This window comes from Bubalus bubalis, chromosome 3 (assembly GCF_019923935.1).
Source record: "Bubalus bubalis isolate 160015118507 breed Murrah chromosome 3, NDDB_SH_1, whole genome shotgun sequence".
Lineage (NCBI taxonomy): Eukaryota > Metazoa > Chordata > Mammalia > Artiodactyla > Bovidae > Bubalus > Bubalus bubalis.
Genome location: NC_059159.1, coordinates 22,745,196 through 23,016,607, shown reverse-complemented (window position 1 = coordinate 23,016,607; position 271,412 = coordinate 22,745,196). Strand labels below are relative to the sequence as shown.

General features: G+C 45.9%; 11 protein-coding genes and 2 long non-coding RNA genes across 37 annotated transcripts; 8 read left to right on the top strand and 5 right to left on the bottom strand.

Moving 5' to 3' along the window:
- Nucleotides 1-10,951: 10,951 nt before the first annotated feature.
- On the top strand, nt 10,952-35,418 carry ERBB2 (erb-b2 receptor tyrosine kinase 2). Its single transcript, XM_006068564.4, has 27 exons — nt 10,952-11,256; nt 18,022-18,173; nt 19,289-19,502; nt 20,229-20,363; nt 20,649-20,717; nt 20,878-20,993; nt 21,119-21,260; nt 22,158-22,277; nt 22,525-22,651; nt 25,677-25,750; nt 25,838-25,928; nt 26,181-26,380; nt 26,778-26,910; nt 27,004-27,094; nt 27,676-27,836; nt 29,252-29,299; nt 30,900-31,038; nt 31,121-31,243; nt 31,540-31,638; nt 31,908-32,093; nt 32,212-32,367; nt 32,464-32,539; nt 32,850-32,996; nt 33,330-33,427; nt 33,627-33,815; nt 34,097-34,349; nt 34,489-35,418. The coding sequence occupies exons 1-27, from the start codon at nt 11,184-11,186 to the stop codon at nt 34,842-34,844; spliced, it is 3,768 nt and encodes a 1,255-aa protein (XP_006068626.2). The 5' UTR covers nt 10,952-11,183; the 3' UTR covers nt 34,845-35,418.
- An 846-nt stretch (nt 35,419-36,264) lies between these two features.
- Nucleotides 36,265-37,677, bottom strand: MIEN1 (migration and invasion enhancer 1). 2 transcript variants are annotated; one of them, XM_006068565.3, is made up of 4 exons: nt 37,542-37,677; nt 37,340-37,437; nt 36,830-36,906; nt 36,265-36,742 (listed from the first exon to the last, which is right to left on the bottom strand). In XM_006068565.3, the coding sequence occupies exons 1-4, from the start codon at nt 37,628-37,630 to the stop codon at nt 36,659-36,661; spliced, it is 348 nt and encodes a 115-aa protein (XP_006068627.1). In that variant the 5' UTR covers nt 37,631-37,677; the 3' UTR covers nt 36,265-36,658. The 2 variants fall into 2 exon arrangements, with proteins under 2 accessions (XP_006068627.1, XP_044794946.1); XM_044939011.1 differs by lacking the exon at nt 36,830-36,906 and having other exon boundaries at nt 36,265-36,779.
- A 3,672-nt stretch (nt 37,678-41,349) lies between these two features.
- Nucleotides 41,350-51,222, top strand: GRB7 (growth factor receptor bound protein 7). 6 transcript variants are annotated; one of them, XM_006068566.4, is made up of 16 exons: nt 41,350-42,400; nt 42,512-42,684; nt 47,032-47,188; nt 47,295-47,448; nt 47,630-47,786; nt 47,881-48,002; nt 48,094-48,171; nt 48,412-48,549; nt 48,890-49,000; nt 49,144-49,242; nt 49,535-49,615; nt 49,723-49,839; nt 50,021-50,081; nt 50,209-50,296; nt 50,400-50,493; nt 50,686-51,222. In XM_006068566.4, exons 3-16 carry the CDS (start codon nt 47,037-47,039, stop codon nt 50,830-50,832), a joined length of 1,599 nt encoding a protein of 532 aa, XP_006068628.2. In that variant the 5' UTR covers nt 41,350-42,400; nt 42,512-42,684; nt 47,032-47,036; the 3' UTR covers nt 50,833-51,222. The 6 variants fall into 6 exon arrangements, with proteins under 6 accessions (XP_006068628.2, XP_006068632.2, XP_006068630.1 ...); XM_006068570.4 differs by lacking the exon at nt 42,512-42,684; XM_025280198.3 differs by lacking the exons at nt 41,350-42,400; nt 42,512-42,684 and adding an exon at nt 44,220-44,387.
- A 3,214-nt stretch (nt 51,223-54,436) lies between these two features.
- Nucleotides 54,437-63,910, bottom strand: LOC123332454 (proline-rich protein 33). The gene is made up of 5 exons (XM_044938426.2): nt 63,903-63,910; nt 60,574-60,724; nt 59,006-59,119; nt 58,249-58,877; nt 54,437-55,940 (listed from the first exon to the last, which is right to left on the bottom strand). The coding sequence occupies exons 1-5, from the start codon at nt 63,908-63,910 to the stop codon at nt 55,871-55,873; spliced, it is 972 nt and encodes a 323-aa protein (XP_044794361.1). The 3' UTR covers nt 54,437-55,870.
- Nucleotides 61,900-155,240, bottom strand: IKZF3 (IKAROS family zinc finger 3). Of its 8 annotated transcripts, none has more exons than XM_006068572.4 (8): nt 154,875-155,240; nt 131,094-131,147; nt 129,012-129,110; nt 91,178-91,438; nt 89,978-90,145; nt 87,840-87,956; nt 77,532-77,648; nt 61,900-68,185 (listed from the first exon to the last, which is right to left on the bottom strand). In XM_006068572.4, the coding sequence occupies exons 1-8, from the start codon at nt 154,879-154,881 to the stop codon at nt 67,482-67,484; spliced, it is 1,527 nt and encodes a 508-aa protein (XP_006068634.1). In that variant the 5' UTR covers nt 154,882-155,240; the 3' UTR covers nt 61,900-67,481. The 8 variants fall into 8 exon arrangements, with proteins under 8 accessions (XP_006068634.1, XP_006068633.1, XP_044794941.1 ...); XM_006068571.4 differs by having other exon boundaries at nt 129,012-129,113; nt 154,875-155,238; XM_044939006.2 differs by lacking the exons at nt 129,012-129,110; nt 131,094-131,147; nt 154,875-155,240 and adding exons at nt 91,809-92,072; nt 92,927-93,351.
- Nucleotides 155,241-158,000: 2,760 nt separating this feature from the next.
- ZPBP2 (zona pellucida binding protein 2) lies at nt 158,001-168,990 on the top strand. 6 transcript variants are annotated; one of them, XM_006068579.4, is made up of 8 exons: nt 158,007-158,993; nt 159,128-159,193; nt 160,331-160,456; nt 161,100-161,261; nt 163,041-163,259; nt 164,081-164,163; nt 166,425-166,605; nt 167,319-168,990. In XM_006068579.4, the coding sequence occupies exons 1-8, from the start codon at nt 158,945-158,947 to the stop codon at nt 167,411-167,413; spliced, it is 981 nt and encodes a 326-aa protein (XP_006068641.1). In that variant the 5' UTR covers nt 158,007-158,944; the 3' UTR covers nt 167,414-168,990. The 6 variants fall into 6 exon arrangements, with proteins under 6 accessions (XP_006068644.1, XP_006068641.1, XP_044794945.1 ...); XM_044939010.2 differs by having other exon boundaries at nt 158,008-158,884; nt 159,128-159,749; XM_044939009.2 differs by having other exon boundaries at nt 158,008-158,993; nt 159,128-159,674.
- Nucleotides 168,991-171,495: 2,505 nt separating this feature from the next.
- GSDMB (gasdermin B) lies at nt 171,496-197,124 on the bottom strand. 5 transcript variants are annotated; one of them, XM_025280187.3, is made up of 10 exons: nt 195,019-197,124; nt 192,710-192,802; nt 191,179-191,350; nt 189,159-189,330; nt 187,816-187,854; nt 185,562-185,700; nt 185,124-185,194; nt 184,568-184,682; nt 171,938-172,016; nt 171,496-171,815 (listed from the first exon to the last, which is right to left on the bottom strand). In XM_025280187.3, the coding sequence occupies exons 1-9, from the start codon at nt 195,245-195,247 to the stop codon at nt 171,946-171,948; spliced, it is 1,101 nt and encodes a 366-aa protein (XP_025135972.3). In that variant the 5' UTR covers nt 195,248-197,124; the 3' UTR covers nt 171,496-171,815; nt 171,938-171,945. The 5 variants fall into 5 exon arrangements, 4 of the variants coding, with proteins under 4 accessions (XP_025135972.3, XP_025135973.3, XP_025135974.2 ...); XM_025280188.3 differs by lacking the exon at nt 171,496-171,815 and having other exon boundaries at nt 171,937-172,016; nt 195,019-195,261; nt 196,483-197,124; XM_025280189.3 differs by lacking the exons at nt 171,496-171,815; nt 171,938-172,016 and adding an exon at nt 178,968-180,977.
- Nucleotides 190,741-193,161, top strand: LOC102403287. Its single transcript, XR_328452.4, has 3 exons — nt 190,741-190,930; nt 191,417-191,572; nt 192,968-193,161. It is a non-coding gene; the product is annotated as an uncharacterized LOC102403287 (long non-coding RNA).
- Nucleotides 197,125-197,274: 150 nt separating the features above from the next.
- Nucleotides 197,275-203,649, bottom strand: ORMDL3 (ORMDL sphingolipid biosynthesis regulator 3). 3 transcript variants are annotated; one of them, XM_006068585.4, is made up of 4 exons: nt 203,493-203,649; nt 200,152-200,351; nt 199,306-199,457; nt 197,275-198,884 (listed from the first exon to the last, which is right to left on the bottom strand). In XM_006068585.4, the coding sequence occupies exons 2-4, from the start codon at nt 200,323-200,325 to the stop codon at nt 198,749-198,751; spliced, it is 462 nt and encodes a 153-aa protein (XP_006068647.1). In that variant the 5' UTR covers nt 200,326-200,351; nt 203,493-203,649; the 3' UTR covers nt 197,275-198,748. The 3 variants fall into 3 exon arrangements, with proteins under 3 accessions (XP_006068647.1, XP_006068649.1, XP_006068648.1); XM_006068587.4 differs by having other exon boundaries at nt 203,419-203,571; XM_006068586.4 differs by lacking the exon at nt 203,493-203,649 and adding an exon at nt 202,944-203,164.
- Nucleotides 203,650-215,590: 11,941 nt separating this feature from the next.
- Nucleotides 215,591-216,762, top strand: LRRC3C (leucine rich repeat containing 3C). Its single transcript, XM_025279023.3, has one exon. It carries the CDS (start codon nt 215,614-215,616, stop codon nt 216,376-216,378), a length of 765 nt encoding a protein of 254 aa, XP_025134808.2. The 5' UTR covers nt 215,591-215,613; the 3' UTR covers nt 216,379-216,762.
- A 10,108-nt stretch (nt 216,763-226,870) lies between these two features.
- LOC102404801 lies at nt 226,871-230,569 on the top strand. The gene is made up of 3 exons (XR_003107792.2): nt 226,871-226,991; nt 228,594-228,711; nt 229,014-230,569. It is a non-coding gene; the product is annotated as an uncharacterized LOC102404801 (long non-coding RNA).
- A 3,424-nt stretch (nt 230,570-233,993) lies between these two features.
- GSDMA (gasdermin A) lies at nt 233,994-245,567 on the top strand. Its single transcript, XM_006068588.4, has 11 exons — nt 233,994-234,145; nt 235,995-236,213; nt 236,396-236,576; nt 238,807-238,972; nt 240,142-240,238; nt 240,877-240,924; nt 241,868-241,888; nt 242,793-242,947; nt 243,413-243,527; nt 244,385-244,458; nt 244,974-245,567. Exons 2-11 carry the CDS (start codon nt 236,000-236,002, stop codon nt 245,214-245,216), a joined length of 1,314 nt encoding a protein of 437 aa, XP_006068650.1. The 5' UTR covers nt 233,994-234,145; nt 235,995-235,999; the 3' UTR covers nt 245,217-245,567.
- A 6,199-nt stretch (nt 245,568-251,766) lies between these two features.
- On the top strand, nt 251,767-265,295 carry PSMD3 (proteasome 26S subunit, non-ATPase 3). Its single transcript, XM_006068590.4, has 12 exons — nt 251,767-252,166; nt 254,400-254,590; nt 256,394-256,531; nt 257,746-257,882; nt 258,742-258,932; nt 259,097-259,200; nt 262,590-262,704; nt 262,807-262,926; nt 263,262-263,365; nt 263,609-263,764; nt 264,679-264,729; nt 264,853-265,295. The coding sequence occupies exons 1-12, from the start codon at nt 251,947-251,949 to the stop codon at nt 264,928-264,930; spliced, it is 1,605 nt and encodes a 534-aa protein (XP_006068652.1). The 5' UTR covers nt 251,767-251,946; the 3' UTR covers nt 264,931-265,295.
- The last annotated feature ends 6,117 nt before the right edge of the window (nt 265,296-271,412 follow it).

Sequence of the window (271,412 nt, the reverse complement as noted above, 5' to 3'; positions counted from 1 at the left end):
GATAAAATCATAATTCCACAAGCCCTGCATAATCTGACTCCTGCCTACTGATCTCCCTCACTTCTCTGCTCCGGACTTCCCCCAAGAGGCCATGGCCCTTGGCTTTCCCTAGTCCCCTCGTCCATATCATTCTTACTCCTGCTGATTCTTTTAGTCTCAACTGAAACACTGCTTCTAGGAGTAATAACACGTGGAGGGAATATAACACATGGTGGTCTCTGTTCCCGGCAAGATTGTGGAGGGACTTTGCTGTCCTGTTTACTCCTCTACTGCCAGCACTAGTAAAGAATTTGCCTCAGGGTAGGCCCAGCAGGAGCTCACATCTATCATCAACAAACTGCTAAAAAAAGAAAAATGACATTTGAATGGAAAGAAGCCATACTAAGACTTGCAGTTGACTTTCAGTAGAAATAAAATTCAGAAGACATTGGAGCCAATATTTAAAACACAGAAGGAAAATTAACTGTTAAAACCTAGGATTTGATATATAAAAATATATATGACTCAAAAATGAAGACGAATTATGTTTTCTAACAGAAACAAAGAGAATTTGTCACTGCAGACCTTCAGTGAAAGGGATATACTAAAAGGTAGTTTTCAAATAGAAGGAACACGTCCCCAATGGGAAGCATACAAAGGAAGGACGTGATAGAGTCAAGGTAGATATGTGCATAATCTAGATGACTATGGACCACACAAAGTGATAATGAGAAACCTTTTGGGGTCATTTCTTTTGAATTTTATTAAAACTGGTTTATGGTTTCCCAGGTGGCTCAGTGGTAAAGAATTGGCATGCCAATGCAGGAGACAGGGGTTTGATCCCTGGATTGGGACGACCCCCTGGAGAAGGGATTGCAACCCACTCCAGCATTTGTGCCTGAAAAATTCCATAGACAGAGAAGCCTGGTGGACTACAGTCCATGGGGTTGCAAAGAGTTGGACACGCCTGAGTACACACACACACACACACACACACACACACACACAAAGGCACTTGCTAAGACTGAAAATGGAGTTTTTTGGTGTTTTTGTTTGTTTAAGTGAATGAACAATGTAATTCATCATAAGAATTTGGGTGCCAAAGCTGGGCTATCAAATCACCAGCATGATTCAAACTACGCTGAGATAAGAGAGATATCCTATTTAAAGAAAAATTAAGAGGAGGATCTTTGGGAATAGGAAGTGAAAGTGAAAGTGTTAGTTGCTCAGTCCTGTCTGACTCTTTCCAACCCCATGGATTGTATAGCCCACTAGTCTCCTCTGTTCATGGAACTGTCCATGCAAGAATACTGTAGTGGGTAGCCATTCCCTTCTCCAGGGGATCTTCCCAACCCAGGGATTGAAGCATAATTAGTGTGTGTGTGTGTGTGTGATGATTGTCTTTTCCTCCACCACTCTCTGGATTCTATTCTTTTTTTTTTTTTTAATTAATTAATTTATTTGACTGAACCAGGTCTTAGTTTTGGCATGTGGGATCTAGTGCTCTGACCAGGGATTGAACCTATGGCCCCTGCACTGGGAGCTCGGAGTCTTAGCCACTGGACCACCAGGGAAGTCCCTGGATTCTACTCTTTCACTCTGTCAGCAAACATTTCCTGAGCCCCTAGCCCTAGCACCAAGGTAAGGCCCAGCTCCAGGAGGCACCATTCATATTTTATGTTCTGTGAATGGTGCTCAGGGGTGCCCCATTCACATTATATTTTCTGCAAATGGTACCTTTTTCAGTTCAATATGACATGAATAGTGTCCCCTGGAGTTGGGCACCCAGTTTGATACTGATTGGGAAACTGAAATGAACAAAACAACCACTCAGCCCTCCAGGAGCTGACTGAAAATAATCGCGTGCTAACACTATTTTGCATCTGATGGATCAGTTCTTTCTTTTTTCTCGCTCTCTTTAAAAGTTAAAAATAGTTGAAGTATGTGTGATAGACTAGTTCTTTTATAATACAATATTTTATTTTGTCCTTACTATAATGCTTGGATGAATATTTTTACTAAGATTCTCACTTAAAAATGAGGAAATTTAGGATTAAAGAAGATGAAATACTGACAGAGTACGGATTCTCCTTTTGAGAAACAGAGCTCTTAAAACTTTCAAGGTTCCAATTTAGGAAGCCTCATCCTATATTATATCAAACATCCTAAAATGTGGCAGCATGCACATTAAATAAAATTTATAAATAACTATATATAAATTGAATTGAGTTTATGTAAATAGTTGATATATTGCTATATTTTGAACATCTTTAATAAAATATTAATTGTTTTTATGCAGTTTTCTTATCGTATTTTGGAGCTAGCATTGAAAATTTTTTCATGCCTCAAACATTTTTTAGGTCCTTGAAAATTCATGGCTATCCAATGGAGAAAACAATCCTAGATTAAAAGTGGAGAGGTCTGTCATGTTGTCCCGATGGGAGATGAGGTGTTGTTTCTTTGGGACATCTCTTGAGAACTTTTCCTGCCAGAAGAAACAATTACCAGGCTTCTCCATTTCCCTACTTTTCAGCCCAGTGATCCTCTTTTCCTTGCTCAAGAGCTCCCTCATCTTAATCTGTTTCCTAACTTGGATTTGGTTTTTTATGTGAGTCACAGCCTGCAAAGTCATTGATTCATTCCTTCAACTCAGCCTTATTGAGCCCTACTGGGTGTTAGCAATTGCACTAGGAAAAATATAGATGAATCAGAAATCCTTCCAAGTCTAGGGAGGAGAAAGACAAAAGCACACAGTACAGTGTGCTGAGGGCTCATAGGCACACTGACCATATTTTTAGAATAAAAAATTGAGGGATAGTCTACAGTGAGGATTCCTCCTAATTATCAAATAGGTATTGCAGTTTACCATGTGCAAGTCTCTGGGGACAGAGCAATGACCAAGGTGTCATCTTTCTCATGGTCAGAGGAGGAAGACAGGCAATAAATGAATACTAAACAAAAGACGAGGATAATTTAACTGCTAATACCGAGAGCACATTGGTATGATCGCTACGTAGGACTGTTTCAGTTCAGTTCAGTTGCTCAGTCGTGTCCGACTCTTTGTGACCCCATGAATCGCAGCACGCCAGGCCTCCCTGTCCATCACCATCTCCTGGAGTTCACTCAAACTCACGTCCATCGAGTCAGTGATGCCATCTAACCATCTCATCTTCTGTTGTCCCCTTTTCCTCCTGCCCCCAATCCCTCCCAGCATCAGAGTCTTTTCCAATGAGTCAACTCTTCGCATGAGGTGGCCAAAGTACTGGAGTTTCAGCTTTAGCATCATTCCTTCCAAAGTACACCCAGGGCTGATCTCCTTCAGAATGGACTGGTTGGATCTCCTTGTAGGACTGTTTAGCACTGTGTAAAATATACATACCTTTTAATCCAATAATTTCCATAGACTCTCTAACCAGCAATTTCTCTCATAGGTATATCTACATCTACACAGTCTCTAGGTATACCTGCACAAGTGCAAAAAGGGGTAAAGTACAAAGCTAGTCAAGGCAGCATTATTCATTATTTTCAATAGCAGAAAAAAAAAAAGAGAAAAAACTAAATGTCTAGCTATAGGGAATGAATTACATAAATTGAGGGAGATCCAGATAATTATCATAGAACACAAAACAGAAATTAATAAGAACGGGGCAGATTTATAATATCCTGACATGGAAAAACCGTCATGATATTTTTGGTAAGTATAAAAAAGCAAGATACAGAACAATATGTGTGTGTCTACACATTAACTCGTGTGAGGAAAAACAAGAGTATATATATTATGTTTGTTATTTTTAGAGACTATACTTAGAAAGTGGAAATAGTTGTTGCCTCTGGGGAGAGGTGGAACTGTGTATCTGGGTGACAAGGAAGTGAGAGATGTTTTTTATTCTTGTACTTTGAAAACTTTTGCCATTTGTATGTCATCAGTTAGAAAACAGGTATAACGTAAAAACTCAGTTTCACATAGTCACAAACACTGAGTAACATAATTGGAAAACAACCTGAATGAGGGAAGGAGGCAAAGGAGGGAGGAGGAGGAGGCCACTTTGGATTAGGTGGTCAGAGACCTTTCTGAGAAAGTGACATTTGAGCTGAAACCTGCTTGACCAGAAGAAACCAGCCATGCTAACACCTGGGGGCAGATTGTTCTAGGCTGAGGGAACAGCCGGTGCAAAGGCCCTAAGGCAGGAACAAGCTTGGCATCTTTGAAAAACAGAAAAGAAAGCTGCATGACTGGAAGGCTCTGAGACGAAAGTGAAGGCCAGAGACCAGGTTCTGGCAGGTCTCAGGTCAAGGTGAAGAGTTTAGGCAACAGGAAGCCATTAGTAGGTGTTTTAGCACCGGAGCTAATGAAATGATCTGATTTATGTCGAAAACATTTACTTTGGTATTGTGTGGGAGAAAGGAAGGATTGAAAGGGAGCAAGATCCAAGATCAAAGACCCATGCTTTTGCCTATGGAACTGATGGAAGCTTAGACCAGCTGGTGCTGGCATTGGGAAAAAGATTAGATGAACTGGAAGAGGAATTGATGGATTTTAAAAGATGATTGTATGGGAAGTGCAAGGAAAGAGAGGCATGGGTTCAGTCAATGAAATCATCTGGAACTGGAGTTATCCCCCCCATATCAAGACTTCATGATTGCCATGGCTTTATGCTTCTGAAAGCTTCCTAGTCTCTTCTTCCACAAACCGAAAGCCAGAGGCAAGAATGTCCTCATTCACACCTCATCTGTATCTACAGCAGCAAGTGGGGTGAGCATGGGGTCCTCAGGCTTGAACAGAGCAGGAAGACCCAGTGCTTGTGAAACAAGGAATCTGGAATCTGCCAAAAAGATGACTCAATGGTGCTTTCAAGGGACAAGTGTAGGGGTTGAAAGGGTCACTACTCCCACACCAAACCCTAAAACGCTGTGACCAGGAACCATTCAGTGCAACTCTCATATTTCAGATGGCAAAGTGAAGCCTTATTCAAGGCCACACAGCCCAGTTACCACGTGAGGACAGCCCCTCAGATGCACTTAAGGCACATAGAAGCAGTCAGCACAAACACACTGACAGCACAGGACACGGGATCACAAGCCGTGACAGCTGTGCGTGCCCAGGCCAAGACGGAAGCCACGGCTGCTCCATGCACCTGCATCAAAGCCAGATGAGAGCCCAGGCAGCCTAGAGAGGGAGGGAGGCCAACTCCCCAGGCCTTGGCCTGCATTCCTGAGAGGGGCTGAGGGGCTGAGGGAGGCGATCAGCACGCCCAGGGTCTCACGTGTCTGGTGTGTCCCTCTAGGCTCCGCCCCTTTGCTAACCTGGGGGCTGGGGTTAACAGACTGGCCTCCCAGAGGTTAGGTTGCAAGTTAAGGATAGGTTTTCTGACCAGAAACTTCCAAATTACTCTCCTGTGGCCCCAGAGAGGCCTTGTGCCTACTTTTGGGGGACTCCTTCCGACCAACCAATTCATACAGACACTTCCTGAGCAAACCTTGCCCCAGACTAGAGGCCTTGTGGGGCAGGCCCCAGTCTGTGACCTGGACCTCGGACTATGGCCTGCGTCTCCTCCCTTTTTCTGTTTATTTTCAGTCCTCTGACCCCTGGCTGGCTGTTGAGGTAGCCAGAGAGGAGGAGCCTCTGGTGCCAACACACACACACACGCACACACACACACAAGGCCTCCTGTGCCCCCAGTGTCAGCGGCTGGTCAATGATTGACTGGTATTTCACAGGCTGCTGGTTCCAGCCCCCAGCCTGTTGACCCTTCGAGGTCACCTCCCTGAGCCAGAGCCCCTTCCTGCCTCTTCAGTGCTGGTGGTCACCTCCACTGCCCGTGGACCCAGTACCTGCAGCCAAAGACCCGCTCAGGCAGATCTGACGCGCTGCCCTCTGTTCTTCAGTCACCCTCTTCCTCTGCAATTCTCTCCCCAGGCCCCTCACCAGACCCTTCTGGCAAACTCTCAGGTTCCTCCAGCAACCCCAGCAGTCCCCAGCCCCCCTGCTCCCCCTGAGGCCCCCCCTCTGTCTTTGTCCCTCAGACATCCCCTTTCCTTGGCTGTCCTGCCAGGCCCTGCTGGAGGGGCAGTTGAGGGGAGAAGCGAATCAGCAGCGCCCACCCCTGCCCCCCTTCCTCCCTTCTTGTCAAACACCAGACAAGGTTTTCTCCCCTTCCTTCCTGGCTCTGAATGGGCTCTTTCTCTTTGGGAAACTCAGCCCCTCTGGAGCCTCCTCCCGGGGCGTGAAGTTCTGACCCCCGCTCCTCCCCCGTCCCCACTCTGGCTTCCCCCACCCCCCCACCCCCGGTAGCTCCGCCCTCCCCCAGCAGCCCTCCAGGACCGGGCATTGTCTCCAGCCCGTTTCCCCCTGAGATCTGAGATGCAGAGAGGGTGGGCTTGTGCGGCCAGAGCAGGAGTAGGGGGTGGGGAGGCGAATTTTTGTGGAGGGAGGGACCAGTTGTTCCCCGGATTTCTTGGAGGATCCTCCTTTGACTCCTTGGTGGGGACCCGCAGGGAGAGTGGGTTCAAGCACCCTTGATTCCAGGCTCTGGAGCTGAATGGATAAAGCCAAAGTCTCAGGGCTCCTCTTCTACAAAATGGGGAAGGACATCCCCTCTCCTGGTGCCCGAGGACTCAGAGAGATGAGGAGTGTGGCTCTGAGACAGAGGGTGGCACACAATGGGGGTCGCTTGAAGGTGGCACCACAGCAATTTTGCTGGCAGGACGAACCCTCCCCCGTGGCAGGGTGCACGGGGCCCGGGGGCCAGGGGGTGTCTTCAACCCTGACTCTAACACCCTGATGCTCTTGAAGCCACAAGCTTGGGTGCCTGGCGCAGGTGCAAGCCCTCCTGCGTGTGGCCAGCAAATGACTCTTGGAGCCAGAGCAGCGCCTCCTCTCTCTGAAGGGCTGAGAGGCCGCAGGTCTGAGAAGCTCCTTGACTAGGGCCTGGGCTGGGTCATGGGGTGAGAATGAGGGGCTGGTTGTGCTGGCTGTTCCACTTTTCCCTTGTTAGCCCTGACAATGTCTTGGGCAAATTTGTTAACGTTTTTGAGCCACCGTTTCCTCACCCCTAGAGAAAATAGGGATATTATTGATGCCCATTCTGAAGGGTCACCGTGTCCCCCCACACAGCAGTATTTCTTGAACATATATGACTGTATTCCAAAGAATAAATCCATTGTACCTCATCACCCAGGACACACATGACTTACCCCACTTACCTGTAGTGAAACTTTTCGATTGCATTCTATTTCTCAACAACAAAAAAGTTTTGTCCTGATTACTGAAATTAGTTTCACAATCAACCCAGTGTTTACTGATCTACAGTTTGAACATTACTGGTTAGGGCCAGAGGTGGACTTACTATGGTCTTAAAGAGGAGTAAGGGGATTTTCCTGGTGGTCCAGTGGCTAAAACTCCTTGAGTCCACTGCAGGGAGCGTGGGTTCCATCCCTGTTTGCTACAGGGAATGGCCAAAAAATAAATAAAATAAAGTGGGGTAAGTTTCAGGCTCCTCATTTGCATATATGTGTCTGATTTCGTACTCATAACTTTGTTTTCCTTTTCTTAAAGAGCTGCTGCTACTGCTAAGTCACTTCAGTCGTGTCCGACTCTGTGTGACCCCATAGACGGCAGCCCACTAGGCCCTTCTGTCCCTGGGATTCTCCAGGCAAGAGAGTTCCTCAAATTTCATAACTTCAGGCCCCACAGAACCTAGATGTGCCCAATATAACTAAATCTGAGACCACTTATTGGGCAGTTTTGTTGTTGTTGTTCAGTCACTAAGTCGTGTCTGACTCTTTGCCACTCCATGAACTGCAGCATGCCAGGTTTGCCTGTTCTTCATGATCTCCTGGAGTTTGCTCAAACTCATGTCCATTGAGTCCGTGATGCCATCCAACCATCTCATCTTCTGTCGCCCTCTTCTCCTCCTGCCCTCAATCTTTCCCAATATCACAGTCTTTCCCAATGAGTTGACTCTTTGCATCAAGTGGCCAAAATATTGGAACTTCAGCATCAGTCCTTCCAATGAATATTTAGGGTTGATTTCCTTTTACTACGTGCCAGGAGTATTATCTCTTTTAACCCCTAGTAAAGGCAACGGCACTCATCTCACATGCTAGTAAAGTAATGTTCAAAATTCTCCAAGCCAGGCTTCAGCAATACGTGAACCGTGAACTTCCTGATGTTCAAGCTGGTTTTAGAAAAGGCAGAGGAACCAGAGATCAAATTGCCAACATCCACTGGATCATGGAAAAAGCAAGAGAGTTCCAGAAAAACATCTATTTCTGCTTTATTGACTATGCCAAAGCCTTTGACTGTGTGGATCACAATAAACTGTGGAAAATTCTGAAAGACATGGGAATACCAGACCACCTGACCTGCCTCTTGAGAAATCTGTATGCAGGTCAGGAAGCAACAGTTAGAACTGGACATGAAACAACAGACTGGTTCCAAATAGGAAAAGGAGTTCGTCAAGGCTGTGTATTGTCACCCTGCTTATTTAACTTATATGCAGAGTACATCATGAGAAACGCTGGACTGGAAGAAACACAAGCTGGAATCAAGATTGCCGGGAGAAATCTCAATAACCTCAGATATGCAGATGACACCACCCTTATGGCAGAAAGTGAAGAGGAGCTAAAAAGCCTCTTGATGAAAGTGAAAGAGGAGAGTGAAAAAGTTGGCTTAAAGCTCAACATTCAGAAAACTAATATCATGGCATCCGGTCCCATCACTTCATGGGAAATAGATGGGGAAACAGTGGAAACAGTGTCAGACTTTATTTTTTGGGGCTCCAAAATCACTGCAGATGGTGACTGCAGCCATGAAATTAAAAGACGCTTGCTCCTTGGAAGAAAAGTTATGACCAACCTAGATAGCATATTCAAAAGCAGAGACATTACTTTGCCAACAAAGGTCCGTCTAGTCAAGGCTATGGTTTTCCCTGTGGTCATGTATGGATGTGAGAGTTGGACTGTGAAGGCTGAGCGCTGAAGAATTGATGCTTTTGAACTGTGGTGTTGGAGAAGACTCTTGAGAGTCCCTTGGACTGCAAGGAGATCCAACCAGTCCATTCTGAAGGAGATCAGCCCTGGGATTTCTTTGGAGGGAATGATGCTAAAGCTGAAATTCCAGTACTTTGGCCACCTCATGGGAAGAGCTGACTCATTGGAAAAGACTCTGATGCTGGGAGGGATTGGGGGCAGGAGGAGAAGGGGACGACAGAGGATAAGATGGCTGGATGGCATCACTGACTTGATGGACGTGAGTCTGAATGAACTCCAGGAGTTGGTGATGGACAGGGAGACCTGGCGGGCTGCGATTCAGGGGGTCGCAAAGAGTTGGACACGACTGAGTGACTGAACTGAACTGAACTGAACTGAAAGGCAATGGCATGCCACCCAGTACTCTTGCCTGGAAAATTCCACGGACAGAGGAACCTGGTAGGCTGCAGTCCATGGGGTCACTAAGAGTCAGGCACGACTAAGCGACTTCCCTTTCACGTTCATGCATTGGAGAAGGAAATGGCAACCCACTCCAGTATTCTTGCCTGGAGAATCCCAGGGACAGAGGAGCCTAGTGGGCTGCCGTCTATGGGGTCGCACAGAGTTGGACACGACTGAAGCGACTTAGCAGCAGCAGCAGCAGCAGCAGTCTGTCAGATACTATTTTACAAGTGAGCCAGCTGAGACACAGAGAGGTTCAGTCACTTGCCCAAGGTCACACAGCTAACACATGGTGGAGTTGAGATTTGAACTGAGGTCATCCTGATCCCAGACTGCCCTGTTCTCTGGACCTTACCATGAAAGTGCTGGCCTAGAACCACGCTAGGAATAAGGAAGCAGTTTAAGAGATGCTAATGTCCTTCTTTCTCCACCCCCAGTAGGTGCCTCTGATCCCCTCTGAGCAGCACAGTCCTGTTCTAGGCTGAACATTTCAGCATTCCAACTAGAGTTGCCAGTTTTAGCAAATAAAAATAAGAATTTCCAGTTAAATTTGAATTTCAGATAAACAACAAGTCATTTGTTAGGGCAGGTATATCTCATGCAATATTTTGTTGGCATTCCCAACAAAAACCTAGCTTTCCTTCCATCCCCACCCGCACTCCACCCCCCACCGGATCTTAGCAACTGAGTCAGGGGCTCCAGGTGGAATGCCCGGTGGGGAGGTCGAATGGAGGAGCAGGCTAATAAAAGACAAAGGACAGAGAAGGAATCTTAGATGAATTGGGTGCTGAGTGCCCCATAAAGTAACAAGGATGCTCTTTGAAGGATTGAGATGTAGGTTTCTCCAATTTGACTCTTTCTCCAAACTTGTGCGGCTGCTGCTGCTAATTGCTTCAGTGGTGTCCGACTCTGTGTGACCCCATAGACGGCAGCCCACCAGGCTCCCCCATTGCCCTCTCCGTCTCCAAACTTGTAGACTCCCTTAAAACCATGCTTTTCAAACTGGAAAAGATACCTAAAAGATTCCAGAAAGGTATGCCAGTGAGTCCTGGATGCCACAGATTAAAGGCAAAACATCCCCCTCCTTGACTAACATTTTCACTTGAGGATGTGCTAGGAAAACGATTATTTGGTATTAAAACAAATAGGCATCTGATGGAGTAGGATACAAACGGCCAGGAATGTTTTAAGATAAGCCTGCGATTTAAAATAAAGTTCAGGATGGCAAGCTAAAGTGTTTGCCCCAGACTCTAGGGGAAGGGAGGCGCGATCACCCTCCTCTCCTTTGAGGGGGGGGTTCTTCTTGGGGGGTGGGGTGGGGTTCCTCCATGGAAACGGGCGAACATTGCTGCCGGCGTCCGGGAGCTGGGAGCGACGCACCCAGGCCTGCGCGGAGAGAGGGAGAAAGTGAAGCTGGGAGTTGCCACTCCCAGGGACTTGCTGGAATGCGGTTGGAGGGGGTGGGGGTTGGGGGGGGGGCGAGCTGAGAGCGCGCTTGCTCCCAATCACAGGAGGAGGAGGAGGAGGAGGAGGAGGAGGAGGAGGAGGAGGAGAGGAGGAGGGCTGCCTTGAGGAAGTACAAGAATGAAGTTGTGGAGCTGAGATTCCCCTCCGTCGTGCCCACGGAGCCGAGACGAGCCCCTGAGGCCGCCGACCGCTCCAGCGCCCGGTGCCCTTTCCGGCGCTAGCGCCCGGCCCCCTCCCCTTGCCCGCCCGGCGCCCTCCCCGCCGGGTCCAGCCGGAGCCATGGGGCCGGAGCGGCAGTGAGCACCATGGAGCTGGCGGCCTGGTGCCGCTGGGGGCTCCTCCTCGCCCTCCTGCCCCCCGGAGCCGCGGGCACCCAAGGTGGGTCTGGGATGGGGAGGGCAGGGAGCGGCGACAGGACCCTGCCGCCTGGGACCCCTGTCGATGTCCCCGGGCAGGCGCGGGTAGCGGGGTGCATCGGAGCTCCCTGATCCCAGGTTTCAGATAGTGGGGGCGCTAGGAGCCGCAGGCCCTCGGCTCGGAGGGGCCAGAGAAAGTGGGGTAAGAGGGCGATTACGCCGGAGCGGCTCTAGATGGGACCGGCGCTTTGCAGGCTCCGCGAACTTGTCATAAAAGTTCTCTGAAGTTATTCAGAAAGTTTCCCTCAAAGGGTGAATTGCATGGTATGTGTGTGTTTTCCCCTTTCTTGAGCCCCTCAAGCTCCTCTCTCAAAGCCTTTCCAGTTGGCAACCTCCGCCTCCAGACTGGACTGGGCTGGATTCCTGGGGGTCCCTTCTGCCCGGCCCCCTCCCCTCCCCCTTTCGGCCAAGTGGGTTGAGTTACTCCGGCTTCGGGCAGGATCGGGGTGCGGAAGGGGGAGGTGGGGAAAGGAACCTGCCCAGTCGGAGCCGGGGAGCCGAGGGTGGCCAGTCCGACTGCAGCGTTGCCTCACCGGAGCCGGGGGTGGGGGAAGGGGGAGAAGTTTGTTTTGAACAAGTTTCCTTAGGGCCGACTTAGGGACTGTGTGCTTTGTCACTTGGAAAGCGTGGGCCACGGGGGAGGGGGTGGCCGTGTGTTTTCTGGTCTGGGGCATTAAAGCGGGAGGGTTCTGAGGGAGGGACTCCTGGGCAGTGGGAGGGAGAGGGGGTAGCTAAGGAACAGGGAGAGACGCAGGTGTGCTGGGCGCCAGGCTCGTCTGCTTTTCCTTTATGCTGTGTGTGGGGAAGAGGGGGGGACTATGTGTCTTCCCCATCTGTCCACCTAGATGCATAATGATTAAAGCTAACACGTATGGGAAATGCACCCTCTGTTAGGTGCTGTGCATGTTTGCCTAGGTTCCCTTCTTTTAGCCTCAGAACAACCCTATAAGAGAAGTCCTACCAGTGTTCCCATTTTCCAGGCAAAGACCTGGGCTTCAAGAGGTGAAGTGGCAGCATGTAATTGGTGGGTCCTGGATTGGATTCCAGCTTCCCCACCAGCTCAGCGGTAAAGAATCTACCTGCCAATGCAGGAGATGCAGGTTCGATCCCTGGGACAGGAAGACTGGCAACCCACTCCAGTATTCTTGCCTGGAAAATCCATGGACAGAGGAGCGTCCATAGGGTCGCAAAAGAGTCGGACATGACTTAGTGACTGAACAACAACCACAGATGGGATCCAGGCAGTTCGACCCCCAGCCACCCCTTGGAAAGCACTGTGTCCATCTACCGTGAGCTCTGGGGGACACTGGGCCCTGCATCGCCGGGTTGTGGGGAAGCCAGAATGAGCATGTTCTAGGAGTGGTGGCTGGTCTCTACGGATCAGGGAGTCTGGAGAAGGGGCGGGTGTTGGCCTGTTTGTGTGTGCCCGAGGGCCCCTCTGTCAGAGCTTTGCTGTGTTGTCTGAGGGGCTGCTGTGTCAGGGTGTTCTTGAGTTGTGTGGTCTCTGTGTTTGTGTATCTGGGCTTTGTGTGGCCTCACGGCGGTCACCCTGCTGAACTCTGCCCTCTCAAGGAACTCCCTCTAGAGCTGCTGTAAACAGCGGGAGGTGGCCCCACGCCGCCTTCTCTCTGAGCAAGGAGCCTCCCCATCCCTTCCCTGTTTGCCAGGCGGGCTTTTGGCTGAGAAGAGTGAGGCAAGTCTGGGCTGCCAGGCCGAGCCGCTGCCCTCCTCACCTGGGCCTGGGAGTTGAGCAGGTGAAGCGCAGCTAGGTTGCTGCAGTATTGGGTACTGGGGGCTCCTCGAGGCTTCCTGACGCCTCGGCCCACAGTGCTGGGTGCTGTGAGAGGCATGCTGGGCAGGGGAATGGCTAAAATGGCAGAGACCCACCCAGCTGCCTCTAGCACTCCCAGTATATGCCAGGGCTGAGGGGGAAAGGGAGATGGGGGAAAAGCCCAGGGGGTTGGGATTTTCTTTTCTTACAGTCAAGGTTTTATAAAGTGCAGTAAACACGTCTTGGACAGACCATAGTTTAATTCCTGAAGGATTCTCCCCCACAGCCTCCTTCCTTGTTTTTGCTATGCTTAGAAAAGGAACCTCATTCTACTATTCAATAAAAAATAATAATTGAAAGCTAGGCTCAAATGCCAAAAGAGAAAATACATTGTATTACAAAGTCAAATACAAAGCGCTTTTCATTTTCTCTTGGTTTGGAATTACCCAGACTCCTGCTTTATGGACTTAACTTTAGAAAAGTGCGGCACGCTTTTTATTTGCTAAGTTCTCATCCATTACAGTTTCATTGCTTCTCTGCAACAATCCTATGAAGCAGGAGCACAGATGAGAAACTTCTCTGAAGTTCAGAGGAACAAAGTGACTTAGCCAAAGGCTTCTCAGCAACCCAGTAATGTCCAGGGCATTTTTGGACTCTGATGAGGAGTCATCAAGAGTTGATCAGAGGGACTTCTCTGGTATTTCAGTGGTTAAGAATCTGCCTTCCAATGCTGGGAACACACCTCAGATCTCTGGTTGGGGAACTAAGATTCCCACATGTCTCAGGGCAACTAGTGAGCCCAAGAGCCCCTGCAGTCTGAAGCCCCAGCACGCCACAACTAGAGAGAAGCCCGCACACCACAAGGAAAGATTCCGCATACTTCAACTAAGACCAGACAGAGCAAAAAAAAAAAAAAAAAACAACACACCACAAGGAAAGATCCCGCATGCTGCAACTAAGGCCAGACAGAGCCAAAAAAAAAAAAAAAAAATTGTTGATCAAAGTGTTACGCAAAGCCTCAGGGGCAGTCAGGTGGCCAGACTAGGGCAGAGGTGCTGTTTGTTATTGTGGTGAAAATAAGGGTGAGCTGCGCCCCCAGCCCCAGTTTCCCTCTTGGCTTTGGGATTCTTCCCTTCCATGTCCAGGCCGTGTCTGCCCTCCTCTTGTGCCCTCTAGGCTTGGCAGGGGATGGAAGGCCGGAGTGGGGCAGAGGCCCAGTGGGACGGACAGGGCTGCAGGCGAGGGAGGGACCAGTGTGGGGCTGGCGCTGGGGCTGGTATAGGGCCAGGCTGGGTGTTCCTGCCCCTGGTGCTAGCATGATCGGCAAAGAGATTCCCCCCCGCCCCCCGCCCCCGTCTGTACTGTGGGAAGCCCCTCCATGTTGACACCTCCATCGTTCAGTAGGCCACCTTTTCTCCCCACCCCTGGGATGAGAGGCGAGGTAGAGAGAGGGGTGTGCGCTCTCTTAAGGAGTGGGAGAATTATAGCCAATGGTTGTGTTGCCCCAGCTCTGTTGACAAAGGCTTGTCATGTTTGCACACTGTTTCTTGATTCATTATCTCATTTAATTTTCATGTAATTTCTCTGCAGAGAGTAAGAGTTGTTATTGTTTATCATCTGCGCCTTACAGCCAGTCAGGTCAGCAAATATTCACTGAGCGCCTGCTATGTCACAGGTACTGCTGGGCATACAGGTGGATCTGATTTGACCTCTGCCCTGGAAATCCAGGGACTTGATCAGGGTTACACTGTGAGCAGCCCCTCCAGGGTTCTGGCCTAATGAGCTGAGCCCAGGCCCCGGTCTGATCCACCAGGTGTGTGTGCTAGGTGAACCTTGGTGTCACTGGAATGGGCTCTGGCCCTGTGGGGCTGAGGCAGGTGAGCTTTGGGGACGCAGGCAGTGTTCATGGAAAAAAAGAAGTGTTGGCTTTTGTGCTGGTGAGCAAGAGAGGCAGGTGAGGCTGAAGGCTGGTGAAAAGGAGAGAACCCACTTGAGAGCCCCCTAGAGCTGGGACCTGACCACTGATATTCAGTTAGAGAAACTTGGGGACTGTGACCAGCCTCTGGGCAGAGGGCTGAGCACAGAGACCTCAGCTGGTCCCTGTTGGTTTGGAGACTCTTTTTTTTTTTTAAACTAATTTTTGGCTGTGTCGGGTCTTGGTTGTCGCGTGTAGCCTTTCTCTAGTTGCAGCGAGCAGTGGGCTACTCTCTAGTTGCAGAGCTCAGGCTTCTCATTGCAGTAGCGTCTCATTGTGGAGCATGGGCTCTAGAGTACATGGACTTCAGTAGTTGTGGCTCACAGGCTCTAGCCTGCGGACTCAGTAGTTGTGGCACAGGGGCTTAGTTGCCCCGTGGCATGTGGGATCGTCCTGGAGCAGGGATTGAACCTATGTCCCCAGCATTGACAGGTGGATTCTTAACCACCAGACCACCAGGAAAGCGCTGGTGTGGAGACTCTTGCTTGGAGTTCATTCATTCTGCCATCCCACAAACACTTATCCAGGGCTCATTGTGTCCTTGGCTCTGGTCTGGTCCTGCCTCACGCTGTCTTTGCTCCAGAGATCTGGCTCCTGAAGGGCAGGTGCTCTGGAGACAAAGCTCTCCTGTGTGGGACATGGCCTCCTCCTCTGGAGGAAATCACTGAGGTAGAGTGGATATGGGGACCACGGTGAGGACTGAGGAGAGGGATATGAGTGAGAAGATGGGGGTGTAGAAGTGCTTCTTGGTTTCATGTCAGGTTGGGGGTCATTAGTCCCCAGGCCTCCAGGGAGTAGGTCTCAGAGTCCCAACTTTACCACCTGTTGCAAACAATTAGTCTTTATTTTTTGACCGCATGTGGGATCTTCATTCCCCAACTGGGGATCGAACCCGCACCCCCTGTATTGGAAGCTCAGTCTTATCACTAGACCTCCAGGGAAGTTCCCACAAGCACTTAGTCTTAATCAGATTCTAAACGGCCACAAACAAACCCGTGGGGCGGGGCTCCCTCTCTTTCTGGCCCTCCCACCCAGCTCAGCCACTCAGGCCTGGAGCCTGTTGTAATCAGTAGCATCAACAGAGCTGGTGTGTATTTACCTTTGCACAGGGTGTGGGGTGGGGCGTGTGTGCAGTTAGGCCTAGTGGAAGGAATGTGGGATCTAAAGTCGGACAGACTCCAATTCAAATTGTGCCTCTATTGCTCACAGCTTTATGATCGTGGAAGCATAATTCCTGGCAGCCTCAGTTTCCTTCTTTGCAAAATCGGGGTTGTAGATCCCAGCCTCTGGGGGCTGAGGCTCCACCCAGAGTGCCTGCTCCACACACAGTAGATGCTCAGTTGACCCTGTTGCCCCCAGGGTTCCTGTTGTTGTTTTCCCATTGCCCGGCTACAGCAGCTGGTGTGTCCCTTCCAGGCGGCAGAGGCCGCAGGGGGTGGAGACGGCCCCTGCCCCAGCTCTGCCGGTCCCTGTCCCTGGCCTGGGCTAGGGCCTTGGGGTCCAGACCTGGAGACAGCTGTGCCTACAAAGCAGCTGAAGCTGCCGAGGCCGGGGAGGTCCTGGCAGCGGGCGTTATTTTGGGCCTGGCCTGCCACCCCCGGATCCTGTTTCTCTTGGGAGTCTGGGGGGAGGGACCCTTGAGTTCTATTTCTGGGCCCTCCCCTTCCTCCCTCTTTGCTTTCTTCCCTCCCTGGCCAGAGGGGTGGGAAGAGAGACCGCTCTGGGTATTCCTGCTGCCCACTTGTGGCTGTTGACCCAGGCTAGACCCCTGGGGCTTGTTCCCCCAGTCTTTCCTCTAATTTCTGGGGGCAGAGGGTGTCTCTTATTACCTCTTAGGATTTGACCTTAGGCTCCAAGTTGTGGGGAAAGCAGAAGCCCTGGTGTCAGACCCCATAGTTAGCCATTGTGCTGTCTCCCTGAATCTGCACGTAGTCCATGGGAGGTGGAGTGGAGACCAACAGGAATTCCAGACAGCTCAGGCACCTGTGGATCTGTGGATCTGGGGGTGCCCTCCACCCACCTCCTCCGGCACACCCTCCTGGGCAAGACGCGCCAGGTGATTCATCTTCTCACCAGAGCAGAAAAACGAGTTCCACTGGGCCCTTTAATCTCCCCCCTGCTGGTAGGCATGGTGCCAGCTTCTGCCAGAGCACCCCCTTACCAGGGGTAGTTCACTCTTTCTAGTGCCCCTGGACTTAGTGGGTACTTCTGGCCTCAGGGACACTGGACTGGGGTCCAGGTGGGCTGGGTAGCAGTTCGTCTTGATGCCACTTGGCTGGTGGTTGACAGTGGGAGGTACACAGGGCTGACGTAGTGCCCTTGTGGCAGGAGTTTCGTGGCACAGATTCTGCCAGCTGGTTCTGGAGTCTTGCCCTGAAGAGGTGGCAAGGGTGAGGTACCAGCAGAGGAGGCTTTGGAGCAGGCAGCACTCTGGCTCAGTGTCTGCAGCTTGGGTCCAGATACCCAGAGTTGGGATCTGACGCTCCTTTTCTCTGCCTGGGGAAATCCCAGAAGTCTCTGCAGTGACCAGGCCATTGGTGGTCCCCAGGCCCCAGCTATGACTCGAGCTGACTCTCCTTCCCCACTTTCTGGGTGGCATTGCGGGGGTGGGTAAGCCTTGCCAGGAGGTTGGGATGTGGGTGGCATTGTTTGCTTGGGAAAGGGGCAGGGGGTATCCAGAGGATTCATGATTCATCATCGCCTCTCTTGGGGGATTTTTACCCATTGGCCCTGAGTCGTGCCTTTGGGACAAAAGAAGGCTTTCTTTGCCAGCCAACACCCTGGATTGAATGGGCAAGCTCCCTAAGGCTGGCCCAGTGGGACCCCCTCTGGATGCTCAGGACGGGCCAAGTTGGCAGGGGGGAACCTCTTCCCTGATTTCCCCGCTTTTCCCAAATTTGCACACTTTGTTTTGCTGTTGCACGTGGCCGGTTGGAGAAGCTCACTGCGCAGGCCCTTTGACCATCTTCTCGGTTCCGCAGTGTGCACCGGCACAGACATGAAGCTGCGGCTGCCGGCCAGTCCCGAGACCCACCTGGACATGCTGCGCCACCTCTACCAAGGCTGTCAGGTGGTGCAGGGTAACCTGGAGCTCACCTACCTGCCTGCTGATGCCAGCCTCTCCTTCCTGCAGGTGAGGCCCATGGGCAAGACCCAGCCAGGCCCTGCTTCCTGCTGGGCTGAGCCCTCTGCCTGCGGATGGGTGGTAGAAGGTTCCCCGCCTAACATTTTCTCTTTCGTTGTGGCTCCTGAACCAGGAAGTCACTTCTGATGTCTCACCCCATCCATCCTACACTAAGACCAGTTGACTCTCTGTCTACAGTGTGGCTGACTGTGGACATCTCTGGGTGGAATGCATCTATTCCTGGGCTATATTTTTTGCTCTCTCACCAGAATGATCACCTTCTGGTGATCATTCTTTCCAACTGTCCCAACCACTGTCCCCTTCCTACCTGGAGTAATGAAAGGCTTGGCAAGTTCTGAGTCCAGTTCTGCCACTGACAAGCCCTGTGAATGTGGTCCAGCCCCTGGTTTCACTGGATCTCAGTTTCCCTATCTGTATATTGGGAGCCATGAGTTCTTCTCTGGTGGCTCAGATGGTAAAGAATCCACCCGCAATACAGGAAACCTGGATACAATCTCTGGGTCAGAAAAATCCCCTCGAGAAGGAATTGGCTACCCACTCCAGTGAAGAGTGGCCTAACCCTAATCCTATGGACAGAGGAGCCTGGTGGGCTACAGTCGATGGGGTCACAAAGTACTGGACACGACTGAGTGACTAACACTACATTGGGAGCCATAGGAGTACTTGGACTCCTCCTGGAGAGCCCATTAAGATATCATGTTGGAAATATATGTGAAAGGGTCAGGAACAGGAGAGCGAGTGGAAGCCAGCCTCTGGGTTGTGTCCCAGAGCAGGGCCAGGTGTGTGATGCTTAGTCCGTTGAATCCCAGACATCACCTTGTCCAGGCATTTCCTTTACAGATGAAGGAGCTGAGGTGTAGAGAGGGTGGGGTACCTGCTCACAATTTACAGAGTGCTGCCCCCACCCCCTCATTTTCTTTCTTAATCATACTAGAATTTGGTCCTAGAACCTGGTTTGGGGAGGTGGTAGGCAGACTTCTTGGCAGCTGGGCCCTTGCCCAAGATCCCCAAGCACAGGGGACCTTGAGAAGGTCTTAGGGGTTGCGTAGTAGTGGTCCAGGGCCCGACCTGCCTCAGCCCTCTCCTCCTCTGTCCCTTCCCAGGAAATCCAGGAGGTGCAGGGCTATGTGCTCATCGCTCACAATCGAGTGAGTCAGGTCCCACTGCAGAGACTGCGAATTGTGCGAGGCACCCAGCTTTTTGAGGAACGCTACGCCCTGGCCGTGCTGGACAATGGAGACTTTCTGGAAAGTGCTGCCCCTGCTGCAGGCACAGCCCCAGGAGGGCTGCAGGAGCTGCAGCTGCGAAGCCTCACAGGTGGCCATCTTTCTCATTGAAACTTTCTGCTGGTTGTTGAGAGCTGGCCAGGGGTCCCTACTAGCCAAGGGGTGACTGTGTGAGTCAGAACTGGGGTCCCTTGCGGATGGATGCAGGTGGAGCTAGGAAAGGCGTCCTTGTGAAGATTCAAAAAGATTTCCCCTCTTCCCAGGAAGTCACAGCTTGCACCAGCCCGCATAGTTTGATGATTAGGATGCAGGCTGGATTTTTGCCCACTTCTTGGCTGAGTGCACATGTACAGTGAACAACCTGTGTAACTGTACGTGGCAGCCCTGAAGCAGACAGAGTTTCAGACTCTGAGTGCCCGGTACTTTGCATGCATAATCCCATCAGTCCTGCCATAATCCTGCAAGGGAAACATCAATGTTCTCATTTTACAAATGAGAAAACAGGTTTACGGAGGATAAGTCACACAGCTAGTTAGTGGTGGTGAGGCTGGGTTTCACATTCTTTTAATTGCTAAGCCATGTGCACACAGCAGAGGTGGAGGAGAGGAGGCGGTGGCATGGACAAGCCACTCCTCCCTGGATCTTTGTGGGTGGTATTGATAAGGCTCAAAGATGCTGAAGGGGTGTTCTCTGCTCCCCGAGGAACCCGGGGTGTGTTTCAGAGGCCTTCTCTACTTTTAGAAGGCAGGCAGGCCCCAGGGGAGATAAGAAGATGCAAGATGGGGGAAGAAGCCCCTGATTATTGCCCACCCCACAGAGATCCTCAAGGGAGGGGTCTTGATCCAGCGGAACCCCCAGCTCTGCCACCAGGACACGATTTTGTGGGAGGATATCTTCCACAAGAACAACCAGCTGCCCCTCAAGCAGATAGACACCAACCGCTCACGGGCCTGTAAGCCTCGTTCCCCACTGCCTGCAGCCGCCACCCTTTCTCATGCAGCCCAGCGACCCCAAACTCCTGGCTTACTCCTTGCCCCACTCTGCTGCCACACTAACAGCACCCATCTCCCCTTTCTCTGCGTCTCTTCATCTCCGTGGTTCTCTGTCCTGTTTTTCTCTGCTTCTAGATTGTGCCTCTGGCTTTGATGTCCTCTTTTCCTGCCTGGGTCTGTCCCTCACTGTGCATTGCATGTCCTGGTTTTGGTCTCTCTCACTACCTCTCTGTTTCTTCCTCCAGGCGCACCCTGTTCTCCAGTTTGTAAAGCTCCCAACTGCTGGGGAGAAAGTTCTGAGGACTGTCAGAGCTGTGAGTTACAGGGCGGCACAGGGTCTGGAGGGCGGGGGCTGAGTGACATGGGAGGGGCTGTGCCAGCCCTCGGCCTCTTCCCTGGGGCAGGAAGTCTCCCCAGAAGGTGGGGCTGGTGCCTAGACTGCCACCCAGCCCGCATCCTGCCTCCACCTAACAGTGACGCGGACCGTCTGTGCCAGTGGCTGTGCCCGCTGTAAGGGCCCACAGCCCACCGACTGCTGCCATGAGCAGTGCGCTGCTGGCTGTACTGGCCCCAAGCACTCTGACTGCCTGGTATGTGCCCTCTGGGCCCCAGCCCTCAGGCTGCAAGGGGAGGGGCATCCCATCCAGTGTTGTCCTATGGCTCTTTGCACGCCAGGGCCAAACAGCCCAGTGCCTACCCGCTGCCTGTCCCCCAGGCCTGCCTCCACTTCAACCACAGCGGCATCTGCGAGCTGCACTGCCCAGCTCTGGTCACCTACAACACGGACACCTTCGAGTCCATGCCCAACCCCGAGGGGCGTTATACCTTCGGTGCCAGCTGTGTGACGGCCTGTCCTTGTAAGTGCTGGGGAGAAACACAGTCTTAGTAATTTTGCTGGGGAGTTTGGTTTATATAAATGGGAGCATGTTGTGAGTATTGTCTGCCACTGACTTTGGAGAGCTCATCATGGCAGTTTGTGTCAAGCTGCCCAGTTCTTTAAACAGCAGCGGAGCAGGTGGTGGCAAATAGTAGCAGCTAAGAGCCCATGGTCAGGAGGCTTGCATTCAAGACCTGGCTCTAAAAAAAAAAAAAAAAAGGCCTGGCTCTGCCACTTACTAGTCATGTGAGCTTCTTGCTGCATCTCGGTATCCTCATCTGTTAAATGCGGGCAAAAATAGTCCTGCCTTCGTAAGATGGTTATAAAGTTTAAATGAATTAATATTTGTGAAGCTCTTACAACTGTGCCTGGCCAGTACTCAGCACTCCTAAATGTTAACTTTTACTCTATGGTCAGATGGATCTGAGTTTGATTTATTAGCTCCCCTGTTTACTGATAAGCATTCAGAGACTGGCCTTGGATCTGGGGACTTCTTTCCTCCTCTTGTGGGAGACAGCAGTGGGCTCTTGGGTGCTGGTCATATCTTCCCTATGGTGGGCTCGAGTACAAACTGTAGGGTCAGGCCATTTGGGTTCATATCCTGGCTCCTCCACTTTCTAGCACAATGACCTTGAGTAATTTACAGAAAACTCTGTGCTTTGATTTCCCTTTTGGCAAAATGGTAATCTAACTGTGCCTATCACATAAGGCTTTCATGAGGAAAGGACGAGTGTCCAGGGCTCAGGCATGTTGTAAGGGCATTTCAGTCTCAGTTGATATAATTCTTATTGTACTGCCTGGGCATGGTGACACGGCTCATGGTGGGTGTGGGGGTGAAAGGCCAGGATACATGGACACACGATCTTGACCTCCTCAGACAACTACCTGTCTACGGATGTGGGATCCTGCACCCTGGTTTGTCCCCTGAACAACCAAGAGGTGACAGCTGAGGATGGAACCCAGAGGTGTGAGAAATGCAGCAAGCCCTGTGCCCCAGGTACCCAGTGGTTGCCCCCCGAAACAGCCAGCCTGGCCTAGCCCACTGCGCCACCCTTCCTCAGACTGTCCTGGGACCCAGTCCTTTTCTCCCACTGACTCTGCCCCTGGCCCACAAGTTCCCCTGTGTCTCCTGTCAATGTGGGGAGGGGGCATGTGGACCCAGGAGGGGACTGTGGACAGGATCCGGGAGGTTGAGTTCCTGGCGCTGCATGTGGAGGCTGAATGCCCCTGCCCCCTCCCCACAGTGTGCTATGGTCTGGGCATGGAACACCTGCGGGAGGTGAGGGCGGTCACCAGTGCCAACATCCAGGAGTTTGCCGGCTGCAAGAAGATTTTTGGGAGCCTGGCGTTTCTGCCAGAGAGCTTTGCAGGGTAAGGATACTCGAAGTTAAGGGTGGACACACAGCCTGAGACAGCATTAGGGCAGTCACTGAATCCTGAGGTGGCAGTGTTTCTAGGGGGTGGTGGGAGACAGAAGAGGGAGACCCAGGATACAAAGGAAGCTGGTGGAAGACCAGCTTGGCTGGGGTGGGGTGGGGGTGGGGGGAAGGGGGGGTGGGTGGGGGCAGGGGAAGGTTCTTCTCGTTGTTTTTGGTTTTTGGTTGTTTGTTGTTTTTGGCCACATCATGTGACTGGCTGGATCTTAGTTCCCGGACCAGGGATTGAATCTGGGCCCTTGGCAATGAAAGGGAGGAGTCCTAACTGGACCACCGGGAAATACCTGGAATTTTTCTCATAAATGACATGTTATCTATAAACATGCACTTACTTGTATGGAGGTCACGCCATCCAGATAAAGTAAAATTCTCTGTGAGTTCACAGTAGCTTTATTCATAATGGCCGCAAACTGAAAATAAGGCAAATGTCTATCAATAGCTGGACTTCCCTGGTGGCTCAGTGGTAAAGAATCCACCTGCCAATGCAGGAGATGCCAGTTTGATCCCTGGGTTGGGAAGATCCCCTGGAGGAGGAAATGGCAACCCACTCCAGTATTCTTGCTTGGGAAATCCTATGGACAGAGGAGCCTAGAGGCTACAGTTCACGGTGTAGCAAAAGAGTTGGGCATAACTTAGTGACTAAACAACAACAACATCAATAGCTGAATGAATAAACCCAGCTTACCCTTGGGCCTCATGGGTTTGAACTGCTTGTGTGTATGCTAAGTCACTTCAGTCATGTCTGCCTCTGAGACACTACGGACTATAGCCCGCCAGGCTCCTCTGTCCATTAGATTCTCCAGGCAAGAATACTGGAGTGGGTTGCCATGCCCTCCTCCAGGGGATCTTCCCAACCCTGGGATCGAACCCATGTATCTTATACCTCCTGCATTGGCAGGTGTGTTCTTTACCACTAGCACCACCTGGGAAGCCTTTGAACTGCTTGGGTCCATTTAAATATGAACTTTCCCCAGTAAATCCATACTGCAGTACTGCACAATTTGGGGTTGCTTGAATCTGAAACTGTGGATGCAGAGGGCTGACTATATAGTTATACTGGGGTTTTCAACTTCATAGAGGGGTTTGGTGCCCCTAACCCAGGCATTGTTCAAGGGTTAACTGTAAAAAACGGTATATCCATACAGTGAAATTCTCAGCAATAAAAGAAACAGCCTATGGATACACAGAACAACATTATGCTGGGACTTTCCTGGTGGTCCAGTGGTTAAGACTTCACTTTCCAATGCAGGGGGGTGCGGGTTCCATCTCTGGGGAGCTAAGAGTCCCCTATGACTTTTGGCCAAAAAAAAGGAACATAAACAACAATAAACACTGTTGTAACAAATTCAATAAAGACTTTAAAAGTAGTCCACATCAAAAAAATCTTAAAAATATTATGAAAAGTGAAATAAGTCAGATGAGAGGTCCACGCTGTGTGACTCCCTTTGTTCCAACATAGGCAAAACCACTGTGTGGTAACAAGTCAGAACAGCGATTGTGCCGGGGTGAGGCCCTGGAAAGGAACACAAAGGACATGTCTAGGGTGATGGACAGGTTCTGTATATCCCTGGTGGACGTGGATATGTGAATGGATGCATTTGACAAAACTCATCAAACTGCACACTAAAAATCTGTGTGGTTTCTTGTATGTGAATTATACTTCAGTAGAAGTATGTATTACAAAAAGGAGAAAATTCTCTTCACTTCCTCCACCTCTACTCCCCTTTCCAGAGGAGACCACTGGTAACAGTTTGTGTGTGTTCGTCTAGACCATTCATACGTATATAGACCTACATGCACAGAGAAATGTAGTTCTAATAATTCGGGGGGGCAGGTTGATTTAAAATGTGAGCCTGCTGTGAATATTGTCTGCCCGTGGCTTTGGAGAGCTGGGTATGACAGTTAGTTCATGTTCAGCTGCCTTGTTCTTTCAACAGCAATGAAGCAGGTGGCAGCAAACAGTAGCAGCTAAGAGCCCAGGCTGCCAGGGTTTGAGACCTGGCTTCTACCACTTATTAGTCATGTGGTCTTTCTTGCTGTGTCTCAGCTTCCTCATCTGTTAAATGGAGGTGGAAATAGTCCGCCCTCATAAGGTTGTTATAAAGTTTAAATGAGTTAATATTTGCAAAGCTCTTATAACTGTGCCCAGAAAATACTATTTGTTTGGCCAAAAAGTTCATTCAAGTTTTTTCCATAACATCTATGGGAAATCTCAAACAAACTTGCTGGCTAATCCAATACATGCTCCTAAATGTTGTTTTTCATCAATAGTCTGAATAGATCAGGGTTACATTTAACAGCTCCTCATTTACTGATGGAATATTTAGGTATTTAATTTAAAACATTAAAAAATTTTTAACTTCCTTAGGTGTTTTATTTTCCCTCTAACAAACAGTTCTCCCTTGTACATGCCTCTGGAAACAGGGGCCAGTGTCTCTCTAGGGCACATTCCTAGAAGTAGAATTTCTAGATCAAAGGATATACATATTATTTTGATAGATCCTGCCAAACTAGGGCCTGGGCTTTGAAGCTCAGGATGAGAACAGCCAGCCTTGATGGGCAAAGGGTTTAAGTGGAGGGGACGTGGGGGAGGGTGACAGGGCCAGCTTGTGGAGCAGATTGTACCCCCGCCCCCTTCCTGGCCCTGCTGCTGCTGCTGCTAAGTCGCTTCAGTTGTGTCCGACTCTGTGCGACCCCATAGACGGCAGCCCACCAGGCTCCCCTGTCCCTGGGATTCTCCAGGCAAGAACACTGGAGTGGGTTGCAATATCCTTCTCCAATGCATGACAGTGAAAAGTGAAAGTGAAGTCGCTTAGTCGTGTTCAACTCTCATCAACCCCATGGACTGCAGCCTACGAGGCTCCTCTGTCCATGGGATTTTCCAGGCAAGAGTACTGGAGTGGGGTGCCATTGCCTTCTCTGCCTGGCCCTGCTGACTCCTCCCCTAACCCTTCTTCTAGGGACCCAGACTCTAACATCGCCCCGCTGCAGGCTGAGCAGCTCAAAGTGTTTGAGTCTCTGGAGGAGATCACAGGTGGGCCCTGTCTCTTTGAAGCCTGCTCTCATGGGGCTGGGGGTTCTCATCCTGGCCCCATACCCTAGCCTCACCCTGTGCCTGCAGGTTACCTGTACATCTCAGCGTGGCCAGACAGCCTGCCTGACCTCAGCGTCTTCCAGAACCTGCGAGTAATCCGGGGACGAGTTCTGCATGAGTGAGCACCAGGGGAGGGGGTCCCTGCAGAGAGGGGAGCTGCCCAGGGAGGTCTTGGAGAAGTTTTGGGTGTATGTATAGTGAAGAGAAGGGGGTTCCTGTTCTCCGGGGACTCCAGCAGGAACCTTTCCATGGGAGTTTGCAGCGTGTGCTGGGGACAGGAGGAAGGCGAGGGCAGTTCTGGCTGATGGGGGTGGTCAGCGGTGCGCTGCCCCCCTGCATTTGAGCACCCATCCTCCCCCCCGCCCCACAGTGGTGCCTACTCGCTGACCCTGCAAGGGCTGGGCATCAGCTGGCTGGGGCTGCGCTCGCTGCGGGAACTGGGCAGCGGGCTGGCTCTCATCCACCGCAACGCCCGCCTCTGCTTCGTACACACGGTGCCCTGGGACCAGCTCTTCCAGAACCCCCACCAGGCTCTGCTCCACAGCGCCAACAGGCCAGAGGATGAGTGCGGTAAGACAGAGAGCCCGGTGCTGCATGCTCCGCGTCTGCCAGCGCGCTGGCGCGCCCAGGGGCCTCTGGCGGCAGCAATCTGGGACTTCCCTGTGCGTGCGCACTGCCCGTCCCAGGTGCACCATTGCTGACCCAGCTCTGGCTGGCCTGGCCTCTTGGCGTGGCTTCTAGCTGGGTCCGGCCACGCTGCCTTGGCATACCTCCCTTCCCTTTCCTCTGTTCTTGGAACCTCAGAACTTTCTCCCTGCTGTGCTCGGGCAGCTATCCCGCCTCTCTAGCCCAGAGCCACGCCCAACAAACTCAGTCCCGTGCCCCCACCCCCCACCCCCGGCCCCACCTCCATGGGACCTGGAATCTCCCATAAGAGTCCCCTCTGACCCCTTCCTTCTCACTGCAGTGGGCGAGGGCCTGGCGTGCTACCCACTGTGCGCCCAAGGGCACTGCTGGGGTCCCGGGCCCACCCAGTGCGTCAACTGCAGCCAGTTCCTTCGGGGCCAGGAATGCGTGGAGGAATGCCGAGTACTGCAGGGGTACGCGCTGGGCGGAGGAGGGGGCGGCCAGGAGGTGGCGGGAGGTGCACAGGGGCTCCTTCCAGACCCCTTCACTGGCTGTGCTCCCCTCAGGCTCCCCCGGGAGTACGTGAAGGACAGGTACTGTCTGCCGTGCCACCCCGAGTGTCATCCCCAGAATGGCTCAGTGACCTGCTTTGGCTCGGTGAGGTGCTTGTGGGCTCAGAGCTGAGTGGTGGGAAACGGCGCGGTTGGTGGGGGGAGCTGCCAGGGACCTGGCCAAGTCCAGTAAAATATCCCTGGGGAGGGCTCCAAGCCCTGAACAGTAGGAGAGTGGAAGGAGGCTGGGATGCTGGGAACGGCAAGAACTGTGGACCCTGAGACCCTTCTGACCATGCAGAAGGCCCAGGGAAGCCTGTGTGCTTGGCTGTGGCTGTGTCGAGGTGGTTAGACCTGGGCGCTCAGGCATCAGATTACCTGGTTTCAAATCCAGGTGTCACTTCCAATCTAAGTTGGCTCATTTGTGAAATCAATGTTATGCTAGTACCCACCGCATTGGGATACAGTAAGAATTAACTTAAAATAGGGTTTGGCACTGTGCCTGAGCACTGGGGAGCTGGGTGCAGAACAGGGGTAGCAGACATAGCAGGTCTGGAGCTGTTCTAAAAGCAAGGTGAAAAGTGCTGCCGAGTGGCCATGGGAAGCACCAAGGGGACCCAGGGGCCTGATCTTGCTGCCCCAGGGGTATCAGTGCCAGCCCCCCACAAACCCTTTCTTCCCTCCCAGGAGGCTGACCAATGTGTGGCTTGTGCCCACTACAAGGATCTTCCTTTCTGCGTGGCTCGCTGCCCCAGTGGTGTGAAGCCTGACCTCTCCTTCATGCCCATCTGGAAGTTTCCAGATGAGGAGGGCATATGCCAGCCATGCCCCATCAACTGCACCCACTCGTGAGTCTGAGGGCCTTCCCCATATAAAGAAGGGCTTGTTCCAGGAGCCTCTCTGAGGCTCTTATTGTAAAAAGTGGGACATCTCTGCCTTTGCTTACCCCAAGGCCCTTAACTTTTTTATCTTGATCACAAAAGTAATACATATTGTTAAAAATTTTTTAATTAAAGCATGAAGCATAAATTAATAGTATTAACAGTTCTATTCCACTGTTAATAACTTGCCATATTTTCCCTCCAGTTTATATGTGCACATGCTAACATATGTATTATTATATAATATAGAAAATATGTTTATATATTATTTTTATTCTCCAATTCTTATCTGTGCACATTCTAGTCTATATTTCTTTTTACAAAAATAGGAGCATAGACCATACCTATTGTTTGCAAATTGCTTTTTCTCACGTAACATTGCAGTTTTTCTTGCAATGCTTTTTCATGTCCTAATACAGTGATCCACCCTGTTCTTTTTATTTTTTTACTTGGTTGTTTTTGATAACACGCGGAACACGTGCATACATTCTTGTAAGACACATTTTCAGCAGTATCAAAGTAAACAGTGTAAAGCAGAAGTGCCCTTTCTCCCACTGCCCCACCCACCCAGCCCCTCCCCTCCCTGGGGAGAACTACCAGGTCACTCTGGTATGTGCATTCCTCCAGGCTTTTCTGCACATGTTTACATAAATGCATTTTACGTATATGTTAGGTTGAGTCATATAAGATTGCTGTTTTTGGAAATCAAAAATGATCAAGAAACAACAGTTTCATCTAAGCTCATCTGTTTCTCAGCAATTTCATTTGACTCATATACACTTTGCTCCCCCGCACCTTCCCCCCTTTATGTATCTTGGAGGCCCTTTCCTGTGAATGCATATCAATCTACCTCCTTTTTTTTAAACTACTCAGTCTGCAGTATGGAGTTATTTAGTTGTGTCCCTGACTGAGAGTATGACTGAACGTGTTTCCTTTTTTTTCTTTTTGGCAGTTTATTGCACTTGAGCTCCATGTATAAGTGAGCATCTTGTACATGCCCCCTAGTGTACAGGTGTTGGCATTTTTAGGGTTTATCCCCAGAGGTGGAACCGCTAGGAGGACAGCAGGAGTTTGCCCAACTACAGTAGTAGTTTACACTGGCATCCTCTACAGAGGAGATGGCCAAGCTCTTGGACTCGATGCTCCTTTGGGTGCCGCCACTTCCTACCCACCACAGGGAGGTACAAAGGATATGGGTTTACAGACTGGAGGACTCCCCCATGGGATGGTGGAAAGAGCCCTGGTGACCTCGAACCCAGTTTCTGCCTTTGTCAAGTGGGGATCATAACCCAGTCACACCCCCCTCCTGGGCTCCTGTGAGGCTGGAGTGAGTGTAGGAGGTGGTTCCCAGCCTTGTTGACGGGACTCTCTCTCTCCTGCAGCTGTGTGGACTTGGATGACAAGGGCTGCCCCGCCGAGCAGAGAGCCAGGTCAGCCTGGTCCCCAGAATGCATCCCACATTGCCCTCAGTCCCCCACTGACCCCTGGGTGGTCACTGCTGCTAGGTGTCATGTCCTGACATGACACATGTCCTCCCCAGCCCACTCTTCCACTGTGGATGCTCCTTTCAGTTAGCTTCAACTAGTGGATGGAGGGGCTTCCCAGGTGGTGCAGGGGTCAAGAATTGGCCTGCTAGTGCAAGACACACAAGAGACCAGGGTTCAATCCCTGGGTTGGGAACATCCCCTGGAGTAAGAAATGGCAACCTACTCCAGTATTCTTGCCTGGGAAATCCCATGGACAGAGAAGCCTGGCTGGCTACAATCAATGGGGTGGCAAAGAGTTGGACATGACTGAGTGACTGAGCACGTATGTGCACACACACATGCAGTGGATGGAAGGCCTGCTCAGCTTGCTTGGGGGTCAGGGAATAGGAAGACACCCAGCACCTCCCCACCCTGTATAGCTAGGTGTCTCATAAGGGACACAGGCAGCCTTCAACTCCCTGGGACTTGAGGCACGTCGAGAAGAGAGCATAGCTGCAGCACTGAGGGAGGGACAGTGAATACTTCCCTGGGATCAGTGGGAGGCTTCAGGCACATGAGCTAGGTTTTGAAAGAGGGGCGGGAATTTCACTTGTGTTAGGAGGAAAGCAACCAGGCAGCATGGTGAGGGGTGTCCAGAAAGTCTAGGATGTGTTTGCTGAAGATTCTGCTGTGGTGGGTAACTGACTAAGCACAGAGGAAGGAGTAGGGGGTGAAGCCTGAGTCAGGGCTGGATCTGGAGGGCATAGGCTCTCCCCTACCAGGAGGCCACAGGCCCTGTGATGTCTATCACTGCCATCGTTGGACTTGATTTCTAGGCAGAGGGGTGTTTTGGGAAGGGTTTTAGGGAGAAAAAGATTGGAGTGTATCCTAAGTAAGCATTTGTCCATGAAATAAGGGTCCATTTGAGGTCTGTGATAAGCCAGCCCTTGGCTAAGCAAGGGAGGGGAACAAGGGTGACAAGGATGTAGGGTCAGTGCCCAGGAGAGCCTTCTATCCCAGGATAAGCAGAGTCTTGAAAGATGACCTCATGCAGAAATGGTGATCCAGGCAGAAGTATTATAACAAAGGCTGGGAGATGTGGAAATCGTGACCTATGGGTGAAAATTTTGGCTAGAACATCAGAATCACTGTGTGCACATTCCTGGGCCCCACCTCATACCACAGTCAAAATCTCTGGAGGGTGGGGCTCCATACTCTCACAGGTTGACCAGCTCCCTGGTGAGTTTTGTCAGGAAGTTTGAGAATCCTGGGCTAGAGCCATGGGCAAGAGCATAGGCAACTTGGAGACGTAGGTGTAGAGGGTTTTGAATCCTAGCAAGGAGTCTGGACTTTATTTCCCAGACGGTAAGGAGCCAAGGTAGGTTTTAGAGTAGGTCAGACAGGACGGGAGCCTGTGGGTCACCCTTCTGACTTCCCTTTCCAAATGCCAGTGACAGTCAGCCCCCTCTCCCTCCTCTCCAACCACCGCGCCCCGCCGTGGGACCCCTTCATCCCCCCTGCCCCAGACCGGTCCCCAATCCATGATCCTGGCTCGTGCCCCCAGCCCTGTGACATCCATCATTGCCGCTGTGGTGGGCGTTCTGCTGGTTGTCCTTGTGGGGCTGGTGTTCGGCATCCTCATTAAGCGAAGGCGGCAGAAGATCCGGAAGTACACGATGCGGAGGCTGCTGCAGGAGACGGAGGTGAGGCGAACTGAGGGCCTCTCGCGCGGCCTGGGGTCTGCGGCCCAACCCGCAGCACTGACCCACTACCCCCTCACCCCAGCTGGTGGAGCCCCTGACGCCCAGCGGAGCGATGCCCAATCAGGCTCAGATGCGGATCTTAAAAGAGACAGAGCTGAGGAAGGTGAAGGTGCTAGGATCTGGAGCTTTTGGCACCGTCTACAAGGTCAGGGGTGGGGCCAAAGTCCCCGGGTGGGCGGTCCTAGAGGATGCTGCAGGGTGTGGCGGAGGGTGTGTTGGGACCACAGCCGGGAGCCGGGGGGTGGCGCAGTTGAGTACCGCAGTTAAGGATAAGGGATTGGGAATGGCCAGTGGGTCTAAATGGTGAGGTTGTTGCTAAATAATGGGGCTGGCCCAAGGGTGGGGGAGGGAATTGGGAGCACAAGTAGTGGCCCCAAGAAGGACGGCTGCAGGTTGGATCTGGCCGGTCCTTCTCCTGCTCACATCCTCCTCTCTGCCCAGGGCATCTGGATCCCCGATGGGGAAAATGTGAAAATCCCCGTGGCCATCAAGGTGTTGAGGGAAAACACATCTCCCAAAGCCAACAAGGAAATCTTGGACGTAAGCCCTTCCACCCTCTCCAGCTGGGGGCACGGGGGACTGGGCTCTCTCTCTTTTCACTGGGGTTTTGGGGGACACCCTGTGATTCCCCCAAATCTCTACTCTTACCCTCCCTAGTCTGTGGGCCATGGTTCTGGTTTGTGATGAATGGGATTGGATTGGCTGAGGGTCCTGTTATCATGGCTCAGCCCTTGGGAGTGGTGTGTGGTGTGTGGTGGTTGGGGGTTAGTGGTTTCCCATACCCTCTCAGTGCGTGCCCTTGTTTCCAGGAAGCATATGTGATGGCTGGTGTAGGCTCCCCATATGTGTCCCGCCTCCTGGGCATCTGCCTGACATCCACAGTGCAGCTGGTGACACAGCTTATGCCCTATGGCTGCCTCCTAGACCACGTTCGAGAACACCGTGGGCGCCTGGGCTCCCAGGACCTGCTGAACTGGTGTGTGCAGATTGCCAAGGTATGCACTTTGGGGGCCAGGGCTCTGCAGGTGCCCTTGGGGAGCAAGCCTCTGAATAGGGAGGTTTCCTGGGAGAGTTTTGGCAGAGCAAGGTCCACACTGGTGCCTCTGACCCCAGGGGATGAGCTACTTGGAGGATGTGCGGCTCGTGCATAGGGACCTGGCCGCCCGGAACGTGCTGGTCAAGAGTCCCAACCATGTGAAGATTACAGACTTCGGGCTAGCTCGGCTGCTAGACATTGACGAGACAGAGTACCACGCGGATGGGGGCAAGGTTAGACGAGCGAACCGAGTGAGACAAGGGGGAGTGGGGTCTGGCCCCTGAGAGAACTCAGACCTGGTTGGAGGACTTCCTTCTCTGCTCTACCAGGTGCCCATCAAGTGGATGGCATTGGAGTCCATCCTCCGGCGGCGGTTCACCCACCAGAGTGACGTGTGGAGCTATGGTATGTGATGGGGTGGGTAGGGAGGGTGGACAAGGAGCCATGGCCCTGGGGAGAATGTGGGTGGAAGGATGGGGTGAACTAATGGACACCTTTAGTATGAATATGAGAAGGAAGTGGCAGCCAGTGCCTCAGGCTGCCAGAGTCTGTGCACTTCCCAGGGATTGGGGGAAGACCAAGTTATCTCCTGCCCTTTGGCACTGCATCTTTCCTCCTTCCCCCATGGTGCCAGGCTCTTGGGCAGAGCCTCTGAGGCTCTATACACTAAAGCTGCCTCTGGTCCTCCCACCGCTTTACCCCATCTCTGCCCCAGGTGTGACTGTGTGGGAGCTGATGACTTTTGGGGCCAAACCTTATGATGGGATCCCAGCCCGGGAGATTCCTGACCTGCTGGAGAAGGGAGAACGGCTGCCCCAGCCCCCCATCTGCACCATTGATGTCTACATGATCATGGTCAAATGTGCGTTCTTGAGCTGTGTTGGCTGCTTGGACGAGGGGTGGGTGGTTCTGGGCGGATGGGCCTACAAGGGGCATGGGAGGGGGCCAAGAGCATGGTGATATGGTTAATGGAGTCTCAGAAGGCTCTCCCTGCCCTTGTACAGTACCAGTCCAGAGGAGCTAGCGAGGGCCAGCTAGGAAAAAAGACTGATGCAAAATAAAAAGGGGAAACTAGTAGATTCTCTATCATCAGAGGGCTTTGGACTCTAGTGTTGTCTAGACTGGGGGTGAGGGTGAGGGGTGCTGCATGCAGGCTGCAGCCAGAACTGAGATGCCAGGCTCTTGCCCACCCCAGGTTGGATGATTGACTCTGAATGTCGGCCGAGGTTCCGGGAGTTAGTGGCTGAATTCTCCCGCATGGCCAGGGACCCCCAGCGCTTTGTGGTCATCCAGGTACTGAACATTTCACCCCATCCCTGCCTATGGCTAAGAGCACTCTCCCTTAGAAGGGAGGAAAGGGAGAATGATTCCTGGGTCCCAGGCCTCTAAGCTCCTGCCTGACTCATCAGACTTCTAGCCCTCCCTGAGCCACCCTCAGGAGGCTGCGTACTGGGCTGGGGAGAGGCTGCCATGCTGTCTCCCTCCTCCCCAGAATGAAGACATGGGCCCTGCTAGCCCCCTGGATAGCACCTTCTACCGCTCGCTGCTGGAGGATGACGACATGGGCGACCTGGTGGATGCGGAGGAGTACCTGGTGCCCCAGCAGGGCTTCTTCTGCCCAGACCCTGCCCCGGGTGCTGCAGGCACGGCCCATCGCAGGCACCGCAGCACATCCACCAGGGTCAGTGCTCCCATCACATGGTGGTGGGTGTCATTGGATACCTCCCCTGACTCCAGTGGACTAGGGTTCCTTCCTCCGATGTCTTCCAGCCATTACCTCTCATGAAGGAGGCCCCATTTTCCCTAAGGATTCTTACTGCTTTCCAACTGTGATCCCATTCTTTCTGCCATGCCTCTGTCATACATCAGAGATGATTTATCTCCTGGGACCCTGTCACTTCCCATGGAGCCTCCATCTCAGATCCATGAATGACCTCCATTTTGACCTTCTCTTGTCCTCAGAGTGGCGGTGGTGAGCTGACACTGGGGCTGGAGCCCTCTGAGGAGGAGCCTCCCAGATCTCCGCTGGCACCTTCCGAAGGGGCAGGCTCTGATGTGTTTGATGGCGACTTGGGAATGGGGGCAGCCAAGGGGCTGCAGCCCCTCCCCCAACATGACTCTAGTCCTCTACAGCGGTACAGCGAGGACCCCACAGTACCCCTTTCTCCCGAGGCTGATGGCTACGTTGCCCCCTTGACCTGCAGCCCCCAGCCGGGTATGAAGTCAGGCTCGAGCTGAGAGATTGGGAGGTGGGGGTTGGGGGTGCTCTGCCCAGGGCCTGCTGCAGGGCAGTTGTAGCAGCTGGGACACACAGATTCCACCCCCTCACAAGATTCCTTCTCTTGTGCTTTCAGAATATGTGAACCAGCCAGAGGTTCACCCACAGCCCCCCTCACCCCTAGAGGGTCCTCTGCCACCTCCTCGACCTGCCGGTTCCACTCTGGAAAGGCCCAAGACGCTCTCCCCTGGGAAGAATGGGGTTGTCAAAGACGTTTTTGCCTTTGGGGCTGCCGTGGAGAACCCTGAGTACTTGGCACCCCGGGGCAGGGCTGCCCCTCAGTCCCACTCTTCTCCAGCCTTCAGCCCAGCCTTTGACAACCTCTATTATTGGGACCAGGACCCATCAGAGCGGGGCACTCCACCCAGCACCTTTGAAGAGACCCCTACGGCAGAGAACCCTGAGTACCTGGGTCTGGACATGCCAGTATGAGCCAAAAGCCCAGGGCCACTGAGGCCCTACTGAACCCTCAGGGCGTGTGGAAGGCCTGACTTCTGGCCCACATCGGCACCAGGCAGGGAGCAGGCCCTTGGATCATGTCCAGGGGAGCCTGCCATGCCAGGAATCTCCTTTCCTACTTCAACTCCTAGATGGCTGAGAATGGCCCAGCCTGACTTCTTCCAGATCCTTGGCACTGAACGACTTAGGGAGGCTGGGCCGAGTGTGAGGGAGGCTGGGCCGAGTGTGAGGGAGGCTGGGCCGAGCGTGAAGAAGGCCCCAAGGGGGTGTCTAGGAACTACAGCAACCCATTCAGAGACTGTCCCTGAGACCCAGCTCTGTCCCTGGGAAGAAGGGAGCAGCAGCAGCACCCAGATCCAGTCCTTGTACAGACTGCTTTTTTGGTTTTGTTTTTACTTATGTTTTTTTGTTTATTTGTTTTTTTAAAAATGAAATAAGGACTCGGTGGAGAGTGGGTAATGGGGGGGGACAGTCCCTGGGGTTGGGGGAGGGATGTCCTCCACACTCACTTTCTCCATTTGCAAATATATTTTGGAAAACAGCTGGACACCAGCCTATGTCTAGGGGTGGCTTGGAGCCGTCCCTTTACTGCTTACCTCCTAACTTACATTCAGTTCATCTTTCCTGGAGGGACTGGCTAGGAATCTTGGGAAAGCTTGAATTAGGAGCCTACTTCCAGTTTTCTGGCTCTTGGGTTGGGGGGAAACTGGGAGTTGGGATTCTGATCTGAAAGCCCTTTGAAAAGATCATTCTTAGGGAAAAAAAAAGAACTCTTAAGGCCACCCACCCACCAGAATGGGGTAATTTCCTCTCTCTAGGTAGGGGGAGTCAGGGAAGGACAGAGGAAACAAGAGGCACTGTCTACTGTGTGACTCATTTTTCTTGCCTTGGCAAGGAAATCACTGAATTAAGAGTAGCTAGGGACAGGAATGGAGAAGGCAATGGCACCCCACTCCAGTTCTCTTGCCTGGAAAATCCCATGGACGGAGGAGCCTGGTAGGCTGCAGACCATGGGGTCGCGAAGAGTCGGACACAACTGAGTGACTTCACTTTCACTTTTCCCTTTCATGCATTGGAGAAGGAAATGGCAACCCACTCCAGTGTTCTTGCCTGGAGAATCCCAGGGACGGGGGAGCCTGCTGGGCCGCCATCTATGGGGTCGCAAAGAGTCGGACACGACTGAAGCGACTTAGCAGCAGCAGGGACAGGGAATCCTGCAGTCCATGGGGTTGCAAAGAGTCGGACATGACTTAGTGACGAACAACAAATCCAGGAAAAACCCACCCAGCCAGCACAGTCATGTTGGTGGAACAAAGTTGGGCTGGCCTCTGTCCCACTTTCCTACCTCCCCACAGTCCCAAACGACATAAAAACACACGCTAGTGGGCACAGGTGTTTGCAGTGCCACTTTATTGCCAATAGCTCACACTGCCTGGGGCTAGTGGAAAATAAATTAGAACTATGGTAACATCTGATAGGTATGGCTAAGCTGGAGAGGGGAGCAGGTTTTTGTGGGCACTGAGCAACTGAACTGAATTGATCTTAGGGAAGGGGTGTAAGGTGGCTGTGGAAATGTCCATGGAGAGCATCTCTCTTCCACCCCTAAGACCACAGAACCATCTACTCCCTCCTGGTGCCCACCAAAGGGGCAAAGTGGAGGCCAGGGTCTCTTAGCTGCCAGGAGCTAAGTGAGGTGAGACAGGCAGCGGGCAGCCCTCAGCAGGATCAAAGCGGGGCAACCAAGGCTTGGATCCCAGAAGAGAGCAGGAACCGAGAATCACATCCAGTCACAGGATGACACAAGGAGGGCGGCTGTTGGTGATCTTTTCGAGGGGTTCTCCGTTACTGGCTCTTCGGATGGCCTCAATGAGCTAGAGGGCAGAGATGTGGAATGGGATGCTGTGTCCCCTGGAAGGGCAAGCTGAACTGGGGTTATTCCCGGTATTGCAAGTACTCACATCTTTCTCATAAGGAAAGCCCCCATTCTCCAGCTTGGAGAACACCAGCTGTCCATTGATTTCAATCTCAAAGGCCCCTAGTATTAAATAAACATGAATGAACTGTATGCTGAGCACAGGCAAAAGGCGGGAAGTTCCATAAAAGGGGGCCTTCCACACTCCTTAGACTTCACACAAGCTCCCTCATCAGCCACATTAGAGATTCTTGAAGCCATTTCCTAGCCCTGGGTCAAGCCAAGGAAACAAGGGAGGCATCACCTATGTGCCCTTCCTTTGAACTCCTGGTAACTCAGTGAAAGTTTCCCTTCCCTCCAACACTTCGGTCTCACCCGTTTCTCCCAGTAGGCTTCAAATATGACTCCCCTCACCTATGGAAGGGGACTCAAGCTGGCTGGACATTTTACTATGTGCCAGGTACTGCTGGACACGATAAAGCAGCCAATGCCAGAGCTAGAAAGTGATGGAGCTGGGATTTAGAACACTGACTCAGCAGGTGTTCTGCAGCCTCACCTGTGCCCCCCAGGCGCGACTCGATCTCGATGCCTGGATACTGCTCCTTCACGGCACTCGCCAGCTCCAGGTAGGTCGCCTCGAAGCCGCAGGGTTCGCTAGGGAGAAGATACCGGAGGTCCGGTTGGATATCGGAAAAGGTACCTCCGGTGCACCCACCCTCGTCCGGCCAGGATCCCCGTCACTGGCAGGGGCCGCTCACCAGTACTCAACCACAATGCGGACCCCATGGCCCGGTTCGGTCTCCCCGGGAGGGGGCGCTACGGACGTCGTCCCTGTATCCCCGCTCATTGCTGCCAGCTCCCTACAGCCGCTGCTTCCGGGTGTGACGCGACGCCGCGGGCACGTGATGGGGCGGGGCCGCGCGTGACGTCGGGTCGCCCCCTGCAGGCGGTGGCTACTGCGTTATGACCGTGTTACCAGCTGGAGGGCTTGGGCTGGGCGGATCGGCCTAGACCACCTTTCCTGGCCCGAGTTCTCGGAGCGCCGGTCTTGCTCCACATCTAGTGTCCGCTAGACTTCACGGTCTTATTTAATCTACTGACATATCTTAGACTGCAGAGGGCCTGGGGTTGACTGATGGTATGGAATAGTTGCCGTTTGTCCTGTCTTGCTGATGGCATTATAAACCATTCCACAGTTACACACTCAGGTACTAATTACTCTTAAGCTCTGAACTGCAGGCACAGTCTGGGTAGTTAATGTCTGTCTCATGCCTTCGGAAACCTTAGGCTTTACGGCTTCTTTTCCGCAGGCTCTGTGCTGCGATCACGTGCACCCAGTTCCTCCACCTCCCCGTCTCATCCTACCCCGCTACCGAGCTGGCTTCTTTATTCCCATTTTGCAGCTCTAGAAATGGAGACTTTCTCCTTGCCTCTTCTTTCCCTGGAGCCCCACCAAAGGATACTCTCAGGTTACCCACTCTAGCATCCCTTTAAAACATTCATTTTAAAACAATTCAGTGACTTACGGAGTTGTGCAGCCATCTCCACACATTTCCATCGACTTAAAAAAAGTCCCACCTGCGTATTTTCAATCTTTCCAGCTATCGGCTCCAGCCCTAAGCAACCACTGATGTGCTTTCTATCCATTTGCCTTTCCTGGATATTTCATATAAATGAAATACTATGTAGTCTTTTGCTTCTGACTTCTTGCACTCCTTTTAAAGTTTTTGAGGTTCATCCATGTTATAGCATGTACTAGTGGCTCCTTTTTGTTGCTGAGAAATATCCCAGTATATGGATGAAATGTTTTGTTTATTCAATACCAGTTGATGGATATTTGAGTTTCCAGTTTTGGGGTATTTTGAATAATGCTGCTATGAATGTTTGTGTGTCTTTGTATGTACATGTGTTTTTACTTCTTGTGGGTAGGTTCCTACCGGTAGAATTGCTAGGTTGTGTGGAAAGTTTTTGTTTAACTTAAGAAATGGCCAAACTTTTTCAAAGTGGCTGTAGCATTTTACATTCCTACTAGCAATATATGATGATTTGTTTCCCTATATCCTTCTCAACACTTGTCTGTCTCTTTCATTATAGCCATCCTGATGGGAGTGAGGAGGTTTTAATTTGCATTTCTCTAATGGTCTTGAGCACCTTTTCATGTGCTTATGAGCCATTCATATATCTTAATTTGGAAAAGCACTTTTAATTGGGTTGTTTGTCTCTTTAGTGCTGATTTTAGGAGTTCCTTATATACAATTGACCCTTGAACAACACAGGTTTGAACTGCGTGGGTCTACTTACATGTGGATTTTTTCCAGTAAATACATAGTACTACCCAACAGGCTCCTCCATCCATGGGATTTTCCAGGCAAGAGTACTGGAGTGGGGTGCCATTGCCTTCTCCGACACAAGTTTTGTGTCAATCTGAAGATGAAAACCAGATGGGGGGGCTGACTGTAAAGTTATATTCAGATTTTCAACTACTCTGGGTCATTGGTACCTCTAAGCCCTGCATTGTTCAAGGATCAACTGTATTCTGGATACAAAGTTCCTAATATATGGCTTGTAATTATTTTTCTCCAGTCTTCCACAAGTATTTTTTTAAATTTAATTTTCAAAGTGCAAAATTTTAAAATTTTGGCTAAGTGTAGTTTATCAACTTTTTATTTTGTCATTTATGCTTTGCTGTCTCATTTGTATCTGAGATCTCTGCCTAACCCAAGGTAGAAAGATTTTCTCTCATAATTTCTTCTGGAAGATTTATTGTTTTAGCTCTTACTTTTAAATCCATGATCTATTTTGAGTTAATATTTGTAAATTGTGTAAGGGAGGATCTAAATTCATCTTTTGCCATGTGGCTATTCAATTTGTCCCAGAACCATTTATCAAAAAGACTATTCTTTCCCTCACTGAATTGTCTTGGCACCTTTGTCAAAAATCAATTAACCAGTAGGTCCAGTGGTTAAGACTTTGCCTTCCAGCGTAGAGGGTGCAGGTTCGCTCCCTGGTTGGGGAACTAAGATCCCACATGCCTCACAAACGAAAAACCAAAACAGAAAACAGAAGCAATATTGTAACAAATTCAATAAAGACTTTAAAAATGATCCACATCAAAAAAAAAAAGTTTAAAAAAAAAATCAATTGACCAGAAATGTAAGGATTTTTACTTAGACTCTTGAAGCTGTCCTATTGATTTATAAATCTATTCTTTTTCATTGTCATTTCCTTTTTTATTTAAGAAATTTAGATATAACTTATACACAGTAATACACATCCTCTGGAGTGTACCTTTCTGTCAGTCCTGACACACACCGTTGTACATCTTACCACCAGGACCAAGATACACAACAACTCCATTACCTCCTCACAAGACTTCTCTGCTGTCAACTCCTCTCCCTCCTCCTCAACTCCAGATCTGTTTTCTGTCCTTAGCATTCTGCCCCCTCTAGAAAGTCATATAAATGGAATCCTATAGCACTGTGCCCTCTGAGTCTGGTTTCTCTTTCCAACTTATCCTATCCTTCAACATCCAGAGTGATTTTTCCAAAATATAAATCTGCCTGCTCCTTTGGGCCTCTACTTAAGCTCAGATGGACCCTGTAGGGTCTGGCCTCTGCCCATAGTTCCTGCTGGTCTGGACAGACAGGATGGATGGCTCTTAAACCTGGTTTACAGAACAACCACCTGAGGGCTTGTCAATACCATACATTCCTGGGTCTTGTCCCCAAAGACCAAGTTTCAGTAGTTGGGGAGGGGCCCAGGGATCTGTTTCTTTGTTGTTGTTGTTTGCTTGGTTTTTTAAAGTTGTATTTTATTTATTTATGTTTGGTTGTGCTGGGTCTTTGGTTGTGCTTGGGCTTTTCTCCACTTGCGAGTCCCAGGCTTCTCATTGCCATGGCTTCTCCTGCTGTGGATCATGGGCTCTAGGCACGCTGGCTCAGTAGTTGTGGCACATGGGCTTAGTTGCCCAATGGCATGTGGAATCTTCCTGGACCAGGGATCGAAGCTGTGTCCCCTGCACTGGCAGGAGGAGTCTTACCCACTGGACCACCAGGGAAACCCAGGGATGTGTGTTTTTACACAAGCCCAGGCAGATTTGACTTTGAGGGACACAGTTGAGTACAAAGCCTTTCCCCACAACTTTCACACGTGCTCAGCCACACCTGTGTGGACTCCTCTCCTTCCTTCTCCATCCTGCTCTGCCTCTGCATGCTCTGTCCCCTTTTGTCAAGGGTTTTGGCACTTGTTTCATCATCATGAAAGGTGCTCCCCCTTCCCATCCACCGATCCAAATCCTCCAATCCAGACAACTTCCCCTCTGCTCAACTGTCACTTCTCTGGAGAAGTCTTCCCTAACTCCCTGTGTGTTTTCCCAGTATAGTTGTCTCCTGTCATCTCTTATTATTTGTGTGATCCTTTGATTTCTTTTTATTTTGGCTGCCGCTGGGCCTTCGTTGCTTTGCTTGGGCTTTTCTCTAGTTGCAGCAAGCTGGGGTACTCTCTAGTGTGGTAGCTTCTCTTGTTGTGGAGCACCGGCTCTAGGCATGCGGGCTTCAGTAGTTGTGCACGGCTTAGTTGCTCCATGGCACGTGGGATCTTCCCAGACCAGGGATTGAATTGGTGTCCCCTGCATTGTAAGGTGCATTCTTAATGACTGGACCACCAGGGAAGTCCTGGTTCTTTGATTAACATCAGTCTCCCTGATTGGGCTGCATGAAGATAACGGTGGGATCTGTTTTGTTGCTCACTGTATCCCCAGTGCCAAGCATGTGGTTGGCATATAGTAGGTACTTAGCAAATATTAGTTGAGTGAATGAAGGATTGATTGAATGAATTGTCTACCATGTTTTTCACAAGATATCCAGTGGCCCAGTTGACCTTGCCTCTTTCCCCACTTCTTCACTTAGTCCACTCTGGTTTTTTCAAGGAAAACTGAGTTTGGAGAAAGTTGAGCATCCAGTCACTCCTCCAGGTCCCCCAGGGCAGATCTTTTATCACCCCTATGAATTATTTGTTTACTGAACTGTCACCCACTTGGGCTGGGCTGGAAGGCGGCTGCTGCCTTTGATCTCAGTCTCCCAGGCCCTCTCTCCAACCTTGTGTTTGCCTACTGCTGAAGGCCAGTGCTAAGGGGAGTCCCCTGGCACCTGACCAAAGCTTTCCCCAAACCACTTCTGCTACTGGGAGACCTTGCCTAACCCCTTCGATTTCAGAAGGAAAACCTGAGACCATGGACTTTGCTTAGAAGGGAGGATATATGCTGGGTGCCCCTGAGGGGCCAGGGTGCAGCCTGGGTGGTCAGACTGTGGCTGGAGGTCAAGGGGCAGGCCGTGTTGCTGGACATCCTTCTGGCTGGCTTCCCTCTTTCATAGAGTGCCCTTTGCCCCAAGGGGTAAGACCCTAAGCAGCAGACAGGCCCCCTAAATTGGCCAATGAACAGACCAGGTTTGGGAAGGGGCGTGGGGAAGAGCAGGTGAGTCCCTTTTCTCTGATCTTCCAGGTCCCTGCTCCTCCATCTCAGGTCATGAGGACTCTAGATCTTTGCTTTCGGTGCTGTACAGTTGGACTGTTTCTCCCCTGGCACCTGCTACAGAAGAACAAAAACAATCCCAGCCAGGTTAGAGTGTCAGGGAGTCCCCGCCCCTCCTCTGGTGCTTCCTCCTCCCATGCCCCTCCCTCAGGCCCCGCCCCCACCTGCCCAAGATAATTTGTTTCCTTGGGTCAGAAGCCTGGACAACAGAGCTCAACCTCCCCCGACTCCTACGTTCAAAGTTGGGACACTCTCCTACCACCTGTAGAGAAGAGGGAGGGGGTTTGAGATCAAGCCCAGGTACCTGAGGTTCCTAGACAGCGCCGGACTTCGGACCCTGTGTCCTGCTACTCCAGCTGGGGCTCCTCTAGGTAAGGCGACCGACATCGGTCGCAGACGACAATCTGCTCCCACTCCCAGCCGCACCAGGGCCCCAGGCTGTGCCAGTCTCAGGGCCAGGAGCTGACTGGATGGCTGCCCAGGTGGGCAAGACAGGAGGCCGCCCGGCTCCCCCTCCTTCCCCCCTTCAGTGATGTCAGGCCAAGGGCGGGGATGGGGGTTTGGGGTGGGAGAGGACAGGTAGTTAAGAGCTTGGCATCTCCCTTCCTAAATCGGTGGCCCCAGCCAGGTGTGCCAACACCCAGGGTCCAGGTAAGGACCAGAGCGCGGCACTTAGTCTTGGGGGCGGGGAGCACCAGTAGATCCGGGAGAAAGATGTGGAGATCTTTGGAGAACATGGAGAAAGATGTGGCCTCCTGCTGTGTTTCTCTGGCGGCCTCACTTTCTCTTTTCCTCCAGCCTCCTATCCTGCCCCCTCCTCACTATCTGCCCTCAGTCTTTCCGTGTTCTCATTCCCTGTTCTCCCCATTCCTTCGTCCCTCTCCACCCCACCCCCAGCAGCCCCAAACACACACTCTAACCTGCTGATGGGATCAGGGAAGCAGGAATCCAGATTCTCTCCTCCCCAAGAGGCGGCGGATTTCCCGCTGAAACTAGCCCCTCCCCACATCCCCAGAAAGAGAGCTGGGAGGGGTGTCCCAATGCCGAGGGGGCAGCCCTAGGTGTCTCCCAGGCTCCGTCTGCTTTGACCCCAGTTTGAGTTCCCCCAAGTCTTTATTAAAGACAGATGTCTCTGTGGGGGCAGCGGGGCACCCTCCAACTTGGAGGGCAGTAAAGGAGACAGACTCTCTGAATTGCTAGAGCTTCGTCTCTCTGGATTGCATCCTCTCAGCAATACAGGCTTGCCTGGTAGATCAGCTGGTAAAGAATCTGTCTGCAATGCAGGAGACCCCAGTTCGATTCCATTCCTGGGTTGGGAAGATCCCCTGGAGGAGGGCATGGCAATCCACTCCAGTATTCTTGCCTGGAGGATCCCCATGGACAGAGGAGCTTGGCGAGCTACATACAGTCCTTGGGGTCGCAGAGTCGGACACAACTGAGCAACTGAACTGAACTGAACTGAGCTACTCAGCACAGCCCTCCGGTGGGAAGGTGGGGGTGGGACAGGCCCCGGAGGGGGGTGGTCCCTTCCGGCTTCAGAAAGAAGTGGTCTAGGTAGGCTGAAGGGCTAGATGCTGGGGGTCTGCAGTGCAGTAGGGCCTGGGGAGAGTGGGTGCGCAGTGCGGGAGGGGGTCAGAATGCCTTGTCCGTCTGAATAGTCTTGGGGAAGACTTGGATCCCAGTCGGGGTCTTCCTGGCACGCTGGGGATGGAGAACGCACCTGCCTGCCCTTGCCAGGCCTTCCAACCCCACTGCGCCTCGAGAATGCCCCCTCTTGGTCCGCCTGTCCTGGACTCTGCTCTCCCCTCTGCACCCGCCCCCCCCCATCCTGCTGGGGTGGGGGTGGGGGGCCCGTGAAGGCAAGCAGGCTGTAATGATTAACTCCACAGACACTCTAACATTCTTCCCGAATTAAACTTTAAAAGAGCTGCCCCCCTCATTCCCATTGGATGTTTTTCCCCTAGTACGGGAGGGGGCGGGGCCGCAGGGTCCGGGGGCCCTCCCCCCAACTCCAGGTCAGCTAGGGGTTTCCCGCCTCCTCACCTGAGCCCTCACCCTAAGCGCTCCCCCGCAGGTAAAGCCTTCCTCCTAACTAAATCCCGATGCGGGCAGGGCGTGGGGTTCCTGGGCCTGGCGGGGGCCTTCCCGCCACCTCTAGGCCCCAGCTCCAGCCCCTCCCCACCCCACCCCGCCCGGTACCGAAGGTGGCCTTGTTTTCTACCGGCCCTCTACCCTGAGCCCTGCCACCCGCCCTCGGGGCCAGCCAGGTGGGGCAAGATTCAGGAAGTAAACAAGGAGGCTGGAGGCGGGAGGGCGGGAAGGAGGGTGGGGCCCGAGCCACGGGGGCGGGGAAGTCGCAGAAGGGAGTCGCAATACTAAGGGAACAGATTGATGTGGGGGTCGATTTCTTCAATATAACCTTCCCAGGGCCTCAGGTTGAAAGTTTTAGGTCTCTCGGGGTGGTGGAGGGGGCTGCCCAGGGGAGACAGTGAGGACCGGTTTCTCCCACCTCTCCTCTCTTTGGTCCTGACTCCCCAGTCCTGTCCTGCCTTAGAAGGTTCTGGAGAGCTGGGTGATGGGATAGGAAGGCTAAACTCATCCAGAGTCAGCCTTCCCGCCCCCCACAGAGGCCAGACTCTAGTCTGATTCAAATCTACCCTCTTCCCTTCCAAACGCTGCCCAGATTCCCCTTCCCTCTGGGATGGGAGAGGATCCAGTCCTCCTGGTTTCAGACCACGCCACTGTTGGTCTCTGGCTTCCTGGAGCGGGTGATTCCTGCAGCCCTTCCCCTAGTCTCCCTGGAATGAAGTGAGCAGGGCTGTTTGTCAGAGGTTAGGGGGTGGGAGTGGGGGCCTTGTGTTTTGGTGTTGATGTGCTGGTGTCTCTTTGGTGTTCTACCGTGGGTGGATCTTTTCCTTCCTGGCAGGACCCCCAGCCCCATGGCTGGCTCACCCTCCTGGCCTTCCCCTGTCTGCCTGTCTGTGTCTGTCTTCCTCTGTGTCTTGACTTTCCACTCCTGCTCCTGAGTACGCCTTTGATCAGAATGCCCAGGAGAGTATATGAATTCAAAGGACCCTCATCTCCCAGGGATGATGAGGATGAGACCCTCCCGGGCCAGCTGAGTCCTGGGTGCTAAGGGTGGGCAGCAGCAGCAGCAGAGTGGAAGTCTGGGGGGCCCCGGACAGGAGAAGGAGCACTGCACGTTTCTTTGGGTTACTTTAGGTACCCCAGGGGCACCCCTGTGAGGTCAGCTCCACTCCAGATGGGCTTCTGAATCCCGGTCAGGCTTTTCTTCTCTCCTTCCTTGTGAGGGGGCTCCTGGGCTGGGTGGTGGCTACCAAGGGCCCTTTGCAGGTTGCACCTGGACCTGGTCTGGAGGTAGGCCAAAGGTGGGGAGGAGGAGATGATATCAGAGGAGCCTCAGCCTCCCCCCCACCACCCACATCTTCCTCCTCCCCATTCCTGTTCTGGGGGAAGCTGGGGGAGTGGAGGGGATGGGTAGAGGCAGGGTTGTTTGTGTTTCTCCTAAGCCAGGAAGTAGTGGAGATGAGTCAAGGATGAATGGAGAGCTCCAGGCAGTGTGTCCTGCCCCACCCTGACTCACCTGTCCCCCAAATCTCCTTATGTCCTCACTTAAAGGTTGGGGACCTGCCTCATCCTGGGTGCGGGGAGAGGGGGCAGATCTTGGGCGCCTTAGGCAAGCTAACAGTGCTGGCCCAGTATCTGGAGCACAGGCAGGGGACAGAACGGCAGGTCCTCCCAGGTCCCTCCCAGGTCTCAGCCCAGCCTAAAGGGTCTTGGTTCCTGGGGAGGAGGGGCTTGCGATGCCTCCACCTGCTGGTGGCCATCCCCATCTCCTGGATGCCATGTAGTGCCTATGGGCAATAAAACATGGGTAAGACCCTGGCCTTGCCTGGGATGGCTGGGCATCTTCAGACCACTGGGTGGATAAGACAGGTGCACAGTCATTGGTGCGGAGGCCCCAGCACAGGGCTGAGAGGGAGCCCTTCAATCTGAGTGTGGAAAATCCAGGAAGGCTTCTCAGGCTTGAGGCGTTGAGGCCTCAAGAAAGTTGGGGAGAGGGAGGGGTCTAAGGAAGGCACACAAGGTTTGGGGGCCGCTGGGGCGCGGGCCCCAGGCTTGCCTTCTCCCTCCCACTGCAGCTGAGCCCGCCTCCTGCCCTCCTGGTTCCTGTCCTTCCCCACCTCCTTCTCTCCTTCTGTGCATCACTCAGCACTTGAGCAGGCGTTGCCACAACAGGCTCTGGCAACAAAGCCCTGGGAAAACCTGGGGCAGAGCCCAGAGGAGTGAGTGCCCCACGCTGGGAAGTGCAAGGGTGACACTGAGCCCGGCTGTGTGGGTCAGGGAGTCGGTCGCTGCTGCCTGGCCTGTGGTGAGGGGACCCTCACAGCTCTTCCCCTGGGCAACCTGGGGTAAGGAAGAGCACTGGACTGGGAGTCCAAACGCTGAGTTCTGCTCCCTGTCTCACCTGTGATGAGGCAGGAATGCTTCTTTCTCAGGACTCAGAGTCCCTTTTTGTAACAGGGGCTCATTCTGCCCTTCGCCAGAGGCTCCAGGGAACCCCAGTTAGGGGGGATCAAGGAGGGGCCGGATAAACTCTGAGGGGCACCCGACTGAAGGGTGAAGGAGGTCTGGGTCCCCTTGGCTCCTATCCCCAGGACCAGGGCACAAGAACAGCTGTTCCTCTTCTTCCTCAGAGGTCATGGAGCTGGGTCTGTCTCCGCTCCATCTCAGCAGCTCTCCAGAAGACCTGTACCTGGCCTCTGGGACACCTCCTGGGACTCCCCCGCCTCTCGATGCCCCTCTGTCTGGGGAGGTGAAGAGGTCCCAGCCTCTGCCCATTCCAACCAGCAGGTAAAATGGGGCGTCCGCCGACGGAGGGAGGCTGGGGGGAGCGGTCAGCACTGGAGTAATGCACAGAAGCTTACCGTCAACTCCTCCCCTCCATCTCCCGCCCCAGGAAACTTCTTCGAGAGGAGGAGCTGCAGTCAACCTCTCTGCCCTCCATCCCCAACCCCTTTCCTGAGCTCTGCAGTCCTTCTTCACAGAGCCCCATTCTTGGGGGGTCCTCCAGTGCAAGGGGGCTGCTCCCTCGAGACACGAGCTGCCCCCATGTGAGTTGCCCTGGGAAAGAGAAGGCAGGGAGCATGGGGTGCTAGGGGATGGGGCAGATACAGAGCCGCCTTGGCTGGGTGGAGGGGATTTGGTCAAGGATCCCAGAGGGTAGAGCAGAGGGGGATGGGAGAGAACCACCCTTTGCCCTTCCCTGCGTCACCTGCCATTCCTGGCGTGCAGGTCATAAAGGTGTACAGCGAAGACGGGACCTGCCGCTCGGTGGAGGTGGCGACAGGTGCCACGGCTCGCTATGTGTGCGAGATGCTGGTGCAGCGATCTCACGCCCTGAGTGACGAGAACTGGGGGCTGGTGGAGTGCCACCCCTACCTAGCACTGGGTAAGTTGGGGCGCAGGGGGCTGCCTGGCCTGGGAGGCACTGCTTCACACTTGACTGGCCTCCACTGACCCCTGCTTTTTGCCCTTGACCCCAGAGCGGGCCTTGGAGGACCATGAGTCAGTGGCGGAAGTGCAGGCTGCCTGGCCCATTGGTGGAGACAGCCGCATCGTCTTCCGGAAGAACTTTGCCAAATACGAGCTGTTCAAGAGCACTCCAGTGAGTGTGTGTAAGAGGGGGGTCTGGGCCCAGAAACCTCAACCCCGACCCGGATCCTCAGTCCCTGACTCCTGCCTCCTTTTGCCCCCAGCACTCCCTATTCCCAGAAAAGATGGTCTCTAGCTGTCTGGATGCACACACGGGCATGTCCCATGAGGACGTCATCCAGGTGAGGGCCGACTCCCATTTCATAGCCTTGACTCCCCAGGATCGCCCAGGGCTTCTTGGCCCTGAAGCTCGTGCCGTCCCTCTATGGGGTGGAAAGCCCAGCACCGCCCTAAGCATCAGTTTCTTCCTCTGTTACATGACAGTAAATGTAAACCCCTGCCACCAAGGCAGGTGCTAGGAAGGCGCGTGTGTGTGTGTGTGTGGCCACCTCTAGGCTCTCACCTTGCTCTCCTGTCCTCAGAACTTCCTGAATGCAGGCAGCTTCCCAGAGATCCAGGGCTTCCTGCAGCTCCGGGGGTCAGGGCGCAAGCTTTGGAAACGGTTTTTTTGCTTCCTGCGCCGCTCTGGCCTGTATTACTCCACCAAGGGCACTTCCAAGGTGAGGTCTTAAAGGTGACAGCCCCGGCCCCTGGGAGACCCCATCCCTGGTGCTTCTGGGAGCTGCCCCTTCTCTGTGGGAACTCCTAGACCTTTCACCCTCCAGGCCCTGAGACCCTCAGCTACCTCTCTTCCCCTCCCAGCTCACCTGCCCCAGAAGGTAGCAGTGGGAGAGGCAGGCGAACTGAGTTCAAGTCCTGGCTCTGCTTCTATGTGCTGTGTGACCTGGGGCACTTCTCTGCTCCTCTCTGGGCCTGGACTCTCCCCAGCTGGTTGAGAGGGGATGGTGAGAGGGGCATAGGGTCTGCCTGTACGAAGTCTTGCTCACTCGTGCTGCGCAGGATCCGAGGCACCTGCAGTACGTAGCAGATGTGAACGAGTCCAATGTGTACGTGGTGACCCAGGGGCGCAAGCTCTACGGGATGCCCACAGACTTCGGCTTCTGTATCAAGGTGAGGATCCTACGTGGGGCTTCTGAGCTGCTTCTGGGACCCCCAGCCTCCTCTCCTTGCACCCTGCCCTGCCCCACGGAGACGGGAGACAGCATCTGGTTCTAAAGGCAGATGTGGGACCAGGCAGTTTCCTCTCCCCGCAGCCAAACAAGCTTCGAAATGGCCACAAGGGGCTTCGCCTCTTCTGCACTGAGGATGAGCAGAGCCGCTCCTGCTGGTTAGCCGCCTTCCGCCTCTTCAAGGTGAGGTCCTGGCACTAGCTGGGGGGCTGACCCAGCTCTCGGGATCCCTGGCGTGAGGAGGAGTTATAGTTCTGCCCCCAGGAAGTCTCTGGAAAGAGAGGGCATCATCATAGCCCTGCTGTCTCAGAATCCTTGGTCTAAGACTGGAGTTGCAGCTCTGGCTTCAGGAAGCCCCTCAGCCAGAGGCAGGGATGTTGTCTGATTCTTGGGGAGTCCTGGTCTGGACGGGGCACCACAGCGGAGCCCCCAGCATCTGTGTGACCTCTGGCCTCTTTCTCTCTCCACCTCGCAGTTTGGGGTACAGCTGTATAAGAATTACCAGCACACACTGTGCCGCCACCTGTGCCCCCCCTGTGGGGGTTCCCCACCTTCGGTGAGTGTTCATAGGGTGTTGTGGGAGGGGGAGGGGAGGCACCCAGGCCCCATGCCAGGGATACTGAGGTCCCATCTGACCCCTCTCCCGTCCTGTCCAACCTGCAGAGGAGTGTCTCAGACAACACCCTGGTGGCCATGGACTTCTCCGGCCATGCCGGGCGTGTCATTGAGAACCCCCGGGAAGCTCTGAGCGCCACCCTGGAGGAGGCCCAGGCCTGGCGGGTGAGGGGGCTACACTCAGCTGCGTGTCTGTACTGCTCTCCATCTGGGCTTCCATGGAGCGGGAAGAGGAGAGCGAGGGGCGAGGGGAGGCACCCAGCTGCAGAAAGAGGCTCTATATTCTTGAGGGGCTGGTAATGCTCCAGCCGTGCCCTGATCCCCCATGTCCCCCACTGTTCTGCAGAAAAAAACGAACCACCGTCTCAGCCTGCCCACCCCCAGCTCGGGCACGAGCCTCAGTGCAGGTGGGTAAGGGCCCGGTGTCCTCAAGGGCAGGGGCTGGTATGGCTTCTCTGAGCATTCCTGTTGCGGGTGGTGAGAAGGACGGTCCCCGCCCCGGAGTGACCATCCATCTGCCTCCTTTCACCCCAGCCATCCACCGCACACAACCCTGGTTCCATGGACGCATTTCTCGCGAGGAGAGCCAGCGGCTCATCGGGCAGCAGGGCCTGGTTGATGGGTAAGGGACTGGGTTGGGCAGGGCAGCAGACCAGGGAGGAAACAGATCTGGGTCTAGGTGGTGGCCTCGTGTCCTCCGGTCACGTTGCCTTGTCTCCTGGCAGCCTGTTCCTGGTCCGAGAGAGTCAGCGGAACCCACAGGGCTTTGTGCTTTCTCTGTGCCACGTGCAGAAAGTCAAACATTACCTTATCCTGCCGGTGAGTATCCCTGCTTCCTGCCGCAGAAACGCCCAGCAGCCCATCCTCCCCACCCTGCCCCCAGGGTGCCTGGGGTCTCCCCTCTTTCCTTGCTGCTGCACAAGCAATGGGGACCTCAGCCTTGGCCCAGGAGGGCGCTCCTCCAGGCCCTCACCCCTCCCTGACTTCCCACCCGCTGTGGCCACACCCCAGAGCGAGGAGGAGGGGCGCCTGTACTTCAGCATGGACGACGGCCAGACTCGCTTCACCGACCTGCTGCAGCTCGTGGAGTTCCACCAGCTGAACCGCGGCATCCTGCCCTGCCTGCTGCGCTACTGCTGCACCCGCGTGGCCCTCTGACCACTGCATGGGCCGGTCACATCTCGGCCCACCCCAGGCTGCCCCCCTCCTCCGGAGCGGCCCGCCCCGGAGTGGGCTCAGAGTGGGCAGAAGGTGAGGCCAGGATCATCATGAATGGCTGGGAGCTCCCCTACTCCAGTTTTCTCCTCTGCTCCTTGCCTCCTTCAAGCAGAAGGTGCTCCCCACCCAGTCCACCCTCAACTTTTCCTTCAGGGAAGGCACTTGTGTGGCCCTCTCCCCTTCACGGAGCTCCTGGGTGCTGCTCTGGGACAGGACACTATGGGAGAAATGGAGGCAGCCCAGGTGGTCTTTACACCCACATTTTGTACAGACTGAGAGGCCAGTTGATCTCTGTTTTATACTAGTGACAATAAAGATTATTTTTTGGTACACCTGTGAGTTCTGTCTGGCAAGGCCCAGCTAGCTGGGGCTGGGGGGTGATCAGGAGAGGTGAAAGTGGAAGTTGCTAGTCGTGTTTGACTCTTTGCGACCCCATGGACTATACAGTCCATGGAATTCTCCAGGCCAGAATACTGGAGTGGGTAGCCTTTCCCTTGTCCAGGGGATCTTCCCAACCCAGGGATCGAACCCAACTCTCCCGCTTTGCAGGAGGATTCTTTACCAGCTGAGCCAGAAGGGAAGCCCAAGAATAAGCCTATCGCTTCTCCAGCGGATATTCCTGACCCAGGGACTGAACTGGGATCTCCTGCTTTGCAGGCGGATGCTTTACCAACTGAGTTATCAGGGAAGCCCACCAGGAGAGATGGGCACCAGTCAAAGTCTTGAAAATGTGTCAGATGGATCCAGGCCATATGAAGCCAAACCTGGATGTTTCTTTCTTTCTTTAAAAAATTTATTTGGCTGCACCAGGTCTTAGTTGCTGCATGTGACCGCTTTAGTTATAATATGTGGGATCTAGTTCCCTGACCAGGGATCGAACCTGGGCCCCCTACATTAGCCACTGGACCACTAGGGAAGTCCCCAAGCCTGATGTTTCTTGAGGAGCTCTTGGTCATCAGAGAGTCTCGGTACCCAGTAGAGTCTCGGTACCACCTACTGGCTCATAGTAGGTGCCCAAGGATGGCTTGTTAAATGAATGAACAAACAGGGGACTATCATCCAGGTGAGGCTTCCTGATGGGACCTAAAGCCACGGAGGTCACTCTAACAGGGGCTGGGAGCCGGAGATGGGTCAGACAGCATCCGTGTCCTCGGCAAGTCCTGGGCTACCTGGTAGGGTAATGAGTCCTGACAAACACACAGTCCATCACCACCAAGTCACATAATGGCTCCATTGCCTTACCTCCAGTGGGTCCCTGTGTTCAACTCCTCCCTCTGCAACCGAAGATCTGCTTTCTGTCCTTATAGTTGGTTCCACTGTTCTCTGTACTGTTTGTTGTTCTGTTTTCTCCAGAAAGCCATGGTGGAATCCCACAGCACTCAGCCCCGAGTCTGGCTTCCTCTCCAATCTGTCCTTCAACATCCAGAGTGGTATTTCCAAATAGCACTCTGCTTGCTCCCTGCCCCTCCCCACACCATGCCTCCACTTCAGCCCAGATAGACCCTGCAGGGTCTGGCCTCTGCCCATGCCAGTCTATCTTTTTGTCTAAGAGCTTTATAGTTTCAGCTCCTACATGATGGGAAAACTTTATAAGAAAGGTATCAGATTGGCAACCCCTGAAATGCTGCTCAATCTTCAGATCACAAAGAGAGAGAACCTCCCTCCAGACACATGAAACTCACTGAGGCATTATTTTTGCCAAGAAATCAAGCTCCCTGCATCCAATGACGAGTTTTATAAAAAATCAGAGGAACATGTGAAATGACACATGGGGATACGATGACCAAAATCCAGACTGGGAAACTACAGAACAGATAACCCGGTTTCTTCAACAACAAAAAATTACAAGAAAAGAAAAGATGGGAAATCTCTAGGTTTCAAGAAATTTAGACACTTATCAAGCAGATGTAATGTGTTGACCTATTTGATTCAAATCCAAACTAGTGAACTATAAGAAGCATTTATGAGCAATTGGGGAAACTTTGAACTCTGATGAGATATTTGATAATATTAAGGAATTATGGTTAACTTTTTAAAGAGTGATAGTGGTATTGTGGTTATGGGTTTTTTTTTTAAGTCTTTACGTTTAAGAGATTCATTCTGAAGTACTTATGAGTGAAACGATGTCTCAGCTTTTTTAAAAAGTTTTAAAAAATGTCTTATTTATTTTTAGTTTTGGCTGCACTGGGTCTTCATCGCTGTGCACGGGCTTTCCCTAGTTGCAGAGAGTGGGGGCTGCTCTAGTTTGGCGCGTGGACTTCTACTGTGATGGCTTCTCTGCTTGCAGAGCACAGGCTCCAGGGTTCGTGGGCTTCAGTAGTTATGGCGCCCAGGCTCAATTACCCCATGGCAGGTAGGACCTTTCTGAACCAGGGGTCAAACTCGAGACTCCTGCATTGGCAGGCAGATTCTTAAACATTGGACTACCAAGGAGGTCCTCAGCTTTGTTTTGGGGGGCTTAAAAAATTATTTCTCATGATTTTCTGGCTTAACTGGATAGTTCTGCTTTGTATGATCTTGACTGGACCACTGGAAAAGACTGGGAGACCCAAAACAGTCTCATTTACTATGGCTGGTAGTTGGTACTCATGCTGCTTAGAAATGCAGCTGAGGCTTTTCACCAAAGGTCTTTGATGCTCCTTCATTTGAATCTTGGAGAAGGCAATGGCACCCCACTCCAATACTCCTGCCTGGAAAATCCCACGGACAGAGGAGCCTGGTAGGCTGCAGTCCATGGGGTCGCAAAGAGTCAGACATGACTGAGCGACTTCACTTTCACTTTTCACTTTCATGCATTGGAGAAGGAAATGGCAACCCACTCCAGTGTTCTTGCCTAGAGAATCCCAGGGACGGGGAAGCCTGGTGGGCTGCCATCTATGGGGTCGCACAGTCAGACACGACTAAAGTGACTTAGCAGCAGCAGCAGCAGCATTTGAATCTCCTCCTAGGGTCTTTGAGCTCCTCATATTATAGCTTTCGGATTCTAAGAAAGTGCATTCTACTAGTGTTGGAGGGTCTCCTGTGGAGGTGTGGGTCGGCACTGGCAGCAGCAATCCTGGAAGGGACCCCTTGGCCTAAGTCCTCTTCTCAACTTTGTTTTTAAAATAACCTAGAGGTTAGGGGAGAGAGTGTGAGCATAGTCATGACTATGCGTTGACACTGTTTGAAGCTGGGTAATCGGTACTTGGTGATGGGCTTCCCTCAGCTCAGTTGGTAAAGAATCCACCTGCAATGCAGGAGACCCCGGTTCAATTTCTGGGTTGGGAAGATCCACTGGAGAAGGGATAGGCTACCCACTCCAGTATTCTTGGGCTTCCCTTGTGGCTCAGCTGGTAAAGAATCCGCCTGCAATGTGGAAGACCCCAGTTCGATTCCTGGGTTGGGAAGATCCCCTGGAGAAAGCAAAGGCTACCTACTCCAGTAGCCTGGCATGGAGAATTCCATGGACTGTATAGTCCATGGGGTCGCTTCCCTGGTGGCTTAGAGGGTAAAGTGTCTGCCTGCAATGCGGTAGACCCGGGTTTGATCCCTGGGTCAGGAAGAACCCCTGGAGAAGGAAATAGCAAGTACTCTAGTACTCTTGCCTGGAAAATCCCATGGACAGAGAAGCCTGTTAGGCTACAGTCCATGGGGTCGAAAAGAGTCAGACATGACTGAGCATACGTGTGATTCGGTACATGAATGAATTGGTACAATGAATCAGTACATGCGATTCATTCTTTAATTTTGTATAAGCTTTGTCTTTTCAATTGGTTGGGCACGATGTGGTATCCCATTTTGCAGGTGAGGAAACGGACTCCTCAGAATGGCCCCAAATCACAGTGGGAGAGCCAGGTCCTGGCTGTTCCAAGCTGGCCTGACTGCCAGGTGGAATTCCTAAACCACCGGTAGGGGATCCTCCCCTGGAGAGCCCCTCCTTCTCTGCAGCCCTCCTGCTGGCAAGTGGTATTTTCCTAGGGGGACTTTGAGAAGGACCAGCCACCACAGCCAGCCATCAGACCGGACTTGGCAAGCCCAGCGGCCACTTGTGACTGAAGCACCCCAACCTCGGCTAATCCTGAGGAGAGGAGAGGCCGGGGAGTCAGGCCTTTCGGACAGAGATGGGCAGACAGGTTTCATCCATCTATGCTCAGCCTGGAACCTGCTGGGGATTTACCCTGAAGAAAGTACTGCAAGTCCAGAAATGAGAGGGGTGAAGATTTTGTTTCTTTTTAGCAAGATTTGAGGAGCCAGGGACCAGTGCAACCTGCCACCTGCCATGGTTCCCAGAACCATCTCATCAGTGGCTGCTCCTTGGGCTCGAGCTGGCTGGTACTGGCTTATGTGCTGGCCATGGATGCCCAGCACCAACTTCCAAAGTATGGGTGCAAGGGGTCCAGGCTGGGATGAGAGTTAAAGGGTTAGAATGAGTCACTTTTTTTTTTTAATTTATTTATTTGGCTGGGTTGGGTCTTGGTTGCAGCACGCAAGATCTTTCCTTGTGGTGCATGGACTTTCCAGTTGTGGTGTGCAGGCTTAGTTGCTTCACAGCACGTGGGATCTTAGTTCCCCAACCAGGGATCAAACCTGTGTCCCCTCCATTGCAAGGTGGATCCTTAACCCCTGGACCACCAGAGAAGTCCCCAAGTCACCTCTTAAGCATGTCCAGGTATTTAGGCTGCATAAAGATAGGACACAGTGACCTCTCATCGCCTGAGGCACAGGGCAGGAGACCAAGCCTTTCTATGTCAATCAGCTAATTGGAATATGTGAGGTAGATATCATTCCCATTTTACAAATGGGAAACTGAGGTTCAAGGAGAGTCCCCCCGCCCCCAGAGGTCATAGATACAATTAGGGACAGAGGTCAGGCTCAGCCCATCTCATGAGTGGTGAACACAGTCCTTCCCTGCCTTGTCCTTTGTTCTCTGTCCCTATTCTTCTCAGTACTGGCCACTCTGACGGACCTGGGCTGCTGGGGGCCTTTAGAGGTAGCTGGCTCAGCCTTGAGCTGGATACTGGAAATCAGCAGCTGGACGTCCTTGGTGACTGGCTGAGATCGCTGGCTTCCTGGAAGAGAGCCAGCAATTGACAGTGTGGGGGACGAGGGACCCTCAGCTCACAGAGGGACTCGGGGCAAGATTCCCCAGCTCCAAGGATGCAGCATGACCTGCAGAGGCCAGACAGCAGAAGGGACTGCCAAGGAGGGCTGCCGTGCCGGATAGCGGAGGCCTGTGGTTATAAGGAAATCTGGGCTGGTGGAAGAAGGTGGAGGAAGTACAGGCTAGAGCCTCAGATAATGTCTTTTCAATATTAAGTTATTGGTTTGATTATCTTTAAAAACATGCTTATTAAAGAACATTTCAGAAATCAGAAAAAAGCTTTGGGAAAGGAAAGGAAATTCCCCATATTTCCCCCTGCTGAAGAGGACGCAGGCACTGAGAGAGGGTGATGTGGGGCCTATGCAGGGGGCTGGCCCTGAAAGGCCTGCTGCACATCATGGACGCATCATAGACACCAGCTCCTGGGGCTAGTGTGGCTGCTGTGAGCTGGGCACCAAGGTCTAGAGCTGTCCTGGCTACACCTGGACCTGTGGGAGGGTGTGGCCACAGGGTGGGCCTCCCTGCCTGCTCACGTATGGAGGTCAGAGAGGGCTGGTGCCAACTTTCTGGACTCTGGGAACAGATGTCCAGGATTCTAGGGGAGCCCACCTCTCTTAGGATGTTCTGGGAGGGTCGTCCAGACAGACAAAGCTCTGGCCAGTTCATTCTCTCCCTGCTCCCCAGACACCCTGGTCAATGAAATGTAGGCAGCCTCCAAGTTCATGGGTGGAGGACCTCCCTGTGCAGGCCTAAGGGGTCAGCTTCGACTCAGTGGCCCTGCCTGGCTCCTTCCTCTTGCTCCAGTGTCAGGCACATTGAGGAGGGAGGGAGGGAGGAAAAGAGACAGGCCGGGGAGTCCAAGGCCACTGGGAAGGATCCTTTCTTCTGAACCAGCTACATGAGCACTTTTCTAACAAGTGTCTGGGAGTCCAAGGGTTCCAGTAGGGGTTTTAGGGCAGGCTGGGGAGCTTTGGGGGGAGCACTGTCTTTCTATCTGGGAGTTTGACGTCATGGTGTATTTAGAAAAAGTTTTCAAGACTGAACCATTGATCTGGTCTGGCAGGCAGAAAAGATGACCCAGAGGTCAGGGATTGGTCCAACTTGCCCAGCAGTGGGGTGGGGTAAGGGGTGGGATGAGGGGTCAGTGGGAGAACCTCAGCTTTGGGGCTGGGGTATGAGGTGTGCAGTAGTCTCTTCCCACAGAGCTTCCAGCTGGGGTGGGGAGTTGGTGGGGGGAGAAGGAGGAACTGGATCTTAGGGAAGTTGGGTGTTGAAGACTGGAATCTAGGGCCTCAGGGGAGTGGGTGATCCTGGGGGCTGAGGCTGGCCCCCAGGGGTCCCCCATGATCTTTATACAGAAAGGGGTGTTGGGAAGTGGGGGTACCACTTGGGCTGAGAAGTGTTGTGCTGTACCAGGCCCTAATGAGGCCTGAAATTCAACTGCATATGGGTTGAGCTGTGATGGCCTCTAGCGTCCTCTTACAAGCCCAGGTCTGTCCCACTGAAGGGGCCAGTTTTTCTTTGCTGGGCACCCGGAGGGCCGTTTATCAAAAACTGTGTTTTCATGGTAAGCAGTTTGTTTTTACTTGGATTGGGTTTACCGCGAGGTGGTTTGGGGGAGACTGAGGAAGAGTGGGAGGTCAATGCTACTCCTTCCATCCCATGGATCCCTCTAGGGTCCCTGCAGTGGAGCTGGGCCCTGTGACCTTTGAGTTTGAGGGGAAGCTGTAGGCAGGAACAGAATGGGCCACCTGCACCCCACAAACCTGCAGCCAATGGGCATGTTCCTCTGCATCTAGTGCCCAGCTGGTGCCCTGAGTTAGATCCACAGCAGAGTAGACGTGGGCATTCCTATCTCAAGTTTTCCAAAAGATTCCAGCGTCTCTCTTCTCTCCCAGCCTTGGCCCACCTACAGCCCTCTTACACGGATCAGATCAGTCCCATACAGGTTCCCACCTTTTGGTTACCTTCTCCCAAGCTGGTCTGTCCCAAACATCCAAGGGATGAGCTAGGGGTGGGAAGGGGCGGCTGGGTGAGTAGGAGTCATCCGGGGACCCATCCAGCAGTAGCTCTGGCTCCGCAACACGTGATCTGCACCTACCGCCCGCCCTTCCTTCTCCCCTCTCCCCTGCCTCCTCTGGATCTCTGGCGCCTGACGGGCCGAACCCTCGCGGTTTCGGAGAACTCCAGAGAGCCACCTCCGCCTCTGCGGCGGAAAGGCCGGCCCGCCTTGCCAGGGGGCGCGCTGGGTTGGGGAGGGCTGACTTTCAGCTCACCGGGCCCCGCCGAAGCCATCGAAGATGCGCCTTTTATCCCGGGTCCAGCAGCAGGAGGCTCGCGCGGCGCCCCAGCAATGAACCCATCCGTCGCGGAGCAAGGGGATTATTAATTTGCTCTTCATGGAGAGTCGGTGGGCTGGGTGAAGGCCTTGAGAGATCGGGTGGGTGGAGGGAGGTCTGAACACCGCATCCAAGCACCACGGGGCCTCTAGGGGCGAAGGCCAGGCAGGACCCCGCGGGCGCGGCAGGCTCGGATCTGCCGGGTCCTCCCGACGGCTCCGAGCCGGCTCAGCCGCGCGGCTGCAGTGACACCCAGTGGCGGTGGCGGGAAGTGCAGGCGCCTGTCCTTCGGCTGCAGTTGTTAAGGTCCGCGCCTCTCGAGGTTCCCACTCGTGGTTACGAGCGGGCACCCCCAGGAGAGAAGGCCTCGCTTTGCAGACTGCCCCACGGGGCACTTCCCTTTCCCCTCCCCCAGTTTCCTCCCCTGCAGTCGCCGAGCACTGGGAGATCCTGCAAGGCTGCAGTGCCCGGAAGGGCGGGGCGGGGCGCAGCGGCGGCGCTGGGCTGTGACCCTGAGCAGTTTCACTTCTGGATCCTGCTTGGGGTGTGATGGGAGAGTACCTGGGCTGGGGGAGGAGGCGGGGGACACACGGGTCGCCGAGGTCCAGCGCTCAGGACCCCGAGTAAAGGATGGGTTTTTACTTCTGGGGTGTCACGCGACCCACGCCTTCCTCCATTTTCCACCCCGCCCCACGGGTTCCACTCCGCTGTCCCCGGAGCTACGGCTCCTCCCCAGCAGCCGCCGCCTCCGCGGGGGCTGCCGACCCCCGGAGAGGCCCCGAGCGGCGTGGGCGGCAGGAGGAGCGAGCTGTGAAGCCGCAGGCAGGGGGTTAGGCTGCGGGCGGCTGAGACGCCGAGCTGTTTCTCAGAAGTGCAGTTGCCCCTCCCCTCACACCCCCCTCAGCTCCCACCTCGCACCGCACCCCTTCTCCCTGCCCCCACCCCGGCCTTCGCTGTCCTCTCCCAGGAAACACCAACCCGGGAATCTGGTGTCTGGGTCCACGAAGATTTAAGAGAAGGTCCTGAGAGAGGACGGCGCGGGCAGGGCCGAGGTTCAGACCCAACCTCTCTGCTCATATTCCGAGCCTCCCACCATGCCACTGCCCTGTCCCCACCACACCCCCAGCTTGTGGGCCAGGGTTGGAATTTTATAGAACGGGTTCCTGTGACCACTTGGGAAAATCTTAGGCCTCCAGTCTCCTGGCTCCAGCGCCCCACCTCCCTCCCAGTGCCTGAGTTTTGGGGGAGAGACGGAAGAGCGGACAAAACCCTCTTTCTCTCCTATTCTTGTTTCTGCTCAATGGGAAGGCCCTGGCTAGAGCAGTGGGGTTGAGGCCAGGCTGAGTCTGTTGGAAAGAACTTCAGAAACCCCTGACTCCGGGCGGGGTAGGGTCGGGGTGGAATCTAGGTGCAGAGAGAGAAACCCAAGTGCCCAGGGTGACCCAGAGAGCGGCAGGGCTGAGGTTGGAACCCAGGAGTCTGGACACTCAGCCGGAGTCAGTGAGGCCGGCATTTGTTTTTTGGAGACTTCAGGTCTCTGCTGGATTCAGTGACTCGGCCTGCTTTCTCCCGCTTTCCCCCATCGTGGGCGCACACACTGTGTTAGGAGAGGGAGGTGGAGGTGCTGAGGATGTGATTCCAGTGGGGGTGGCATGGGGATGGAACCCCTGGAAGGATGAGCCTGGGGGAGGAGGCAGCATCTGCCCCCCTACTTCCCATCCACCAGCCGCCCCCAGGGCTGTGGTTTATTTGACTAGGCAGCCCTTCTGGGCCCGGGGGTGGGGGGCACTGGGGGGTTGAGGGGAAAGGCGAGGTGATGGGAAAAGGCTGCTCTGGGGCTCCCTGCCCCCTTAGTCCTGGGGAAGGGGGATGCTTGACATCACCCGCAGGCCCTCTAACCCCATTCTTTCCACTGCAGGCTCTTTCCTTGGGTATGTTCAGTTATTCTGGGGGAAGGTCTGTTATTTGGGGGGAAGGGAGGCAGCTGCCTACTTCACAGGTCAAGACAGAGTTAAAAACAAAACCGCAGCAAATTCAACACCCCGTGTCCTTCAGGGACTTTCCATGACACCTTCCTTCCCCCTCTCCCCTCAAGCCAGGGAGTACCTCCCCAGAGGGCCTCCCCACCCCAGGTGCAGTGGCTTTTGGCTTTTATGCAAACAACCGTCTGACTGGGAATGCTCTGCAGCCTGACCTTGTGTGTCCTGCCGCAGGAGCTCCTCTGCCAGCCCTCAGCCGGCCTGGCCTTCCCAGGACTCTCACCCTTCGCCCCCAACTCTCCCTCAGACTCTGGATTCCAGGGGATGGGAGGGAGGCCAGGAGGCCAGGTCCTCGGCCCTCTGCCTGCCCTGGGGTGACAGTTGCCTGCAGGTGGAGGTTTGCACCGCAGCAGCCGGCAGCCAGGGTGAATGGCCTGGTTGTGTGGAGAGATGGGGGAGGGGGAGGGTGCAGGTGTGGGGTGGCCTCCAAGGCCAGGCCCACCCCACCGCCTCTAAAGCATCCACTCAGTTCCTAAGAATTAGTAAAGGGAGCTATCCGCAGGCTGGAAGAAAGTCCATTCAGCCCCAACCCCAGCACCAGTCAGCTGCCCAGCTGGCTCCTCAGCCAAAGGGGAGTCTCCCTGCCTCCCTCTCCTCCTTTTCTCTCTGAGCTGCTTCGGCTTTGGGAAGGGAGTGAGGATGGGGAAGGCCACAGACCATCCTCTCCAAGGCTACCGAGTGGCCATTTTTAAATGTATTCAATGCTCCCAAACACGGGGAGGCTGCAAAGCTGTTCTTCCCTCCCTGGCCTTAGTGTTGAGATTGGAAAACCAGCTGGAGAGCCTCAGGACAGTCTGGTGATGCTGAAGGGAGGGAGATGGTGCTGAACACAGAGCCATGAAAGCTGCCACCAACCTGGCCCCAAGTTAGCTAGTTCTGACCTTCAGCAGCGTCTTCCTCCCACCTCTTCCCCAGAGGAAGGGAACAGTGCTCTGGGTGAGGCTGAGCAGAAGGCCAGACCAGCTCTCAGACTCTTTTCTGAGACAGAATAGAGGATATCAAGACAGGAAGAGAGCCACATGATCCTGGCACCATTCTCCTAGGAGTTAGCCCCACCGGCACCCAGCTTGGGCCTCCAAGTATCTACAGACTACATCTCAATGTGGTGGCTGAGTTCAACTGCAAGTTGAGTTTCCCAAAGTGGATGTGTCTGAGACCCCAGAGATGGAAAAATCAGGAGTTGCCTATCCTTTAGGAAGGATCCCTGCTGGGAAGGGAGGGCGGGGTTGTGTCTTGGAACTGGGAGACACCATGCCCAGTGTGTCTGTTTGCCATGTCCAGGCCCCCAACCTCCTCAGATCCCCTTAGTGAACTAAGGGCCAGTGGACCCAGAGTCCCACCATGGGCACACGGGGCCAGCGGCAGGACACCAGCGGCAGGTTGAGCAAGACATCAGGCAAGATGTTTTAGTTCAAAGATAATTCTGCTTATCTAAGTATCTGAACTTTAAGAAAGAGCCAGAGGGGCTAAATTAAGAAAATATACCTAGGGGCAGAAGGAATTCCATTTTCCGACAACAGCAACAACAAGTGACAGGCATGCTCGAGGATTAAACACACCAGTATTTTTTATTTCATTTTTCAATGTAAAAATCAAACATAAGAAAGAAACTTTGAAAACTATCAGCAGGGTTGTTTTCAATGCGGGAATGCACTCATTAGGGTTCTGGCAAGGTGAGCATTGCTACATTTCAGAAGCTGAACCTGTACAGTCTTTACAGAGGAGTAGGGCGCTACAGTGCTCCAAGGGGTCAGACTCCAGGTCAAGAGGGAAGGTCACTGCTGGGCAGGGAGGGCATTTCTGAGAAACCCAGACGAGAGTGCTGTGAGCACAGGCTGTGTCAAAACTGCTCGGCAAGGTCTCCCTCCCTCACTCCTGGTGGGAAGGCAACCCTGAGCCCCAAACCACGTTCCCTTCTCCGCCCCCTCCCCCACCCCGTCATTCTGCAGACAAGGGTCATCCACAGACCACACGTGTGGTGGCTTTGGCAGCAAGAAATTAAAAATAAGCTACGGTTTTTCCAGTAGCCAAAATGATCCCTCACCAAAGCTTACAGACTGAGAACTTGAGCATGCAAAACCACAGTCTGGGTAAAGGGATGTCTGCTTTTCAAATGACCTGCTAATTCTTTGCAACCCACAGTAATTTGGTTTCTGTGAACCCACAGAAGCAGGCCCACTGAAAAGGGCCTTGTCTGCTAACCTGGAAAAGTCCTTGTGTAAATGAGTCACTGGCAATGGGATCAGTCATTTTTAAGGCTGCCCCATTTTCCTAACATGTCAAAAGGTCTATTCTCAGTCTTCTTAGGAGAGGAAGAAGCAAAGCTGCCCCCACATACAGAAAATGAAGTAGGCCCCACAGATGTGTGACTTGGGCTTGGGAGAAGGTGGGTGACATCATGGGACTGCTCTTGGGCTTTCTAGAGTGGGATTGATGGAAAGATGGATGGTGAGGACCACTTGAGGGAACTAAATCGCTGGGAGAATTAATGGTGGAGGGCTCATAAGATGGTGAGGGAGCAAAGCCAGTCTACTTATCTGACAGCAAAATCATGAAGTTTCTGTACCGTGTGGTTCATACCCATTGGTTCTAAGGTTCAGCATATTCTTTACTCTTAGGCATTAAAACAATATGAAGCAAACTGTGTGTTCGGGATCAATTGCCTCTAACAGCAAGTGAATTTCTATCATGGTCTTAGTATGATTTTTGAATATTTTCCATGTCTTTAAATCCAGATACAGAAATATGTGGAAAATCTACAGCCACCCAACATAATCCACCCCCTTCCCCCCAAAAAACAAAGTAATGTTACCTAATAGACAAAATTACATAAAACCTCACAACATCCTTGGGAGGTAGATATGGTTATGTCCTTACATTTTTAAAAATCAAAACATTAACATTCCAGTTTCAAATAACAATTCAATATCAGCATATGACAGTTCACTATTGTAATATTCAGAGGAAACTTGCATCCAGCTTCTTCAAAGTGCAAAGACCTGCTTCTCATGTTGATGACATGGTGTGGGACAGGCTATATACAGCTTGGGTCAACAAAGGTACAGTCTTGTGCTAGGAGCTACACAAGTCGAAAGTCTAGACCTCTCTTCTAGGCTCTTCCAGGTCCACAGTCTCCAACCCTGGGTTCACTGATCATTCTCAGACCTTTTCAGTCGGTTAGGCTTAGAGACGAGTCCTTTCCCTGGGATGGCCCAGGTTTGGCTTTTGGTTTCAGGTCAAAATTGTCCTTTTCACAGGCACTTAAATCCCCAATCATTCTGCTTCCTGAACTCTGCCTATAGAGAGTCTCTGAACTGTACTTTCTGTCTGAGCACAAAAATAGCTTTAAAATTCTTTAAAAGATGAGGAAGATCATTGCATATCTCTTATCTTCTGCACAGCCTGAGTCCATTTTCTAGGGCAAACTTTTCATCACTCCCCTTTCTTTTCTCTTCTTGAGCTCAAACTTCTAATTCTCTTTGTCAAAGAGCCTGGACCCTCCGAGGACTCAAATCTTGAGTGTTTCCAAATCTCCACTAGAGACCAACATACCTATTCATAGTGGCATACACTTTAAAGTCAGGACTTCAAACACTAAACATTTAACATTTACACTGCAGTCTTACTGCTGGTCCTAGGATATATATCAGAAGTATTGCTTTTTCCCCCTAAGAACATTCTAAACCTCACATTTAGCTGAGGGAAAAAAGCAGAGGAGGGGAATAAAACAGTGATACAGAAGCTCCTTGGAAAAAGCATTATGCTGATGTTAGATTTGTTACTAACACAGTGTTTCAACTGAATAAAATGTTGTGTTTTTAAACATCTCTCTTTGCAAAAGAAATCTGAGGTCATTTTACTTCTGGGTCTGGCAAAATGTTAAATAAACCTTGCCTTTAAAAGGTGAGACATTTTGTCACTGATAAAGTTGGAAGCTGAGTCAGGAACAGCTTAGAATGGATAACAAAGCATAACATTAGCTAGCTTATCTGTGTCAAGGTTAATATCTTCTTGGAAGAATGACTTAAGGAATCTAAAGACTGGTGGATTTATTAACATTTTTTCCTGGTGCTGGTGTGGAGTGTAATGGGGGAGACACTTCTACCAGGGAACTGAAGGAGGGAACACAGGCAACACTTCCAATAACAATCAAGAACGTTTGGGGAACAGCTCTCTTCCTTTTCCACTCTTACCACCTTGGCTGTAAGGGAATTTTTCACAGGTTTGGTTGCTCCTCAGATTTCAGCCTCCTGGGTGTGCGGTGGGGACCTGGCTAACAAGAGGATTGGGGAAAGTGAAGGAGAGAGAAAACCTACACAGCTCACAGTCACAGGGACTCTGGCTGTGAAAAGAACTGTGTTGTCAGAAGCTGACGAAGACCTCATTGTAAGGCAGGGTCAGATGTACATCTTAACCTGCCCTCCTCTCTAGGCATCTTGCTAAGGCTCTTCTTCACCTTCTTCCCCACCCCAAGCGAGGGAGAGGGTTAAGCAGGATAAGGAGTGTCTGCAGAAGTGTTTACCTGTGTTGTGGCAACTGCTACATTCCACCCAGTTCCATTTCAAGATTTAAGAATGTGGAGTTTCCACATACACATTTTCTCTGGACTTGACATGTCCCAATCCAAGGCTCAAAATGCAACAATGAATGTGCAGCCTGTGTGAGGGGTCACCTCACTCATAAAACTGACCTCAGAACGATGGAAATCATTCAGAAAATCCATTAGTCACAGAGAAAACCAGGGTCATAGCTACAGAGTCCCCATCTTGGTGGGAAGGGCTTTAGTTTCACTATCTTAAGGTGCAGAAGACGATGTCTTCTCTAAAGACTCTCCCACTAATCTGGTGGAAATACTCGCCTTCCCTAGCTTTCTCTTCTGCTAATCCTTGCTTCCGAATTCTCTTCCTTTTGTCCCCTAAAGAGTCAACAGGATGTGTGGTATTTCAAAAATATAACAAGCAGGTCCTCTTTCACAATGGGTGTAAGCAACCTGGTATGGCTTGGGGTCTAGGATCACAGAGACACAGGGATGTTCAGAATCCCGCACACTGAAATCCAGCTAATCTTCTGGCTGAAATCTCAAACATGTTGGGACTGCTGCCATGGAATTTCACAAAATCTTTTTTTCCCGAGACAGACGCCATGCTACAAAGAAGGATAAGCCATTTGTGCAGTCTGAGGTTGGACATTTAAATTACCGGCAGCACACAGATGCACTGAGTTTGAGCCTAATGCACAAAGCCCTTTCGAAATATCAAGGCAGACACATAAAACACTGTTCTACCAGGAACTGGGGATTCTTGCCTCTGCTAGAAATGTTCACACAACTGACTCTCAATTTGTAAAGAGGCTCCATGAAGTGGTCCCCGGAAGCAGCGTTTATTTTTCCTAACACGGTTACTTTCAAAGGAGAGAAAAAATAAGGCTCTGTAAGCAGCTGCAGGCGCCAGTCTGTGCGCACACTCGGGGGCAAGATCAAGATGCCTTCCTGTTTTTTGTTCCTCCCCTTCACACTCACAACTCAGTGGTTACAGGAAAAACTTAACAACACTACCATTTTCACACCAAAGAAATGTGGAACATATATTCACATACACTTACTCTTCTGCTCAATACCCATACATCAAGAGGTTCAAAAAGAAATAATTGTGGTTACTACACAATCACATAAATTTAAAGCTGGAAAAGACCTTCAGAGAACATCAAAATCCAATCCAACCCTTAACTCTATGGTTGAGGAAACTTAGTTTTAAGAGTTAAGTGATTTGCCCAAAGTCATTCCGCTAATTAGTGGCAAACATGGAATTCAGCTAACAGATTGTGTGACCCCTATTCCACTGCTAATTTTACAATTATCACAACACTTTTCCTTGACAGCATGTCTCCCATAATTAATGAGAAAGATGGCCAACACATCTGCAGAACCAAGAGCAAATTTTTAGGAAACTGTGGAATAAAACAGCTCCATTTAAAATGTGTGTGGGGGGCTGGAGCCCCCAGCCTGCCTGATGGAGCACAGCCGCCAGCAGAGCTGCTCTCTCCTCACCCATTCTGAAGCTCAGCTCTGATCATGTCTAGCCTTGATTCCTTCCTGTGGGGTGGGGGAGACTAAGTCATACTTTTGGTATGATTCTTTGGTTTTTGTTTTTTTGTGTTTTTGTTTTTTTTTTTTTTTTCAAAAGTCATTGGCAAGTTTGCTTTGGGTTTGTACACCAATACTCCACGAACGAGATGAAAAACTTCCGGGTGGGTTGTTCCTCCCTCCCTCCATCCCTGGTGATGCTGCTGAATCACTCCCCCTTCAGAACCACGCCTGCCAATCTCCATCGTAGGAAAAGGATGCCATCATCCGAGCAGACAACCTCCTGGAGTTCCAATGACAGTCTATGTTTAAACCACCGGTTCTTCTGATACAGAGTTTCTTCTGCGCATGGTTTAACCCAAAGCAGCTTTAATGGGACAGGGGAGGATAAAAAGTAGAAGTGGAAGTATCACTGGATAACTTGGGTTTTTTCGCTTGTGTGATAAGAGGTGGATCTGATGCTTGGAGAGTAGGGGCTTTTGGTAACTTATTTCATGGCTGTTCTTTTCCTTACTGTTAGACTGTAATTTGGGATGGAGAGTTCACATTCTAACCCTTCAAACTTGTGTGAAGTGCACATGGGCCAGGTTTCCCAGCAAGGTTAGCTGGTCAATAGTTCTTCTCTGTGGACCCGAGCATAGGACTATGAGGCTTTTCCACAAATGGCCAATGTATTCAGAAAACAATGTCTCACACAGCACAACCAGGGGACTCTTCTGATTGGCAACAGACTCCAAAGAATGCCTGTCTATTGCTACAAAAGATTATGACCAAATATTTCATTGGCTTTTAAATATAAAATTCATTGGCTTTTAAATTTCCCTGATGGGAAAACACAGGTTTCACAAAAGTAGTAACATGATATACCTGCAAACGATTTCTGAATGGGGACAGCATTTCTCTGCTGCCCACGTGAACGTGATCCTTTGGACACTAAAATGTTGTGGAAAGGGGTTTGGAACTGAGTTTGAGAGTGATTTGTTAGGCATTATCAGTTTTTAAAAATGATATGGAATGATCAGGTGACACTCATCTCTGGGCCTGGGTGTTCACTTCAGCATGGCTCTGTGTTCTCCTCTGGCTATATGAGACGAGAACTCATAACGATCATGGCTTCGATATCCACACATGTTACACTCAAAAGGGTCACGAAAGCCATGGCAACCCATGTGAATAGTGAACATCACGTAATCCAGGAAGAGGACTCGGCAGTGGTCACACCGGTACACATCCGTCACCTCCCCTTCTTTGTTGATCACTTTGATGGAGTCTCTTGGGCAGATGGGTGGGGGCTTGAGGAGTTCATAAGAGCGGGGGCCCTCCTTCAGAAGTGGCATCCCATTGCGGGCCCGAGGAGGGACCATGGGGTTTTGCTGGTAGATGTGATTCTGGCGTTCCTCGTGGTTGCTGTCAGTGTCCGTGGAGTCGTGGCCACTGTTGGTGGGGGACAGACCTCTTTCAGAAGGCAGGCTCTTCTCTGGCAGGTGGATGTTCTTCTTTTCCAGCTCCTGGGGGGCACCATTTGGCATCTCAGCACGGGTGAGGGCTATGGGGTACATGCTGCTGATAACCGGGACCATTTCTGAGGTGGGAGCAGGTGGCGTCTGGACCAAGGGGCGCAGGGCTTCGGCCCCGAGATAGCTGATGGCGTTATTGATGGCCTGGTCCATCATTCGGGTCTGGATCATCTCGCTCTCCTTCTCATACATGTAGCTAGGATTATAGCTGACATCAAAGCAGTGGCGCTTCTCACCTACAACAAGGGAAAGAAACAGTGACAAAAGGAACAACACAAAGGCACAGAGTTTTTAAAATGATTTTCTGGAGTCCTTGAGAAATGAGGAAGGACAAGTTGCCTGCTTAAGAACACTCAGCCCAGGCAAAATGGTCCTGCACGGTGCTGAAGTCTCAAGGGACAGTGGTTGACAGCACATGTTTGGACAGTCAAAATAACTGAAACCAGCAGGCAAGAGGGAGTCAGAGATGTCGCTAAGTTGAGGCTACAATGTGAGTTGTTTCCACTGCTCATGTCAGAGGGGAACCCTGGAGAAAAGAAGCAAGAGAACATCAGGAGGGGGCTTAGGAGCGGGTGGGGAGTTGCCAGTGTCAGGAGCGTGGGGGCTTCTGCCTCTCTACTGTTCGTGAACTCTGAAGATGCAGTCCATTCCTGAACTCTTAGTTTGCTTGTTCTTTTCTGCTTGTAATACTAGGGAGCCAGGGGGCCGGATGTGCTGCAAAAAGTGGGGATGCTCTGACTTCGGCAGTTTTTTAAATAGCTGCAGAGGCAGAAAAAATAGCCCCCAAAACTCCAACTTACCACTCCTGAAACACATCGATTATTGGATGGACTGAGATTTAAATAAAAGCACTTCAAAGGCAGGGAGTTTTAGAAAGGCTCTCTTGATGAAAGATCATGATGTTTGTCCTCATAAAGTGTGTTATTCTTCTTTTGTTTGAAAAGATGTGTCATTGATACATATGTGATCATTAGGACTTATCTCACACTTAACTGAAAAATTTATTTGTGGTCACCCTCTCCTACTTCTCATGTCAAACTGCTGAGAAATTTTGAAAACAGAGTTTAGCCACCTTCAGGGCGTGTGGGTGTTCTGTTAGAAAACAGGCTCTTTGGCCACAGGGAAGGCAGAAGCTGGGTCTGCAGTGATGGCAGGCGTGCTCGATGGTGAGTGGCTGGTGGAGGCACGAGAAAGTGGCGAAGACGTGTCAGGGGCTGGGGGTGAGGTCACTCCTGTTGCTTTTTCATTCTGTAGACACTGGATTCTGAGAGATTTGGCAAACGAAAACCTCTCTTCCCTAACATTTCCGAAGCATGTTATGCTTGTTCCAAAACTTGTCACTGCCACACAGTAAGGGCTTCAGGGAGGAAAAAACACAAAAACACAAAAAGGATTGAAAGAACCAGTTTCTGTTCTTGAGGACTCTCCAACCTAGACAGAGAGAATAGTTGGAACTGGGGAAAAATAAATGCTAAAAGTTTAGAAAGGGTTGCCTTGCTCTACAGAAGCTTCTATTCTAAATGCCATGTTTGAGGCATTTAAGCGGGGGTGGGGGATCATGTCTTCTGTATAAAGGATTATAAGGCAAAGGCAGGGCAGTCTGGTACAAACTATCTATTTAAATGTTAAGGGAATACAAAAACTTCAGGAGTACTTTCGGAAGGGAAAGTATTCTTGGAAAATCTAAATTTTGAGAAGGGTCTTAATGAACTGGTTGGATTTAGATGTTCAGAGACGCAGAAGAGAAATCCTAATTGAGACATGAGCATGAATCAAGACAGACACGAGGGACCATCCAAGCTATGAGCAGGGAGGAATGAGAGTCTGGATACAGCAGTATCAGGGAGCATGGAATAAAGGATTTCTCAGACTCCACTTATCCCTCCACACTGTGCAGCGGCAACACCCCCAGGCAGTGCAGAGGCTGCGAGCAAGAGCTCTGGAGTCAGATGGCATGGATTTGATGTTGCCTCCTCATTACTAGTGGTGTGAGCTTGGGTTAGTTCCTTAACCTGTCTATGGCTCCATGTCCTCATGTAAAATGGGGATAATAATTGTATCTACTTTAACTAATAAGGGCTTAGAACAGTACCTGGCACACTGAAAGCACTTGGTAGACATTAGGGGTTTTTTTGGTTTGAATCGGCTTGTATTTTCTTTCTTTCCTTTTTTGCTAAAAGAAATTTGTTTTTTTAAGGAAACTTTATATCACCAACATAAATGGAAAACCAGAGTCACTTGCCACAAATAGAAGGTAACTATGAAAAATAAAGACAACGAAACACAGCAATTTATTACAGTTTGATCAGATACTGTAAGTACCTGTAGACAAAGATCCCCTCTTTCTTTGCTAAAAATAGAGTTTACGAGTATGCGATTAGTGCTGAAGACAACTAACATAAAGTCAAAATCTTTCTCCTTGGTATAATCAGGAAGATTCAAAGAGAACTAAAAAGAAAATCATTTTCTAGCCATGTAGATCAAGGTTTTCAAATGCCCTGTGAGCCTCCCAGCCTTTTGCTGCCAACATTTTGGGGAACGTTGAAAAAAGGTAACACATGGTGGGACCAAACGATACCCACCCTGAACAATCAACAGTCGGGCTTAGATCTGGACAACGGCAAACCTCTAATGCTTTGGAACAAGAGAGGCTTGCGGTCAGAATGTTATTTTAAGGCTATTAATGTAACAGCAATGTGTAAGGTGGACCAGAACAGTGAGAAGTTGGAGACAGAAAGACTTGCTAAAAGACCTAATCAGACTGATTTGTCCTGCATCCCCACTACCTTAAGGCCAACTTGACAGCTTCCAGACAAATACCTCAGAGAAAAAAATATGTTAAGAAAATCACCATGCCTTAACTACTCAATAAGTAGTAGGAAGACCTTTGCCAAAGTAATCAGTAGTTCTTCTTTCAAGTGCCAGACTGGCTGTGTCTCTGATCAGAGCTGTTTGGAAGAATAAGACTGGAATACAAAAGCTGGCTTAAGTCACAAATATTCATTCCCCTGAAAGTGACACAGAAATGATGAACTTTGGTTTCCTGGCCTTTTCAACGTTACTGATGATTTTTCAGTGGAGCTAACTCTACTCAGTTCCTCCAAATACCAGGAATCTCTGGAAGTCTTTTTATCTTTTTGCCTATCAGAGAGGCTCCAAAAAGTTTCCGAGATGGGGCAGGCACATCCCAAACTCTGCTTTTATTCTTTCTCCCAAGAGTTTGTTTCGCCTACTTAGGCCAACGATTTCACAGTCTCTACCACCTGCAGCACATGTCAGAAAACAGCTGAGTGCTAAGGTTGTAAAAGGCAAAACAGCAAGAGGAAAATCAGCTCTGGATGTGGAAATATGTGACTGAGTTCTGTGGTTAACGCAGACCATTGTTCATTTTTAAGAAGATGGGAGAGCCTCAGATCTTCACGTGCACGCAACCTGCCCTCATCAGATCCCCTCATCTCCGAGTTACGGTAACTTGAATAGTGCAGATGATTATCAGTCACCTGTAGACACGATGACTCAATGTGTATGAAACTCAGGAGGGGTAAGCTACAGTAATTGAAAAGCCAGCAGCTCACGTTTCTTTAGTAACACACTCATAAAAAAGGTTAGTCAAACCACAAGAGTGTAACTGCTCCCAAACCTGCTCAGAGCCTCCAGTCCAGCTTCTAGTCAAAATCAAACCACACCTCTGCGTGATTAATGAGAGCAGCTTCGGGCTGAAGTGGAGGTTTTCTTCCAATGAGAATACAAATGGCAACAAGTGCTAAGTTTAGAAACCCAGGCTGCCTCATGGGGCTGTTCTCTACCTGTGATTCCTTTTAAAGGTGTCAATCCCTACTGCCTAGGCTTTTGGTAACCCTGAACTGAGCATCTGCCCATCCTGAGTTGTGGCAATGTGGTGAGGGCACATGGTTTTTGGCTGCTAAGTGCCAACCTGAAAGTACAGAATCACAGCCTAGAGCTAAAAGGGACCTTAGCTGGGCACGTGGGTTCAGACTTCTGCCCTGGGCATCCAGGGACAAGATCCACCCCTCTAACCTGTTTACTTCTCTACTTCACAGTACCAAGCACTGGGCCTTATGTGTAAATACTAAGAAGAATAGCTACTATTTATTGAGTCCTACTATATACCCAGTGCCGTCCCAGGTACTTAGCATATTGTCTCATTTAACCTAAGATGAATTATCATCTCTTAGTCAGATGAAGGACCTAAGGCACAAACAAGTTGACTAATTCGCACAGGTTGCTCAGCTGGTAAATGGAGATGTGATCCAAGGGCCCATGTATTTCAGTAAGTGTTTGAGCATTAACTGTTTCCTGGCTGCTACCTTACCCGTGTCTCAATCTCACCACCAGCAATGACTCTGGATTCTCTGCTGGGATGGTTCCCATAAGCATAGAAAAGCAACTATGCTTTGTTCTATATGGACCAGTACCATGCATTCAATAAAGATCTAGATGCATAGAGTTGTCATGATGTCCATAAGTGCTTAACAGAGTACTGGCACATGTGAGCACTCAATAAGTAGTAGATCTATTATTATTATTGTTGTTAGCTTCATACCATGTTAGGTGCTTTGAAGAATACAAACTTAGTTGCAATCCAACAGGAGATGTAGCATGTACACAACTTCATTACACATTAGTATCCTTAATACTATGTGGTGGAACAAAGTTTAGAGTAGCCAAGATAGCAGAGAGAGGAAAAAACGTACCACACCTCAAATATACCAAATAACATGGGGCAAATATTAATTTATTCTTCGTCTAAAGTCTGCTTGAAATCTGAGGTGGTGGAAGTGATGGTGGTAGAGACAGTTACATATATCACGAAAAGCAGACTGTTAAACCCACCTGGACTGCAGGGGGAGGAGAGAGAGAGGACTCAGGACAGTATGGGAATGTAGACCACGTGGAGGTTTAGGGCAGATGGGAGGGAGGGCATTCCAGACAGTGAGCATGGAAAGAATGATAACACAGAAGTGGGAGTAGTTCATTATGGCTGAATTAAAAGATTAGTTGGCTGAAATGATACATTTAGAAAAGACAACTTAGAGACAGATTGTGAAAGGCTCAGAACGCCTGGGTGGTTTAGATTTTATTCTGATGAGAAGCCATTGAAAGATTTTTTTTTGACGAGGAGGAGAAATGATTTTGACATTAGAAAAATAACAATTCCGATGTGATAGTCATCACAACAGGGTAATGTGAAACACCAGGGTTTTCATTAAGTCTTTAAGCTTCTTCAAATCACTTAACTGTATCTGCTGATACTTCATACCATTTCCCACGTGTATCATCACTTACTCTTACTCCAAGCACATACCCTCCCCCTAAAAAAGGGCAGGTAAGTAGGGTAAATGGAATATCTGATGATGGTGATGGCTCTGATCTCACTCTAAGTGAGACTGAAGTGGCTAACACCTCTTCCAGGAGGAGGAGAACAGAGGGTAGGAAGCCACAGAACAAGAAGCAGGAAGGAGGAGAGAGAAAAGAGAGAGTTGTGGGGGTGGCGGTGAGGAAAACTGAGCTGGAGACCACGTTCGGTTGCTGCAGAAGCCTTTGTCCCCTGTGAGTCACCATGAAGTGCTATTTGGTTGTCATCTGCCCTGATGGAGTCACCACAGCTCTTTTCTCAAGAAAACACACCCTTAAGAGAGAATGACTGGCCTTCAAGAATTTTTCTTCCACCAGCTTTCAGTGACTAGGTCCTCCCCTTTTCAAAGCCCCCATGTAGCGCACACGACATGTACGGCTCTGGGTGACTTTCTGCGGAAGGAAGGCCTTGGACTGCAGCACATTCTAGACCCAGGCTCTGGCCCTGCTCTGTCACCCACGAGCTGCGTCTCTCCATCTTTCCCATCCCCCTTCCTCCCTTAATGAACAAACTTCACCTACTGGTTCCTAATATTCCTTCAAGTTCAAAAAGGCTATGACTTTGGAGGCTTATAGGATTAGGGATTTCGGCCCTTTGGGAAGGGACAGGAGAAGATACTTTTTGCTTTTAGAAATAGGCATTAAAACTGCTTCCTGTCACCCTGTTAACCAAAGCAGACAATTTCTCATTAGTTACTTCACAGGGAGAACCGATAGTGTTTGCTGAAGTGTCAAAACCTCACGACATGTTTACCGGGGGTGAGTGAGATCTTTTTTCATGTTCTTTTCAACGTGAAAACTTCCTTTAATAAAGTAATACATGAAATTAAAAAAAATAGGGAGATGCTATGGTAACCACTTTGGTCTGAATAACACATCTGTTTTTGGAGAAAGAATGAATATCAGAAAAAGAAATATGCAGAAATGTAGTCATTTTCCTCCTCCCTCCAGGAGAGAAATCTGGCCTCTATTTTGAGCCAAGTATTTGAAGATGGCCTAGTTAGAAGTATAGTCAAGCAAGTCTTGAATAAGATTCAGAGAAAAGACACTCCTTAAGGGGGTTAGGTGCTAAAAGCAAGGTCTCTTGTCCTTTGGAAAGAACAACTAAGAAGAATTATTTTGATGACGTAAAGATGCTGATTTCTAATGAATGTGTGTCAATTTATTTCCCATTTTATAGAAAGTGATACAACATTTCTTGGAGAATTAAAAAAAAGGTGATTCATTTTTCTCTTCGTTGGGTGATTTTCTCGTCCTTACTCTTCAACAGAGGCATGTTTTTGTGTTTCTAAATGCATTTAGACAATACAATCCATCCTGCTTCCTCTGTTCATCTCTGATGGGTGAAAATGTTTTCTATGGGTAATTATCTCAAGCCTGTTAGGAAAGTAACAGGCTGACCTGATGGTATAATCTTCACCTTTACCCTCACAGTTCAAGAGGTCAGAGAAGCCAAGGCTGGTCTGGGAGCTGTGCAACCATCAGCCAGGATTAAAGGGAGTAACTCATTCTTCCTTCACATTTTACCCATTGCCATTTCCCTGGCAGTTGAATCCTTTCAGAAAATGGTGCCTTGGAGAGGAAATGGAGGAGAGAAAAGAGGGAGGGAAGATATTAGCTCCACTAGTCTTACATCACTACATCCTGAATACTGCATGGTGTCATAATGTTCCTTTAGTTCCCCTTTGAAATTATTCTTTTCTATCAAAAAAGCTGATTAAGTTAAGTGATTCAGAGAGTTTTATTAAAAAAAAAAATCTCTTAAGGTTCAGGGTATAAGCTAATGCTAGAAGATGAGAACAGTGCTAGGAACCAGACTATCACACACATGGCAGGAACTCTACAGACATTTGCATGATAAATGAATGGACAAAAAGAGTGGATGAATCGGTAGTAATATACTAAGTAAAATATGTAAATGTTGGACTAGTGTAGATGTCTTATAGATACTCAGGTTAAATGACACCTTTCTGAAAAAAACACCCTAAATTATATGATATGGTTTATAACATACAACAAATATATAATAACATATCATATCTATACAATCTTGAGAAAAAAAGTTATCCGAAGTTATACATATTGACTTAAAGTGGTGCTCATAATTGCTGGCTTTTATACTTCATCTTACAGACTTACAGAATGATGGAGCTGAGAGGGACCTTCTGGATCACTTCATCACCTGTTCAGTCTATTCATTTCACAGATGAGTAAACAGAGGCCCAGAAAGATTATGTGATTTGTCTAAACACACACAATTAAGAAATGACTGAACTGGAATCAGAACCTGGTCTTCTGGCTCCTAATCCAGTGCTCTTCCTACTGCACATTACCACCATTTACAAAAAGAAACAAAAAAATTCCCCCAGCTATTCAGGGCCCCCAAGTCCTGAAGTTGCTACCTCAGCTCAAATCAAGAGCTAACTAGACTGGGTTTCCTGATGCCATCAGAGAGAACATGATGGCTCAGAAGATGAGAGAAATCAGTACCTACCAGATCAGCATCCCTCCTAAGTCTGGAAATGGAAGAGTGAAAACCCTCTGGTCATAATGGTCTTAAACAAATGGAATGGATCCCTGATGCAATAAGCAAAATGGCATGGACTTGGACATATGAAACATGTGTTTTTAAACCCATGAAAATACCAAAGCAACTTATTAAGTAGGGGTTTAGTTCAAGGACAGGTTTAAGGAAATTATATGAACTAAGTACCTTCTCTCATATTTTAATTCTCTTAGACCAACATGCATTGACCATAAGTGGATTGAAATTAAGTCATTTTACATTTTTTTCTTGCCCATTTGTCCCCCAAATTACATTATATTCATGGCACAGAATAATAATTTGAGCTTCCTTTTGTACTCCAGCCAGAACCTCTTTACATAAGTACAGCTCAAAAGATGTATGAGCAATATTTTAATATAATATCTTGGTGTCATGATTGGTCCACTGTGCCTAAACTCCATATGGAAGTCACTGCATGTCCCCTGACACTTCCCTCCAGGAGAGGGAAGTTGGTAATGAGGAAAGAGTCTCTCTAAACTGAAATGCACCAACTTTAGTCTGACACGATTTATTCTTACAGTAACTAAAAGGATACAAAAACTTCTCAGCCAATCAACATAAAATAAATAAGCATAAAGACCAAACTGGATAGCTTTGGAATATATGGATTCCTTCAATATATCTCTATAATTCACATAAAATTAAAAATCTAATTAGACCGGAATTTAGAAATTATCTAGACCAGAATAAAATTTAATCAGATTAAAAAACCAGGCAGGCGCTTGATACCTGTAAAAGCTATTGAAAAGAATAAACACAAAAGAACTGAAGTAAAAAATCAATAGTAGCAACAGCTTTAGAAAAACAAACTGACAGGTTTCTAAAATATTACTGGTGTTGAAGAAGGTCTATTTTTGTGTGATAACTATTTTTGTTCAATATCACCGACTTTCAATTTATAGCAAAACCGATACATTCAATTCAGCTGCCTACTCCACAAATACAAATCTATTTTAAATATCATAGTCACATTTATGTAAACATCTGGGAGAGTTCAACAAAATATTTCTGCCATTTGGCAGTCCTAACACTTTAACGGACATAATTATTTCTTAGCCATCTCATTCTTGCTGTGTTTTTTGACAATGTGAAAACCAATGGTATAAAAATTAACTCCAGTAAGACAAGTGACTAAATCAAACCTTGTTATTTAAATCTATGCATTCTCAACCACATTCTTTTAAAACCAATTCTCAATCAAATTCAAGAAAATATAGCAATATATTTTAGAGCCTGAAAAAAGTTTGAGCATGATAAGGGAACCAACTTGTAAAATATAATTACAAAAGATTACAAAAATGCTATCTTGAACATCTTACTGGTGTAAATTGCACAAACTCTCTCATGCAACATATGTCATTCAAAATAAAGAGGAAGGAACAGCATTTCTAACACCAACTTCATTTAAGATACTGGATACCAAATACTCCTCTCTTTAGTATTTAAGATTTTTTAGTTAAAAATATTTTATTTTATTTGCTCTAGTTATCAAAGTGAATCCCAAAGAATAAAACTTGTAAATGGAAAAATCAATTATCTTAACAGAGATTAAACTAGGAAAGGCCTGGGTAGTAAGCATCCTATGTTATCTCATTCAAACTATCTGCTAACAACAGCAGGAAAAAGGGTTGTATTCTTACCAATGAATTTCTGAGGCATTGAGCTTTTTCGCTTTGCCACATTGCTTGCTAATCTGTCCAGAACGAGAGCTCTTTCACTTCCCATCTCTGCTTTGATGTGTCTTGCCTCCACACTTGCTGGTTTGGAAAAATGAAAAAAGAAGAGGGAAAAGAACACGATGATAAATGGAGAGAAAAAGAAATACACTGGAAGGAAAACTGTCAGAGGTCTGATGCTGTTGTTACCTGTTATTACTGCTCAGTTTCTTGCTTGGGGTACCTGCTGTGGTCAGTGAAGCCAACACCAGGGCACATTCAAATCTTGCAGTCTTATGCTGACATGGGAAAGCCCGACCCATCCCCAACCAGTACCTTCATTAGCAAGAGGAAGTATTAAATAAACAGCCTGGACGTGGTTGGTTGCAAAAAGATAGATAGATGGAGATCTTCTAACCCCCGATCAGCCTTCTTTCTGATTCTGAGTAACTGCGTGTGACACCTGCAGACTGATATAATTCTTCTTAACAACTTTGAAAAAAAAAAAAAAAAAAAAGGATGGTGCCCCAGATTTACTGCTCTGTTTATGTTAATAGCACTTTTGAAAATAGATACACTTACCCAGACAGCAAGAAATCTACTCAGTGATTTGTGTATTGAAATTCTGAGTGGTTTTTTCTTTTTCTTTTTCTTTTTTTTCCAGCATGCTCCTTTCAGTTCCTATCTTTTAAATTCTATTTTTCTGGTCGCAGCATTGTCTGTTTCTTATGCTCTTCACATTTCAAAACTGTCTCGGTTAAAATTTCCCTGAGCAACACTTCTGTCTTGAAATTATAGAGCAATTTGTATAATGGATCTTTATTATATTTCTAATGAAAAATGTGAATAAAAACTGACTAACAATATGGTCTGATTGTCAATCCACAAACAGACCTTTAAGTGGTATAGGTCTGTAGTTCTCAGACCTGCCTGAATATTAGAATCACCTGAAGAGCATATAAGACACACTTATGACCAGTCCCCTTTCAGATCAGTTAAATCAGGACCTCTGGTGTAGGGGCCTAGGCAACAGTATTTTTAAAGCTCCAGATGATTTTTAAGATGCAGCAAGAATTGAGAAGCACTGAAATAATATATAAATAGTGCCAACATAGAATCAAACTGGAATAAATGTAGTATAATTTAGTCTGGTACAGCACACACTACCCAATAAGAGTTTACATCTGAAGTTCAAAGAGACGCCAGCTGCTCTAAACACAAGGCTTTACATTTTAACACATGATGCTAGTCCAAGGTAGGGGTCAGTAAACTTTTTCTATAAAGGGTCAGAGAGTATTTTAAACTTTGTGGGACACATACAGTCTCTGTTCCATACTCTTTGGTTCTCCCTTACACTTTACAAATGTTTAGCCCTAAAGTGCACAAGTAGGTTGCTGGCTGCATTGGGCCTGAGGGTCATAGTTATGCACACCCCTGCCCTAAGCAAACACGATGTGATGCTACAAACATTTCTCTCTGTTTTATCATAAGCATTTCTGGAGGTCCAAACTAAATGAAGTATCCATACATTCCCAATGTCTCTAAGAAGAAGAAACTGAAATCAGTTTAAGGGACCAGAGTAAAAAGCAAGTGATGAGTGCACAATGGAATTTCCCACCCCCACAAATATATACACAGATTTAGGAATTGTCAGTACTCATTCTGCAGTTAAAAGAGTTTATTGTATGAAGAGATTCTAGGGAGATGGTGAAGGACAGGGAAGTCTGGTGTGCTGGGGTCACAGAGTCAGACATGACTGAGCGACTGAACAACGACAATATACAGAAATAATGTTCCAAGTTTCATGGTCTCTGGGACATTCAGAACCACAAATGGACACACCCAGAGAGAAGAAAACTGGTCATCTCTGCAGTAAATGAAAGACAAAGAAAGACCTCAAGGGCAAGACTGTCAAGAATGGCCAGGGTGAGAGTTCAGAGCCAAATCAGAAAAAAAGAATTCAAAGTATTAAATAGTTTTCATTTTATTATTAGCACCTTTTTGGTTTTGCTTTTTAAAAACTCCTTGCCAGTCATTACACAATAAATTATAAAACTCAATTCAAGAATAAAGCTCAAGAATAAAATGAAATCTGGCTCCAAAAATGAATAAGAGATTGATGACAATGACTATATTTGCTAGACTTTGTTTCTTATCAAAAATAATTCTGTCCTCTAAAGAAATAAATCCAAGTCTCCAGTTTAAGCTATAATAACACTGTTTGTATAAATGAAGATAAGGATAAAAATAAGGGGGCTGGGCAGCTCTGGGGCTAGTGGTAAAGCACTGTGACTTCAGCTGACAGATCACTGTAAATAACGGGTACTTTAGTGACAGGACGCTGCTACTGAGCGAAGTGGGTCAAATTCTGTCCAGCACAAGGATAGGTTTAAATGACCAAACAGGAAACTATTATACATATTATTTCCTTTCACACAAACCACCACCAGATGTGGCACTACCCAGAGCCCCAAGAGCAGAGAGATGAAAGACAAAGGCCTGGGATTTGAAGTAAGCTCCTGAGGCTGTTATAAGGAGGCTTTTCTTAGGAGTGTGGAAGAGGCAGCTCAGTTTGTGCTTTGACTTGGTTCCAGCAACCTTGAGGGGATTAAATCTAGGTAAGATCCTCCCCCACCCCACCCCTGCCCCATGTATTAATTATCAAAAAGATTCATAGTAAAATAAGAATGAAAAACAGTACTTCGGGAATTTTAAACTTTCTCCCCATCTTAGCACTTTCAGGCTTTCAGACACTCCGCTAACGGCCCCTTATCACCCAGAGGTCTGTCAGCCCCAGGGCTCCCTGCAAGCATTATGCTGTCAGTTTGGTTTTCCCGTTTGGCTCTCAGGAGGCCCTGTCTACATTTTACCAAAGTCACCACCAATCACCACAAGCATCTTTCTGAAGACACATATTCTATATATTCTACATCTGGGAGGATGCAAAAGCGGGTATACAATGACCTGAATAACGTAATTGGGGCCTGTCACTAAATGGCAACCTTTAGAGATAACATCTTCTTTTATCCCTGGTTACTCACCAAGCTTGTCTTGACAGTCATTTCCAGGTAAATCATACTCTGGAAATCAGTGACCAAATGCCTGACATTTAAAAAGATAAAATTCTGGAGTGTTGATGGATACACAGATAATTTGAGGCAAACAGGGAGACTTCCCCATACTCTACAACACTGATTCGATTGAAAGGAGTCCTCTGAAACTACTAATCTTCTTTTCTTTTGCCATACCGAGAGGCCTGTGGGATCTTAGCTCCTCAACCAGGGACTGAACCCCCACCCCCTGCATTAGAAGGCAGAGTCTTAACCACTGGACCACCAGGGAAGTCCCTGAAACTCCTAATCCACAGGGCTGCCATCTACCAACACCCTCCTGCAGGGCCATTCACTCAAAATATCAGCTTCATGATGCCAATCCTCAGTGTATATGTGCATATACTCTAGAGATTAAGTTAATCTTTACTAAATTAACTGTGTTTTCCAATTGGCAAGTTAGGTAAAGGCTACAGTTTCAATTGATTATGGCTTGGAAGGAAAGTTATGACCAACCTAGATAGCATATTCAAAAGCAGAGACATTACTTTGCCAACAAAGGCCCGTCTAGTCAAGGCTATGGTTTTTCCTGTGGTCATGTATGGATGTGAGAGTTGGACTGTGAAGAAGGCTGAGCACCGAAGAATTAACGCTTTTGAACTGTGGTGTTGGAGAAGACTCTTGAGAGTCCCTTGGACTGCAAGGAGATCCAACCTGTCCATTCTAAAGGAGATCAGTCCTGGGTATACTTTGGAAGGAATGATGCTGAAGCTGAAACTCCAGTACTTTTCCACCTCATGCGAAGAGTTGACTCACTGGAAAAGACTCTGATGCTGGGAGGGATTGGGGGCAGGAGGAAAAGGGGATGACAGATGAGGATGAAATGGCTGGATGGCATCACCAACTCGATGGACGTGAGTTTGAGTGAACTCCGGGAGTTGGTGATGGACAGGGAGGCCTGGTGTGCTGCGATTCATGGGGTCACAAAGAGTCGTACACGACTGAGCGACTGATCTGATACTCTCATTTTCTTCCCCCAAACTTTCAGTCTACTGCCTTGCAGTTATTGGACAACTGCTGTACTAAATGATGCACCCTGTAAAACACAAAGAACTGCTTTGGAGTCAAGACAATCTCTTTGGGATTACAAGGAGTCCAAGCAGTAGACTGAAAAGGGAAAAAAAAGGACTTGAAGTTTGGTCCTCTGCTTCAACTTTAAGACCCAACTGTCTATTTATACAAACAGTCTAGACGTGTTATCTTGCCACATCATGTCTCAGAATTTAAGTAGAGGGAAACCAGTTTGGCAAGATAGTGAGGGAACAAGATAATGGGTTTAAATGACGAAATAGGAAATCCGTTCCTGGGTGGTGTTTGGCAGTTTAATGTTGCAAGGGGTGGGTGTGGGGAATATGGGATGGTGGCAAGGAACAATTTGCACACTTGGTTCATGAGTGAGCATAGTAGGAGTAGGACTAATTCTGGGTCAGTTCCCCTTCATGTTACTTGCCTACTAGTATACAGGGGAGATAACCATTTTCATGAGCAAAATGGTTTTAATGACATATTGGAAAAATAAATAATCAAATTCATCCTAAATCAAAATTATAGAATAAGTTACTGTCTTTAATCTCTGTACAAGTGTTAATAGTTCGTCTGTTTTTTAGTTAACTGGTTGCATGATGTCATTTCTATTTCAGTGATTGTAGATTTAACTATATAATTTGTTGTGTTTTTGTTCAAAATCCATCATTAGATGTTGAAGTGTTAAATGGAGCTCAAATAAGAGACATTGCTTCCTGTCTCTTCTATACTGTGGTCAGCCAGTAGCTGATGGAGAGTACAAAGGGGTGATATTATGCAATAAGAATTGTCTAACAAGAGATTGCTATCAAAGAGCAAGCCAGGTTCTAACAAAAAAGTTGCATAAAACCGTTGCCTTTTTGAGCATGTACAATGAATACTACTTGTGAGTTAGTATTGACTTTCTAAAAAGAATAATCTGTTGGGAAAATAGACATTTAAAACATTTTAAGCTCTTTCTTTGGACTGCTATTTGGTAAAAGTACGGATTTTTTCCTGAAATTCTCATGCTTGTATTATCTCAACCACAACAATGAGGATGAAGATAAAAGGTTTTGACTTCTAGATTCATAAATAAATATAATTACTCAATTACTTTAAAAATCTTGTTATTGCTAGAACTCATTGTCATACAAAAATATGTCCCGCTCCAAGTATTCATAATTTGTGTGAAATGAGGCTAAATGAATCTCTATACCAGCTGTTAGTCCCTTTCTGGAATAAGGATCAAGCTAATGAGAAAATGAAATCTGTGGTCGTCTATATTCATTCTTCTTTTCATATATACTCCATTAAGACAGCAGAATTGGGAGTATCTTGATGATGTCTGGTATAGAAACTTGAGCTGAAGTAATACCATTACATGTGTCTCTGTTAGACCTTTATATTATATTAATAGATCCAGTGCTCAGTCCCTTGTTGGACTGATTTCTTTGAGGGTAGGGGCTTAACCTCCACTCATCTTTACAAATAGCTCTGACACAGAGCCTGGTCCAGGAGAATGCAATGAATGCTATCAGAACAAATGAAAAAGATCAGCAAGGGCAGGAGTCTTGTTGTTCAACACGATCTTCTTTTGCAGACTGGTCTCCAATCCAAGGTCTTTTCATTTGTCCTGCTTCCATAAAGGCCTGATTCCTGACTGGGGCAGGTTTGTCCCAAGGCTCAGCTCTCACAGTAGGCTACACTTCAACTTACTTGATGAATGGTTGGATAGCATCACTGATTCAATGGATAAGAACTTGGGAGAACTCCAGGAGATGGTGAGGGACAAGGAGGCCTGATGTGCTGCAGTCCATGGGGTCGCAAAGAGTTGAACATGAGTGAGCAAGTGAACCTCTTGCCTGGAAAATCCCATGGATGGAGGAGCCTGGTGGGCTACAGTCCATGGGGTCGCTAAGAGTCGGACACGACTGAGCGACTTCACTTTCACTCTTCGCTTTCATGCATTGGAGAAGGAAATGGCAACCCACTCCAGTGTTCTTACCTTGAGAATCCCAGGGACAGGGAAACCTGGTGGGCTGCTGTCTATGGGGTCGCACAGAGTCGGACACGACTGAAGCGACTTAGCAGCAGCAGCAGCAGCAGAGCAACTGAACAACAACACTTGATGAATAAGTGCCACATCCACAGTAGAGCATCATCCCTTTAAAAGCTAGTAGTAGGGTTTCCTCAATGGTACAGTGGATGAGAACCCACCTGGCAAGGCAGGGGACACAGGTTCGATCTCTGGTCAGGGAAGATTTCACATGCTGCAGAGCAACTAAAGCCTGTGCACTACAACTGCTGAGCCAGCACTCTAGACCCACAAGCCATAACTACTGAGCCCATGAGCTGCAGCTACGAAGCCTGCACACCCTAGAGCCTGTGCTCCACAACAAGAGAAGCCACCACAATGAGAAGCCTGTGCATTGCAATGAAGAGTAGCCCCAGCTCACTGCAACTAGAGAAAGCCCAAGTGTGGCAATGAAAACTCAATGCAACCAAAAAGAAAAGAAAAGAAACAGGAAAAAAACCTAGAGATGAAGGGATAAGAGGTACCACTGGTGATACTATATTGGTCAGGTTCAAAATGGAACACTATGTCCAGACCTGGACTCCCAATTCTAAGAAGGAAACAATAGAAACCATGTAGGGAGCTGTGACAATAATCAAAGGATTGGCTTATGTTCGATTAAAGATTCTTTATATTTTGGATTTTAGGAAAAATCATAAGAACTATTTGAAATATCAAAGATAGACATGACATGCAGTGTTTACCATTCTTGATTAAGCTGTGACTTTATACATTTTCTAACCTGAAACCACCATAACAATATATTTGTTTTTTTTTTAAATCAAAACTTGCTGACTTAGTTAGCCTTTTATTTTTTTGCTGAGACTTTAAGTGTTTTGCATGCATTCATCAAACCAACCTATGAAATGCAAATTAACTCAACCTCTGTATTTCAGTATTTCCTGAATCACTTTATACCACTGAAGATAACAAAAAAAGATTCTTTGAACACATTTCTTTTTAAAATTTAATTTAATTTATTTATGTTTGGCTGTGTTGGGTCTTCACTGCTGCTTGGGCTTTTCTCTAGTTATGGCGAGCAGGGACTAGTCCTTAGTTGTGTGTGGGCTTCTCGTTGCAGTGACTTCTCTTGAGCACAGGCTCTAGGATGTGCAGGCTTTAGCAGTCGTGGCACATGGGCTCAGTAGTTGTGGCTCCCAGGCTCTAGAGCACAGGCTCAATAGTTGTGGCAGACGGGGTTAGTTGCTCTGAGGCATGTGGGAGCTTCCCAGATCAGGGTTTGAACCCGTGTCTCCTGCATTGGCAGGCAGATTCTTTACCACTGAGCCACCAGGGAAGCCCCTCTACTGCCACTTTTCTAATTTGAAATTCCTAAAAAGGTCATGGGGATAGGAAGTAAGGTGGTAACCTTGCTTCAAAATCACTAATTTTGAACATATTGTTCATAGAAGATATTTTACTCATGTTTTCCCCTACTTCCAGGACAATCGAGACATACATACATACGAAAATGTCTATTAATTAGTATGTGTGCTATTCTACTTTTGCTAACTAAATAATATATAACCTTCAAAAATACATAACTAATTAAGCCATTTTTCCAAAAGTAGAAAAAAACTAAATCCCATTAACTAATAAATGAATGGATAAAATGCAGTGAATCCATATAATAGAATATTATTCAGCTATAAAAAGGAATGAAGTGCTACCACATGGATGAACCCTGAAAACATTATGCTGAGTGAAAGAAGGCAGATATAAAAGGCCACACATTTTATGATTCTCTTCATGTGACATGTTCAGAATAGGCAAATTCTTAGAGACAGAAAGTAAATTAATGGTTGATGGGGGCTGAAGAGGGGGAACAGGAGTGACTGATAAGGGGTACAGAGTTTCTTTCGAAGTGACAAAAATGTTATGAAATTAGAGTGGTGATGGTTGTATAACTTTGTGAATACATTAAAAACCACTGAATTGTACACTTTAAAAGGGTGAATTTAATGGTATGTGAATTATGTCCCAATATGTCTTTGAAAATAAAAAAATAGCTAATCATGAAAACAACAAAAGTTCTATTGATTTTTAAGCAAGTCATTGAATTTTTGATGAGTTTCAGTATTCTCAACTCTAAAATGAAGAGGTGGGATCAGATGCTCTCTTTAATTTGTCTTGCTTTAAATATTAATGATTCTACTTGGAATATAAGAGTTTCATAACTTGAGAATTTCTCATAGTAAGAGCTTTGTCTATCGTCTGAAATATGGAACTTCAAGTAACGATGCCCAGGTATTGCCTGACTAAGCTTAAGCATGTTGCTTAAAGACGTCAAAATCCAAGTTTTAGGTTTTTAAGGGTAAACATTTCTCTTTAGAAATAAGGAGGAAATCCAACTCCTTGATAAAACTGAACACGCCATCAGGATAAAAAGCAGAAGCAGTGCACACCAACGGAATTCAGTTGGCCAGCTCCTAACATCATAACATAGGCTTTATCTAAAACAAAAGTTTCCTTTCACTCAAAACGGATACAGTTAAACTACTCAAGATTTCCACTCCATTTTTCCTGAGTTTCACATTATTTCTGTCACATTTTTGTAATGTTTCTGTTTTAGAATTTTCAAACTATTCAATTGTAACCACTACCATCAAACACCAAATCCCATGAAGATTTATACCTACTCTAAGCAACTGGTTCAAGTAACCAAATAAAAATAGCAGGCAATCCAAGCTGCAGAACCAGTGACATGAAAGTCGCTCAGTCATATCCAGCAACCCTATGGACTATACAGTCCATGGAATTCTCCACTGGACTGGGTTGCCATGCCCTCCTCCAAGGGATCTTCCCAACCCAGGGATCGAACCCAGGTCTCCCACATTGCAGACAGATTCTTTACTGTATGAACCACTAGGAAAGCCTAAGAATACTGGAGTGGGTAGCCTATCCCTTCTCCGAGGGATCTTCCTGACTCAGGAATTGAACCGGGGTCTTCTGCATTGCAGGCAGATTCTTTACCAACTGAGCTATCAGTGAGGAAGCCCAACCAGGTTGATGGTCAACTATATGGGTCAAAGGACAACTGCAGGGATGTTACACAAAAAGGTTTCAGGTTGTTTCAACTCAAGAATGAAAGGAAATAAAACCACAACTGATACACGGAAAGACATCTGGTGTTTCAACCAATTGCTACCAGGCATATAATTCAAAACATGGAATAAAATATGAAATTCCCAGAGCCAAATATAAACATCACAATAAATCATATGAGCGAACAAGTACATGATTTGGGGGCCCTGTGCAAAGAAAATCCTTGTGGTTTTAATGAACTCTGCCCTAGCCAACCCTCAAGCTGCCTCTAGCCTTAATCTTTGCCTTTTTCAGTCAATGGCAACTGCGTTCTTCATCACATTGCACATCAATCTGTTAACAAATCCTGCTGGTTCTATCTTTATACTATATAGAGTTAGAACACTTTGCACCACCTCTACAATTACCAAGACAATTTTCTTTTGCTTGAATTATTGCAATGGCCTCCTAACTGGACTCCCCAGTTTCTAATCTTGCCCCCAATACAACCTATTCTCAGTAGCAAGTAGAGTGATTTTTTTTTTTAATGAGAAGTCCAATCATGTCACCTCTCTGTTCAAAACCTTCTGAAGATTTTTAATTTCATGCAGAGTAAAAGCCAACATCTTTACAATGGCCTACAAGGCCTGATAAGATCTGGCTTCCTATTTCCTCTCTGGCCTCATGTCCCATTACTCACTTTCTTCCAGCCATACAGGACTACTTACACTTCTTTGAATTCAAGCCCCAGGGCCTTTGCACTTGCTTTTTCCTAGTGATCTGTAGGGCTCTCCCCTCATGCTTTTAAGTCTGTTAAAAGGTCAGCTGGCTGATGTTTCTCCTAACTCACCTTCAGCCCCCAGTACCTGCTTTATTTTTCTCAATAGCAATTACTACCTTACAAAACATCAGACAAAACTGCATGTTACTTTTTCATTTTGTTTCTAGTCTGTTTTTCCCAATGAGAATATAAACTCCATGCGGGCAGGGTTTTTTGTATTTTGTTTACTATTGCAACCTACCACCTAGAACAGCAGGTGCTCACTAAATATGTCCAGAACAGGTGTTGCATGAACTCACCAGTCTCACCCAGGTCAGTGCTCTGAAGAAATGTACGGCAGCGCTCCTTGTGCTCCTCAAGGGAACTTCTCTGCTTGTAACTCCTTCCGCAAAACTCACATTTATAAGGTTTCTCAACTATAAGGAGAGCACAAGGGGCACTCAGTGACCCTCAGGGGTTATAGAACAAACGGTGTATTGGGGCCCTGTGAAAACTGTCCCCTAGGAAGGAGACTGCTGAGAGAAGCCAGAGTACTTGGATACTTGTGCATCTACTTTACTTTTAAATTCAGTAAACTGAAACAAGGTTATGGCCTATGATCGATTCTCATGTACCCTTTGAAAGGATAGGTTCCTTCCACAAATGAAAGGATTTAGACTTAATCACTATCCTGGAGCACAGTGTTTTGGCTCCAGATCCAATCTTGCTTTTTCAGGAAAAAAATACAAAAAGGAACATTTTCTTTTTCAAGGAGATTCGTGTGGTTTAAGAATGAAGTAGGGAGAGATCCTGTATTCTGTGACATTCAGCTGCCTGTAAGTAAAGAATGCTGCAGTTTGTGGGTATTAGCCACTAAAAGTCTTTTTAGAGCATTGACCTATTTCAATAAATGTAGCTTGTCTTTGCCCAGTGGCTATAGCAAAGTCTGGGCTCAATTAATAAAAACTGACCTAACCAACTGAGGATCGTTTTGAATAATAGAAATAAGAAGAAATTTCAAAAAATGACTTCATCTTAATTTCTAAGATAAAGCAAAAATTTCCTCAAAAGTTCAACCATACACTACAGGCCACCTTTAATCTCCTAACTCTTCCAAATGCCTTACTGTTATAAACAATAACTTCAACTCTGTGTGCAGGGCTCACCTTTCTGACTTGTCAATAAAATGTACACCAGAAATTTTTCAGAATTTTAGGGACTGAGATTTTTTTTCTTTTTCAAGTCCTCTTGCTCTGTTTAAAATAGAGCCTTTGGGGCTTAAAGCACTGAAAGATCCTTATGGAATCACAAATTAAAATAAATGCAGGTTTTCTGGGGCTAGGAATGTTAAGTTTCTACATAAATTGAGGTCCTCTAGAATCTTAAAAATGACTGCTATTGTTGGATCTTACCTGGAAAAAGCAATAGAAAAGAACTACTCTAATTTTTTGGACCAAACTCACCCTTAGCTCATTACTTTGAACAATGAGCTGTAAAAGAAACCCTTCTTTTACCCTTTACCATCTCTCACAGTGGGTTTTCTTGGGGCTGATTTGTTTAATCCTTAGTCTCTGAATTGTGACCAGTTGCGGGTTTAGGGCTGGGTTTTAGTCAAAGCAGAATGTGGATTAACATAAAAACAAGCCCTTTTTTTCCCCCTTCAATTAAAATTTTGTCAGATAACATCAAGAACATGAGGTCCCAAATTTGAAAATAAACCCAGTTTTATTTTTCTAGGAGGGAAATTCTAAATGTTAGTTTAATGTGGTTAAAATAAGGAGTGAAAACATCAAGAGAGAACATAGCTTTTTATGAATTCTTATTGCTGCTCATCTTTTAGAGATTAAAAATAAATTGGGTGATCAAGAAGAAAGTTAGGTTTAAGAAATTTAGCTCATATACACCTAAAACTAATATAATGTTGTATTTTTATCTATTAAAAAAAAGAAAATCTAGACCAGAATGGCCCAAACTCCCCAAATTAGCCCAGATTAGCCAAAATTTACCCTCAACAGAGATTCATACCCAGTTTACAGTTTTATACAACTTATAAACTGTACATCATTTACTTTATCCAGACTTTTGAATGAATAGTATGTGTGTATATTTTTAGGAAAATAATCTTTATTTTAATAAAGTTTGCCATAAAAAAACTGATGGCTATAATGTTTTTGCAAAAATTAAAAAAGCATTTTTACAGTGTAGGCTTCTCCTGTCTGACTGTGTTGTTCTCTAGGGGTGCAAAGATGGTAAGGAGATGTTCATCCCCATTGAGCCAGACGGAGAGCAATTAATGTCTTAATGGAAGTGTAATTAGCCCTAGAGGTCTCTGCTGTTGTAACCCTTCAGAACTGGAGTGACAGATTAAAACCTCCATACTTAACTCTTTCTAGTTTCCTCAATGGGCACGGAGAAAGACATATTTACTAGATATGGAATGCTCATTGCTCTCACTTACCAGAATGTGTCCTAAGATGACCTGTGAGTGCATCTCTTCTCTGGCATGCGTAGTTGCAGAGGTGACACTTAAAAGGTTTTTCCCCTGTGTGCAGTTTAATGTGGCGGAGGAGGTTACCTTTCTGAGTAAAAGATGCCCCACACTGATTACACTGGAATGGGCGTTCACCTTTAAAAAGGACAAAAAGGAGAGTTCTGATCACCGGGCAATTGGCGAAGCATATGCACAGATTCGATGCCTATGGCAAAAGCTCATTTTTTAGATAGTTTCTGTTCATATTGGGATCAGATGGGAGCTGTATTTCAAGGGAAGCCTAGGACTGACTTAAGGAATCTTCCTTCTAGAAGAGAAAAAACTGGCAAGGCTAGGGATCACCTTGCCTTGGATCAGAGCATAAAAAATGAGTAGCTTTAGAAGTGCTTTCTAGACTTAAGTTTTTGCATTACTTAGCATTCCTTTTAAATAATCTCAATCTATAAAAAGAGTCACAGACTGAAGTCCTAATAAGGTATAGAGAGCCAGAAATGCTTTTTTTTTTAATTGAAGAAATGCTTTTTAAAGTTTCCATACCCTATGTTAGATGAAATCTATAGGGCTTGGTGGGAGTGTTAAGTTTGCATGCATCTCTATAGACTGCCTTTTGTTGTCTGAAAATAAATTTTTTAAACTGTTAATAAAAATTGAATCCTTTGATCTACCAAATTTGAACCCAATACAATAAGGAGATCTGCTGTTCTAAATGGGTTGCCATTTCCTTCTCCAGAATTCTTGCCTGGAGAATCTGAGGGACGGAGGAGCCTGGGGGGCTGCCGTCTATGGTGTCGCAGAGTCGGACACAACTGAAGTGACTTAGCAGCTTAGCAGCAGCTGTTTTAAAAGTTACACAAAATATATGCAAGATGCTTAAAAAGCATATCACACAATTTAACTCCCACTTGTTACTGAAGAAAAATATTTGGCTGACCTAGAACACTGTGATCTCTACAGTCTTATTCATAGCATTTGTGATATGCTTGATAAATGCATGGTGAAGCAGGAATAAAAATCGCTAGGTAAATGGAAATGCAGAGAGGGAGAGAGATATCAGAATCATATAAAAAATCAATGAAAAGTAATCAAAAGTAAGTTCTAAATTACACCACTCCTTTTCTTATGTGGTTGAATTAGGACAGTTTTCAGAACAATGGATAGACTATTTACCAGTATGGCTCCGCTTATGAACCATTAAGACATTGAAGCTAATGCAGGATAATCCACACACATCACAGTTCATCTTGCCACTGGTTGGCCTGCTACTATCATATGAGACAACGTGTCTCTCCAACTTAATGTTTTCATATTCATTATATTCTCTTGAATAGCTGTAAGGAATTTCAGGCTCTTCTGCATTTCCCATGGGCTCTGGCTTTAAAACATTCTCATCCCTTTCACTGTATTCATCTTTCACTTTCATTGAATCATCTGCAGGGAGGAAAATGCAAGAAATGAACAATGATTGTTTTTGCAGCTATCAAAGCAGCTCAAAGAACAGAGACCCACAACTGACAATTAAATACCAAATGAAGCTAAAAATATTGTACATCTACAAAACAAGAAAACACCATTAGGATGATCACTGATTATTTGAATTCAGAGCCATAGTCAGGGGAAAACACAGACACACGTGCACACACACACAAACACACACAAAATAGATGACAGCATTTTAGGCCATTCAGAAAATTAGAGATAACAGATTTTAGCTATGACTGCTCAGAGCAACTATGAAAAAAACATTTTGAGCAATTTTTCTCCAGTACTGGGGGAGAAGAAAGGTTCTCAGATTTAGTACCTTTTTTGGAGGCTGCAGTTGCAAGGCAAGGTGATGTGCTCTTTGGTTTCAAGAAGAAAATACTATTTTAATTCTTCAATTGCACTCAATTTAAGCCACTAAGACTGAGAGTTAACAAGTTGTTTTTTTTTTCCTGATTTTAAGCCATGCCTTGCCTCTTCCTCTTCCATGTATACAAACTGCTAAAATGAGTCTTATCTCTCTCTTGGAACTGATAAAGAGACAACGCTGAACATAGAGGAAGCTGGCAGTACTAGTGAAATACTGTTGAGAAAGATAAAAGGAGAAGTAATCCTTTAACATAACCTTCTAAGGAGTCACTTTCATTGACGCAGGTAAATGAAGCTCAACCTAAACAAGGGGAACAGCACCAATAACCAATACCCAAGTTAGGGAGGGCTAAACTCAAAGCCCTAGAATAAAATGCTGGATAGGAGAGGTGTGGCTGGCCCAAGTGAGTTGGCTAATCAGGTACTATTTCAATAAGAGCTGCAACACTCTTAAGCTGAAGAACATAAGAAATGAAGAAGGCAAATTTATGTACTGATACTAAGAAAACCTAAAATATTTGTATATTTATAAGTATAAATACTTATAAATAAGTATTTATAAGGGATTTTTCATATATAAAACATGCTGCATAAATGCTCACTTTTACAAAAATTCATTCTTAAAAACTGGAAATTGTAATGCTCCATGGGAATCACAAGTCAATAGGAGTTCAGGGCTGGAAGAGAATTTAGAGATCATCTGATCCAACCCTTGTTTTTCAGATGAGGAAATCCGGGAACAGAGATGTTTTTGGGACTAGCCCACAGTTACACAGCCAGTTAATAGCTGATGAACTGGAATTAGAACACTGAACTTGGATTTGCCCTTGCACTCTGACACATAGAGTCTAATTTGCTCTTTATATCATATTGCACACTCCCTCTTTAGTGGTGTAGATGTTAAAGACCAAAACACCCTGAAGAAAAGATATTTAAAAAAATGACATCCCTTCCAAACAACAGCAGTAAGTGCCGCTCCTGTTGCCACACAGGAGGAAGTATAACTGCAGCTGTGCCTGGCTTGCTACCTTCTACTCAAGTTTCAATTTTCACTTCTATCAAGGTTACCTTTCATCTATATTAACTGTGTTTGCTTAATAGAGCAAGACAGGGCCTAACCACCAGCAGAGGAGCCATTGCCGCAGCACTGTTCCACTGCTTCTCACCACGGTTCATGGTTCATAACCTTTTACTCTTTGATTAGAAGAGATGGAGGGCTGCAGGAAACATCCAGTGTGTTTCAAAGTGGCCCATCCTATGCATCTGGGTTATATACGAATTGATATCTATTTCCTACATGGAGAGAGAGTCCTCCTCTTCCTTGGACACATCTTGCCTGCTTTTAGATGGAATGAGTTTCCTTAAGTGGTTTTTGCTTTTCAAATTTTTTTAAAGAGAAGGATGCACCTGAAGCTTGTACCCTCCTCCTCCTCCATCACTCCAGCTGCGGGTGATATCCCACCAAAGCTTGAGTGCTCTTCAGTTTGCATGTAGGCGTTTAAAACAACCTCAACGGAAAACTTCAGCTACTGAAAACCAAAAACAGCATATAGAAAAGGCCAGTAGAAATGGATCCTTTTCATTTGGGTTATAAAATGTTAATATGAACAGACTCAGGCTGTTCTGTGGTCCATGATAATTAAAATCTGGTAAGATCAATGTTTTGAGTCTTTCTGAAAACACAAGACATAAGGTTGCTCCTTCTCTCAGGATTTTGGTTTTAATGGGCTTGACCTAGAACTCAGTACTACACCGACCTAGCTCAAAACAAGTCCTTGGCTTTTGTTCTTGAGGACTTAGCTGTAGAACAAGGAAGACAGTATTTGAGACTCAGGACTCTAAGGGAACAAATCCAAGCACATGAACAGGAAATTGAGGCAGTCCCTTGGACTTACTGGACCAAGAGAGTTCCTGATTTGCTCTTGGGGTCTTACCAGTTTTAGATAAAAGATCTGGATGGCCTCTCTGCATGGTTACTGAGGATCAACAATTCATTATCATTTACCATGTGAAGATAAACAAAGCTGAATACTAATTCAGATTAGTATATAAGACACAAAATGGATTACTGAGAGATTATTGGGCTTAGCACCTAGTCTCCAAATATAGTCCACCAAAACTACCAGAAAAGAAACTAGTCTGCTCTAAGGACTAAGAGGTTCATTCCAACCCTTGGGAGGAAAATTTGTAGGAGCAGAGGAAAGGGAGTGGGAGGGACATTCTACTTAGTGTCCCTTGAAAACATTAATAAATATATCTAGTGGTAAATAACCCACCTGCCAACGCAGGAGACATAAGAGATGCAGGTTCAATCCCTGGATTGGGAAGATGCCCTGGAGGAGGGCATGGCAACCCACTCCAGTATTCTTGCCTGGAGAATCCCATGGATAGAGGAGCCTGGTAGGCCCCAGTCCATAGGGTTGCAAGGAGTCAAACACAACTGAAGCGACTTAACACATGCACACACTAAAATCAAACTTACCATTTTGAACCCCAAACTGCTTCTAATGCTTGATGTCTTTTTTTTCCCATCTGTACCTGCAGCATTCAGGATCTTAGTTCCCCAACCAGGGATTGAACCTGGGCATCCTGCATTTATTGGGAGCTCGGAGTCTTAACCACTGGACCACCAGTGTAGTCCCTATGACGTCTTTAGAGTCACACACGGCATCTTACTTTTTCCATTCTCCAAATCTTGAAACTGGACGACTTTTCCATCCAATCTCCACATCAAGTCAGTCTCCAAGACCTATAGAGTCTATGTTCTCAAGATCTCTAGATGCCAACACCTCTTTTCTATTCTCTCTGAAATTTAGTTTAGCCTCTCATCCCATCACACCCAAACTCTCTCAACATTCCCTTTCTAGATAGATTTAATACAAAAGTAACCTGTGCTTACTGTCTCTACAATCTCAAAACTGATATAAAATTGCCTGTAATCTGGATTCTGTCTTCTTAATTCACTGAATCTGCTCCCCTAAAGATCTTCAATAAACTCATGATTCTTAAATCCAGTGGTTTTTTGTGTGCCATTCTCCCCAACTTCTCTGCAGCCCTTGATACTGTTGACCACCACTCCTTCTTCTTCTGTATTCCTACTTCGTCTGTGAAACTGAAACTTCTTTCCTCACCTTCTGTGAGTGAGTGTGAAAGTCGCTCAGTCGGGTCTGACTCTTTGCGATCCCATGGACCATACAGTCCAGATTCTGTATGGCCAGAATACTCCAGGCCAGAATACTGGAGTGGGTAGCCTTTCCCTTCTCCAGGGGAATCTTCCCAACCCAGGGATCGAACCCAGGTCTCCCGTATTGTGGGCAGATTCTTTACCAGCTGAGCCACAAAGGAAGCCCAAGAACACTGGAGTGGGTAGCCTATCTCTTCTCCAGCTGATCTTCCCAATCCAGGAACTGAACTGGGGTCTCCTGCATTGCAGGTGGATTCTTTACCAACTGAGCTATCAGGGAAGCCTACCTTCTGATTACTTTCTTTTAGCTCCTTTCCCCGTTTTGCCTCCTAAATGCTGTCCCTATCCTTCTTTCTTCTTCCCCGCTAGACCTCCTTCCCTATGGCAATTTTCTCCACTTTTAAGACTTCAACTAGCACCCCGAGTATATATATCGAGGTATAGTTTCTCTCCCCTCCTTTTGTCCTTTTCCCAAAGGCCTCCTCGATATCTCCACAGTTACTCAGGTCAGAATCTTTACAGCCATCTTTCCTCCCGTTCTTTTGCATCCCCACGTTTAATCACTCATTGGTTCTATTTCTGCACCCTCTCTCCAATCTGCTTCTCCTCCCCACTATTTTGCATGCTCATTATCCCAAATCTCAAACGCTGATGCTCTCCTTATGATCTATTGTGGTAGCCTCCACATGGTGCTCTCTGCCTTCTTTCTCTCTCCTTTCCAGCACATCCTATGCTCTGCCACCAGATGGTTCATGTAAACGATAGCTCTGGTCACATCATGAGCCTGTCCAAATTCTCCAATAGTCTCTGCTGCCAACAACATGAAATGCAAACTCAGAAACAAAGAATTTAAAAGACCTTTCAATATGTGGCCCCAGCTATCTTTGTAATGTTGATTTGGAATACTCAGGTATCTTTAATGAAACTAAACAACTTCTGAATATTCTTCCTCTTATTATTTGCACTGCCAAAAAGATCTTTCTCCCAAACTGCCAAAGGTCCAAATCCAACACATCTTTTAAGGCTAAATTAATTTGCCATTTTCCTCTATTCTGCCTTCCCTGTTCCCCCAGCTGCAAAATAATCCGTTCCTTCTTTCTCTGAGTTACTTATAAAGTCACTTCACCTCCCATATGGACATATAAGCTATCTGAGGTCAGAAGTTACACAGGTTTGGTGTTTTTTTTTTTTAAACTCAGTATTCCCTATGACACTGCTTGAAGGTTGTGGGGTTTTAAAATACAAATTTTAGGGGTCCCAAAATTTCAGGGTGTGAGGACTGGAAACGTGCATTAAAAATATGCTTTCCAGGCAAATCTTATGCACAATGGAGTTTGAGAACCGCTGCTCTAGAATATGACAGAGCGCTCTGTGTAAAGTACATACAAAGTAAATACTTAGAACATGGATCTACTACTATGTTAGCCTCCTAACTGGTCTACAGCGGATACGACCTCTCTTTTAGACTATATCCTATTATCGAATTAATCAGCCTGTAGTATACTAAAACCCTTGTTCAGAAACTTTCAAGGATTTCATTTTGTTTACAGGATCCAAACTCCTTAGTGAGACATTCAGGGGCCTGTCCAGAAGCTGCTCTGAGCTGATCTGACTATCTCATATCTCACTAGATTCCCTGAATCACCCTTCTCTCTAGACTAGAATCTTGCCTATTCAAAGTGAGGTCCTTGGATCCACAGTTCCAGCATGCCTCCCAGGAGCTTATTAGGAATGCAGACTCTTAGGCCTCACCCCAGACCTACTGGATCCAGTTGTGCATTTCAACAAATCCTCAAGGATTCTTATACACATCAAAGTTTGAGAAGCACAGTAGTCATCTTACTAAATGCAGCCTTCCAAGCCTCTTCTCCAGTCTTTTCTTTACCTAAAATGCCCTTCCCCACATCAACATTCTATTCAAACTTGCAGATGCTGTTTAAATGCCATTTCTTCTGTGAAGTTTTCCTTGATACTTTAAACTAGCAAAAAATCCTCCTGTTTCTGTTTTCATACAGCACTACACATAAAATCAATAATACTGTTCCACAGATTTATATTATACATTCAGAGATGTTTATCTTCATTTTTCCTTGATTTTTCAATTGTCAGTGACTGGCAACACCTGAACTGTTAATAAAGGCAGAAAATCTTAAAGATCTGGCAAGAAATACTTGAATATACGTGAGGAATAGCCCCACAGTAACCCAAGGTCTTTTGTACAGTGAACAGACCTTTCGTAATATGAATAATCTGCCATTTCAATTTTGTAAATTCTAGTCTCTTATTATATGTATCAGGTTTCTTAGACACATGACTTCGATTGCCACTTAAAAGACTATCAAGAATCTTCTTAGGTACTAGCAATATTTTATTTCTTAAGCCAGGTGGTGGGTCCATGGATGCTTGTTGTTATTCTTTATACATGTAAATATATTTGCCTTTTTGTATGTATCATATACTTCACAATAAAAAATGTTAAAGGCTCCTCAGTAAATTTTTTATAATCGAGCTTGTGGAGAAAAGAACACACCAAACCACAAATTGCTGATAAAGGTAATTGCTAAACATTCCCAGAGGGGGGAAAAAGATGTCTAAATTGAATCTAACCCATAGAAAATTAGATTAGGTTGCACTTCTTTCTAAAGGAGCTACTCTGGGGTGCAATTGCTCCCATCTTTGTCTATGTTCTGGAGGCCACTTAGGAAGATGACACACACTCACACACACACACACACCCCAGAGAGAATTTTGTAGGCTGAGGAGAACAAAGGCTTGGCTCACTGGGGCTGATGCACATGGTTTCATTTCCTGGGGTGATGGTTATCACATGAAAGGCTTGCACTCCAGAGTAGACATTTTTGGTTTCACCTGAGACACTGCAAAAACAATGGGTCTTGGAAAGGATCCAACATCTCAATCCTTCAGGGGCAATAGCTGTCTCAGCCAACTGTGCCTCAGTTTGTTTTTACAGGCACATAAAATGCTCAGTTGGAGAGAAGAACCTATCAAAGATGGCAAACAGAAGAGGCAACTTGGATGTCTTGGATAGTATGTTTTTAGTATGAACTTCCCAGTGTAAAAAGCAGGTTCTGAATTTCCACTCTGAACTATGAGATCTCAGAATCCAACTCAAAGAACAAAGTTTGGAGTAAACAGCCTCTAGTTTGCCAGAGATGTTGTGAGAAGGGACAAAACCAGATAGCAGCTTTAGACAGGGAAGACACAAAAGGGGATGTTGTTTAAGTGTTTTACAAGGATTGGGGGTCATAACCATGAAATCCTCGGCACATGCAAAAGTCAACTGGATAACAAAGAAGCTTAATCATCTTAATGTGGCATTTTAATGATGCCACTGATTTGCTATGCCAATTCAGAGATAATGAGGCCCTAATGCTACAGATGTTCAGCCAGGCTAAAAGAAAAGGGGGGTGGGCTTTTCTAGCATGCCATTTTCTAACTATCCAATTAAACAAATTGTGAAAGCATCTAAATAGTTTACCAGGTTTTGACAGCTGTTAATAGGATTTAGAAGCTTGAAGCACTAAAGAGCAAAATGGGAAATACATGTACTGCAGGTATTTAGTCTATAGAGTTTGTTGCTATCACCCAATATAGCAAAAATAGATTAACTAGAACAGTTTTCCTTATAAAATTAATGTCTGTACTCCTTTCCCACAATGGCTTCTTTGTAGTACAAACAAGAACACTGAAATTATGGGTCATTTTCATTTTCTAATTTACATTTTTATGTGAAAAGTGAGGAGGGAGAAAAACCAATGATATTTTGAGAAGTAGAGAATATGAGAATTTTCTAACCAGTAAAATAAAATTTCAATGAAAATAAAACTTTTGGTCACTGATATATAGTATCCATTATGTTTTTATTCTTCTCTTCCTTTAAAATTTAAAATGATAGGCATCTTGTGACTTTAAAACACCTATTTTAAAATTAGGAAAAAATTGGTAAATATGAATCAGACTAAGAAGAGATAAAATATTGATATCAATAGTGATGAGATAAGAGGTAGCAGTTTGGATAATATTTGATTTAAGTTCTCATTAAAACATATTCTTATCAGACTTTAAATTTGCCCTTAAAGAATCTAAACTGGTAATTAGTAAATCATGTCACTTCAAATTCAAGAGCATTAGCATGAAAACATGAAGAAAGTTTCAGTTGCAAGGAACCACCCTTGATTTTACTAGAGACATTAATCTTTGTCTAATTATCTGACTATCAAATAGCTCATTCATTGCCATAATAGTAAAAATAATTTTGCTTAATAATTTCAGTGCGACTCTTGCTTCTCCATTAGAACAAGAGGAGATTTATTACTTTTAACAAGAATACACTACATATCAGCAGTAGATATCACCCAAACTGCTACCTCTTATCTCAACACTATTGATATCAGTATTTTATCTCTTATTAGCCTGATTCACATTTTCCAATTTTTTTCCTAATTTTAAAATAGGTGTTTTACAGCCGATCAGCTGGGCTAAGTTCTTCAGCTACCATCAAGCCAGGTGAATTTTTTATCTTGAATTGTTGTGAGGGCTGAAAAACATGATGTGTGGGAGTTCCTTCTAAACTATAAAAAAAGTATACAAGTACATTTTTTCATGTCTGTCCATTATAGCTATGAACTTTCTCTACTGTGTGTTTATTATTTTGTATTTATATTTCTGAGAAAGAACTGCCATCCACTGAAAAATAATGATTGAAAAAAAATATATTTAAAGAGGTTAAGGTTTTAGATGTTGCCTAAACATACTAGAGATAGACTAAAGTATGGACCTGGTAGATATTTCATTTATAAATCCAGAAGAAAAAGCTTTCTTTTCATTCACAATTTTCTTGTGTATAGAATATTCACTTTATCTTTCTATCTTTTTAAAAACTGAACAGAGCTTAATCCTAAAAATTTAAAGTATATTAAAACATAATTCTTAGGGACTTCCCTGGTGGTCCAGTGGTTAAGAATCTGCCTTCCAATGTAAGGGACACAGGTTTGATCCCTGGTTGGGGAACTAAGGATATGCCTCAGGGCTACTAAGCCTGTGTGCTGCAACTAGTGAGCCAAATAAATAAATAAATATTAAAAAGAAACATAATTCTTAGAAAAATTAAAAAATTGCTGTCCAAATACAATTAAATTGGTTAAAAACATCCTGTCATAACACCAAACTCAGGATCCCGGGTGAGAGAAGGAATGAAAATGTCTTCTAAATATATTCAGAGTATAAGTAGTTCTTGTTATACATAGTACATATGTGTGTTATGTTAACTGTACAACAGTTAACATGTTTATTTATTATTTATTTCCCATACAGATTAGAAGTATCATCAAGGCAGAAGCCAGGTTTCAGTAATATTCGTGTCCCTAGAACCTTTCAGAGGACTCACTTATTGAATGAAAAAATGAATGAATGAACGAACTCCTTGGGCAGCCTGAACCAATTTAATGATAATAAAAAGGCCAGCCAAGGAAGAAGTCATAAGAGAAGAGGGTTCCATCCCTGGATCAGGAAGATCCCCTGGAGAAGGAAATGGCAACTCGCTCCGGTATTCTTGCCTGGAGAATCCCACAGACAGAGGAGCCTGGCGGGCTATGGTCCACAGTGTCGCTAAGAGTTGGACACGACTGAATGACTACACACAACGTGAAAAGGAAGGAGTCAGTCCATTTGCTGTACCACCCCCTAGCTTGTCTACAACAGTCTGCAAATGAGCTGTGCTATGAAGTTTCTCCTCATGATACATTAGGAAAACCCCCAAGCCCCACAGTGATAATAAGTTTTCTAGCTGATTTCTTTGCCAAGTGTGGTCTGGCTTCAGGCACTCCTATTCCGCTTCTTTGGAGCAGGCTGCCACTGACCAGCCCCAGCTCCTTGAACCTCTTCCCTGAACTCTATTCATTCCTTCTTCTCTTTCTACCTCGTTTATTTTCCATGTTTACTTGTCTTTCTCTGTCTCCTAGGTGTGAGCGATCTCCAGGGGTCTGTTTCTTGAACTTTTTGGTTTTTTCACTTCACATATTCTCCTGACCCAACTTTTTTTGCTAATGACTCCCAAATCTGTATTTTCAGCCAATCCTGCCTGCTGAAACCAACAGATACTGCCAACCACCTCTTGGATTTTTTATGTTTGTTTCATACTCAGTCTAATGCACTGTTCCTTTCTTCTGTACTTTCTTTCCACATCTGCTCCCCTATGTTAGTTCCCATTTTCTTCTCTGTGTAGTAGCTCCTTGATGTCAATGTCTACACCCTCAACATTTAGCACTCTGCTGGGTACAAAGTTTAGCAACCATTTACCAAATGAACAGAAGGACGGAAAGAAAGAAGGCAAGAAGGAAGGAAGGAGCAAAAATCATTTGTTATTTGCTTAGAGTACAAAATTAAGGCTGGATATGTTTCCAAAATACTGCACAGATTGTAATTTTGCTTAAGGCTAGTATCTTAGGCCATGGCAGAAGAAAACAATAAATTGTATTTCTAACTTAAGGTATACTAACCAGACACAAAGGTTATAGAGGATTCTTGGAAGAGAGAAAAATGAATATAAGGATTAAGAATGAGAAGATTCTTGCCTTTTTAAACATTAAATTAAAACAAAATATATACAAATTAATATAAAATTTACCACCCGCTACACATTATTTGGACTTTTCTTCCTCTCTGCTTCATCCATTCCCCTCTCTCTGTTTTCCAAATGATGAAATTAGAGCACTAAGAAACATTGGAAGGAACTCAGTACTGATTTGTCCTAGGTAAATCTACATTACAAGCACATAAGGGAATGAGCTATTTTGTCACTGGAACATGTTAGTCCCTGAGGGTAAAGTATAACTGCTTAACAGCTGCCCAGTGACACACTTCAAGACTGCAAGCAAGAAATGCATCCTAGCTCCACCAGAAACTGTGGAGGGAATACTGCCTGGCAGAATAAAACCAGGACGGAATCCAGCCAACAAACTGGAGTACAAGCCCCTTTCTATTTCAAAAGGCAACTTCCAATGATCACAAATAGAGGTTTCTAATAAAAGTATTCAAATAGCACCAGAATGGGTACTAATAATCATAAAGAAAGGACAATATCATATTTCACTCTCATTCTGCCCACTGAAAATAGATTTGAATGTCTTTTTTTTTTTTCAAAGTTCTGATGAAAGAGCATGAACTTCAGAGTAACACAGAATCTAGGTTCAAGTTGTACTAACTAGCCATGTGATCTCAGCAAGTCACTTGACTTCTGTGAATTTTCTTATTTGTGCAATGAAGATAACATCTACACCTAACAAGATAGTTACGGTAATTAAATTAGGCAAAATAATGTATATAAAGACCAAGCATATTAGATGACATATAATATCTTTGTGACCTTGGAATCGATTTCTTATATTTGATACCAAAAGCATGATTCATAAATGGAAATATCTTACGACTCAATAATGAGACAAATAACGCAATTTGAAAATGTAGAAAAGATCTGAATTGACATTTCACCAAGGAAATTACACAAATAAACAATAGGCAAATGAAAAGATGTTCAACATCATTAGTTATTAGGGAAATGTAAATGAAAACCACAATAAGATACCTCTTCACACTCACAAGAATGGCTAGCATCAAAAAGACAGATAATAATGAGTGTTGGCAAACGCATGGAGAAAATGGAACCCTACCTAGTACACTGTTGGTGGAAATGAAAAATGGTACAGTCATTCGGGGAAAAAAAAAGTTTGTCAGTATAATAGGCAACCTTCTGAAACTGCTCCCAATAATCCCTGACTGCTAGTAGGCATATCTTGTGTAATCTTGCCTTGCACGTGGGTTGGATGTAGGTGACGTGCTTCTAATTAATAAAACACAGCAAAAGTGATGGGAAATCACTTCTGTTTATTTTAGATTTTTTTGATGTGGACCATTTTTTAAAGTCTTTATTGAATTTACAACATGCCTTCTGTTTTATGTTTTAGTTTTTTGGCTGCAAGGCAGGTGAGATCTTAGCTTCCTGACCAGGAATCGAACCTGCACCCTCTGCACTGGAAGGCAGTCCAACTAGTGGGCCACCAAGGAAGCCCCCACGCCCTTTATTATACTGTAAAAGAACATGACTTCCATCTTGTACTCGTTCTCTTACTCTCTCTTTCTCTCTCTGGTGCTTCTCACGAGCTTCTCTAATGAAGTAAGCCAGACAGCTCACATGGCAAGGAACTGAGGGTAGTTTCTGGCCAAACGACAGTGAGGAAAAGGAGGCTCTCAGTCCAAAAACCTTCAAGGAACTGAATTCTGACAAGCACACGAGTGAATCTGGAAGTTGATCCTTCCTTACTCAAGCCTTCAGATGAGACTGCAGTCCAGGTCGACACTTTAATTGCTGCCTCTGAGATTATGAAGCAGAGGAACAAGATAAGCTGTGCCTCTGTTCCTGAGATAATAAATCTGTACTGTTAAGCTTCCAAGGTTTGGGATAATTTGTTATATTGCAACCAATAACTAATACAGACTGTTTCTTACAAAATTAAACATAAATTTACCACATAATCCAGCAACCCCACTCTTAGGTATCTACCCAAAAGAAACGAAAACCTATGTCTACACAAAGACTTTCACACAAATGTTCATAGCAAGATTATTCATAAAAGCCAAAACAAAAATGGAAACAATCAGAGTATCCATCAAATGGTGAACTAATAAACAAAATGTACTTTATCAATACAATAGAATACTATTCAGAAATAAACAGAAACAAAGTAATGGTACATGCAACAACATACATAAACTTAAAAACATTATGTTAAGTAAAAGCAGCAGAGCAGAAGAGTACATATTGTATTATTCCTGTTATATGAGAGGTCTACAAATGCTAAGTCTATAGAGACAAAAATCAAATTAGCTGTTGCCTAGGGCTAGGAGTAAGAATGGGAATTGACTGCCAACAGGTACAAGGAATTTTCTTAGGGTGACAGAAATGTTCTAAAACATGGTTGCCCAACTCTGTAAATTTACTAAAAAGCACTGAATTGGACAGTTAAAGGTATGGAAATTATAACCACACTATAGCTGTTTTTTTTTTTTTTAAAGAAAATTATAAGAATTTTTTACAAAATCAACAACTAATAGCTAACAACACTGATAAATACTCTCTCAAGAGGGAAGAGTTTAGCAGCTCATTCACCAATTATTATAAGAAACATCGTGACAAGTGTAGCTTTTGAGCAATGATTAAGCTAATATGAGAAGTCCTCATGAGACTATCATTAACTCCTTTTATTCTTGTGCAACAATTTCATGCCCTTTTCAAAGAATTTAATAAATTCTGTAATTATTCTTGTGTATAAAAACACAAGATGTATCTAATTGGTAGTAGGAAAGAGGCTAAAACAAGCAACTGTAAGAGTTGGCCTCATAGGACATTTCTACAGTACTTAATTATTTTATTATCTACTACTTCAGATAATACCTAAGTAACTACTGATTTTTGCTTTCTAAATTGTACTAAAATCCATAAAAATCCAGACTTTCTAACTATATTAGTTCTTTGTCACATTTTGTGTTTTTATGTCTTTTTATGTGGTTTTATGTCTCACTTTCTATTCTGTTAATGGTTGAGTATGCTTTACTAGGCTATGACTATTACTTGATTAATGAGTGCTATCTCTGACCTACAAGTTAGCAGTGGTATAAAGCAAATGGGGAAGCTCTCTGAGGATTCACTCAGGAATGTGAGAGTTTAGTTCTCCCATTAGAAAAGAAGAAAATAAAGAACTATCTTTTCTATATAGTCTTAAGAGAGAGAACTAGTACAACCTGAAGGACAAGAACCGGAAAATCAAGTTCACGGTGAGTAAGAGTTCATATAAAAATGCCAGAAACAGTTCTGGACTGCAAGTAACGAAGAAAGATAATAAAGGTACATTAAAGTGGATGAGTATTATGGCCAGAAGCCTAGGCTGACTTAAGAGACGCTAATAAAGAGCCTTTTCTATATTTTCCAGGGCTGCTATGAACTTCCTTGAGGAGTAACAAAGGCATGACTGGGATTTCTGCTTCTGCAGACGCAGGTGCAGAAAAGCCTGGTCCTAACAAATCTTGTCAACGTTTTTAATGCCACCAGACTGACTAATATAGTGAAACATCTACCTCCATCCTGTTTTTACTTATTCAGTTGACATAATTAACAAATCTATTAAGGGTAAGGCCACAAATTATTTTTAATTATTAAACCCTGGAGTTCCACATGTAATGTTTCGACAGCATCATTCACTGCAGAATACAGTTTTCAAGACTGTCATTTCTGCAGCCTCAAATCTAGATCCAACTGCAGTCGGTTAAAAAGCAGATTTCAACCAGGCAGCTGAATGAGAAAACATCTGGACCTACCAGTCAGAATGAGAAAGGTCGCATGTTAAATCCAGATAATCTTGTTTATTGGTGTTTGAAGGTTATACACCAAGGGCTGGATTACCAAGGTCCTCCTTTAGGCCTGGCTCTGACATCTTCATTCATCTGCTCTGTGTGTGACACTTGAAAATTCAAAGCTTTAAAACTACTGTGTTGCCAGTCACTTCCAAAAGTAATTTTCCTAACTCTAAGCCTGAATACTATGTCAACCTACTGCTAGACTGCTGAATATTAAGTGCTAGGAGAAAGCACATAACAGAATTGTCAGGGGCAGATGATGTCTATTCTTCTAAAAACCTGTTTTCCAAGTTGCCACTCGGCATTTTTTGTGGATGAAGCATTTCCAACATTCTCTATCAAAACTTAAAAAAAAAAAAAAGGAAAGGCTTTTGAAACAGCAAGGAATATAATCAAAAGGTTGCCCTAGGATAGGGTTCAAATTGGTGATGAAGAAAGAAAGAGGATTGTGCCTATTTCATGATTTTCATAATTAGTATATATCAGTATTATTTTATACACACAGGAATGAACCAAAATTGTTTATGTTGAAAGCATAGAGACCATTACATATAAACGATTAAAAATTAGCAAAGTTAAGAAGCCTTAAGACCTTACACATGTTGGTCAGGGATTTTTCATCTTTTCTAGGTTGTGGATCTACCTGTGAGAACTATATTGTACATAGAAAAATGTACACATATCAATAAACAAAATTTCACATAGTTTTGAAGAGGTTTTCAAACCTTGAGGTATCAAGTCTATATTAGGCTTTTAATCAGGTCCAGTCTTAAACTGATGGCTCCTTATATTACATTGTATATGTTTTACATGATAGCAGTTGGTCTTCAATTTTTTGCTTGCATAGTCTCAAAGAATTTTGAAAAATTATATTTAACCCTGATATATAGTGGACATTAAGTGGATATTAAGTTGACATCTATAACTTATCATAATTTAAAAGTTTTTAGAACAAAAACACAGTTTTGTTTATTGTAAATAATGATGGTTAAAACTCACTGCACCCTTTCAAATGGGCGTAATGGAATATAAATATTAGTGATTTGATTTACTCCCTTATAAACTTAAAAATAGATAAATAATCTTTAAAAAATCAGAAAATTTCTCCTTGAACTTCTATTTCCATTTTCCTTTTCCATAGAGTTTTATCTTTATGCTATTCATTTATGCTTGAGTCTTCTATTGCTCATTCTATCATATGTTTCTATAACAAAAACAACTATAAAAAGAAAAGAAAAAACAACTATATACAAAAATAAAATATTTTTATTACCATGAAGTGTTATGTGTTAATAAAATTTCTTTGAGACTGAGTTATTATTAAAGTTATTAGCATAAAATTGATGAAAATAATATAGGTATGTTAAAAATCTTGATCAATAATTATTAAACATAAAAAGTAAAATGTTGGGGATGCATCTCTAAATGAAATGAAGGGGGCATGCATTTATGAAAGTTTGAGGAGAGGAATTATCTCTTGACCCTATGTTTGATATCTTGGAAATATATATATACACATACATATATATATATATTTTTTATTGGAGTATAGTTGCTTTACAATGTTGTGCTAGTTTCTGCTGTACAGCAAAGTGAATCGATCACATGTATACATATATCCCCTCTTCCTTGGATTTTCTTCCCGTTTAGGTCACTGAGTATAGCTCCCTCAGCTATACAGTCTGCTTTCATTAGTTATCTATTTTATACTTAGTAATGTAAATATGTCAATCCCAATCTCCCAATCCATCCCACCACATCCTCCCCCCTTCTTGGAAATATTTACACTTGAGGGCAAAGAATTAAGATTTGGGATGGGTGAGGGATGTGCCTTTCTTCTATAAAGTGAGGAAGGATCACTGTGAAAGGGGAGGTGGGAAAGAAGAACCTCAATGACAGCAGCCTAGTAGGGGAGATCAGTTCCAGGAAAGAGAACATGATGAAGATGAAGACATAGAAACTGATTCTCTTAAAATTATCCATGTAACCCTTGGAATGTCTCCCCATATCCTGGTTTGGGGAACACTGCTGAAAAAGACCTCAAGGCCAAAATGTACTCACATGCTCTTCTTCACTTAATCAACTGACAATTATTTAGTGAGCACTGGCAAGGCAATGGCACCTTACTCCAGTACTCTTGCCTGGAAAATCCCATGGATGGAGGAGCCTGGTGGGCTGCAGTCCATGGGGTCGCTGGGAGTCGGACACGACTGAGCGACTTCACTTTCACTTTTCATTTTCATGCATTGGAGAAGGAAATGGCAACCCACTCCAGTACTCTTGCCTGGAGAATCCTAGGGACAGGGGAGCTTGGTGGGCTGCCGTCTCTGGGGTTGCACAGAGTCGGACACGACTAAAGCGACTTAGCAGCAGCAGCAGGGGACAGTGCAGATGATGAATGGATAAATGAATAGTTGGGTGGAAAGGCAAAAAGAAAAATGGATAAATATTGACCATTTACTGTCAATAAATATTGACCACTTGGCATAAAAGGAGAGAGAGACTAAAAAGACTGTCCTTGACATGTCATCAACCCTTTGAGGTCAACAAAGTACAGTAAGTTCCCGCCACAATGCATCAATTTGAATATAAGAGGACTAGTGATTGCCTGCAGCTGTCCACTCTTCCTTTTTCTGACAGGAGCAAGCTAAAATTCTTATGTTATGAGATTAGGTAGGGAAGCAACTGCTTCATGATTACGTGAGACTTTTAAAGTTTAATATATGGCCAGTAGTGTCTAGTCTAAACTTCACTCTTGTTGCTTTGTGCTTTTTGTAATATTAATACTATCTACCAAAAATCTCCTATTATTTCATTAACTCTGTAAAAATGTGACCCCCATATCTTAAAGACAAAATTTCTGGATCCTGCCTACTATGCTGTGGAGATATTTCACATACTCTTCTCCAACACTATTCGCCTTTGTGCAAATTACAAAAAAAAAAAAAAGCCCCTTTGACAAGTTATGAAAAATGATGACCTAGTGAGCCAGCACAGGGTTTCATTCGGTCCTCAGTCCAGTGGTGTGCTGGGAAATGCTTAAAAACCCACTCAGGGCGGGCCAGAGCTTCTTCATAGCATTTGCTGATGTCAGTGGTATAAATATCATAGCCTATTTCAAGCCATCAACATGAAGTCAGCGGCTCACTGAAAACTTAACAAGCGGTTATGAGCTGCCTCTGGCACATCACTGGGACTCCTCTTACCCCTCAGCAGGGTGCATTCATGTGGTTACCACAATGTACCAGGGCACAGAATGGCCCGGTCACCACGCCTGGTGCCAAACTCAGTTTGAGCAGCTGAACTCCCTTGGCAAGAGCAGACGCTGGGTGAGTTACTGGGCACAAATGGGTGTTTCATGCATACTGCTAACCAACTGAACTGGAATCTACATTTCATTTCACTCCTCTTGCCTCCACTCCAAGGAGCGCCAGTATTATTGTTCCACAGTTAAAGGGAAGTCAAAGGAGGGGGAAAGAGTCTTGGAGAATCCACTAAAGACAGTGGGCAGACTATTTTTCTGTCCATTATTACAACTGTACATTTCTGTGAATGACAAATATCTTCCTATAATTTCCTTTTGGTTCACTGTGCCACAGAGGTTGGTGAGAAAAAAAAAAAAAGAATCCTGGGGTGTTTTTTGTTTTAAAAAAAGTCAGGGAGGGGTGTCTGGGTTTTATCACCAACAGAACTTACCCGTTTGACACAGTACGAGCCGTGAAGCCTCTCTGCCCATTGTGAGCACTTACAGAAATCCCCTGTGAGTGAACTTCTGCAGCAAAGCACTGCTGATTTTGTAAGATAACCCCTGCATCCCATGAGCGGTAGGTCTTGATCTGGGCTTGAGAGATGTAATATTTTGATAAAAAACGGCACTTCCTTTTGAAGCATGTACTTGCGTGTGCTGAGCAGTACCGCTGGAACCTCAGTGAGCGCCTAGGCGAGGCTGACTCGGTCTCTCCCAGCTCCCTCCAGCCATAGACCCCTCCTTCACACATCTAAATGTAGCAGTAATTAGCATCCATAAACCACAAATGCGGCTTGTCTTTTTTTTTTCCCCCTTTCAGAAGCATCAAAATAGTTTGTATTTCTCATGAGTGCAAAAAAGTTGTACATCTCAAAAGATATTGAGACTCTGACATGGAAAACTACTGAGGACGGGAAAACTACTGAGGACGGGAGCTCTAGCTCCTAAGGGGAGGAGAATGATTTGTTTTCAGCAAACTTTCTAACTTAAGTTCTTATCTTTGACCTAAGCATAGCATCACCACAGAGAAAATTTAAGGCCTTTCAAAAAATGATCAGATTCAAGTTTTCTCATGGAATCAGTCACGATCCTAACTCTTACATAAAGGAATAATTAAATAAATACACTACTTGATCATTGCTGCTGCTGCTGCTGCTAAGTCGCATCAGTCGTGTCCTACTCTGTGTGACCCCAGAGACGGCAGCCCACAGGCTCCCCAGTCTCTGGGATTCTCCAGGCAAGAACACTGGAGTGGGTTGCCATATCATTACTGTATAATTATTTTAAAAGAAATCTATTTCACAACGAGAACCAGGTATATCCAATATTTGGTCCTAAAGATTCTGAAGATGAAGAGTGTACCCCCAAAGTTCATGTCTGTCAGAAATGTCAGAATGTGACTTTATTAGAAATTGGGTCATTATAGGTGTAATTAGTTAAGAGGAGGTCACACTGGATGGGCCTTTAACCCAATGACTAGTGTTCTTGTAAGTGGAAGGGAAGACACACACCAATACACTCAGAGAAGGCCCTGTGATGATTAAATTGGAGTTGTGCTGGTACGAGCCAAGGAACACCCAGGATTGCTAGGAGTCACCAGAAGCTAGAAAGAGGCATGGAAGGATTCTTTTCTAGAGCCTTTTAGAGGGACCATGGTGGTACTAACACTTTCGTTTGGAACATCTAGCTTCCAGAACTATTAGAGAGTAAATTTCTGCTCTTTAAGCCACCCGGTTTGTGGTAATTTGTTATAGAAGCCCTAGGAAACTAACACGAAGGGTAAATGTGCCACTTAAGCAGAGTAAACAGCCGAAGCTGATGGATATTGAGATATATTGTGTACTTTTTGCCCAGTAGCAGCTCAAGAACAAACTGCTAGCCTCAGTAGAAAGAGATGGTGGTTGTTAGGGGAATGCTGAAAAATGGAGGCCAGTAGTATATTAAATGCAGGGTATTGGTAGCCAAATTTATATTCCCTAATTATTCAAAGAAGAAAAGCAATGCCATCCACATATTCAAAAACTCAAAACATACAGATGATGGAATTTTCCCTTCCCTATTCTAAGTGGGAAATGGCAAGGGATAGGGATTCAATTTCAGAGGAAGAAGGACTAAAACAAAAAGCTATGAGGTTCTATGTCAGACATTCTTCCTTTAACTGCATTTCTTTTTCAAAGGGCCCTGCTGGGATGACATCCCACCATCTGATGTGTCGTCTCTACCTAGTTATATCCTAGGTACACCACCATTAAAACACATTTTACCTCTAACCCTGATCTCCAGAGGCTTTATTTTATTCTTCTGTGATCACAGGCCAGATACAAACAATAAGAATATTTTCTCTGGAACCTATTATACAGAGTGAAGTAAGCCAGAAAGAAAAACACCAATACAGTATACTAACACATATATATGGAATTTAGAAAGATGGTAACAATAACCCTGTGTACGAGACAGCGAAAGAGACACTGATGTATAGATCAGTCTTATGGACTCTGTGGGAGAGGGATAGGGTGGGGAGATTTGGGAGAATGGCATTGAAACATGTACAATATCATGTATGAAACGAGTCGCCAGTCCAGGTTCGATGCAGGATACTGGATGCTTGGGGCTGGTGCACTGGGACGACCCAGAGGGAGGGTATGGGGAGGGAGGAGGGAGGAGGCTTCAGGATGGGGAGCACAGAGATACCTGTGGCGGATTCATTTCAATGTTTGGCAAAACTAATATTGTAAAGTTTAAAAATAAAACAAAATTTAAAAAAAAAAGAATATTTTCTCTTGTGATATATTATGATTGCTTTAATTTCTACTTTTGACATTATATTATCTCAATGACATTTTCGATCCAATAGGAAAGTCCCAATATCCTCTGTATTCAGTGAAGTTCCTATGATACTCCCAGCAGTCATTCGATGCTAAACAAAAATAAAGACCTGGGGAACCCTTGGTTATTTCTTACTGCTCAAGATCAGTTTGACTTAGGGGAGTTCAGGGGAGAATGGATACATGTATAAATATAGCTGAGTCCCCTCACTGTTCACCTGAAACTATCACAACCATTATTTGTTACTCAGCTATACCCCAAAATAAAATAAAAAGTAAAAAAAAAAAAAAAATCAGTCTGACAACAGTTGGAGTTGGTCACTACTAAGAAGAGAAATAATTGTTCACAGGAGTCAATGACTAGGCTGGAAAACTCTTAATCTCTTCAAAAATCCAGGTGGATTATATTACTTCCTGCTGCTGCTGCTAAGTCACTTCAGTCGTGTCCGACTCTGCGCAACCCCATAGATGGCAGCCCACCAGGCTCCCCCATCCCTGGGATTCTCCAGGCAAGAATACTGGAGTGGGTTGCCATTTCCTTCTCCAATGCATCAAAGTGAAATGTGAAAGTGAAGTTGCTCAATCGCGTCCGACTCTCAGCAACCCCATGGACTGCAGCCTTCCAGGCTCCTCCGTCCATGGGATTTTCCAGGCAAGAGTACTGGAGTGGGGTGCCATTGCCTTCTCCGATATCACTTCCTAGATGAGTATGTTTGAAAAGATGTAAATGTGGGCCACAAGGGTTGTTTTTTTTCTCAAAAATTTTATAATGTAATGGGGTGAAAATTTGTCATGCACAAACAAATCCAGATAGAGTACAATAAGGCTTAAATAAACAGTAATTAAACACACACCCAAACGTCAACTCTAAGACATACTTGAGGAGGTGGGGCTTGGCATAGTACAAGAAGGCCTCATGGATGAAATAAACTTGAATTGATTTAAATATCTCTAGTGCTTCAGTCTACTAGATTTACATTTTCAGGAAGAAAGGAGGAACCAACTGAGTGGTAGACACAACACTGAATCCACAAATGGTTTTATTTGTGACCAACTGGCTTATATAAACCATAGTGGCATAAAGCTATACCCACAGTACATGTGTGTGATAAACAGAGCTGTTAGTGATGTATATTTTTCAAATTTAAAAAATAATCCTGTTAGATCCCCACTGATGCCTTTTTGGTATGGTTACATGAACCCTGTTCCTTTCAAGAACAATAGCTTTCTTAAGCTATCACACAGTACATGCATACTCTAGGTCAAGAGTCAAGAAACTATGGCCTGCAGGCCAAATCTGACCCACTCAGTGCCTGACTTTATAAGTAAAGTTCTTGAAGGCCATGCACATTCAATTCTGCACCTGCTACAGTTGCTTTACATTACAACAGCAGAGTTGAGAAACTGCAACAGAAATTGTGTTGCCCACAAAGTCTGAGATATTTACTACCTGGCCCTTTACAGAAAAAAAAATTGCCTAGGGAAACAAGTATGGGAAACAAGTAAACATAAGTTAAATGTTTACACTTTTTAAAAGTTTTTTTTCCCAAATATTTTATTTTGTTTCTCAAACAACAATACTAGTTGGGTAAAGCCTTTTCCCTCTAAAAATTTAGTCGGTCTTTCCACAAGAGAAAAATAAAGTAAGTGTTTCTAATTTTTCTATAAAATAACTTTCTAAGAGTTGGAAAATTAGAAAGAGGCACATGACACATTTAAATATGTACATTAAACATGATCACAATTATTCTGAATTTAAAACATTCCAAGATTGGTCTCGTCTCAGTGTCTAAAACTTTCTAGAGGACATTAAAATACACTTCCACAAACTTAAATAAATTAAGATCCTCTAAAGCATACTTTTAAAATAATCATTATTACCATGCAGGATCTTAGTTCCTTGATTGAACCCATGCTTCCTGCAATGGAAGTCTGGAGTCTTAACTACTGGGCCATCAGGGAGGTCCTCCTAATTCCCTTTAAAAATATAATCCTAACTCTAGTCTTAATGTTTCTTGACGCTAAATATGGGGCTTCCCTGGTTGCTCAGACAGTAAAGAATCTGCCCGCAATATGGGACACTTGGGTTCAATCCCTGGGTCAGGAAGATCCCCTGGAGGAGGGCGTATTCAACCCATGGTGAATATGGCAGAAGTGCCTTAATATATCGATATATTAAGATTCATTACTATATATCTTTTCTCAGGCAATGCTACTTTTCAATTCTGTTATTTCATATTTTAGCATGTATAATTTGTATATACTGATCATATGGTATCTTTTTAAAAAGCAGACACTGGTAACAATCTTTCCCAAGGTATATGACCCCGATCAAGTGCCGGCATTATGTTACATTACAGTACATTAGTCGGCTTAATCAATGAAATGATGAATTAATCTTTCAATGCTAAAAGTAGCCTATTCACTTCTAAATTGGACTTAACTGTTTCTTCTCTTTCTCAAATTATTTAGAATGATTGATAATATCTTCTAGTCTCTACCAAGAACTACATGACACACTCCCAGGCCCCTAACAAGTGAGAAAAATAGACAGATATTCCAGTAATCCACTGACATGTAGCTGGAGATGACAGCAGTTGGAGATGACCCTTAGAAGCACTTCTTGATCAGGGTCATAATAGTGTTGCATGGACTCCTCGAGAAGCGCTACACCACATGGCTTTTAATAATATTTGTTTTAAATTCCTATAGTTGAACAGAGTTATTTGGTTTCTTCTTTACATTTCAATATTTAATCTTTTCCCCTCAACTATCTGAAAACATAAAACTCAAAGGCTACTTCTGAACCCAGAGCAAATTCTAACATAAATTGTAAATTCCCACACTGAAAGTAGTATAGGGATCGCCATTTCAACCTTAGACTTCATGGTGTTATCCACAGACCTCAGAAACCCTAACTTGGAAAAATGCAAGCCAATGACATGGTTATCATTTGCCTCATTCTGAATGTGACTCCATGGTTGTCACCTTCAGAAAGTTGCACAAAGTTGGTAGAACACCATATGCCTTTCCTCAGCACAAATGACCACATCCTGTGCCAGGCAGCAATTTTCAGTCTCTGTGGTTAAGAACTGGTACAAATTAATGTATAGTTAGGCAGAGCTGGAATGTTAGTTGAAGCTGTGATTTGAGTCTCAGAAGTTTTAGATATAGACCTTCATTTCTCAGGCCTTAAGAATCTAAGACAAAAGAAGATGATTCAGAGAAACAATTTTTGTCTTTTTCTTTTCTTCCTTTAAGGAAAAAGTGTGTGTGTGTGCATGTGTGTATTTTTAACTGAACAAATATTTACTGCACATCTACTGCCAAGTACTATTCTAGGTACTGCAAATACCTAGAGCAAAAAAGAAAACTCAAGATCCTAGTTCATGAAGGGTGGAAAAAGAGACACAATAAACAAATAAAACTCCAAAATTATCCATTGCAAAGTGCCACGCAGAGAATTAAAATAGGCTACTGTGTTAAAATAACTGGGTTGTCAAGGAAAGTCTCTCTGAAGAAATGTCATTAAGATGAGATCTGAGTGATATTCACAAAGAGTACTGATAATATTTATCAACATAAATATTAATACAAAATGCTTACAATGCTAACATAAATATAGTGCTCAAAAGTCACAAAAACAGTCTGGAAGTATTTCATATGCTAATACAGACTATATCTGAGTGGTAGATCAGAAGTCAATTTTTCTTTTTTCTATTTCTATGAACTTTCCCAACTGTGGTAAAACACAAAAATACATTTAGTTTTTGTCCCCAATTCCTTACACAGAGTTCCTAAAACCCTTGAAATTTCCTGAGTGATAGGAGCATCTTTTGCTATTCATAACAAGCTCCTTTCAATCATACCTGAACTTGTGCTACTGAGGTAACTTGGGGTACAGCCCCCAGATAGCCTCAGGATGGGTTGGTCACCAGAAACACCAAGTGATTAGAGCACTGGAATTTTCAGTGCCACCAACCAACCTCCAGAAAGGGAACTGGAGATTGAGCTCTATAAATACTTTTGAACTGTAAGATTCAGAGAGCATCTGGTGAGGACACCAAACTGCTGAGAAGGTGGTATGCCCAGGGAGGGCATGGAAGCTTTGCACCCCACCCCACCCCCCATCCCATAGCTTGTCCTATGCACCTCTTCCATTTGATTGTTCCTGAGTTGTGTCCTTTATGATAAACCAGTAATAATATGTAAACTGCTTTCCTAAATTCTGAGTCATCCTAGCAAATTATCAAACCTGGGAGTGGGGTGGGGGGAGTTGTGGGAAATCCTAAATCTGTAGTCAAATTGGACAAAAGTGCAGGTAACCTGGGGACCTGGTACTTTAAACTGGTGTTTGAAGTGAGGGTAGTCTTGTGGGACTGAGCCCTTAACCTGTGGGTTCTGTGCTAACTCCAGAAGTTAGTATCAGAATTGAATTGATGTCTGGAGAATCAGTTGTTGGTGTTGGAAAACATCCCAGAATAGGTGTCAGGAGTGGGATTTGCTAGAATAGTCCTTGCTCATAGAACATATAGTTTGGGAAGAAAAAGAGGGGAATGAAGAACCTCTGATTCTTGGCCACATGGTCACCCATGTTACAGAGCAGCAGTTATGCTAGGATCAGTTACTATAAAGTAAAATTGCTGCTACTGCTAAGTCGCTTCAGTCGTGTCCGATGCTGTGCGACCCCATAGATGGCAGCCCACCAGGCTCCCCCATCCCTGGGATTCTCCAGGCAAGAACACTGGAGTGGGTTGCCATTTCCTTCTCCAATGCATGAAAGTGAAAAGTGAAAGTGAAGTCGCTCAGTCGTGTCCGACTCTAGCAACCCCATGGACTGCAGCCTACCAGGCTCCTCTGTCCATGGGATTTTCTAGGCAAAAGTACTGGAGTGGGGTGCCATTGCCTTCTCCGATGGCAATGGAGAAGTAAAATTACCCAGAGTATTCAGAGATGGATCCAACTCTTGGGAAGCTGATTCACTGGATATGTGCAGAAATGCAAACTGATAAGAAAAAAGTGAAATGCATAATTCCTTGGTCACTGTTATTGGCAAGAGCTGAAATGAAGAGAGTTCTGGGTCAGACCTTGATGACTGATCAAGCTCAGATTTCAGTTGGATTCTGCTTCAGATACGAGGCTCAAAGTTTCCCCTAAAGAGAAAAACTATGCAGAAATGGCAGAGAGTACCTCTAAGAAGGTACTTCATGTGGTAGGAAGGCAAAACCAAGAAACTACTGAAACCAGGGGGTAGAATGTGAAAGAGTTGTCTTATTTTGTGAATCAGTACCATCAGTTTCCTGGAGAACTTTTAGTAAAACAGATTGTGAGAGTGACTAATTTAGGGGCACTGTCTTTAGTTCTGAATGCTATAGAGTGGAAGAGCATGTCTGGGTTGATAAAGGACCCACTGCTCACTATGAAACAACTGCAGATGGTTAAGACCCAGCCAGACACACAGCATGTTTTCCATGAGGAAATGGTCAGCCTGATGGACTAGATAAAAGCCACCATAAGGTCTGCTTACGCTGAGAAAGAGGACCATCCAACTCCCTCTGTAAGTGCCAAGTAGAACAACCCAGATGAAGCAGCTGATATGTTTCATATGTAAGCCAGATGACACTGACTTTATGACAACCAAGATAGTCACTCACTGAATATGCCTATTACCCAGGTCATAGTAAATGCTGTGGATTAAGGGGGTGTTCTGATTGATTTCAAACATATACAGCAGTAAGTGGCAGCTTGCAGCAAGTAGCAGTAAGCAGCAGCTAGAAGCAAGGTCTTAGTTTCCCAGACTGGGAGTCCTAACCACTGGACCACAGGGGTCAGCAGTTAGGGTCTGAGTCCCTAGTCTTTGTCTGCCTAGTCAAGAACAAATTCAGCTGAGGAGGTAGAAGGTGAAGAGTAAAGTAATAAGTTTATTAAAAAGGAAAGTACATGCAGAAAGGCACATAGGTGAACTCAGAGAGAGAATCGCACCTTTGGGAAGTTTAAATTCTTTATAAGGGGGCAGTTTTTCAGGTCTTTATCTTCCCTTAGGCCAATCATCTTTTTTTGTCCCCTCCCACCAGCCCACCAGTTAATTTGTCTCAGGACTCTCCCCTGAGAAGCACCCTTAGCCAAGAAGAATCTTGAAGTGAAGGCTTCTTTGAAAAGCAAGACTCATTATGGCTTGGCATTAACCCCTGATTTTTTACCCCAAGGAGCCTTTCTGCGCATGTATAATGTCTTCGTTGTCCCAAAGTGTGGGGGCGGGGTGGGGGTCTGAGATCCTTTACTCTTTCACCCAAACAGGGTTTTGCCCCTCTTTGTCCTTGCCATGACTATTATCTTAAGGTTTTTACAAGAGACAAAGACTGGCTATTTACCCTGTTTCTTCTGTTACTTGCATTTTGGAGGGCAAACAGGAGGCTGATTGTAAATGCCTTAACAATTTAAATGCCCACCTATCTCTTGTCTCAGGAAATGCAAACAGGAGGCTAATTGTAAGTATCCAGCCTGAAGCCCACTTCTTCCTGCCCCATGAAATGCAAACAGGACACCAGTTGTAAATGTCTAACCTGGAGCCCATCTATCTCCTAACTCATAAGCACGCACATGTTGTATATAGCATGGTAAAGTTACTGCAGCCACAGAAGGAGATGAGAATGAGGCCTGGAAGGAAGAAGTTTATTACATTCATATGATCCATAGAAGGGGTCACCACATAACAAACAGGACCACAGGGGAAAGCGCCAGTGCCAGTCAGAATACAGAAAAGAGCAAGGAAAATCCTAGGCTAAGAGCCTTCATTGGACTTTCAGAGAAAAGGCAAGGCAGGCAGGATAAACAGTTAAGGACTGGTTGGTTTGAATAATTACAGCAGGCTTTGTGACAAGTGGTCTCTAGTTGTCTGGTTCTTGGCCCTGGATTGATTTCAGGCAAGGGAAATATTAGTTGAGTTCATGAGATTTAGATAAGAAGATAGTAGTTGGGGGGTACAGACTCAGGATTTGGTTGGTTTGTATAAGAAAAACATGCTCCTGGCCAAGTCCTTTGCTATCACTAACAGAAACAGAAGAGATTAAGAAGAGGTGGCAAGAATATACAGAAAAGTTATACAGAAAGTGTCTTAATGACTTGGATAACCACAATGGTGTGATCACTCACCTAGACCCAGACATTTTGGAGTGTGAAGTCAAGTGGGCCTTAGGAACTCCAACTGAGCTATTTCAAATCCTAAAAGATGATGCTCTTAAAGTGCTACACTCAATATGTCAGCAAATTTGGAAAACTCAGCAGTGGCCACAGGACTGGGAAAGGTCAATTTTCATTCCAGTCCCAACGAAGAACAATGCTAAAAAGTGTTCAAACTACCATACAGTTGCACTCATTTCATATGCTAGCAAAGTTATTCTCAAAATCCTTCAAGCTAGGCTTCATGAACCAAGAAATTCCAGATGTACAAGCTGGATTTAGAAAAGGCAGAGGAACCAGAGATCAAATTGCCAAGGTCTGTTGGATCATAGAAAAAGCAAAAGAATTACAGAAAAACATCTACTTCTGCTTCATTGACTACCCTAAAGCCCCTGACAGTGTGGATCACAACAAACTGTGGAAAATTCTTAAGAGATGGGAATACCAGACCACCTCACCTGTCTCCTGAGAAACCTGTATGTGAGTCATGAAGCAATAGTCAGAATCAGATATGGAAGAACTGACTGGTTCAAAACTGGGAAAGGAGTATGACAAGGCTGTATATTGTCACCTTGCTTATTTAACTTATATGCAGAGTACATAATGTGAAATGCCAGGCTGGATGAAGCACAAGTTGGAATCAAGATTGCTGAGAGAACTATCAACAACCTCAGATATGTAGATGATACCACTCCAATGGCCAAAAGTGAAGAGGAACTAGAGAGCCTCTCAATGAGGGTGAAAGAGGAGAGCGGAAAAAGTTGGCTTAAAACTCAACATTCAAAAAACTAGGATGAAGGCATCTTGTCCCATCACTTCATGGCAAATAGAAGGGGAAAAAGTGGAAGCAGTGACAGATTTTATTTTCTTGGGCTCCAAAATCATTGTAGATGGTGATTGCAGCCATGAAATTAAAAGACGCTTGCTCCTTGGAAGGAAAGCTATGACAAACCTAGACAGCATACTAGAAAGTACAGACATCTCTTTGCTGACAAAGATCCACTAATTATTAGAGAAATGCAAATCAAAATTATAATGAGGTTCCACTTCACACTGATCAGAATGGCCTTAATGAAAAAGTCTACAAATATATGTGTTCCCCATGTATACCTGTGGCGGATTCATTTTGATATTTGGCAAAACGAATACAATTATGTAAAGTTTAAAAATAAAATTAAAAAAAATAAAATTAAAAAAAAAAAAAGAAAAAGTCTACAAATAATAAATGCTGGGGAGGATGTGGAGAAAAGAGAACCCTCCAACACTGTTGGTGGGAACATAAACTGGTGCAGTTACTATGGAAAACAGCAAGGAGGTTCCTCAAAAAACTAAAAATAGAGTTGTCATATAATCCAGCAATCCCACTCCTGGGCATATATCCAGACAAAACTATAGTTCAAAAAGATACGTGTGGCCCAGTGTTCACTGCAGCACTATCTACAACACCCAAGATACTGAAGCAACCTAAATATCCTTCTCCAAGGAATCCTCCCCACCCAGGAATCAAAGGGCAGGCAGATTCTTTACCACTGAGTCACCTGCCTCAGACGTAAAACAGAATGAAATAATGCCATTTGAGGTAACAGGGATAGACCTAGAGACTGTCATACTAAGTGAAGTAAGTCAGACAGGAAAAGACAAATATCATATGATATCACTTATATGTGGAATCTAACATATGACACAATGAACTTATTTATGAAATGGAAACAGACTCATAGGCTTAGAAAACAAACTTATAGGTCACCAAAGGGGAAAGAAGCTGGGGGAGAAATAAATTAGGAATTTGGGATTAGCAGATACAAATTACTATATATAAAATAGATAAACAACAAAGTCATAGAGAACTATATTCAATATCTTGTATAAATCATAATGGAAAAGAACATGAAAAATAGTATGTATGTGTGTATATATATATATGCAAAACTGAATACCAGTCCATCTTATCTGTCTCCTGAGAAACCTGTATGTGGGTCAAGAAGCAACAGTTAGAACCCTGTATGGAATAACTGATTGGTTCAAGATTGAGAAAGGAGTTCAACAGGGCTGTCTGCTGTCACCCGTTTGTTTAATCTATACGCTGAGCACATCATGACAAATGCCAGGCTAGATGAGTTAAAAGCTGGAATCAAGATGGGTGGGAGTAACATCAACAACCTCAGATATGCAGATGATACCACTCTAATGGCAGAAAGTGAAGAAGAACTAAAGAGCCTCTTGATGAGGGTGAAGGAGGAGTGTGAAAGAGCCAGCTTAAAACTAAATATTAAGAAAACTAAAATCATGGTATCCAGCCCCATTACTTCATGCAAATAGAGGGGGAAAAGATGAAAGTAGTGACAAATGTCCTCTTCTTAGGCTTTAAATCACTAAGGATGGTGACTGCAGCCATGAAATCAGAAGACATTAGCTTCTTGACAAGAAAGCTATGACAAACCTAGACAGTCATTACTCTGTTGACAAATGTCCATATTGTCAAGGCTATGGTCTTCCCAGTGGTCATGTACGGTTGTGAGAGCTGGACCATAAAGAAGGTGGAGTACCAAAGAATTGATGCCTTCAAACCGTGGTGCTGGAGAAGACTCCTGAGAGTCCCATGGACAGCAAGATCAAACCAGTTAATCTTAAGGGAAATCAACCCTGAATACGTATTGGAAGGACTGATGCTGAAGCTGAAACTCCAGTATTTTGGTCATCTGATGCGATTTACAGCGGACTCATTGGAAAAGTCCCTGATGCCGGGAAAGATTCAGGGCAGAAGGAGAAGAGGGCGTCAGAGGATGAGATGGCTGGATGGCATCACCAATGCAATGCACATAAACTTAGGCAAACTTCGGGAGGTGGTGAGGGACAGAGAGGCCTAACGTGCTGCAGTCCATGGAGTTGCAAAGAGTCGGACATGACTGGGCAACTGAACAACAACATGTACACCTGAATCACTCTGCTGTATACCAGCAACTAACAGAACACTGTAAATCAACTATACTTCAATTAAAAAAAAAAAAAAACAACGAATATAAAGGTTAATGCATTCAGGTGAAAGTTTGGAGGAAAACTGGTATGTCCTAGGTGATTGCAACTCTTTTACCTGGATGTATTATGGGAATGGTTGCTGTGTCTGACCAGGGAACTCTTTTGTAGAACAGGAGGCATGAAAATCTATCCTTCAAGTAATATTAATTGGACATGCTAAATGAGGATGAATAAGATTGCCCAAGTCCACACAGGGTAGAAGAGAAGCTGGAGCACTGGCGTGGACAAATTCTATGCAATAGTCTATGTGGAGCACAGATTGGGGCTTATGGCAAAAACCTGGGAGTGCTTTCTAGTGACAGCTATGGCGACGACAGAATAGAGAATTTCTACTTGAGAGGAAAGTAGTGGGCTTGTATCAGACATTAATTGAAACTGCCCCAGTGATTGCAGGACAAACAATAATCTCAATATCTGAAATACCCATGGTATCTTAGATGGTATCAGAAAAATGTTCTAATGAGGAGGGCAATGCCCAGAAGAGTGCCACAAGAAAATGGAAATGGCTTACATAGGATTATGCTACAAGAGAATGCAAGCTGCAGATATAAGCAGGGAGCCTCTTTTCCATTAGGACTGACTTTCGAACTGTGTAAGGAGCTGCCAGATTCTATCATCACTTGGACAGTGCCCTATAAACTGCTCTTTTTTTTTTTTAAGCTTTTTATTTTTTATTGGAGTATAGCCAATTAACAATGTTGTGATAGGTGGACAGTGAAGGGACTCAGTCATACATATACATGTATCCATTCTCCCCCAAACTCCCCTTCCATCCAACCTGCCCCGTAACATTGAGCAGAGTTCCATGTGCTATACAGTAGGTCCCTGTTGGTTATCCATTTTAAATATAGCAGAGTATACATGTCCATCCCAAACTATCCCTTCCCAGCATCCTCTCCCTGCCCCAACCCCAGCAACCATTAATTTGTTCTCTATGTCTGTGAGTCTCTTTCCCCTATAAACAGTTCTTGTGTTCAGTCGCTCAGTTGTGTCTGACTCTTTGCGGCCCCCGCCAGGCTCTTCTGTTCAAGGAATTTTCCAGGCAAGAATACTGGAGTGGGTTGCCAATACCTACTCCAGGAGATGTTCCAGACCCAGGGATTGAACCCAAGTCTCTTATGTCTCCTGTATCATAAGATTCTTTACCACTGGCACCACTTGGGAAGCCCAAACAGCTCCTGACTGACCAAGAAAGGTCTGCTTGATGTATGGATGGCTGCTGCTGCTAAGTCACTTCAGTAGTGTCCGACTCTGTGTGACCCCATAGACGGCAGCCACCAGGCTCCCCCATCCCTGGGACTCTCCAGGCAAGAACACTGGAGTGGGTTGCCATTTCCTTCTCCAGTGCCTGACTCTTCATGACCCCATGGACTGCAGCCTACCAGGCTCCTCCATCCATGGGATTTTCCAGGCAAGAGTACTGGAGTGGGGTGCCATTGCCTTCTCCGGTATGGATGGCAGTCTAAGGTAAATGGCCAAAGAAGGTAAAAACAAATCAGTTTGGTGGGATGAATTACACGCTGCTTTCCTAGCAGTGATGGAAGAACTGAACAATAATGAAAGCCTCTATGTTTTAGTTTTTACCTGACTAATGTGTGATGGTCAATGACCTAGCCATATTGATAGGCAGAAGGCAATAGAAATCTGGCCTATTAAAGGGATGCCCACATGGAGTAGAACCCTGCAGAAATCACTATGGAAACTGGAGAGTACATTAAAGCAGGACAGGTTGATGTTCAACAGTAGAATCTCCTTCCAGACTAGATGATGATCAGTCATCCAGTATATATACTGGTATATTAGCTTGAGATGGCAACCTGGGTCCATGAAATGAGTAGACATTTGGGGACCAAAGTAGTGCAGAGGGCTGAATCTGGACATATTCCTTTTGCACTCTTTGAGGCTCAAAATGCCAACAAGAACTGTTCAGTATGCCAACAAGAGAAACAGAGGCTGTAGATGGCTATGGGGGGATTCCTCAGGGGGAAGACCCCACACATAGCTGGTAGGTGGATTACACTGAACCAATGTCAGTAGCCTCAGCAGGGCTACAAATGGGTTTTGACAGACTCGACATTGACTCTCTACTGAGTTTTGCTTACCTGGTGATAGAAGCAGAGTCCAAGTACTATAAAAGAATCGGAATAGAAGATATTGAACACATTTGGATCATCAAATCACATTTTATCAGAGAAAGGAACGCACTTTACAGCTCATAATGCCAAATAATGAATAGTCAGAGAGATTCTTCTTGGAATAAGTTTCATAGAAAATTAGAACAAGCATTTGAAATACTCCTTGTTTAAAACAGGGGGAGATGGAGGCATGAAGGTTTGGTTAATGTGTTTTCAAGAGTAAAAAAAAAACAAAAAGAAGATAAAATCTGTTTGTAGGATATATATTAAATTTTAAGTTGACCTTAAAATGCATTCCAATATACATCAGGTGCAGACAAATACTGTTTGACTCCATCTACACAAGACACCTAGAACAGTCAAATTCATGGAGTCAGAAATTACACTGGGAGACAGAAGGGGCTGGGGGTAGAGGGTGGGGATGGGGAACGGGGAGTTAGTATTTAATGGGGACAGAGTCTCAATTTAGGAAGGTAAAATATTCAGGAGATGGATGATGGTGAGAGTTGCACAACAATGTGAATGCACTTGGTGCAACTAAACTGTATAATTAAATATGGTTAAAATAGTATGTTTTATATTATGTGACTTTTACCACAACAAAAAAATTTTAATAAATTAAAACATTAAAAAAAAAAAGACACAACATAATAGGAGCTAAGGCAGCGTTGTTCCCACTAGATGGATTCCTCTGTTTTTCTGGGGAAGAGAGGGTGGTGAGAGGCTGCTGGTATGATTATGCAATTTTTTTCGTGAGAGGAAAATGATAGTCTGACTACATGATTCTTTCCAAGGAGAGAGGACACTGGTATGATAAATGTACTTTTTGTTTTCTTCTCCATATACCTCAACTTTCCCTTTCCAATCTGATGCCCTGTGGTCACAGGACCAGGGATGCAACTACAAGTGCCAGAAACAGGCAAGAAATTGTAACTATAGTTTTACACCTTTATGTCAGGATTCCTAAAGGCCTGGCAGGGCAGGTAGTGCCTTCATTCTAGTTGGCAAAATCAAGGTTAACACTTGAAAGTAGCTATTGCCTGGTGGTAAAAAAAAATAGCCCAGTGGTTATGTAGCCAAGTAATTCTACCCTATATGACTAGAAAGGAACTGAAGGGGAAGCACTTACTACACTAGTGTGTTGCCTGAAATCTAGAACAGCACAGTTGCTAAATCTAAAGTTCCTTCCAAATGTGGACAAGTTTAGGTATAAATAAATGGAGAGAAGGAGGAACAGTAGTTCAGGGTAAAGGAATGAATCAATGGGCTATGCAAATGAAGGAAATCTAATATCATATTACAATCTCAACAGAGGCTCAGAGCAAGGGAATAATACTGTCTTTTAGATCAATTATGGGCTTCCCTGGTGGCTCAGAAGGTAAAGAATCCACCTGCAATGAGGGAGAGCAGGGTTCAGCCCTGGTTTGGGAAGATCCCCTGGAGAAGGTAACTCCAGTATTCTAGCCTGGAGAATTCCATGGACAGAGGAGCCTGGCAGGCTACAGACCGTGGGGTCATAAAGAGTCAGACGCAACTGAGCAACCTTCACTTTAGCTCAATTACACCAGATGCTTGAAAAGATGAAACCATGTATTGCTGAGACTACTTGTGGCTTTGGAACTTGACAAGATCAAACGGAAGCACACAAATCCGAGTGGTCTCACCCTTGAAGACATTTTCATATGATATGATGATGGACTAGAGTAATTAATGACTGAATGTGACTCTAGTGATGTACCAGTATCTTTTGACTTATATGATGCTTTTGCTATAAGAGATTAGTGGTCAGAGACAAAATATACATTTGGTCTTTGTCCCAGGTTTCTGGTATGAAGTTCCTAGTTCAGTAAGTCACTCAGTCGTGTCTGTCTCTTTGCGACCCCTGGACTGCAGCATACCGGGCCTCCCTGTCCATCACCAACTCCCAGAGTTTACTCAAACTCATGTCCATTGAGTCAGTGATGCCATCCAACCATCTTATCCTCTGTCATCCCCTTCTCCTCCCGGCTTCAATCTTTCCCAGCATCAGGGTCTTTTCAAATGAGTCAGTTCTTCCCATCAGGTGGCCTAAGTATTGGAATTTCAGCTTCAGCATCAGTCCTTCTAATAAATATTCAGGACTGATTTCCTTTAGGATGTGTTGGTTGGATCTCCTAGCTGTCCAAGGGACTCTCAAGAGTCTTCTCCAGCACCACAGTTCAAAAGCATCAATTCTTCGGTGCTCAACTTTCTTTATAGTACAACTCTCACATCTGTACATGACTACTGGAAAACCATAGCTTTGACTAGATGGACCTTTGTTGGCAAAGTAATGTCTCTGCTTTTTAATAGGCAGTCTAGGTTGGTCATAACTTTTCTTTCAAGGAGCAAGCGTCTTTTAATTTCATGGCTGCAATCACCATCTGTAGTGATTTTGGAGCCCCCGAAAATAAATTCTCTCTCACTGTTTCCATTGTTTCCCCATCTATTTGAAGTTCCTAAAACCCTTGGAATTCCCTGAGTGATAAGAATGTCTTTTGTTATTCATAACAGGCCCCTTTCAATAACACCTGAGTTTATGCTACTGAAGTAACTTAGGGTTGCTATTTAGGTTGCAGCCCCTAAATAGCCTAGGTCACCTGAAACACCAAGTGATTAGAGGACTGGAACTTTCAGCGTCACCCACCAACCTCCAGGAAGGGAACTGGAGCTTGAGCTCTACAATACTTTTGAACTGTAAGATTCAGAGTGTCTGGTGATGACATCAAGCTGCTGAGAGGGTGGTTTGCCCAGAGAGGGTATGGAAGTTTTGCATTCCCCACCCCAGAGCTTGCCCTATGTATCTCTTCCATTTGGCTATTTCTGAGTTGCGTTCTTTATGATAAACCAGTAATAGTATGTAAAGGGTTTTCCTAAGTTCTGTGAGTCATTCTAGCAAACGATCAAACCTGAAGGCAGGGTGGTGTGGTAAATCCTAAATTTGTAGTAAAGTTGGACAGAAGGGCAAGTAACCTGGGGACCTGGAACTTTCAACTGAAGTCTGAGTGAGGGCAGTCTTGTGGCTGAGTTCCATGAGTTCTGCAATAATTCTAGAAATTAGCATAAGAATTGAATTGAATTGTTGGATGCCCAGTTGGTATCTAGAGAACTGGTGGAAAACATCCTAAACAAACTTTCTATCATGAATATGTATTACTTTAATAACAGAAAAGAGTAAAATAAACATGTTATTTTAAAAAATGAAATATGAAAAGACAACCAACAGAATGGGAAAAAATATTTGCAAAGTGACCAACAAGAGATTGATCTCCAAAATATACAAATAGCTCATGCAGCTCAATATCAAAAAAGCAATCAATTGAATCAAAATAAGAGCTAAAGATCTAAATAGACATTTCTCCAAAGAAGACATACAGATGACCAAAAAAGCACATGAAGAGATATTCAACATCACTGATTATTAGAGAACTGCAAATCAAAACTACAATAAGGTACCACCTCACACTGGTCAGAATGGCCATCATCAAAAAACTTACGAACAATAAATGCTATAGAGAGTGTGGAAAAAAGGAATACCTCTTACGCTATTGGTGGGAATATAAATTGGTACAGTCACTATGGAAAAGAGTATGGAAGTTCCTCAAAAAAACAAAAAATATAGCTACCATATGATATAGCAATCTCATCCCTGGGCATATACTCAGAGAAAACCATAAATCATAAAGATACACGAAACCCAATGTTCATTGCAGCACTATTTACAATAGTCAGGACATGGAAGCAAGCTAAATGACCATCACAGATGAATGAATAAAGAAGATATGGTGCATATATACAATGGAATATTACTCAGCCATAAAAAGGAATGAAATAATGCCATTTGCAACAACATGGAAGGACCTAGAGACTGTCATACTGAGTGAAATAAGTCAGATACAAAGACAAATATCATATGATATCACTTATTGTAGAATCTTTAAAAATGTTACAAATGAATTTATTTACAAATCAGAAGTAGAGTCACAAACATAGAAAACAAACTTATGGTTACTGAGGGGGAAGGAGGGGAGGGATAAACTGGGAGATTGAGATTTACATATGCATACTACTATATATATAAAATAGATGACTAATAAGAACCTATTGTTAGCACAGGGAACTCTACTAAATACTCTGTAATGACTTATATGGGAAAAGAATCTAAAAGAGTAGATATATATTTGTATTTAACTGATTCACTTTTCTGTACAGTAGAAACTAACACTTGGCACCCCACTCCAGTACTCTTGCCTGGAAAATCCCATGGACGGAGGAGCCTGGTAGGCTGCAGTCCATGGGGTCACTAAGAGTTGGACATGACTGAGCGACTTCACTTTCACTTTTCACTTTCATGCACTGGAGAAGGAAATGGCAACCCACTCCAGTGTTCTTGCCTGGAGAATCCCAGAGGCAGGGGAGCCTGGTGGGCTGCCGTCTCCAGGGTAGCACAGAGTCGGACACGACTGCAGAGACTTAGCAGCAGTAGCAGCAGAAACTAACACAGCATTGTAAATTAACTATACCCCAATAAAAGTATTTTTTCTTTTTTTTAAATTTATTTTAATTGGAGGCTAATACTTTACAATATTGTGGTGGTTTTTGCCATACATTCACATGAGTCAGCCATGGGTGTATATGTGTTCCCCATCCTGACCCTCCCTCCCACCTCCTTCCCCATCCCATCCCTCAGGGTCATCCCAGTGCACCAGCCCTGAGCACCCTGTCTCATTCATCAAACCTAGACTGGCAATCTATTTCACATATGATAATATACATGTTTCAATGCTATTCTCTCAAATCATCCCACCCTCGCCTTCTTTCACAGAGTCCAAAAGTCTGTTCTTTACATCTGTGTCTCTTTGGCTGTTATACCCCAATAAAAGTAATTAAAAAAATTTTTTAAATGAAGTTATTGTAGCTTGAACACTTAAATTCTCAAAATCTGCTGATATCCTATAGCAAATTATTAAATGCAAATATTTGTAAAGTGAATAAAACTGAATTCCTCCCAACTCAATCCACATATATAAGTTTTCCTGATTTCTTCTCCATACTGAGCCTCAACTGTCTCTTTAGTTCTGGTCTGTATACTATGGCTCACCTCCTATGTCTTCATCCTCATTGGCTGGGCCTTCTGCACCATCCACATTTTCTGTTTCATGAGCTTTGGTTAAATCGTAGTCATTCAAAAGCTCTGAACCTTCTAGGAGATAAAAAGAATTTTAACTATGAAGTAATTTGAAAGGATTTTTATAAACCTGTTTCAGCTTTATCCAATCCCTAAGTGATAGACAATATCCTTTCACATACACCCAAGCAAGATATATGTGAAATTTTAGAAATATGCCCAAGGTTTATTTGCCTTTCAATTAGACATCATTTTCTTGAATAGTTCTTTCACCTTAAATTCCACTCAAGTTCCTTCTGGATAGAAATTCTCTCTCCTTTGGTGTATTTCAGGATATGCAGTAAGATGTTAAGACCAAGAATATTAACATATAGTGATGAGAAATATTGAGCCTGAGACTACTGGCAAAATTCAATTTGGGAAAGATGCTTTCCCGAGAGGAAGCCTATAAGCTTCTGAACACCAAATTCTATTTTCCCTTTCTGTTCACATTATAAATATGATTTTGTGGAAAGCATATTGGCCCCCAAATTCTTTTATTTCTTCAAACATTTACTAAATGTTGACAAGGCTACAGATATGAATAGGTCATAATTCCTGTATTCAAAGAGCTGATAATTTACAGATGTAGATAAAACAAACCCACAAATACAATGCAAGATTCAGACAAGAGATAAGTCTAAAATGTAGACTCGGACAAGAGATTAAGGGAAATACAAAGTGCTATGGGAGTTCCTAAGTAAAAGGCAGTAGATATGATAAAAAGCATGGTTAAATAAACAACAAACTTGCTAATAATTAAGTTTAACAAAGACACAATTTTTTACAATAAATATCGAAAATAATAGAAGTAAGGAAGAAGGCATGACATAGCTAGAATTTTTTCACATATAAGCATGGTAGCTTAATAAAAAAATGATAACAAAAGAAATGAACAGAAAAGACCCACTTGCCATCAAACTCCTTCCCAATAGTCAATAAAATATTTGCTGAGAACCTATTACATGCAACAAATAGTCAAAAACACTGAATCCTGCAACACTAAGGAGCTGAAACAGGAGAGGTGACGGAAACTCTGCAGTGGCTTCCTTTCTGCCGCAAGCATGACTGAGCACGGGGAACAGGACATTCTACTGGAGTATAGGAGTAAGATGGAACGCATCACATAAGATACATGACTCAGAGGTCCTGAAAACGCAGTCGTCATGGATTCAGGTGAAGTTTCTCATTTCTGCATATCATATACTCTTAGACACTAAGACACTGCTCTAAACAATAGTTTTCTTTTCTCAAGCCTGAAATGATACACACACAGTGCCCTGTATATGAACAACTGATATGAGGTACATGTTCAATTAAAACATAAGGTCACAACTCAGAGTAAAATAAAGACATCTGTGTGGTAAGTTTTGTAATATAGCAAAAGCTTTGAATCAAACAAAGTGAGTATATCAATAGAGAAAACACCGAATTTGTTTTTAGGAAATAGATTATTTTAAGTGTATATAGTTTATTCTGGAGCAAGGGTCAGCAAACCATGGCCTAAGGCCAAATCTAGCCATGGCCTATTTTTATTAATATATAGACCCAGGAAGTAGGAATGGTTTTACAGTTTTAAAGACTGTAAAAAATATAAAGAAGAATATACAACAGAGACCATATACGGCCCACAAAGTCTAAAATATTTACTCTCTGGCCCTTTACAAATAAAGTTTACTGACCACTGTTCCTGAGTGAAAAGCACAAGTTTTATAAGCTATGATATTGTTCAACAAAAGCTGTCTTAATTCAAATGAGTCAGCTGAAAATTTTTTTTAAGAAAAAAAAAAAAAACAGTGAAAAAATAAAAAAACATTGGGTGGGGTGGTTTGGCTCTGTGATGTCAGATAACTTATATGATCTAAACGGATGCATTATTTTTGTATCAGGAAGACACAACTTCGTTTTTTCCACAACCCATTTCTATAGCATTTTTATTGCAATCAGAATATTCCTCTTCATTTGAACTATTCAGTAAAGGTATATTTTTAGAGAGGAAAGATATGATGTTGTTACCTGTGGGCACAGACTGCTCTTGAGTGCTTTTCAGTTCCACATTTGGTTTTATATCTGAAACGAAAAGGATTATAAATATTAGCTTTTTAGAGTAAATTTTTTTCAGATATGAGCGTTCTAAATTTAATAAGGATACCACTTTGGAAGATTTAGTTGCTGATTTCCTCTCCAGAGCAGGACTATTCTCTACATCCTTCCTAAAAAGTGTCTCAAGGAGAATAAAAAGAATCCATGCAGAAATTATATTTTAAAGTGATTAAGAGGGAAAAATTACTATTCTGCATTTATTCTGGTATTTTAATTTTTTCATAAAGACCCGAGTTCCTATCTGGTATTGTCTTGTTTCAGTCTAAAGATCTTTCTTCAGCATATCTACTAGAGCAACTGTATGAATGACAACTTTTCTCAGCTTTCCATTTATTTGGAAATATCTTTATTTTGCCTTAAAATTTAAAGGATATTTTTACTTGACATAGAATTATGGGCTAACAGTTTTCTTCTGTCACTTTAAAGATGGCATTCCACTATCTTCTTATCCTCTATTGTTTCTGATGAGAAGAATATTTTCTATCACTGTTTTCCTTTATATATTCTTTTTCTCTGAATGCTTTCAAGATTTTCTCCTTAGTTTTTAGCAGTTTAACTACTATATGCCTAGGTGTGATTTTATCTGCATTTATCTCACATGGGTCCACCTAACTCCTTATCTGTAAAATTGTGTTTTTCACTAAACCTGGTAATTTTTCAGCTATTATTTCTTCAAATTCTTTTTCTCCTCCATTCTTTTGCCCTTTTTCTTCAAGGACTTCATCTACATGCATGTTAGATTTTTTCATATTCCTACATTTTCCTGAGGGCCTGTTCTTTTCCCCTTAAAGTTCTTTTCTCTGTTGCTCAGATTGAATACTTTCATTAATCAATCTTCAAGTTCATTATCCTTTCTTCTGTCATCTTAATGTGCTATCAAGCCTATTCAGTTAGTTTTCTATTTCAGATACTGTAATTTTTAGTTCTAGAAATTCTATTTTCATCTTTTTTATAGTCTCTCTCTGGGGTAGGAAATGGCAACCCACTCCAGTATTCTTGCCTGGAGAATCCCATGGACAGAGAAGCCTGGTGGGCTACGGTCCATGGGGTCACAAAAAGTCGGACATGATTGCGTGATTGAGCACACTACACAGTCTCTCTGCTAGATTTCCTATTTTTTAATTCATTACAAGCATCTGAGTATAATTATTACACTTGTTTAAGAGCCTTGTCCTCCAATTCTAATATCTATATCATTTTGGGATTAGTCACCTATGATTTCCTTTTCTCTTGAGTATGGGTCACATTTTCCTGCTTATTCAAATAACCTAATAATTCTGGATTGTACCCTGAAAATTATAAAGATATGTTACAGAATTTCTGGAGTTTGTTATGTTCCTTTGAAGGATATAGGAGATTTTCTTTGTTTATTTTACTTTTTAAAGCATGTAGTTAAACTCATATTCTGTTTCATTTGTGGTGGGAAGCATCTAGGGTAATCAATTGTCCCAGTATACCTGGGACTGAAGGTTTTCCAAGACAACAGCACTTTCACAGCCTCAGGAAAACTGGCACAAACTGGTCACTCTTGCAGAAGCGTAAATCTCTGTTCAGTTACTTTCACCTCAGATGGACTGCTCAGGGTGTGACCCATACAAGTATAGTTCAAGGATTAGCTAAAGATTTGGTCCAGCTAGAACATTTATACACAAAAGGCCCTCTCTACCCTCTCCACTCTAGGATTTCCCCCTTTGCTTCCTATGATTGCTTGTGATTGCTATGGTTTTTTAAGCCAGTAAAACTGTGGATTATCTATTCAAGTTTTGGTCACCCAGATGCTAAAACTGGGACCTGCCTTTGAGCAAAACAGCCTTAAAAACAGGTTGGTTTTGGTTATTTTCCAATGCCTGCAGGAAATAGATTTTTCATATTTTGTCCAGAATTATAATTGTTATCTGTTGGAAGGTTGGTTCAATGGGACCAACCTCCTCTACTACTAGAAATTGAAACTCTCCATTTGTTCTTTATTTCAATGGTGATCATATACCCATAACTGCTCCAGATACCACTAATTTCAAATAATCTATATTTCAGATGTATTTCAATTTTTGTTTTGAAAAATACAGTCACTGCATTTACATTCTATCCTAATATTAAAAGTTTAACACACCACCCATTAGATGTTAGCAGCAAAGCCTAAGTGCAGGAAAAATACAAATATTTTTAAAATAAGCAAGCATTAGTCAGTCAGTCAGTCATGGCTGACTCTTTACGACCCCATGGACTGTAGCTCACTAGGCTCCTGTGTCCATGGAATTCTTCAGGCAAGAATACTGGAGTGGGTTGCCATTTCCTACTCCAGGGGATCTTTCTAGCCAGGGATTGAACCTGGGTTTCTTGCACTGCAGACAGATTCTTTACCATCTGAGCCACCAGGGAAGCCTTTTGTAAAATAAGCAAAGGGGCAGCCTAATATGCAGTGTTAAAACCCAAGATGGGTGAAAGAAACATCCATACAAGGAATAGGGACAGGCCAGGGTAGGCTGTTGGAGACCAACCAATATGAAAAGTGTGCCTGTGTGGGGTGCACATTTAGCATGAGATGAGGAGGGATTCTACATGAAGGGCAGACAGATTGGCAAGTCAGAGCCTAAGCAGGATGAGAAGGGCAGGAGAATCACCTGGGCTGGAGTGATGAAGGACGTATCCAAGTAAGGGATGAACTAGCATGAGGAGTCAGAGCCTGAGCACAGAGAAGACGCCATTTATGCCTGGGGGTGCTCTCATTTCAGGGAGTAGACAGGGTTAGCAAGGCACCCACACAGGGACAGTGGGGGCACCAAAGAGCCCAAATGGAGTGAGTAGAGTTTCTATGTTTGGGAGTATCCAAGGCAAAGTGTCAGATTGGGTTGAAGGCAAACTTGATTGGGTTGAAGAGGGCATCCACATTAAGGGCAGCTTTGCACTGGGATCTGTGCTGTGCATAGTTGCTCAGTTGTCTGACTCTTTGCGACCCCATGGACTGTAGCCCACCAGGCTCTTCTGTCCATGGGGATTCTCCAGGCAAGAATACTGGAATGGATTGCCATGCCCTCCTCTAGGGGATCTTTCCAACCCAGGTCTCCTGCATTGTAGGCAGATTCTTTACCATCTGAGCCATCAGAGAAGCCCAAGAATACTGGAATGGTTAGCCTATCCCTTCGTCAGGGGATCTTCCTGACCCAGGAATTGAACTGGGTTTCCTGCATTGCAGGTAGATTTTTTACCAGTTGAGCTATCTGGGAAGCCCATCAGACCCCAATAGAAAAGGGTATCTACGTAGATGAGTGCCTGCAGTACAGGATGTCAGAAACCAAATGAGGCAAGGTAAGAATCTTCACTGAAGAGGAAATGGCAGTGGCAGTGGATGACTGTTTATACAAAGGAGGATTGATTAAGTAAGAAAAATATAATAAGGATAATGAGACCCAGGTTTTTCTCTGTCAGAGAAGGGAGTTATAAATATGAAAACCTGTGGTCCTATATTGGAAATGGAAGTACTGGCAGAAAGCGATCTTGAGAAAGAAGAATGGAACTGGAGGAATCAACCTACCTGACTTCAGGCTCTACTACAAAGCCACAGTTATCAAGACAGTATGGTACTGGCACAAAGACAGAAATATAGATCAATGGAACAAAATAGAAAGCCCAGAGATAAATCCACGCACATATGGACACCTTATCTTTGACAAAGGAGGCAAGAATATACAATGGATTAAAGACAATCTCTTTAACAAGTGGTGCTGGGAAATCTGGTCAACCTCTTGTAAAAGAATGAAACTAGAACACTTTCTTACACCATACACAAAAATAAACTCAAAATGAATTAAATATCTAAACGTAAGACCAGAAACTATAAAACTCCTAGAGGAGAACATAGGCAAAACACTCTCCGACACACATCACAGCAGGATCCTCTATGACCCACCTCCCAGAATATTGGAAATAAAAGCAAAAATAAACAAATGGGACCTAATTAACCTTAAAAGCTTCTGCACATCAAAGGAAACTATTAGCAAGGTGAAAAGACAGCCTTCAGAATGGGAGAAGATAATAGCAAATGAAGCAACTGACAAACAACTAATCTCGAGAATATACAAGCAACTCCTACAGCTCAACTCCAGAAAAATAAATGACCCAATCAAAAAATGGGCCAAAGAACTAAATAGACATTTCTCCAAAGAAGACATACAGATGGCTAACAAACACATGAAAAGATGCTCAACATCACTCATTATCAGAGAAATGCAAATCAAAACCACTATGAGGTACCATTTCACACCAGTCAGAATGGCTGCAATCCAAAAGTCTACAAGTAATAAATGCTGGAGAGGGTGTGAAGAAAAGGGAACCCTCTTACACTGTTGGTGGGAATGCAAACTAGTACAGCCACTATGGAGAACAGTGTGGAGATTCCTTAAAAAACTGGAAATAGAACTGCCTTATGATCCAGCAATCCCACTGCTGGGCATACACACTGAGGAAACCAGATGGGAAAGAGACACGTGTACCCCAATGTTCATCACAGCACTGTTTATAATAGCCAGGACATGGAAGCAACCTAGATGTCCATCAGCAGATGAATGGATAAGAAAGCTGAGGTACATATACACAATGGAGTATTACTCAACCATTAAAAAGAATACATTTGAATCAGTTCTAATGAGGTGGATGAAACTGGAGCCTATTATACAGAGTGAAGTAAGCCAGAAAGAAAAACACCAATACAGTATACTAACGCATATATATGGAATTTAGAAAGATGGTAACAATAACCCTGTGTACGAGACAGCAAAAGAGACACTGATGTATAGAACAGTCTTATGGACTCTGTGGGAGAGGGAGAGGGTGGGAAGATTTGGGAGAATGGCATTGAAACATGTAAAATATCATGTATGAAACGAGTTGCCAGTCCAGGTTCGATGCACGATACTGGATGCTTGGGGCTGGTGCACTGGGACAACCCAGAGGGATGGAATGGGGAGGGAGGAGGGAGGAGGTTCAGGATGGGGAACACATGTATACCTGTGGCGGATTCATTTTGATATTTGGCAAAACTAATACAATTATGTAAAGTTTAAAAATAAAATTAAATTAAAAAAAAAAGAAAAAAAAAAAGAAGTACTGGCAGGAACACATGGCTTCGACTATATATAAATTGATACAAAACATAGATGGAAATGTGTGTATATGTATGGTATAACACACCTGGTCTCTAGCTCTGTTCACTGAGAGCCCCTGGGAGCAGTGACACCACAACAGCTTTCAGGATACGGATATTAACTTCTAAGTATCATTCTCAACTTATAGAAACCATATTCCTTAGAGAAATGGCTGACTCCAGCACTGGGGGAGGGAAAGTACAGATGAGTCTGGAACATTTTGTTGTGCCAGAAAGCAAGGAAGTGCTCACAGAAACAAGAGCATATATTAAAAGGATATGGAAATTATTCTGAAGGGGTTCCCACTGGCCAAATCTGAGACAAGGGAGCATCAAAGTTATAATGATAGTATTGGATTACAACCTATTAAAAAGCATAAATTCATGAGTCCATATTGACATTAATAAGTAGTTGATAAATGTAAAGTCCAGTAACAAATGGAAAATTTACATAGTTGCAAAATGCTTCTTCTCAAAATATTATTACAAAGATGAAAAGAGAAACTACATAGTGAAGAACGTTGTAGACACCACTGTACTGAGTAAAGTGATCATTATTGGTAATGGGACAAATGAAAATTATGTGTCCACTGATAATGAAAAGAACACAGCTTCACTTCTGTGATATACCTGCCAGACATGCACAATCTAAACCTAACCATGAGAAAACTAACTCTAATTGAGGGATAATTTACAAAATAACTGGCTTGTAATTCTCAAAAGTTTCACAGTCATGACCAACTGGGGAACTATTCCAGACTGAAGGACGGGGAAGAGACGTGACAACTAAATGCATATGTGATTCTGAGCCGAATTCTCCTGCGGTAAAGGGCATTATAGAAGCTACTGGAGAAATCTGAGTGGGGCCTGAGGATTAAATTGTAGTAATGTCTCAGTGTTAATTTCCTGGTTTTGATAGTTGTTTCCTGGTTATGTAGGAGAAGGTAGAACACACACTAAAGTAGTCAAGGGTGGATAGGGCTTTATGTCAGCAACTTACTCTCAAAATTTCCGGAAAAAAAAAAAAAATAGTTTTTTGTACTGTATTGCAACTTTTCTGTAAGTTTGATAGTGGGAGTTTTTTAAAAGCTTTTTTTTTTTTTTTTCAGCTAACTGTGAAACTTTTAACTGCACACTAAAGGGATTCTGAACAAAAAACAAAAAGAAAGAAAAGTAGCTCAAAAGTTTCAAATGAACGATCTTCATGTGAAAACACGTTTTAGTTATTACAGAGCAAGATGGCTTTTGATTTGGTGACCTAAAGAAAAAAGGTCCTAGTCCCCTGAGCCTCTTAAACTCTCTGACAGTGACATTTAAATAGCTCTCAGTATTTTTTCAAGCAGCCTTTGTGTGGTGTAAATAACACCAGAAGGAACTGAGTACAGTTTCCAAGAAAAAAAGGAGATCTGACTATCTGAGTATTCAAAATTTGAAGGAGGCATTTAAACCATCTATGACTTCCCTGGAAGTCCAGTGGTTAAGACTCACGTTTCCACTGCAGGGGACACAGGTTCACTCCCTGGTCAGGGAACTAAGATCCCATATGCTGTGGCACAGCCAAAAAGAAAAGCAAACCATCTATAATCAGGCTATATGGATGCTATTCTTAGGTGCTAAAAAATACTTAAAATACAAGAACAAAGGAGACTGAAGTGTATTTTCCCCTCTTGAATGTAAACATCTTTATAAAAATGTGAAGTCTAGTAGTGAATAGATGATAAAGGAATTCCCACCTGAAGACCAGAAACCTATTAAATATTTATAAGTGCAGCAAAAGTTTTACAGTTTTTAATGGATAATTTTGTCATTCCTTCATACTTCAGTTCAAAAAAGACTTTCAAAAATTTCCATGGTGGGGTCCATTTGGGTATTTTTAATGTGTTGGCAGTCAACATAGTTTTAAACTATTTCCCGCCCCCCCCCAAAAAAAAGAAAGCTAAGAAGGAAAGGTCCCTATACTTCTTTTGACAAAAATATTAATTCCCTTTACTGATATTAATATATATGGTGCAAATGATGGAAGAATTCCAAAGTGGATTAATTCTGTTGAGATAGCATTCCTGTCAATTTTCTACCTCTCCTATTACTTGAATTGGGTAAAGCATGTTCCTGCCTTAGGACTTTTGCTTTTACTCGTCCCTCTGACCAAAATGCTCTTCCCTCAGATGGCCACCTGCCCTACCTCCTTTCTTCATTCAGGTGTGTGCTCAAAAGTAACCTTATAAAACCAGCTTTACCTAACTACTCTATAATAAGATGTCATCCTTCATTGTCACTTTTTTCTCTTTATAAACTTTTCTTCATACAATTTCTTCATTTTCACCACCTGATGTATATTTATTCATTTTTTAAAAAGTATTTATTGATTTGGCTGCACCAGCTCTTAGCTGTGACATGCAGAACCTTTGATCTTCATTGCAGCATGCAGGCTCTTTAGTTATGACATGTGAACTCGCAGTTGTGGCAGGTGGGATCTCGTTCCCTGACCAGGGATTGAACCCAGGCCCCTTGCATTGGGAGCACAGAGTCTTAGCCACTGGACCACCAGGGAAGTCCCTATTTGTTCACTTTTAAAATGTCTCCTCCCCACCCCACCAGAATGTAAACTTAATGAAAACATGGATGTTGGCTGTAATTTTTATTGCTTTTTGCTATATTTTCAGCTCTCAAAATAGTACCCATTGTGACAGCCACTCAATAAATATTTGTTGAATTAATACATGAACTTTTACATCTCTATCTTTGCTACTTATAAATACTCTAAGTCAAGGTTCTACAAACTACAGCTTTCACCTGTTCTTGTATGATTTGTGAACTAAGAATGAGTTTACATTTTTTAATGGTTGAAAAAAATCAGAAAGATTCATTTCATGCAACTTGAAAATTGTGTGGAATTCTAACATCAGTGTTCACAAATAAAGTTTTATTGGACCACAGCTAAATCCATGTTGTCTACAGCTGCTTCTGTATTCCAAGAGCAGAGTTGAGTACTTGCAAGAGACTATATGACTTGCAAAGCCAAAAACATTCACTATCTGGTGACCTTTTAGAAAAAGTTTGTCAAGACCTGGTCAAATCTACTATTAATACTAACACTAATACTGCACTGGCCAATACAATAGCCACTAGCCACATGTGCCAATTTGAGTTTAAATTTAAGTTAATTAAAGTTAAAAATTTAGTTTCTCAGTTACCCAACCACATTTCAAGTATTCAACAGAACATGTAGCTAAGGGTCTTTCATATTGGAGAATATAGATAAAGAGTATTTCCATCCCTGTAGAAAGTTCTACCAAAGAGCACAGCTCTAGATTTTAGAATATCTTCTTGCCGCTTGGGATACTGCTAAGTGCAGTTATTTAAAGCAAACATTAAAACTTTGGGTCAGGAAAGAAACCATGTATAAAAGTTAAATCAATGAAAATTCTAAGGAAATATACTAGGAAACAGCTTAACAATGATCATCTTCTATCAGTGTTTTCTAAACTCCTGCAATTGGAATTTCAGGGGAAAGCACTTTCTATTAATGCAGTCATCAAAAAGGTAAAGGATATAGACAGCATCTTCATACAAAGAACTTTATAAATTTCACTGATTAAAAAATAAACGTGACTCTTTGAAGGGTTAAAAAAGAAAACCCACATGATGCCAAACATCCAGATAAAATATTTCTAAATGTACCTATATGGGGCTTCCCAGGTGGCACAGTGGAAAAACAATCTGCCTGTCAATTAAGAGGACATGGGTTAAATCCTGGTCTGGGAAGATTCCACATCATGCAGAGCAACTAAGTCCACGTGGCACAACTACTGAACCCACACTCTAGGGCCCACGAGCCACAACTACTGAGCTTGTGCTCCGCAACAAGAGAAGCCACCACAATGAGAAGCCCACGCACCACAACCAAGAGTAGTCCCCCACTCACCATAAGCAGAGATAGCTGAGCAAAAGCAATGGAGACCCAGTGCAACCAAAAATAAAATACTTATATATGTGTATACAAAATAAACTCAGCATGTACATTAGAATTTTTGTATCATTAGATAAAATCATTTTTCTTACCTCGTTTAAAAGCCAAAATTACAATCCTTACTTAACACTCTTATATATATCAATTTCCCTCCTGCTCTTGCCATAACTAAATAATCTCCTGATATATTTTTAAATTAAATAATTACTGTTTTCCATTGACACTGGTGTTGTACTATGTTTTCCAATGACATTTTACCTCTTAAACAATAAATCTTATGGACAGATTCTTAGAAAAGTTCAATCTTCCAAGACTGGACCAAGAATAAATAGAAATTATGAACAACCCAATTGCAAGCACTGAAATTGAAGCTGTGATAAAAAATCTCCCCAAAAGCAAAAGCCCAGGACCAGATGGCTTCGTAGCAGAATTCTATCAAACATTTAGAGAAGAGCTAATGCCTATCCTTCTAAAACTCTTCTAAGAAATTGCAGAGAAAGGAACACTTCCAAACTCATTGTACAAGGCCACCATCACCCTGATACCAAAACCAGACAAAGACAACATAAACAATAAATCTTATAAAAAATACATAGCTTCTGTAACTGATACAGTTCACAAATATATTAGACGGTTAAAGTTAAAGGTTATTTCTTTTGTAGTTTTCCAAGCACTCTACATATTCAAAGCTTTATTAGCAATCTCAAATTGTTTTCTGCTGCTGCTGCTACTAAGTCGCTTCAGTCGTGTCCGACTCTGTGCGACCCCATAGACGGCAGCCCACCAGGCTGCGCCATCCCTGGGATCCTCCAGGCAAGAACACTGGAGTGGGTTGCTACCAGAAGTGAAAACAAGCCTCATCATATGCTTACTGAGAGATGACAATTTCAAATTTTTACTCCTTCAGATTCTCTCTTTGACAAAGATGCTGTTTAAAAAATTTCATGAGTTAGAATTTTTGTTAAATATACCAAGATTTTTCTCTGAGATTCTAGCATTTTATGTGCTACAAAATGAAAAGAGGTAGATTACAAATAAAATTTAAAGCTGAAAATGCTAAGGATCTGGTTAATTGAGATTTCATAAAAAATCACACGTGAATAATATGCTATCTATGAACAAAATCAAATATTTACATTAGCAACAAAACATGCAACCATATTTTTAATTCGAATGATTACAAACTTGTTTTCATTTTGTTACTTTAAGTAATTATCATTCAGTAAAGGATATCCGCTAATAAACATGGAACTCTGCTCAATGTTATGTGGCAACCTGGTGGGGAGGGGACTTTGCGGGAGAATGGATACAAGTACATGTATGGCTGAGTCCCTCCAATGCTCACTTGAAACTATCACAACACTGTTAATTGGCTATGCTCCAATACAAAACAGAAGTTAAAAAAAAGAATACCAGCTAATATAATTCTACTCTTAATTTCAGAGATGAGATTTCCACTTGCTGGTCTGTCTTTCCAGCATAGCGTAGAAGCTAAAGGAGAGCAAAATGTCAGTCTCAGAAGAGCCCTGCACTGAGTTTGCAGCTGTCCTCAGCACTGGTGCCTGACAGCAGCCAGAAAGTTGTCTTTGAACGTCAGCATTTCCCTTTACCTTCATAACAATAAACTGATTTCTCTATCCCCATACCTCGTTCTTAAATTTAAAATGTCCATTTTTACTTTTTAACCAAAAGCTTTGGAAACTGAGTAACTGACTACAAAACGATCCTTATAATCAATGAAATTAGAAACGTTGGAATTGAAGTAGATATCTTACCTAATCTCTTCTTTCCCTGCCACTTGATATTTGAATTTTCTCCAATATCCAACTATTTGGATTATGAAGTCTCTGCTTAGATACTTCCAAGAATACAGAAGTTATACTTTTCTTTTTCAGAAAAATTCTAATGGTTTAAAAAGTTCCTCCTTAAATACAGTGGAACTCAAAATTTCCTGAATTGTCCATTTCAGGTCCTAGTTCAGCTTTCTGGGAACATCCAGAATAAATTATTACACAAATGCTACCACTCAGGTCCCTAACCATGGTGAGAGCTTTCTTCTGAGCCTGGTTTGTTTGCCTATGGTCCTCCAAAAATGTGGCATCAAGCACTTAGCCCAGGAGTGCACATGAGACTTCATATTATCTCATAGCATCTCTGGAAAATAAACAGGTGCAATGGCATTTATTATTCTTCCCATTTTACAAAAAAATTTTAAGACAAAAGAATGACAAAATATATAAAGTCATGTAATTGTTCAAAGGTACAATGTCAGTGGCACATTATGAAGAGAAGCAGGATTCCTCTCTTGAGTTTCAACCTTTGTTTCAAAGAATTTAAATAACGTTTTAAGGTGCTTTCCTACATAGATTATAAATCTTGGAAGAAGGTCAGAACTAGAAGACATTTTATTTTATTTTTTTTAGAAGACATTTTAGACCCAATTAATTTCAAATACCTCAAGTGAGAGGAAAGGAAGATATTAAAAAGGAGGGGGCATGCCTTAAAATGAGAATAGTCTCTCCAACCATGAAATCCTTCCTTTCCTTCCTCTTTGGACCAAAGTAAAGGTTAAGAGACATCAAGAATACTTCTCTAAGAACATCAGGTCAATATAGCCCACGTTACCCTCTTTTTTTTTAAACAAAATACTCCATTTTCCCTAGGTTAAATGTGAAGAAATTATAGACTGCAGGGCACAGATCTTAAAGAGCAAATTCAATATCTAGTGTTTTTTCCCCTGAAAGGTCAGTTACTATAAAGTTGTAGAAAAATATACTTATATTTTACCATGGGTATCACGTGCCAACAAACATGCAGAGAGAAAAGGAAGAATGAGCATTTCATGCCACTGGTACTTTTAAAAATTGTCTGTGCTAAAATGATTGAATCCAACATATTACAAGTAAGATTTTCATTTTGTACCTGTAAAATGCCTAGTTGGTTATAAAGTAACTGAAGTTAAAAACAAAATATCAATTGAAGATGGGTGACAGACTTAAACGTGACAGCTAAAACAATCAAATTTCTAGAGGAAACGATAGGAGAATATTTTTATGGCCTTGGATAGGCAAAGACTTAATCCCAAAAGGAAAAAAAAAGATAACTTTGTCTTCATTAAAATTAAGAATTCTGTTTATCAAATAGATTAAGAAAATAAATAAGCAAGTTACAGATCCAGAGAAAATATTTGCAATACACATCTGATGAAGTTCATGCTTCTAAATTTTAAATGCCTACAAAATCAATAAGAAACATATAAACAATCCAATTTTTTTAAAATGTACAGAAGACTTATAGCACTTTAAGAAGAAGAATATGTAAATAGCCAATAAACATACAAAAAGGTACTCAACATCATTATTCATCAGGAAAATACAAATTAAAACCACAATGAAATACCACTACACACCCACCAGAATAGCTAAAATTTAAAAGACTGACAACAGTAAGTGTTGACAAGATGTGGAACAACTGGGGATCACCAGTGAGAGGGTAAAAGTCCAACCACTTCAGAAACTGTTTGGCAGTATGCATCAGACCTAAGAACACACCCACACTATGACCTAGAAACACTAGTCCTGGATATATATCCAAGAGAAATTAATGTATATGTCCATCAAAAGACACATACAAGAATATTCATCATATAGATAAACAATGGAAACAAATCAAATGTCCATCAACAGTACAATGAATAAACAAGTTGTATATTCATACTACTCAGTAATAAAAAAGAATGAACTATTAATAAATGTAACAATGTGGATGAATCTCAAAAGTATGTTGAGTAAAAGAAACCAGACGCCTAAAAAGTACCTACTGTATGATTTATGCAGAATTCAAGAACAAGAAAACTGACCTATGGTTACAGAGGTCTGAATAGTGATTTACTTGGTGTGCATGCTCCGTCACTTCAGTCATGTCTGATTTTTTGCAATCCTACGGACTGTAGCCCATGAGGCTCCTCTGTCCATGGGGATTCTCCAGGCAAGAATACTGAACTGGGTTGCCATGCCCTCCTTCCGGGGATCTTTCTGACCCAGAGATTAAACCCATCTCACTTATGTCTCCTGCATTGGCAGGAGGGTTCTTTACCACTAGTGCCACCTGAGAAACACTTTTTACTTGGTGTAAAGGGAGGTTTTATAAATGCGCACAAAGGGAATCTTCTGGAGTGATGCAAATGTCCCGTATCTTTTTCTAAATTTTATTTTACTGAAGTATAATTGATTTAAATGCTACGTTTCTGGTATAAAATGTTTCCTATCTTGACTTTGAAGGAATGCATATAGATAAAAATTAATCAACCTGTATATGTAAGAAACATATACCTCATTGTATAAACTATTCCTTAATTAAAAATAAATCTATTGAACATTGCTGCTGCTAAGTTGCTTCAGTCGTGTCCGACTCTGCGCGACCCCATAGACGGCAGCCCACCAGGCGCCTCCATCCAAGGGATTCTCCAGGCAAGAATACTGGAGTGGGGTGCCATTTCCTTCTCCAATGCATGAAAGTGAAAAGTGAAAGTGAAGTCGCTCAGTCGTGCCCAATTCTTAGCGGCCCCATGGACTGCAGCCGACCAGGCTCCTCCGTCCATGGGCTCTTCCAGGCGAGAATACTAGAGTGGGGTGCCATTAATATCTAAAACACCAAAGGAGTTCCTGGAGGTCCAGTGGTTAGGGCTTGGCACTGTCACTGTTGAGGTTCTGGGTTCAATCCCTGGTCAGAGAACTAAGATCTTGCAAGCCACACAGTTCAGCCAAAAAAAAAAAGCCCAAACCTTAAAAACGCAATTATAGCAGTATCTTCTCTCTTTTAAAAAAACATTTGAATTTTGGGGGATTTTCATAAGTTTTCTATAGTCTTTATGGACTATATCTATACCAACCATCCTCTGAATGGGCACCATGTAAAAATTCTTACGGTGAGGAAATTTATTTACATGTTATGTACCACCTAAATACAAAGATATTTTCAGTGATAGCTAATTCTCCAATCAAATTTTCCTGAGGATTGAGATTTCAAGATTTGTTTCAATTTTTGATCCTTGATTTTTTTTCTTTTTTCACTAAGCTTAGGCTACAGATAATTTGTGTCATTCATCTTTGGAAAACAAAAACAAACAAAATCTCTTGATCCACATCTATGCTTCTCTCCAGCAACAGCTCCACTTATTTCTCTGCTTCACTTCCCAGCTAAACTTCTGGAGAATATGACGTGTACCCAGTGATTCTACTTCTATTCCCCTTCCTGCTTTAATCATTTCAGTCTGGTTTCCATCCCCACTCCACAAAAACCACTTTTGTTAAGGTCACTAGCAAGTTTTACGTTGCCCAAAACCAGCCCACACTATTTGTCCTCACTTTACTTGACTTTCCAGCAACAGTGAACATAGCTGTTCACTCTCTCCCCTGAATTCCGTTACACCACATTCTGTTGTTTTTTTCACTTGTCTCGCCATGCTGTTTCTCTTATGTGAGCCCCTCCCCCTCTACATGACCACCTAAATAGGACGCTTCTCAGGGCTTGATCCCGAGCCCTCTTCTCACAATAGGTGGCCCCAATCATTCTCATGGCGCCAAGGATCATCTACGTGCTGAGGATGACCAAATTTCTATCTCTAGCCAGACTTTTTATTCAGAGGAGAGGTGCACCAACCCTGCCCTGACCATTATTCTTCCTTTTAGCACTGTTCTTTTATAACACTTCAAATAACTCAAATCTTTTCAATGGGGATTTACTGTTTGGGAGCCTACCTTCCTCAGATCAGTTCAGTTGCTCAGTCGTGTCCAACTCTTTGCAACCCCATGAATCGCAGCACGCCAGGCCTCCCTGTCCATCACTAACTCCCGAAGTTCACTCAAACTCATGTCCATCGAGTCGGTGATGCCTTCCAGCCATCTCATCCTCTGTCGTCCCCCTCTCCTCCTGCCCCCAATCCCTCCCAGCATCAGAGTCTTTTCCAATGAGTCAACACGTGAGGTGGCCAAAGTATTCGAGTTTCAGCTTTAGCCATCAGTCCTTCCAAAGAACACCCAGGACTGTAAATTCCAAGCGGGCAAAAGCACTGTTGTCTTCTTCACCATTGCATTGCCAATACTTTGCATACAAGACACATAACAGTCAGTGAACAGTTTCTGAATGAAGAATGAATGAATAAAGATTTCTGACTTTTGAATTACACTGCTATTAATATAAATGTTATATTACAAGGTAAGTCAAAATCAAATGTTATAAAAACTTTCATTGCTCAGCTCTCTTTTAAAACCAGCATATAAACAATAAAAATATATTCTAAAACAATGGGAATACCAGACCACCTGACCTGCCTCTTGAGAAACCTATATGCAGGTCAGGAAGCAACAGTTAGAACTGAACATGGAACAACAGACCGGTTCCAAATAGGAAAAGGAGTACGTCAGGGCTGTATATTGTTATCCTGCTTATTTAACTTATACGCAGAGTACATCGTGAGAAATGCTGGGCTGGAGGAAGCACAAGCTGGAATCAAGATTGCCGGGAGAAATATCAATAACCTCAGATATGCAGATGACACCACCCTTATGGCAGAAAGTGAAGAGGAACTAAAGAGTCTCTTGAATGAAAGTGAAAGAGCAGAGTGAAAAAGTTGGCTTAAAGCTCAACATTCAGAAAACTAAGATCATGGCATCTGGTCCCATCACTTCATGGGAAATAGATGGGGAAAGAGTGGCTGACTTTATTTTGGGGGGCTCCAAAGTCACTGCAGATGGTGTCTGCAGTCATGAAATTAAGACACTTACTCCTTGGAACAAAAATTATGACCAACCTAGACAGGATATTAAAAAGCAGAGACATTACTTTGTCAACAAAGGTCCGTCTAGTCAAGGCTACGGTTTTTCCAGTGGTCATGTATGGATATGAGAGTTGGACTATAAAGAAAGCTGAGTGCAGAAGAATTGATGCTTTTGAACTGTGGTGTTGGAGAAGACTCTTGAGAGTCCCTTGGACTGCAAGGAGATCCAACCAGTCCATCCTAAAGCAGATCAGTCCTGGGTGTTCATCCGAAGGCCTGATGTTGAAGCTGAAACTCCAATACTTTGGCCACCTGATGTGAAGAGCTGACTCATTTGAAAAGACCCTGATGTTGGGAAAGATTGAGGGCAGGAGGAAAAGTGGATGACAGAGGATGAGATGGTTAGATGGTATCACCGACTCAATGGACATGAGTTTGGGTAAACTCCGGGAGTTGGCGATGGACAGGGAGGCCTGGGGTGCTGCGGTTCATGGGGTTGCAAAGAGTCGGACACGACTGAGCGACTGAACTGAACTGAACTGAAAGATATAAAGATGATCTACTACTAACCCAGTATGTGCTATGAAAGTGATGTTTCACTAATACTTTTCAAACTGTGGACCATGTTTATCACATTTTAGTGTGCACAAGAATGCCCTAGAAATCTCATTAAAATGCAAATTTTGATTCAGCATGTCTGGCCTGAGATTCTGCATCTGTAACATGTCCCAGATGTTGCTAGTGGTACTGGTCCACACACCATTCTTAGATTAACAGGTGTCTAAAGGATCTTTGTAAATGAATTATGAATTAAACTGAACATGTGCTGGATCCTAACTTTACTTCTAGTAGAATGCAAGGTGGTTTTTGTACACACCATCTTATTCAGATTTGCTGGTCTCTTGCAGTATTATAAACTTAGAGGAGTTCTCAACCTTATCAAGACCAAGTGCCCCCCTCTTTTAGAAAAAGTATTTTATAATACCTCTTTACCCCAGGTCGACCCCTGGGTTGGGAAGATCCCCTGGAGAAGGGAATGACAACCCACTCCAGTATTCTTGCCTAGAGAATTCCATGGACACAGCAGTCTGGCAGGCTACAGTCCATGGGGTAACAAAGTGTCGGACACAACTGAATGACTAACATACACACACACCATCATAAATTAAATATAACCTATCCACACATTGAAGTTTTCTAAAAATAAAAACCTAACTGTAACATAAATGTGAAATAAATTTAAAAAATTTGTTTTAATATGTAAATGTACTAGTAAATTATTATATAAGACATAATAAGAAGGTAGTCAGATATGTTTATAGAATCATCATGAATGCAAGAGACAAAATATGCAAGATATAACTTGCATCAATAATGGCGAAAGTCTTGGCTCCAAACTAAAGAAAGAATCATCTTCCTTTGATTTATTGGGTTGGTCAAAAGGAACCCAGACAAACTTTTTGGCCAACCCAGTAGACAGCAGTTTCATTCTTAAACAATTTAGATTGCATTAAAACCATGCAAGAATACTTTATGCATAAAAATACAGTTAGGTTCTAGCAGTCATTAGAGGACATAAAATATTACTAAGTTTCAGAAAAGCAAGAGATTCCAACCTAGAATAGGGAACAGCTTCCTAAAAGACTGCCAGTTGCTGATCTGTGGTAGAGGCAAAGGGTCAATAGCTAAGTGGATCTAGCAGTGGTCCCTATAGTGATATCCTTACCTAAATAACTTTACATGAGCACATATGCATAGGAAAAAAATATTCTGTGGATAAAAAATGAGCATGCTCAATAATCAACTTTTTATGAATGTGGAGTTATATCATAGCTGATGTAAAATATAATAGCTCCACTCTGAAAAAACGGTTTTTGTAATATTTAACAACTAATCATTTTTGCCATCATCTGCCTTTATCTCTGCAATTGAAGATCATTTGTTATACACTTGTGCACAGTGTAGACAGTAGCACAAATGTATATCAGGGGCTCAATTTGACTTTCATGTGTATCATTTACCAAATATTAATGCATTGAAGATTATCCCTATAAAATTTATATTCAGACCTCAAAATAAAACTTTTTAACCAGCTCTTTGAAAATATTAAAAATTTATAAATGTGATATGAGTAAGATCGTGGTTGTGCACTGGCATTTTTTTCCTGTGCATATTTGCTCATATAAAATTGCTCTGATGTTCTAAATATTCTGCTATGTTAACAGTCTCTAAAACAGATAATACTTTGCAAATAAATTGATCGTGGTGTGATAGAGAATTCAAATGAAGTAAAATATGGTATTCTCAACTTTAAAAAGCAAAACATTTGTTGTGAAGAAATAGTTTATTGTGGCTTGCTGAAACACTGCAAAACAATGTAGCAAAGTCAAGGATTAGATTTCACTATGTTATTTTGCCCAAAGTTAAGCCAGTATTGGATAAGAAAAAAATAACAGTATTCATCCTGTTGAATTCAGCCAACATTCGAAGCTCTTCTATCAAACCTTTAATAGCACCTCTGACAAATTAACCAGCAAAATTAACTAGCTTTCATGTCACTATTTTCTTTACTATCTTTACCATACAAGTTGAACAAATAAATAGTCAAATGACCAAACGCAGGCAATTTATTAGTTGATTTATTCAATAAATGACTGCAGTCCTACTATGTGCTAGGGACAGGCTGGGTACTAGTTATCACTGGTGATAAAAAGATCCCTACACTTTGGAATCTGACAGTTTAGACGGGGCAACAGGTGTACTACTGACCAAAATATGCAAGAAATCTAGTTAAATAATCTTTAAATAATTAAGAGTTAAGAGTAAAAAATACAGTTTTGCACTGCTTCATCAGTGATGCTATTGAAATGTTTTCCATTTCTCTTATTTTAAAAGTTTTCTTTATAAACCCACAAATAACCTGATGTGCCAAAAATGTTATCTCTAAGAACAGTTGCTAACAAATGCAATTTGTGATATGTTGCCAATTCCATTGATATAAGTCAGGAGGTAAGCCTCTTTTGAATTTTTGATGTGTAAAAAGCACTGCTTAATAAATGCTTTTATTCTGTTGCATATCTATTATTAAACATTTAGTTTTTTCTGTCTTCTAGATGGGCTACATGTCCAATATAATATGGTATTGACTCCAAATTATATTGATTTACTCTATATCACTTTGTACTCTAAGAACTTTAATTCTGGATGCAAAAGCAGATTTCAATTAAGGCTGAAAAAATTATCTCATTCAGGATCATTAGGGATTATTTTGACAGATTTTACAGCAATAATAATTAATAGTTATATATATATACACCACTTTTCAAATAATCCCCCTATAATAGAAATATAATCAATTTAATTATATCATCTTTTTTAAAAAAGTGATTCAAAGGCCTTAGAGTCATCCTTATGATTTCTAATTATTATGAATGTGCCAGTTAATGGGAGAGTTGTATTTTCAAAAGGCTTAACAGCAGCCTACTCCATGTTCTTGTGATGTTTAGAATCTTTTTCCGCAATAACTAATGTATGTTTAACACATTCAAAAAGCATTTATTGGGTACATACTGCAGGCAGCTTCTGTGTTAATCACTCCTTTTTCACACATGGTCTAGAACCACAGCTTGAGTTAGGAGCCAATTCATACTGGTTATCTGATAAAAGACCTACCGATAATCTTTTAGTCGTAAGTGTAAATACATACACTGATGACAAACTTTTAACAACGTATTAAAAAGGTATCACCAGGAAAATGTATGATAATTTTATGATACCATTCATGTATCTTACTGACTGAGAAAGTAAATTTCCCCTCATATTTGATCCATGTTTTAATGGACTAATATGTGATCCTGAAATCTGCTCATGTAATGTTAAAAAGGTAAGGTTTAGCATTAAGTAATATGCTAGTCAAAAAATCAATACCATTTTTGTTTTCTAAGTTTTCCTTTCTGTTATACCATTTTAAATATTTAAAAATTTTTCTGAGTTCTAACAAGGAATTGCTAGCACCAATCCCTTATTCACAAAAAGTAATTAATAAAAGGCATCATAATAAAGATAATGAAAATGACTTTCAGCACCATTTTTTCAAAGTTTTTTTATGAGGACCATTTTCTTAAATTCTTTATTAGATTTGTTACAATAATGCTTCTGTTTCATGTTTTGGTTTTTTGACTGTGAGGCATATGGGATGTTAGCTCCCTGACCAGGGATCGAACCCGCACCCCTGCACTGAAAGGCAAAGTCTTAATCACTGGACTATCACCAGGGAAGTCCTTTTTGGGCACCATTTTGAAACTTTAATGCAACAAACTCGGAGGATCTTTTATGAACCAGGAACTGCTCTTTGCACTGAGTATACAAAAATAATACAGAGTTTCTGCCTTCAGAAGCTTAAAGACCAGTGGGGGAATAAACACTTAAATCGGTAAATAATTTCAATATAATTGGGAGAAGTAAGGAAAGGCCCTTAGCCCAGGTGGATGGAGGTGAGGGACTGAATAGAATGACCACCAGAAAGCACCAGGAAAAGTCATGAGAAGGAGGTCCTTCATGGTGATAATGCATGAAAAGATGAGTAGGCATAACAAGGTAAAGAATGGGATGAAAATTTTAGCAAAGACATGGAAGTATGAAACAGCATATTAGATTGCAGGAAACACAACCAGAAATTTTCTAAAATTATGTTCTACCAGGACCCCATGACCTTTCTGTGGCTTTTGTTCCTTTGAATTTTATCAGTTCAACCTTCACATGTTCATAACGGAGGGCTAGTAAACCACCATCTGGAGGCTGTATCTATGTAAATACCATCCATCCAGAACAGAGAAAGGAAGCTAGAAATGAAAAAAAAAAATGGCTACCACAAAAGCCATGTGGTGGGAAGCTGACATCAAGAAGGAGACAAAAATTACACAATAACCTGGGAATATTTAGTGTAGGGGCATTCAGCTTTGCACAGTTCAAAACCCCATGAGAATATACTACAGAACAATATATTACCTGATGGTCAGAATACTGAGTCTGGGTCCCTAAGATAAAGTTTTCTCTTGTGGACCTCACTTATAAGGGGTCTGTGTAACAAATACTCTTAGAAAGATTTCTTCCCAATAATGTTGAAATAAAAAAGGTTTTTAAAAATATTTATTTATTTAGCTGCACTGGGTCTCAGTTGTGGCACATGAGCTTTTCTCATGGCATGTGGGATCTTCATTCCCAGACCTGGGATCAGACCTGCATCACCTGCATTGGAAGTGGGATTCTTAACCACCAGACCACCAGGGAAATCCCAAAGGTTTTTGTTTTTTTTTTCCAAAGGTTTTATATTAAATAAGAAATATGCCAATACCTGTAAAATTTGTGAACTACCCATTTCTCAACCATCAGACAGAAGGGATATTATTACAGCATAAATAACAAAATTCAGTAACATAAAGAATCTCTGTGTAGAAAGTATTCAGGATCACAAATTGGGAGAAAAGAAAACAATTCTAGTTCTCAATTTATTACATGCATTAACTCTTCATCTTTATATGACAAACTTTCTATTTCAAAAGCTTATTTCATCTGACATCTTCACACACAGAAATTCTCAATAAATGTCTGGTGATGAATGAAAAATGAATAACTTTTTTAAAAGATTTTTTATGTTGAAGAAATATCGACTATATAGTTTCACATTTCACAATAAACCATAGCATATTAATCTGGCCCCCAAATTAGGCAGAAAATAAAAGTACTTCATCAAGTATGCTTACAGTGCCAAGACATGACAGGTATACACTATAGGTCAAATTCTAAACTGGGACCAAAATATCAAAATAGTATAAAAGTACTTTATTTAAATATCAAACACATGGGCCAGATTAGCCAATCTTGAGTGACTATAATAAACCAGATATTTTATTATACCAAATACTCTGATCCTCAAGGATGTGATGTTAGAATAGCCAAATTCACATCACTAACCTTTCTGTTAATCTTAGTTCTTGATTTAAGTGTGAAATCTTTGCATCAAGCATACCATATAACATCCATCTCCACGGATTATGAATATAATCTACTCATCTAAACTCACCTAGTGATTCAATTCTGTATTCTCTTTCCATTTATAGCCTGTACATTCCAAATAAAATTCTACACAAGTTTTCATTCCCTTTTTATTCAGCTTATCAAAAAGTCACTGTTAGGGCTTTAATAATTATTCTATTTAGTTAATAATTTCTTTATTTCACATTAAATAAATGAATTCTGGAGTATTAACATTTATAGAGAAACATCCCAGTTTCCACTGTCTTACATTCATTCATATGTTATTCTTGAGAATGAAATGATAATGATTAAGACTAGGAAAAAACAGTGTTGGAGTATTGATCTATCACATCACAAAAATAAACTCAGGAATTCATTTGAAATAATTAAAACCTGAGTGTTTTTTAAATTATTTTTTCTAGTGTACAACAACCTAATTTCTTCCTGTTCTTGGCCAATGAAATCTTTACATGATAAAAATTACACATCATAAACCATTTTTAAAATATTCAAAGTGTAAATTTTTAGATTTACTTTTAAACCTTGATTTAAAGCAAAAAGTTGTTCATAAGAGAAAAACCCTTAAAATATTTTTCAATAATGATCATTAAATTTTTTTTTTACAGAATACTAAATATGTACTGTGCACTGACTTATCATTTGGCGCTCTACTTAGAGGGAAAAAAACACGTATAAGTGCCAAGTCAGTTTAAAATTATAAACATACCCATGTGTAAATTAAAGATTTACAATCACAGTATGGTGCTCAATTATACATGAAACAAAATTTATTTTGTGTCCTGACATATTCAATTAAGTTTTAATAACTTCATAGACCCTAGACCTAAAGCGGCCAAAGATCAAGGTATACTGGCAATAAGAGAGCCTTCAATCGTTATGAAGAAAATATCCAGGCTATTGATAATTATTTATCAAGTTAACATTTTAATTAGGTGTCAGTGTCTCATTTACTAATAGAATGAATACATTTCTCACAAATTCTGATTTTCTATTTTCTGATTTTCTCCAACTTGAGATGCACCTGCCATTTTCAAGGTTTTAGAAACACTTGTTGAGAACTGTTGAAAAGTTTAAAATAATACTGTGAAACTTTAGTTATCCCAAGGAAGTATATATATCCCAATAATACTGAAAATTTGGGGGGAAGTGAGGATAGGTTAATGACTTTAAAAATTAATTCAAATGAAACTTTTCATGTGAGCTTGATTTTTTGCTTTGAGTAAATAAGTTATCATTAGAAGATTGAGTACCAAGGGAAGCACAAATGCCATCACTTAAAAATTTACCTTCCCATATGACAGCATTTACCCTTAGAGGGTAAAAAAAGTCACCTTTCATCCTAAAGAAGTCACTCAGGTTAGCCCAATTCCAATGGACATTGAAGCCATGGACGAAAAAATCATGCAAAAGGATTAGTTATTCCACCTTAGGTTTGCTGCCATTTCAGGGACACCCCATAAGTACTCCTCCTCTGCAGAATCAGAGTTGACCCCTGACAAACCCTAAGAGGTAAAACTGCGGAGAAATTATCACTGTCCAAAGTTAGGTTGGGGGTGGGGGGGAGGTAGCAAATGAGAGATGTACGAAAACCGACACGCTTTGCCCTCTGAAATTTACTTTTTTCAAATTTACTTTTGACAAAAGAAATAAATAGAAGCAAAACCGAGATTCAGAAGGAACTCTCTCTGCTGCGTGCACCGGTTGAGCATTTCAAAGACCCCTTAGAAAAGAAGCAGGCTGGAGGCTCACCTTCCATCTCGCTGCCGGGCTGGGCTGGAGCTGCCGCACTGGCTACCCAGCCGCTCCACGTGCTCCTGCCGTCGCCGGGACTCAGCGCGCAGCTGGCGGGAGATTCCCAGCGCGGGGAGTCCCCGGGATCCGGCCGCCGCGTCGGCGCAGATTGAAAGGGGCAGGAGCCGGCGACCGGACTGTGCGCGGGGTTACAGCGGCGCTGGCTGGCGGCGGCTTTAAAGGACGCTCCTCGCCGAGGTATCTACCGCGCCTCCAGCCGCCTTTTGAATGTCAAAGCCGAGAACCCCAATAGGAAGGAAATGGCAAGGCAGTAAATTGTCTCCAAATGTCTATTTTAGAAGGATAATGGATAAGACAGTAATATCACATGGAGGGAGGGAGGATCTGGATTGCTTTCTTGCAAGTCTAAGTTCAAAGAGGTTTGTCTTGAGCAAAATCTGGAACTTTTGGTCTAGATTCAGGGATGATAGCCATGAATGCCATCAATGAGCACTCTATTAAATGTAATATGTTTTTCTTCCTCAACCTTTCATCTCACATAATAAAAGTTCTTGGTTCAAGTTTTCAGGAAGTGCTAAGACAGTTCCAAAGAGTGTTGGCACTTTCATCAACTCAACTTTTTCAATTTTGGAAGCAATATTCTCACTTTATTTTCCCTTTTGGAAACTGCTTGGTTTATTTCCCACCACTCACAAAACACTACACACTGTATTTATGTGTGTTTATTTTCTACTACCTTACCTTCTTCCAAATAGGATCTGAGACAGCTTACAAAAATACATATATTTTTATCATTATCATATCATATCTGATATCATATATCAGTGCTAAGAGATTGGGGTGGTAAGGGGAAGATACACTAAAGACAGTAAAATTGACTCAAAGATGTTAGTTGTACACAGAGTGAACATCTTTTCCCAACATCCTTCCCACATTATAGAGATCAAGCACACATTTGACTATAGGGAGAGGGAAGGGGAGGTGAACACATAATTTTTAAAAAATAGAATTTTTCTTCACACTAAGGTTGAAGGGACATTGTTCAGGTGAGTCCTCTTAAAGTTACCCAGTATATTAAACATGTAAATGATTCTCAAAAAGACCATTTTGCCTTTGTTAGAAGTGGTTGGTATATACAAGTATATTTGAGACTTAAGGTTGGGCGTTCATGCATCAGAAGGCCATACCAGAGTAAACCCATTCTTATCCAGTTAAAGAATACATATGGTAATTTTATGAATTTTAGTTTATTTTAAATATGCCTTGGTATAGGAGACATATATATAGATATAGGTATATAATTTTTAAATGAGTTAATTACTTGTAGTGGCTTTGTTTTACGATTATGGCACCATGACAGCATCTCTATAACTTGTATGGGATGGAGTTCTACAGGATAATAACAATTTCAGAGAAATACTCTAAACACTAGGTCTAATTTTAGTATCGAAAGGGGAAATTTGTTGTTTGTTAGTTTCTAAAGGCAAAAATAGCACATCAAAAGTAGCAGAAGAGGAACTGTAAAATTTCACAGGGATGGTGTAAGGATGAATAGTTATTTGGTTATTAAAAGTTTTAGAAGGTGTTTAGCTTCCATTACAATGTTCTTTATACTTATCAATGGAATGTGTTACTACTCTGTGAATAATTAGCTCAGTATTGAGTATTTCAGACTCAAAAACGTGATACTTAAGGGGATAGATAAAAAGTAAGTGGGTAAAATAATTCATGCAGCTATTTCACCCTCAAGGAGGTAGAGCATAAATCCCCACTCCTTAAGTGTGCAATTCACTTATGGGTGTTTCTAGTGGCCTAGTGATTAGGATTCTGGGCTTTTACTGCCATGGCCTGGGTTCAATCCCTGGTCAGGGAACTGAGATCCCACAAGCCACACAAAGCACCCCACCCCCCCAAAAAGGTGTTTTGTTTTGTTTTGTTTTAAAAGAATGCTATTCACATAGTGACATCCTTCCAAAGATTACAGTATGAAAAGGTACAGGAAAGAGAGTAACGTTATATGACAGAAACCAGACAAATACTACCTCAGGCAGGTGATCAAGTTAACAACAACAGTGATATAAGGCATGTGACAGTATGTGCCCTTGATATATACTTGAAAATGGTACTTCACCTCCATAGCCTTCCATCCATTAACCCTAACCTAGAGGGTTAACCTAGACTGGTTAAGCTCCAGTCTAACCTAGAGGCATTCTGCAAAGAGCCTGACCAGTTCAGATCAAGTCAATGTCATCTCAAAACCCATTAACTGTCAAGGTCATCAAAACCAAGAAATGTCTGAGAAACTGTCACCACTAAGGAGACTTGATGACTAAAGTAACAAGGGATCCTGAGTGGGATCCTGGAGCAGAAAAAGGCCAATAGGTAAAAACTAAGGAAATCTGAATCAAGTATGGACTTTATTTAATAAGGTATCAATATTGGTCATTACTTGTGAGAAAAGTATCATAACAAATGTAAGATGTTAATTATAAGGAAATAGGTGGGCATACATGAGAACTCGGTACTATCTTCACAATTTTTCTGTAAATGTAAAACTATTCTAAAATTAAAAGTTTGTTCTAAAACAGTAGATGGATTCTTTGAACAAATCACTACTCATTTGGTTAAGTCTCTTCTTACAGTATTCAAAGTTGATCACCCAGGGTTTACAAGGATCAATTACTTATAACTGGGAAGCTAATAAAACGCTGTGGGTTTAATGATAAACTCCCAGGGAATCAGAGATAATGCCTAAATTTGTCTTCATTATCATTACTTTAAGAAGGGAACAGTTGAGACTAAACCATGAATCTAGACACGGTAACTGACAAGGGTGGATCTGACTCACCGAATCACATTTCATGGCTTATGCTATGTAGTAAAATTAACAGTGACTAAAATTGAAATCACTGACAAAGGCTGCTCCTGGACCATCTGAGATAGTCCAAGTACTGACTCGGCTCAAAGGAAATAAAACTGAAAACTCTTGATCTCACCCCAAATAATCATTCTGCACCCTGTCTGAACCTTAGGCTCTCTACCCACCAGCCTACTCAAAACCACGACTGAGGGTGTCCCGCTGCTAAGAAACAGACAATACACAGGGCTTTCCAGGCCACTAAATGAGTAGCCAAGAAGGAACCATGAAAGACACTGGCCTGGTCTCTTTTGGAGCTCGCTGATCTTGACTGAGATCCACCCTGCAAAAAAAGCATTTGGAGACCTTGCCTTTCAACTGGGCTCGTGTTTTTGTTTTTGTTAAAGCAGGCTTACTTCACAACCCCGGATACATTTGCAAGTGGAGTCTCTCAACATGGTATGATGCTGGAAGTTGACAATGAAGGTTAAACGTTCCTCTAGAGTGCAAAGCCCTGGAGACGCCTTGTTGGTGCACTAGTTCTTCAGATTCTTCATTCTGTGGGTTAGAACACAGGTGGGTGAAAACTGGGAGTTAGGAATTTGAAAAAGATTGTGCACACAGTTCCAGACAATTCATAAGAAAGGCATAGGGAATTCGCACGCGGGGCTCTCTGCTTCCTGTGAAGTGGAAGCTTCTCCTTCCTCAGATCCTAATGTAATCTCATCCCCTAATCGCCCTATCCCATGGCGCCCACCGTGTTCCTCTCATCGATTTCTTCAGCTCCTAGACTAAGGAAATGACTAAAACGCCAAGGCTTTTCTTCTCTCACCGACTGCCCAGAGAACTAAGCGAACAAGAGCGCGGGAAAATGGCGCCAGGTTGAAGGCGCGAAGCACCGGAAGCATACGCATGACAGCGACCGCATGCGCGTGAGGGGCGGGGCGCTTGTCTCCTGTGCACCTGCCAGGGCCCTGCCCTCTACACACGCCCCGCCCCCAGCCCCACCCACGCGCGACAGGCCGCGGAGCACTCGCGCGCTCTCCTGCGTGTCCGCTCCCTTTGTAGCTACGCACGGTAGGGGAGCGGACCCTGGCGGTTTGCTCCGCTCAGTGGAGGCGAGATGGGGAGGCGTGGCGCTGGGGCTGAGGTAGGAAGGAGCCCGCCCCTCGACGCCTAACCCTTCCTCGACGCTAGCCGCTGAGTCGTGATGCGAGCGTGGGTCCTACTCTCCGCGGTGCTCTGGTACCTCACAGGAGGTGGGGCTCCTCCCGCCCGGCCCCCGGGCTTCCCGCAGCTTCCCGATCCAGCCTCCCAGCTTCGCCCCGCCCCGCCCCAGTCTGAGCTCCGGCTCCGCTTCCACTTGGTCAGTGGGGTTTTTTTTCCTCCGCAGTTGGATGGCAGCGTAATTCCGAACGCACTGAGAAAGGCTTCATTTATGGCAAGCCGGGACACCCAGGTAATGAAGACTTCTTCACTCGCAGAGTCCATCCGAAGAGCCGGGGGCCCCGTGGCTCTGCTGAGGTTTTTCCCGAGCAAGGAATGGAGCAAAAATGTATAGAACGTCTACTGTGTGCTCTGCACTTCCTGGAGGTTGTTTCATCCTTACAGCAACGCCACTGCGCCTCAGTTGCGTAAAGAAGAATCTCGCCTAAAGAAGCACGGCTCGTGAGGAGCTAAGATTCAATTTATAGCTCTTTCTCTGATACCCCATCTCTTCAGAATGTCCCTGCTGCTTTGCAACCTGCGAGACCAGCTCAGAGGAGTGATTTCCGGGGCTGGAAGTCCCTCTGTTTGGAATGTCCTTATCCCTTCATTAACTAGAACTCCTACACATCATTTCCGGCTCAGCTTAAATGTCATTTGTCACTGTGATAAAACTTTCACAAACTGCCCAAGGAAAATTAGTCACACAGCTAACTTTAGATGACTTTGGGCAGGTTCGTAGCACTGGTTAGATTTGGAATCGCTCCGTTTTTGGAGCCCCTCCCCCGCCGTGCCACCGCCGAATTGTGGTACAGTATCTTCTTTACAGGTTCAGAGCCCGTTGTTCAGCAGGCTTTATAATTAGTATCTTGTGGGACAGTATTGTTCAAAGCACATTGTTGCTGCTTCCATCAAATCCGAGATAGAGTAGGAATTGCAGAAAATCTTCCTTATGTGTCCCACATAGACTGAATTATTGTTCCTTGTTAGGAGCTAAATATCACATTTGCCTTGGGGATGATAATGATCATCTTTAAAATAGTTTTACAAGCAAAAAGATTCTTTTCCCATCTTTAAGATTCTACCAACGCTTCAAAATTTTTTGATTCTAGTTCTTCTGAATCTGTACATTAAAATGTATTATGTACACTTTTATAAACACTATACTATCACACAAAAAATGACTCTCTGGCAGTCTAGAGTTTTAAAAGTCTATGAGAAGTAAAAAGGACTTTAGTTTTCCACGTGTTATAATGATATGCTGATTTTTAAAACCGTGAAATCCAAAGAGAACTCATCAAAGTAACTTTGGGACAAAATGGTAGGAAGTGTGTTTATTAATTTAAATTTTGCTATATAATGTAGTTATATACTGTTTTATTTGTCATAGTGAAAGTATATGTAAAATTACATCACAACAGCCCAGTCCTTGTCTGTATGGACTTTAAACGTGCTGAAAAAGAAACAGTGGACCCCACATATTTATGGGTTGGTCCTAATGAAAAGCAATTATCAGGTAAGTTATTTGATTTTAATATCTTCTTTTTTTAATGATGCAAACCTTTTTTTAGAAAAGCACAATTATTTATGAGAATGAAAAAGTTGTAACAAAATACTGAAGTTTCACTTACTCAGTATTTAGACAGTCATAACCTGGTCTGTGCCTTATTTTCTCCTTATTCATAAAACCGAAGCAATAATTTTTGTACCTTTCCTCCCAAAGCCTTATTCAGAAGTTTTTATAGAACCTAAAATTTATCTTTGCAGCATCTGTGATAGGAAATGAGGTAACTAATTTGTAATTTTTCATGATGTTAGAAGGGTGTCTTAGAATGTAAGGATTATTAATTTCTATCTTATGTGAAGAAATTGCATCATACTATAAGGTACTATAATCTCATTTACTGAATTACTGGTATAAATCCATTGAAATTAGATGCCAAGAATTGAATTAAAGAAAACCAAAATATATTTCAAAAGTGTACTTATCATGTGGTTTTCCATTGAGTAATACAGCAGAATTAAGACTGTTGAATTCTTGAAGTTAAAATTGTCCATTTATTTATAAATTTTCATATGTATTAGTAACCCCAAGTTTACTAAATAGTGTTTGAATTGTTACATGTTAGATAACAAACTCATTTACTCTTTCTGTTTAGGAAGTGATAGAATAAATATAACTAATACAGGAAAGCTGACGGTGAAAGACTTTCTGGAGCCTTTGTCTGGACTTTATACATGCAGTTTTTCTTATAAGACTATCAAAGCAGAAACCCAAGAAGAAAAGATAGTAAAACAGAGATATGACTTTATGATCTTTGGTAAGAGTATAAGCACATTTTAACTTACACATTTAGTTTGGATCAGAATTAAGTATATGGTTTCTTCATTTAGTGTAAATGAGTCTGTTATATATAATCGGTATGGCTTATAGAGTATTTTAAATGTGGCTGGTTCCAAATAGGAAAAGGAGTATGTTAAGGCTGTATATTGTTACCCTGCTTATTAAACTTACATGCAGAGTACATCATGAGAAACGCTGGGCTGGAGGAAGCACAAGCTGGAATCAAGGTTGCCAGGAGAAATATCAATAACCTCAGATATGCAGATGACACCACCCTTATGGCAGAAAGTGAAGAAGAACTGAAGAGTCTCTTGATGAAAGAGGAGAGTGAAAAAGTTGGCTAAAGCCCAACATTCAGAAAACTAAGATCATGGCATCCAGTCCCATCACTTCATGGCAAATAGATGGGGAAACAATGGCTGACTTTATTTTGGGGGGCTCCAAAGTCACTGCAGTTGGTGATTGCAGCCATGAAATTAAAGGACACTTACTCCTTGGAAGGAAAGTTATGACCCACCTAGACAGCATATTATAAAGCAGAGACATTACTTAGTCAACAAAGGTCCGTCTAGTCAAGGCTATGGTTTTCCCATTGGTCATGTATGGATGTGAGAGTTGGACTATAAAGAAGGCTAAGCACTGAAGAATTGATGCTTTTGAACTGTGGTGTTGGAGAAGACTCTTGAGAGTCCCTTGGACTGCAAGGAGATCCAACCAGTCCATCCTAAAGGCAATCAGTCCTGGGTGGTCATTGGAAGGACTGATTTTGAAGCTGAAACTCCAATACTTTGGCCACCTCATGTGAAGAGCTGACTCATTTGAAAAGATCCTGATGCTGGGAAAGATTGAGGGCAGGAGAAGGGGACGACAGAGGATGAGATGGTTGGATGGTATCACCGCCTCAATGGACATGGGTTTGGGTAGAAACCAGGAGTTAGTGATGGAAAAAGAGGCCTGGTGTGCTGTGGTTCATAGGGTCGCAAAGAGTCGGACACAACTGAGTGACTAAACTGAACTGAAATGTGTCTGACCAAGGAACCTCAAATTGACATCAAAATAGTGTGTCCTAAATAATCCTCTTTCAGCCTCCCACTTCTCACCGTCTAGGTATGCAGGCACAATCAGCATTATCACAGTTTTGCTAGGTAATTTAAAAATTGATGTTTAATTCCATAAAAGCAAATTAATGATCCTTTTCCCTGGATAGTGCTGACACCAATGATACTTCTGTAAACTAAGACTCTCCCCACCAAAATCTTATTTTTTCCTTGATACTTTTAACTTACATATATAGGGCACCCACAGAAGCTATATCTTCTCTTGTACTGAGTAGATAATGTATCAGACAAAATAACCTTTTTCATTAAAGTCATTAGTTTTGCATCTCTTCATGAGGACAAATTGTTAAAACATTTTGTGCTCAGTTGCTCAGTCATGTCTGACTCTTGGAGATCCCATCGACTGTAGCCTCCCAGGCTCCTCTGTCCATGGGATTCTCCAGGCAAGAATACTGGAGTGGGTTGCTATTTCCTTCTTCAGGGGAATCTTCCTTACCCAGGGATCAAACCTGCATCTACTTGTGTCTCCCACGTTGGCCACTCCTGCACTGTGCCACCTGAGAAGCCCTTAAAACATTTTATTAGATAAATTAAGCTTCTTTGGTGGTTTGTAAGATTGATGGTATTTAATATTACATGTTACTTGGAAATTGATGCTAGGCACAATTGTTTTATTCTCATCTTTTTTTTTTTTAAAGCCTATCGGGAACCTGACTATTCATATCAGATGGCTGTACGTTTTACCACAAAATCTTGTGTAGGAAAATATAATGATCTGCTTTTTCGAGTCCTGAAGAAAATCTTGGATAATTTAATCTTTGATTTGTCATGCCATATCATAGAACCATCATATAAATGCCATTTTGTTAAAGTTCCAAAACATGGCCTCATTCATGAGCTATTTATAGCCTTTCAAGGTAAAAAATTTTAATATTTCTTTAAATTCATGAGTTTAATCTTATTACAGAATTAATTACCATATTAATATGAGAAATAAGTAGTAGGCTTTAAATGCTTGTTAAGCACTAAAATCTACTGTTGTTCTTAGCCTGATTGTGGTTTTAAAAATTAACACATTAATTATTTGCCTTCAACTATGATATATTAGGAAAAGCCAGTGGCACCCCACTCCAGTACTCTTGCCTGGAAAAATCCCATGGACGGAGGAGTCTGGTAGGCTGTAGTCCATGGGGTCGCTAAGAGTCAGACACAACTAAGTGACTTCACTTTCACTTTTCACTTTCCTGCATTGGAGAAGGAAATGGCAACCCACTCCAGTGTTCTTGCCTGGAGAATCCCAGGGACGGGGAGCCTGTTGGGCTGCCGTCTATGGGGTCGCACAGAGTCGGACACGACTGCAGTGACTTAGCAGCATGATATATTGTTGCCTATTTTTGAGAAGTCAATAGCATTTTATAAATATGGCCTTTAACTATGCAGCTAATATTTAAGTTATAATTTCTTATAGAATTTTAAATTGTATTTTTGAGAACTTGACAAAAGGGGGAAACCAAACCAAATTTATTTCTATTCATTTTAAAGCCTTGTAGTTACCTCCATTAGCCCCCAGATGGAGTGAAATCATAATGTATAAAGTATTCAAATTGTGCACCTTTCTAGGATTACATAGATTAAACACATGCACACATGTATACTGAATTCAGCATTTGGAACGTTCTTGGAATGTTTGGAACTTTTTGGAATTGTTTTGTGAAGATGTCATTTTCCCCCCCTCCAGTTAATCCTTTTGCACCAGGGTGGAAAGGTACATGCAATGAGTCTACTGACTGTGAAGATACCACTAATCATAATATCCTCCAGGTGAGAATTTCAGTGTAGGGGGAAAGTATTTGAATAGTAAACAAAGCTGTTTAAAAACTTAAGCATGAAATATTACTGATATTGGTTTCAGTTTTATAAACTGAGATTGTGAGAGTCTTAGCTATTTTAAAATGTTTTGTCTTGGAATAGTATGTTTGGAATATTATATAACTCCCCAGGTTAATATTATGTATTTTTCCTATGATAGAAGAAGGATGGATCACTGGTCTTTGTTCTCCAAATGTAACCAAGCAGCAGCTTGAAAAACAGCTTTACAGGGCTTCCTTGGTGGCTCAGTGGTAAAGAATTCACCTGCCAATACAGGAGACACAGGTTTGATCCCTGATCCAGGAAGACTCCACATGCTATGGATTCTGAAAGAGATGGGCATACCAGACCACCTGACCTGCCTCTTGAGAAACCTATATGCAGGTCAGGAAGCAACAGTTAGAACTGGACATGGAACAACAGACTGGTTCCAAATAAGAAAAGGAGTACGTCAAGGCTGTGTATTGTCACCCTGTTTATTTAACTTATATGCAGAGTACCTCATGAGAAACGCTGGGCTGGAAGAAGCACAAGCTGGAATCAAGATTGCCAGGGAAAATATCAATAACCTCAGATATGCAGATGACACCACTCTTACGGCAGAAAGCAAAGAAGAACTAAAGAGCCTCTTGATGAAAGTGAAAGAGGAGAGTGAAAAAGTTGGCTTAAAACTTAACATTCAGAAAACTAAGATCATGGCATCTGGTCCCATCACTTCATAGCAAGTAAATGGGAAACAATTGAAACAGAGACTTTATTTTTTGGGGCTCCAAAATCACTGCAGATAGTGACTGCAGCCATGAAATTAAAAGACGCTTACTCCTTGGAAGGAAAGTTATGACCAACCTAAATAGCATATTGAAAAGTAGAGACATTACTTTGCCAACAAAGGTTCGTCTAGTCAAGGCTGTGGTTTTTCCTGTGGTCATGTATGGATGTGAGAGTTGGACTGTGAAGAAAGCTGAGCGCTGGAGAATTGATGCTTTTGAACTGTGGTATTGGAGAAGACTCTTGAGAGTCCCATGGACTGCAAGGAGACCCAACCAGTCCATTCTAAAGGAGATCAGTCCTGGGTGTTCTTTGGAAGGAATGATGCTAAAGCTGAAACTCCAGTACTTTGGCCATCTCATGCAAAGAGTTAACTCATTGGAAAAGCCTCTGATGCTGGGAGAGATTGAGGGCAGGAGGAGAAGGGGACGACAGAGGATGAGATGGCTGGATGGCATCAGCGACTCGATGGACGTGAGTTTGAGTGAACTCCGGGAGTTGGTGATGGACAGGGAGGCCTGGCATGCTGCGATTCATGGGGTCGCAAAGAGTCGGACATGACTGACTGAACTGAACTGAACTGAACTGAGGCCTCTGCAGCACAATTACTGAGCCTGTGCTCTAGACCTTAGGAGCTGCAACTACTTAGCTCACGTGCTGCAACTACTGAAGGCCCTGCACCCTTGAGCCCAAGCACCGCAACAAGACAAGCCACCACAATGAGAAACCCATACACTGCAACTAGAGAGTGGCCCCCACTCTCTGCAGCTGGAGAAAAGACTGCCCAGCAATGAGGACCCAGCACAGCCAAAAATAAATCATTTCAAAAAAATGAACAGCCTTATAAAAATAAATAATGAACAGCCTTGTAATCATGTCATTCTAGGTTAAAACATTGGTTTTTCCAAAACTGTGTCTTTATTGATCATGATAGTTGCTCTCTCCTCTGCCTTATTTGAGGCTCAGGACATAGTCTAAAAAAATACCTTCATTCTCCTCCTCTAGTCCTTAAGCCCATACCCTTAACATTGTGCATGGTTTATGGGTTATTATTAGTTACTATTTAAGCCCTGTGCTCAAAAAATAAAATTTACACCATTAGTCTGTAATGCTAATTAAAGTTTTGGTTTCCATCTTGTTTGGCTCTTTGGAGTTAGAAACAATCAACTCCCAGTTATCTACGTATGGGATAGACATGCTGCAAATAATTCAAAACAAGTGCTTTTTAACCTCATTTTAATTCTTCTTAACTGTTGTACATAAAAATTGACAATAATTGATAAGTTCAGGCTAAACTAATTTTGGTATTTACATGCAACTTTTCAAGAATTCATCTGTTGTGTAAAGCAGTGCCATGCTTGTATTGCGTTTCATTGCCTCTGATATAGGAGAAGAAATTTGGTTCACAGTTTAGTAATTGTACTTCTCTCTGGTGTTAATCTTAGGCAAGAAATCGAATAGAAGAATTTTTCCGGAGCCAAGCATATATTTTCAACCATGATCTAAATAAAACTCTACCAGCCATGCATTTTGTGGATCACAGTTTTCAAATAGTACGTATGGATAGCTGTCGTCCAGGCTTTGGAAAAAATGAAGGTCTACACAGCAATTGCGCTACCTGTTGTGGTAATTATAAAATACACATATCTAGTTATTTAAGTTATATAGTCAGAATTCTCTTAGCATAATTGAATTGAATATATATAGTGATTTTCTTACCAAAGAAAGGTATTTAGTTAAAGGGAAGTAAAAATTCGAACCCCAAATTTCTAAACATAGTTATCTTCACGGATATTAATTCTGCCTAGTATAATCTTTTGTATTACAAAATATCTCTATAGCATTCTGACTTGAGATACTGTACTATGAAAGGAAACAAAATGGTCCTGCCGAGAAATTAGAAATAGGAACTAGAAAACAAGAAATAGGAACTCATAAATGGAGCAATGCACAAGTTATTGGAAGATGCTACTAAAGGAAAAAGTAGCTAAGATTCTAACTTTCTTTTACAGTGTTACCTAAGATCACCAGATAACAATATTTTAAACTCATAAATGGGGAGTTCCCTGACAGTCCAGTGGTTAGGACTCCACTTTCACTGCCAAGGCTCCGAGTTTAATCCGTGGTTGGAGAACTAAGATCCTACAACCTGCTCAGCAGAGCCAAGAAAACAAACAACTCATAAATAATCTTTCACAGTTTAATTGGTTGAACATTACTGGTAGTAGAACATAGGTATAGAATGTCAATGGTGTGACATTGATGGCAATTTGTATTATTGGTATAAAATACCTTTAACTGAAATTATAATATCTGCTCCATTGTATTTTCCTCGGCAGTGGTTTGTAGTCCTGGGACTTTTAGTCCTGATGTTGATGTTACATGTCAGACCTGCATTTCCGTCCAAATCTACGGAGCTAAATCATGCCAGTAAATTTCAACATGAAGACTAGGAGTGAAAGCATCATTACTTGCTTGTGGAGGTGGAAGACATAAGATGATTTGTTCACATCCCAAAGTGTCATAGATATTTTCATTAAGGAAGATCAGTAAGACCAAAACATTGGAAAACGTACATTGTAAAAACCGTAAAAAGATAGTCAACATGGTATTTCTAAGAAGGCATTTAATCTCAGTGGATGATTTTTAATGAAATATGTTTTGTTGCTTACAAACAATCTTGTTTCTTTGTACCTAAAACTATGTTAAGGTCAAGAAGAGTAGGCAAGTATAATATAATAAAATTTTGTACTTTCCATATATTATTTTGTTTGATATCACTCATATGATATAAAGGCATATGTATTACCTTTATAATTAGAACCAAAAAAGTTATTTCTTTTAGTCTCTTTGCTTTTAGTCTATTTATTTTAGAATAATAGACTATTTTTTAGTATAGAGTTAGGGTTACAGAAAAATTGAGCAGATATTACACAGAGTTCCATATGCCTGCTTCAGCCCACACCCTCACCCCTCCCAGTTTCCCCTATTAGTAGCATCTGGCATTAGCGTGATACATTTGTTACGATTAATGAACCAATGTCAATACATTATTATCAACTATAGTTAATAGTTTATATTAAGGTTCACTCTGCGTGTTGTACAGTCCTGTGGGTTTTGACAAGTACATACTGACATGTGTCCACCCCTACAGTTTCACACAGAATGGTTCCACCACCCTTAAAATGCCCTCTGTTTAATCTAGTCTTCTCTCTCTCTTACCCCACAGCCCTTGCCAACCACCAATCTTGTTACTGTCTCTACAGTTTTGCCTTTCCCAAAGTAGATTAAACTTAGAGCCGCACAGTGTGTAGACTTCCCAGACTGGCTTCTTTCACTTACCAATATTCATTTAAGATTCCTCCATGTCACTGTATGGCTTTGATAGATCATTTTTTATTGCTGACTAATATTTCATATCATGGGTGTATAAAGGACATCGTGATTGCTTCAAGTTTTTGATGATTATGAATAAAATTGCTATAAATATCTGTGTACAGGTTTTTGTATGGACATGAGTGTTCAAATCAATTGCGTAAATGCCTAGGAGCATGATTGCTGGGTTGTATGGTAAGATAATGTCTAGTTTTGTAAGAAATTTCCAGACTGTGTCTCAAATTGGTTTACCATTTTACATTCCCACCGCAATGGATGTGTTTCTTGTTGTTCCTCATCTTCACCAGCTTTTGGTATTTTAAGTTTTTTTATTTTGGCTATTCTATTAGGTATACAGTGATAGTTCATTATTGTTTTAATTTTAAATCCCCTAATGACATCTGGTCTCTGCATTATTTCATGTGTTTATTTGTCATCTGTGTATCATTTAAATCTTTCTCCTTGTTTTTATTGAATTTTTCATTCATATTGTTAAGTTCCAAGAGTTCTTTGTATATTTTAGATACAGATTCTTATCAGATATGTGTTTCTCCAATTTTGTGGTTTGTCTCTTCTTCTCACAATGTCTTTTACTGAGCAGAAGTTTTTAATTTTAATAAAATCCAGTTTACCAATTTTGGGCTTCCCTGGTAGCTCACTGGTAAAGAATCCCCCTGCCAAAGCAGGAGACACTGGTTCAGTCCCTGGTCTGGGAAGATCCTACATGTTGTGGAGCAACTAAGCCCACGCACCCCAACTATTGAGCCTGTGCTGTGGAGCCCAGGGACCCGCAACTGCCGAGCCCTCACGCTGCACCTACGGAAGCCTGTGTGCCCTGGAGCCCACGTTCAGCAACAGGAGAGGCCACTGCAACGAGAAGCCTACACACTGCAACTGGAGAGCAGCCCCCGCTCGCCCCAACTAGAGAAAAGCCTGGGCAACAGGGAAGACCCAGTGTAGCCAAAAATAAATAAAAGTATAGTTTACCAATATATTTCCATAGATCATGCTTTTTATGTTATATCTACAAACTCATCACCAAGCCCAAAGTCATGTAGTTTGCTCCTGTTGTATTTAAGAAGTTATTTAGTTTCGTGATTTACATTTAGTCTAATATGAATTAGTTTTTGTGAAAAATATAAGTTGTATGTTTAGATTCTTTTTTTTTTTTTTTTTTTTGCCTATGGATGGTTCCAGCACCATTTGTTGAAAAGACTGTCCTTCCTCCATTGAATTGCCCTTGCTCCTTTGCCAAAGGTCAGTTGACTACATTTGTGTGGGTCTGTGTCTGGGTTCCCTATTTATTAATTTATGTAATCTTTCCTCAGTATGGTTCAGTTCAGTTCAGTCGCTCAGTCATGTCCGACTCTTTGCAACCCCATGAATCGCAGCACGCTAGGCCTCACTGTCCATCACCAACTCCCGGAGTTCACTCAAACTCATGTCCATCAAGTCAGTAATGCCATCCAGCCATCTCATCCTCTGTCATCCCCTTCTCCTCCTGCCCTCAATCCCTCCCAGCATCAGAGTCTTTTCCAATGAGTCAACTCTTCGCATGAGGTGGCCAAAGTACTGGAGTTTCAGCTTCAGCGTCATTCCTTCCAAAGAACACCCAGGACTGATCTACCTTGATTACTGTATAGTAAGGCTTACATTTGGTTGGTATCAGTCCCCTGGCTTAGTTCTTCCTCAGTATGGTGTTAGTTATCATCTTTTGCCTTTTTATACAAACTTTTAAAAAAATTTTTATTTATTATTTGGCTCTGCTGGATCTTCATTGCTTCACACAGGTTTTCTCTAGTTGCAGTGAGTGGGGGCTACTCGCCAGTCGTGATGCTTGGGCTTCTCACTGCAGTGGCTTCTCTTGCTGCAAAGCATAGGCTCCAGGCACTCAGGCTTCAGTAGTTGTGGCACACAGGCATAGTTGCTCTGTGGCTTGTGGGATCTTCTTGGACCAGGGATTGAACCCATGTATCCTGCCTGGGCAGGTGGATTCATAACCACTGGACCACCAGGGAAGTCTATGGTCTTGTATTTTTAATTTCAAATTCCAAGTGTTTATTGCTGGTATTTAGGAAGGCAATTAACGTTTGTATACCTTACATCCTATGATCTTTCTCTAATTGCTATTAATTCCAGGAGGTTTTTTGTAGTTTCTTTGAGATTTTCTACTTAGACAACCATGTCACCTGCAAACAAAACAGTTTTATTTCTTCCTTCCAATCTGTATATCTATTACTTCCTTATCTAGTCTTACTGCATTAGCTAGCACTTCCAGTATGACATTGAATAGTAACAGTGAGTGGGCACATCCTTGTCTTGTTTCTAATCTTTGAGAGACAGAGAGAAAGCATTCCAGTTTCTCACTATTACATGTGATGTTAGGTATAGTTTGTTTGTTTTTTAATAGATGTTCTTTGTTGAGGACGTTTTCTAGTCCTCTGATTGATTGATATATGATATTTCCATCTTTAGACTGTTGATATTGATAGATAAATTGATTTTCAAATGTTGGAACTATTCTTCTGTATTCAGAATAAATCGTTTTTAGTCATCGCTTCAGTTCAACTTTCAGTCGTGTCTGACTCTTTGCGAACCCATGGACTGCAGCACACCAGGCCTCCCTGCCCATCACCAACTCCCGGAGTTTACTCAAACTCATGTCCATTGAGTCAGTGATGCCATCCGACCATCTCATCCTCTGTTATCCCTTCTCCTCCTGCCTTCAGTCTTTCCCAGCATCAGGATGTTTTCCACTGAGTCAGTTCTTCGCATCAGGTGGCCAAAGTATTGGACTTTCAGCTTCAACATCAGTCCTTTCAGTGAATATTCAGGACTGATTTCCTTTAGGATGGACTGGTTTGATCTCCTGCAGTCCAAGGACTCTCAAGAGTCTTCTCCAACACCACAGTTCAAAAGCATCAATTTTTAGTCATAATGTACAGTTATTTTATACATTGTTGGATTTGATTTGCTAATATTCTGTTGAGGATTTTTGCATTTATTTAATGAGACATATTAGTCTGAAGTTTTCCTTATGATACCATTATCTGTGTTTTAGTATTAGGGTTATTTTTTGTTAGTGTTAACATTGTAGGTATGTGTGTCAGTCAGGTCCAATCAGGAGACAGAAAACATGAAGCAATTTGAACAGGGAAATTTTAATATAAAGAACTGTTAACCATAACGGGATTGGAATAACAAGGACTTGGATAGTAAGATGTAGAAAACCCTAAAGACTCTGCTACAAAACCACACAAGGAAGAAGGGTCGGTGAAGCTGCTGGCCACCGTGCACCGCAGGATGTGGCCGGTGGAGACACTGCACGTGCTGCAGGGGCCTGTCAAGGGAACAACCTGCTGCTTTTCGATGTCAGCTCAGTTTGGCTTTCCCTTCCTCTCCTTAGAAAATCCTGCAGCGTGTAGGCACTGCTCTTGAGTTGGAGAATTTCTTTTTTTTTCCTAAGCCAGAAAGCAATTTTCTCTTTTATATTTTGTTTTACATCCTCCAGGGCCCCTGTACTCTTTAGGTTGCTGCTATATTTGCTTCTTAACTTTGTTCACCGTTAGCAGGCTTCCCTTACCGCATAGTTCATGCATCTGATAAATGTTTCTCAGGCACCTCTTGATTTCCTCCTTCAGTTTCAGAAGCTTCTTCATTCCCTTGAAAGGAAGAACATAGATAAACTGACAGATTAGTATGATTACCTCTATGAGTAGAAATAGTGTAATAGTCAAAAGCAAAACCTGATCTCAAGAAACATTAAGTTACAATAATGGGGGAAAACATATCACTACCAGGTTTGTGCAGGTGTCAGTGGCCTAGAGTGGAAGTTATTTTCTATCACAGCAGGCTTATTATTTCACCAATAACCCATACCTCAGAACTGAAAATTAAGTAGCCAAGGAAAGAATTTTTGTATTTCTCACTGGGCCAGAGATTGTAACTATCACAAAGTAATATAACTGCCGCAGCTCTTGCACAGTAATGAATTATGTAGGTCTGAAGGACCCTAAGGTTGCAGAAACATGATTGGTGCCAAAGTATGGTTGCTGAGTGGCAGTGCTTATTTTGAAGACTGCTAGATATGTGAGTTGAAGTTTGGATAAACAGATACAGTACTATCACTTTGGGTCATCCCAGGGTAACACATTGATACCTAGTATCAGAATCTGTAAACAAATAGACCACAGTGAAGGTATTTGGAAAACAAAGATGATAAGGAAATCGGGAAGCAAAAAGAAAAGAAAGTGGCTTTAAGCACAAAACTTGGGCTGGAGAGCTCTAATTTAGGCTCCTGGACCCTACCTCATTTCTGTGGAAGTTATCTGGAATGTGACTCAAGCAGAAGAAAGTCAACCAAATTTTTAAATGCAGAGGAAAGACTAAACTGAGGATGGAGGTATGTGTGTCTGCCTCCCTCTTCTTTCTTATGGCCCAGCTGATGAAGTCTAATGTCCAGTGTCCAAAGCATCTTGCAAACTATGTCTCCCTTGAGTGACAGAAAGCAAGTGAGAAAGATGTCTGCAGTCTACAATTTGAAAGACCCTGGCTTTCTGATTCTAGTCCTGACTCGATCATTTTCTATCTTGGCAAAGACCATTTTCTCATCCCTGCTGTAGGGAAAGTAATTAATACCAGGCTCAACCCCTCTTAAAATATAACTTTATGTAATCTTATCATTTATATGAAAGAGCTATGTAGACCATAAAACACCAACAGTTTTAAGGCTCTGTATTAGCTTTGTGGTGGTGGTTGTTGCTCAGTCACTCCTCCTTTGTGGGCCTGTGATAAACAATGAAGTAATTCTACACAGCTAGGAATCTAGAGCTTTCACCATAATTTGCATTATTGTTGTTCAGTCACTCAGTTGTGTCCGATTCTTTGTGACACCATGGACTGCAGCATGCCAGGCTTCCCTGTCCTTCACCATCTCCCAGAGTTTGCTCAAACTCATGTCCATAGAGTCGGTGATGCCATCCAACCAGCTCATCCTCTGTCATCCCCTTCTCCTGCCTTCAATCTTTCCCAGCATCAGGGTCTTTTCCAGTGAGTCAGCTTTTTGTATCAGGTGGCCAAAGTATTGAAGCTTCAGCTTCAGCATCAGTCCTTCCAATGAATATTCAGGGTTGATTTCCTTTAGTGTTGACTGGTAATTTGCATACATTCTGTCAATAAGCTTTTATTTACTATAGGTCCAGTGTTCAGTAGTTTCGGTCTCTGTCGCCAGGAAGGGCCCAGACTAGTGTCTGAGACAAATAAAGCACTGCAATTAAGGCCGTTGTGACTTAGTAGCTCTGTCCTTTGGATCTTTAGTTGGTAGATTTGAGGGAAGATTTCAGAAGACAGGCAGAGGAAGGATTATACTGCCTCAATACACAAAAAGCTTAAAATGAAATGATAAGCATCACCATTCTCTTTTTTTTTCACCACTGTTATTGTGAAATACAACATGCATACAGAAAAGTGCATTAAACACTAATTTACTGTTTAACATAATTATCAAATAAACATCTGAAATACCCACCACCCAGCGAATAAATAAAATATTTCTACATCCTCAAAACCCACCCCTTTCCCATGTGCCTGTCCCTGATCTTATAATAGAGGAGGAATGATAGTAATTATTTCCTGCCTTTTCTTAGAGTTTTACCACCAAAGTTGGATCCCTAAACCATAAAGTTTCTGTTTTTGAATATAATGGAATCATAATGGATATACTCTTTTTATGCCTTGATTCTTTCTAAAGATTACTCTCACGTAGAGTTAGTTCATTTATACTCATTGCTGTATAGTATCATTTCAGTTCAGTCGCTCAGTCATGTCCAACTCTTTGCGACCCCATGAATCACAGCACACCAGGCCTCCCTGTCCATCACCAACTCCCGGAGTTCACTCAAACTCATGTCCATTGAGTCCGTGATGCCATCCAGCCATCTCATCCTCTGTCGTCCCCTTCTCCCGCCCCCAATCCCTCCCAGCATCAGAGTCTTTTCCAATGAGTCAACTCTTCGCGTGAGGTGGCCAAAGTATTGGAGTTTCAGCTTCAGCATCAGTCCTTCCAATGAACACCCAGGACCGATCTCCTTTAGAATGGACTGGTTGGGTCTCCTTGCAGTCCATGGGACTCAAGAGTCTTCTCCAACACCACAGTTCAAAAGCATCAATTCTTTGGCACTCAGCTTTCTTCACAGTCCAACTCTCACATCCATACATGACCACTGGAAAAACCATAGCCTTGACTAGACGGACCTTTGTTGACAAAATAATGTGTCTGCTTTTCAATATACTATCTAGGTTGGTCATAACGTTCCTTCCAAGGGGTAAGTGTCTTTTAATTTCATGGCTGCAATCACCATCTGCAGTGATTTTGGAGCCCCAAAAGATAAAGTCTGACACTGTTTCCACTGTTTCCCCGTCTATTTCCCATGAAGTGATGGGACCAGATGCCATGATCTTAGTTTTCTGAATGTTGAGCTTTAAGCCAACTTTTTCACTCTCCTCTTTCACTTTAATCAAGAGGCTTTTTAGTTCCTCTTCACTTTCTGCCATAAAGGTGGTGTCATCTGCATATCTGAGGTTATTGATATTTCTCCCGGCAATCTTGATTCCAGCTTGTGCTTCTTCCAACCCTGTGTTTCTCATGATGTACTCTGCCATTATATAAATATACCACAGTTTTTTTATCCATTCTGTTGTTGGGGAACACTAAAGTTGTTTCTGTTTTGACTGTTACAACATCCTTCTAAGTAAAATTCTTTATATACCATGTAATGCATATGTTCACAAGTTTTTCTAGAGTTTATAGATGGCAGTCAAATTTTGGGGTTATAGGGTATGTCAATGTTCCATTTGTAATGATGAACTGCTATTCAAAGAGTTTGTACTGATTTATCTTCCCAGTGGTAGTATATGGAAGTTCTCATTGTTTCAGATACTCACCAACATTTGGTACTGTGAGACCTTTAATCCTTTTCCAGACTGGTAATTGAGTAATAGTATCTCCTGGAGGTTTTAATTTAAGTTTTCTGATTACTAATCAGGTTAATCATCATTTCATGTTTGTTAGCCATTAGGATTCTTTTTCCAAATATTCTTTAGAACACTTTTGACTCTCTTTGTATTGAGTCGTCTTTTTTATTGATTGGTACAAGCTCCTTATACTGGATCTTATTATTTTGTAAGTTACATGTTTTAAATATCTTCTCCATGCTATAGTTTGTCTTTTCACCTCTTTATGATATCTTTTGATATACAAATGTTTTTGTTTTGTTTGTTTGGGGTTTTTAAAAATTTATTTATGTATTTTTGGCTGTGCTGCACAGCTCAACCTGTGGGATCTTAATTCCCTGACCAGGGATTGAATCTGCGCCACTGGCAGTCAAAGTGCAGAGTCCTAACCATTGGACAGCCAGGGAATGACCTTGAACAAGCGTTTTTAATGTTAATATAGACTTGCCTTAGATCTAAACTCTATTTAGATCTATTTATCTAAATTCACATTTAGATCTAAATTCTAACTGGAATTAATTTTATATATGATGTGTGCTAGGCATTGTTTATAATTTTTTATCTATGTGGTTACTCAATTGTACTGATACCACTTACTGAAAAATCTAGCTGTTTCCCAGCGCTCTGCAATGATACCTCTCTCATATAGCACGTGTCCGTTTATGCATGAGAATCTATGTCTGAGATGTATCTTCTATTTTTCTATTTGTCTCTCCCTGCTCTAATGCTCGGAGAAGGCGATGGCACCCCACTCCAGTATTCTTGCCTGGAAAATCCCATGGACAGAGGAGCCTGGTAGGCTGCAGTCCATGGGGTCGCAAGGAGTCGGACATGACTGAGCAACTTCACTTTCACTTTTCACTTTCATGCATTGGAGAAGGAAAGGGCAACCCACTCCAGTGTTCTTGCCTGGAGAATCCCAGGGACGGGGGAGCCTGTTGGGCTGCCGTCTATGGGGTCGCACAGAGTCGGACACGACTGAACGGACTTAGCAGCAGCAGCAGCAGCTCTAATGCTACACCAAAATATTACAGTTTTATCTGGTAGAGCAAGTTTTTCCATCTTGTTCTTCAAGAGTATCATGGCTATTTGTGCCTCTTTGCACTTCCATATAAGTGGAAGTGGATAACTTATTAAGTTATATGCACAGAAATGTTGGGATTTTTGTTGACATTGCATTGAATCCATAAATTATTTGGGAAGATTTCACATTTTTGCAATATAGTGGCTTCTAACTCTTCAACATAGTATTCCTTCTTTAAGTCTCCTAGGTCTCTCAATAAGAGTTTATAACTTAATGTGTCTTTCAGGCTTTTTGTTAGATATATTCCTAGGTATTTCACATTTTTGGTGCTATTATAATTGGTATTTTTAAATTTCATGTCTTCTGTTGCTGATATATATAAAAATACAATTGGTTTATATATGTTTTAGCAAATTACTAAATTATCTTACTCTTTTTAATAATCTCTAGACTCTTTTTGGGGAGAAGGCAAAGGCACCCCACTCCAGTACTGTTGCTCAGAAAATCCCATGGATGGCGGAGCCTGGTCGGCTGCAGTCCATGGGGTCGCACAGAGTCTGACACGACTGAAGTGACTTAGCAGCAGCAGCAGCCACAGACTCTTTTGGACTTACTATATACAAATTAGATCATCTGCAAGTAATACAGTTTTCTTTTTAAAACAGTAACCTTACCTATTTTGTTTCTCTTTTGGCTTCCTATACTTGCTAGACCATCTACGTAATGTCAAATTGATAAAGGCAGTGGCTGTAGGCATCCTTGTCTTGCTTCTGATTGAGAGAGAAAACTTATAACATTTCACTCCATTAAATATGATATTTACTGTAGGTATTTTATAATATGTGTATCAGATTAAAGACATCTCTTTTATTCTTGTTTTTCTAGTAGGAATTTTTAATGCACTTTTTTCCTCCAAAACAAACAACTTTTAAAAAATTTTATTCAAGTATAGTTGACTTACAGTGTTGTATTAGTTTCTGGTGTACAGCAAAGTGATTCAGTTATATATATATATATATATTATACACACATATGTACATCATTTTTCATATGCTTTCCTATTATGGTTTATCACAGGATATTGAACATATTGAATTGAATATATTAAAATCAATATATTGAATATATTGATATTGAATATAGTTCCCTATGCTATATAGTAGGACCTGGTCGTTCATCCATTCTCTATATAACAGTTTGCATCTGCTAATCCCAAACTCCCAATCCATCCCTCTCCTATCCCTTCCTCCCCCTTGGCAACCACCAAGTCCGTCCTCTGTGTCCATGAATGTTTCGTGGATAAGTTCACTTGTGTCATATTTCAAAGTCCACATATAAGTGATAGTATATGGTGTTAAAGCAAACAGCCCTTTATTGAAGTCTAGTTGATATGCAGTATTGTATTAGTTTCAGATATACAGGAAAGTGATTCAGTTATATACATTCCAGAAATATATATCTACTCTTTACAGATTCTTTCCCACTATAGGTTATTACAAAACATTGACTGTAGTTCCCTGTGCTATATAGTAGGTCCTTGTTGTTTATTTGTTTTATATATAGTAGTATGTAGCTACTCCTAATCCCAAACTCCTGATTTATCCTCCCCCACTCTTTCCTCCTTTGGTAACCATAAATTTATTTCCTATGTGTGTGAGTGTATTGTAAATTATTTCATTTGTATCATTTTTTTAGAATCCATATGTAAGTGGTAGTATATGATATTTGTCTTTGTCTGACTTCACTTTGTATGATAATCTCTAGGTGCATTTTAGGCATTTTTATCAAGAATGAAAATTTAATTTTATCCAGTGCTTTTTCTGTATCTATTGAGGTGGTCATGTCATCTTTCTTCCTAAACTTTTAATGTGATGAATTACATAAATTGATTTCTTACTGTTAAGCTAACCTTGAAGTCCTAGACACACCTAACTTAGTCTTAATGTAGTCTTATTTTTTTTATTTCTTTATTTGGTTTGCTATTCATTTTCTATTTTTGCATCTAAGTTTATGTGTGAGACTGGCCTGCATTTTTCTTTCTCTTGTTCTTGTTAGATTTTGCTAGCATTGTAAACAATTTGGAAAGTGTTGCCTCTCTTTTAATTCTCTGGAAGAGTGTGTATAATGTTGGAATTCTTTATTCTTGAATACTTCATTGAATTTACTGGAGAAACCATCTGGACTTAGAATTTTTTGTGAGAAGATATTTTACTGTTGACATAATGTCCTTTGTAGTTATAGGATTTTTCATATTTTCTATTTCTTCTTGGGTTAGTTTTAGCAGTTATACCTTTCTAGGATAGTTATTTAATCTAAAATCTTAAATTTATTGGCACAATGTTGTTCTAATATCCTTTTATCTGTTTAATGCCTGTAGCATCTATAGTGGGCTTCCCTGGTGGCTCAGATGGTAAAGAATCTGCTGCAATGCAGGAGACCCAAGTTCGATCCCTGGGTTGGGAAGATCCCCTGGAGAAGGGAACGGCAACTCACTCCAGTATTCTTGCCTGGAGAATTCCATGGGCAGAGGAGCCTGTTGGACAGGGACGGGGTCGCAAAGAGTCAGACATGATTGAGCGACTGACACACACATAGCATCTATAGTACTGTCTCCTTTTCATTTTTGAAATTGATTATAGGTGCTCTTTCTCCCTTTTTCTTTTTATCACTCTTCTCAGAGGTTTGTCTATTTTATTACTGATTTCAAAGATCCAATATCTGTCTTTATTGAACCTCTTTATTATTTATTTACTACTTTATATTTGGTGTGCCCTTTATTTTCTTTCCTTCCATTTATTTGGATTTATTTTGCTAATATATTTTTTTTAGCTCCTTGACATAGATACTTAACTCTTTTTTTCTTTTAAGCTTTTCTTCTTTCACATAAACAATTAAGGTTATACATACATATTCTGTTCTCTAAAATATCACCTTTAGCTAATCGTACAAGTTTGGGGGGTTTTTTTAGCTGCCCTGGGTCTTTATTGCTGTACTTGGGCCTTCTCTAGTTGTGGTGCTTGGGCTTCTCATTGTGGTGACTTCTCTGGTTGCAGGGCACAGGCTGTCGGGCACGTGGACTGCAGCAGTTGTGGCCTGCAAGCTCAGTGGTTGCGGTGTGAGGGCTCTAGAGCGCCAGCTTAATAGTTGTGGCGCACAGGCTTAGTTGCCCCAGAGCATGCAGGATCTTAGTTCCTGGACTGGGGATCCAGTTGATGTCCCTTGCACTTGCGGGGGGACTCTCAACCCCTGGGCCACCAGGGAAGTCACCTTACAAGTTTGATATGTATACTTTTATTGCTAAAAGTTTTATTCTTCAGTTATTGTTGGGTATAGCTTTCTGAATATGTCCATCAGATCAAGTTTGTTAATTATGTTGTTCAAATCATCTGTATTACTGACATTTTAGCTGCTTATTCTATCAATTACTAAGAGGAGTGTTAAAATCTTCACAGTAGGTTTGTACTTGACTATTTTGTTGTCTGTCAATGTTTGTTTTCTATATTTTGAGATTATATTATTATGTACATAGCAATTCAAAATTGTTGTATCTTCTTGGTAAATTGAAATTTTTATCATTGTGAAGTGGCCTTCTTTGACACTAATAATGCTTAATGCGTCAAGTTTATTTTGCCTAATATTAATGTAACTATACCAGTTTCTTCTTGGCTAGTGTTTACAAAGCTAATGTTTTCCCAGCACTTTATTTTCAATATTATATATCTGTATGTTATTTAGATGTCTTACAAACTGTAAATAGATAAATTTATCCATTCTGACAATACTACATTGTCGCTGCATCGTTTAGCCCTGTATACATGTAATTTCTAATACATTTGGATTTCATTCCACCATTTTCTTTTGGGTTTTTTGTTTCACCTGTTTAAGGTTTCATTTTCTCTTGTTTCATGTATTCTTTTTGTTGATAATCTTTTTATCACTCTGCTTTTTTCCCTCCACTCATCTGTTCCCTAGTCTTTTGATGGTTACCTTAAAAATTATAGAATACATACAATATCATCAAAGTCTAAAAGTAAACAATATCTTTTCTCTTTTCCCAAATAAGATAAAACCCTTTAGAACACTTTAAATTTATTATATTATATTATTTTATTATTATTATCCTGTATTTAACATTAAAAGATGCTATTAATAGTTTTATTATTTCTGTATATAATTACTGCTCATTTAGATGTAACCATATTTTTACCAGGATAATAAATAACCTAGCTTGCCACTACCAGAAACAAGATTGGTATCACCATTCTTGAGTGTTTTTCACCTATTCCACATCAAGAAGTTTTTATTATTTCATCTAGTCTCAGTCTCTCTCTGCCTTTCTTGTGCTTCTCCTTAGCTCCCTTCTCTCCTTTCAGTGTTCCCCTCCTCCATTTTAGGAGCAAAATCAATAAATTCCTCAATTTGTTACCTGCAAGGTAGTTTTCCCTCTTCTCCAAGACCTGTTGACATCCAACTCTATCTATCCCAAGGTGGCTAAACTTGCATTTTTCCAAAATGGTTTCCTTCCCAACAGGGTCTCTAGCTCAGATTGGAGAGATGTTGAAACTGTCAGAAGTAGATACTGCTTGAGCTAAGAGTTCAGAAGAATGAGTAAGAGTTAGTGGAATCTCTCACATCCCTCCAAGCTCAAATAATGACTATTCTAACTGTCCGCATTTCAAAACCATCCCCTTCCCCAGTTTCAGCTTCTGGAGCAGGAAATTCCTTACAGACTTAGCAATTAATGTATTGAGTTTCATTCTGGAATCAGAAATGTGAGATGAAAAGGAGAGAAATCAGCAGATCAAATATGAACCTCAGATTTCTGGGTTAGTTTAATCTCCCTTAGACAAGTAGTCCCTTGCTTGCACTCTAAGAGGACGGAAAAAAAAAATCTTAATGACAACTGGTTGAGACAGCCTCATGAAATTGTGAATGTGTCTCCCAAACTTCCCCCAACTCAAAGGCACTTTTGAAAAGGGCCCTAGTAAAGTGGCTCAGCTGGTAAAGAACCCACCTGCGATGCAGGAGACCCCAGGTTGATTCCTGGGTTGGAAAGATCCCCTGGAGAAGGGATAGGCTACCCACTCCAATATTCTTGGGATTCCTTGGTGGCTTAGCTGTTAAAGACCTGGGTTCAATCCCTGGGTTGGGAAGATCCCCTGGAGAAGGAAAGAGCTACCAACTCCAGTATTCTGGCCTGGAGAACTCCATGGACTGTATAGTCCATGAGGTCACAAAGAGTCGGACACGACTGAGTGACTTTCACTTTTCACTTTTTCAGTAAAGAAAAGTAAAATTTAAAGCCTATTCTCCAGAAGCTTTCACATCAGTGGAACAGACATATGTGTTAATAATTTCAGTATGGTATAATGAGGCCTTAATAGAAATGTATTCAACATGCTCTGGGTCAATCAGAGGAAGAAGTAACCAAATTCTTTGGGAAACTGGGATAAATACGGAAAAAGAGATATTTAAGCCTTAGCTTAAGAGGTGGATATGGTAGGGGAAGGTAATCCAGGCAGAGGAAGAATGCAACCTGTATTAAAAAAATCACAGCATTGTAAAAGTGCGTGTCATATTCAAATTGAAGACCAATAGTTTAGCATGGCTAGAATCAGCATTTAAGGAAAAGGGAAAAAGACTGTCAGAGGTAAGATGGGACCACCCTGTTACCTTTTATTAAACACTCTCATAGGACCCTGTATTTTTTATAACACTTTCCTACTTTGAACTTCTTGTTCAGTGTCTGTTTTTTCACAACATTCATCCTTAATCCTGGGCAATCAATAGATACTACCCATGGCTCAGATGATAAACAATCTGCCTGCAATGCAGGAGATGTGGGTTTGATCCGTGGGTCAGGAAGATCTCTTGGAGAAGGGAATGGCAACTCACTCCAGTTTTCTTGCCTGGAGAATTCCATAGACAGAGGAGCCTGGCAGACTACATACAGTCCATGGGGTCTCAAAGAGTCAGACACAACTGAGCAACTAACATTTTCACTTTCTTTCAAAATTAATAAATCAAGAATAAATAAAAGAATATCATTTTTAGTTGTAATAAACACTAAAATTGTTAATATGGCTATCACAAGGAAGTGGGACCAGGTGATAGGGTTAAGGGGTTTGAGAGGAAACTTTTACTTCATTTGTTTATATTCCTCTGTACTGCTCAAATCTCTTCTCATGTGTTCTCATTATATTTTTAAAGTTTTTATTGAGATAAAAATTCACAGTACAGTGTGCAGATCTTGTGTTTAGCTTAATAAACGTTTACACATGTAAACGTGGTTATACATCCATGTAACCACTATCCAGATCAAGATATAAAATATGTCCAGTGCTCCAGAAGAGCCTCTCAGTACTCCCCCTTCCCAGACATACTGCACCCCCCGAGACCACCACTGTGGTGACTTCTTCCACCACCGTGTAGTTTTGGTTGTTTTCACCTCATTTACATGGAGCTATATAATATGTACTTTTTCAAGCCTTTCTTATTGATGTGTAATACACTTCCATTAACATATCCTGATCTTAAATGTTGGCTCAGTGAATCTGGATATATTTCCAGCACTCCAGAAGATTCCCTCATGCCTCTTCCCAGGCAATAATGTCCCCACTAAGATAATCACTATTTTGACTTCTACCACCATTGTTTTGTCTGTTCTTGAGCATCATATAAATGGAATCATACAGTCTCACAGAGGGCACCACCCGGATTTTCTTTAGGAGAACCTGCTGTAGGAAGCAGCTTGATGAAGGACCTCTAACCCACCCTACTATAGATCTGCCTCCTGAGCCTCTCCTGAGCAGCTCTCTGCCGAAGGCTGAGCATGGGGTCCCAGCGCCTGGCCCTCCTGCCTGATGGGGAGCCCTCTGGCAGACCGCTTTTGCTCTGGTTGGCTTGGCAGAGACCCTCAGACTGTGCTGTCATCTGAGACTCTTCCTACTCAGTCTCTGCCTCCTCCTCTCCTTTCACAGGTTTTAGATCATGTGATCTGAAGTTTTGCCGTATCTATTCCTGTTCCCTCTCCCTTTATTCTTCACGAGTTTTTCCCCTAATAAGTCTCTTGCATATCTGCTTCCACCTACTTCTCAGAGGACCCAAACACAAATGTGCATTTTTGTGCTGACTTCATTTGCTCAGCATTCTGTCTGTGAGAGCCATCCACGTTGTTACATGTAGCAGTAATTTGTTCTCTTCTATTGCATGAGTATAGCGCAATATATGTATCCATCCTAATGGCACTGGGCATTTGAATAGTTTGCAGCTTAGTGCCCTTATTTTGATGTTTTTATACATGCAAGTATTTTGGTGAACACGGGCACTCATTTCTCTTGGGTATATGCCAAGGAAGTGGAGCTGCTGAGTCATAGGCATATGTTTAGCTTTAGTAGATATTGTTAAAGTTTTCCAAATTAGTGGACCAAGCTACACTCCAACAGCACTTATAAGAGTTCCTGTTGCATGTAATATTTTTACAAATGTAAATGTAAAAATAAATAGTTCAAAAGATATATTCAAACCAGATGTATGCCATCTCATCCTAGTTTGTTTAAGTTACCATTTTTAAAACTGCCCAACAGAAAAAAATGTTCACATACCCTAAAATGTGCATAGTGGTTATATTAAAGGGAGAAGGGAGATCACGGGGTACATTTACCTTTGACTTTGAGCAATATCTGAAATGCTTTACAACAAGTACATATTTCTTTTAATTATTGTCTTGAAAAATATTAACTAGAACTAAAAGGCTTATGATGAAAACCAGCAGGCTCCTCCTATACTCCTCTACACTACTCAGTTGCGAGGCTCCTAGCTTACCACTCCTTTAATTGCTTCCAAAGATGTGTTGAAATCCCTTATCAGCTGCCTAATTCTCTTTATTCCTTGTGGGTTTCTATCATTTCCATCACTTTATTGTCATTTAGTGAAATTTGAAGAGAGAGAGGTAATTAATATGATCAATCTCCCACTTTTAATCAGAAGTTCATGCCTACAATCTAGCTGATTTTTGGACAGTATCGTAGTGAATGGGATGTATCAAAGAATAGCAGCTCGTTTTAAAGACATCATTCTGGTGATTGAGATTAGCGATGATGAGGACGGACTGGGGAGGAGAACACTCAGAGGCTGGTGGGGAGAATGCTTAGGAAGACACAGAGGTGGGCTTCTCACCAAGCTGCAGCAGGATGGAGACAACAACATAGAGGGCACAGAGAGTCCATGCCTCAGGATCACAGCTCACATCTAGGGGCCCCTCACCCCAGTTCTCCTCCAGGATGGACTCCACCTGAAAGGAAACCCACCAGACTGTAAAAGCTGAGAACAAGGAAATATACCAAAAATGGCAACTATGTGGCCATACCCCTTAGTCCTGAGTCCATAGCAGAGGTTGTAATCCACCATGGCACACTTTCCTGCAGAGCCTGGGGAGCCTCATACTCCCAAATGGTAATAGACACTGCTGATGCATCAACATGGGGCCAGTTGCCCTCCTGTATCTAGTAGCTTCCCACCCCCTCTCTTGCCCACAGGCAAACAACAGAGCCTAAAGACCCCATCCTGAATTGTCCTGAAAACTACATGTCCAGGGAATTGCCACAAACCAGCTGCATAGACGTGAGCTGGCAGTGGACTATGAAATAGGAAGGGACTGGTCATTGAGGTTTCTGGGTCCCTTGAGGGCATGGGCAGTCACTTCCACTAGGACCTGGGCGCTCAGCTGTCTTACCTCATACTTCACGGGGCGCAGTTCCCCCTTATCTAGGACCTCAGCAACAAACTGCCGGTACTCAGACAGCTCTGGAGACAAGAGAGGGGGTGGTCAGCAGAGAGGCAGGGCACACAGTGGGACCGGGCTTCGCTGTCTGATCAGACCTGGGACAAGCATCACAGGAGGTTCCAGAGAACCCCAGCATGGCTAGACGGGGGTTATTCCCACTGGGTTTCTGCTTTCCTTTTAGCCTGTAGGAGGTCGGAGACTGCACCATGGGGAAAGAGGAGGCAGTCCCTCCATCCCTGGCCTGGGGAAGATGGCTGGTTTGTGAAGTGTGAAGTCTGTGCCCCAAAAAATGTAAAAGGCAGTGATACCCCCTTCCTCCCAAGAGTTGACTCCCCACAGGTCCCTCTGCTTATATCCACGCCAGCTTATATCCAAGCCCCTCCTCACCCATCAGGGCATCCAGGACATCCCAAATGGTTTCTGCGCGTGCCTCTATCAAGACCCCAGCAGCGTTGAAAAGACTGCTTATGAGAGAATTCGCTGGGCTGTTCATCTGTAGCTCCCCGGAGCACTGGACCTCAGACACCTAGGACCAGGAGATGGAAGAGAGGAGCCCAGTCCCATCAGAGTAGATTGTCTCCCCACTCGTCCCTCCCTCTCTCTGCCCTCTTCTTCCTTAGGCCTCTTACTCTGCTCTAGATCCTGCAGCTCTTCTTCACTGCTGAGGCACTTAGTGAAGCAGTTTAGCGCCTCTTTTTGCTCCTCCGGAGTGAGATCCTGGAGGACTCGCACCATGTCCTGAACTCTCTCTTTTATGCTTCAGAAATTCTCCAAACTCAAGGACTTCCCTGTAGAGGCAGAAATTAAGAACCCAATCCCTCCAGCCTAGCAAGCTCCATTACCAAGGCCCCCAAGACCCCATTCTTGATCTATCTTTCTTCTGGAGACCACCTCTCTATAACTTCCCTTCTTCTAGTCTTTTTCTGTTAACATGAAGCAGATAGACACCCGCCATCACTGCCTTCTGCTGACCCCACTTCCACCTCCCAGCTCACTTCAGTCTAGTACCAACCCCCAGTTCTTCTCCACCGCCAGGAAATCAAAGCTTATGTAGTTCTTGCCATTCAAAGTGCAAGCTTTGGACCACAGTAGGAGTAATGAGGATTTAGAGGAAGTTAGAACAGTGGTTCTCAGTCTTCACTGTGCATGAGAATCCCCTGCAGAGTAATTAAAACTCCCAGTGCCCAGACCAGGCCCCAGCCCCAGATCAGCTAAATCAGAATTTCCAGAGGTGGAACTCAGTTATCACTACTTTCAACATTTCCCTCAGGTGATATCTGTGTACCAGTGAGAATCACTGTGTTCAGAGGAGACAGATGCAACCTCTAAAGTGGAAACCTACTTTTGGCACTGCCCTACCCTTCTCCAGGGCATGGCAACCTACTCCAGTATTCTTGCCTGGAGAATCCCATGGACAGAGGAGACTGGCGGGCTACAGTCGCACAGAGTCGGACATGACTGAAGCGACTGAGCACGCACTACCCTTCTCCTCCCAACATTCTCCGCTACTACTGCCACACACACGCGCACGCACACACACTCAGCTGCCCCACTTGAGCTGCATTCCTTGGGACCAGAGGGCTCAAAGGTGAGGAGTGCAGCTACCCTGAACATAGCTGGCCTCCCCATCCTTACCCAACCAAAATGAACCGCCATCTTTCTCTGCAAAGAGAGGAAGAATAATCTCAGCAAGTCCTCAGGTCACCTCCACCCCAGCCCACCCCATGGACATTCTTGTCCCAGTGGTGGGGGTTCTCAATTCTAGACTCTGAGCCCTCACTGCCTATGCTGGGGAGCCTGCGTCCTCATCATGGTGTATAAATGACAAAGTACTATATTTACAGACCCCTTCCTACACTCAGAGATAGGCAGCCATAGGCATATGCCTAAGATGATTGAAGGAGAAAGGGAAGTCCAGAGAGAAGCACCATGCCCTTAGCCACTCAGAAAATGTGGGTGACGGCAGGAACTGGACTCTTCTGTGATGGAGAATCTCACTTGAGCTAGTAAGACCTTGCCAGAACTGAACGTGCAGCTTCTACAATTTTCAGTAATTTCTCTCGAGTGTTCTACTCCACCTAGACCTCGCTCCACTCCTTCACAAGGGATCTTAGGCAGTACAACCCTTATGGGATTCAGGGAAAGACTGAAAGGCCAGAGGAAGCCACACACAGAATCATACAGGTCTCCTGGTCTAGTCCTAGTTCATTTTAAGGTTAGTACAACCATGAGTCTGGGGGCTGTAGGCCTAGTGAGCGGCAGAGCCAGGACAAGACCCTGAGACTGTCTGACTCCTAGTCCAGTGCTCATGCTGTTGTGTGAGAACTGGCCAGGCAATTCAACTGTGCTCTGTAAGCCAACAGGCCTTCAGTAAGGGCTGTGAACCCAGGATCCAGCGCACTGGCCTACACAGAGCAGGTCAGAGTTGGCGGAGCCTGGAAACCCTAGGCCAGCATGCAATCCAACCTACTTCTCCAACAGGCAGATTTTCCTCCTGCCCTCACCTTGGCTCAAACTTGAGTGCATCCTGTTACATTCTCAGCACTGATGACTCTATAATTCCAGGTCATTTGTTATCCTCTTTTTAAAACCAGTATCCTTGCCCATTCTAGAATGATGAACAGGAGGCCCACTCACTCACCTTCTGGAAAGGATCTGGTTTTGTCCAAGAAACAAATATCTAAACCAGTTTTTAGATAGAAAGAGAGATCAGTTGTTAGAAAGCCCAGTTCTAAGTTCCTCTCTCTAATATCTCCCCCGTCTTCCCACCCCACCCAACAGGAAAAATAAATTCTGGGAGAGAGACAGGAGCTAACACCTCTAGGGAAGAATTGGGTTTCCCAGGTGGCTCAGCAGTAAAGAATCTGCTTGCCAATGCAGGAAACACAGGTTCGATCCCTGTTGGGAAGATCCCTGGAGAAGGAAATGGCAAGCCACTCCAGTATTCCTGCCTGGGAAATCCCATGGACAGAGGAGCCTGGCAGGCTACAATCCATGGGGTTGTAAAAAAGCTGGACATGACTTAGTGATTAAGCAACAACAACTTCCATCCTTCTTCCCAGTCCCTGAAACTTCCTCCCACCGTCCAGGCCACCAGGACCCCTACAGACTGACACAAACCCCAGTTGAACTGACCCCCACCTTCTTCATGTGTTCAGCTCCCCTACCTCACCCCCCCACCCTACCAGGCCTAGCTTACCCATCCTCTCCGCGCTGGGGAAGACAAGCTGCTTTACCCGATAGGCCAGGACCTTCTCAGGGGTGATGGTCACTTCCTTTTGGTGCCAGGAAAAAGGAGCGATGTAGATTGACCCCTCAGTTCCTGACATAATTACCGTGCCTGATCTCCCAAACAATCCTGGGAGGTAGACATTATTACCCTCAATTTACAGATGAGAGAACCAAGGCTCTGAGAGGGTCAGCAGATGAGCCCATTTCACAACAGCAGAGTTGATATTTGAATCCACGTCTGACTTCATTTCCATTTCACTCAACAAATATTTATGGGGAATTCCCTGGCTGTCCAGTGGCTAGGACCCAACACTTTCACTGCCAGGGGCCTGGGATCGACCCTTGCCTGGGGAACTAAATTTCCACAAGCCACATGGTGTGGCCAAAAAAAAAATTTATGGAGGACAAAACATGCCTGTTTTGTTCCAGGCATCATGGCTCCTGTTGTCCTGCCTCCTAAAATGGGTGGAAGACAAAGAACAAGCAAGAAATACCTGTGTAATTATGAGCCATGGGAAGCGCTATGAAGCAAATGAAAACAGAGCATTGCCAGAGAGTCAAAGGGGAGACTGTGTGATGCTATATACCCTTCTGGGGCAAGAAGAGAAGTTGTAAGAAGGCCAAGGAGCAGGCAAGACTGCTCAGAAAAGTCTAGAGGAAGAGATGAGGAGCCTGGTGTCTGGGCTGGCAGCCCCTGACCGGAGTGTGAGCCAAGCTGGCTCGCCCACAGTCCCTGTCTCCAGAGATCCTAACCTCGTGTTCACGTTGGAAACCAAACATTTTCAACAGGATCTGAACATCAAATTGTGTTTCATATTTCAGGGTTTCAGTCCTTTTTGTCTTCAGAGTTTCTGTCACTATATACAGGTCTTCTCTCTTCGCCTGGATTGATTGGAATGAAGGAGGCAGTTCCTTCTTCAGCTTCCTGGAGGGAGTAAAGGGGAAATGAGTGGGGCCCCACCTCCTAGGCACATTTCTCCCTCCCCACCAGTTACTCTCTATTTGAGAGTAAGTGCTCCCGAGGCCGGAAAACCAAGGAACGTGGAACCCCTGTCAAAGTTCACTTAACCCACCATGGAGGGGGAAGGGGGTGCAAAGTGGGAAGGGAACCCACTAGCATCTCTGGAAGATTAGAGTATGGCAGCACAGTGAAATACTTCACAAGTCATTTCACTTAATCCTCTCCACACCCCTATGATATCGGCAGGCTTGCATCTGTTTTTCATATGAAACTGAGGCTTAGAGACAGGTCACGAATGGTCCAAGGTCACACAGCAAATAAGCACAGAGCTGGGATTCAAGCCCTGGTCTGTGTAAGTCCCAAGCTTGTGTCCTTCTCACGGCACTGAGATGGGCATGTGCCCAGTCCACAGCAGCCCCTTCTCTCAGGAGCGGTCCCAGCTCCCTACACGGGTCTCTGGGACCTGGTTGTGCATTGTCCACCTTTGGGGTCCATGGGCCATTTCTGATTCCATAAGGGAATTCGTGGGCTTTCCTAGTAGCTCAGAGGGTAAAGCATCCACCTGCAATGCACAAGACCTGGGTTCAAACCCTGGGTCGGGAAGATCCTCTGGAGAAGGAAATGGCAACCCACTCCAGTATTCTTCCCTGGGAAATCCCATGGACAGAGCAGCCTGGCAGGCTACAATCCATGGAGTCGCAGAGTCAGACACGACTGAGCTACCAACACACAAGGAAATTCATTTTGTGACTTAAAACAGTCTGATGGAACTTCTGGTATTGCAGCCAAAAGACCTACCTACATCCTTGTCTCTGGTGACCTTCCTTTACCTACCTGCCCCCACACAACTCTATTTATACACTCAACATAGCCTCACCCTAGAAACAATGCATTCTAGAAAAAAAAGAGTTCCCTCGGCAAAGGCCCCTCCCCAGCAAGACTGTGGTGGTAGGAGCAGCTCAAAGGACCAGTACAATTTCACTGTAAGCCTTTCAGTTCTTAATTAAAAAGGGGAAACAAAAGGCATCCACCCTGCTGGGGGAGGGCTAGCCCAGGAAAACAGAGGGGCCCCTTTCCCTGAACCATCCACACTTTCCAACAATTCCAGCTAAGGGAGAAGACACCAATACCAGCCACAACATAACTGCTGAGGGGGAAGGCTGGTGGAGTCCCTTGGAAGGACCATGCCCTCAGCTATTAGAATGTCTGTAGCACTTGATGGGTGCCACCCTGGTGGGGTGGGGTGATGGCACTTCCTGTGCAGGAAATGTTCAACCGGGGTGCTTTGATTTCCCTGTGCTTCACCTCATCTCGCTTCTTGAGTACTTACCATGTGCTGGGGATAAACAGAGAGGTTAGTAAAGACGGTCCCTGGCCACAAGTTGTTCTTAGTGCAGTGAGGGACAGGTACATGGAAACCACTGACTTGCCACAAGGCGAAGTGAAACAAGCACAAAATGAAGATTTGGGTAACACGATTTAAGAAAACAGAGGAGAGTGGTCTCGAAACCAGCCAGTTTGTGCCAAGTCAGAGTCATCAGTTACCCTGGAGAACAGCAGGAAAGTAAGTGAATTGGGGACCTCAGAAGAAGGGCTCCTGGAGGCTGGTTCTGGACGAATGAGAAGGCTTGCAAAGGCTGGAGAAGAGGAGGGCATGCTTGAGTAAGGACTGGGTTGCAGGGGCGACAGGTACTGGGAGTAGGGAGTGGGAGGCAGCACCAGCCAGGGCTCCCCACCTCCGATGGCCTAGGTGCCCCAAAATATGGGCTTCTCCCTCCCTCCTTCCCCCTTACCACCCACCTCCAGCCTCACTTGTTCTTAAGGGAATCCAGGAATTCCTGGGGTATCTCGCTCTTTTCTAACTTGATATTCTTCTCCTGGAAAATGTGGAATGCTATTTTAAATGTTATTTGGGGGTGAAATTTCACTGCCAAACTTCCCTTTGAGTCTACGATGTCCAGAATTTCAAAGTTATCACCTTGACCTGGAAAGAGAAAGAGAGGTCTCAATGTCGTTATCACTGAGGCTGACCCAAAAGCTCTCTCTCTAGAAGATCCTTGCTGATGCACCCCATCCTGGGCTCCCCTCATGATCCTCTTCTCTTCCGAGCAAGTCTTCCAGCCATGGTTCTCCAGCCAATGCTGTTCACCCCGGAAGTTATCATGGTTGGAGCCCACTCTGCCACAGTCTTACCAAATGACCTTGGGTAAGTCACTTTACCTCTGAATCTGTTTCCTCATCTATACAAGGAGAATATTCATAGTACCTACTTCCAGTGCTTGAGGAGATTAAATCATGCAGCTAAGCACTTAACACATTGCTAAATGCTCAATAAATGTGAATTAGTCCTATTAAACCATTTGAGAGGCTGAAATGAAACAAAGAAAAGTAAAGTGAAAGAATCAGGAGCCCCTGACCACCTGGCTTCCCAGCTGGCACTAGTGGTAAAGAACCCGCCTGCCAATAGAGGAGACAATAAGAGACTCGGGTTCGATCCCTGGGTCAGGAAGATCCCCTGGAGTAGGAAATGGCAACTCACTCCAGTGTTCTTCCCTGGAGAATAATGGACAGAGGAGCCAGGAGGGCTATAGACCATGGGGTCACAAAGAGTTGGACACGACTGAGGGAATGAACACAACCTTTGGGAAATAAAAATTAAGCAGAGTTCACTCTCTGTGTTTGTGTGACCTGAGCAGGTGTAAAGTAAGGCAACTCTGGAAAGTTGCCCAGGGGCATGGACTCTGCCCGGCCTTGCATAAGGCCTTGCGTAAGGGCCTGGAGTCCGAGTCCATTGCTGCCCCGGAGTTAGTGGCGAGTGTGTGGAGATGCTGCTAAGCTGAGTGCCTTTCTCTCAGACCTCCCAGTTCTGAGCCTACAGAGGCAGGAGAGCATCTACTGCTGCATTTTAGGGGTGGGCCTGGATTTCTAGAGAAAAAAATGCATTTTGAAACTGGTGGAAACATGCCAGACCTAGAAACAATGCCTGAAATCAGTCCTGTGTGTGTGATGCTAATGTCTCAGGGCCCATTTGTTTCTTGAGTAATGTAAAATTTGGCGTACTTTATCAGAAAGAAAGAAAAATCAAACCTCATGCACACAAAGGCTACAGTATGGGAGGATTCCCTGGTCCAATAGTTAGGACTCCATACTTCCACTGCAGAGAGCATGGGTTTGATCCCTGGCTGGGGAACTAGATCCCACAAGCCATGCAACAGAGCCCACACAGTATGGAGAGGGGCAGCACAGAAGAATAACGTGACAATGGAGAGACCTGACAGGTACTACCTCAGCCAGGTGACCAAGGTCAATATCAATAGTGATAAGTCTTGTTGACAATATGTACCCTTGATATGAGGGTTTCCCAGGTGGCTCAGTGGCAAAGAATCCTCCGGCAATGCAGCAGATGCAGGTTTGATCCCAGAATCAGGACGGTCCCCTAGAAAAGGAAATGGCAATCTACTCCAGTATTCTTACCTGGAAATCCCATGGATGGAGGAGCCCAGTGGGCTAAGCAACAACAGCAGCAAACCCTTGACATGATGTGGTGAGAATAGTACTTTACCTTTGTAATCTTTCCCCGGCCCCCAAACTCATTTCCTAGGTCTAAGAGACAAAAAAATTCAGACAAATCTCAGTAGAGAGGCATCCTATAATATGCCTGACTAGTACTCCTCAAAACCGTCAAGGCTGTTAAAAACAAGGAAAGTCTGAGGCACCGTCACAGCCAAGAGGAGCCTAAGGAGACACGACAGCAAAACGTAACACGATGTCCTGGATGGGATCCTGGAACAGCAAAAGGGCACTGGATGAAAACAAAGATCTCTGAATAAAACTAAAGAAATCTGGGTATAACTTTGTTGCTGTTCAGTCACTCAGTCCTGTCTGACTCTTTGCGGCCCCATGGACCACAGCACGTCAGGCTTCCCTGTCCTTCACTCTCTCCCGGAGCTTGCTCAAACTCATGTCCATCGAGTCGGTGATGCCTTCCAACCATCTCATCCTGTGTCACCCTCTTCTCCTCCTGCCTTCAGTCTTTCCCAGTATCAGGGCCTTTTCCCACGAGTTGGCTTTTCACATCAGGTAATGGACTTTAATTTTTAAAAAACCTATGTACACCATCCACACCAAATAGTTTAAAATAATAATGTTTCAAAAAGAAGCAGGTCAAATTGCTAAAAATCAATTTAAATGATCAGCTCACCTCATTCTTAAGAATTTTTTTAAAGTTTGGTTTCACCTCTGTCTTTGAATTTTTTATGAAAACAGATAGAATTTCCCTTAAAGGAAGTTAACCTCATCAATTTTCCATAATTAAACTTGCCCCTGCCCCTGGAGAATAATACGATCATTGCAAAACATCCTAGTCCTGCTTTAAAGTTGTGTTGTTGTTTTTTTTCAAAGAACTTGTCTGATTTTTTTTTGGCGGGGTTGGCCACACTGAGCAGCATGAAGGCCCTTCGTTCCCCTACAAGGGCTCGAACCTGTGCCCCCTGCAGTGGAAGTTCAGAGTCCTATCTACTGGACCACTAGAGAAGTCCCTGATTTTTATTTTTTTGAGAACTAGCTTTTAGTAAATTGACTCTTGGCAATTCAATTTTCAGAAAGTCGACTCAGAGTCTTTGGAAAATGCTAATCTGAAATTTTCCTAAAGCTGCTTGCTTGCTGAATTAAACTCCACTTGCAGAAAAGCCCACCACCTCTGAGCAATCTGGGTACTGTTCTTGATCACATAACAGTCATACGTGGCAGGTGCTCTAGAACTATACAGTGGTGGTGTTAGAATTCTTTTCCATCTCTTGGGGAAAACCAAAAGGATTTTGGTAGAGATGTCTGAGTTGCAAAACTCCTCACCATGAGGCGTGAGATGCCGTAATAAAGTCTCCAAGAGAAGGTTCATCTACACCTCTCCTGGGGCTTCTGAAACCCAAGAAACCCCAGGAATTGGGAACCGCTGAGCTTGGAAGCAGGGGAATGGGACAGACTTCTCTCCTAAGGCCTCTGAACCCTTACGGAGTTCTGCTGACCGGAAACTTCCCATTCAACTGTCATCCCCAGGGAACAGGAAGGGCTAATAATAACTGCCACCAGTTGAAAGTCTGGGGTGAACTTTGATTGAACGCTCCTTTTTGCAGGCACAGTGGTAAATGATTTATGTAATTTACCTCATTTGATTCTTGCAACAGTCTTCTCAAGTTGACAGATGAGGAAACAAGCATAGAGAAGGCAACTTGTCCAGAGGTTACCCAGCTGCTAAGTGTGGCGGAGCCAGGTTTTGAAGTCAGATGCCCTCTTCTCTAGTTGACAGATGAGGAAACAAGCATAGAGAAGGCAACTTGTCCAGAGGTTACCCAGCTGCTAAGTGTGGCGGAGCCAGGTTTTGAAGTCAGATGCCCCCCAGTTCTAAAGCCTGAGTCCTTTCTTAACCAGCAAGCAAATTGTTTCTATTTATTTATACATTTAAATGATTAATTTTATAAACACATGAGAAGACCTTAGCTAATTTAAAAGCGAATTATTTACAAAGGGAAAAAATAGGAAAAAAGACAAATTCCACGGTTTCTTTGTTAACTGGCTGACCTGGTTGATAGCAATGGGGCCTTGAGAGACAGGTAGAGTAGGAGTGGGCAAAGTCTCTCACCATCTCATACTGACCTTGGAACTCAGGAACCACCATATCAAATGGTACTTCACGCTCCAGGATGTCCTTCAGGGTGAGGTTTGTCTTGTCATACTGGTATCCAAAGAAACGTCTCCTCTTCTTCACCAAATAGAAGCGGTGGAATCTGTCAGCATCGCTGAGGCTTCTGACGGCAATCGTCTTTCCACTGGCGTCTATCTCTTTAACCACAGCTCTTGAGATTGACTCAAATACCGTGGGCATTGTGCCTGGACCAACTGGGGAAAGGAAGCCAATTGAAGTTTGGGGGCAGGGGGATATTGGTTCAGGTTTTTTGATCTTGTACTTTTGGCCGATCCAAAAGTTCTAGGCCAATCAGCACTTGGAATGATTTGGCTTCCCTGTTTCTAGAAGGTGTGGCATTTACTACACAGATGGAATGACCATCACAAATGCCAGACTCTCCTCACGGCTGGTAGAACCCTTCTGGAGGAAAGCTGGAATGGCGATTGCCCCAAAAGGAAAGTAAGACCTGTTTTCTGAGTCTCCCACAGCAGAGTTGCCCCTTGCTCAAAGGGACCCGATGGGTGGGAAGGCAGGCCCACCATCCCCAAACCTTACCAGTGCTGATGAACAGAGGAACCAGGAAGAGATGAAGGGCTTGGCTGCAGACCTCACATTACCAACCCCAACAGACGACTTCTTCCCTTGGCTCTGACTCCTGGGCCTCCCTCCCTTCCTGTTCTGAAGGCAGTTGGATGGGTGCCCCTACCCACCATTTCCCAGTAAGATGGTGATAAACTGATCGCAGAAGGAAACCCTACCTTTATACTTAAACAGTGGCTTGCAGCTGGATATCCTGGACAGCCCCCCACCCGCAAGTCCTATCTCCTCCGTTTCTGGTCACCTTCTGAAGGATCCCCTCATACTTGGTAAAAGCAAATGAATCCCAAAACCTTACCTGGGACATCTCCCACCACCCACTCTCTGCTTCACCCTCTCCCTGGCCTACTTTTGGCCCCTGTGCCTCCCCACTCGCCGGCCCTGCGGGACCTTCCATAGGCCCACCACCAGTCCAGCCTGACACGGCTGCCCCTCCTCATTTCTTGTCAGCAGCAGCTCTTTGATCCCCACCACGTTGCAGCCCTTAGGCTCTCTTCCCTCCAAATCCTTCCTACTCTCTCCTCTTCCATCAGTCACTCTGCCTCTCCTTCCTTTTCAGATCTTTCCCCCTTTCTTCAGGCTCCTCTGCCACCCTCCTGAGGCCAGACCACACCCCACAGGCTTCCTGGCCACCTTCCCCTAATTCCCTTCTGGCTGACCCTGGCACCTGCTCACCCCTCACCCATGTTCCCTTCTCTGCCCCTGCCCCCGTAATGGTGATCCTCTCAACTCATTCTCCACCTAGGAATCCTTCTGGGATTATGGAAAGGGTGTACCCAGGGCCTACGGATCCATCTCAGGGGCCACACACCTCGTTTTTGTCCTCAGCTACTCACCAAAAATGGAGGTTGTAAGAATCCCCTCTGTGTAAGGTCTCTGCACAGTTTCTGGCCACTGTGTCTTGGGACTATATAATATGGGAACTGAAATTAAAAAAAAAAAGAACTGGAGAGCTAGGTACCCCACCTCTCAGAGTTTTAGATAAGACACATTATGGCTGGACAACAGGTCAAAGGTAAGAAACCGACTCTTCCCTCCTCAAGGACCCAGGGAGCAGGAAGGTGGGAGATTGACAGACAGACACAGATGATACTGCACAGAACAGGCTGTAAAGGCCCCTCCCTGGCAGGTGAGCCTCACGTCCTCTTCCCTCCCACTCATGCTTGTGGAGGGAGGAGGAAGCAGGAAGCTTCCTCTGAGGACAGAGAGGCCAAGGGGGAGAAGCCGCCCTCCAAGGCAGGGGAAGTGACAGGAATTCAGGGGGAGGAATTCAGAGGAAAGGACTGGGCACCCCTTGGGACTCTGGCTTCTTTATGAAGCTGTGGCTGAACTGACACCCTCCCTGGTTGTGGCACAAACTCTCCCTCTGCCAGCCCGGCCTGGCTCAGCCAACCAAGCCCAGAGGTGTAAGTTCTGTCTGAGGACCAGCCAGGCGAAGTCCCAGAGCAGAGTGCTGCACTCTGGCCAGCTTGCTGCCTCAGCTAGCTCGCCACCAGCCCCTTCACCCTGTTCTGCTGGTCCCAGGGGCCCTCCCACCATCCAGGCAGAGGGTCGGACCCATGCGCCACACTGCCCTCCCCCCGCCCCTCCTCCAGAGCCCTCCACGAAGCAGAGGCCAGACTCCGGGGAAATAGGAACACATTGTCCTTTATTTGCATTTCTCAGAATACTGTACAAAGGGAGTAAAAATCCTATTCACACTTTGCTTAGAAAGATTTTGAGGTGAAAGTTCCCTATGATACATGGGGTGGGGCTTGGGGGGACGAAGAGGCAGAAAACAGGGCCAGTGACCCCCCCCTCAACCCCCACTGCTCCCTCAAGGCCCTGGTACCCACACCTCAGAAGTAACACAGACCCCAGTCAGATGGCGGGGGTGGGGAGAAGGCAGCTCCCCTCTGGTCCCGCCCCACCTCGCCTCCTCAGCCTGAGTGGACAGCCCCCACAGGTCACTCCCTGCTCCCTCCACTGTCCTGCTTAGGCGGGGACCATGCAGGACTCTCTAGCCTACCAAACCCATTTGGCGGTGACCTGATGACCCCACAGGTGCATGCCACATGGGAGGCCCCGGCCCAGGCCCTGTCTGTGTGAGCAGGTCTGTGGAAGGGCTGCAGCACTGCTGTGCAGCATCCCCACGCCACCCCCACCACCGCCGCAGAGACGTGTCACACTGGACCTGGGCGTACGATGACTCACGGGCCTCTCCCCCCACTCCACCCCGCCACGCCACCCGGAGCTGCAGAGCCGCAGCAGCCTCCTTACCGATGCACCGCCCCACCACACGGGGGGTAGATGATCCCTCCGAGTCTGCCCCTCCTCCCAGACCACTTCTGAAAGACTGAGGTTGGGTCTGTCCCCACCACCCACCCCCCTCACACCAATCCCAGCTGCTACGTGGCCCCGTTCTTCTAAGACTCAACTCAGTATCCCACCCCTGCCCCCAACTCCCTCCCCCAGGGCCAGGATGGCTGCAGCCCTGGCCCCTCAGCCCTGGGACCAGGCCACCCACATCCAGCCCGCCATCCTGCTCCTTACCCTCCCCACTCCTACCCAGTACCCCAGGTGGGTCGTGCGAGAGCCATCTGACTTGATTAGACAATTCTCTACACAGAGCGATGAGGTGCCGCCACACGGTTGCTTTGAGAGATACAAGCACACACGAAGTGTCATTCTAAAGACTTAAGAATTAAAGTGAAACAAACTAGAAGCTGTACCGTCCCCTCTGCCCCGCTCACAGGGGTTAAAGTGCTTTAGCAGTCTGAGGATGAGCAAGTGAGCAGGGGGCTTCTCTTGCCCCAACCTCACAGGTCTGTGTTCAGCCCAGAAGCCCAGCCCATTTCATGAACACCCCCACAGAGTCTCTATCCAAAAGGCAAAAGGAAAAGATAAAAAAAGAATCAGAAGGGGTCAGAGCCCCAGGGGGCCCCACCCCAACCCACTACAAGCTACTTCAAGTCTGCTACTGGGGGAAGTGAGGGGAAAACTAGGGCCCAGAGGCTCAACCCTCATCTCTGGCGGCTACCAGAGGCTCCTTCTGTCTTCAGCATCGCAGCCCAGGCTTCTACCCCTCCCCCGCCATCCCGGGCAGGGGAAGGGGCTGCACTCTCAGTACTTATTGATTCCAAAAATCCGGACTCCGTGGAGCTGGGGCAGCTTGGGGATGAGCACGCTCATCAAAGACACAGTGTTGAGAATGAAATGGATCTGGTCGTACTTGGTATAGAAGCTGGTGAGGAAGTACCTGTAGGGGGAGGTTGGGAGGAGGTATAAAACTCTGTTTGAAAGGTCCCTTTCTTCCCCTCTCCATGGTTGAGGGAGACATTTCTGACAGTGAGAGGTTATGGGAAAGACCCCCTAGAACTGAAGTAGGGTGGTAAGATCCCCCCAGTTACAGAAGCCCCCTGCTGACCCAGGCCCCGAGTTCTACCCCAGACCTGAGGACCAAACTCAGTGGCAGGAAGGAAGCTTCAACGGAGGACAGACAGGACCAGGGAGTCACAACCTGAGCCCAGCATGAGACCCAGGGGCACCCCAGCCTTTCTGCCTCTGGTCATTCCTATGCCAAGGGCCACAGTTGGCGAGGGGTTTAAGCCTCGCAGGGCCCCAGGGTTCCCCAGGCCTTGGCCTTTCCACTGGCATCCTCCTCTGCCCAAGGCACTCACAGCACAATGGGTGTGATGGTCAGGAATTTCCGAGATGCGGTGAACTGGACCCCATAGTCCATCTGCTCCCAGTGGGTGAGCAGCCTCGCCTTGCCCTGGTCCGGGGTCTCAAAGGGTGTCCCCTTCACTGTGTGCAGGAAGATGTACATGCCCTGGAGAGAGGGGCCTTCATTAGAGGACACAGAAGGCCAAAGGCCCTCCAGCTCAGCTCCTCTGCCCCAGTCACAGACATGGGCTCCCAGTGATTCGGAGCCCCATCTACTGGGCAGGGGGATGCGGGCCGGAGGTCAGGCTGGAGCAGCTGGGAGACTGGCCAGAGAATAAGGAGACCCACTGGGTGAGAGGGCAGGCCTGGCATGAGGAGAATTCCCGGGGAGGAGTCAAATATAGAACCAGCAAGGAGACGCCGTCTCTCCAGCCCGGGGCTAGGCTTCCTGCGCCAGCTGCAGGGAGGCCAGCTGATGGAAAGGAACCAGGTCTTGCTTGCCCACCAAGAGTACCAGGGAGCAAGCAGGTAGTGAAAGAGCACAGAGGGGCAAGAGAGAAGGACACTCAGATCCTGATTGGGGAAAGAGGCATTTTTGCCCCAGGCTAGGCATCCAAGTGCTGCAGACTCTTTGGGGTCCTTAGCTCAGCTCTTGATGACCCTCTCTTCCAATCCATAAGCCACCCCGTCCAAGAGGTGTGGCCATACCTGCAGATTTTATTCCAGTAACGGGGGGTGGGGCAGAAAGAAGAGAACTCTGGTGACTGAAGTCAGCATGTCACCCTGACATCTGGCCCACGTCTCGGGGGAGGGTCCCCTACCCCCACCCCACCAAAGGCAGGCAGCGGGCAGGCCCTCACCATGTTGTGGATGAGGTTGGTGAGGGTCCAGACGACGGGGACGCTCACAAAGGGGATGCTGAGCAGCACGACGTGGAGAAGCCCGATGGCCAGCACGTACGAGAGCCAGATGCCGCGGCTGTTCATCACCCGCGTGTTGGGGTTCACCTCGCTGTGTGCTGTTCCCACGTTCATCCTGCTGCCCCTCTCCTGCCACTGTCCTACAAACAAGCAGCACAGGCAAGACAGGTCACACCACCTTCCCTGCTCCCTCACACCTTCCAATTCCTGCAGGGAGGCAGACTTTATCCATTTCCCGGTGCTGGTGCTGGGCTGAGCACCAGGCTGCTCTGTACATCATCCAATCAGGACAGTGCCCTTCCAGGCACTGGAACTGCCTGGGTGGACAGGCCATCAACAGGCATCCAGCCCCAGGGCAAAGAAACCACTGCCTGTCTTGCAATCTCACCCTCTGGGGAGCCTTCTGCCCAAGAAGCCCAGGGTAGGGGAGAAGAGGCCTGTGCCCTAACAATCACTCAGCAATACCCCCTGCTGTACTCCGTCTCACTGAGGGTCTGATATAACACATCTCCACCCCTGAACCCACTTCTCCCTATGAGAAGGAACAGGCAGTAGTGGATGAAGTATCCTGGGTCTCCCTGCACCCTAACTCAGTAGGATTGGCGGGGGTAGAAAGAGAGAGAAAAGGAAGAAAAGAAAAAACAGACAAGAGACAACCTTTGCCCAGACCTGGAAGCTGCCTTCTTGGGGACACAAAACCACCCATCCAGATGTTTTATCCATTTAGCAGCCACTCAGGCTAGCCCTCCTGGTGCCACCCGTTTTCCTGCCAAACCACCTCAGCCCTTTTCCCTACCAGAGGAGGGGTGAGGACAGCGAACATGACCAATGTCTACAGTGCCCATGGGCGCCTGGAGCCCACATCAACAGACTTCTCCCAGGGACACACCTACAGCCGCTCTCCTGCCCTCTTCCCTCTCTGCCTACCCATCCTCACCTGGGCCTCTTTTCCCAGTATCTGTTTCCAAGTGTAAGTTATTAGCACCATGCCTTCCTATGCCCAGTTCCAAGGGCAGAGGCCCTTTAGCAAGGGGAACCCGGAGGGCTTCCCTGGCTGCCCATGAAACCATGCAGCCCAGCCCATTCTTGGATGCAGGTAAGGAGGGAAACGAGCAGCCCCTTGTCCAGAGCTCAGCTGTCCCCAGATCTCTGAGGGCCTTCTGACCGGCAGGAGGTGGGAACAGATGACATCTTTGTACTGGCTCACCTCCTAAGCTAAGGGGAGATCCTGTCCAATAAAGACCCTAAGGTCATCACCATGGTAACAGCCCCATCTTTCCTGGGGATACAGAAAGGGGTTCCAGATGAGGGTATCCTGGAAGTGCTCAGAAGGTCATCCCCCAACTCTGCTGCGATGATCCCACCCCCACCCCCCAACTTGGTTCCCTCTATCTCTGGGTGGGATCACAGAGACTGCATAGGAGCTGGAATTCTCAAGGATCAGTTCCCTACTTCCAGGACAATGGGAACAAGTTTCCTCCTCTTGGATGGCTCCAAGCTTAGAGACCTCAGGGGAAATGAGACCCACAACACACCTTCCCAACATACAAACATACATGCGAAGGCTCCAAAGCAGTCATGCTCCTGGGGCCCATGAGCTCAACCCATTAGGTTGGATAATTGGGCCTAAGAGAAACCCAGGGAACTAGAAAACCAGGACTGGCTCGGTTGTTTACCTTCCCAGGGCCTTAGGGCTTCAGTTACCTAAACACAGCTCCTGGGAAACCTACTGCACAAAAGCCTCCACCTGGTGGAAAGGGAGCGGAGGGTGGAGAGATCGTCAGTAGACGGCCTGAAGGGCTTAACTACTGAGGAAGAAGAGGGAGAGAGTTCCCCAAGTAGGACCAGAAACTTCTTCCCTTCCCCACGTCTCCCTAACCTAGACCTACAAGGATAAAGGAGTAGCAAGACCTCTAGCCCTCCAGAGTTGTTTTGTCCGGGAGGGCCAAGAGCCTGGCTGAGTCCCAGATGATTCGACACTCCTTTCTGGCTGTAACAGGGCACCCAGCAAAGTCTGAGGCGTCTCGGGGGGGCTCAGACTTATGGCTTCAACTGACACCCTTTCTGAAGGGAAGCTTCTTTCTGCAGCCTGAACACCAGGTGCTCTGAGAGCAGAAATTCCCAGGAGACTCCCCCTCCCCCAAAAAAGATAGAAAAGTCAATAAACTAAGGGAAAGACTGGCAGCAATAAACTAAGAAAAGCTCTCTTGAGACTTTTGTGTGACTAAGGGTACACACCACTTCCATTAGTGAAGTAACCTAACTGCCCCTGGCCCAGAAGGGGAGAAATGGGAAGAAGAAGCTCACAGACACAAAGTAAGCTCACAGCAGCTGAGGCTGAAAAGTTCTGCCGCTAAACTAGCAGGTGGCTGCCCGCGTCAGTCCCCGAGGTGGTTTCATAACCTGACTCAAACCAAAGCCTGCAGCAACTCTGTTCTGTTAACTACTTTCTTGCTGGCAGCTCTTTCCCACTCCTTCCCTCCCTTTTCCTACTGGCTCCTACACAAATATCTTTGCCCAGTCTGTCAGACACCTAAGCCAACACCACAGTGCCAACGGCCAGGTGAGCTGCTTCCTAATCTCTCCCCCAACTAAGGGCAGCAAATCTTTCGCCATCTGGGTGAGGAGCACAAAGCATAGGAGCCTGCAACCTGGACCCCAGCGGAGAGTCCCTGACACAGAGCCACTTTATGCCCACCCCCACAACCGGCAGGGCCACCACCGTCGCTCACCACTTAGCTTCAGCTCTTCCTCCCGGACTCGGGAGGGCGGTGGGGATGGAAAGAAGGCGAGAAGAGGAGCGAACCCCTACTAGCACGGGGAGAGGGTGACGCGAGGAGGCGGAGTCCGCACTATTGTTGGGGTTTACAGAGTGGGACTTCGAGACGAAGTGGGGGTCTCCGCTCCACCCCCCAGCCTGGGACCTCGCACTCGGAGCCTGGCTTCGTCCGGAGCCCCACCCCCACACGTTCACCCAGCTGGAAGCGGCCAAACCTTTATCCCCGAAGCCCAGCCTCTTCCCCGCCCCCATCCCCAGCCCAAGGGCTTCTCCTCTACGCCCCATCCCCTGCCTCCTGCCCCCACTTTCCCCTTTGGGCATCACTTCGACTGATGCACCTCCACCCCGCGGCTGATGCACCCCCGCCACCTCCACTCGCCGTGTCCCGATCCCCTCCAACCCCGGGCGCCTCCCCAACAAGCCCCCACCTCCTTTCCCGTCTCTCCTGTAGCCCCAGGATACTCCCGGTTTGGCCACTCCAAGGCCGCCCGACTGGACTCACCGTGTGGGGCCGGAGGTCGAGGCCCGGGAAGGGTGCCTGGGGGCGGGGGCCGCTGCTGCTCCAGCAGCTGTAATGAGCCGCGGCGGCAGCCACCCCGCTGGCAGCTCGGGCCGAATCAGCGCCCCGCGCCAGCCCCCATTACGTCACCGCCCAGCGCCGGGCCGCCCGCAGCCTCCTGGGAGTTGTAGTATTTACCCCTGCTCCAGCCCAGGGCTCTCTGGGCCCGCCCGCAGGTTTCAACAGTGCGCGACACAAAGGTCAGCTGGTATTGCTTTGACGCACAACAATGCCTGTTTTGGCGTCAGCGTGCTTCTTGTGGAGTTTACTATTGCCCGGTTTTGCATATGAGGAAACTTTAAGTTTTAAGTAACTTGCCATAGGTCCCCGCTGGGTTCCAGCCTGGACTGAAACCCAGAAATTCTGACCCCAAGTCAGAGTTTTTCAACTACACCTCGCTGCCTCTGGCCCTCCAGACAACTACTGGCTCAGCCCGTGTCGGGCCCTCCTGGAAGTGGGTTTTTCGCGATATTGATTAGTATGAGAGTCTGGAGGTCAGAGAACTAAGTCCACAGCCTGTCTGCTGCTCAGTTACACCTGACCCAGGCGGGCCTGGGCCAGGTCTCATCTTTGGCCTTCCCACATGAGACGTGGGAAGAAGACATGTGACTTGGGAAACCACCCTGGTGAATAACCAGGTCCCTGAGTCCCAGTCCCAGGTCAGCGGTGTGGGTTTGGGGTGGCTCTGGGGTCTGCAGTTTTCTGCTCAGAACTCTGCGGCCAGGGCACAGATTTTCCTGCCAGGTAGACTAAGCAGGCACTGCTTCACCAGCAGCGTAACCCTCAGCAAATAAGTTGTCTTAATCTCCAATTCCATACCTGTGAAAACCTACCTCTAAGGTTGTGGGAATTCAAAAGAATGTTTGTAAAGCGACTGTTATATTGTAGGAAGTTGTTTCTGTAGGAGGCTGAACTAAAGGACTCTTGAGGTCTCCTGGGTCACTCCCACTCTCCATGTCACCAAGAGGGCCTTGTTTGAATAGTTTCTACTTCCCCTGCCCCAGCTTCTAAGTCCACTCTATGCCCGGTGGGGCTGGAATAGCAGGATCAGGTGATGTCACGACTGGCCAACCTGCCTGGCTGTGAACACACACTGGAATGAAGGTGAGGGAACAGAAAGGAGAATGCTGGTCCAGGGAACCTGGGCAGCACTCCCCTGTGACCTCACCCACCCTCTCACCAGGCGGCTGCCAGGAAACAGCTGTCATAAAGCTGGAGTGGGCCCCTGAGGGACCTATTGGACACCCAACAGGTAGATATCTGAACCACTCAGGGCAGAAGAACAGGCAGCTTCTGAAATATTTCCAGGGCCAGTAGCTCAAGAGCACTTAGCCCAAGACTTGAATAGTCACCCCAGAGTCTTAAACAATTGTGCCTGGGCCTTACAGAAGTTCCTGCTGGTTGGTGGAGGCCCCTTCTGAAGAAATAAGCAAAAACTGCGTGTTGTCCTTCCATAGAGGCCTCCCCAGTACTGAGGGGGGGGGAAATCTCTTATTTTTCCCAAAATGCGCCTACTGGACTCCTTCCACTTTTCTCTGGGAGTCTTTCATGCTCCCCATAGTTGATCAAGCTCTCTGATCTTTGCCAATTTCCTGTCTGAAGTTCAGTGACCCAGACTGGTTCCAAGCCTCAAACAAGAGTCTGACTAAATGCATAGTCTAACAGAAAGATTACTGGACATGCCATGCCCTATTAATAGCTCCTGTTATCAGGGGTGGTTTTTTTTTTTCTACAATGAGAATGAACAGAGTCCTGACTCACTCTAGGTTTGTGGTGAATTGTGGATCGCTTTCTGCTTAATTTAGCCTGAGTCCCTGTCATCACCCTTCTCCTCTGGCCCTCTGCCCTTGTAATTACCATGTCTTAACCAGACATCCTTCAGCCTTGAATAGCCCTAAGCACAGTTCAGAATGAGTGACAGCACTCTTATGTGGCGCTGGCCAGTGTGTAACCCCTCAGACAAATAATTGCTGATATATGCTAAGAGATTAAAAAATTGTTCAGGCCTCGGAGCCATGATTACACTTCTGGTAGCATATTCTGAGGAAGTACAGCCCATGTACTATGTGTGAGGGTGTTCATTCCAGCATTATCTATAATAATAGAAAACTGAAAGCAACCCAGTTCAGTTCAGTTCAGTCGCTCAGTCGTGTCTGACTCTTTGTGACCCCATGAATAGCAGCACGCCAGGCCTCCCTGTCCATCACCAACTACCAGAGTTCACCCAAACCCATGTCCATTGAGTCGGTGATGCCATCCAATCAACCATCTCATCCTCTGTTGTCCCCTTCTCCTTCTGTCCTCAATCTTTCCCAGCATCAGGATCTTTTCAAATGAGTCAGCTCTTCACATCAGGTGGCCAAAGTACTGGAGTTTCAGCTTCAACATCAGTCTTTCCAATGAACACCCAGGACTGATCTCCTTTAGGAAGGACTGGTTGGATCTCCTTGCAGTCCAAGGGACTCTCAAGAGTCTTCTCCAACACCACAGTTCAAAAGCATCAATTCTTCAGCACTCAGCTTTCTTTATAGTCCAACTCTCACATCCATACATGACCACTGGAAAAACCACAGCCTTGACTAGACGGACCTTTGTTGACAAAGTAATGTCTCTGCTTTTTAATATGCTCTCTAGGTTGGTCCTAACTTTCCTTCCAAGGAGTAAGCGTCTTTTAATTTCATGGCTGCAATCACCATCTGCAGTGATTTTGGAGCCCAGAAAAATAAAGTCAGCCACTGTTTCCACTGTTTCCCCATCCCAAGTGCCCAAGAAAAAAGTTATAGTACCATATCCACTGAGTGCCATAGAAGGAAGCCATATAGTAAATGACGGTGACTAAGAAGATGTTAAATGAAAAGACCAGGATACAAAATAGCCTGTGCTGGGAGTTCCCTAGCGGTCCAGTGGTTAGGCACAGGGCTTTCAGTGTTGTAGGCCTGGGTTCAATCCCTGGTCAGGGAACTAAGATCCCAAAAGTCATGCAGCCTGGCAAGAAAAAAAAAAAGTCTGAGCACACCCCAGGGATGCAGTCAGCAAAACTAACACCCAACTCCATCAACAAATAAATTGGAAGAAAAAAGGGAGAGGGGGAGGCTTAAAATGAAAGGAAATTAAGAAATCTATCAATCAAAAGCCTTATTGGGGTCCTCATTAAAGTACACCAACTTAAAAAAATATTTAAATTATTGAGGAAATTTGAATGCTAACTATTCGAATTGATGATTTTAATGAAATATACATTTTAAGGCATGGTATGGTACTGTAATTTCTTCAATAAAAAAGTCCTTCTTATCTTCTGGACATATATGCTAAAATATGTGGATGAAATTATATGATGACTGGATTTGCTTCAAAATAATCTGGGCTAGGGGTGGGGGAGAGGAAGAAAAGAAGCAAGTTGGGCCATGAGGTGATAATTATTGAAACCGGGAGATGGGGACATGAGATTACTTCTATTATTTTCTATGCTTTTTTTTGTTTGAAATTGTCCATAATAAAAAGTTTTTATAAACCTGCAAATGCATTAACGATTATGATGTGACAAGACAGAGCAACACTGGTAAGATCCTGGCACCAGACTGCCAGGGTTCAACTCCCAGCTCCTGTGGTTGCCAGCTGTGTGACCTTAGGCAAGTCACTGGACCTCTCTGTTCTGTGGTTCCTAGAAATGAAGAATGTTATCTTCATGGTGATACCTGCCACATGCTGTTGAGAGAATTAAATGGGTCACTACATGTGAAGCACTTGGAACAAGTCCAGACACACAGGAATCGTTATCGACTTTTATTAATCCATTCCACATTTGAGTGATATTTGATCATCTACTTCACTAGGCTGTGGAAATCCAATAAAATAAAAACAGATTTTGTGTTAGGATGGAGAGGTTGGGGGTGATTTTTTCATTCCCTAGTTTTAAACTTTGTGTAATGTGAGATTATTCGCTTTTAAATTTTTTATGAAAAGTGTTTATGTTTTTAAAACAGAGTGAGTCATCTTCACTGACTCTCCCTGCCCTCTGGGAGCTCCTTAGTCTGCTCAAGTAGACATGTTCCCAGCCTTGGGGTGTTTCCATCTGGCGGGGTGGTGTGGCTTCTGCTTGCCACAGATACACCGTGTGGGCCGAGATAGCAAACAGGGGCGGGGTAACAAGCTGGGAACACATTCCTGGGGTGCTGGCAGTGGTGGGAAGTGAGGAGGTGGGATGTCAAGAAACAGAACCCCTTCTTCCGGACCCCGGGGGGAATGACTGAGCCCTCCACTCTTATCACCTCCTACTCCCCTCCAATTCATTCCTGCTGCTCTCCAGCTCCCCCCACCTCACCTCCCTCCTTCCAGAAGGGGAGGTGTTGAGGTCACACCCAGAGCAAGTGCAAGGAAGCAAAGAGCTGTTTATGTCCGCAGCTGTTTTTGTTTGGGTGGGGGGACACCCCGGGCATGTGGTGGCAGCAGAAGGGAGGGGGCAGTGATGCTGAGCCATCAGAGACCTGAGTGAGTTTACCAAGTTGATGAGAAACAGGAGGAGGTGCCAGGACAGGCCGAGTTGCCAGTGGGCACTCTGCTCTCCTCCCCTCGCCCAGCCCTGTGGTTGGCTATTTTGGGCTGCAGAGGGAAAGGGCAGAGCCTGCCAGGGCCTCCTGGGCCAGAATCAAGGCTAGGGAACCAGAACCTCCCTCTGGGAACCAAGAGCAGGCTGCTCATTAGGAACCCCTCCATCTGCATATTCTCTGATACAAACAACTGAGACTTTCCCCTATGCGGGGAGGAAAAAAAAAAAAAAAAACAATTTAGAAAACAGTAAATATTACCAGATCAAAAAGGCAATGGATATAAAAACAGTAGCTTTAAGAAAAACCCCCCTAGGTTCTTTCCAGTCTCATGACTACCCCTGGCAGGCCCCACCTCTTTAGGAATTCTGGGCCACACTGCCCCAGATGAGCTTCTGCCTTCCCCTCCTAATACAGCTCCTCCTTCAGGGGTAATCACAGCCACTATTATTAGCGCTTGCTCTGTTCCAGGCACTGGGCCAAAGGTCTTACCTACATCAACTCTCTTCATCGTTCAAACAACTCTGTGAGATAGGTATATGGGTAGATAGATAGGGCTTTGTTTTGGGGGTTTTTTAGCTGTTCTGGGTCTTCGTTGCTCCTCAGACTTTTCTGTAGTTGCAGTCAGCAGGCTACTCTCTAGTTGTGATGATGCACGGGCTTCTCATTGCTGTAGCTTCTGTCGGGGAGCGCGGGCTCTAGGGCATGTGGGCTTCAGTAGTTGCGTCTCCTCAGCTCTAGAGCACGGGCTCAATAGTTCCGGAGCATGGGCTTAGTTACTCCACGATGGCATCGGCATCATGGCATCTTCCCCTGACCAGCAATCGGAACTGTGTCCCCTGCATCGGCAGGCAGATTCTTTACCACTGAGCCACCAGGGAAGCCCCAGTAGGTATTATTATCTCCACTTTGCAAATGAGATAACTGCCATAGGAAGAGTTTAAATATTCTGCCGAAAGTCATACCGCTAGGAAATGGCATTTCTCCCAAAATTCAATCCTGGCCACACACACTCTTGCAACCATGTGTCCCTCATGTTTGCATCAGTGCCTTATAAAGACTTCTCTCCTGCCCTGGGAGTGCTGTATTTATCTGTTACACATCCACTGCCCCTGGAGGCTGCTTGCTCCATACTTCTTACTCATATTTGCATTTCCTGTATATAATAGGTTCTCAGGAAATGTTAGCTGAGATGCACACCTCCCAAACTACTGCTGCATCAAGCCCCTAACCACTCTCGCCTAACCACACCTGGCTCTCTCTTGCTCTTGTCTCAGCCTACAGTGCCTTTGTGCCACTGGTAGACTCCTATTTGTCCCAGAAAGCCACCCCTCACCTGTCTCCTTCTCTGTGAAGGAGACTATCCAAACAGAACCCGCTGCTTCTCTGACGCCTGCAGATGCCTCAGCTACAGCCCACCCCTAGGCCATCAAGAGGCCAAATTTGCGCACACACCCATCTTCCTCTATTGTCTGAAGGCTGTTCTTCTTCTCTCTGCATCCCCAATGCCTAAGATGCCCAGCAGGTATGTGTTGAACTAAGGAGAGAGTACATCTGAGGATGGGAGCGTGAGGTATGTACACCCTTGTCAGTTTCCACAAAAGAGCAGAGGACTTTGTTGCCCCCAAAGCCCAAACTGCCCAAGAGACTGGTGTTAGATGGGTCCCTGGTTGACTTGCTGGGTCAAGGAGACAGCTCTCCTCCTTTCCTTTCAGCTGTCCCTCTCTACCCAGGCTGAGCCTGAGGGGCGCTTTCAATATCAGGCAGGGAGGGCCCTAGAGGACTGCTCAACTTCCTTCCTCCGAAGTCACATCTCTGGGGCGTGGAGTTACTGTCGTTGGAGGGAAGAGTTGTGACTCAGGCCATGGAGGGTGGGGGCCTTCGGGGCCTACTTTCCAGGGCCCTGAACTTGGGAGCCAAGCCCTGCCGTGCCGCAGCCTCTTCCCTGCCACATCATCATAGATACATCAGGCTGGAAGTGTTCGGAGGCCAAGATTCCAGAGAACCAAAGCCCCAGGGGAATCGGGAAGGACGTGCCCACTGGCACGAATGTCTGATGGCCTTGAGCTCCTCCAGTCATAGCTCCTTCAGTCGCCCATCCCTAATCACTTCCCGCCCGGACTGGTGTAGTAGCTGGTCTCACATTCACCAATACATCTTCCACACGGCCAGCGGCATGATCCACATTCAAAGCTAATTTTAATACCTTCCATCCATCAGCCATGGAAACAAGTCCTAATTCTTGCCTTGTATACAAGGCCCCAGGATCTAGACCTTTTCCACTTTAACTGCAGCCTTTGCCACCACCCCTTCAACTCTACATCTAGGAGAAGCCAAGCCTTCTGATGCTCCCTTGTTCCTGCATATACTCTGCTGCTCCACCTGATGAACTCAGCCTTAAAACCCAACTCAAATGTCCCTCCCTGGTATAGCCTTCCCTGAGATCTTGGAAAAGTTATCAGGTAGGAATGCTCTCAGTTAAAAGCAACAGAAAACCCAAGCAAAGGAATGATTCTGACCCTGGTTTGCCATCAGAATCACCTCAAGAGGAACTTCCCTGGTGGTCCAATGGTTAAGACTCTGCGCTTCCAGTGCAGTGAATGCAGGTTTGATCCCTGGAACTAAGATCTTTTGTGCCATGAGGCATGGCCAAAAATATTTTTAAATGAAAAATATTTAAAAGAGTCACCTAAGGAGCTTTAAAAAGTCCCCATCACTGTACACATGCCAGACCAATTTAATTAGAATCTTTGAGGTGGACCCAGGCATCTGTAATTCTCAAAACCTCCCATGTTCTAATGTGCAGCTAAGTTAAGAAGCACTGAGGCAGGAGTTATCTTTCTCATATAATGAGTCCAGAAGTAGGCAGTTGCTGGTGTTGGCTGAGCGGCTTAGCCATATCCAGGCCAGGTCTCAGTGATACTCTTGACCTTTCTTTTCTGCTTTGCTGCCTCAAGATCAAAATATGGCTGTAGTTGACTCTTCATGTCCAATGCCTGAAGAAAGCTGTAGAGAGAAGGGGAGGGTTCAGTCCATCCTCTTTGTATGAGCAAATCAAAGACTGTCCTAGAAACCCCTCAGTCAACTTCAGATTAGATGTCATTGGTCATAGTGAGCCACACCCAGCTGCCAAGATTGCTCCTCCCAAATCAGTGTGTGTTATCAAGGAAGGAGCTCAGGAACAGACACTGAAGGGTGGCAGAATACACCACCCCAAAATATGTCACTTGGGCCTAAGGATTATTTTGAGCAGATGCAAGAAGGGGATTCTAACCTCCTCTTTTCTTCCAGAAAAGAAAGTCAAAGTGTTCATCGCTCAGTAGTGTCCAACCATTTGTGACCCCATGGACTATAGCCCACCAAGCTCCTCTGTCCATGGAATTCTCCAGGTGAGAATACTGGAGTAAGTTGCCATTCCCTTCTCCAGGGGATCTTTCCAACCCAGGGGTCGAACCTGGGTCTCCTGCATTGCAGGCAGATTCTTTACCATCTGAGTCACCAGAGAAGCTCTTCTTCCAGAAAACAGGAGAGCAAACTCCCCACATGAAAGAAAGATGCTCTCCCTATATCAGGAGAAAAGAAAATTCTTCAATGGGGAGTTAAGGCCAAGAGAATGCTGCACAAACAGACTTTGTTAAAATAATTTATATCTTCCTCTAGGCTTCCCATATATTTTAGTCACTTCTCCACAATTGCTTCTTTTTATTCAACCCAGAATAAAAGTATTAATGTTTTGCCACTTTTCTGGGTCTTCATTTCCTTGTGAAGGTTCACATGTCATTAATATAAATTTGTTTTTAACTTTTTTTTAATTGAGGTATAGTTGGGGTTTTTCTTTTTGGCTGTACTACATGCCTTCCAAGATCTTAGTTCCCTGACCAGGGGTCAAACCCATGCACCCTGCAGTGGAAGTGTGGAGTCCTAACCACTGGACTGCCAGGGAATTCCCACTGAAGTCTAGTTGATTTATAATGTTTCAGTTGCACAGCAAAGTGAATCAGTTACACACACACACACACCCATATATGTATGTATTTTTTTCAGATTCATTGCAATATATTGAATATAGCTCCCTATGCTGTACAGTAGGACCTTGTCATTTATCTTTTTTATATATAGTGGTATGTATCTGTTAATCCCAAATTCCAAGTTTACCCCTCCTCATCCATATAAATGTGTATGCTTTTCTCCTGTTAATCTGCTTATGTCACTTCAATTCTCAGGCCCAGCTGAAAAGCCCTAATTGGGCAGGGGGAAACTGTTGCCTCCCCTAGAGCACCAGCAGATTCTGCCACGGTGACTTAACCTCTCTCTTGGCTTCACACATCATCTGGCAGACATCACATTAAAGGCATTGTGCAGACGTGTGTTAACATGTCCGTGTCTCCCTCCAGACCGGCAGTTCTTAACTCAGACTGAACATTAGAAATACCTGGAGAGCATTTTGAAAAATACCAGTGCATACACCCCATCCACAGAGATTTTAATTGGTCCAGGTACACCCAAGCATAACTAATTTTAGAAATTCCCCAGAGTGATTCTAATGGGCAGACTGGGTGAACCACTGGGCTAACCACTGCTATCTAAGACCTTCAAAACAGGGGCTGGGGACTTCCCTGGCAGTTCAGCGATTAAGACTTCACCTTCCAATGCAGGGGGGAGTGAGTTTGCTCCCTGGTCGGGGAGTAAAGATCCCACATGCCTCACAGCCAAAAACTAAAACATAAGAAAAAAATTAACTAGAAGCAATATTGTAACAAATTCAATAAAGACTTTAAAAATGGTCCTCATCAACAACAACAAAAAAAACTTAAAAGAACAGGGGCTGAATCTTGAGCACAGCACTACTTATAACATGGGACTCACAGGATATCTTTCCTGAATGAACAAATGAATAAATGAAAGAATGGTGGAGAAGAACTTCTGCTTCAGCCTCGTTCACCCTCAGACTGTACTGTGCACCATTCTGAGTGTTGTTCCTCCTTCCTCTCTGTTTTCTCATCTCTACTGAGCACCACATTCAATCACCCTCAGTGAATGACGTCGTGAGCCAGCGGGTGCACAGACTTCCTGCTTCTCTGACAGCTGCCATGCCAGACACCCCAGTCCCACTCTTACTTGGCAGCTGCCCTAGTTGAAGTAGATAACTCTCTCCATCCACATCCAGGCTCCCCTCTTGTGCCTTAGCTAAAGCCCCCACCCGGTGTGACAAGACAGCACTGGGTGGCGGCGGGGTGGGGGGTGGGTAGGGTTCCATGTGCTTCCTCTTCCACACTCATCCCCAATCCCAAAGTTAACCCCCAAGTATTCAGTAGCAGAGTGTCTGGCCTAACGAACAAGCAACCCACAGACAAAATGTCCACTTCTTCTGCCCCAGTGTAGAAAATGTGTCTTATTGGATTCAGTGGACAATGCAGTCTGAGAAATGACCCTGTTAATGTCACCGGAATGAGTCAGTGGCAAGCACATCTTCAGTGATAACATCATCCCATATCCTAGCCTCTGATTCGGACTTCCATTACCCATCTGAAAATGCTCGTTCAAGGTCACCTACAGGGTCAGGCTCAGGGAGTGGCAACCTGTGCAGGGCCCCATGCCCTCCATTCAGAAGGGCCCTGCACTTGGTTTTACAACCTACTGCTGTTGCCACCTTGAAATTCCCAAGTTTTGAACAAAGGAACCCACGTCTTCATTTTGCACTGAAGCCTGCAGTTCTGTGTCCAATGCTGTTCATCCGTAGTCTCTTAGAAAATCCAACAAGGTTCTCCTTCCCAGAAAGGTCTCCACAGCATATGACCTCAGCTCTCTGTGACACCCACTCTTCTATTCCCTTCCCTTACATTAGGAGAGGGTGGCGTGATGGGGCCGTGTGGCTGTAAATGATGGTCGGGATCAAGAGACCCTGGGGAATAAGTCATCCAAGCTCTCCCCAGCTCCTGGGCATGAGGGAGAGTTAAAGGTACCAACTTGGGAGCTCAAGGCCCCAGCAAACTAAGAGAACGTGAGTCAGCTCCAATCCAGAACAGAAAACCAGTGAAAAAACTTCTAGATGACCGTATGGAACTTCAGAAACCTTGAAGAACCCCCTCCTGCTCCTTAAGGGGCCATCTGCCAACAGTGCAGAGAACTAACACAGTGCCCCCTGCCTGGCAAGGAGGCTGGACAACCTTCAGGGAGCCAGAAGATGAGGTCCTCCTAAGAGAGACAAGTTTTCCAAGAAAAAGGGTGAAGGAAGCTTATTTACCATGGAAGAAGGTGTGCACAGTAGGAGGGGAGATGGGTTGCTGAAGGCAGTGGTGTGAGATGAGGCCCCCTCTCCAGGCCTGCCAAGCAGGGATCCTCCTACTGAGCCAAGCTCTGGGCAGAAGGCAGAGGTTCTAGGAGGCAGAGTCTGAGCCCCGGCAGAGAGAGGAAGGATGCAGGCTGGCAATGTCAAGGCTTTGGAAAGGGAGCCTGAGGCAGGGAATGGAATTGGGGCCTGGCCTTCCCACGACAGGGCTCATCAGGGTCCAGGATCTACCCTCTCTGGGCATCGCCTGGCCAGACCAGGGCTCAGGTATCCGACACCTGGGGCCCGGAGTCACATGCCAGGAAACCCAACACTCCTGGGCCCCAGCCCCCAGCTTCCAGCAGCTACGGGAGCAGGGCTCCGGAGGAGGAAGTGGGTCTCCAGAGTCGCACCGCAGGGAGGCTACTTCCGGGAAGAGGGCAGCACAGGAGAAGGCTCTCCCAGCAACAGGGTGAGAGGCTGGGAAGACGAGGAGGGAGAGAACAGGGAGGAAGAGTGGGGCGGAGAGGACAGAGCTGGGATGGGCCGAGGGGTGGACGCTCCAGGAAAGGGGGTGAACGGGCACAGAAGTTGGGGGCCTGAGTCACTCAGCCTGGCTGGACACCATAAAGTCCTATTACTGATCCGTCCTCCTTGTCTCCTTCACACGAGTGCTCTCTGGTGCCTACCTGGCCCATCTGGCAGCCACCCAGGTCCTTTATTCCAGTGGAAGGAGAACAGTACATGAGCAGAAGCAGACGCTTAGGAGCCCCCAGACCCAGAATGACCAACAGAGCATCGGGCAGAAAGACTTCCTAGATTAGCCCTCCAGAATCAAAGAGAACTTAGAAGAGTCTCAGGCCCAGGGGACCGTCTACCCCAAGGGCCCAGTAAGGAGTCTTAGACTCCAAGGAAGCAAAAGAGCCACCCAGCCACCCACCCCTCTCTGAGAGGGAGAAGGAAATGGCAACCCACTCCAGTATTCTTGCCTGGAGAATCCCATGGACAGAGGAGCCTGGCAGGCTGCAGTCCATGGGGTCGCAGAAGTCGGATACGACTTAGCGGCTAAAGAGAGAGAGAGGCCTGAGGGAACTCCCAAAGGAGAGGTCCTAGCCCAAAGAGAATCCAGAGGCGGACTTCAGGAAGAGAACACTGGCCGCAGGGAACAGAATTCTCTCGACTCACTCTTCCTTTGTGGAACTTTTCCTTCTCCAGATTCTACTCCAGTCCAGGACTATGCCAATCTGTGGCCATGTTCCCACCAGCCAGTCATCTCCTGTCCCTGCTGCTGGTGATAGACGCAGGGGGGGCCGTGCCCAGCCCCCAGGGGGTTCCCCAGGGCTGCTATGCAGCAGAGGAAGCTGGGGAGCGGACCTTCCGCTGCAGCCAGGCGGGTCTGAGCGCCGTGCCCACCAGCATCCCCAACGACACCCGCAAACTCTACCTGGATGCCAACCGGCTGGTGTCGGTGCCAGCTGGTGCCTTCCAGCACCTGCCTGTCCTGGAGGAGCTGGATCTGTCCCATAACGTCCTTGCCCACCTCTCAGGGGCTGCTTTCCAGGGCCTGGCGGGCACACTGCGCCACCTCGACCTCTCTGCCAACCAGCTGGCCTCGGTGCCCGTGGAGGCTTTCATGGGGCTAAAGATCCAAGTGAACCTGTCTGCCAACCCGTGGCGCTGTGACTGTGCCCTCCAGGAGGTGCTCCGTCGGGTGAAGCTGGCCCCGGGCACCGGGACAGGCATCGTGTGTGGCCCAGGAGCCCGACCAGACCTCGTGGGGCAGGAGTTTCTGCCACTGGTCAGGGAGGAAGAGTTGTGTGGGACAGGGCGGGGCGGGGCCCGGCGCAGCACCGACGTGGCCCTGCTGGTCACCATGGGGGGCTGGCTGGTGCTGGTGGTGGCTTATCTGGCCCACTACGTGTGGCAGAACCGGGACGAGACCCGACGTCCCCTCAAGCGGGCCCCTGTGCTGCCTGTGCGCTCTGAGGACTCCTCCACCCTCAGCACAATGGTCTGACGACCAGGGACACTTCTCCGGGTCTGCACCCGGCTCCCCTCTCCATACCCTCTCCTCTCTTCTGATCCCCTCTGCCTCCTCTGCAGCCCCTTCCCATCCCCCAATTCCATCCCCTTCCTCCTCTGTCTCTCTGAAACACCTGATATCTCTCAGTCCACCAACACCATCTTCAGTGCCGGGGGGTTTGATCGCCTAGTTTTCGTACCTACTCTGCTGGTCTCTCATAAAAAGAGCGAGGGAGAGAGACTGTGTAACAGTTATTGTTATAGATTCACTGCATGGAAAAATATTTTCCAGAATTATGAATTAATTAACAGTCTAGAATTCTTTTTTTCATACTTATGAACTATATAATGAAGGACTGTGATGCATTTTGCATAGCACTCATTTCTTTAAAATTGCTACTTTCTAAAATTCTCTTGTTTTCACATTTTGTTGGGGAACCCAACAACTCTACTGAGAAACCCAACTCAGTAGAGTTTCACCCAAGAAATAGCAATAGTTGGACATTCCTGAATTTTTCCATATTGCTTTTTCCCTTGTTATATTTATACTTGATTTTGAAGGGCTGCTTATGCTTGTGTCACTGCAAGCAATCAGTACCCAGTCATTGCGTAACACATAATGATACTTATTGTACAACAAAGCCTGAGTTTCTACCAACTGTAAGCCCCTACAGTTGGGTGTCTCCCTCCTAATCCATTCATCTATACCATGGCCTTTTCTCTTCACACTCAGCAGGTTCATAAGGTTATTTGCCTTTAGTGATTTCACTTTCTTACAATATGAAATGATGACAGTTGATAAAAGGAGAGATTACATTTTTTTTTAATAATAAAGAACAGGAAAGCAAAGCTAAAAGAAACAGCAGCTCTAATTTATTTCTCTATGAGAGTCTCAGGTCTCCTAAAGTGTTTTCATGTTTTGGCTCTTCAAATCCAGCCTAAGCTAAAATGAAGAGGTATGGTAGATGCTGGTATTACACATATGCACAGTTCCCAAAGACCCCAGTAGGGTAAAGACCAAAAGGAAGCAAAACTAAAAGAAGATAAAACAGGAGAGCTAGGTTCGATCCCTGGTTTGGTAATATCCCCTGGAGAAGGGAATGGCAACCCACTCCAGTATTCTTGCCTGGAGAATCCCACGGACAGAGGAGAGCCTGGTGGGCTACAGTCCATGGGGTTGCAAAGAGTCAGACACGACTGAGCAACTTTCACTCACTCACTCACTGCTGATAAAGAATCTGCCTGAAATGCAGAAAACCTCGGTTCAATTCCTGGGTCGGGAAGATCCCCTGGAGAAGGGATAGGCTACCCACTTCAGTATTCTGGCCTGGAAAATTCCATGGACTGTACAGTCCATGGGGTCACCAAGAGTCGGACACGACTGAGCGACTTTCGCTTTCACTGGGCCTGGACTGTGCTAGACTCAGAGACCCAGAGCTTCCGAGTCCACAGTGATGCAGGAGTGACAGACCAGAGAACGGTGGCAAATGGTCTCGTGTGCCACCTCGGAGGTGGGAGCAGGCAGCTGTGGAGCGTGGCGGAGGTGGTCTCAAAGGCGGCACTGAGTGGATGTTTGAACTGACTCTTCAAGAATGAGGAGGGCTTTGCAGAAAGTGGAAGGTCCCCAGCTGAAAGGTGGCGGACCAGGGCAAAGAAGATACAAAACAACTTGGAATGTCTGGGCAGTGGCAAGACTTACCTGGGGGCTGGAGAAGAGGGTATATAGGAGGGTGAGGAGACAGAGGGACCCAGCTGGCAGTGAGGCCAGGAGGGACCTTGCAGGCTCCTCCTGTCTTCTCCCTCTGCCTCTGCTGAAAAGCTGCACCCGCCTCTCTCTCTCTCTCTTTCTCTCTCTCTCTCTCTCTCTCAGACCCAGGCTCCTCTCCCTCTACCCTCTACTGTGGATCCCCTGGCTTAGGGTCCTCTGCTTCCTGTTTCGGAGATTCCCTTGCTCTCTGCTCTCTCCTTTATACACAGAAGGGCTTCCTGAACCCTTTCCCTTGGGAGAAAAGTGGTTTCTGCTCCACCTGAACTGGGGATGGATCACTAGAGAGCTAGAGGGATGGGGAGGTTTCTGATCCCCACCACAGAACATCACTGGACAATTCAATAAAGTCCCTTTATTAATGTCCCTGATCTTTTTCTTATTTCACTGAACATGTGTGGCCCTGCACTGAGGAGTGGGAGGGTGTTTAGACCTTCACCTCCACCCCCAGCACTCCTTTGATGAGGGTGCTCCTGCTGAGCTGGTGCCAGCTCCTCTCTCCTCTCCTACCTCCCAGCTCCTGACACCAGAGTCCATCTGCCACGGATGCCAGGGCCTATGCATTAATGATGATGGAATGAAAGGATAGGTGATGGGAGGGGACAGGGAGGGAGAACAAGGAGGGAAGGAGGGCAAAGCCCAGACTAAGGGAGCACGGGAAGAGGAAGTCAGTACTCTCTTAGCAATCTGTCTCTTCTCTCAGCAGGAGTCTGGGTAGAGGGTAGGGAGAAACTAGATGTCCCCACAGTTAATTAAAGAATGCCTGGACAGAGTGGGAGGGGAGAAACGAAGCTGGTTGAAGGAAGGGGCCGTATGAGACATCCCCATCACAAAATAGGCTTTTCACGGGACCCAAAGGTGCCAACACACCCTGTCCCTTGTCCTTATGAGGATGATTCACCCATGTGGCCTCCGTGGAGGAAACAGCCACTTTGGGAAAGCTCCTGGGAGCCCCAATAAAAACTGAAGATAAGAAACACTGAACCAGGGTTCCACCTAACTTATGGCAGAGCCTGGGGCAGAATAGGAGGCCACTCAATGAACAGCAAAGAGGAAGCCATCACCTCCCTTCGTCCCTCTGACCCATCCTGACTTCCCTGTCTCCTTTCCAGTCCTGCCCAATCCTCTCTCAATCCCTGAGGCTCCCCACCACTCCAAGGTTGAGCTTCCTTACCTCCTCCCAGGAAACCTCCATTCGACTCACGTCACAAGAACCTGGGACAGGCCCCCATCTTCTTTACTCAGGAGACATGGCCTCCGTCTCCACTTCCAGAGATGCTCGGGGATGGGGGAAAGAACTTGAATGTGGGGAGTTTCAGGCTGTGGCTTTGACCATCCACCCCAGCCACATCCTGGCCTGGGCCTTAGGATCCTGCCCCATCCCTACCAAACCCTCCGTCAGTCCCTCCCCTACCACTCTCAGAATCTGCCCCCTCTCTGCTCACCCATCCCCTTCCGGAATCAGCTGGGACTCATCTCACTGGGTTCTGGGAAATACAGTGTGGAGACCTGTGGGAGTGGGAGGGTAGGGGACGGGTGGGGCCCCGGGTCCCAGTCATTGGTGCCTATTTCTGGAGGTTCATTCAAATCCCTGTTGTCCTGAGCAGCAGAGACAGCATCTTTAAGGTCTTCAGAGAGTGTGTTCCCCTACCCTGACCCCTAACTCCAGCTCTCAGAGATAAGCTCAGGATGGGAAAGGATCCAAGGAGGGAAGCCCAGATCAGAAGCGGTCCTGGAGCTCTGGATAGTAAACATCCTACCAGTTATCGCCATGGCTCCCCTCTGGCTCAAATTCCTTTCCCTCTGGAACTAGGACAGGAGGGAAGGGAGGACAACCGGGGCAGAAGACGGGGGGCAGGCTGGGGAGGTCACAGGGGTGGGGAGGTGGGGGGCTGCTGTGGCTCTCTTCCCCAGAGAGCGACCCCATCACCCAGGCCAGTTAGGGTCTCGGAGGCAGAACTTGGTGCAAGGGGAACATCAAATGCTGTAACTTTGGACTTCCCTGGTTGTCCAGTGGCTGAGTCTACGAGCTCCTAATGCAGGGGCCCTGGGTTCGATCCCTGGTTGAGGAACTAGATCCTGCATGCCACAACTAAGAGATTTCTCATGCTGCAACGAACTAAGACCCAGCGCAGCCAAAAAAGAACCTGCCTGCCAATGCAGGGGACATGGGTTTGATCCTTGGTCTGGGAAGATTCCATATCTTGTGGGGCAACTAAACCCACGCACCACAGCCACTGAGCCCATGTCCTAGAGCTGGTGGTCCACAACTAGAGAAGTCACTGCACTGAGAAGCCTGCACACAGCGACTGGAGAAAGCCCACACACAGCAGTGAAGACCCAGTGAAACCAAAAACTAATAAATAAATGAATAATTTTTTAAAACACTGTAGCTTCGACTGAACAAAGTTGGGCACCCACAGACTGCAAGAAACACCCGCTGGGACAACAGTCACTGAATCCCTAAGCCCTTTCCTCAGCACCTTGGCCTCTGGGTATCCTCTGAGCAGGCAGGAAGTGGTGGCACACCTGGTTTCACCCCCATCCTCACCTCTACCAGGGACCAGAGGTCATAGAGCCAGAGTTCCAAAATGCCACGGGGGCCCTGGCATGGCAGCCGGATTTTTGTTCCCTGCTTCTGGCCCTTCTGCCTGGTACAGAGATAAGGGAGACATGCTCTGTTGAAACCAAACTCTCCTCCAAGGGGTGCTGGAGCTAGGAATAAAACTGCCAGGTACTGAGAGATCCCAGCCACATGCCTAGTCCAGCTTTGATGCGAGAACCCAGGAAGGCAGGTCCTGGCTTGTCATCCACAATCAGCATCCTGGAGCCTGTGGGCGGTGGGTGGGGGTGGGAGCACAGGAGAGTCCCTCACTCAGCCTTTCCATCAGCAGCTTCTTCCTGCCTACAGAGCAAAACCTGGAGCGGCAGAGAAAGCAGACGCTACCCTCAGGGAGTCCCCATCTGAGGAGGAAAGCTATGACCCTAACTCTCAGGGAACCCCTAGGCTAATGGAAGAAATAGGGTCCTTTCTCTTTGCAGAGCTTAGATGCTGGTGAGGCCAAGACATCCCCCAGACGAAGCCCACACAACGCCTGGTTAGCTACCAAAGGAAGTGGAGAGAGAACAAACTGAGTTCACGGGAACTGAGGGAGACAGTTAAGAAGCAGCAGGTGGGGCACAGCCCCACCCTTCCTGTCCTGGTCTCCCGTGCAGACCTACCAAATGCAACCCTGAATGAGCAGCTGCTGCTGCTGCTAAGTCGCTCAGTCGTGTCCAACTCTTTGCAGCCCTATGGACCGTAGCCTGCCAAGTTCCTCTGTCCATGGGATTCTCCAGGCAAAAATACTGGAGTGGGTTGCCATGCCCTCCTCCAGGGGATCTTCCCTAACCAGGGATTAAACCCGCATCTCTTATGTCTCCTGCATTGGCAAACGTGTTTTTTACCACTAGCGCCAGCTGAGAAGCCAGGTGATGAGAGAGTGTCGGTATCAAAACCAGGAGGGAGAACCAGGCACCTTCTTCCAAGTCCCTCCCCCATTAGACTAAGGGGAGTTCCAACTTAGACACGGTTTCCCCTCATCTCTCTGAGGCTCTGTTATCAGCACCCTCAGCGTCCTGTGAGGAATGATTTCGCAAACCAGGAAGGCAGAAAATCACGCAGACAGTGCAAAGTATCTGAGCTGCCACAGACAATGCCACAAGTCCACTTGCTCATTTCATAAACATTTATTGATGCAGGTACAAAGAGAAGGGAGTCGTGGTGCCCATCCATGGGGACCTGACTATGTATCAGTGATGACAATTAGCATATCAGTTAGTGATGACAAGGGGGCTTCCCTTGTGGCTCAGCTGGTAAAGAATCCGCCTGCAATGTGGGATTCAATCCCTGGATTGGGAAGATCACCTTTAGAACAGAAAGGCTACCCACTCCAGTGTTCTGGCCTGGAGAATTCCATGGACTGTGTGGTCCGTGGGGTCGCAAAGAGTCGGATATGACTGAGCGACTTTCCCTTCCCTTGGTGATGACAGAGGCATGAACAGGGGTCATGAGAGCCCAGAAGGGACATCTAAAGCAAATACTCACTCTGGCTCAGGCACTTTGTTCACAGGAGCACTCACAGAGAACCCATTTATTTTGCCTATTTTTGAAAATCTTTTTTTACATAGAGTTCTAATAATATTGCAACTATGGCTTCCTGCATACAATAGGTTCCCGCATACAAACATTCCTATTTGAAATAGGAAAAAAGCTCATCACAGATAGAACAACAGCGGGGAAAATCAACAGCCTGACAGCAGGGAGAGACATTACTGAAGTATTATTTTTAATTAATTTATTTATGGCTGCACTGGGTCTTTGTTGCTTGCCTGGGCTCTGTCTATAATAAATAACGCAGAATGACTATTGGAAAATGCTCATTCTACCAGCGCTGTATCCTCATACCGTCCTCCCAAGGGACCAAGACCTGCCCTGGGGCTGTGCAGAGAGCCCAGTCGCTCCTGGAACAGCTCTTCAGGTGAGTGAAGATGCCTCTCCAGCACCTGAGTCAGAACATCATGATTCTTCTCTGCCCCCGTTTAATGTCCCATGGTCAACATCACACCGACGCACCTGCTTCAGTTCCCTGGAATCCAGTTCATCTCCTACCGGTCTCTACTCTCTTCTGCACTTATGACGATCACTATCTTCCTCTTTTAGAATGTTAAAAACAGCAACTCAAGTCCCCATACTAAAACTAACGTCAGAGGTCAGCCCTCAATTTTCATTCATTTTATTCTTTCATTTTAGGGGTTAAGGACCCCTATCATGCAAAGTCAAGCCATCAGGAAAGGTTCTCTCAAAGAATGTGTGGGGGAAATCACAGAGGCATAGTGTCTGTCTTGGAGAATCAAGAAAAGACTCTGAGATCAACAAAGCTGCAGTCGTAGGGCTCCCAGTGAATATCTCTGTCACAGGCAGCAACAAATGTCAAAATTCCCTCGACACCCAAAACCTCAGCATTAAGAATGATCTGGAAAACCTAAGAAGGGATGAATTTGCAATTTGCAGGCCAGCCAAAGAGTTTGGCACCAAGGGACATGCCCTTGCCCCAAGCAGTGCAGGCTATCAGAGCGGGCAGAGATCTTCATTTCATTAATAATTCTGCCCCGATGGGAGGGAAACTTTCTCAAATGCATCATCTGCTGCCTATCCCTGGGAGTGAACGCTCCAAGATTTAACCTTTTTTGCAAGTAACTCAAAGTCAAGGAGATTGATATTACACATTTTTGCCATTTTGAGGTGGGAAGAAGCTTTTGTCCACACAGGGCCATTTAGAAGACATTACATGTAAAGTATTGGAGAAGGAAATGGCTGGGTTTCCCTGGTAGCTCAGCTGGTAAAGAATCTGCCTGCAATGAAGGAGACGCCGGTTGGATCCCTGGGTTAGGAAGATCCCCTGGAGAAGGGAAAGGCTACCCACTCCAATATTCTGGCCTGCAGAATGCCATGGACTGTCTAGTTCATGGGGTCGCAAAGAGTTGGACATGACTGAGTGACTTTCACTTTCATTTTCTTTCTTCACATGTAAATTGGTGCAGTCACTATGGAGAACAGTACAGAGGTTCCTCAGAAAACTAAAAATAGAATTGCCATATGATTCGGCAATCCCATTCCTGGGCATATATCTGAAAAAAAAAAATGTAATTTGCACCCCAATGCTTATTGCAGCACTATTTACAATAAACAAGACATAGAAACTTCAACGTCCATCGACAGAAGAGTGGATAAAGAAGATGTGGTACATAGATGCAATGGAATACTACTCGGCCATAAAAAAGAACTAAATGAAATAATGCCATTTGCAGAAACATTGGTGGACCTAGAGATTATCATACTAAATAAAATCAGAAAGAAAAATAAATACCATATGATATCACTTATGCATGGAATCTAAAATATGACACAAATGAACTTATCTATGAAACAAAAACAGACTTAGAGACATAGAGATCAGACTTGTGGTTGCCAAGGAAGAGAAGGGTAGGGGAGAGATGGATTGGGAATTTGGGATTAGCAGATGCAAACTATTATATATAAAACAGATAAATAGCAAGGTCTTACTGTATAGTACAAGGACTATATTCAACATCCTGTAATAAATCATAATGGAAAAGGATATGAAAAAGAATATATATATACGCCTACACATATATATGTGTGTTATACATTGTATATGTATATATATATGAATCATTGATGTACACTAGAAGCTAACATAACATTGTAAATCAACTGTACTTCAATATATTTTTTTAAGAAAAGATGACACTACAGGGCCCTACTGCGTTGCTTTTTGAGTTCTTAAAAATACTTTCAGTAGGACTTCTTTATTGGTCCGGTGGTTAAGAATTCACCTGCCAATGCAAGGGACATGGGTTCCATGCCTGATTTGGGAAGATTACTCATGCCACAGAGCAACTAGCCCACGCACCACCACTGCTGAGCCTGCATGCTGTGACTGCTGAAGCCTGCAAACGCTAGAGCCCACGCTCCGCAACAAGAGAAGCCGCCACAGTGAGAAGCCCATGCACCACAGCCATCAATACACACAGCCCAGAAAAGGGTGGTGGGTTGTCCAAGGTCACATAGAGAGTGAGGTGTCCTGGTTCTTCCAGGACTAGAATCCACAGGCCTCCTGTCCCGGATGATACACACACTCCCTGCCCAGGGAATGGGTTGAGGGAAGGGTGGACCCAGGGGTGCCACTGAGAGAGCTGGACGTGGACAGGAAGAGAGCTCCACCCGCTCAGAGCCAGCTCCACTCCACCCAGCTCAAGAAGCTGAAGAAGCTTCAGGAGCATGGGGAGAACCTATCTGTACATGGTGACCGAGGCTGTGAGATGCTGAAGGGAGCCAGACAGGAGGGCTAGCTCCATCCCCCTCCTCACTGCTGCTGGGCATCTTTTATAATACCACATCTTTTATAATATGTATTTATTTGGCTGCATTGGATCTTAGTTGCAGCACATAGGCTCTAGAGTGCAGGGCTCAGTAGTTGCAGCGCTTGGGCTTTGTTGTTCTGCAGCAGGTAGGATCTTAGTTCCCCAACCAAGGATGCAACCGGAGTCACCTCCATTTCAAGGCAGATTCTTAACCACTGGGCCACCAGGAAGTTTCCCCTGCTCTTTTCTCCTCTTTTCTAAGGACTTTTCCATCTATTATCTCACAGGAATCCTGTGAGGTTAGGCTACATTGCTGCTGCAGTCCCCACTTCATGTGTTTAAGAAACTACCTGGGAAAAATCCAGTGGGTCACCAGCTTCTTGGTGGGGAATCTGTGAGCAAAACCCAGGCTTTGAGACGCCAACCGCCAACCGGTGCTTTCCCCTCACAGCTCCACCTCCTGCCAGAGTTCTCACCCCATCTGCCAGGTTCCCCTGTCTTCATTTCTCTCCCATGTTCCCCCCTGCACCACCTGCCCCTTGATGGCCTGTCTTTCCCCAGGGCTCTCTCGGTCCCATCACCACCCTCAGCGTGCCCCAAGCAGTAGTCATTAGGGGGAAGGGGGTGGGGGGTGTGCCAGGTGGAAGCTGGGTGAACACGAAGGAGAAGAGGGGAGGCATGCAGCCAGGGCTGGTCCCCCAGCCTCAGGGCTGAAATCTGGGAGGTGGAGGTCTTCCATTCCTCTTTAAATTCTGCTCCCCAAACTAACTGATGACCTTAGACCCCCTTCTCAGCCCCTTCCAACTCTTTCTGTGCAGCTCCCTAAAGCATACACCTCACACCACTCCTCCCCTCTCCGAGACCACACTATGTGGGTATATGTGGCGAGGAGAGTGGGACAGAGAAGATGGAGGCAGGGAGTCAGTGCCCCATTTCTGATCCCTACAGACATGTTCCTATTCAAGGACCAGAACCTGATGTTGTTCCCATCTGAAGGTGAGAGAAATTGAAGGACTTTTCTTCCCTCCCACCCCATAATATGATGGAGGCTTGGAAAAGGTGGGCAAAGTCTTAGAAGGCGAGAGGGACACAAAGACCCCCCTTTTCCAGCAAAGGAAAGAAACTGCTCAAGTGAGGACCTCATTCCCAGAGTCCCTTGGGGTGATGGTGGCTGGGATGCAGAGGGGTCCCGCAGATTTGACAGGATGTAGTGACGTCAGGAATCCCAGCCATGGGTTTCTTGGGCCTTTAAGTGCATCCTCTCCCTGCGCCCAGCCTCCACCACCACTGGGCCAGGCAGGATGAGGCTGGGTTGCACCTCGGGGCAGGAGGACGCTTCTACCCTTAGGGCTCTCAGTCCTTCTGCTTCTGTTGCAGTTGCCTGTAATGTCCTTTCCCCTGAGCAGGATCCTCAACACCCATCGAAAAATACTGTAAGGAGTTGAGCTCCTCCGTCACCCCACAAGAGGCCCTGATTTGATCCTCTTTCCCTGGGGAGGGCTTCTTGAGGGAGGACCAGAACACCAAACCCCACACTCAAGTGCCTGTGAGCGGCAGGCCTTTCGGGTGAAGTTTCATGGAAGTAGACACAGGGTAGGGTTCTGGTCACTGCTGTCCTGTACTCAAAGCTCTATCTGGGCCTGAGCCGTTCCCCGGAGGGCCCACGGGGTTTCGGGAGCCACAGGCTGAGGTGGAGGAGTTGCTGCTGGCGCCGCTGGGCCAGGTGCACAGGCTACCGGAGCCCTGGGCCTCGCGGGGGCGGGGCCGGGGCTCTCGGGGGCGGGGCCGGGGCTCTCGGGGACGGGGCCGAGGCGGAGTGGGCAGGATTGCGGGAGGCTGGGGGTGGGGCGCGGAGAAGGCGATGGCACCCCACTCCAGTACTCTTGCCGGGAAAACCCCATGGACGGAGGAGCCTGGTAGGCTGCAGACCATGGGGTCGCGAAGAGTCGGACACGACTGAGCGACTTCACTTTCACTTTTCACTTTCATGCATTGGAGAAGGAAATGGCAACCCACTCCAGTGTTCTTGCCTGGAGAATCCCAGGGATGGCGGAGCCTGGCGGGCTTCCGTCTGTGGGGTCGCACAGAGTCGGACACGACTGAAGCGACTTAGTAGTAGTAGTAGGGGATGGGGCGACACGGGAGTTCCGGAGCACGCTGCAGTGGTGACTGCAGGACGGCGGGGCTTAGAACGGCTGGGGGCCAGGTTTGGGTCTCTGAGGGCGGAGTTGGGGTGCTGGTGATGGCTAGACCTTCGGTGCTGAGGGCGGGGCCAGGTGGTGGGGGCGGGACAACGCAATGAGGGCGGGGCTTAACTCAGCTTGAGGCGGGTGTGGGCGGCCTGGGTTGGGGCTAGGGACGCAGGGGCCAGACGCAGGTCGGATTGGGCGGGACTGGCCTCCTCTGGGAGATCTCGGCAAGCACATCCAATTTAAGGGAGGCTTCTTTATGCAAAGGTGGAGATTAGACTCCTGCCCCGAGGGAGCCCTCACTCTCAGTGGGGAGACCTGTTTCTCCCTCACAGAACTCCCTGTCTCTCTTAACTACGGGAATATCTAGCTGACCAGTTCTCACCTCTCTACCATATGGATGAGGGGGGCCTGGATCTTAACAAGCCAGAAGTTCTGGGAGTCCGAGTGGCAGGCCCGGGGACTCAGTCCTCAAATGACTGTAGGAGACTTCTGGCAAACTCAGCCCCATACTGGCTGAATACATCCTCTCCCTGTGGAGGCTCTGGGCTGTAAGGGTCGGGAGTGGGAGTGGGGTGAGTTACTGATGTGGTTGACGGTCCTACGGGACTAGGCCCAGTGGTACCAAGATGGAGGACCTGAAGCATAATTTACGAGTCCCAGTGCAAAATGAGAAATATGTTAAAAATTTATTGGGTTATTATTTAAGATGACAACTGTTGTCCTTTTAGTCACTAAGTCGTATCCAACTCTTTGGGACTCCATGGACTGTAGCCCACCAGGCTCTTCTGTCCATGGGACTTCCCAGGCAAGAATACTGGAATAAGTTGCCATTTCCTTCTCCAGGGGATCTCCCCAGCTCAGGGATCAAAGCCATGTTTCCTGCATTGGCAGGCAGATTCTTTACCGTGGAGCCAACAGGGAAGCCCTAACTTAACAACAGCAGAGTTTAACTAAGCATGGGACCCGTGCACAGCTTGCATGCCCATCAAGCCAGCTGTGGTACCAAGCAACAAAGCAGAATGACTCAGGGTCCAAGCTCCAGTTGTCCCCTCCAAAGAAAAATAAGAGGTGCACGTCTTCCTACCCCACCCCAACTCCCACTCATTTTTCCCAATGGAGAGGGGAATATATTCTTTTAAGAATCTCCTCTTATCCTCTCCTGGAGGGGAGTGAATCTGCGGCACCCCCAACAAACAAACACACACATCACACACACACACATGCAAGCCCCAACTCCCAGAGCTGCCTTACAATCCCCTGCCCACCAGAGAGGGAGAGAGCATGCCCCTGTCCCTCATGCCATCACCACTCCTGTACCCTCTGCAGAGCTGAACCAAGAGCAGCAGCAGCTGCTGGCCATGTCCATGGCAAAAGTCTTCCTTCAACAGGCAGAGTTGGTGAGGATCTGAGGATTGCACAGTGGATGTCAGGGATGACAACAAAGGTAAACTTGAACACTAGAAAGGATGTGGGAGCACCCAGTTCCTCCCCCTCTCTCAGGATGAGCACTCTGGACCAGAGAGCAGAGGGTACTTCTCCCAGGCCACACAGCAGGCCCTTGGCAGAGCTCTCTACAGATCGCAGATCCCTAGATTCTTAACACATGCCCATTTCTTCTCACAAAGGGGTAGAAGGGGTCAAGGAAGGGGCAGGGACTGAAATTTAAAATTTTACTGCAGACTATCTCTGAAGTTGGTAGGTCCCCAGATGCAAAGCACCCTGTGATGTTTATTCTCTACCATGCAGGTGGTGACCATGCTGGAACAAATTCTTCCAGTAGGAGGCAGTGCTCTTCTGTCTTCACTTCAAGCTGCCCAGGGGCTTTTAGGGTGAGGAGCTGAAGGTCACCCAGCCCTGGTTGAACTCTGCAACCTTGACATACAAAGGGATGGACCCCACCCCACTATACCCAGGAGCCCAGGGCCTCGTCACCGCTCTGTGTCTTCCGTGCCATCCTTGCTATCTTTCAGGTGTGGCCAACAACACCTGGCTTTTCCCAGTTGGAACAGGGGAAAACAGAGTAGGGCTTGGCACAGATCTGAGGAAGCTGGAGAAATGGAGAGGAGCTTCGTCTCCAAGTTTTCCTGGAGGCAGAGTTTCAAAGGCTCCACCTGGGACTCAGTCTCTTTAACCAGGCTCTGGAGACTCTGTCCCGTCTGGAGAGCCTTGGAATCACAACTGAGGAGGAAAGTTTCTCTTTCATCAGCCAAGGAATGGATGGAGTTCCAGCCCTTGATGCAGCTGCATCTTCAGCCTGACAGTTAGGGAACCTGGCAGCAGAGGGCTGGGGGCAGCGAGGGCTGCGAGGGCACCTTAAAGTTGGACATTGAGTTTGATGCGTTTCTTCAGTTCTTCAGCATAACTTTGATTTGAGTAAGTATCACAGGCCATTGACCAATGTCTGCTCAGCCAGAATTTGGGAGATGTTTTGGGCTCCAAAGCTGATTTGGGAATTTGGGAAGAAAACTTAAAGGTTTTTAAGGGATAAGAAAAGAGTCTGGGGTTTTATTTCATTCATCTCACAATCTGAAATCTGCACCCCAAAACTTCCAACCTCCCAGGAGAAATATAAAACACGATGCCTTAGGGGCACATTTTTTTCTGTTCCTCCATCACTCTGGCCTGCCTTCATCCCTAGCTAGTCCACCTCCTTTTACTCAGCAAAGGTCTAGAAGCATGTCTGGGCAGGGGGTCACTTCCCCTAAATGCTCCAGCCTTCCCAAATCCTCCTCCTTTTGCCTTCAATTTGGAGAAGGGGGTAGCAGAGGATAAGATGGTTAGATAGCATCACAGACTTAATGGATATCAATTTGAGCAGACTCTGGGAATAATGGAGGACAGAGGATCCTGGCAAGCTATACAATACATGGGCTCTGGCCTACATATGTGTGCTAAGTGGCTTCAGTCATGTGCAACTCTTTGCAACCCTATGGACTGTAGCTCACCAGGCTCCTCTGTCCATGGAATTCTCCACGCAAGAATACTGTAGTGGGTTGCCATTTCTTCCTCCAGGGGATCTTCCCAGGAACCTGTGTCTCATATCTCCTGCATTGGCAGATATATTCTTTATCACTAGCGCCACCTGGGAAGTCATCTGGTCTACCTACACATTGCATAAATGAAGAAAGTGGATAAGGAAGTAATGCCCTGTCCCAATGTCTGTATCTGTCTGCAGGGTTTGCAGTGCACTCTGTGGCTCAGGTTTTCAGAGAACAGGTGGCTGGGGCTTCCTCCCCTAAGTGGATTCCCTTTCCTGATCCCCTTGGCTGATCCTCCATCTCCTAGCAGAAACACACAAATCACAAGCGTGGCGCAAAGCTCAGGGGTGATTATCACCCATTACCTTCCCTAATTTACCACCAGAGGGAGATAGAGAGCAAAGCCTGTTTCTTGCATCAGCACAGCTGCCCCACCCTGGCTCCTGTTTCAACAAATCTCTGTTAATTGACCTAAAGCGTTCTTACACATTAGTACAGTTTAAGTTTCCTCCAGGACAATTGTGTCCCAGATTCCCCTGAACATAAACAAGGACTCTAAGGAAAAGAAGTCTCTGAACCCTAAAGGGATTCTGTGTGTGTGTGTTGTACTTTTTGCAGCTCATGCTCCACCAGGCTTCTCTGTCCATGGAATTTTCCAGGCAAAAATACTGGAGTAGATTGCCATTTCCTTCTGCAGGAGATCTTCCTGACCCAGGGATGGAACCCAGGTCTCTTGCGTCACATCTCCTGCATTGGCAGGCTGATTCCTTACCACTGCGCCACCTGAGAAGCCCCAGAGGAATTCTGTGGTCTCTTCCTAATGCTTTTACCAGAGGTTTTCTTGAGGAACTGGTAGTGATGGGGGCGGGGTAGAGGGGGAGGTTGACAGAAAGACAGGATACCTGGGGTGGATGAGAGGAGCAGCACGGGGACGAGCTGACAGAGATGTTTTTATGCCAAAAGCACAAGACATTCAACCGGTTAGCCTCACAAACCCTTATTTCTTCTCTGTGCCTTGAACCCTCAAAGACTCCTGCTTGCAACACCATCAGGCAGTGTGGGGAATGGAGCAATAGGATGGAGGTCGGTGGGAGCAAGCCTGGTAGAGTTCAGAATGAAAGAAGGATGGCATGAGAAATAAAGGAGCAATACTGCTAGGCCCGAGGAGAGAAAGCTGGCTAGATGGATTTTGGGGGTCCTCAGGAAGAGCAGATACAGGTGTGACTTTTTTTTTTTTTTTTGGCCACGCTGCACAGCATGTGGGATCTTAGTTCCCCAACCAGGAATTGAACCTGTGCCCCCTGCAGTAGACGTGTGAGATTCTTGACCATTGGACCTCCACGGAAGTCCCCAGGCATGACTTCCTGAAACCACTATTCTCCAAATCTCTGGAGAACGAGCTGAACCTTGACTTGCAGTCAGTGGGAGGAAGATAGACACCAGGAAGAAACTCCCCAAAGTCTGGCCAAGACAGTGGTGGGCTGAGAAGGTGGGGAGGGGGGCCACCTACTCTGGAACTTATTAAGGGATGGGAGACTGCACAGCCCAGGACCACATGCTGGTTGCTATAGAATCACATCCATGTGCTGAATAAGAGCTATAGAGAGGAAAAGATGAAAATCCAGGAAGAACCAGGAAACGAAACGTGGAGAGGATATTACACAGACACACATTTCTGCATACACGTGCACTCATGATGGGAACTGCATGACTAATGACAGCCCTCCCACACACTCCAGCTCCCACCTTTTCTTCTCCTAAGGAAAGGGATGTTTGCTTAAGGTGATGATGGTTAGAGCTGTTGAAGGAGGAGGTATTAGATAGCTACACAAGATGAGAGTGGGTAGGTAGAAAAAGAGGTAAACCAAAAGACAGAGGCAGGGGACATCCCTGATGGTCCAGTGGTTAAGACACACCCTCCAACACAGGGGGTGTGGGTTGGATCCCTGGTCAGGGAACTAAGATTCCCACGTGCTGCAGGTTGCGGCCAAAAAGTTTTTTAAAAACAAGGTTGGGAGCTTCCTTTGTGGTCCAGTGGTTAAGAATCCACCTGCAAAAACAGAGGACACAGGTTAGATCCCTGGGCCAGAAAGACCCCTCATGTTGGGGGCCAACTAAGCCTGTGTGCAGCAACTCCTGAGCCCCACACCCCTGAGAGCCAGCACACCACAACAAGAGAAACCACCACCATGAGAGGCCCATGCATCACAACTTGAGAAAGCCTGCATGCAGCAGCAAAGACCCAGTACAGCCCAAAAATCTTTTAAGTAATAATTAAAAAAAACAAAAACAAAAACGAAGTTGTATTCATATAAAGTCAATACACAAAAATCAATTTAAAAAAGAAAGATAGGAGGCAGGAACCAGAGGCCTAGCAAGGGCAAGGTCTTATCTTGTTTCAGGACCCAGAGGAGAGAGATTTGGGAGCAGCTGACATACTAACTGAGACTCTCGGGATAAAGGTGAAGTAGTTAAGTTTTTAAAACCTTGGCTGAGGGTGATGTGATCTCATCTCTCCCATTCACCACCAACCCCTCAAGAAAACCTCCAGTAAAGACCTAACTTACTCTTCATGGCCTTCAAGGTCACATTTCAGTTTTGGTGGGTGATATTGAGGAGAGCCAAGAGGTGAGAGCATGAAGGCTCAGTGGTGTTCAGATTTACGTGCGGATGGACAGTCACAGATCCCAACAACATAGGAGCTTTGCTTGTGAGTGTCTTGATTTGTCATCTAGGGACCTGTGATGTGTGTAAAGTCTCCTTCACAATTCCTTCCAGGCAGAGATTTAAGATAAGAGCAAGACTTTGATGGGGAGGGATAAATTGGGAGTTTGGGGTTAGCAGATACAAACTACTACATATAAAACAGACAACCAGGTCCTACTGTACAGCACAGGGAGCTATATTCAGGATCCTACAGTACACTATAATGGGAAAGAATACGAAAAAGAATATGTGCATATATGTATAACTGAGTCACTTTGCTGTATACCTGAAACCAGCACAGCATTGTCAATCCACTATACAATAACATTTTCAAAAACTACACTTCACTTAAAAGAAGATGAGAGCAAGACCTGAGTAACCAATGGTGAGGAGTCTGAATTCCCACAGCAAATACACATTGTGGGCTCTTCCATTAACTCCACTGGGCCTCTGTCTATGCGTATGTGTATGTACAATACTACGTGAGGTACAGAGATGCTGAACAGGAAGCAACGCAGAGAAACGTTTGGTGTATCTCCGTCTCCCCCTACACAGACATAAGCTTCTAGCAGTGCCATAGTTAGGTCCCTGTTTGACAAACAAGGCAGAGGACAGTTTTTCTAGCTGCTCTGCTTGTTGTTGGAATCTGAAGACACACAGGATTTCTTATCCCCTCATCACACCCACAAGGCCTCATCATGAATCCTAGATGCTTCCTGATGACCATGATGATAAAACAGACATGCCTGTCCCACATCACACACACGCATGTGAACACACACACACACACACCCCTGCCTGTCCCCACTGCCTCTTTCTGCAGCCCCCTCCAAGGTGCCTTCCTTCCACTGTTCTCAGCCTGTCAAGCCAAACTTCAGTCGCCACCTCTCCCCCACCCACGCTGGCACCTGCCTGGCAGCACCTCACCCACCCCCTCAGCCCTCAGGAGGCCAGGGCCCGGGGCAGGGCGCACGTGGAACAGGTTGATGCTGTTCTCCTGGAAGTGGAGCAGCTGAGGGGTGGGGTCACTGGGGCAGGCGGGGTCCCTGGAAGCCTACATCCTTGCCTCCACAGAGGCATAAAGCCACAGCCTGACCTGGTGAGGGACAGTCATTCTCTCAGCCCACAGACCCAGAGGGCTCCTGACCTTTACCCAAGACCCAGCTGCCAGACAGGACCCAGCACTGCTCCCTGGTAAGAACTTGATGACACCAGGGGTAGAGGGCAGTGGGGGTTCTAGGGGTGGGACAGGAAGGGCCTAGGAGTCCCATAGGGCCCAATGGGGTAGAAATGCTTTTTTTTTTTTTTAGTACTTATTTATTTATTTGGCTGCACTGGGGCTTGCTACATCTTTTAGTTGCAGCATGTGGGATCTAGTTCCCTGACCAGGGGTCGAACCTGGGGCCCCCTGCATTGATTGGGAGCATGGAGTCTTAGCCACTGGACCACCAGGGAAGTCCATGGGGTAGGAATCTTGACTGGCCTTGGGGAGGGAAGGGAAAGGTGGCCCCGTGAGCACTTCTCTGGTGAGAAGGAGACAGCAGTCACCCAAGACTTTCCTGGCTGGCCAGGTTGCCTGTCCCACCTGAGCCCTCCAAGGAATGAGGGATTAAAAAAGCACATTGGAGCATGGTTGTATGGTTGGCAGAATGGCCCCATGTACCTGTGAGTGTGCCCCCGGCCTCCCTGACTCTGTGAGGTTCCCACAGCGGGTATGAGGTGGTTTCCATCCAGCTGGTATGTCCTGTTCCACCCCTGGGGATAATTCAGCTGGGCCAGCTGGCTGACCAGCTAAAACACCTGGACTTGAACCTCAAAGGCAGAGACCAGAGGCCATGAACCTCTGGAGGCCATGAACCTAATGCAGGCCCCGCACTTTCCAGGGCCCTCTGATCCTAGCTTATGTCTCCCAGCATTAGTTGCTTCAGTCATGTCTGACTCTGCAACTCTTTGGACTGTAGCCCACCAGGCTCCTCTGTCCATGGGATTTTCCCAGCAAGAATCCTGCAGTGGGTTGCCAGGCCCTCCTCCAGAGGATCTTCCCGACCCAGGGATCAAACCCGTGTCTCCTGCATTGCAGGCAGATTCTTTACCATCTGAGCCACAGGGCTGCATTTCTTCATTCATTCTTTCCACACACACTTGTCAAGCTCCGTGTCTGCACTGGGCACTGTGCTTGGAGCTGAGGCCACAGAGATGACTAAGACCCACTTCCTGGCCTCGGGGAGGTCATGGTCAAATAGGTGAGGGTCAAGTAAACAGATCACAGCCACATGAGGTGGCAGGTGTTTCAGAAGGGCATGTACACAGTGCTTTGGGGACATGGGATAGAGTCACTGGCTGCTGGAAGCAGGGAAGGAAGGGGTCACAGAGGAATGACCCAAAGTAACCCAAAGTGAGTCTTAAAGGACAAACAGGGATTCCAGATGGAAGAGGAGGTATTACAAGTAGATGGGGCAAGAGCAAAGAGCAGCAAGATGTCTGGATCTGTTGAGTGGTGCCAGGAGGGAAGTGGGTCTACCCACAGCTGTGAGCCAGGAGCAGGGCAACATTAAGATACAGGGAAGTGACTCCCACCCAAAGAAAGAGCAACGGGGTGAGCAGCACTGTCCCCTGGGTCCTCCTAGGCCCCAGGGGTGGCTGCGTCCCTCCCCCAGGTTCCCCAGGTGGTGGTTTTCACGGTTCACTGGTGGGGAGACAAGGTGGGCGTGGCTGACTGAAAGGAGCTTTACTTCCACATTAATGAGATGTGCCAGTCAGGCTCCAGGTCCATGAAGACAGTGAGCAGGGACTGAGCAAAGAGCCCTTCACAACGAGAGGGGAGGGCTGCCTCCTCTAGCCAGCCTTGTAGCCGGGCAAGTTGTTTCAGCTCTCAGGGCCTCATTTCCTCACCATAAACGAAGACTCCTCTGGTCCCTTTCAGCTCTGACATCCTGAGGATTCAGGCGTCTTTAAGGGCATACCCTACCCCAGAGCCCATGGACCTGTCTTGGTGGAAGATGTCACCCTTCCTCCCAACTTGTCACTTTCCCTCCCCATACAGAGACAATGACCATGTTTGAAAATGTCACCCGGGCCCTGACCAGACAACTAAACCCTCGAGGGGACCTGACACCCCTGGACAGCCTCATAGACTTCAAGCGCTTCCATCCCTTCTGCCTGGTCCTGAGGAAGCGGAAGAGCACCCTCTTCTGGGGTGCCCGGTATATCCGCACCGACTACACCTTCCTGGACATTCTCGAACCTGGCAGCTCTCCTTCAGGTCAGCCTTGGCCACGGACTTGGGGACCGAGGGACGGGCTGGAGCCGGCCAACCAGGAGGACCTGAAGCTGTCTCTGCCCAGCGGACAGGGGTGGGAATCCTCTAGCCAGAAAGTTCTCGAAGGAGGCAGGGAGGAGGAAGCGCCTCTCAGCCCAGCCCCCTTCATCTTCTCCCTCCTGCAGACCCAACAGATTCCGGGAACTTTGGCTTTAAGAATATGTTGGACGCCCGAGTGGAGGGAGAGGTGGACGTGCCAAAGACAGTCAAGGTGAAGGGGACAGCTGGCCTGTCCCAGAACAGCACCCTGGAGGTCCAGACCCTCAGTGTGGCACCCAAGGCTCTAGAGACCTTGCACCAGGAGCGGTGAGACTTGGGGCAAAGCTGTGCGGTGGAAGGGTGCTCTGGGCCTTGAGTCCACGGGCAGGGCCCTCACACTGAACTTTCACCCATGGTCACCCCAGAGGAGCTCTTGAAGACGACCCTTCAGCCTGTGGGTGCTTCCGGGCCATTTCCTAACCACTCCCCTCAACCCCACCCCCATCCTTCCACCACCTCCCCACTCTCACGAGAACACCCGAGGATGAGTGTTTTCACACTTAAGAATTGTGTGGCCTTGGAAAAGTCACTTCGCTTCAGCTTTCTCTCCTGAAAAATGATAAGTGTTCGATGAAATTCTTTAGGGTTTTTTTCCCTTCCATAAGATTCTATGAAAATACACTAAAAATGGAAGAAACCTTAAATGCTCCCTACTGAGACTTGAGCACACCATTCTCCTTGAGTAAACAAAGCCCCCTACCCAGCCCCAACCCGAAGGGAGCAGTGCTCAGGAACGCTGCCCCAGCAGCACAAGGGGTGTGGCAGTTGCTGTGTCTGCTGGGTTTCCTCAGATGTTTGACTTGACAAGGGAACTGACTTTTTAAGTAGTTAAGTGGTGGTTGAAAGGAGGTGAGTGCTGGGGAGGCAAAAAGAAAGGGCTGAGGTGCTTGGGGAATCATGCACTAAACTCAGCCTGCCTGAGTACAAAGCACTCTATTAGGTGCTGGACTGCACGAGAACACCTTTGCCTTGTGATTTCAGAGTGGGGGGACATGTACAACAGTAACTCTAATCCAAGGCTAGAAATGTAAGTGCCAGAGGAGGGCTTTGCCTGAGTTTTGTGTGCTGGGGAAATGGGAACAGACTTCACGGAGGAGGCAGCCCACAACCTAGGCCTTGAAAGTGTGAAAGTGTTAGTCACTCAATCGTATCCACCAGGCTCTTCTTCCATGGAATTCTCCAGGCAAAAATACTGGAGTGGGTAGCCATTCCCTTCTCCATTCCCTTCTCCAGGGGATTTTCCCAACTCAGGGATGGAACCCGGGTCTCCTGCATTGCAGGTGGATTATTTACTATCTGAGCCAGCAGGGAAGCCCTAGGGAAGGCCTTGAAAGATTATCAGAAATTGGACTTGCAGGGCTGGGAGAATGCCATTACAAAGGCACACAGGTGAGAAATCTCAAAACCTATAGCGACAGGACTTCCCTGATAGTCCAATGGTTAAGACTCCAAGCTTCCAATGCAGGGGGTGTGGGTTCCATCCATAGTCAGGGAACTAAGATCCCACATGCTACACAGCGTGGCCAAAATAAATAAATAAATGCAATCCATCCATTAAAAAAAATTGTTTTAACCTATAGGGGCCATGAATAGCCAGTTTGGCAGAAGCAGGTAAGAGTAAAACAAGGGAGAAATGTAGGGAGAGCCAAGACCATGGAGGACCCAGGCCAAGGACACATCTATGCTGTACCATGTACAAGGAGACTTGACGATGCTCTGATGTGCCATGATTAATCTGGCCAGACGGAGGAAGTGTGTCAGAGGATAAAGAACAGGGAAGGCAGGCAGACCAGGCAAGACTCTGTTCCACTGCCTATCAGAGAGATAAACTCAGTAGGGAGGAGCAGACAGAAAGAAAAGGGCTGAATGGACTCAAAGTCTTGAGGACAACAGAGTGGATGGACTTGGCAGGGTGAGGGGGAGGATTTTGTCAAAATGCACCTGGGAGAGATCTAATGTGCCGTCTGGCCGTGTTAATACTTCTATATTGCAGGGAATTCCCTGGTGGTCCTGTGGTTAGGACTCCGAGCTTTCATTGGAGGGAACCTAGGTTCAATCCCTGGTCAGGGAACTAAGATTGCACAAGCTAAAAAATAAAAGTGGAGAGAAAGAAAGGACCCCCCAGGAGAGATGCACAGAACTAAGAACAGGGAGGAAAAGGAGGGGAATCCAAAGGAGAAAGAAACAACCACGAGACCCCATTCTTGGCCAGGCGCTGTGCCCGAGGATTCCCCAGTCTCTCTCTCTCTCTCTCTCTCTCTCTCTCTCCCCGGACGTAGGTGTCATCATCCTCATTTTATAGATGAGGCAACCCAGACTCAGAGCAGCTGCCCTGCCAGGAGGCGGGAGAGCTGGGTTCCAGCCTGTCTTGCTCCAGAGTCCTCACGCTTCCCGACACCCCCGTGCCTCACTGCTGGGAATGACAGAGGAAAAGAGAAGGGCAGGGCCCCGATGGGGAAAAGCTCTGGACGGGTCCCTTCCGTTTCTCCTGTCACAGGAAGCTGATGGCAGAGCACCCGTTCCTGGAGGAGATGCGAAGGCGAGGAGAGAACCTGTTCGTGGTGATGGAAGTAGTGGAGGCCGTGCAGGAGGTGACCCTGGAGAGAGCTGGCAGGGCCGAAGGCTGCTTCTCCCTCCCGTTCTTTGCCCCGTTGGGGTTACAGGTTTGCTTCACGCACACACACTTACATTGAGTTTACCCTCAGAGGCTGCATTGCTTTGCCCAGTCAGTACCCCTCACCCCAGGATACTGAAAAGGACCCACTCCCTCCCCTTGCTCTTCAACATCCAGACACCAGTTGGCCAGGAACCAATCATCTCTATGGTCAAGGTGCCCGGTTGGGTAGATTCCTGTGCCAGCTACCACAGGGAGCTACAAGAGAAGGGGAAACTCACGGTCACCAGTTTTCCCTTACAGTGCTCCCAGTCTTAAGAAAGACGTCCTTGATGCCAGAAAGGTCTCAGTCTCATGAAGGAGACACAGAGGTGAAAGGCCAGAGAATACAGGCTTGGAAAATTCAATGTAAATAAGTAGTCTTTACTTACGTATATCTATGCTGTGTAAGTATAGATCCAAAAAAAAGCAAGGAGATGAAACCAGTCAATCCTAAAGTAAATCAACCCTGAGTATTCATTGGAAGGACTGATGCTAAAGCTGAAGCTCCAATACTTTGGCCACCTGATACAAAGAGCTGACTCATTGGAAAAGACTCTGATGCTGGGAAAGATTGAAGGCTTTTGAAGGAGGTGGTAGAGGATGAGATGGTTAGATAGCATCACCGACTCAATGGACATGAATTTGAACGAATTCTGGGCGATAGTAGAGGAGAGAGGAGCCTGGCATGTTACAGTCCATGGGATCACAAAGAGACAGTCATGATTTAGCAACTGAATAACAACATACTGTGTAAATATTCAAGGGCTGAGTTGGCACCAGGAGTAAGGATTAATCATGGAAGGCTTCCTAAAGGAGGTGATCATGGGACAGATGGCCAAGAGGAAGAAGGAACCAGGGCCTAGATGGACGCTCTAAAGTGGGACAGGGACGCGCAGGCAGGTGATGAACAGGTCTGCCCAGTTCCTTCATGTGTCTGAACCCGGAAGACAGAAAGAGGTCATTAAAGGGGTGACCCGCAGAAATGAGCAGAAGAGCTCTGAAGCTCATTCCACACTGGATGGAAAGGTGATCAGGGACAGCACTGAAGGGTTCCTAACTTCTTATCTCCCCAAAGGCTTTTGGGCCTGGCCTTCCACTTGCCCTTTACCCCCTCACTTCCAACATCTTACATGTAGGATCTCTGCTGACTCACAAATCCTCATTGTCTACTCCTAGGGATCCGTAAACCACAAGGAGGCTGTTACCATCCCCAAGGGCTGCATCCTGGCATTTCGAGTGAGACAGCTGATGGTCAAAGGCAAAGATGAGTGGGGTGAGCATGTTTTCCCCTGCAGACAAGAGTTACCCACACACTCCTAAGGCATCCTGCTCCCCTCTTGTGGCAACACTGGGGAAGGAGTAAAGGGGTTGTATTGTATTGTGGTCCAACGTCCACAGACAGAACTGTAGGGGCTGCTCTGGGAGTGAGGAATCCTGGATTCTGAGCATCTCCTGAATGCTAGCTAGGCACCTTTGTTAGTAGGGAGAAGGGAGTACAGAGATGAACAAGCACAGCCTCTGCTCTCAAGAATTCTGGGGCCAGCAGTTTCCTGGTGGTCCAGCGGTTAACTCTCTGAACCTCCATTGCAGAGGCCTTGGGTTTGATCCCTGGACAGGGTACTCAGATCTGGCATGCCACGTGGCCAAAAAAATAGAAGTCTGGTTCTGATGGAGGAAACAGACACAGATACCAGTACTAGAATGCAAAGTAGAAAATAGTGATATCATACGGAAAGATTTACAGAGGAAGAAAAGATTACTTCCAGCCGTAGAGACAGATCGGGGATAATGTTGAGGTATTCAAAGACAGGTTCTTAGCCTTTAGCAGAGTTCATAGGCTTGAGGCCAGAGAAAGAAAGTTGGGGCAGCTGTTAAAAGTCCTTCTGCCCTCCCCGCTCTTGTTCCTTACAGATATCCCACACATCTACAATGATAACATGCACACCTTCCCTCCCGGAGGTAAGCAAAAATTGCTTCCTGGTTCCCCACGTGTTCCTCCCTACCCCTGACATTATCTGCTGACATCCTGCACCCTCTAACAGGGTATACCAGAAGCCCCCAAGGAGCCCCCTGGTTTTGTTTCCCAAGGCTCTAAAAATATCCATCTTCAGCTTTAGGAAAGGCAGAAAGAGGCATAGAAATGTGCCCAAGAGAGACCGAGAAACAGAAAGAGACCGGAAGGCACCATCAGAAGCAGCAATACTGGAGACAGTGTGTGTTCCCAAAATTGCAGAGGCGGATGAGCTCTGTTTTTATAATGATCACTGATAAAGCTGCCTTGACAACTGCTCTAGATAAAAAGGCACAAAGAGGTTTTATGCTGACATATGTGTGTTGTTTCTGTCTTCAGAAAAGCCAGAAGACGAGAAGTTCACCAGTGTTTCCTGTCATTTCACGGCAACTTTCTTGATAGGATTTTAAAACTCTAATGTTTTTCTTCCCTTCTCTCTGGGACTGAAAAGGAATATGGCAGAGCAGATCTCAGAAAGACTATTGTCTCTGAAACATGGCAGGGATTCCAATAGCTTAGGAAAAAGCAGTGGAAGGGGGAAAGTCTTTGGACAAGACTCCCAGGTGGTCAGATGCCTCCGACCTCTGTCCTCAAGGCCTTAGTAATAACAACCTGTCACATGCACGTCTGCGTCTCTGCTGCCCAGAGCCTGGGGTGGGAGCCACTGAGCCACAGTGATGCCAACTCAATCCAAGTGCCCCTTTTCACAATGCCTTAGCTTCTCTGCTGCCCCATTTCTGCCTCCCACAAATGGAACAAGAGTATCTTTAAGTCAGCTGGGACATCCCAGGAGACAGGATGTATTTCCTAACCTCCATTCATGTCCCACTCCCTGGGTATGGCTACTGTTTGGGAGGATTGCCTTCTAATTGGATTTTTTTTTTCCTTCAGTTATCCAGGCATCTGATGTTGGTAAGGAAATTTGTGTTTCTCCCTACATGTTGGCAGGAAGGCAGTGGAAGTAGCCTTGGGGTGAAGGGAGAGGAAGACAAGTGCTGAGTCCCTGGTGGTGGGGCTTGGAGCCACTTCCAGGAAGCCCACTCTTTCCAAAGCAGGCTGGATGTTCCTAGGATGCCAGGCCCCTAGAGGGGCAGGCCAAGGTTCGAGCTATCCCTAGCTGACCCATGTCCCTGGATTTAGACCCACTACTCTTGGGGCTTCCCAGGTGCTGCTAGTGCTAAAGAATCTGCTTGCCAGCGTAGGACACATAAGACACGCAAGTCCAATCCCTGGGTTGGGAAGATCCCCTGGAGGAGGGCATGGTAACCCACTCCGGTATTCTTGCCTGGAGAATCCATGGACAGAGGAGCCTGGTGGGCTACAGTCCATAGGGTCACGAAGAGTTGGACATGGCTGAAGCGACTTGGCATGCAGCATGCACACACTTCTGAGCAGTCCCCTCCCGGTCTTCACCCAGTCACCAAAATCACTTTGTCAACTGACTCTTAAGAAGGGAAAATAGACCTTCCTTCTCAACTCTTAGGGGGTGGTCCTAGAGAAAGGGAAGTCAGTTGTCTACTGATCTGGGACGGAGCCTAGAATCTCAGGGGGAATGAACGCCTGGTTTAGATGATACTGTGGGTCCTGGCCCACCCCTCGATTCCCCATCTCCCCACTCAACACCTTAAGTCAAGTCTAGGGAATAACTTTATAACTGTGTAACTTGGTCAAGCAAAAAAAGAAGCCAGGCTCTAGCTGAGAGCAGAGCTCAGGGGGAGCAGAGCCTGGGGGCCTGAGCAGGGCTGAGTGAAGGAGATCCGCCAGGAGCGCACATACTGAAGTGGTGAAGAGGATGCCACATCTGCTGTTGCCACAGGGGCGGTACACGAGGACTTCAGGACCCTAAAAGAAGAGGTTCAAAGGGAGACCCAGGAAGTGGAGAAACTGAGCCTGGAAGGGAAGAGCTCCCTGCTCAGCTCCCTCAGCAAACTCCTAGGGAAGAAAAAGGAGCTACAAGACCTGGAGCTGACGGTGAGGACCCAAGGGAATGGCAGGAGATGCAGGGAACATGGAGGTGGGGGAGCTGTTGGGGGATCCCACAGACCTGGCAGAAGATGGCCAGTGGCCAGAGGAGTCGGCAGTGGATGCCTTCTCCAAGGCTGGTCAAGTGCCCCCCTCCCAGGTTGCCAGGGTCGCCACTGTGCCCTGTGCCCCTTTGGAGATGGGCAAACAGTGCAGATTCCCAGGCTTCCCCCTGATCGACAGAGGTGGGCAGCAGGCCAGCAGAACCTTCTTTTGGAAGGGGGCTGGACCTTTCCTTTCCAGAGTCCAAGCCTCAGGGACCAAGGAACCCAAGAGTCTAATACTTTTCAGGACTTGATATCTTGAAAAAGAAACAAGGAAATGGAGAGAGTTAATACACCTCAAGGGACTGTCATGCGCCAGGCACTGGGAGCTCTACCCATGTTCTCCTAAGTCACCCAGCTTTCCCCACAGCTTGAAGAAGCTTTAGGCAAAGGACATGAAGAGACCCTGGAGGCACTCCCAAAGAATGTCCTGCTATCAAAGGGGGCTATGGACGCCATCCTCTATTTCCTTGGAGCCCTAGCAGGTAAGTGGGGAATGAGGTCTTCATTTATACACCTATTCAGTAGTAGGAATGAGTCACTAAATGAATTCTTGAATGAATGAATGAGTAAATAAATGCCAGGCAAATTATACTGCAGTTAAGTAGTTTATATTTCATTCTAAAAAATTGGTTTCATTCCTTAGGATTCACATGGTCGCCATACCCTAGTCTTGCTAACAGAGGTTGGGAAATAATCCTAGTTTTATCAGCCATATATTTAAAACTTCTGCATATCTCTAAGCTCATCACTTTAATTTCAATATCTGATAGCTTTAATCTGAGGATAACATCTTCTGATCTTACCCCTGAATTCTTTTTCCCTCTGCAAGAAACATTGTCCCACTTTGAAAAACACTCTGATCCTTCACATGTAAGCTGAGATGTTTGTTCCTTCAAGAAGGCTGCCCTAGGAGCTTCCCTGGTGGTGGCTAAGACCCCATGCTCCCAATTCAGGGGGTCCAGGTTTGATCCCTGGTCGGGGAACTAGATTCCACATGCCTCGACTAAGACCCAGCACAGACAGATTAATTAATTAATTTTAAAAAAAAGAAGACACCTGCCCTCAAACACCAAGACCAAAGTAGATCCTCAGCTATGGCTCCTGTCACAGCCTACATTGTAATTGCACGTTATTTTGTCTTCTCCACTAGAATGCGGAGAAATTCCTTGAGTGAGCATGATTTTTTCTGGGCCAACAAAGGTGCCTGGCCCAGAACAGGCATTCCACCGTGGGTGAACATATAAATCAGTGAATGCTGAAATTCTGGAAGTACACCCACTTGGAACTTGTAGTTCCCTTTGCACCAACACACATCTCTTCCTCTGCTTTTTTTCTCCAGAGCTAAGTGAAGCCCAACAGAAGCTGCTGGTAAAATCCATGGAGAAAAAGATCCTACCAGTGCAGCTAAAGCTGGTAAGAAAAAAATGGCAGCTGTTAGGGAGACTTTGGAAGGGAGTCAGCTATAACTGGCGGAAAGATACAATCTAACCTAATGACAGAACCCTCCTACAGGGCCTCTGTCTTATTCTAGGAGATCATGCCTGCTTCTCATTTCTCTCCATGTTTCTTCCTATTTGCTATTTCGCAACTAGAGGTAGAGGAGTGCATTTCTGGGCAACTATCTGCGTTTTTCAGTCTGGTCCTGGGAGAAGAGACAGAAAACTCTAGCTTGGTTTATTCCTAGCCAAGTGATGTGAGTCAATCTTAATGTCTCTGAGTCTCAATTCACTCCTCTGTAAAAGGGGCCTAAAAATAAATGTACTGCCCTTCCTACAAGGCTGTTAAAAAGCCCAGGCAGAGTTGTCATGTAATGTAACCTAAGGGGTTATAGTGAGAGAAAGTTAGCCCTCTTTGTGGATTTTGTGAGATGGGAGAAAGGAATAGAGGTTTCCAGTTCTTTCTTCTCATGCTACTTTGCTTCCTTCCAGGTGGAGAGCACAATGGAACAGAATTTCCTCCAGGATAAAGAGGGTGTATTCCCTCTGCGACCTGAGCTGCTTTCCTCCCTTGGGGAAGAGGAACTGACCCTCACAGAGGCCCTAGTGGGGCTGAGTGGCCTGGAAGTGCAGAGATCCGGCCCCCAGTACACATGGGACCCAGACACCCTCCCCCGCCTCTGTGCCCTGTACGCTGGCCTCTCCCTCCTGCAGCTACTGACCAAGGCCTCCTAACTTGCCTTTTCCACTCAACTCCTGCTTCCTTAATGCCTTCCCTACCTCACTGTACCCTGTGTGAACACCCAAGGGCATTTCAGAACCACCAGGCTAAGGATAATGGAAACTGTAGCTGATCACTCAATTCCCACTTGTCCAACTCTGTACATCCCCCATCCCTATTGCTCCACAGCCCATCCACAGATGCTTAAATTCTCTAATAGAGTAAACACTCAAAGTTGAAAAACTATGAACCATTTCAGCAAATCCCAAATTAATTAATTAATTTCCTATCCCAACCCCTCCCACTTATGATTCCCAAAATCAAACTTTACTGGAATTGATGAAAAAAACATTATTTTACTTTGAGTGAAACGTCTTTTGGTGTTTTTCCTTAAAGAATCTATCCTAAGGAAATTCTTAATTTGTGCCAGAAAAAAACAAAGACATTATCATACTCTATACAGATTATATGTACATGAATACTATTATGATGTCCTCAGACCAGCTAGAAAATGCTCAGAGAACTATGAAGGTGTAGAATTTGGACTCTAGACTCTAGAATCAGAAGATCATCAAAGCAATTTGTCTTCCAAGAGGAGATTTGAGATTCTCTGGACTTGGGTTGAGGGACTGGAAAAGGTGAATATCTAGAGATATGTGGTACAAACACAAGAGTAAGACAACTTCCAAGTTTATTGAATAGAAAATGCAGGGGAATTCCCTGGCTCTCCAGTTGTTAGGACTCTTAAGTTTCCAATGCCAGGGGGCCAGGTTTTATCCTCAGTCTTGGAACTAAGATACCACAATCCATGCAGCCAGAAATATATATATATATATTTATATATAATATATATATAAATATATATATTTATATATACATATATTCCCTGGCTCTCCAGTTGTTAGGACTCTTAAGTTTCCAATGCCAGGGGGCCAGGTTTTATCCTCAGTCTGGGAACTAAGATACCACAATCCATGCAGCCAAAAAAATATATATATATATATTTATATATTATATATATATATATTTTTTTTTAATGCAGATAAGTCAAAAATAAATGGTACCCCAAGAATACTGGGTGGCTTCCCAGGTGGTACTAGTGGTAAAGAATCCACCTGCTAATGCAGGAGATGCAAGAGACTTGGGTTTCATCCCTGGGTCAGGAAGATCCCCTGGAGTAGGAAATGGCATTCCACCCCAGTAGTCTTGCCTGGAAAATACCACAGGCAGAGGAGCCTGGTGGGGTACAGTCCATGGGGCCGCAAAGAGTCAGACAGGACGGAGCATACACAAGAATAAGACTGATCCAAAATTTTAAAAAAGAAAATATAATATTATCTTCTCATTCCACCTTTCCTTCTTCTGCCCTCAATTAGGGTGGTTGCAGGAGAAAGTGAGGTGGATAGAATTGGCATGTGGACGGGTTAACATACACATTCAGTCTCATAAAACTGCTAGGTTTATACCAGCCTCCTCTGCCTAAAGCTGGGTTTTAACATCTTTCACTGATCTCTTTTAACATAGTTTTATGGGTGGAATAATTTCTCCAAGGTTTTTGGCCCCAGGAGTCAGACTCTTCTTCTTAGCCACCCTTCTCCAGGCTGGTTCCCTCACTCACCAAGAATTCAAGACCAACTGCCAAAAACTTTGTGTTAAGCCATCCTCCCCCATGCTGGGGCGTCTCCAAGGCCTTGCTCAAGGACATACTAGGCAGTTATCTGCTAACTTGATTGTTTTTCCCTTGTGATGTAAACTTAATAATGAAGTGAGCTAACATTCTAACTATCCAGAAAGGTAACCTCATAAAGATGAACAGCAAAGCCCATCTGTATTCTTCCTTTGCCATTCTCATCTACCTACAGTTACAGATATGGTGTTATAAAGAACATGCTTTAGGGGCTTCCCTGGTGGTCCAATGGCTAGCACTCCAAGCTCCCAATGCTGGGGGCCCCGGTTTCAGCCCTGGTCAGGGAACTAGATCCAGCATGCTTCAACTAAGACTCAGCATGGCCAAATAAATAGATATTAAAAAAAAAAAAAAAGAAGAAGAAGAACACATTTTAATGAGTTTACTCCAATGATGATTCAAAAGTCCTGTTATCCAATCTCCCAGCCCTAGAGCGCAAGGGTACAGTTCGGGAAGAATTGATCATTTTTCACTAAAACTGGAGAACACAATTTTCCATTTAGGAAATCACTACTTAGTACAAGGAGCTAGCTCTTCACTCCAATAGTATAAAAGGAGGGATACAAAGAATATCCTCTCTTTGTAAAAATATAAAGGAGAATATGGTCAAAACATTCTCTGCCCTCTAGGACCTTACAGCAGGGCTAGGTTGCCTTGCAGGGTCTGACCTGGTCTAAACGCAAAGCTTCCATTTACAGAAGAGATAAAAGTTCCAAGATAGGAGAGGAGTTTTTTGCTTTTTGTGTCTTAGGAAGTTGGAATCTGTATACTCCTGCAGAATCACCGGAGGAGTCCTTTGAAAGAGTGGACGGGGTTTCAGATCCAGTTTCTTTTCCCTAGGGGACTCAGGTGCTCCTTAAGCGCACTAGTATTCTGTTCCCCATTTCACTACAGTGTCTGTCTGGATGCACATCATCTCCCCAAAGGACCCCTGAAGCCTCTCTGTTTCCTCCAGCCTCACAATACACCACAGCCCAGAGCAGAGCTTCCAGCATGCCACATTCTGAAGCTGATTTTTTTTACCACCCCGCCCCCTAAATATGCTATCCCTGGGTCTCATAGAGACCAGAATCCTAAATTTTATTACATTGAAGTAATTACACCCAAATACACTCTCCCCGAAAAAAAGTCTGAGATGAAATGCAGTACTTGGATGCAATCTCAAAAATGACAGAATGATCTCTGTTCATTTCCAAGGCAGACCATTCAATATCACAGTAATCCAAGTCTATGCCCTGACCAGTAATGCTGAAGAAGCTGAAGTTGAACAGTTCTATGAAGACCTACAAGACCTTCTAGAACTAACACCCAAAAAGATGTCCTTTCCATTATAGGGGAATGGAATGCAAAAGTAGGAAGTCAAGAAATACCTGGAGTAACAGGCAAATTTGGCCTTGGAGTACAGAATGAAGCAGGGCAAAGGCTAACAGAGTTTTGCCAAGAGAACAAACTGGTCATAGCAAACACCCTCTTCCAACAACACAAGAGAAGACTCTACACATGGACGTCATCAGATGGTCAATACCAAAATCAGATTGATTATATTCTTTGCAGCCAAAGATGGAGAAGCTCTATACAGTCAGCAAAAACAAGACTGGGAGCTGACTGTGGCTCAGATCATGAACTCCTTATTGCCAAATTCAGACTTAAATTTTAAAAAGTAGGGAAAACCACTAGACCACTCAGGTATGACCTAAATCAAATCCCTTAAAATTATACAGTAGAAGTGAGAAATAGATTCAAGGGATTAGATCTGATAGGCAGAGTGCCTAAAGAACTATGGATGGATGTTCATGACATTGTACAGGAGGCAGTGACCAAGGCCATCCCCAAGAAAAAGAAATGCAGAAAGGCAAAATGGTTGTCTGAGGAGACCTTACAAATAGCTGTGAAAAGAAGAGGAGCAAAAGGCAAAGGAGAAAAGGAAAGATATACCCATTTGAATGCAGAGTTCCAAAAAATAACAAGGAGAGATAAGAAAGCCTTCCTCAGTGATCAATGCAAAGAAATAGAGGAAAACAATAGAATGGGAAAGACTAGACTTCTCTTCAAGAAAATTAGAGATACCAAGGGAACACTTCATGCAAAGATGTGCACATTAAAGGACAGAAATGGTATGGACCTAACAGAAGCAGAAGATATTAAGAAGTGGCAAGAATACACAGAAGAACTATACAAAAGAGATCTTCACGACCCAGATAATCACGATGGTGTGATCACTCACCACTCTTGTCGAGCCAGACATCCTGGAATGTGAAGTCAAGTGGGGCTTAGGAAGCATCACTACAAACAAAGCTAGTGGAGGTGATGGAATTCCAGTTGAGCTAGTTCAAATCCTAAAAGATGATGCTGTGAAAGTGCTGCATTCAATATGCCGGAAAAATTGGAAAACTCACCAGTGGCCACAGGACTGGAAAAGGTCAGTTTCTATTCTAATCCCAAAGAAAAGCAATGCCAAAGAATGCTCAAACTACCACACAATTGCACTCATCTCACACGCTAACAAAGTAATGCTCAAAATTCTCCAAGCCAGGCTTCAACAGTAGGTGTACCTTGAATTTCCAGATGGTCAAGCTGGATTTAGAAAAGGTAGAGGAACCAGAGATCAAATTGCCAACATCCGTTGGATCATCAAAAAATCAAGAGAGGTCCAGAAAAACATCTTCCTCTGTTTTATTGACTACACCAAAGCCTTTGACTGTGTGGATCACAACAAACTGTGGAAAATTCTTAAAGAGATGGGAATACCAGACCATGTGACCTGCCTCCTGAGAAACCTATATGCAGGTCAAGACGCAACAGTTAAAACTGGACATGGAACAACAGACTGGTTCTAAATCGGGAAAGGAGTATGTCAAGGCTGTATATTGTCACCCTGCTTATTTAATTTATATGCAGAGTATACCATGAGAAACGCTGGGCTGGAGGAAGCACAAGCTGGAATCAAGATTGCCGGGAGAAATATCAATAACCTCAGATATGCAGATGACACCACCCTTATGGCAGAAAATGAAGAAGAACTAAAGAGCCTCTTGATAAAAGTGAAAGAGGAGAGTGAAAAAGTTGGCTTAAAACTAAACATTCAGAAAACTAAGATCATGGCATCTGGTCCCATCACTTAATGGCAAATAGATGGGGAATCAATGGAAACAATGAGAGACTTTATTTTGGGGGGCTCCAAAATCACTGCAGATGGTGACTGCAGCCATGAAATTAAAAGACGCTTGCTCCTTGGAAGAAAAGTTATGACCAACCTGGACAGCATATTAAAAATCAGAGACATTACTTTGCCAGCAAAGGTCTGTCTAGTCAAAGCTATGGTTTTTCCAGTAGTCATGTATGAATGTGGGAGTTGGACTATAAAGAAAGCTGAGAGCGGAAGAATTGATGCTTTTGAACTGTGGTGTTGGAGAAGACTCTTGAGAGTCCCTTGGACTGCAAGGAGATCCAACCAGTCCATCCTAAAGCAAATCAGTCCTGTATATTCATTGGAAACTCCAATGCTTTGGCCCCTGATGTGACGAAGCGACTCATTTGAAAAGACCCTAATGTTGGGAAAGATTGAAGCGGGAGAAGGGGACGCGACAGAGGATGAGATGGTTGGATGACATCACCAACTCAATGGACATGAGTTTGAGTAAATTCCGGGAGTTGGTGATGGACAGGGAGGCCTGGTGTGCTGTAGTCCATGCTGTCGCAAGGAGTCGGAAACGACTGAGCGACTGAACTGATAGACACTCTCCCCATCCGCATTCCTCCGCTGCGGATTTTATGCTTTATTTTCAGCCCTAGCTAAACACAGATGCACTTGCCTTGTGGCTCAGCTGGTAAAGAATCCGCCTGCAATGCGGGAGACATGGGTTCGATCCCTGGGTTGGGAAGATCCTCTGGAGAAGGGGAAGGCTACCAATCCAGTGACTTTCACTTTTATTTTTCAAACTCGGACAAAGTCTGAATCCCATAGGGTTTTCTGTCGTCTCCAGTTCGGTTTTATTTCAAATCCAACAGAGCTGATACTTTCCAATTGTGGTCCTGGAGGAGACTCTTGAGAGTCCCTTGTACAGCAAGGAAATCAAACCAGTCAATTCTAAAGGAAATCAACCCTGAATATTCATTGGAAGGGCTGATGCTGAAGCTGAAGCGCCAATACTTTGGCCACCTGATGCCAGGAGCCGAATAACACGAAAAGACCCTGATGCTGGGAAAGACTGAGGGCACGATAAGGAAGCGACAGAGGATAAGATGTTTGGGTGTCATCACCGACTCAATGAACATTTGTTGTTGCTCAGTTGCTCAGTCGTGTCCGAGTCTTTTTTCGACCCCATGGATAGCAGTACGCCAGGCAAACTCCAGTAGACAGCGATTAACAGGGAAGCCTGGCTTGCTGCAGTTCATGCGGTCGCAAAGAATCGGACACGACCGAGCGACTGAACAACAGCCTAGCTCCACAACCCTCCTCAGATTATTTTCTTCTCTCGTGCCCGATTAACCGGGCTACGGTTGAGGACCAGCCTCGTGGATCTCGAAAGTGAATCCTGCCGGGGGCAAACTGAGCGAGTTTAAGCATGAAACCCGCCCAGCAACTGATGGCGTCAAAACGCCCTGCATTCCGGTAGGTCCTACTCACTCCTCGCGGGGTGGGGTGCTCCGCAGTAACCCAGTTGGAGCCTGAGGTGACCGCTTGTGGACCTCTCGTGGACATTCACGGAAGTGCACTCGAGAGAAGCAAGCAAGAAAATCAACACAGTGGAGCACGCCAAAACAAGCCTTACAGACGCAAAGAAGCTCCTCCCCGCTCCTTCCGTGGAGATCCGCCTCCATCATGCGTCTCGGTGGTTGACTTTTTCCCCCTTTGATGACTCGGCCATCGACCAGTCCGGCCTGTAGTTTCCCAGAAGGCCCAGCGCCGGGAAGGGGTTTGCAGCTGCTCCGTCATCGTGCGGCCCGACGCGAGCCCGCGCTCGTGTGCAGGCCCGGCTCGGTTCCTGGTCTCCGGTGCGAGGGTTTACGCGAGGCCCCGGCCTCGGTCCCCGGACTAGGCCGCGACCCCGGGCGCCATGAAGCAGGAGGGCTCGGCGCGGCGCCGCGGCGCGGACAAGGCGAAGCCGCCGCCCGGCGGAGGGGAACAAGAACCACCGCCGCCCCCGGCCCCCCAGGATGTGGAGATGAAAGAGGAGGCGGCGGCAGGTGGCGGATCAACCGGGGAGACCGCTGGCAAGACGGCGGCTGCGGCGGCTGAGCACTCCCAGCGAGAGCTGGACACCGTCACCTTGGAGGGTACGAGAGCTTGGGCCGGGGACGTGCCCTGATCACGGGTGACAGCACCCGATGATGTAGCCTCTCCTTGGGACCCCAGCGTAGCCTCCACCACCGTGACTTGGGGGTTCCTTGGGATCACCCCCAGTGCCTGCTCCCGCTACCCTGACACTCCCGACCGTGGCCCGGATAACTGAACAGTTTCTCTAGACTCTGGCCTTCTCCCTTCTCACACACCCTCCCTCCACGGGGAATTGCATCTAGAACTAGGTCTCACCGGGCCCGTAGACTCCCTCTTCTAAGTTCTCTCCTCTTACCTTATTATTCCACTTATATCTCATCAGACTGATTCTAGTGACCCCAATGCATGACTGATTTCTACAAAAACCAGTGTCTGTATTTATCTTTGAAGGGGGATAAGGATAACACAGAATACTGACCCCTGTGTTTTAAGAATGATTGCTGTTGTCTTAACTACCTTTAGAAAACTCCGCTAAGAGAGCCCTTTCTGCTTAGTATCTTGCTTCCTCGTTGCTCTAATTGAACTGCCCAAACGATCCTATCTTGTTTTTCTCTCCCTTCAAACCCTTACTCCTGCTCTGTTTCTAAAGAGTTTAAACACATGATACACTTTCAACTTTTTAGTTGTCATTTGTTAAGTTCCTGATACTCACCTCCCATCTAAACTATATACCAATTCCCCCATTTCTCTTCTCCTTGGTGCCTGTTCTCAGTTTCCACCTCCTCTTGTTTCTCCAAGTTTATATTTCACTTTTCCAACTTAGAGCATCCTATCCATATTTGGAGTGGGTAGAGTGAAGACTCCCCACTGTGACCCTGGTGCTATTGCCCACTTCTGGGTCAAGTAGGAGAGGACTATTTATTGGATTTTCTCTCTGCTTAACTGCATGAGATACTAGCTCAAAAACATTGAAATAAGCAAAGTTATGCTCCTAGGTGGTGGTTTGAGGATGTGATAGTGTTGACTGCATCAGCTCCTATTCTAATACAAAGGAATATGAATACAAGGGAAACTGAGAAGCTACCAATTGATGGTGCTTCCTTATTTCTGGACATTTGTTTCCATTTTCCTCCATTATAAATAGCTTTGCAGCCATCATCTCTGCCCACGTATTTGATCTATTTCTATAATTACTTATTCAGTATAGATCCCTGAGTTGAGAGGGTAAATATTGTTAAGGTCTTTGTTAGATATGTCCAGGAAAACTGTACTGATTTACATTATGCAAACAGAAATGTCCTGGTCACCCCTGTACTCTGTATGTTATCATTTTTCAAATACTGTTAGAATGGTTATTGAAAAATGTTTTCATTTGTGGTTATTTGAATACTAATGAAACCTTTTTCGTGTCTATTTGTCATTCCTCTTTCATATTAACCATTCATACTGATTTGTATTTATTTTAATCCTTTATACAAGCTCTTTATTGAATATGCATCTCTGGCCACATTTGTTGCAGATATTTTTCTTTTGCTACAGTTATTAGAAGGATTTTGTTTATTTGTTTGCTTTTTCTTTTTTTTTTTCTATTTTTAAAAATTTTATTGGCATATAGTTGACTTACAGTGTTGCATTAGATTCAGGTGTACAGCAAAGTGATTATTCACACACATGTATTCCTTCTTTTTTAGATTCTTTCTCATGTAGGTTATCACAGGATTCTGAGCACAGTTCCCTGTGCTGTATACAGTAGTTCCTTGTCGGATATCTGTGTTATATACGCGTTAGTCACTCAGTCGTGTCCGACTGTCTGTGACCCCATGGACTGCAGCCCACCAGGCTCCTCTGTCCATGGAATTCTCCAGGCAAGAATACTGGAGTGGGTTGCCATTTCCTTCCCCATATTTGTTTGCTTTTTCTATGAAGTTCTTTAAGTCTTTTGTGTGTGTATGTGCGTGATTTCTCCCATTGTTTGCATTTGGAAAGTATTTTCCTATTTGAAGATCTGCTAAATTCCCACGTGTTTTTGTTTTTCATTGTTTTGTTTTGTTTTTTTCCTTTTTATGTCACCCTCTACTTCTTCTCCAACCCAGCTTTATTTTTCTGTGTCTCTTGGTTATGTCTTAAAATCAGCATATGGCATCCATAAGTATTGCTCAATCCTGTTAGAATAAAAGAGGGGACTGGCCACATCCTGACATTTGTAAGCAGCTTCCTAAGACTGCTTGGCTGGAGTGGCGGAGGGGAAGGAGGAGTTGCAATTCACGTTTTTCCTCCCCTGGTCCTCCTCAGACATCAAGGAGCACGTGAAACAGCTGGAGAAGGCAGTGTCGGGCAAGGAGCCTCGGTTTGTGCTGCGGGCCCTACGGATGCTGCCTTCCACATCCCGCCGCCTCAACCACTACGTTCTGTACAAGGCCGTGCACGGCTTCTTCACTTCCAACAATGCCACTCGAGACTTCTTGCTACCCTTCCTGGAAGAGGTGAGTGGAGTCAGGCCAGCGCAGGAGTGTGGGCTTGGCTTGAGACACACAGGGACACACATTCCACCCTGGGTAGCTGTGTGCCATCCTGGAGACCTGTCTTATTACCTGCCACAGCAGAGACACGAAGCAAAGCAGCCCCCTCATTTGCCCTCTAACAGGGGGACCATCCTTCTGCCCAGTAGGGTCAGTATTCTGAGTCAGGAAAAGGATCTGAGAATCAGGACCCTTCCAACTACATTCATTTCCCACCACTCCCAACACAGGGCCTAGGAGAAGGTTCTACCATCTCTTTGCCTCTGAAGCTTCACCATGGAGGATGTAGAGAACAGTGGTTAAGGGACTTCCCCGGTGGCCCAGTGGTTAAGACTCCTGCTTCCACAGCAGGGGTTGTAGTTGGATCCTTGGACAGGGGACTAAGATTCCACATGCCCTGCAGTGTGGCCCCGCCCAAAAGAGAACAGTGGTTAAGAGCCCAGGTTTGGGAGAAGGTTGAGTTTTTAACCCCAGCTTTACCATTTGATGTTGGGCCTAACTTCCCTGTGCTCTAGGGGGATTCTAGGTTTCACTGCTGTGGCCTGGGTTTAATGCCTGGTCGGGGAATTGAGTTACACAAACTGTGTGGCTTGGCCAAAAAAGAATAATGAGACAAAAAAAATTTTTTTGGTGGTAATAAAGAAATTTGGGGGGAAATTGACATATATATAGTATTTATTTTCAGATCTAGTCACTAAAACTGGAATAATGTGTAACATCAAAAAACAATCGTGGTGGGGGACTTGATTTGATGTATGTGATGAACAGCTCTGGGGGCACGTTGTAGGGCAGTTGCTGAGGAAGACGGGGAAGCTCTTAGAACAGTGTGCGGCAGAGTGCATGTCGATGACGTTAGTTTGCTGGTGGTAGTTGTCTCCATGCCAGGAGAAACCTCTCCTTTTCCTTTCTGACTGTAAAACTTCTCTTATCATCCATGGTACAGTTCAAGTCCTGCCCCTTCTTAAACTTCATTGGCCCTTCAGCTACCTTCATCTCCCCAAAATTCTGTATGCTTACAATCTGTTTCATAGATGAAAAACTCAGGGAATCCCCTGAGGTGGACAGTAAGACTTTACTGTCTGGGAAAGGGGAAAAGCACCCTCCCCCAGCCCTGCCTGGAATATTTTTTAACCTGTACATCTCTGAAGTTCCCCCACCACGATTGTTTTTTGATCTGTTACACATTATTCCAGTTTTAGTGACTAGATCTGAAAATAAATACTATATATATGTCAATTTCCCCCCAAATTTCTTTATTACCACCAAAAAAAATTTTTTTTGTCTCATTATTCTTTTTTGGCCAAGCCACACAGCTTGCATAACTCAATTCCCCGACCAGGCAGTAAACCCAGGCCACAGCAGTGAAACCGAGACTCCCAGCCACTAGACCACCACGGCACTCCCTTCTCATTATTCGTGATCTCATCTCTAGAACTATATCACTTTATTAAACAGAATTTGCAGTGGTTCCAGGTATGGTGGTTTAATCTCTAGTTATATTGTAGGCCCTCTGAGGGGTCCTTACATCGTCCTTTCTGTCCCCGTTCTATTCTATAAGGATGCTATACTTCTGCAACCCTTTTCTGTATTGATTTTATCGCCAGCCTTTTTGACTCCCTTCAGTATTTTTGTATCCCCAGCACCCAGAAAAATCTTGGCACACAGTGGGCACTTAGTAAATCTCTTGAAATAATAGTGAGTGCCTAAGAAATTCCTGGTTGATTGATCTGACTGAGCTCTTCCACAATAACTCATGTCCTCTCCTAGCCCATGGACACAGAAGCCGATTTACAGTTCCGTCCCCGAACAGGAAAAGCTGCGTCGGCTCCCCTCCTGCCTGAAGTGGAAGCCTACCTCCAGCTTCTCATGGTCATATTCCTGATGAACAGCAAGCGCTACAAAGAGGTATCCAAGACCAGAGCGTGTGACTCACGCGCCCCAGGCAGTGCGTGGGGTCAGTGGGGGAGATGGCCTCTTGTGAAGAAATAGATCATCATTGGTCATTCACTGCCCCCCAGACTCTTCCCCAACGTGAGAATGCGCCCAGCCCCACATCCGAGGAAGACCCCTCAACTCCTGCTCGGGCCCTAGGAAAGGCCTGCCATGGTCACTCTGTACCTCTCTGTGGCACAGTCCCCAGCTAGTGGATGCTTTGGAAAGAGTAGATTTGGAGGCAGAAAGACCTGGCTTCAAATCCCATTTGTACCTTAGGCAAATTGATTTCTCCCAGCTATGTGTAAGATAAGACGAACTGCCATTCTCACAAGTTTATCATTAGTATTAAAAAAATAATACATTTAAAAAATACTTGGCACAGTGACCCGCACAAAGTCAGCATTCCCAACATGTTAATAAATGGTAGCTCTCACTGTGGATCTGAAAGGCTCCATTGTGGATACGACTCTTCCAACACAGCCTCCAGCTGGGGCAGCTGCCCTGGCAGGCTCAGCTTCTCTCCCAGGGGCACACCCAGGAGGTGACAGGTCTTAGGCCTCAGTCTGCTGTTTTATTTTTTCCTCGCTTTGCCACTGGTTGGTTTTTGTTTAATTGGTTGCTCTTTAGCTATAATTCACCCACTTGATTGGGTTTTTTTGTATATTCACAAGGTTGTACAACTGCCCTCCTGTCTAATTCCAGACAAGCTTAATCACTACCCCACCAACCCTCACCGCCCCCCACAAAGAAAAACACCATACCTGTTAGTAATCACACCTTGTTCTCCCCTCCCCCCAGCCCAGTAATCTGTTATTACTTTGTGTCCCATGGATACTATGTGCCTTTTGTGTCTGACTTCTTTCCGTAGCTTAGTGTTTTCTAGGTTTATCCACGGTGTAGCGTGTATCTGTACTCTATTCGTTTTTATGGAGGAGTAATATTTCATCATATGGATATACCACATTTTGTTTAACCATTGATTAGATGATAAGCACTTGGGCCAGTTCCCCTTACTGGTTATTGTGAAAAATGCTGATACAAACATTGGTGTGCAAGCTTTCGTGTGAACATGTTTCCAGTTCTCTTGGACCTCTGCCTAGGAGGGGACTTGCTGGCTCACGTGGTATCTCCATGTTTAAATTTTGAAGCACTGCCGCTTGACTCTCTTTTGGCTGCCTCCCCAGGCACAGAAGATTTCTGATGATCTGATGCAGAAGATCAGCACTCAGAACCGCCGGGCCTTGGACCTTGTGGCTGCCAAGTGTTACTATTATCACGCCCGGGTCTATGAGTTCCTGGATAAGCTGGATGTGGTGCGCAGGTACCAGTGGCCAAGGGTCTCGCTTGCGGCCCTTGGGGTCAGCAGCACGGTCAGAGCTGTGGACTTGCAGAGGGCTGAGGCCTGGGGGATGTCAAGGGCCCAGCAGGAAGTAGGGGTGACGGTTAACACGCCCTGAGCTGGGGGAGGGCTCTAGAGGCCGAGACAGAGATGACCACTGGCCCGCTAAGTCCTGTCCCCTGGGCTCCTCCTCTCACCGCACGTCAGGGAGGACTGTTCAGCGGGTCCGAGGTACGAGGGCGGCGTGGCCGAGGCCCTTTGTTTTGCACCTGAAACTACCACAGCATTGTTAATTGGCTGTGCTCCAATATTAAATAAATAAAAGATTGTTTTTAAAAAGTACAAGGACAGGCTAGAAAGCCTTTCACTCCTCTGCCTGGAACCCGTGGTGGCTCCCCATTCCCCTTGGGGAAAAGCCAGAGCCCTCCTGATGAAAGCTTTTGAGGCCTCCTAGGGTCTGGGCCCCCGCTCCCCGACGCCTCGCTCTTCCACGGGCGCACACCTCCCTTGGCCGAGAGTGCCCTCCTCCCTGCGTCCTTCAAGCCTGTGCTTAACTGTAGCCTTCTCAGTGAGTCCTGCCCTGACCGGGCTGTTGAAAGCCACAACTCCCTCCTGTCCTGCTCGCCCCTGTCGCACTTACCCTGATTTCTGCGTCACCCCCCACCCCCACCCTTTGTCATCCTCACGGTACACTTATTCATCATGAGAGTTGTCTGTCTCCCCCTTCTGAGTGCAGGTTCTCTAAGCAGAGCTCCATCCTCTGTGCACCCAGACTGGTGCTCTACTAGTTGACTATTCAGAGTTGTTATTTGAGGCCTTGACCTCATTTCTCTCCTTGCAGCTTCTTGCACGCTCGGCTCCGGACCGCCACCCTGCGGCACGACACGGACGGGCAGGCCACGCTGCTGAACCTCCTGCTGCGGAACTACCTGCACTACAGCCTGTACGACCAGGCCGAGAAGCTGGTGTCCAAGTCCGTGTTCCCCGAGCAGGCCAACAACAACGAGTGGGCAAGGTACCTCTACTACACAGGTGAGCAGGGCCCGCGCCAGCCGGGAGGTGTCTCAGGCTCACTCGGCACAAATTTGCTAAGAATGTGGTGCCCGTGGTGCCTAAGAGGCGCTCTGGTTTGTGGGGGACCAAGGTTTGGATAATGCTCTTCTTGTCTTGATCAGCTCTCCTCTTCTCACACCCAGGGCGCATCAAAGCCATCCAGCTGGAATACTCAGAGGCCCGAAGAACAATGACCAACGCCCTTCGGAAGGCCCCTCAGCACACAGCTGTCGGCTTCAAACAGACGGTGAGCAGCAGCTCTCTCTCCCCTTTGACCCCCTTACTCATCTGATACCATGTTAGTGCCGTTTCCCCATCTGAGGAGCCAGGAAGGCATCCTTACTTTGTCTTCGCACCCTAAAGGTGGCATCGCGTGTCTGTTTCCACATAACGTTGTTCAGGGCACCGTAGGCAGACACTGCCTGCACCTCTGGCAGTATATATCCCCAGTCTTCTCCCTGGTAGGTAGGTTTAAAATATTCCTGACTCCGCAGAAGATCCTATAGTTTTTTAATGCAAGGGTCTTGTTTGTGTTGATAAGCTCTGGACTCCTTATCTAGTCCCCCAGGTGCCCCTTTGGGAGCAGTGGTGTCTGGCCAGGGAACCCAGGGCCCTCCTTAAGGTGGCCGGCTCAGGTGGAGGTCAACCTTGGCCATGTCAGAGCTGTCAGTCCCCAGGTATATTTCTTGAGTGCTGACCTTGATACCGGGCACTGTGAGGGATAGAAAAGAAGGATTAGAAATGGTATTTGCACTCAGAGAGATGGATGCAGAACACCTGAAGCAGAATGGCTTGAAGGCTGTGTAAAATCACAGAGCCGAGCAGCCAGAATTAGGACCCAGCTTTCCCGGCCACAGATGACTGCTCCCACACACAGATACCTCCTAGCCCTTGAAAGAGAGCAGGATGAGCATGTACACCGACGAGCTCAGTGTGGTAGGAGCTCTGGTGTGTTTCATTTCAGCAGTTCAGAGAAAGGCGAATTCAGTTGTGGTAAAATAAAGAAATCTTTAAACAGTTATATTTGATCTGGTTTTTGAAAGATGGGTTGAATTTTCATAGAAAGGGGTGGTTTTTCAGACACATAAGGTATATTGCAGAATGTGAGATTGCTTACAATGTAGGACACACACTAAACCTTCTAAAAATCAGTAAAAATGCACGTAATTGACATATAGGCTGTGTTGCACACCAGGGAGAGGTGTCACGGGGTAAAGCAGTGTTTTCAAACCAGATTTAGCTGTGGATGGATAAGGTTTCAGAGTTTTCTGTGGTAGACCCAGGTTGCAAGAAGGAGCAGAGGGAGCTGGAGTGAGGTCTTGCCCATGGACTGTTCGTGAAGGGGCCAGGAAAGAGGTGGAAGGGCTGCTCGAGAGGTGAAGAAGCAGAGGTAGGGGAACTTCCCACCCAGAGAGGCTGAAGCAGAGAGGTGACGAGCCAAGGCCTGGGGAGAGGTAGGCGGGATGGGCTAGAGAGCCCCAGTGGAGAGCCGGCTTTAAGTAAAAACGGGGAGCGTGAGAATGGTTTGAGACAGACCTGGACTTTAACGTGGCATCTAAAGCAGAGCAGGCTGAAGGTGTACTGTCCATAACTGTTCCACGTTCTCGTCTTGGGGGATCTCATTTGCTTTCACAGCTTAGCTCTCACCTCCACAATGCGTCACCAAAGTCCATTAATCTGTCTTAATCTGCCTGGTTGCTGTAGCAAGACTGGCTGGCTTAAGCAGCAGAAATTTATTTTGTTCTATTTCTGGAGGTGAGAAGTCCAAATTCAGGATGTTAGTGTGGCTGAGTTGTTCTGGGGGCTTCTCTTTTGCTTGGAGTTGTCCATCTTCTGCTGTCTCCAAATGGTCTTCCTTCTATGCATATCTGTATCTCTAATCCTTCTTGTAAGGACCCCAATCATAACTGGATAAGGGCCCACTCACATGACTTCATATTCCCTTCATAATTCTCTTTAAAGATTCTAGCTCCAAATCCAGTCACATTCTGGGGTAGTCAGGGGTTAGGGCTTCACCATAAAAATCTGGGGTTCACAGTTCAGCTCATAATACAAGTTTTGAGCCCTCTCACGAACCCAGACCTGCAAATTCCACTTCTCAACAAACATCTCCATTAAGATACTTGCTGGCTCCTCACGCTTACCTTGTCCAGACCCGCTTGTGTGCCCTTTACAGTCCTTCTTGCTCTCCTGATCTGCATAGAAGCCTTGGGTCATCTTGGACTTGTCCCCACCTTCCCCATCACTGAGTCGCCTGTTGACTTCCCTGACGGCTTTGGTAGTCATCTCCTCTCTGATGTTGCCCGTGCCCTTGTTCGAGCCACCAACACTGCTGGTCACCATCCTCCCCTCCGCCAGCCCAGCTTCCCCTGCCTGACTCGGTGGAGGTCCTGGCCAGTCTGCCTGGTCCAGGAAGCTCACATTTTTCCCATTTCTTACCCAGTAAAGTACTGTGGGTCTTGTGGATCAGGTAGTTCAGGTAGTATTACTGTTATTACACCCGTTCTAGGGAGGAGGAATCCAGAGACTCGACATTTCTAGCTGGCAAGTAAAGACTAGCATTCTGTCTCCGAGCTCAGAACTCAGCCTGGCACTCAGAACTGGGTGTCCCGAGACATGCCCCAGGCATCTCACCTGACAGCCCTCCCACTCCCTCAAGTACACTGGCCTCTTCTCCAACCTGTCCCCTTAGCTGAGGCATTCTCCCTCCTTTTTCTGCTTCATCAGAATCCTCAAGGCTTGGGACTTCCCTCATGATCCAGTGGTTAAGACTCCGTGCTCCCAGTGCAGGGGGCACCGGTTCTGTCCCTGGTCAGGGAATTCAGATCCTGCATGCTGTAAGGTGTGGCCAAAAAAGTACCAGTCTGCCATTGCTTAAAAGAATCCTCAGAGCTCATGCTAATTTCTGCCATCACCATGGCTTTCCCCTCACTCATGGAGTACGCAGAGGGACAGGGCAGTGGTGAGCGAGGGGACCACCCCGGAAGGCAGGACCCTCCTTGCCCAGGTGTGGGCACCATCACCCACCCCATTTTTAACCGCTGGCCTCCTTTGTGACACTTGCTTGCCCACGGTTTAGCTCTCTGTGCTCCTGTCCCTCCTGCTTGTGGGGGAAGTTGTCCCCTCCTCCCAGTCTCCCTTGCAGGGTGCTGCATCAGGAGGAGGGGCCCGGTTTCCCAGGCAACCCTGTCCTTCATACCCAGCTCATTCACCAAGGCTCTGCAGGCCCTTTGCTGGGCTTCTTCCTCTACCCATGTGACTAGTTTACATATGGTTCACCTCCGTAACCAGCATCTTAGGCTGACTTGCATCCCATCCCCGAGGCCTCTGGGCCCTGCTTCCTCACTGGTTCTGAGCCATAGAACCTGCCCATCCAGCCTGTAATTTGGAGCTTTGCCATTTTGGAGCTTTGTGCACTGACTGGCCAAGTGAAATGAAGCTGAGGCCCGGTGTAGTCAAAGGGTCAGACCCCAAGGCAGAGCTTTGGTTCCACATGCAGCACAGCTTGAGGGTTTTTTCCCCTCCATGGGCCCAGTCCAGTGCCGCTGTCCTTCTTGTCCAGTGTGTCTGGCTGAGTTGAAGCCCCCTTGGTTCTCTCCTCCCACCCTGTGGGGCTCCCTGCCCACTGCCTTCCAGGTGCACAAGCTTCTGATTGTGGTGGAGTTGCTGCTGGGGGAGATCCCAGACCGGCTGCAGTTCCGTCAACCATCCCTCAAGCGCTCACTCATGCCCTACTTCCTTCTGACCCAGGGTAAGGCCGGTCCCCTCCCAGGGTGTGCCGCCCCCTGGCACTGTGTCCCCTCTGGTGTATGTGCCACGGGCAGCATCTGACCCACTCCTCTCCCCACCGCAGCTGTCAGGACAGGAAACCTAGCCAAGTTCAACCAGGTCCTGGATCAGTTTGGGGAGAAGTTCCAAGCAGATGGGACCTACACCCTCATCATCCGACTGCGGCACAACGTCATCAAGACAGGTGTGGGTTGGGCTTCAGAATCTACCTTCCAGGGTAGGGGACGCGGGTTCAGTTCCTGGTCAGGGAACAAAGGTCCCACGTGCTGCGGGGCAGCTAAGCCCACACGCCACAGTGAGAAGCCCTTGTGCTGTAACGAAGACCCAGTGCAGCCAAACTAGAAAAAAGAAAAGGTAACCTGATCACTTAAAAAAAAAAGACGAGTGTGGATCAGGGTCTGAGGGAGCCCTGGAAGCAGGACTAGGACTTGGCTTCTTTGGGGCTGGGACAGCGCTGTGGCTGCCTGGGCGGGTGAAGGGTCTGTGCCCAGCCTCTCCTCCCCACGGCCCTCCTCCCAGGTGTGCGCATGATCAGCCTCTCCTATTCCCGCATCTCCTTGGCGGACATCGCCCAGAAGCTGCAGCTTGATAGCCCAGAGGATGCAGAGTTCATTGTTGCCAAGGTGGGCCTGGTTTGGGGGCCACAGATGCGGTGTTTTGGGCGCGGGGCAGGAGGGGGTTGACAGCTAAAGCGGTGGCATGCCCAGCTTACAGTGAAGCCAGGAAGCCAGTGAAGCCAGAGGGAGTGTCTGTGTGTGCACGAATGGATGTAGGAGAGATCAGGGAGGACAAAGAGATGAGACGGGATGTTCTCAGACTTAGAAGATGGACTTTGTGGTGACTTCTCCTCCCTTTGGGGCCTGCAGGCCATTCGAGATGGCGTCATTGAGGCCAGCATCAACCACGAGAAGGGCTACGTCCAGTCCAAGGAGATGATTGACATCTATTCCACCCGCGAGCCCCAGTTAGCCTTCCACCAGCGCATTTCCTTCTGCCTGGATATTCACAACATGTCTGTCAAGGTGAGGGGCCCTGAGCTGCAGAGCCAGCTGGGCAGCAGCACGCTGCCACACCCCCAGGCTCCTAGAGAAGACTGGCTTGGTTTGGGGCCCAGCTCCCAGTCTCTAAAACACTGGCGGTCCAGAAGGGGCAAAGGACTTGGCTTGTGGGACCACAACGCCTCTGTGGACTTAAAGGGTCTGGTTGCCAGGAAGGATCAGACTGGGGTTTAGAGTGCACGGTTCTGGATTTGGTGCCAAATTTGAGTCATTTACCTTCTCTGAGTCTCTATGTCTCCATCTGTGAGATTGATAGTGAGGTATTACCTGCCCTGCCTGCTTCACAGAGTTGTAGAGATTGGATGAAATCACTGTCTTGGGGCACTTAGCAAAGTCTGAATTGTGTAAAGGGTAGGACCACCATCTTGGTCCACAAAAGGCTCCTAAGCCCTTGTGGGTCAGGTGCTGGTACTGTCGGGCACCGTTTTTCCTGGTCTCTCCCCCCAGGAGACCAGGGATATCACTTTGTCTGAAATCAGGCCAATGCTGTGCATGAAAGGCCCTTTGTGACTGGCCCCCTGTGTCTCTAGCCTCACTCCCCAGGACCGCTCCCGTCAGCCCCTCCCCCGCTTCTCCCCGCCTCCCAGCTGGCCCCACTGAGCTCCAGCCTAACCTCTCACACCTTGAATGGCTCTGCCTAGAATGCCCTTCCTTCCACTCCTGTAGGCCATCCGTTCTTCCTCCTTCTCACTGCCAGTTCGCCTCCCTGCCTGACTGGGAGGGTTGGTCGTCTGTCCCTCTGGATTTTCTTTTTTAGTCAGTCACCATGCCTAGCTCCCCCAGCAGACTAAACTGGGGAGTGTCACCTGTCTGGTACATTTCCTGGCGCCCAGATGCCTGCCTCCTCTTCACTCACTCCTCTCTCCATTGTGCTTCAGGCCATGAGGTTTCCTCCCAAATCCTACAACAAGGACTTGGAGTCTGCAGAGGTAAGCTGCTTTCTGCTTTGGGTGGAAGGGGAAGTTTCTGGAAAGCCTGGATGGGTCGGGCTGGGTGCAGACCACGAGCCCCCGGCTGGTCCTCAGCCCCTGCCCCCCTGCCCTCTTCCCCAGGAGCGGCGAGAGCGGGAGCAGCAGGACTTGGAGTTTGCCAAGGAGATGGCAGAAGATGACGACGACAGCTTCCCTTGAGCTGGGGGGCTGGGGAGGGGTGGGGTGAGTGGGGACTGGCTCTGTCTTTCCCCCACGGGGGTCCCCTGCCCGGGGAACTGGCTCCTCTTCCCACGTGGGGCACACAGACTGCTATGTGCAGGGGGTGAGGGGTGCAGGGAGCCGGTCACCCCACCTCATCCCAGGGCCCCTCCTCAGCCGGTGACTTAGCACACGGGGGCAGGCGGGTGGGCGGGCAGCCTCCCAGGGCAGGGTCCTGGCTAGTGGTGTGGGCAGCACGATGGGGGAGCGCTCTCCTCCAGGGGCACCAGAACTGGGACATGTGTTAGGTTGTATGTTTTTTGAAGCCTCAATTATGATTTTTAAACAATAAAAATTTCCCCAAAGCTCCTTGTGTATCAGTTACTCTATTTTGCCCTCACAGGTACAGTGTTAACAGGCCCAGATTTTTCTCCTGACCTGGGAGTGCCAGCCCCAGGCATGATCTGAGGACCTGATGCTGCTGTAGATGAGGTGGCGGCCAGGGGCTGGGTGAAGAGACTCTGATCTGGGGTCAGAAGGGCCTGGGTTTACCCTTACGCATCTAACTGGCTCTCAAATAATTGGGCAACTCTCTAAACCTCTCAGGCCCCTTTGCCAGATCTGTCAAATAAATGATTATACTCAGTGACCTCCTGGCTCTAAAACTAGGAATCTAGGCTTCCAATGGATCAAACAAAATGTGAGAGTCTGGCCCTCAGGTGAGATTCAGTGAGGAGAGAAGGGTCTCCAGCAAGGCTGCACCGTGTTGGGAGCAGGGTCCTGCCCAGCTGGCCCTTGAGGAGGAGGATGGGCTCCTCCCTGAGAGCAGGGAGGAGTGGTCGGGCTCGAGGGGGCTCTCTGGCCCCCAGCCCACCTGCTCCAGCAGCATATGGTGAGACAGTGGGCCTGCCTGGCTCTCCAAGTCTTCAGCCACGGCCAGTGGCGCTCCCCTCGGGTCATTTGCGACATTCGTGTTCTCGGGCTGGCACCTGGGGCGTACGTGTGCCATACCTTCCTGCCAGCTCTGTTATCTGAACGATGCCTCATGGGTTTCTCCCTCGGCTGCAATCCCTCTCTTGCTCTCCACCTTGCTGATTTCTTTAATTTTCTTTTTTTATATATATTTATTTGGCTGTACTGGGCTTCCCAGGTGGCGCTAGTGGTAAAGAACCCATCTGCTAATGCAGGTTAGACCTAAGACATACCAGTTCAATCCCTGGGTCTGGAAGATCTGGAGAAGGGAATGGCAATCTGCTCCGGTGTTCTTGCCTGGAGAATCCCATGGACAGAGGAACCTGGCAGGCCACATACAGTTCCTGGGGTTGCACAGAGTCAGACACGACTGAAGCAACTTAGCACAGCACGGGTCTCAGTTGCTGCACACAGGATCTTCGCTCTTCACTGCAGCTGTAGGATCTGTCTTTTTAGTTGCAACACGCGGGATCTTTAGTCTCAGCATGCCAACTCTTAGTGGCGGCGTGTGGGATCTAGTTCCCCGACCAGAGATTGAACCCAGGCCCCCTGTATTGGGAGTGGGAAGTCTTAGCCACTGGACCACCAAGGAAGTCCCTCCACCTTGCTGATCTCTACACGTCTTCCAGACATCCTGCCTCTTAGTGATTCAGCTTCCCAGCTTCTGAACCACTCACTTACTGATAATGGAATTCTTCTCTTAGGAGGTCGTTTGTATGAAAGCCTTATCTTTCCAACTAGATTGCAGACTCTTAGAGAACTTGAGGCATATCTGTGCCTCCAGGACTGCCCAGTGCTTAGCACACTGAGTTGAACAAAGTCTTGTTCGTTAGGCAAGGTCCGCTGTATATTCCCAGGTGGTGGTAGTGGTAAAGAACCTGTCGGCCAATGCAGGAGACAAAAGAAATGCAGGTTCAAGCCCTAGGTCAGAAAGATCCCCTGGAGAAGGGCATGGCAACCCACTCCAGTATTCTTGCCTGGACAGAGGAACCTGGCGGGCTACAGTCCATACAATAGGGTTGCAGAGAGTTGGACGTGACTGAAGCGACTTGGCATGCACGCACTGCATTTTCATCTGGGGATAGCCCTAATCCCATCAAAGGCATGTTTTAGACTGGCCTTGCTTTAGTTCCTTGCATCCAAATTTTATTTTCTAAGGATTCAATCTTTTCCCCATTTTATAGGCCAATTCAAAAATCTAATAGATCTTTAGTTCCCTTCCAGGAAGGATGAGGACTGACAGTGAGCATCGCCCCCATGCCCTTCCAGGGTGTGAGGACAGGCTTAGGTGGGCTGTGAACCCTGGCCTGTGTGATGCCAAGTGAGGGTCCCGTTCTGTGGGGTGTGTGCAGCCTTCCAGTCTCAGCCTGTGGCTCTGTTTTCTTGCTGGTTGGTTGGTTTTTGTCCTCCCATTGCTGTCCTTCTGGCCCTTGACCACTTTGTCTGACCTTTAAAATGACTTTCTGGGGCTCCCCTGGTGGCTCAGTGGTAAAGAATCTGCCTACCAATGCAGGAGACACGGGTTCTATCCCTCACCTGGAACGATCCCACATGCTGCAGAGCAACTAAGCCCATGTGTCACAACTATTGAGGCTTTGCCCAGGGCTCAGAGCCCCAACTACTGAAGCCCACGCGCCCTGGAGCCCACGCTTCACAAGAGAAGCCACCACAATAAGAAGCGCTTGCAACGCAGCTAGAGAGCAGCCGCAGCTCACCACAACTGGAGAAAAGCCCACACAGCAACGAAGATGCAGCACGGCCAAAAATAAATAAATAAAATGACTCTGAGTGTGTGATAATTAGTTGTAATTATTATTATTCAAAATGACAAGTCTTGAAGTCACCACCAGCCCAAAGTGCCCCAGACCCTTTCCTGGCTGGTAATGCATCAGAGTGTATCAATCCTGTTCACAGAGTTGGGGTTATTTGTCATGATTTCCTGGTTCTCACCCACCTTGAGTCTATGGGCCATTTTTCTGTCTGCTCAGTATATGGAAGTTTCTTGTAATTCATCCTCATTGGCTTGGCTTTCTTTTCCTGGAGAAATTCAGTGTTATTTTTATGCTTGGAGAGTTCACTGTGTTCTCTACCTCCCAGTTTTGTTTTTTAGTTAGAAAACTACAGAGAAGTACAAAGAATAACATGACATAATTTTGAAGCCCATCTTTAGAGATAAGTTTAAAGCCCATCTTTAAATATAAGTTTAAAGCCCATCTTTCCCTCAAGACAGCCACTCTGCTAAATTCAATGGGTAGCCTTCCGGTTTACACTTTTCTACTTTTACTACAACATATAGTATTGTCTTGAGTTTTTAAATCTTTGTAAATGATGTATCACCTGAAAGTAAGTTCCTTTCACTCAATATGGGTTTTGAAGTCTAATCATGTTTAAACCCACACCCAGCACCGTTCCAAGGACTAAGAATACAACTGAATAAAACAAACCCCTTTCCTCGTGGGTTTTTATTCTGGAAGGGTGGGGAGGCACACGTGGTGTGAATGGGCCACAATTTATTAATTTACTGGTGGCCATTGGCTTCCTGTTACAAACAACATTCCAGAGCACATTTCTGTGTGTCCCTTTGTACATGTGTCCTGTGTACACAGCTTGCAAACTTTTCTTAAAGGGCCTGACAGTACGTTTTTTAGACTTGTGAGCCATATCCGCAGTCACAACTATTCACTTCTGCCCTTCTTGAAAGGGGACCTACGTAAACAATATGTAAACAAATTATTTATTTTGGGCTGTGCTGGGTCTTCACTGCTGTGAGGGGGCATTCTCTAGTTGCAGCGAGCAGGGGCTGCTCTCCAGGTGCAGTGCAGAGGCTTCTCGCTGCGGTGGCTACTCTGGCCTTGGAGTGCAAGCCCTGGGTGTATAGGCTGCAGTACTTGCGCTGTGTGGGCTCAGCAGTTGTGGCCTGTGGGCTCTAGAGCACAGACTCAGTAGTCGTGGCACCCGGGCTTAGTCGCCCTGCGACCTGTGGGATCTTCCCAGACCAGTGATTGAATCCGTGTTCCCTGCATTGGCAAGCAGATTCTTAATCACTGGGCCACCAGGGAAGTCCTGAACAAATTATTTATGAACACTGGCTTTTCGTGATTTTTACATGTGATAAAATATTCTTTTGATTTTTTTCCAGCCATTTAAAAAAATGTAACACTCATTCTCAACTTGGGGTGTACATATCTCGGCCCACAGGCCAAGTCTGCAGCAAAGGCATTACTCCAGAGCCTGTATAAAGACTCTCTGGGGCTTCCCTGGCAGTCCAGTGGTTAGGACTCAGTGCATCCACTGGGGCACAGGTTTGATCCCTAGTTGGGGAACTAAGATCCCCATGTGGTGCGTGTTGTGGCCAAAAATAAAGGGGGGTGGGTGGGTGGGAAGTGCTCCAAGCCCAGTTCCAGATGAAAACAGGAAGTGTGAGTGGAAGCTATCACCCGCTCTGGCTATTGAGAAATAACTGGGAAAGCCCTGAGGAAGCTGGAAGGGTGAATAACAGCTGGGGGTCTCTGGGGCCAGGCCCTTTGAGAGATCGTTTCAGTCTGGCTCAGCCCACATGTATCAGAACCAGTAACTATCTCTCTGGCTGCTCTTTACTCTCTCACGGGTGGGGCTGAAACCTGGGCTGAGCTGTCATCCAAAAAGTACATCTCTCTGAATAGGAAGGCCGTGTAGTAAGAATGACGGGGGCTCAGGAAGGGTGGCCACAAATCCTGCCCCCAATTTGTTCTGTGATCTTGGGCCTTTCCCTTCTCTGAAGCCAACCCTTGTCTGTAATGGAGACTATGCACACTCGGTTGACGGGATGAAAGACGAACGTGTCATGGAAGGTGCCTGGCATGTAAGAGGTGCCCTGTAACTGTCAGCCAGCATTCACTCAGATTCTCTCTGTGTGGGATGGAGGCCAGAACACCTCCCTGGCCAGACAGTCCCACTTTCTCTGGAAGCAGCTCACCCCATCCTTCAACACCTCCGGTAGTTAGAACACTCTCTTCTTGAGCTGAAAATTGACTGGCCATTGCGTCCACTCCCTATCCCACTTCTGGTCTCTGAAACCATGCAACAACCCTCTCCTCTTTGCCAGACAAAACTGCCAGTTTGCGGACATTCCTGGTGGTCCGGTGGTTAAGACTCTGTGTTTCAGGTTCAATCCCTGGTCTGGGAACTAAGATGCCGCATGGCACAGCCCCTTTACCAAAAAACTTTTTTTTTTTTTTTAAGAAAACTCTGTTTTTTTTTCAAATCAACATCTTGAATCCTTTCACCATTCTGGCCACCCTTGTTAGAATTAGCATTTTCTGAGCCCAACATCTGAAACACCTGCACTGTAAGTGAAAATTAAAGTTTGGGTCCAGAGCTGGCCTGGTCACAGGTGAGGAAGGCAGAACGCAGAGATTCAATAGTTAAGAGCTGAAGACTCTGGCACAGGGCAGACCTTGGCTCTGCTATTTGGGGGCAAGTCATTTAACCTCTTCAAGATCAGATTCATCTTCTGTAAAGGGGGAGATATTTCTGGTAACTTTGTCATAAGGCTTATTAAAAGAGTGCATTTGCCAATGTGCAGGAAGTGCTCCTTGGACTGCAAAGAAATCAAACCAGTCAATCCTAAAGGAAATCAACCCTGAATATTCATTGGAAGGACTGATGCTGATGCTCCAATACTTTGGCCACCTGATGCAAAGAGCTGCCTTACTGGAAAAGACCCTGATGCTGAAAACACTGGGGGCAGGGGAAGAGGGTGCCAGAGGATGAGATGGTTGGATGGCATCACGGACTCAATGCACGAGAATTTAAGCAAACTCCGGGAGACTGCAGAGGACAGGGAAGCCCGCTGTGCAGCAGTCCATGGGGTTACAAAGAGTCTGACCTGATTTAGCGACAACAACGGGGACTGACCAACACATTATCTGTGGTGGGCTGTGTACTCTGGAGGTTCTTAAGGCGAGGGAGAGGAGGCATGACTGTGAGAACTCTTGCCCTGCCTCTCAACAGTTCTGCTAAATTCACCCCTCTCTTCCCATGAAGGTGGGCATAGAACTGGGCTTAATCAGTTACCTGGCCTAAGGTAGAGTCGGGGCCAGGGCTGTTCGGCATGGCCAGGACCAGAGGCAGGACGTGAATTGATTCACAGTTGTTGGCCCTACCAGGTGTGACCACCAGGGGGCACCTCCACCCCAGAGATGGCCTGGACCAGTCAGACACACCCACTCCTCTTCCCAAGACTGTTCTGGCACCTGGGGGGGTTAACTGGGAGGGAAAGGGACAGTCTCAGATGCAGTTGGCCACACTGCCCCAGGCAGGCCCCATGGCCTGTGGAAAACGCTCAGACCCGACGCAGAAGTCTGGGTTATAACTCTGACTCTGCTATCCATGACCTTGGGCGAGCCTCTTCACTCACTGACCCAGTTCACCGTGTTGGAACAGACGCCCAAGTTCTCCCAGCCTGGACAGTGTGTGGTTCTTGGGTTTGAGGCCAGGTGGTTTCTTCTTTCTCACCCCAGCCCTTCTCC

What these genes read in the sequence shown, in the direction of transcription:
- IKZF3 (XM_006068571.4), bottom strand. An exon ending in CACTGACCTGGGTGAGACTG is followed by an intron (nt 77,649 to 87,839) that starts GTGAGTTCATGC and finishes TTTCCAAACCAG; the next exon opens with CAAGTGTGGAGGCAAGACAC. An exon ending in AATGCCTCAGAAATTCATTG is followed by an intron (nt 68,186 to 77,531) that starts GTAAGAATACAA and finishes CCCTTGTTGTAG; the next exon opens with GTGAGAAGCGCCACTGCTTT.
- LRRC3C (XM_025279023.3), top strand. Translation starts at nt 215,614, where the DNA reads ATGTTCCCACCAGCCAGTCATCTCCTGTCCCTGCTGCTGGTGATAGAC.
- ZPBP2 (XM_006068579.4), top strand. Translation starts at nt 158,945, where the DNA reads ATGCGAGCGTGGGTCCTACTCTCCGCGGTGCTCTGGTACCTCACAGGA. An exon ending in TGGCAAGCCGGGACACCCAG is followed by an intron (nt 159,194 to 160,330) that starts GTAATGAAGACT and finishes TATTTGTCATAG; the next exon opens with TGAAAGTATATGTAAAATTA. An exon ending in CAATTGCGCTACCTGTTGTG is followed by an intron (nt 166,606 to 167,318) that starts GTAATTATAAAA and finishes TTTCCTCGGCAG; the next exon opens with TGGTTTGTAGTCCTGGGACT.
- MIEN1 (XM_006068565.3), bottom strand. Translation starts at nt 37,630, where the DNA reads ATGAGCGGGGATACAGGGACGACGTCCGTAGCGCCCCCTCCCGGGGAG. An exon ending in CGCATTGTGGTTGAGTACTG is followed by an intron (nt 37,438 to 37,541) that starts GTGAGCGGCCCC and finishes TCTTCTCCCTAG; the next exon opens with CGAACCCTGCGGCTTCGAGG. An exon ending in GCTTTCCTTATGAGAAAGAT is followed by an intron (nt 36,743 to 36,829) that starts GTGAGTACTTGC and finishes TCTGCCCTCTAG; the next exon opens with CTCATTGAGGCCATCCGAAG.
- LOC123332454 (XM_044938426.2), bottom strand. An exon ending in GGGAGAGTTGGGGGCGAAGG is followed by an intron (nt 59,120 to 60,573) that starts GTGAGAGTCCTG and finishes GCGGCTTCACAG; the next exon opens with CTCGCTCCTCCTGCCGCCCA. An exon ending in GGGACAGCGGAGTGGAACCC is followed by an intron (nt 58,878 to 59,005) that starts GTGGGGCGGGGT and finishes CTCCTCCCCCAG; the next exon opens with CCCAGGTACTCTCCCATCAC.
- ERBB2 (XM_006068564.4), top strand. Translation starts at nt 11,184, where the DNA reads ATGGAGCTGGCGGCCTGGTGCCGCTGGGGGCTCCTCCTCGCCCTCCTG. An exon ending in CCAGCCTCTCCTTCCTGCAG is followed by an intron (nt 18,174 to 19,288) that starts GTGAGGCCCATG and finishes GTCCCTTCCCAG; the next exon opens with GAAATCCAGGAGGTGCAGGG. An exon ending in CCAAGCACTCTGACTGCCTG is followed by an intron (nt 20,994 to 21,118) that starts GTATGTGCCCTC and finishes CCTGTCCCCCAG; the next exon opens with GCCTGCCTCCACTTCAACCA.
- GSDMB (XM_025280187.3), bottom strand. Translation starts at nt 195,247, where the DNA reads ATGCCCACGGTATTTGAGTCAATCTCAAGAGCTGTGGTTAAAGAGATA. An exon ending in GGGAAACCCTCATATCAAGG is followed by an intron (nt 191,351 to 192,709) that starts GTACATATTGTC and finishes TTCTCTTTCCAG; the next exon opens with GTCAAGGTGATAACTTTGAA. An exon ending in CTGGATTCCCTTAAGAACAA is followed by an intron (nt 189,331 to 191,178) that starts GTGAGGCTGGAG and finishes TACTCCCTCCAG; the next exon opens with GAAGCTGAAGAAGGAACTGC.
- ORMDL3 (XM_006068585.4), bottom strand. Translation starts at nt 200,325, where the DNA reads ATGAACGTGGGAACAGCACACAGCGAGGTGAACCCCAACACGCGGGTG. An exon ending in CCAACCTCATCCACAACATG is followed by an intron (nt 199,458 to 200,151) that starts GTGAGGGCCTGC and finishes CCCTCTCTCCAG; the next exon opens with GGCATGTACATCTTCCTGCA. An exon ending in ACCATCACACCCATTGTGCT is followed by an intron (nt 198,885 to 199,305) that starts GTGAGTGCCTTG and finishes CTCCCCCTACAG; the next exon opens with GTACTTCCTCACCAGCTTCT.
- PSMD3 (XM_006068590.4), top strand. Translation starts at nt 251,947, where the DNA reads ATGAAGCAGGAGGGCTCGGCGCGGCGCCGCGGCGCGGACAAGGCGAAG. An exon ending in CAGAGTTCATTGTTGCCAAG is followed by an intron (nt 263,366 to 263,608) that starts GTGGGCCTGGTT and finishes TGGGGCCTGCAG; the next exon opens with GCCATTCGAGATGGCGTCAT. An exon ending in AGGACTTGGAGTCTGCAGAG is followed by an intron (nt 264,730 to 264,852) that starts GTAAGCTGCTTT and finishes CCTCTTCCCCAG; the next exon opens with GAGCGGCGAGAGCGGGAGCA.
- GSDMA (XM_006068588.4), top strand. Translation starts at nt 236,000, where the DNA reads ATGACCATGTTTGAAAATGTCACCCGGGCCCTGACCAGACAACTAAAC. An exon ending in GAGACCTTGCACCAGGAGCG is followed by an intron (nt 236,577 to 238,806) that starts GTGAGACTTGGG and finishes CTCCTGTCACAG; the next exon opens with GAAGCTGATGGCAGAGCACC. An exon ending in TACAAGACCTGGAGCTGACG is followed by an intron (nt 242,948 to 243,412) that starts GTGAGGACCCAA and finishes CTTTCCCCACAG; the next exon opens with CTTGAAGAAGCTTTAGGCAA.
- GRB7 (XM_006068570.4), top strand. Translation starts at nt 47,037, where the DNA reads ATGGAGCTGGGTCTGTCTCCGCTCCATCTCAGCAGCTCTCCAGAAGAC. An exon ending in CCACCCCTACCTAGCACTGG is followed by an intron (nt 47,787 to 47,880) that starts GTAAGTTGGGGC and finishes CCTTGACCCCAG; the next exon opens with AGCGGGCCTTGGAGGACCAT. An exon ending in GTGGGGGTTCCCCACCTTCG is followed by an intron (nt 49,616 to 49,722) that starts GTGAGTGTTCAT and finishes TCCAACCTGCAG; the next exon opens with AGGAGTGTCTCAGACAACAC.